General features: G+C 41.4%; 1 protein-coding gene, 1 long non-coding RNA gene and 1 other non-coding gene across 5 annotated transcripts; 2 read left to right on the top strand and 1 right to left on the bottom strand.

Annotated features, from left to right (window-relative positions):
• Positions 1-7,199: 7,199 nt before the first annotated feature.
• On the top strand, positions 7,200-166,620 carry RNF144B (ring finger protein 144B). Of its 2 annotated transcripts, none has more exons than XM_059880352.1 (8): positions 7,200-7,305; positions 91,010-91,213; positions 117,886-117,990; positions 132,087-132,147; positions 155,155-155,359; positions 157,659-157,803; positions 161,839-161,928; positions 163,084-166,620. In XM_059880352.1, exons 2-8 carry the CDS (start codon positions 91,046-91,048, stop codon positions 163,222-163,224), a joined length of 915 nt encoding a protein of 304 aa, XP_059736335.1. In that variant the 5' UTR covers positions 7,200-7,305; positions 91,010-91,045; the 3' UTR covers positions 163,225-166,620.
• On the bottom strand, positions 45,659-66,181 carry LOC112443866 (uncharacterized). 2 transcript variants are annotated; one of them, XR_009492576.1, is made up of 4 exons: positions 64,485-66,181; positions 62,311-62,447; positions 52,001-52,132; positions 45,659-46,850 (listed from the first exon to the last, which is right to left on the bottom strand). It is a non-coding gene; the product is annotated as an uncharacterized lncRNA (long non-coding RNA). The 2 variants fall into 2 exon arrangements; XR_003032282.2 differs by lacking the exon at positions 45,659-46,850 and adding an exon at positions 51,124-51,365.
• Positions 67,257-67,328, top strand: TRNAA-UGC (transfer RNA alanine (anticodon UGC)). Its single transcript has one exon. It is a non-coding gene; the product is annotated as a tRNA-Ala (tRNA).
• Positions 166,621-243,793: the final 77,173 nt, after the last annotated feature.

The following is a 243,793-nucleotide window of genomic DNA, read 5'->3' as shown; positions in this document are numbered from 1 at the left end:
AATAAAGTTCGACTTTCAAGCATGGCCTAGAAGATTCTGCATGATCTGCTAACCTTTCTAGCTGTCTATCCATTCTTCCTCCTAAAGACTCCCACTCCTGCCCCTAGGAAACAATCTTCCAGCCAAAATCAATGAGCTTCTTTAAATTCTCTGAATTACTAAATTTTTCTTATTTTGGTTTTCTCTCCACGCTTACCACCATCCCCCTTAACCCCACAAACTCTTTCTCCTCTGCCTCCCCTGGGCTCTCTGAGTGCCATCTCTGAGTGCCTCTCTGAGTGCCATCCTCCATCAGAGGATGGTCTATTTGTTTATTTCTTTATTTGACTGCACCGAATCTTAGTTGTGGCAAGCAAACTCTTTGTTGCGGCATGTGGGAATCTAGTTCCCTGACCGGAGTCCACCCCACCCAGCCCCCGAGTTGGGAGCAGGGAGTCTTAGCCCCTGGGGCACCAGGGAAGTCCCAGAGCATCTACTTTCAAACATGTCTGCTAGGCTATCCCTCTATGCAGCTTGCTGAGATAAAGGATGTTGTCTTTTTTGTTACCTCTTCTATAAACCTCCTCTCCCCCTCTTCCTCTGTTACCTAAGGGGATCCTTTCATTTGCAGCAACCTGTTTAAAGAGTTTATTTTCTGACACTGGCCTCCTGTACCATAGATAACTGACAATGCTAGTAAGTATCCTTTTTTTTTCTTCAGCCCTTAGATTAGAAAGTTATCTGATAAATTTAGAAAAGACAGGATTCGCTTAGAGTCTATTTAGTAGGTATTTGCATTTTCCAGAGCTCTGCTATGAACTGGTTGCTTCTCAAATTATTGGGTTGGCCCAAAAGTTCATTTGGGTTTTTCTACAAATGTTGCAGAAAATCTTCCTGCAAATGATCTTCCTGACTCAGGGATCGAACCTGGGTTTCCTGCATTGCAGGCAGATTCTTTACCATCTGAGCCACCAGGGTCCTTATAAATGAATCCTACTACCCTTAAATTATGGGCCTCCCTAGTGGCTGACCGGTAAAGAACTCTACATTGCAGGAAACGCAGGTTCTATCCCTGGGTCAGGAAGATCCCCTGGAGAAGGATATGATAACCCACTCCAGTATTCATGCCTGGAAAATCCCATAGACAGAGGAGCCTGTAGGGTTACAGACCATGGGGGCACAAGAATCAGACATAACTTAGGGACTAAACCACCCAGATAACCACGATGGTGTGATCACTCACCTAGAGCCAGACATCCTGGAATGTGAAGTCAAGTGAGCCTTAGAAAGCATCACTATGAACAAAGCTAGTGGAGGTGATGGAATTCCAGTTGAGCTACTTCAAATCCTGAAAGATGATGTTGTGAAAGTGCTCCACTCAATATGCCAGCAAATTTGGAAAACTCAGCAGTGGCCACAGGACTGGAAAAGGTCAGTTTTCATTCCAATCCCAAAGAAAGGCAATGCCAAAGAATGCCCAAACTACCACACAATTGCACTCATCTCACATGCGAGTGAAGTAATGCTCAAAATTCTCCAAGCCAGGCTTCAGCAATACGTGAACGGTGAACTTCCAGATGTTCAAGCTGGTTTTAGAAAAGGCAGAGGAACCAGAGATCAAATTGCCAATATCCGCTGGATCATGGAAAAAGCAAGAGAGTTCCAGAAAAAATCTATTTCTGCTTTATTGACTATGCCAAAGCCTTTGACTGTGTGGATCACAATCAACTGTGGAAAATTCTGAAAGAGATGAGCATACCAGACCACCTGACCTGCCTGTTGAGAAACCTATATGCAGGTCAGGAAGCAACAGTTAGAACTGGACATGGAACAACAGACTGGTTCCAAATAGGAAAAAGAGTACGCAAAGGCTGTATATTGACACCCTGCTTATTTAACTTCTATGCAGAGTACATCATGAGAAATGCTGGGCTGGAGGAAGCACAAGCTGGAATCAAGATTGCCGGGAGAAATATCAATAACCTCAGATATGCAGATGACACCACCCTTATGCCAGAAAGTGAAGAAGAACTAACCTCTTGATGAAAGTGAAAGGAGAGTGAAAAAGTTGGCTTAAAGCTCAACATTCAGAAAACGAAAATTATGGCATCTGGTCCCATCACTTCATGGCAGATAGATGGGGAAACAGTGAAAACAGTGGCTAACTTTATTTTGGGGGGCTCCAAAATCACTGCAGATGGTGATTGCAGCCATGAAATTAAAAGATGCTTACTCCATGGAAGGAAAGTTATGACCAACCTAGATAGCATATTCAAAAGCAGAGACATTACTATGCCAAGAAAGGTCTGTCTAGTCAAGGCTATGGTTTTTCCAGTAGTCATGTATGGATGTGAGAGTTGGACTATAAAGAAAGCTGAGCGCCGAAGAATTGATGCTTTGAACTGTAGTGTTGGAGAAGACTCTTGCAAGTTCATTGGACTGCAAGGAAATCCAACCAGTCCATCCTAAAGGAGATTAGTCCTGGATGTTCACTGGAAGGACTGATGTTGAGGCTGAAACTCCAATATTTTGGCCACCTCATGCAAAGAGCTGACTCATTGGAAAAGACCCTGATGCTGGGAAAGACTGAGGGCAGGAGGAGAAGGGGACGACAGAGGATGAGATGGTTGGATGGCATCATCGACTCAATGGACATGGGTTTGGGTGGACTCCAGGAGTTGGTGATGGACAGGGAAGCCTGGCATGCTGCAGTTCATGGGGTCACAAAGAGTCGGACATGACTGAGTGACTGAATTGACTGAAACCACCAATCACCATCACTATTAAATTACAATCTAACTATGAATAATGCTACACTCTAACCTACTCCATATACATATATTGACACGTAAATGAACAAATAAATGCCATTTAACAACTCACCACTGAGAGGATGAGATAGCTGGTTGGCATCACGGATGCACTTGACATGAACTTGGGCAAACTTGGGGAGATGATGAGAGACAGAGAGGCCTGGCTGCTGCAGTCCATGGGTTCACAGAAAGTCCGACTCAAATGGGCCACTAAACAACAACTCACCTTCTATATTCCCTGTAGGGATATGTCACTCGGAGAGCTTTCCTGTTAGTGATACAGCGATATTTCACAACCCCTTTCCATCACTCTCATCTTTCATAGTATTGCTCAGTATGCTCTGCTTTTTGCTAGTTCATTTGCCAACTAGATTTCTCTTTGAATACATACAGCTGCTCCTCCCCAGAACTTCAGGACTGCATCACTCATGAGAACGGAGACCCCAGGCACACTCAGTACCCAAAGCCAAGTGAAATTAATTGCCCTTGCCCTGACTTGGGGTCCTGATAGGTGGTTCAGTTCAGTTCAGTTCAGTTCAGTCACTCAGTTGTGTCTGACTCTTTGTGACCCCATGAATTGCAGCACGCCAGGCCTCCCTGTCCATCACCAACTCCCAGAGTTCACTCAAACTCACGTCCATCAAGTCAGTGATGCCATCCAGCCATCTCATCCTCTGGCGTCCCCTTCTCCTCCTGCCCCCAATCCCTCCCAGCATCAGAGTCTTTTCCAATGAGTCAACTCTTCGCATGAGGTGGCCAAAGTACTGGGTTTCAGTTTTAGCATCATTCCTTCCAAAGAACACCCAGGACTGATCTCCACTAAAATGGAGTGGTTGGATCTCCTTGCAGTCCAAGGGACTCTCAAGAGTCTTCTCCTACACCACGGTTCAAAGGCATCAATTCTTCAGCACACAGCTTTCTTCACAGTCCAACTCTCACATCCATACATGACTACTAGAAAAACCATAGCCTTGACTAGACAGACCTTTGTTGGCAAAGTAATGTCTCTGCTTTTGAATATGCTATCTAGGTTGGTCATAACTTTCCTTCCAAGGAGTAAGCATCTTTTAATTTCATGGCTGCAATCACCATCTGCAGTGATTTTGGAGCCCCCCAAAATAAAGTTAGCCACTGTTTTCACGCTTTCCCCATCTATCTGCCATGAAGTGATGGGACCAGATGCCATGATCTTTGTTTTCTGAATGTTGAGCTTTAAGCCAACTTTTTCACTCTCTTCTTTCACTTTCATCAAGAGGCCTTTTAGTTCCTCTTCACTTTCTGGCATAAGGGTGGTGTCATCTGCATATCTGAGGTTATTGATATTTCTCCCGGCAATCTTGATTCCAGCTTGTGCTTCTTCCAGTCCAGCGTTTCTCATGATGTACTCTGCATATCAGTTTAATAAGCAGGGTGACAATATACAGCCTTGACGTACTCCTTTTCCTATTTGGAACCAGTCTGTTGTTCCATGTCCAGTTCTAACTGTTGCTCCCTGACCTGCATACAAGTTTCTCAACAGGCAGGTCAGGTGGTCTGGTATGCTCATCTCTTTCAGAATTTTCCACAGTTTATTGTGATCCACACAGTCAAAGGCTTTGGCATAGTCAATAAAGCAGAAATAGATGTTTTTCTGGAACTCTCTTGCTTTTTCGATGATCCAGTGGATATTGGCAATTTGATCTCTGGTTCCTCTGCCTTTTCTAAAACCAGCTTGAACATCTGGAAGTTCACGGTTCACGTATTGCTGAAGTCTGGCTTGGAGAATTTTGAGCATTACTAGCGTGTGAGATGAGTGCAATTGTGTGGTAGTTTGGGCATTCTTTGGCATTGCCTTTCTTTGGGATTGGAATGAAAACTGACCTTTTCCAGTCCTGTGGCCACTGCTGAGTTTTCCAAATTTGCTGGCATATTGAGTGGAGCACTTTCACAACATCATCTTTCAGGATTTGAAGTAGCTCAACTGGAATTCCATCACCTCCACTAGCTTTGTTCGTAGTGATACTTTCTAAGGCCCACTTGACTTCACATTCCAGGATGTCTGGCTCTAGGTCAGTGACCACACCATCATGGTTATCTTGGTCATGAAGATCTTTTTTGTACAGTTCTTCTGTGTATTCTTGCCACCTCTTCTTAATATCTTCTGCTTCTGTTAGGTCCATACCATTTCTGTCCTTTATCGAGCCAATCTTTGCATGAAATGTTCCCTTGGTGTCTCTAATTTTCTTGAAGAGATCTCTAGTCTTTCCCATTTTGTTGTTTTCCTCTATTTCTTTTCATTGATCGCTGAGGAAGGCTTTCTTATCTCTTCTTGCTATTCTTTGGAACACTGCATTCAGATGTTTTTATCTTTCCTTTTCTCGTTTGCTTTTCGCTTCTCTTCTTTTCACAGCTATTTGTAAGGCCTCCTCAGACAGCCATTTTGCTTTTTTGCATTTCTTTTCCAGGGGGATGGTCTTGATCCGTGTGTCCTGTACAATGTCACAAACCTCCGTCCATAGTTCATCAAGCACTCTATCTATCAGATTTAGTCCCTTAAATCTATTTCTCACTTCCACTGTATAATCATAAGGGATTTGATTTAGGTCATACCTGAATGATCTAGTGGTTTTCCCTACTTTCTTCAATTTAAGTCTGAATTTGGCAATAAGGAGTTAATGACCTGAGCCACAGTCAGCTCCCGGTCTTGTTTTTTCTGGCTGTATAGGGCTTCTCCATCTTTGGGTGCAAAGAATATAATCAATCTGATTTCGGTGTTGACCATCTGGTGATGTCCATGTGTAGAGTCTTCTCTTGTGTTGTTGGAAGAGGGTGTTTGCTATGACCAGTGTGTTCTCTTGGCAAAACTCTATTAGCCTTTGCCCTGCTTCATTCCATATTCCAAGGCCAAATTTGCCTGTTACTCCAGGTGTTTCTTGACTTCCTACTTTTTCATTCCAGTCCCCTATAATGAAAAGGACATCTCTTTTGGGTGTTCTAAAAGGTCTTGTAGGTCTTCATAGAACCGTTCGACTTCAGCTTCTTCAGCGTTACTGGTTGGGGCACAGACTTGGATTACTGTGATACTGAATGGTTTGCCTTGGAAATGAACGGAGATCATTCTGTTGTTTTTGAGACTGCATCCAAGTACTGCATTTTGGACTCTTTTGTTGACCATTTTGGCTACTCCATTTCTTCTAAGGGATTCCTGCCCGCAGTAGTAGATATAACGCTCATCTGAGTTAAATTCACCCACTCCAGTCCATTTTAGTTCACTGATTCCTAGAATGTAGATGTTCACTCTTGCCATTTCCTGTTTGACCACTTTCAATTTGCCTTGATTCATGGATCTGACACTCCAGGTTCCTATGCAATATTGCTCTTTACAGCATTGGACCTTGCTTCTATCACCAGTCACATCCACAGCTGGGTATTGTTTTTGCTTTGGCTCCATCCCTTCATTCTTTCTGGAGTTATTTCTCCACTGATCTCCAGTAGCGTATTGGGCACCTACGGACCTGGGGAGTTTCTCTTTCAGTATCCTATCATTTTGCCTTTTCATACTGTTCATGGGGTTCTCAAGGCAAGAATACTGAAGTGGTTTGCCATTCCCTTCTCCAGTGGACCACATTCTGTCAGACCTCTCCACCAAGACCACCGGTCTTGGGTGGCCCCACAGGGCATGGCTTAGTTTCATTGAGTTAGACAAGGCTGTGGTCCTAGTGTGATTAGATTGTCTAGTTTTCTGTGAGTATGGTTTCAGTGTGTCTGCCCTCTGATGCCCTCTCGCAACACCTACCGCCTTACTTGGGTTTCTCTTACCTTGGACAATAGGTGGTAGGTATTGACAATACTAGGAAAAGACCTCTGTCCAGATTTGCACAGCTGAACGTATCCTTCTCGGGGCCAATCGAAAGTCCTGGCAACCTAAGTGTAACTAGTGGGGACGTCTACATTTTTAAAACAATGAAATGGAAAGAGCTATTGTGGAAAAATTTGACTGGCAGGAGATTCTCAGAGCACAATCAACATCAACTGTCGAGAGATGCCGTGATTAGAACAAATGACGACGGAGGCAGGGGATGAATGGAAGTGATTCCTGCTTTGAACCTCAGAGGGTAGCTCAAAGATTTTAAAAGGTTTTTTTTTTTTTTTTTCTGAAATCGCCCAGCCTCAGAATTTCAAGGATCGCGTTCGCTGCCTGCTTCCTAAAGAGAGCTCGTTTCTCGGGGAGGTGTGTGCGTGCACGCGCGGGGGAGGCAAGGCTCGGGAGAGGGGCCCCAGCTCTCCGGATTAAACAGCAGGGGGAGAAGGGGAGCGCGCCGAGGCGGGCGGGAGGGGTTGGGGAGGCAGCTTCGGGGGCAAGGGCCGGGGGAGGGGCCTCGAGCCGCGCGCAGGGGCTGGTAGCCTGGACATCGGAGCGCCTCCGGTACCTGGAGCTACTGCCTGGGGAAGCTGACAGCGGACCTCCGCGGGCCTGCGCCCGCGTCCTGCCCCTCCTAGTCTCCCCGCCCGTGGCGCCGACCTCACGCGCACGGTAAGGAGGGGCGCGGGGTGCTGCCCTCGCCCCGGGCCAGGTGCCTCCTCGGCCTCCCCAGGCTGTCACCCGCTACTGCCTCCCTCGCCCCCTCCCCGGCCCCGTAGGCGCTGGGCTGAGCCTCGGGCGGTCGGCCCGCTGGGACTCGGACCCTCGCGGACCCCCGCCTCCTCTCCGCCCTCACCCCTCTCTTTTCCGCCCTTTCTCCCCAGGCAGCTCAGAAACACCGCGCCCCCGGCCCCGGGAGAGAGGGGCGGCGGGGGAGGGGGGTGTCGTCCACCCTGCCCAGGTGTGCGTCGCAAGCAGCGGCGCACCGATTTTCCCCGGAGTCTAGTCATTGCCAGGCTGAGATCACAACTCTTCTCCTTCCAACACATACCCTCCCCCACTTTTGTTACTGTCCTAACTTTGGGAGGATATAACCCCTGGTCAAGGTAGCTGTCTTATCTTTTGTATCTGCACCAGACAGGGATAGAGATGCCTTGGTTTTATTTTTGTTTTTCCTGAAAATGAAACACTGTGATAAGTTTACAGGGTGTTCTTGGTGATTGCGGCGCTAGAACTTCATCATAGTTTAAAGTAATAGCTCCTACTTGGATGCTGAGAGCCTGATTAAGAAATGGCAAGGTGTGTGCGTGTGCGAGCAGTCTTCCGTGTATTGAAAAAAAAGAACTCCAGGTGATTGCGATGCGCGGTCTCTCGTAATTACCTGAAAATATCTATCAGGTCCTTATGAGAAGGAGAGTGGGCACCCAGCTGTTGGTAGACATCAGCTGAAAATCGTAGAGTGAACAGGGAGTTTAAACGGAGTGAAAGCTGGTTCCCTTCAAACTGATGAGTTTGGTGCGTGTCATTGGTTTTAAGACGGCAATTTTGGGAAGAGAGCGTAAACAGTTCTTCTGAAATCCAGATATAGGTTGGAGGGAAATACTGCACTTCTAAGAGCCCTTGTTAAAGAGTTAGCTTTTACACATCAACTTTTAAAATGTAAGAACTGCTTCACAAGTACTCTGGCTGTTAAAGAGGACTGAGGCCTATTCTCCTGGCAATCAGAAACGCTTCCTTCATTGTGCTTGCCCTGGCTGACTTTTAGTTACCACTGGCATTTTTCCTTGTTGGTTGTTTTAAGGCTAAAGACCCAAATGAACTGTTATCTCTAGGAACTAAAAGAGGAATTATCATATAAATTGCTTTAGGTCTTGTTTACATTCCTCAGTATTTGAACCAAGCTCTTCTACCCTGACTTGGTTAAGAGTGTAAATTGTATTTGAGTTTGCATAAGTACTGTTTATCCATCTCAAACTGTGTCATTGATGTTCACCTGCTGCTTTTCATGTATATGTATACCTGAACCATTCCAAGTACCTAACAAGTACCTCTGAGTGTAACTGCTAGGGAAAATAAAGATTTGCATTTGTCTTTTGGAAATTTGAGGTGAAGGACTAATTTTTTTCAAACACCACGAAGTAGGTATAATGGTAAATCATACAACATTTTATGAAATAAGATGCTTGTTATGAAACAGGAATAGTATCTGATACTTGCTTTCAAGGATATTAAGGACAAGTAGGCGACTGTCTGTAAAGCATTTTGAACTTTCAGTCACTGTCTAGGTATTGAGCCAATGGGATTGCTTTCCTGGCAAACTTTTTCTCCTTTCTAAAATTAACTTTCCCCTAGGAAAAATAGTGCAGATACACACAATTTAGCCAACCGAGTCCAGAAAATACTGTGTTTGAGTTTTAACAGTGACTTTAATTCCTTCCTGCATATCTCGTGTTTGCAGCTTATGACACAAAATATGCAGAAATATTCATTACCCACTGACATTCTCAAAGCATTGGCTTCATGAGGGGAGTTGTGGACAGAGTACAACATTGTGTTATAAAATCTGTTGGCTTGGGGAAAGCTATTATTATTTTCCTAAGGTTTTTGTGTATTTGTGTGTACACTGGGTCTGGGACTTACATAATTATGTATATATATGTAACACATGTTTTTAATAGGAATGAAAACCCACAATATTTTTCTTTGTGGCAGAGCACTGTAAGCATTAGGTTTTGATTACTTTTTCATGCCAATTTTAATATGACAGAACTAAAAACTTCAAGGAAATAATTCCAGAAAGAGCTATTTGGAACTGAAGGCTTTTTAATGAAAGATGTTTGAAGCCCTTAGTCTATGCGCTTAGCATCCGCTGAGCAATTCTTTGTGAGCAAGTAAGGGTGGTAGATCCAATTCTGGCAACCTCAGACACCGGATGATTAGACCCTGTCACTCTTCTCCAGGCCTTTAATTTAGTCTGTAACTTGATGCTTCACTGACCCCACACTCTCCCTGCCACGCTAGCTCATAGAGGCATTGTTGGCACTCTGGGTTGAATTTTTTCCCCTCCCATCAATTACAACGTTTGCATTGGTTGCAGAATGCAGTTACATTTTTAGCTCAGTATTCTAAGAAATACCTTTAGCCACAGAGAGAGTAGGCTTAGGGCAGCCTTGCTCACAAATTGCCTTATTTAATCATGCTATGTTAATTTAATTTCTATGATTCACCTACATAGAAATAATTGAGTCATACAGCATTAAAATTGGAAGACACTTTCGAAGCCATCTAGATTCTAATAATGTCTTCCTACAAATGAATATTGATGCCGTTGTAGCCATAATCCAAACTTGGAGGATAGACTTTACGTTTCATATTCTTTTCATAGGCATTCAATTTTATATTCTTTCCAGTTCTTGTAGTACTGAGGACTTTGCTCATTTGAAATGAATTTCTTTACAAGTTCAATGATACAGGAATAGCAGTAAAATAAGTTGCAAATCTCTGATTTTCAACGAAACTCAAAATGTGACCTTAAGGGCAATGTAGGTTGTTTACAAAGCCAATGAATTATTGTAAACTAGCATCCTGTGTTTTGCATTGCTTTGGATGTGGTCTATTTCAACTGACTGACAGAAGAAAAGGAGTATCCTAAGCAAGATGAGGGTAAAGAAAGAAAAGTAAAGTGGTGAGGTATGTGAAGAACATAAATTACTAAGTCAGCAAATCATTCAGAAATGATTGGCCTTCAGACCCCTCCTCAAGATTTTATTCTGAAATAGTAGAGACAATCACTGGAGTTTCCAGTCCTCAAAATCCTACTTAAGTAAGACTTGGTTTTTGGAAGTTCTACTTCTTGATGTTTCTGCCTTTCAGGATCTTCTGTCTTAAAAGATCTATCTTCCCAAGTTCCTATGGTTGAAGATTTCCAAAAGAATTTATCCTGATACATAGGCACTGAAAGGACTGGATCCAATGTTAAGAAACCGTATAGATTCTAGGGGAGTACTCTTGCTAGTGTTACAACTCTCTACCATTTATTTATTGAGGTATTTTATATACATTAAAAAGTATCTTTATAGCCCTAATGGATAGACGTTATCATCCGTTTTATATAGATCTGTGACTCAGAAGTTAAGCCTCTTGGGCATACTCACATACCCCTTCCAACACCCCACACTGCTTCTCTATGAGTACAAGCTGTTGATTGAATCTGTAGATGATAGCATGCTAATTTGGGGATATCTGGCAAATTTCCTAATTCTGCAAAGACCTTATAAAGGCTTCTCTTGTCCTTATATTTCAGGGTAAGTGTGTTCAATGTGTGGAACTAAACATTCTTACATAGATTTAATGACTAAAGACCATTACTACATTGAAAATATGTGTTCCAAAGTAGCATTAATCCTTAACAATCAGGATGCTTTTAAAAATATACTTTATAATTTCATGACATTTGGTGATTTACATCTATAGTGTGACTATTTGCTACATTCTCCATTGCTCCCTATAAGTGATTCTCTGTTACATTGAATCATTCATTTCCTTCAAAGTTTTTATAAATTCTGTCTCCTTGTGTTGTCCTGCCAGAGCAATTATAAATTAAAATGTGTATTCCTTTATTAAACTGTCTTTTAAGTCTCCTTTATACTATAGTTGTTGTTGTTCAGTCGCCAAGTCATGTCCATCTCTGTGACCCCATGAGCATGCCAGGCTTTTCTGTCCTTCTCTGTCTCCCAGAGTTTGCTCAAACTCACGTCCATTGAGTTGGTGATGCCTTATTTAGCAGTAAGTTTTAACGTTCAGTTCAGTTCAGTCGCTCAGTCGTGTCCGACTCTTTGCGACCCTATGAACTGCAGCATGCCAGGCCTCCCTGTCTATCACCAACTCCCGGAGTCCATCCAAACCCATGTCCATTGTGTCAGTGATGCCATCCAACCATCTCATCCTCCGTCGTCCCCTTCTCCTGCCCTCAATCTTTCCCAGCATCAGGGTCTTTTCAAATCAGTCAGCTCTCCCCATCAGGTGGCCAAAGTATTGGAGTTTCAGCTTCAACATCAGTCCCTCCAATGAACACCCAGGACTGATTTCCTTTAGGATGAACTGGTTGGATTACCTTGTAGTCCAAGGGACTCTCAAGTTTTAACGTTGGTCTCACAAGTTTGTTTTAGTCAACTTCTTTTGACTTTGTTGTTTATTCTGTCTGATCAACAGTAAACCGTACGTAAAGAGGGGACGAGTTATCTCAAAGTTTAATCTTTAAGGGTAAAAGCTGCTAGTCCAGGAGAGACTCTTTGTACCTGTGGAATTCATCCTTTTCTTCAGTGTCCCCAGAGGCAGACATTATTCTCTGCATTTAGCTGGTTCTTAAAAACATCTTTGTACACAGAGCTTTGTAAACAGAGGCTCCACTGATACGCCTGGTACGTATTCAGTTCAGTTCAGTTGCTCTGTCGTGTCCAACTCTTTGTAACCCCATGGACTGCAGCATGCCAGGCTTCCCTGTCCTTCACCAACTCATTGAGCTTGCTCTGACTCATGTCCATCAGTCAGTGATGCCATCCAACCATCTTGTCCTGTCATCCCCTTCTTTTCCTGCTTTCAATCTTTCCCAACATCAGGGTCTTTTCCAATGAATCAGTTCTTCACATCAGGTGGCCAAAGTATTAGAGTTTCAGCTTCAGCATCAGTCTTTCCAATGAATATTCAGGACTGATTTCCTTTAAGGGGCTTTGATTGACTGATTGGATCTCCTTGCAGTCCAAGGGACTCTCAAGAGTCTTCTCCAACACCACAGTTCAAAAGCATCAATTCTTTGGCGCTCAGCTTTCTCTATGGTCCAACTCTCACATCCATACGTGACTACTGGAAAAACCATAGTTTTGACTAGACGGATCTTTGTCAGTATGGTAATGTCTCTACTTTTTAATCTCCTGTCTAGCTTTGTCATAGTTTTTCTTCCAGGGAGCAAGTGTCTTTTAATTTCATGGCCACAGTCACCATCTGCAGTGATTTTGGAGCCCAAGAAAATAAAGTCTCTCACTGTTTCCATTGTTACCCCATCTATTGGCCTTGAAGTGATGGGACCAGATGCCATGATCTTAGTTTTTTGAATGTTGAGTTTTAAGCCAGCTTTTCCTAGTATATACAACTGTCTTGTTGATACAGCTCAGGTTCTAGATCTGCAAATTGGGACTGTTGCTGCCAGAAACTCATGTAGCCCTGGTTCTCATTTCTGCCCCCTCTTGGAAAGTGCAGAAGTACCTCAGGAAATTTTGCTTTAAATCTTTCAGCGAGGTCCTGTAACTTCATGCTTCTTTCCCATAGTATTTAGTGAGTCCAGACTTTTTCCCTTTTTAAAATAGTACTCTCCATTAGCATACTTGAGCAACTTATCACTATTGAAATGTTTCTTGGGAAACCATGTGAGCAGAAAAAGGTGAGTATTTGGAATAGCGTATGTGAATTTGTATATAAATATATTTCAGTTTATAAGTAGGCTTATAAAAGAGGTAATCCTTAGTTTCCTTAGTGTTGTCCAAGACCAAGATGTAAAATTAGTCAACAGTCTGATGTGTTCCTGAAACCTGTCTATTTTCAGTTGTATACCTTATTTTATCCTTTGGAATCAGAGGACGATGGCCTTTGGATTCGGAAGGTTGTGGCTTATTAGTATTCCTTAATACGAATCATGCAGCTTTTGCAAATTAGTTTTCTTAGCCTCATCTCCCTCATCTGGAAAAGGTGATAGTCACACCCAAGAGTGGTACGGATCACACAAGGTGATTATAGGGGAGTTGTCAGAACACATGTCATGGTAGAAGGTGTGGGTGAGGTAAACCAAGAGAGTGGAGCAAAGAGAACCTTCAGCAGCGAAACTCAGAGAACATAGGAAGCCAGTCAACAAGAGGAGCCTGAGGAAAGGTGGACAGAACAGAGGACAAAGATCAGGAGAGCGTGAAATCAGAGAATCAAAGGGAACGGTGAAATTCAAGATGGACTCTCATTAGCATCACGAAGACAAAGAAGGTACCATTGGGTTTGGCAGTTGGGTCAGCGTGACCTCAGCCGTGGGCAGCTTCCGTTGAGAGATACAGACAAAAGGAAGTGGAATGATGAATGAGCATCGGGAAGACAGGAAAGTACAAACAGCCAATAGAAAAATGTTTCTCCCTTAGGTGGAAGGAGAGAGAGAGAGGTCAGTCGTCAAGCAGATACTCAAGATTTGGGTACTGGGTTTGGACTTGAGGGAGTAGCAAAAATCCTACCCCAGAATTTTAGGGACTGAATGTTTGCCAATTTTAAATCTTTTTCTAGTAAGGACATTAAAAACACTACCATCTCATCTTATTTCAGAAAAGAAAATATCAACATTAGGGAGTTAAGTAAATTTAGCTTTATGAACAAGTCAGCTTCTTAAATAGTAGTTTTTCTTCTCTTGTTCAAGATTTATCAGTACTTTCAAGTTTCCATCTCTTCTTTAGAGATCTGGCCTCACTAATTGCCTTTTCTCTCAAATATTTTCAATCTCTTCTTCTCGACTGATTCTTTTTCGTTAACATATACACATATTCCACTCTCTTATCTTAAAAAAAAAAAGGTCCCTATTAACTCTTATGAAAATTAAACAGTGTCAGGAAAGAAGGGATGCTTTATATGTGGCAGTAATAAAACTTGATTACTGATTGGACTTGGCAGATGAGAGAAAGGGAAGAATCTAAGATAGCTCCCCGATGACTATGCCACTTGGTATCATGGATGAGGAGCCAGGCTGGGAGAATAGAAGATCCTGGGTTCAGTCCGGCTACATAGATTGCGAACTCTGACTGTATCTTTGATTCTTTCTCCAGTGTGCTTCTAACTAGGTCCCCACCTCACTTGTCTCAGTCATTGTCATTTCATCCTTTATGGTTGGTGCTTAAACCTCGGTTTCTAGAATTATTTAATTCTTGAAAGTTCAAACCCTGCTTGTAGGTGTTGGTGAGCCAACAGCATACATGTTTTCTACTTGCGGAAAAAAAATAGAAACGGAGCACTTGAGAGAAATATGAGTACACGTGGAACCTGTTGATAGTTCTCAGTTTTAGCTGTGTGTGGCTCAAGACAAGAGAGGCCTCATTCCAAAGTTAGATGTAAGACCACAGTGCCCATGTGGGAAAGGAAGTACAGGAGAACCAGTTCAAATTGTTCATGATTAGCTTGTTGGTCACTTCCAGGTGATAAAACATGATTCGAGAGGCCAAGGAAATAATTATTAGAAGGTTTTTAGAGAGTTGGTGGTGTAGTTGAGTCCCCCATCCTGGCCACCAACAGAACGGTGTGAGGTACCTACCCCTCAGCTCACATCTAGTGAAAGGGTTTTCTACAGATCATTTGGAGTGTTTAATGTGTATCCCTTCAGAAGGAGAGGTGTAGAGATTCAGGCCTGAGAAATCTGAAGGATGAGGGACTGGCTAGCTAGCTCCTCTGATGATGGAGTGAAAGAGATGTCACTTCATCACTCCTTAGTTTGATCAGGCACAGAGCGCATGGGTTGTTACCTAAAGAACAGAGGTAGGTCATCACTCTAGAGCGTGAGCTAGCTGGGGTCCTCAGGTCATGTGGAAGAGGGCCCTTGGACCCCAGCTGGGTAAACTGAGGAGGGGGTTGTAAGTAACCATCTGCAAAAACGGATCCGTAGGTGAGAGATCCCTGGTGATGAGGAGATTCAAGGTTTTCAGTCGCTCTAACTTCTATTATTTTCATCAGCATCCCACTCCTGGCTCAACAGAAAAAGTAAGCTTTTTAAGTGTCCATCAGGAGATGAATGGATAAAGAAATTGTGAAATATATAATGGAATATTCCCCAGCCATAAAAAAGAATGAAATAATGCCATTTGCACCAACATAGATGGACCTAGAGATGACTATTACCGAGTGAAGTAAGTCAGGCAGAGAGAAAGCCAAATATCATGTGATATCACTTATACATGGAATATAAAAAATAGTATAAATGAACTTATTTACAAAACAGAAACAGACTCTAGACATAGAAAAACTTATGGTTATCAAAGGAAAAGTGAGGTGGGAGATAAATGAGCAGTATAAGGATGAACAGATACATACTACTAAATAAAGAGATAACAAGGATTTACTGTATAACATAGGGAACTATATTCAATATCATGTAATAGCCTACAATGGAAAACAATTGAAAAAAATATATATATATATATTTGAATCACTTTGCTATACACCTGGACCTAAAGCAATATTGAAAATCAGCTGTACTTCAATTGAAAAAAAAGTAAGCTTTAAACACCCACTACGCTCACAGATCACCAGCATCAGATCTAATGATTTAATTAGTCTGTATTAGTCAAGGAAGAATTTTCTGTCTCATTTTCCCCCTACCTCATCCCACTTTTGTATCAGAAAGTGGGGCAACCTCAATTAGCAATCTGGCCAGAGAGAGAAAGAGTCTTTGTCTTCCTTTCCCAGTACACCTGGGAAGTGTTCAGTGGGTCATACCTAGTTGCAGGAGGGAGCCTTGTCACTTCACGTGAAGCTGGAAGAGTTTGAAGTGCTGTATTCCATTAGAAACATTACAGAACTGTGATTTTCTTGGATCTAGAGTGAATTGAAAAGACTTCATTATTTGAGTGATTAGAAGTCATGACAACTGGCTTCAAATTTCATCCAAGGACAAAAGAAAAACCCCACATAATAAAATTAAAGAGGCAGTGGAGGAAACAGTCATTTTCTGATTCTATCCCACGAGTCTTGCTGGTTCATTTTAGGAGTCACACATACAAAACTATTTATAGTTTTTCAATGATACATAATTGGCAAAACGATAGGAGGGAAAGCAGATACGGTTATCATAGGAATCAAATTTATCCAGGGAAATGTCACAATAACTGTTTTCATTTCTTAAAATGATGCTACGAGAATTTGAATTAATCAATTAAGGTACACATTTGGTAATTTTAAGATGAGGTTTGCAATCTGTTCCACAGCTGGGGAAATGATCTGAGATAGGGCTTTTGTGTAATAAGCAACATGAGACATTTCCCACCTTCTGTTTCTAGAGAATCATAGAAGCAATAAACAGCTAAGATGAATTGTTCACCATTTGTATTCTGCCACTGATCAATTTTTTAAAAGTGTATGTGTTCCTATAAAACGATAAAGAGGATATTCATAAGCCAATAAACTCTAAAATAAACAAGAATGCTAATGGATGCCTCTTTTCAGCTTTTGGGAATTTTAAACTGTTAGCTTCCATATAATCTTTGCAGCATTTGCAGTGTTATTCAAAGACTTTTATGGTCAAGGAGTGACAAGGGGACAATCTAAACAATATTTTTATTAATGCGTTCCTAGAGTTGAGAAGTGAAAGTGAAGTCACTCAGTCATGTCCGACTCTTTGCGAGTTGAAAAGACAACTTGAAAAATACATTTGAGTCACACAGAGTATTTACATTGACAGCAAGTGTGGTTTATACCCTAGAAATGGTATCCAGCGGTAGTATATTAGATGGACTAATATATTAGGAAGAGAGGTGATTACTTCGTATGGGGGCGTGAGTCAGTCTTCAGTAGAGGAAGTCCTGTACACTTAAGACCCTGAGGACAATGCCGTGCTGTTCTAGTACAGTTCCCTTAGCGCAGTGGTTAAGAGCAAAAGTGCTAAAAGGGATGTGCCCTGGGGCGTATCGTGAAATATTGCTTTTTTCCTGTAGAAGGCAAAGTTCCAAGATGTCTCCGAAGATTCTCCTCCCTGGTGTTCAGTTCTGTTCAGTCGCTCAGTCGTGTCCAACTCTTTGCGACACCGTGAATCGCAGCACGCCAGGCTTCCCTGACCATCACCAACTCCCGGAGTTCACTCAGACTCAAGTCCATCGAGTCAGTGATGCCATCCAGCCATCTCATCCTCTGTCGTCCCCTTCTCCTCTTGCCCCCAATCCCTCCCAGATCAGAGTCTTTTCCAATGAGTCAACTCTTCGCATGAGGTGGCCAAAGTACTGGAGTTTCAGCTTTAGCATCATTCCTTCCAAAGAAATCCCAGGGCTGATCTCCTTCAGAATGGACGGGTTGGATCTCCTTGCAGTCCAAGGGACTCTCAAGAGTCTTCTCCAACACCACAGTTTAAAAGCATCGATTCTTCGGCGCTCAGCCTTCTTCACAGTCCAACTCTCACATCCATACATGACCACAGGAAAAACCATAGCCTTGACTAGATGGACCTTTGTTGGCAAAGTAATGTCTCTGCTTTTGAATATGCTATCTAGGTTGGTCATAACTTTTCTTCCAAGGAGTAAGCGTCTTTTAATTTAATGGCTGCAGTCACCATCTGCTGTGATTTTGGAGCCCCCAAAAATAAAGTCTGACACTGTTTCCACTGTTTCCCCATCTATTTCCCATGAACTGATGGGACCAGGTGCCATAATCTTCATTTTCTGAATGTTGAGCTTTAAGCCAACTTTTTCATTCTCCACTTTCACCTTCATCAGGAGGCTTTTTAGTTCCTCTTCACTTTCTGCCATGAGGGTGGTGTCATCTGCATATCTGAGGTTATTAATATATCTCCCAGCAATCTTGATTCCAGCTTGTGCTTCTTCCAGCCCAGCTAAGTGTGGCTCTGTTAAAATGGTCTACTTTTTTTCTTTTTCCATTCAAGATATTTTCAATTCTAGATCTCTGTGTGGTTCTTCTTGAAATTTTGTTTTGTACTACTGTCCTTTTGAGCATGCTAAGCCATTTTCAGTCATGCCTGACTCTTTGTGACCCCATGGACTGTAGCCTGTCCGGCTCCTCTGTCCATGGGATTCTCCAGGCAAGAATACTGAACTGGGTTGCCATGCCCTCCTCTAGGGGATCTTCCTGACCCAGGGAGAGGATGGAATTTTTCTTGTCCTTCTACCCTCCTGACTTTATATAAGCCTCACCTGGTAGGTAAATTCTACACTCAAAGGTAAATATCCTATTCTCATATTCCTACTAGGTCTTTGATTTCTAATCACTGTTGTGGGTTTTGAGTTTCTTTTTTGTTTCTGGGAGACTTCCTCTTCTTGCTTTCTGCCCAGCTATGCACTTAAAATAGTTCATTATATTTATCCAGAGCTTCTGTGTGTTAGCAGAGAAGGGGATGGGATAGGGTGACAGGGGTGTGAGAGAGTGGACTTTCCAAGTCGGCTCAGCATGCCTTATTGACTAGAAGTCTTTCACTTCATTTTGTGATCTATCCCCCTCCACATTCCATTTTACTTTTTATTGGAATTATATTGAATTATATAAAAATTAATGTGGAGAGAATTTATATATTTACAACATTGAGTCCTTCCACCTGTGAATCTGGTATATATCCCACCCTTCATTTGAAATTTCTCCTTAATGTCCTACTGAAACTGCAATTAAAAATCAGTACTGGGGACTCCCCTGGTGGGATCCAGACTCCAAGCACCCAATGCTGGGGGCCCGTGTTTGATCCCTGGTCAGCTAACTAGATCCCACATGTGGCAGCTAAGACCCAGTGCGGCCAAAACTAAAACTAAATACTAAAAAAACTTAAAAAAAAATCGGTACCGTATTCTTCTTGCGAAATTTAGCTCTAGGTTTTATGCTTTATTCTTAGGTATTATTCCTGGCTTGTTGAATAACCATGAGCAAATTATCTAATCATAATAGTGTTAATTTGGTGGAACTAATTACTATTATTTAACTCAATTGCTTAGTGAATATAAAGTGACAAACTTACTGGAATAATTCAGGTTAACATTTTCATTTATGAGTTTACTCTTACTATAGTTCAGAAGTCTAAAATACGCATTTATCAAAATGACTCAAATGCATAAAGTATGCAAAAGCATAGAGCTTTTTGAAACATGGGTAAAAATAGAAACTACTAACAGTAGTAAATAAATTGATATGTATATTTTTTTTTCTTGTTTAATATTATCTTTTTTTTTTTACTTGATGCATGTCAGAATCAGGATTTGAAATAACTTGAAAGAGGGGAATTGTGGAATCTGTGGCTAGACTGGGGAGCTCAGATTTAGGCAACAGTCGTTGAGTGAGCTCCGTTTTCATTGCTAGGATATGGCAGAAGTCAGCTCAGACACAACAGAAATGTTACGTTCCTAAAGGGGCCTTCAGTGGAAACTCTGAAACCACACCCTCTCTTGGCAGTGAAAAAAACTGTCTACCCTGGTTTCATGTACCCACAGTTTTGAAGGATTTTGCAAAATTTATCATTTCTTTTAATTAAAAAAATAGATGTCTGCCACCATACGTCAGGGGATACAGGAATCTAGTGGAACATCCCCAAGTCAACCAAGTGTAAATGGGCAAATCTTATAATATGTTAGGAATTTCTGGGCTGCAATATTCTCCATGCTTCAATATTCTCTTTAGTTATTCTGTTATGCTTAGATAGCACCCTATATTAAAATTTGCTCATTTTAGAAAAATTGTACCTTTGCTGTTCATTTTCATTATTTTTTCATGTTATTGGAAAAATAAAAATATAAAGCCTAATCCATGCTTTTTAAACTATGATTCCACCCAGAACTGTTCTGAGAACACATTAGGGAGGTTATGGGAAATAAAAAGCCTCATTATATGATTTACTAAAGTGAAATCCATATATGAAAACAAATGGGATATGCATTATTAACATTGGAATCCGTATATGGTGTTATGGTTACAAATCAATTTATTTGTCAAGTATGTATACCTTCTTCACATGCAGCTGGTTGGTTTTGTTTTTACCATCTCCCTTAAAATATGGAGATGAAAGAAAATGAGAGTGAAAACAAGTCAAATTTGTTGTATCTGAGAAGTCTAGTGAAAGGCTGATCAGAGTTGCTATATAACAACCTCCCTTGTGGCTCAGCTGGTAAAGAATCCGCCCACAATGCGGGAAACCTGGGTTCAATCCCTGGGTTGGAAAGATCCCCTGGAGAAGAAAATGGCCACCCACTCCAGTATTCTTGCCTGGAAAACCCATGGACAGAGGAGCCTGGAGGGCTACGAACCATAGGGTCACAGGAGTCAGACAGAACTTAGTGATTAAACCACCAGTACTTTATCTTTAAGTAAAAATGTCTGATTTGTTTTATAATGAAAGTGAAAGTGAGGTCGCTCAGTCATGTCCGACTCTTTGTGACCCCATAGACTGTAGCCTACCAGGCTCCTCCATCCATGGGATTTTCCAGGCAAGAATACTGGAGTGGGTTGCCATTTCCTTCTCCAGGAGATCTTCCCAACCCATGGATTGAACCTGGGTCTCCCACATTGTAGGCAGATGCTTTACCGTCTGAGCCACCAGGCAGATCTCTGTTTTATAATGAGAGAAGCCTTAATAGAGATAAGGAAAAGGCTTATCTTGATAAACAAGGAGGCAGAAGCAGAAGGGAATATGATCTGTTTGGAAGTAATATTTACCCAGCACCTATGCCCTGTGGGCTTCTCTGGTGGCTCAGATGATTAAAGAATCCGCCTGCAATGCAGGAGACCTGGGTTCAGTCCCTGAGTTGGGAGGATCCCCTGGAGAAGGGAGCAGCTACCCACTCCAGTATTCTGGCCTGGAGAATTCCATGGACAGAGGAGCTTGGCAGGCTATATAGTCCATGGAGTCGCAAAGAGTTGTACATGACTGATCTACTTTCACACACACACACACACACACACACACACACACACACACAGCTCTGTATGAGGCACTGTGCAGTGACAAAGTGAAGTCGCTCAGTCGTGTCCAACTCTTTGCGACCCTGTGGACTGTAGCCCTCCAGGCTCCTCTGTCCATGGGATTCTCCAGGCAAGAATACTGGAGTGGGTTGCCATTTCCTTCTCCAGGGGATCTTTCCAGCCCAGGGATCGAACCCAGGTCTCCCGCATTGCAGGCAGACGCTTTAACCTCTGAGCCACAAAACTGAGACTCAAAAAAGGCTTAAGAGCAGTAACTAGTGCACGTTTACTTACTTGGCTACTAACGAAGGAGTGAAAATTTGAACTTGGGCCAAAGCCCACGCCCTTTCTCTATCCAAGACTATGTGTGAATTGAAAATCTAACAGTGAAACCTTTTCAACAACTGAACCACGAGTGGAAGCCAGGTGCCTCCCTTCTTTCACTACAATCTCACTGTGTAATCAACAAATCATTATTGCCTGCAGAGCCTTATTGATTCAACTCTGTAGAACTCCTTTCTCATTGGCTCCATTGATTGATGTAGCACCTAGGGCTGGAAAGAACTTCAGGGATTTAGAATTTACAGACTTAAGATGTAGATCAGAATCCTTTTCTGCAAGGTTTTCAAAACAGACACGTCACCTTCTGATTAAGTAGGTCTGAGGTGTGGATGGATGTGTGCGTGTTTGGAACTGTTTCAGAGGTAATCTCATGCACTTCTCTGGTGAAGAATCATTTCTCTTGTCTAACCCCTTAATTGTGTGGATGAAAGAGTTTCCTTGGAAGGATGAAAAATGCTTCTAATTTAAGATTGCCTTGGTTAACATTGGCAGTTTGAAAGTTAAGCCTTAATGAGTCTGTTTCTCCAGTTTTGGGCTCACATTTCACTACCATCAACTTGCAATTTAGTTTCTGACTTAATGACTTGGGGCTTTAGGTAGATCTTTATTTTCAAAACAAATCTCTGTTTTTCTGTAATGTAGTTGAATGAACAATGCTCTGTACTGTTATTTTGGGTTCAGAAATTGGGAGAAGCTTTTTAATGATAATAATTCAAGTTAGTTGCAAACAGCTGCAGCAGAGGGGGAGCGGACAGAGCTGCCGGGTCCAGTGTGCTGGCAGCCACACTGAAGTTTGAACAGTGCAAATGGGACCAAGATTTAATTCTAGGCAGGAAAATAGTTTTTTAAACTTCTAAGTTGATTTTACATGTGTTGCGTATATATCTGAAGCGATGAACAACAGCGTGTATAGTTTATGACTTAACTTCACCTCCCAATATGATTGTCTTTAATGACTTTAAAGCATGAGTTCACAAATTCTGAGGTTTATGCAAATATAAGTTACCTTTTTTCAGATGAGTAAAGCAGGCTCCTGGAGACAACTGGAAAGCAAGAGGGTCTTTTTCTTCCCATGGAGGATTGTATTATCTGTGGAAGAGAATAGTGCACTGCTTTCGAATTGCGGTGCTGAAGAAGACTCTTGAGAGTCCCTTGGACTGCCAGGAGTTCAAACCAGTCAATCCTAAAAGAAATCAATCCTGAATATTCATTGGAAGGACTGATGCTGAAGCTCCGGTACTTTGGCCATCTGATGTGAAGAGCCAACTCATTGGAAAAGCCCCTGATGCTGGGAAAGATTGAGGGCAAAAGGAGAAGGGGGTGGCAGATAATGAGATGGTTAGATAGCATCACCAACTCAATGGACATGAATTTAAGCAAACCCTGGGAGATACTGGAGGACAGGGAGAGTTGAACACGACTTAGCTACTGAACAATAACAACAAATAGTGAACAGTTAATTTTAAGCTTAGTTGAGATCATCCACTGTAGTTGATGAAAAGCTAACTAAGCTTCTTTTTTTCATTCACTAGGCCCCAAACTTAACTTCTGTAACAACACTGATCGAGATATTTAATAACAAAGTATTTTGGGTTTAAGTGACTTGCTTTATAACCTACCTTTTATTAAAACAGATGCACTTTTTTTCATTTAAAAAATTTTATTGAAGTATAGTTGATTTACACTGTATTTAATTTCCGCTGTACAGCAAAGTGACTCAGTTATATATGCATTCTTTTTTCATATTCTTTCCATTATGATTTATCATAGGATATTGAATATAATTCCCTGTTATACAGTAGAACCTTGCTGTTTATCCACCCTATATGTAATAGTTTGCAAAAACAGATTCAGTTTTTAAAGGGAGTTCTATGTCTAAATTCACATTTTCCTTTCTCTAAGAGGAACCTCTACTGTTCTTTCCATAATATGTAAGGTAAATTTTTTTCCTGTTAAGAGTATTCTTAATGATCAGAAGTAAATATGAGTGTCCATATTTCTTCAGCTGCTTGAAGAGAATGACCTTGATTCAAGTGAAATGTCATGAACTGACCCCTGTAAGAAAAAGTATAATGCTACATAATACCTTGTAGAACTTAGAATTCTTTCAACACTGTAAGAAAAGGGACACATAGCAGCAGAGAGAAATACAGAACAAAAAGATTGTATACCTAAATGTAGCAGTAAGGTGTAGTCATGTACAGAATGAACAGAAAACTTTTGCTTTGGTTAGAGCAAATTTTCCTAGCTGTGGCATAGGATTCTTTGGAGCAAGCCCTTTGCAAGCTGCATGTTGTAATTCCTAGGGCAAACAGAATTTCCTCTTACGTGGCTACTTGGAAAAAGCAAAACAAAGCAAACAACAACAACAACAAAAGAACCCCCAAACCAATAGTCAAGTATTCACCATTTGTGTATGAAGTAACAGAGAAGGCAATGGCACCCCACTCCAGCACTCTTGCCTGGAGAATCCATGGACAGAGGAGCCTGGTGGGCTGCAGTCCATGGGGTCTCGAAGAGTCGGACACAACTGAGTGACTTCACTTTCACTTTTCACTTTCATGCATTGGAGAAGGAAATGGCAACCCACTGCAGTGTTCTTGCCTGGAGAATCCCAAGGATGGCGGAGCCTGGTGGGCTGCCGTCTATGGGGTCGCACAGAGTCGGACACGACTGAAGCGACTTAGCATTAACATATGAAGTAAAGGCTTCTATATTTGAATATTACATTTTCAAAAGAATATATCTTGATTTTAGCATGGCCAATGCAACTCGTGACCATTAGTTATCTAGTGATTGAATAAAGGTTTTTGCTGAAGGTGCTTGATTCTTGGTGGCATTCTTTTTAGCTAGTTTCTTCTTGTGATGAAAAAACCAACAACTAGGTACTTAATAAACGTGAGTATTCAATCAGAGAAGGTCAATATCCAGTTATTCATGTTTCAGAAGTAACGGTGTGTTGTGGTAATGCTGTTCTTCAAATATTTCTGGTTTTCTGCCTTCAGTATTGCATTTTCTGACTCCTGTGTGGTTGGATGGGATCATGTGACCAGTTTGATGATGTGTTAGTGGAATTGTGTGTCACTTTTGAGGGGTGATGCTTAACCCACAGTAAGAGACCCCTTGGAATCTAGCTACTCCATTGGCCTGAAAGAGAATGATGGACAGCGCCCCCTGCTGAGCCAGAATGGCCATTTAGCCTGAGTGAGAAAACCCTGTTTAGGTCACTAAGGAAGAAAATGCTTCCAATTTAGTCTGTGGGTTTAAAGGGAAATAATGTAGGCAACACATTTGACAATTTAGAGCAAAAAGAATAATAAGATTTTCTTTTCTTTTTTTTTTTGCTTTTTAAGGGTATCTTGCCTTTTTTTTTGGATGGGAGGAAGTGGACATGTTTCTGTATCATTATCTTTCTCTTATTTATTTCTGGCTGTACTGGGTCTTCGTGGCTGCATGAGCTTTTCTCTAGTTGGGCTGTGCGGGCTTCTCGGTGTGGTGATTTCTCTTGTTGCGGAGCACACGCTCCAGGGCGGGTGGGCTTGCAGTGGTTGTGGCTCCCCAGCTCTAGAGCGCAGGCCGAGTAGTTATGGTGCACAGGCTCAGTTGTTCTGCACAGGCTTAGTTGTTCTGCAGCATGTGGGATCTTTCCAGATCAGGGTTCCAACTCGGCTCTCCAGCCTTGGCAGGTGGGCTCTTTACCACTGAGCCACAGGGAAGCCCCCCTGTATCATTATTTTGATCTTCCCCTTTGGTTATTTTTTATCACCTATGGTAGCAAACTAGGTCCCCTGGTGGCTCAGACGGTAAAGTGTCTGTCTATCAATGTGGGAGACCTGGGTTCGATTCCTGGGTCAGGAAGATTCCCTGGAGAAGGAAATGGCAACCCGTTCCAGTATTCTTGCCCTAGAAAATCCTATGGACGGAGGAGCCTGGTGCAGGCTACTACTGTCCATGGGGTCGCAAGGAGTCAGACACTACTGAGCGATTTCACTTCAGGTTCACTTCAGCAAACTATATCTGGAGTGACTGCTGCAATCAATCTCAAAATTTTTTGAACTACTATTTTAAATCACTAGTAAGACCCAGTCAACTAAGAGTCGAGGGCTCTGGGTCCTACTTTTCATGTTGCCACTGCATGACTTCCATCCTATCTGGGTCTTACAACCATATCTATAAATAGGTGTTGAAACAAATTGTCTTGAATATCTTTCTAGCACTGTTGATCTGTAATTCCAGGAAATCAGAGTAACATGCCGCTAGCTATTTCGGGTTAGGGATCTTAGACACAACTTTAAAATATAAGAACCAAGTTTAAGTATATCTTGGTCTAACAGTTCAAGGAATAAATGATCCTTAAATCATCCTAGACTTTTTTCCAGAACATGATATACTATGCTTTCAGAGTTCTTTTGTAAGTGCTATCCATGATTTTAAAAGTATTTATTTGACCAGGTTTTTATGATGAGTAAATATATCTTGCATTTACTTAAGAACTTTTTTCTTTGGCATTCACAAAATTTCCCAAGGATGTGGTGGAGTTATGTCTGTTTTGTTCAACTTGTTTCCTTTTTACTCTTTGGCTCAGCTGGTAAACAATCTGCCTGCAGTGCGGGAGACTTGGGTTCGATCCCTGGGTTGGGAAGATCCCCTGGAGAAGGGAAAGGCTACCCACTCCAGTATTCTGGCCTGGAGAATTCCATGGACTGTATAGGCCATGGGATCACAAAGAGTTGGACACGACTGAGCGACTTTCCCTTCACTTTCTATTTTTAAAAAGAGATGTGGATGCCAAAATCTTTCACTTTTACTCAAGATTGTGTGCTTAGTTGTTCAGTCGTGTACAACTCTTTGTGACTCCATGAACTGTAGCCCACCAGGCTCCTTTGTCTATGGGGATTCTTCAGGCAAGAATACTAGAGTTTGTTGACATGCCCTCCTCCACGGGTCTTCCCAATCCAGGGAAGAATCCACCCACATTGCAGGTGGATTCTTTACTATCTGAGCTACCAGGGAAGGCCAAGATTCAGTTCAGTTCAGTTCAGTTGCTCAGTCGTGTCCAACTTTTTTGCAACCCCATGAATCGCAGCATGCCAGGCCTCCCTGTCCATCACCAACTCCAGGAGTTCACCCAGACTCACGTCCATCGAGTCAGTGATGCCATGCAGCCATCTCATCCTCTGTCGTCCCCTTCTCCTCCTGCCCCCAATCCCTCCCAGCATCAGAGTCTTTTCCAAGGAGTCAACTCTTCGCATGAGCTGGCCAAAGTACTGGAGTTTCAGCTTTAGCATCATTCCTTCTAAAGAAATCCCAGGGCTTATCTCCTTCAGAATGGACTGGTTGGATCTTCTTGCAGTCCAAGGGACTCTCAAGAGTCTTCTCCAACACCACAGTTCAAAAGCATCAATTCTTCAGCACTCAGCCTTCTTCACAGTCCAACTCTCACATCCATACATGACCACAGGAAAAACCATAGCCTTGACTAGACAGACCTTTGTTGGCAAAGTAATGTCTCTGCTTTTGAATATGCTATCTAGGTTGGTCATAACTTTTCTTCCAAGGAGTAAGCGTCTTTTAATTTCATGGCTGCAGTCACCATCTGCCGTGATTTTGGAGCCCCCAAAAATAAAGTCTGACACAGTTTCCACTGTTTCCCCATCTATTTCCCATGAAGTGATGGGACCGGATGCCATGATCTTTGTTTTCTGAATGTTGAGCTTTAAGCCAACTTTTTCACTCTCCACTTTCACTTTCATCAAGAGGCTTTTGAGTTCCACTTCACTTTCGGCCATAAGGGTGGTGTCATCTGCATATCTGAGGTTATTGGTATTTTTTCCGGCAATCTTGATTCCAGCTTGTGTTTCTTCCAGTCCAGTGTTTCTCATGATGTACTCTGCATATCAGTTAAATAAGCAGGGTGACAATATACAGCCTTGACGTACTCCTTTTCCTATTTGGAACCAGTCTGTTGTTTCATGTCCAGTTCTAACTGTTGCTTCCTGACCTGCATACAGATTTCTCAAGAGGCAGGTCAGGTGCTCTGGTATGCCTATCTCTTGAAGAATTGTCCACAGTTTATTGTGATCCACACAGTCAAAGGCTTTGGCGTAGTCAATAAAGCAGAAATAGATATTTTTCTGGAACTCTCTTGCTTTTTCCATGATTAGGCCAAGATTAGTCAACTTTAAATTTACTTTATTCCTCTTAGTCACTCAGTCGTGTCTGGCTCTTTGTGACCCCATGGACTGTAGCCCACCAGGCTCCTCTATCCATAGAATTCTCCAGGCAAGAATACTGGAGTGAGTAGCCATTCCCTTCTCCAGGAGATCTTCCTGGGATTGTACCTGGTCTCCCACTTTGCAGGCAGATTCTTTACTGACTGAGTCATGACCCTGGGAATTGGCAGGCTCCCTTTTGATGAAGGTATCAATACAACAGTAGCAACATTTAAAGTTCAGCTATCAGATCTTCAAAATACTTTGTTTGCCATCAGTTTGGCTGAAAGGATCAAGTGACAAAGCTTTTAGGATCAATTGTCATGTGCCTTAATGGTCGAGTCAATGTCACAGGTTTCTTGCTCTGGCTATTGACTGACTTTTCTCAGAGCCCAGAGTAAGCACACTACAGAACCATGAAGCCACAGACCCTGGCCGAAGGCACACCTAAGTTATATTAATATCATTGGCATCCTCGTTGGTAAGGGGACTAAGTGATCTATGAAATCGTAATTCAGTTGTGTGCTTTTATGTAAACAATCCAGTTTTCTTGCTTGGGAAACCCATGGACAGAGGAGCCTGGTGGGCTTCGGCACATAGGGGTACAAAGAGTCAGACACGACAGCAACTAAGCCACAGAGAACAGACGGTGTTCTGGATCGTTCAGTTTGTACTCTTCTTTCTTTTTTTTTAATATTGAGGTTTCATATAATTGGTATTACAGCATAATAGTTTTTATTAGGGAGCTATTAATGGTGGAGAAAGTTACTCATAATGATTGTCACTCTTGTTGTTTGTAAAATACACTTCTGAGAATCAAAAACTGCCTGAAAATATAAGCCTACTGAATTGCACAGATTCAAAGGCAAATAAAATGCTCTTTATGTAATAACACTAAATTTTTGGGAAAGCAGAGTGTGACATTTGGACAACTGTTACTTATTTTGTATTCCTAAAACATTATTTTCATTCTCTGCTTTCAACCGAATCTTAAATATAAAGACAGTTTGGGTGCATTTACCCAAAGAAAGAAAAATAACTAAACATGATACAGACATTACTCAGTCACAGGAATTCTTATTGAGCTTAAAGTCCCTTGTACAAAAGCACCATTCAGTGCTTTAAAGAGCTTGAAAAGAGTGATCTTAGTGGTACAGTCTTATCACCTCCAACTCTTCGTCTTACCTGGTCTTAAACATTGGCTGCGTACAATGGAGAGCAGTGTTAGAAAAAGGGATTCAGTGCCTACAGATTCACTTAACCCTGAGGAATGCTGAAGCCCCCAAGGCCGAGGTAATGCACTGGAAGCTTTCTGTGTATGTGTGAGCCACAGTCATGGGGTCTCTCCATAGGTGTGAGAGGTATGTGGAGTGAGGTATTTACTGACTCCTTTCTGCCCCCAGCACTTAACTGAGCTAAGCCAGAATCCACATGTCACAACTTGGGTGGCTTAATTGGTGAGGACTGCAAACGGGATGGAATGCAGTTGACACTGAGGCCATCCTGAATGTGTTCAGATTTGATGGTGTGAGAGAGATGTGCATTTTGGCATTTCGTGTGATTATTTTCAGTGGAACACTTGTTATTTTAGAAATTCTCTCTTAGCCTTCTACAAACAAGTAGTGTTGTTTGCTTGATTATAGCCGTTTCTCCAAGTTCAATGGGTGTTACTAAGCAAACCCTAATAAATATGACTCTGGACCTTCAGTTAATAGACCCATAAGATTTCTGGGCTTCCCAGCTAGTGCAGTGGTAAAGAATCTGCCTGCCAATGCAGGAGATGCAAGAGACGCAGGTTCGATCCCTGATTGGGAAGATTCCCTGGAGGAGGAAATGGCAATCCACTCCAGTCTTCTTGCCTGGAAAATTCCATTGGCAGAGGAGCCTGGCAGGCTACAGTCCATGGTGCTGCAAAGAGTCATACTCAACTGAGCGACTGAGCACGCACAAGATTTCTCTTATCTTAGCAACTGTTCACAGAGGGGATGAGCTGTATTGTTAGGGTACTTAGTATCTGAGGTAAGTATAGATTTTTTTGCATTCACACTTGAGAGCTTTTGCAACATACTTAAATAACTGTACCTACATGCCCTAAGGGATTATTGACAATAGTGGGTTTGATATTTGGGGGAAAAAAAAAGTTGGAACTCATCAAAGTAAAAGCAAATTGAAGAGCAGGCAAGCCATAATTCTTGCATAAATGTTCTGTTTACCGATCTCTGTTGGACTCTGAGAGCAAGAGTGAGCCATGTCTCCTGGGTGAGCATTGGGTCCACAGTTTGCATCAGCTGCTGTTGCTAAGTGTCAGCTATGCGGGGCCCCTGACCCCTTTCCACTTTCAGAACAAGAATAGAACTAATTGAAGCATGAGGATGCAGTACATTCCAAAATATATTTACTCCAGAGCAGTAATCTCTTCCACATTCAGCAAAGCAACCAAGGATTTTTTTTTTTTTTAATCACTTAGAAGCTTTCTGATATTGGGTTTGAAACTCTAAGCCTTAAATGTGCCCCCCCAAATATAATACAGATAATGCAGTTTGTATATAGCTCAGATCTTTTCATAATGAACTCATGAAACCATGCATGTGCTTTCACTCTGTTGGAATTGTGCTGTGTTCATTTTTACCCCAAACAACCAGCTTTAGAGAAGGTCTTCTGACAGTGGTTATTTGTGTTGATTGAATCTGCGTCCACATCCAGCTTTAGGTCAAATCATAAGCTTGGTAAAGTTTGCATATTTTTTTTCGTTTTCTTTAAGTTTTCTCTCCTGCTCAGAAGCCCTCACCCTCATTCCAGTAAAATCCCAGTATTGGACAAAGTCCCTCTCTAAGTACAGTTTAAAAAAAAAAATCTGATCTTCAGAAGGAATGTAAAACCAAAACACAAAGGTACAATTAATCAAAAATAATGACCAGAAATAGGAAACCTCTAACTTTAATGCCTCCGAACTAGCTTCATGTAAAACAATAGGGACATTTTCATAGTTCATGCTGTACAGGGAGCCAGAAGTCCTGGGTCCAAGCCTGGCTTAGTCCTGCTCTTAGCAATTCATCATTCTCAGCTTCAGTTTATATCTTGTACCTGGGGGCTGCAGTGATTCTGCAAGGTGGTCTGTGCAGAAGTGTTTGTAAAACGTGAAGCACTTTGCAAGTGTTCTTTTTTTAAAAAAAATTGCTTTAAAGTCCTGCAAGGAACTATCAAAGTAGGAAGTCAGAAGTCTTAATCTTTGGGACTTGGAAAAGTCTTCTAATCAGGCTGGGCCTGTTTCCTCACTACGAAACCCTAGAGGTTGAACCAGAATATCTGTAAAGTGCTTTTCAACCCCAGGGCATTTTAGAATTCCATGAAATAAGATGCTGCCAGCTAGTACCGGGATCACAGAGATGGCATGAGTTTGAACAAAACTCATGGAGTTGGAGGAATAAAGGAGATGACGCTTATGGGGGAATTGGCCTTCATCCTCCCTGAGGTGTGCAGAGGCTACAGATGGGGGCTGTATGGCAAGAGCCGTAGGAAGTGGGGGCATTAATTTGGGTGGGCTCACAGGTTTGGGGTGAAGATTACAGGGAGCAGACACTTAGGGAGCTGAGCGATTAGAATGATTAGACTTTTGCGGGTAGTGTTACCAGGTGGGTAGGGTCTAAGGCTGCAGGAATTTTGGTATCGGCAAGGGCCAGGGTGGAAGTGGCAGGATGCATCACTACACCCACTGTCTTCCTAACAACCTGTCTCCCCTGTACCATCCCCTGGGTAGTGGGAAAGATCAACTCGGAGGACCTCTCTTTCCTGCTTAAGATCCTTTAATGGCTTTCATTATGTTGAGATTAAAATGTGAATTCCTTAAGTGGCCTTTCAGATGCCTGAATGAATCCACCTCCAGTCCACTCTGCCTCTTTTTGAATTCCAGCCACGCTGGCTAGTTTGCAGTCATCAGGGTTTTCCTGCATCAGAGTATTATCATGTGCTGTCTCCCCACCATTCTTCTCGGGTTAGCTTTGATTTTTTGGGAGCTTAGCTAAAGTATTTCTTCAGACAGACTTCCTCTGACCACTCTACGCATATAGCAATCTCTGCCCCTGTCTGAGCCCTGTACTGGTTTCCTTACCCACCACAGCCTGTAGTTATTATACCCTTGCAAGATGTCCAACTAAAGAATTCTTTGTCGAATGAATGAATGAATGAGAAGCTCAGATTCTTTTCTTCCCTTTTCTCTCTTCTCTTCCTGTATCTTTATTTATTTTGTCTTTCCCTCATTTTTTTTCAAGGGCTTCCCAGGTAGCGCTAGTGGTAAAGAACCCACCTGCTAATGCAGGAGACCTAAGAGATGTGGGTTCAATCCCTGGGTTGGGAAGATCTCTTGGAGAAGGAAATGGCAACCCACTCCAGTATTCTTGCCTGGCAAATTCCATGGACAGAGGGGTCTGGCAGGCTGCAGTCCTGCCAGGGGTCGCAAAAAGTCAGACATGACTGAAGTGACTGAGCACAGCACAAAATCTACTTTTCAGTTTTAAATAGCAGTTGAGATCAATATTTTTCTTTTCACAATTTAAAAACCAAGTTCCTTTCCTCTTCAAAGGCCTTCAGTTAATTGGGTCTATGCATCCTTCCCAGGAGCCTTTGCCTCCCATTGACCTTGGTGCTGTTCTTTCCTGTTTCAAGGAGTCAGGCTGACCCTGCCTTTTTCAGGCGTAATCCGGTGGCATTTATCTTTGGTTGAAAAAAAAAGAAACTGTTATTCTTGTCTTTAGCTGCCAGCATTGCAGACTGGGCATTTCAGTGCCTTGGATGGTGTATTTGGAGAAGCTAACAGCTGCCTGTGCTATTTCCAATACTTTTAAAGCTCCACCCAGGATGTGACAAAGGGAATGTTTGTCATTTTTCAGAGTTGGGGTATAGTTGTAAAATTGGTGAGTGATAAGCAGAGGTGAAAACTAGGTGCGAAATTCTTCAACAGATTGTAGGCTTGCCATCTGATATCTGGAGAAAACTGCATTCCTTTGAGCAGCTCTCAGAACCTCATCTGCTAGAACTTGGGGGCAGCCATAGATGTGGAGGGCTTTGGAGACTCAAGGAGCATCAGTCTGTTTCCAAAACAGAGCAAATTCCCCTCTCTCCTGCCATGTACATGTGGCGAAACCAGTGCCACGTGTTCTGTGTAGCACTCCTGATCTCTTAATATCCAGTGTTCATGTATACATAGGGCTTCCCTGGTGGTTCAGTGATAAAGAATCCACCTCTAATCAAGAGATGGGGGTTCTCTTAATATCCAGTGTTCATGTATACATAGGGCTTCCCTGGTGGTTCAGTGATAAAGAATCCACCTGCAATCAAGAGATGGGGGTTCGATCCATGGCTCAGGAAGATCCTCTGGAGAAGGAAATGGCAACCCACTCCAGTATTCTTGCTGGGAAATTGCCTGGACAGAGGAGCGTGGTGAGCTACAGTCCACAGAGTCAGGAAGAGTCAGTTAGGACTTAGTGACTAAACAAGAACAGTGTGTATACAAAGTACTGTTGGAACATAACATGTTGGAGAACAGCACTGTTGCATAGTCTGTAAATTACCAGCCCGCTAACAAGCAAAAACACAAATGAAAACCTTCATTTTCCTCTTTAAAAAGGAGAATATTTGTATCGATTAGGGGGCCTTGGAATTCACAGTTGAGTCGTGTTTCTGTTCACCTCCAGCTCAATCCATGAATGATTCACTGACACTGTTTTGGGATCTGATTGGACTCAGAAATCCTCGTTATATTTTGGTAGGGCCAATTTCATGGATTTTCTCAAAATATTTTGCAACCCAAAGCCCAATCGAAGTATAAATCCTTGTTTCTGTTCTTTCTGTACAACATTAAATCATCTGATACTCTAAACATTTTTTGTTTGTTGTTTAAATTTAGAACTATTTTCCTTGGCTATAATTACTTAAGAAAACTATCACCGCTAGGTTTTGACTGTTTGTTTTGGGAGCGGGCAGGCCGTTAGCATTTTAGTATTTGCATAATTACTTGATGTAAGAATGTATATTACCCCTGGAAGTGTGTAGCAGGTACTGTGGGTGGCCTGCCCATATCCTTTATCATCTCATTGGCTTCAGAGTTCCAACCGTGAATTAACACCAACCCCTAGAAGGCTCTTAATCTGTGGTTGATGGGAGTTAGGGTGTAATTACTCCATCTCGTTTACCAAGGCTTGTTTGTCTCAAAGTTTCCTGGTGGATTTAAGTCCTAGTGATGGCTTAACAACACAGCCTTCATTAGTTATCCTTCCTTTCCTGCTATTCCCCCCTTAATAAACTGTTTGCAATCAAATCTTTGTCTCAAATCAAATCAAATCCTAGATTTGGAGGATAAGTAAGTGTTAGTCGCTCACTCATGCCCGACTCTTTGCGACCCCATGGACTGCAGCCCACCAGGCTCCTCTGTCCATGAGATTTTTCCAGGCAAGGATACTGGAGTGGATTGCCACTTCCTTCTCCAGGGGATCTTCCCAACCCAGGGATCGAACCTGGGTCTCCTGCAATGCAGGCAGATTCTATACAGACTGAGCTACAGTACCTAATCTAAAACCTCTTACCTTCAGGCAACATTTTCATCTGTTATCCCAGGGATATAAAAACACTCCTGGCTTAATCCATTTTAACAGGTACTTGATATATTTTCATTAGCATGTATTGTTAATCGTCTACTCAGTACTGTCTTTTTTATTTTTCTTTTTTTAAAAAAAGGGAAAGCTTTTCAGCATCTAAAACATGATTGAAACAAGGAAAATATAATACAATAAGAGCATCGGAAAACTAAGTACCTAGGTTAAGCACCATCATATGTTAAAGAGTTCACAGTCTCAATAGTGACTTTTTTTTTTTTAGTTCTTCCCTCCAATCTTAAGACCTTTTGAATTTTTAATTATTATTATTTTTTTGGCTGTGCCGTGCAGCATGTGGGATTCCAGTTCCCTGATCAAGGATGGAACTTTTGCCCTGTGCATTGAGTGTACAGTCTTAACCTCTGGACCCCCAGGGAAGTCCTAAATGGTGATACTTTAAGACAGAACAGAATATGCATCAAGTGTTAAATTTAGTGACTAAACTTATCAGTATACTTTTATTGTTGCTTTTCATAGCATTCTATCTTGTAGAATAGCCAGAGACTTATAAAGAATTTGTAATTTTTTGTAAAGGTAAGGTTAGAGGTCAAAAGCATGTAATTCACATCAGGGTAAGAGCTCTTCATTATGGGCTGCCCCTTAAGTGGTGTGAACTCTTCATGATGGTCTGCCCCTTAAGCTTCTAGGATGCCACTGAATGCAAAAATAAAAGATTTTGCAGAACTGGCAATGATACATGCAAAAGGCACCTGCTCCTTGAAAGACAGGAGGTAAGTGTAACTAGAGGCAGGCAGTCGCTTAGCTTCACAGCTATAGTTTAGCTTCCTAATTGTGCCGGCTGTCCTGAAAGTGTGTATAGCCTTGGCCACGTGGGTAATGGAGTCAGAGGTCATGATGGAACCAGATTCAAGATTACTAACTGCAGGGTTCAGTCTGTGTTGCGTTGATGTGTATCCTGAGATGTAAGGAGAGGGGCAGCAGAATGTGGTGATCAGGGAGTCCAGGCCAAGATGGGGGAAATCTTGGGTGCAGAGTCTCACTGCTACTTCCTGTCCCCAGTAAAACAAAGATAATTTTGACCCTTCACGGTGTTTGTAGAGATTAAATTGATAAAGTGATTCAAGCACAATGCCTGATAAGTAGTAAGATCTTGATAAATGTTGTTGTTTCGTTGCTAAGTCATGTCCAACTCTTTGTGATCCCCATGGACTGCAGCGTACCAGGCTTCTCTGTCCTTCACCACCTCCCAGAGTTTGCTCAAACTCATGTCCATTGAATTGGTGATGCTTTCTAACCATCTCATCTTCTGTTGCCTTCTTCTCCTCTTGCCCTCAATCTTTCCCATCCTCAGGGTCTTTTCCAATGAGTGCGCTCTTCGCATCAGGTGGCCAAAGTGTTGGAGCTTCAGCTTCAGTATCAGTCCTTCCAATGAGTATTCAGGGTTGACTGGTAGCTTCTACTAGGGTGGTTTATTGTCCAAACCAGCACACTTTCAAAAAGGAAAAAGGGTACTAAGATGAGATATATTATATATATATTTTACATAATTGTATATTGACTGAAAAACTGGTTTTATTTTAAGGATAGGCCCACAGAATAGTTCTATTTAAACATGTTAGAAGATGAAATTCTTTCCAAAAAATAAAAATTTGTGTACATTAATGCAAAAAACCCCACAAAGCTTATAATATCTTATTTGAACAGTATGTATCTTTTTGAAATATTTTTTTCATTTTCTTCAGATATATGCTCAGGAGTGGGATAGCTGGAACATATAGTAGTTCTATTTTTAGTTTTTTGAGTAACTTCTGTGCTGTTTTCCATAGTGGCTGCATCAATTTTACACTCCCATCAACTCCCACCAATGTGCAAGGGTTGCCCTTTCTCCACGTCTTTGGCAGCATTTGTTATTTGTGCTCTTTTGATGATGGCCGTTTTGAAGTGATACTCTGTAAAGTGATACTGCACTGCGGTTTTTATTTGCGCTTATCTGATGATTTGTGATGTTGAGCATCTTTTCACGTACTTATTAGCCATCTATGTCGTCTTTGGAAAAACGTCTGTTCAGGTCTTCTGCTCATTTTCACATCAAGGGTTTTTTTTTTTTTTGGATATTGAGTTGTATGAGCTTTTTATATATTTTGGATGTTAACGCCTTATGGGTCATTTGCAAATATTTTCTCCCATTTAGTAGACTGTATTTTCGTTTTGTTGATGATTTCCTTGGCTGTGCCAAAGCTTTTAAGTTTAATTAGGTGCCATTTGTTTCCCTTTTGCAAGTTTTGTTTTCAAAAATTGTAATTCTCCAAAAGCTTAAAAAGCTGAAGGTTTTTGGTGTTCCCTGAATTCTTGATTAAAACTTTAATCGATATTGAACAAAATGCTCCCCAAATTGAGAGGACTCATTTACAGAAAAGTTCAATATCACACGTAGGACACAGATTGACTTCTAAGTAGTTTCAGTTGATGACGGGAAGCAAAGAGAAAAGTCTGGTACTGCCGTGCTGAAGTGTTTCTTTTTTTTTAATTCAACATCAGCTTTATTACAAAAGTTTTGTAATTTAATTACTTGACATATTCAAATTTTGTAAATTTGACATGTTAGTTTCCATTTCAATTGGTAAAATAATGCAACTTCTTTGGATGAAATTATTACTTTTTTAAAAAAATTATTACTTTTATACATACAGTCTAGCTAATTCCAGTTATTTTTCTGCTCCATATCTTTATTTTATTTTAATTTTTTTTGATTTCCAAATCTTTTTTAAATTTTTATTTATTTATTATTATTATTATTTTTTTTACTTTATAATATTGTATTGGTTTTGCCATACATCAACATGCATCCGCCATGGGTATACACGTGTTCCCCATCCTGAACCCCATTCCCACTTCCCTCCCCATACCATCCCTCTGGGTCATCCCAGTGCACCAGCCCCAAGCTTCCTGTATCCTGCATCGAACCTGGACTGGTGATTCGTTTCTTATATGATATTATACAATATCTTAATTTTAAATTAGATATCTTAATTTAGTGAAATGTTTTTGCCATGGACACCATAGTCCACCAAAATTATATTATCAAAGTATAATATGTTTTGATTAAAAAACAAGTACTTTTAATGTTGAATTTTTTTATATTTTAATTTTTATTTATCTATTTATTTATAGACCTGAAAGCATGACCAGCTATATTTAGCCAATGAAGTTTAGTGTAAAATAAGAGTATATTTTTGCTGACATGTATTATTTACAAATCTCTAATGTTCTTCTAGGTTTTGTTTACAAACCTGAGTTGTTGAGTTTTTAAACTAAATTTACAGGAAGATTCTCAGTAATGTCAGATGTTTCATCTTAAACAGGCTAAGTTTCCAAAAGCTTTGATTCCATGAATTAGATTAAAAAAAAAATTAAATCCTTGTTGGAATTAACCCATCTTTCTAAATGAAGCCTTGATGATACCGAGATAAAATTAGCAAAATCGAACTGTTTATAAAATTCTTCTGCTTTCACTTATCAACACATTATGGCTTTTGCTTTCCTTTTTGTGCATGAATACAAAAATTTGAAATAAAAAATTGGCAAAGTCAATTCGAAAAGCAATCACTGGATCTAAAAGTTATGTAAGCACCTTCTACAGCTGCATGTGATAAGTCAAACTACAAGTACAGGGTTCTCAAAACAGCTACTAATTTTTGATGTCTGTTATAATGCTTCTTCAGCAGGTTTGTGTTTTGGGGTTTTCACTCTATTATTGTTATCGCTTTCTCCTTCATGGCTCTGGGATGTGGCAAATGATGACATTTTGTGCAATTTCACACTCATTGTTCACTTACTTGAGAGTTGAACATTCAGCACTTTTACTGTTTTACTAAATATAAACTTCTATTTTTTGAGCTCATGGCTGTTAAAGGGCTTTTTCACAAAATAAAAAGGCAATGCCAAACAGAAACATAAGTAATAGTTGTAGAGATATATCATACAAGAAACGAGTACAGGGAACTCTATCTAATCTCCTGGGATAAACCATAATGGAAAAGAATATGAAAAGAGAATGTATCAGTGTGTATAACTGAGTCACTTTGTGTAGCAGCAATTAACACAACATTGCAAACCGCTATACTTCAATAAAACAACTTAAAAAAAAAAGACCAATTCCATGTTGGTTACATGCTCTAACGCAGCTTGTTCAGTCTCTTTTCCGCTGCAAATATTTCACATACCCCTTCCCCATAATTTCCCACCTTCCCATTGACCCCACCAGCTGTGCTTTGGCAGTTTTGTGGGTCCCAGCATGGGCCTGGCACACCTAACTTGTACACCCACAGGGCACAGCATGGCAGTTATCAGAGTTCTCCCACCACCACCAGAGGCTGGAGGGTCTAGCTGACCGTGGCAGCTCCTGTTTGAGTACATTTTCTTTTGTGAGCAAATAAATACCCTGGTGCCCTGAAAGGGAGATGTTAGTTCCATAGTGTTTGGCAAGGGTTCGGGAGGTTTGGGTCATCTCTGAGCACCTTGGAGATTTAAGCAGCTCTGTTCGCTGCTTGTCTTAGCTCGAGTTGCTACTAAGTAGCATAAATTGGGTGGCTTAAACAACAGAAATGTATTTCTCACAATTGTGGAGGCTGGGAAGTCCATCAAGCTGCCAGCAGAGAGTGTCTGGTGGGTGCCTGCTTCTTGGTTTGCTGATGGTCATCTTGTTAGTTCCTCAATGTTTGCAATGAGAGACACACAGAGACAGATAGACTGGCGCTTTTCTCATGAAGGCACGGTTTCCATTATGAGGGCCCCACCCCTGTGACCCCATCTAAACCTAATTACCTCCCACTGGGAACTGGGGCTTCAGCCTGTGGACGTTTGGAGGTACGCACCGTTCAGTTCACGGCGTGCCTGGCGTGCCTTGTGCTCTGCTCCTGGACAGGCCCATGGAAGGAGCAAAGAAACACAAAGTGGAGGGCTACTAAATCAATTACGTCTGATTTTAATGCGATTATTAATATAATTCTATTACTAGTAGTAATTCATTAAAGTGAAATTGACCAGGCAAATGTTAAGCCTAATAAGATGGCAGGGTAGTAAGACTAAAGCAAGACTGTCCAGGGCAAAAAGTCCTAGCCATTTATCACTAGGAAGGATGGAGCCTTATCTTAAAAGAAGTTTTTACATAGGAACACTAGAGGGCGCCCTAGACTGTAATTAAGAATCATGCTTATCTACACAAGGAAATACTGTACCAGCTTGATAATACAAAGTTTAATAGTGAATGTTTATAAAAATGTGGGTAAATCCGTATCAGTTGATTTTCAGTGTTCTAAGGGCATGATCAAATTCAACACAAATGTTTTGGAGTGTGTGTGTGTATGTCCATGCTGGAGGATATAATAATCCTATTTTATTTCATTATTTTTTTTATTGAAGTATAATTATTTTATAAGGATAATCCTATTTTTATTTTACTTCAGAATGTCTTTTTTTTTTTTTTTCTAAATCTTCAGGAGTGCCTGCCTTAAGGTGAGATAAAGATTGGGGTGTAATCTGTCCTCAGTACCTGGGGTTTTGTTTTTTCTTGGTGGAGGGATAAGGTGAGGGAGGGCTGTAGAGCCCATTAAAACAACTATAGCGTTGTCCTTCTTTAGCGATAAACCTAATGATATTGTTATTTATTTATTTTTGGCTGCGCCCCGCGGCATGTGGGATCTTAGTTCCCCGGCTAGGGAATCAAACCAGTGCCCTGCAGTGGAAGTCCTAACCACCAGACCTCCAGGAAAGTCCTCGATAATATTGTTTTAAATACATGTGGCACCACTGTTCTTATATGTGTTAAGACTTCCCTGATGACTCAGATGGTAAAGCATCTGCCCGCAATGCAGGAGACCTGGGTTTGATCCCTGGGTCAGGAAGATCCTCTGGAGAAGGAAATGGCAATCCACTCCAGTACTCTTGCCTGGAAAATTCCATGAATGGAGGAGCCTGGTGGGCTACTGTCCATGGGGTCACAAAGAGTCAGACATGACTGAGCAACTTCACTTTTATGGGTGGATTATTAGGCAAGGACTCCAGTCTTCAGGGCAGCGGTATCAACAGTGGGGAAAACATCGATTCTTCATCTAGTCTGGAGGCCCTGCTCTGTCTCTGGCTCTGTGACTGTGGAAGATCTTATCTTTCTGAGCCTCTCTCTCAGTAAAGGGGTGGCTTGAACTAAATGACTCAGTTGTCTTTTTCAAGTCTAAAATTCTCTCACTCTGACTTTCACGCCCAACATTGGCTAGTCTTAAATTTACGTTCACAAATCCGTGCCCTGTTTAGAAATTAGTTTCAGCTCACATCATAAAATTCCATGACACTGGGAAAACTTGATTCAGGAGAAAGTGGAGAGGTGGTGGTTCCCTGTTTTGGGGCCCTGATCAAGTTCTTTACAATGGCTTATTTTACCCTAGAAACAGATAGGTCTTTGTCACCTGCTAGAAAATACTCACATAAGCACTGCTCCCCAACCTCAGACTTCCCTGGAAGCAATAATGATGGTCAGATGTTTATATTCATTGAGTTTGCTGCTAGGATTCAGTCTAGATAAACAGTAAGAGGCCAAAAAACTCACTGGAGATTTTCATTTAAGTCCAATTAGTTTATTTCTGAGGTTATGAAAACACCTGGGATGAGTGTTTGCCAGACAGATACAAGCCCTCTCTGCCTTCAGATATTTGAGACAAGACAATTTAGGGATCTGGCGTTTGACTAAATATTGTTGCTGCACAGTTTTGATCTCCAAGAATTCTCTGACATTCCTAACTGAGTTCTGCTTCTAAAATAAACACGTTGAATGGGGTACCCTTGACATGGAAAAATGAAATGTTTGCAACATTCATCTCTGTTGGAAGGAGAATGATTTGGTTGGTGGAGTTATATGACTCCTGTCCTATAGAGACATAAAAAGTGACGCTTCGCACATTTCTCATTGGTAACATTTTCAGTAATCGTGTGTGTGTGTGTGTGCATGTCTGTGTGTGTGTGTGTTTGCGTGCCTTGTGTCAGCAGTGTCTCTGTGAGATCATGCTTCATGTTGACAGTCACATACATGCAGTAACTCCTGCCTGCTAACTCTTTTCAGATCTTGGAAGTTTTTGACACTTTGTAGTTCTCCATCTGTGATGGTGAAATCAAAATGAAGGTGATCCCAAGGGCAACTTTGATCTCTTGGCAGTTTCTTCGTGACTCCTAACGTCTGAGCTGCGCCTTGGGAGCAGCAGGCAGAGTAGGAGAGGGGGGGCCCTGAGGCTGAACTGGAGAGGAGGGGACCCTGAGGCTGAACTGGAGAGGGGGGGCCCTGAGGCTGAACTGGAGAGGAGGGAAGGCAGGGGTTGGGATGCGTCTCACGCCAGGGCACCTGGACACGTGGGCCAGGGCATCACACTGGAAGGTTGTGGAGGGCAGGAAGACGCTGCCCATCCATTCTTCAGACCTGTACTGACTGCCTGGTTTGGGCCAGGTGCTATGATTGGTGACACGAATGTACAAGTGTTTCCTTCAAGCTTTTCCCCTCCAAACTTTAAACTTTTTATTTTGTATTGGAAGAGAGCCGATTCACATTGTTGAGGCAGTTTCAGGCACACAGTGAAGGGACTTAGCCATATATATACACGTATCCCTTCTCCCCCAAACTCCCTGCCTATCCAGGCTGGCATATAGCATTGAGTAGAGTTCCATGTGCTATACAGTAGATCCTTGTTGGTTATCCATTTTGAATACAGCAGTGTGTATTCGACCTTCCCAAATTCCCTAATTATTTCTTCCTTGCAGCACCCATACGTTTGTTTTGTAAATCTATGAGTATCTTTCTGTTTTTTAAGTAAGTTCTTTTGTATCATTTCTTTTTAGATTCCACATATAAAGGATGTCATACAATATTTCTGCTTTTCTGACTTACTTCACTCAGTATCACACTCTTTAGGTCCACCTGCAGGGCTCCAAATGACATTATTTCATTCTTTTTAATGGCTGAATAATACTCCATTGTATATATGTACCATATCTTCTTTATCCAATCCTCTGTTCCTTTGAGCTTTTTAAGGACCAGTTGCTGAAACAAACATAGAAATAAACCACGATAAAATCATCGTGACAGTTGACAGTCTCACCAATGCTGAGAGAGCCATGGGAGCCCCAGGGGTTCAGGTTATGAGGAGATGACCTTACTAATATGCTGATGTCTTGCAAGGGAAGACGTGGGTTCCAGGTGGACAGCAGGCTTTCCGAGGTGTGGATGGAGGGAACATGGACCCTGGTCCTGTATGCCCTGTGGTCCAGGGGCAGATATACCTTGGGGAAGACAGAAGTGCCTTCAAGAGATGGAGCTCTTAGTTCTTTCAACACATCCTAAAGTCTTTGATGGACACATTGGCTTGAGTTCAAGATAGTGTTTGCTAAACCCATTTTTGCTGTTCCTTAGAGAACCTTTGTGTGCTTAAGGAGTACAAACATTTCCTCAGTCATTTATCCAAAAATTTATTTTACTGCTTGTCCTTAAAAATAACACTGGGGGGGAGAGACGAATCCAATGGATATCAATATTTCCACTGTCCTTTTTAACAAGATCATTTTTGAGCTTATCAGTCAAGTCTCTCTTAGTTGCAGGTGACTGAGATTCCATTCAAATTAGCAGATGCAAAAAAGGGAATTTGTGGGCTCACATAATTGGGAAGTCTTAGGGGGTAGGAATAAGTGGATCAGAGATTTGAACATGGCCATGAACTCTCTCCATGTCCTCAGCTGTACCCACTTCTGCTTAGTTTTGGATCCTCAGTTCAGTTCAGTCGCTCAGTCGTGTCTGACTCTCTGTGACCCCATGGACTGCAGCACGCCAGGCCTCCCTGTCCATCACCAACTCCCGGAGCTTGCTCAAACTCATGTCCATCGAGTTGGTGATGCCATCCAATCATCTCATCCTCTGTCATCCCCTTCTCCTCCTGCCTTCAGTCTTTCCCAGCATCAGGGTCTTTTCCAATGAGTCAGTTAAAAATTATATCTTGCTTGAGAATTGTAGTGAGGTGCAGAACTTTGTTTGGATTAGCATGTGCCAGATGGCTGGCTGGTGTTTTGGCCACTATAGAACAAGTGATGAAAAACGGTCGAGAAAATTAGAAAATGTAAATTCATCCTCTCGTACCCCATTCCTCTACTTTTGTGGGGCAAAAGTGTCGAACACTGGGAATAAAAAATGTCCCAGGTCAGCAATGAGCAAGGAATTGATGATGATGAACTGACTCAGATAAAATGAGAACAGCAACTTACCTTTATGCTTGGCTATTTCCTTGCCATTTCCAGCGGCCTGGGAGGGGTGTGATTTATCACTGTTCTCCCCATCTGTCCCTCAATTCCTTGTCTCCAAAACACAGGGACTAAGAGAATAACTTGATTTCACAGTGAAAGAGTTGGGGGTGAGTGTTGAGGTAGGGAGACACGTGTTACTTATTCGCACTTGAATGTAAATTCATGTCACCCTCTGGTTCTCCAGCACCCTCAACAGAATTAAGCAAATAGGACTTACGGAGTTGGAGTCAAGGGTGGGGTAAGTTCTGGAGTACAGGTACGGCAGCCTTATTCAGACACCCACAAGGCCCCAGGCATGTGCGGCGAAGGGAGGAGAGAAGAGGGAGCTGGGGTTATGAGGAGGTGGTGGGATGAGCCAGCCCTGCTCTCGGTGGTCTTCACCAGCACCAGTCAGGACACCTCCTTGCTCACTGTCATTTAAAGCATCTCAGGTGGCTAGCCCACCTGGAGTCTTGCAATGGTGTGGGGAGAACTGCATTAAAAAAAATAATAATTTGTACTTATTTCTGGCTGTGTTGAGTCTTCGTTGCTGCATGAACTTTTATCTAGTTGCAGTGAGTAGGGGACACTCTTGTGTTGCATGGGCTTCTCATTGCGGTGGCTTCTCTTGTTGCAGAGCACAGGCTCTAGAACGTTCGGGCTTCAGAAGTTGTGGCGAGTGTGCTCAGGAGTTGTGGCTCCCGGGCTCTAGAGCCACAGGATCAATAGTTGTGGCACACGGGCTCAATTGCTCTGCGGCCTGTGGGAGCTTCCCGGACCAGGGATCGAACCCATGTCTCCTGCGTTGGCAGGCAGGTTCTTAACCACGGAACCACCAGGGAAGCCCTAGGAGAGCTGGATTTTGCAGCCTCCTTCCTTCCTTCTTTGCAGATTCTCTGGGGATAGAGACGTGGAAGAAGTTTCCAAGGCTGCCTCTGGGTCAAGCCGTGCAAAACAGAAGCTCTTTGTGGACATGGTTTCTGTTCTGCTCAGCCGTCCTCACACGTTCACTTCGAGCTCTGAGCTTCTCTGGCCGTGATTCTGAAGAACCTTCCACGTAGGTTTCCATACTCACAGCCCCTGTCAAAGCAGGGGGGGAGCTCTTTCCACCTCACTGCTCTGCTCTCTTGGCTTTTTCACACTGGACTGGTGGTGAAAAGGCAGTCAGCCTTGGCTGTAGTTTGCGTGGGGTGGGGACAGGAAGGAGGTTTCTGGGTCTGTGTTGCTGACCTAATTCCACATTATGTTTTCATTGAATGAGTTGATTATTTTTATATCACTTACTGGTAAGTGAATGACCTGCACTCCTTTCAATTTTTCCATGTCCCAACTTCCAGTTCCTGACCACATTTTATACACACTTGAAAATCCCCTTCTTAGGCTCTTTTCTTGTAAGCCCGTAGGCACGATGTTGCCTGCTTATTGTTGGAACAGCACCTTTGCTGCCAGTATTATAAAACCCTCGTCTTACACGTAATTTGTACGAGGAATAAGTTAATATTTATTGTCAAGGCTTTAAAGCAGCTGTGTTCATTATGCTGCATTTTAATATTTAATGGACCAATGGAATCTTTTCACTTTAATCACCTTCCTTGAAGTGATTAATATGCATCACTTAATCCGGCTTTCTTTCACGGACTCTGAAAACTGGTTCCTTGTTAAACAAGTTAGTTATTTCTTCCCTAAAGTTATATTCACTGTGTACTTTTTGTGTTTGACATAGCTTTTTATGTTTTAAGTTCAATGAAAAACATGAAAAAAAAAGTCATTTTAAGAGTATATGTTCTCTTTGTATTTTGAAACTGGGATGCTTCTGTTAATTTGATGTTAGGCTGAGCATCAGAGAGACTTTCCAAGTTCAAGTTCAAACTCACAAGCATCTTGGCTTTCTTTTTTTAAAACTTGCTCACTTATACCCCATTTCTGCTGGTATGACATAATAAAAAGGCTCATTTTTTGAGTGTAAATTTGATTTTTGTATCCCTTCCCTGCTTTTCAGTAAACTTTGAGATTCTTTTCAGTCCTAAACTTTAAGTGAGAATAATAATTCCATGAAGTGTGGCTTTTAAAAATGTTTAATAGACAAGACATTATTGTTTAAAAGTTAATTGTAAAAATTAAAAACATTAAAAAATGATTATTATGGCAGCATTAATTTCCTCCTGTTACATGTATTGTTAGTGTGATTGATTTACCTGTGTGAGACCTAGGTTAAAAATAAATAAGTGCATTTAGTAAAACTTTGAAAACAATTCCCCATCACCCACAGAAACAATCCATTTGTTTTACAAGAAGTGATAAAATGTATATTTTGTAAGAAATAGAATTTTAAGTTTAATTTAATATCAGGTATTTTTTTTGTGTACTAAATATGCAATATAGTATTTGTGTTTCCTGTTGCACAAAGTAAAAAAAAGTAGTGGAGAAAGCAGAAAAAAAGCTTCTGGGTCTCTGCCCTTTGTTCTAAATGTATATTCCTTTATTGTAGATGTATTAACTGAGTAGATTACTCTAATTACATAGTTCATGTTTGTGGCAGCCTCGACTAATTCAGTTTAAAATCAGATTAAAACAAAACTTTCTTCTTCTTGTGTGTCCAAACCCATAATTTAGACTGTTCTGAACTTTTAAAAGAATGCTTAGCCAGTTTTTTCCTCCAACCACAATTTGAGATAATTTCCTTAAAAAGCAAGAAAATTGTGCCACATTCAAAGATCCTAGATTTAGCTGTTTAGGGATTGTTTCTGTTGATGGGGAGAGATTAAGTAGACCACCAAAGCGCCATAAGTAATAGCAAGCCCAGGACTGGGAAGCCGGGGGTGAGTCTTGATTAACTCAGAGGAAGTACTGGCAAAGTCAAATTCTCCATCTTTGACCTTAGCAATTCAGTGGGTCTTTGTTTTTTATGGACTTTGTCCCCTCCCCCATTTCTTTCTCATTTTTAATTCATACAAGCATTTAACAGTTTTGATAGTATTTGGATGCCCTCTGAGCTTAGAAAGACATTTTCTTTGGGTTCAGTCCATTGAGTCCATTTAGGTCTGTTGTGTTTTCGTACTGTGTTCATCAGAAAAACCTTAAGTGGAAGGAAGCACACAGAGATGTTAAATTATCTCAAGTTCCTTCTTGAGTCATGTCAGCTGCAGGGGTTTCTCTTCCTTTTGCTACTTAGAGAATTGGGACTTTGGAAGTAGGGATCCCCCTGGCCACAAAACCTCCACTGTTCCTCCAGTCCTGCAAAATATCTTCTCACTTCCCCATGTAACTTCGCCACTTGCTTTGTGATTTGGTCAATGCTGAAAGGAGGGCTTTGCCTTACGCAGTTGTTTCCTGGGTTAAAGGTACTCATGGATAAGGTAATTTGACAAAACATTCACTGGTACTGATGTTATATATCGGAGGGACTCTCCCTGCCTCCTGCCTGATAAAGCACTGTCTGTCTTTTCAGTTCAGCTCTGTAACCATGTTGTATTTTAGCCTACACATGATGTGTTTTCTTGAATTTGAGTAACATTTTTAAAATTAACATTTATTTTAAAAGTTGTTTTAAAATTAAAGAAGGAAAAAAAAGAATCAATATCACATCAATGATTTAGTAGTTTCCCCAAACTCTAACTTCTTTAGACATTTCATTTTTGTTAAAATTTCTTATTCAATTATGGTAATATTATTCATCATGTATATAGATAATTCACATCCATTGATCATATATATAGAGAGACCGATGTGTAGATCTGTTTTTCCCCTTTTATTCTAAAAAATATATTAAAGTAATGAAGGGGGTATTTGATTCATTACTTTTCCTCCTTTTTTGAATGAAAATTTCTTTTTTCTATTCTTTATTTTTTATTGACATAGTTATATGTATGTATTGAGTTCAATAAAATAAAAGTCCCTGCCAAAGCCCCTTTTCTGGCCACTGTTTTCTAATTATGACTAAAAAGATAACTTGATTGTATAGAGAAGGGTGATGTTAGATTTATTTCAGGTCATATTTGTTAGGCATGACATTATTTCTTGGATAATTACCACATTATTATTATTTTTTAACCTTTTCTGATAACTTTCCTTGTATTTCACGTTTAGTAAAACAAACAAACGTATCTTGCTCACTTTTATATCATGACGTGTCCCTGAAAAACCTATATATAATCAGAATCTTTGGAAAACAGATAATTAAAAGATATTCTTTGGAACATAAAAGTTGTCCACTTTCTTTTCAGAATGCTTAAATCCCATTTATCTTTTTATTCTATTAAAAGAAAACGTAGAAAGCACCCCTAAAGAAATATTCTGTGTCCTGAGCAGAGATGATAGATGCTCTTACAACTCACTCTACTCCTTGCTCTGATTAAGGGGGGCATAGCTTCTTTCAGCCCTGTAATGATTTTGTTCCATCCTCACAGATCCTCCTTGGACCTTAAAACTCTTATTTCTTACAACTCTGAAGTTGCAGGTCAACTTCTTTACCAGCTAGAACCAAAACAGCAAAAGGCTCCTTGCCAAAGACAGTTCCTGAACTCCTCAGGCCAAAGATGAAGACATTTCTGGTTTTCCTGCTGTAGCCTTAGGACACAGTAGATGGAAATCATGCCTGGGAAGAGGCACGTAGTATGTGCTTGATTATATTGGCTGCATGGATGGACTCTGCAGCCTCAGTACTAATCCTGAATGTTCCTGAATGTTCTTTAACTCATCCTGTGGAACAGCATCGTCAAGTTCTTGAGTTTCTTCCTGTCCACAGGCTTCTGTATATTCACTTGTGAATTTTCCCAAATGTGTTTTCCAAAAGAGCTCTATTAACAGAGTAGCTGGGACAGAACTTCTTTGTAACTTAATCTGTTAGTTCAAAATACGAAAAATGTAGACCGTGGGGTCGGGGTGGCTCGCTGCCTGGATAGCACTGTCATGCTATCAGAGGTCAGTGAGCCCCCCGCCCCATCTTTTTATTTTTTCTGCTTTGTTGGGCACAGATGAATGCTCCCTATTCTTTGGTCTCTCCCTGCAGAGTCAACTTTATTTTGTTTTGTAAAAAAATTATTTCTGGCTGTGCTGGGTCTTCGCTGCTGCACTCAGGCTTTCTCTCGTTGCGGCGAGAGGGGTACTCTGCAGTGGTGGTGCGTGGGCTTCTCACTGTGGTGGTCTCTCTTGTTGCGGAGCACAGGCACTGGGGTGTGCAGGCTTCATAGCTGTGGCCCGTGGGCTCAGTAGTTTTAGATCCTGGGCTCTGGAGAGCCTGGAACTTAGTTGCCTCGTGGTACGTGGGATCTTCTCGGACCAGGAGTTTAACCTGTGTCCCCTGCATCGGCAGGCAGATTGTTAACCACTGGACCACCAGGGAAGCCCTCTGCGTTCTTTTAGATGACAGTAACTGTTAATCTGGGATGCTCATCTGAGTGAATATGTTAGCTAAAGAGTGTGTCATTCTCTCGGATAAGCAAGACATTTCTTGAAGATGTTTAAGGAGACCAAACACTGGTCCAAATTTAAGGCTAGCAGGGGGAGAAGTCACATGGAGAAGGAATTCTGGCCTCAGCATTAGACAGACCAGGGTATAAATCTTGGTTCCTTGACCTCTTAGCTTGGTGCATGTGTGCTAACTTGCTTCAGTTGTGTCCGACTCTTTGTGACCTTACGGACCATAGCCCGCCAGGCTCCTTTGTCCATTGGATTCTCTAGGCAAGAATACTGGAACGGGTTGCCATCCCCTACTTCAGGGGATCTTCCCAACCCAGGGATTGAACCTGAGCCATAATCTTATATCTCCTGCATTGACAGGCAGGTTCTTTACCACTCGCACCATCTACTACTACTACTACTAAGTCGCTTCAGTCGTGTCCGACTCTGTGTGACCCCATAGACGACAGCCCACCAGGTTCGCCCATCCCTGGGATTCTCCAGGCAAGAGTACTGGAGTGGGTTGCCATTTCCTTCTCCAATGCATGAAAGTAAAAAGTGAAAGGAAGTCGTTCAGTTGTGTCTGACTCTTAGCGACCCCATGGACTGCAGCCCACCAGGCTCCTCCGTCCATGGGATTTTCCAGGCAAGGGTACTGGAGTGGGGTGCCATTGCCTTCTCCAAGCACCATCTGGGAAGCCTTCTATGAGGCTCAAACTCAGGACCTTCAGATTATAAGAAGCACTGCCCACTGTGCTAAGAAGGTTTAGTGATCTGGAGCAAATGACTGACCTCTCTGAATCTTAGTTTTCTCATCTCCAAAATGAGGATGATATTTCCAATTGGCAGGGTTGTTGTTTGAATTAGGTAGGATAACAGATGGTAGAATACTTAGCACCTATTAAGCTGTATTAATTAGCAGGTGTAACTGTGATATTTAGGGCCATCTTAAGGCTTCTCTGACGCCTTCTCCTATGTCTGAGCTTCTGCCTGGGTAGCTGATATAAAGCTCTGGTTTCCCTTGGCATTACTAGGTAAACTCTTTTTAATAGTAAATGGTACCCAAACACTTGAAAACTATGAGTCTGGATGTTAGCTTATTATTTGCTTCGTGTAGGTTGTTTTATTATTCTTAAATCATCTCCCTTTGAATTTATTGGCGTCTCTTCCAGCATACATGATGCTGATGACTGAATAATTTGAAGGTTATAAGAATGATGCTGTCGGGTGGAGGCAAAAACATCTCTCCAAAAAAAGGTCAACGTTTGCCTATTAAAGTTGAGGGTGGTTTTACGTATAGTTGCAATAAAGTTAAGAAAATATTTCTCAGGTAAATATCTTATATTTATTTATACGGGGTCTTAGGACTACCTCAAGAGAGGCGCACAGTAGCGACCTGAATCTGCTACAATGATCAGCCTCAGGATTTTCAATGTGAAAGGGAGAAAAAGGCTGTAACTCTCTCTTATATGAAAAACCCCTATTGAACTAATAAGGAGCTTTAGAAGGCTCTGATAAAAGATCCTGAGAAGGTGATCAAGCTGTTTATTTAACCCATTCATCCAGTGTGTTGAAATCCTTTGGGCTAGGGAGGAAAATTTTTTTTTTTTCCCCTAAAAAAAGTAATTTCCACATTACATGAAACACTTACACCCTGGTGTCTATTTTTAACGCATGACTATGAGAACTGGGAAAGCCATTTAATTTGCCAATGTGTCAGTTTCTTTCTCTATAAAATGAGAGTTGGACTGGCTGCTCAGACCTCTTCTGTTCTCACAGGCTCTGATTTGTAATGCAAATTATAAGGATTGAAGGACTGTTGAACATCTGTCAGACATTCCCAACCCTTTCATTGAAAGTTGACTGGCCTCCAGAATATTGTATACTTTCAATATTCCAAGGAAAGAAGTCATTGTAACTTTTATAAAAGACAAAAAGAGGCAGCAAGAGAATTTTGACTTTGCAGTGTTTTTTTTCCCGTCTCTTATCAACCAGCTAGTCACTGCTGCTTCTTTGATGTTAAATAGATGCTTGTTTCCATTGAATTTTCTGGGTGACTTGTCAGGTTGGTTGTGCTTTACTCTGATGGAACATGTGATGTTAAAAACTTTTCTCCCCCTCTCTGGAAATTCTTAAACTGGCAGCCATACCACAGTTTTTTCTGTAGATTTTGTTACAGATTTGCTTCATAAAGCTTAAAAATGCAAAGTTTAAGAAACATGGTATTAATTTAAGTGATATTTTAAGTTCATACTTTCTATTAAATTTGATTTTCTATTCTGTTCTTTAAATTTCACTTAATTTTCACTAGCTATTTTGGTGAGAACTTTGAGAGAAACATCTGTTACGTTGCTCCTTCTTAGAGTTTACATTTTGTTAGAATATACTCTGCATTTACTGAGTGCTTTGCTTGTAAACTCATTTGATCTTCTTCAACCAATGTAAGTCTTATGAGACGTTTATAAAGTTAACCAACCAATTATAATTATCAACTTTTTTTGTGTGTGTAAATTAGGAAATTTAGGGAGATTAAATATCTTGCTGGCCATGCTGGCATGGAAATCTGTAGTCTGAACTCAATCTCCATGGCTTTTCCACTTCACCAGCTCAGTTGAAATGAGCAAGCTTGATGTAACACACGTTTGAAAGGTTTTCAGAAGACCCCTGAAGAATGAATTTGCAAAGGCAGTCTTTTACTTGCTGTGACACTTTGGACTAAAGAATTTTCTCTCTCTTAAAATATGCTATGTTGGTCACTCCTCATCCTTTCCTGAAGCTGGCCCTGTAAAATAGATGCGTTTTTCAATTTAAGAGTTTCAGAGTGTTCACCTTAGGAGGATTCCATAGGCCAGAGTCCATTCGTTCATTCAATAATTCAACGAGGGTCTGCTCTTCCAGGGCCTGAGGAAGCAGCAGTGATTTGCAGAGTCAGAAATTCCATGACACTGTCATTCTAGGAGCCTGCAGTGGGGAGACAGACAGTAAAACAAATAAGTAAAAACATCGTGTGTCATTGCGTGGGGGTATGTGCTATGGAGAAAAAAAAGGAATTGTCGTTGTTAGAAGAGGATGATTGAGAAGATGATGTTTAAGTGTGGACGGGAAGGAGGCAGGCGAGGGTGGAGCCTCTGGATAAATGGGAGACGAAGCCTCCTGGTGGGGAAGCAGCAAGTGCAGAAGCCCTAAGGTGAACACGCTCCTGCATGGTCAACGAAACCTTGCAAGTGGAGAAAAAGAACCAATACAATGATTATTTTAGGAACTTCACCATGTAGTAAACAGGTACATGAATGGCCCTTTGTGTGATTATAAGATTTTATCAGGCTTTTAGTGTTAAATAAGGAAAATGACATGCTTCCCAGGTGGCTCAATGGTTAAGAATCCACCTGCCAATGCAGGAGATGTGGGTTCCATCCATTGGTCGGGAAGATCCCTTGGAGAAGGAAATGGCAGCCCACTCCAGTATTCTTTCCTGGAAAACTCCATGGAGAGAAGAGCCTGGTGGGCTGCAGTCCGTGCGGTCTTGAAGAGTTGGACACGGCTTAGCAACTAAACAACAATGAAAATGACAGCCACCCCTCACCTCTTTACATAAAGGGTGGCATCATTGCTGAGTTTCTCGATTCTTATAGCAATTTCAGCTTTCACAAAACCTTTTGGGAGTATATTATTTTTCTGAATAGGATGTATGTATATTCCTAAAGCATAAAGTCCCAGAGATACATAAGGGTGTGTAAGCTAAAATGATCCCTTCTGTATCACAGATACCCAGTTCTTCTCCTGGGAGGCGGGACCCTCACGTTTTTCTGGGCCTAGAGACAATCTAGGCCCATAGTTGCAAGCATAGCCGAGGTTGGGGGCACCAGCTCTGGAGCCAGACTGCATCGATTTTAGCCCTGGTATTGGTCCTCACTGGCCAGTGTGACTTGGGCCCGTAGCTAAGTGTCCAGCTGCCTCCACTCCCTCATCTGTAGAGTGGAGAGAATAGTCATAGGGTTGTTGTGAGAATTAAATGAGATTCTGTGTTTACATAACAAATATAGAAAATATTATGTACCTATAAAGAATTAAGCACAGTTTCTAGCAAAGAGTAAATACTCAATAAATGTTAGCTATCATCAGATAATCTTATAGCAATCCTGTCCTATTATGCAGATGAGGAAAATATGAATCTTAGAAAGGTCAAGAAGTTTCCTGGGAAGCCTGGCCAGTAGGTGAAGGCACAGTGATACTCAGTCAGAATTCTAATACTATGGTCCAGGGTTTCCCAGATGAGAGTCATTGAGATGGCTCTCTTACGGGTCTTCTTTTCCACCAAATAATGTGTTAAATGCCAGACAAACGTCAGTGTAGAAAGACTTGTAGGTGTTGGCTGAGAGCCTAATCAAATCCATTTCTTTAATTTTTAAAAATAGTTTGCACCGAGGATATTTCACAAATGCATAATGTTTTGTTTTTTTATGTTGAGCGACTTCTTCCAACCAGTGTTTCCTGAGTGTGTATTATGTTCTGTGCAGTGTATTAGGCCCAGTGAGTGAAAAAACTAGACGAAGGCTCTGCCTTGTAATGGTTACAACTGAATGGGCAACAGACAGGGGGCTCTGTAAAATACAGGCTCATTTGCTCTCAAGGGGATTTGTCCAGTTTGGGGAAAGGTTGATTTCCTTAAGCCAACAGGTGTTTCCAAAACTTTTTTTTTTTTTTGAGAATTCATCAGGTTTGCTGTTTATGGATGTACGTCAAATACTTCTTACTTGTTTTTTATTTGTCATGCCTAGGACGTAATAAATATTCAGTAAGGCTGCTTGCTTTGAAGGTTCAGTGAGCTGCAGGAGGTATTGTATTGTTTGCCAATGGAGAAATCATTAACAATGTAGCACATAAAGGAAATGATGACTTTATAATGTACAAAGGAAAGACAAGAGGTATGGATTTGAACAGAATGTGTTAAAGGTGGGACATGGGAGTGCTGGCTGCCTTGAAACAATGGTCAATTCTAAACGCTGTCAGCTATTATTTCTTGGATGGAAGAAGTGAAAGAAGCTTCAAGCATGAATTCTAGTTTGCCTGATTTATATGGTCCACTCAGTCCTACATGCCCAGGAGGAATAAAACACATAGAGGAAGGTTTGAAAATAATAAACTCTTAAATCAGCCTTTTTTTTTTTTTCCTTTTGCCCTCCTCCCTTCTCCCCTTTGTGGGGTAATGTTTGTTTTGCAAATTTGCTAATAAATTGTGGTAGGAGCTCAATAAAGAAAGGAATGAAATATAGAATGATTTGAAATATTTGCTTAATATTTATTGCTTTCAGTGAAAAATGATTGCATCTGTTTCCTCTTGATGACTGGCCCTTCTTTTAGACTTTATTGTACTTTGCTTCCTTATATATTTGCCTCACTCCTCAGATTCTGTCCCTCTCTTGCAACTGACTTACCTGCTCTTGGTCTTGGATGGGACCACAACTCTCAAGGAAATCTTAGCATTTCCGCCCTTGCTTCAGGTCAGGATGAGGTTCACCTGCAAACTGCCTACCTTTCAGTTCCAGCTAATGCCTCTGGGTGCAGAGTGGGCCACAGCCCATGTGAAAAGACCATAGTCTAGGATCAGAGCTGTTACTTTTTTAAAAATTAATGAATTAACAAATGTTTGGCTGTTCTGGTCTTTGTTGCTGTGCGTGGGCTTCCTTTAGTTGTGGTGAGAGAGGGTTAGAGAGTTGTTACATTTTTTTGAGTCTATTTGTTTTTAAGGATAATTACAATATTGTGTTGGTTTCTGCCACACATCAACATGGCTGAGCCATAGGTATCCGAATGTCCCCCCCTTCTTGAGCCTCCCTCCCCCCGCCCACCCCATCCCAACCCCTCTAGGTTGTCACAGAGCCTGGCTTGGGTTCCCTGATTCATGACAGCTGTTACTCTTGAGTGATTATCCTGAAATAAGAAATTTTTCTTTCCTTTAGCCAGCTAGCCTAGACCTTCCCTTTCCAAACTGTCCAGAACTCATCTGTGTATCTAGTCCCTGCTTTCTTTTCAACCTTTAGTGGTTAGCTGTTCAGTGGACAGCCCCAGTTCTGCTAGGGCCTCCTTGTGTGCGCCTGCTGCTGCTACTGCTGCTAAGTCGCTTCAGTCGTGTCCGACTCTGTGCGACCCCATAGACGGCAGCCCACCAGGCTCCCCCGTCCCTGGGATTCTCCAGGCAATAACACTGGAGTGGGTTGCCATTTCCTTCTCCAATGCATGAAAGTGAAAAGTGAAAGTGAAGTCGCTCAGTCATGTCCGACTCCTAGCGACCCCATGGACTGCAGCCCACCAGGCTCCTCCATCCATGGGATTTTCCAGGCAAGAGTACTGGAGTGGGTTGCCATTGCCTTCTCCATTGTGTGCGCCAGGACCTAGCAAATAGCACTGACCTCCGGAACCCTGGGGCCCCACAGATTTCCATGTGGCTCTTCTTAAACAGGTGTGTTCCTTGGGATTGGCAGGGTGGGGTGTCCCTAAACAGAGGTAGGAAAAAGGTGGCTTTTAGCAGTCACTCATCACTGTTTCCATAAAGACACAGGCAGTCTCTCGGCCTCTTGCTGAAAGTTGAGATGCCTTGGCATTGGGTTTGCAGCTCCTTTCTCCCTCCCACTACTCAGGGAGAAACAGGAAGCAGGACAAAAGGAATTCCTCTTGTGTTGCCCTGCAGGAAGTGGAGACATCAGTTTATCTTTCAAGGTAGCTTGTGTCATGTCATCCCTCCAAGGGGATGTGTGCGTGGGCACTCAGTCGTGTCTGACTCTGTGTGAGCCCACAGGCTGTAGCCTGCCAGGCTCCTTGTCCATGGGATTTCCCAGCCAAGAACACTGGAGCAGGTTACCATTTCCTTCTCCAGGGGATCTCCCCAAACCAGGGGTTGAACCCGTAAACTGTTGCGTCTCCTGCATTGGCGGGGGGGTTCTACATGGTGGACCTCTGCCATTTATCCTGACTTGTTAAGATTCATTATGAGAAGCATTGCGTCTGCATGAAACTCCTGTCCCTTCCCGAGATCTCAGGAAGCCCCGTCCTCTCTCAGAGTCAGAGATCTCCACGGCTCCACCTTGTTGAAGAATCTGTCCACAGCCAACCCCAGTGCCTCTCCATGCAGCCTCCTCTTGCCCCAACACGCTAAACCCACAACTGGCTAATTCTTCAGTATCCCGCCTGCCAAGTCTACTTGGAAGGTTTCTTTGACTGCTTTGTTTTATTATTATTATTATTTTTGCATAATGCTCTACAACTGTTAACCCTTCCCATCACTGATTAAGGCAGGAGAGTGTGTCCGTGACAATAGGGACTCTATCTGACTCTTGGATTAGATGAAATAATATACATAAACTTCTAGCCCAGTACTTGGGACACATAAACATTAGCTTCGTTGAGCCTTTCTGTGTTCTCTTTCTGGCAGCAAGCGGTTACGCAGGCAGGCTCTTCAGCTTTTGTTTGGTGAGCCCTGTTACAGGCTGATGTTGGTCCGTCCCCCCAGGTTTGGGTTCAGAGTCGTCCTCTACCTGTGACTGTGGGTAACAGGCAATTTGTTCAGCCTCTCTGCCTCAGTTTCCTTATTGGTAGAGGTAGCACTAAGAAGGTTCCTATTGGTAACGTAGTTGTGAAGATTAAACTAGTGAATATACTAACTAATTACTAATATACTAAGGTTAATATACTAAGGTGCAGATAAGACCTTGCGCACAGTGCTCAGTGAGTGGGAGAGATGATTTGTTCTATCAGAAACAGAAGTGAGTCTTCAGCAGTCACGGTCACACAAAGCAGTGATTCTCGTTGCTAGGTAGCATAAAGTAAGGTGCGTTCCCTCTCTCTCTTTGGGAAAACACAGGCTAGATTGGAGTTGATTGTATGGAATGGGGTTCCAAAACTGAAGTCAAAAGTCCTATTGGACCAGCCTTGCTGGGAAGGGGAGTTTGTGATTCACCTAAGCAAGATAGGCACATTTCTCAAATCCCATTGTAAGAATCCCCTGGGGCACCTGTGTGACTGGTAGATTCTAGGGCTGTGCCCCAGACAGACCTAGTGAATCAGAATCTTCAGGGAGGGCCTTGGAATCTGATGTCTAACAACCCAGACAAATAGTACCACCTGGAAACACCAAACATTCAATTCCCTGGGAGCCTTGAAAGAACACTGATGCCTGGGTCTCATGCACTGGGCATTCCGATTTGATTGCTTTGGGGTCTTGGTGGACTGTGTGCAGGCATTGAGAACTTTCTTTTTTTTTTTAAAGCTGATTACAGAAATCAAATGTGTGCCAGAGTTGAAAACCACTAAAATAGAGAGTGAAAATTCAGACTTAAGTCAGTATTTCTCGGAATCAACTGGGGAGGGGGGAGTGGTATTTAAAATATAGATTTCTAAGCTCCAGCCTGCTGTATCTGACTTTCTGGTAGCAGGGGATGGGCTGGGCTGAGGGTGGATTAGAGAGAGTGAGACCCTAGGAACAGACGTTCCAGATGATTCTTCTGCATGCTGGATTTTGAGAACTACCCACCACGTGGTGTTTTCCCTTAGTAGGCATGAGTGGAAACAGCTGAATGACTGAAATGGAATCATTATTTCCTCTTCTGCTAAACCAGTCTGTTAGAAAAATATACTTCTTCATGTCCTGTTCGTAAATTCATTATTTGCTCTCTCTTGATTGGTACTGAGTTTCCAGAGAGTTGTCTCCTTTTTAATATGCTTTGATTTGACCTGGCAGAACTTTGTGGAGTTATTCTTGGGTTTTTGCAGGTCCACATGTACAGAAATGGGCAGACGATAAGACTGGGGGAAAGTGCTGTAGGATGCATTCAATCCAGCTGAGCAGGTTGTGGTTCAGCGTGGGTTTCTGTGTCCCCAGGGCTGTTAAACCCAAGGTCTGAGAAAGCTGGAGCTGACAAGGAGAAAGTAGAAGCTCACAAGATGAGAAGTTTTGCGGAGCTGTTCTGAAGACTACTGCTCTCAGATGGCGACCTTGCCCTCAGGGCTGGAGTCTTGTGTGCTTTTTGCTCAGCTCTACATTCCCTCCGCTGACGTGTGTCACATTCAACGGGGGCTCCATAAATAGTTTAGAAATGAGAATCTTTTCTACTGTGGCAACAGTGTAAGAGCAGTGTTTCATCTTCTCCATTAAGACATAGGGAGGGACTTCCCTGGCGGTCAGGTGGTTAAGAGTCCACCTTCTAATGCAGGGGATGTGAGTTCGATCCCTGATTGGGGGACTAAGATCCCACACGCCTCAGAGCAACTTAAGAGCCCGCACACTGCAATGAAGAGTGCAGCCAAAAAAAAAAGAAAAAACTAAGGGAAACAACAATTTCTTTAGAGAGCCCATCTAGGAAATTTATATGCACTAGGTCAGTGCAGAGATTTACCAGGTCCCCTTGGAGTGAATGAGTCCTCAGTCTGCAAAACCAGGTCATAAACTAACTGAAGGTGTTTTATTTGCACATGAAGAATCTGTTCCTCCCACTGGAGGTGGGAGGAGATTAAGTGTGGAAGCATAGGTAGGAAGAATCTCTGCACGTTGGCAATCCCATATGAGCCTCATCCAGAGGAAAGGATACCACAACCGCTGAGAGCTCATAGTAGTGGGTTTCTGTCTCTGCTCTGGAGATGGCTACATCAGGAAACCAAAGCCTGCTGGCATTAACAGTTAAGTGGTCAACCTCCCTCATGATCTACTTGATATTCAGCTCATCAATAAACTTGACACTTTGGTTTCTCTTGTAGCTTGCTCAGACCCTTGCTGTTCAAAGTGTGGTCCATGGACCAGCTGCATGGGCATCACCTGGGAGCTTGTTAGAAATGCAGACTCTCATGCCCCACCCTGCCCAGCCCTGTGCGTTGGGTTTGCCTGACAGTGTGGCATTCTCTTTCTCTGTATCATTCTCACGGATATTTAGTTAGTATGAGTCATTATCCATGGATTTGATTAACCTCAAGATACCAGCGAGTAGTTTGCTGAGCCCGTCAGGCTGAGGGCTGACCCTGGGCAGAGATGAATTCACCAAGGGAATGTCACTGAATGGGTGGCCAGTTGGCTTTCTTCAGGTGACTCCCTTTGTGTTATGGGCTGCCTTTGAATTTCAGCACTGACACCTGTTACCCGTTGCCTTAGATAACTGTATGGTGTGTATACTACAATGAGCTTGCCTCCTTTCCCGCTCATAAGCATATTTCTCCCATCCACTTGGACTGCAGCAGTTTCTGAGATTCTTTGCAGGAGTGAAGAAGGGAGCCTTACCTGTAGGGCACATTTGTCAGTAGATTATCATCATCATTTTAAAATGAATCAAAGTTCATACTTTATTCTGACTTCCTTAGTTTCTATCCTATGCCCTCTTTGTCTGCTCCAAGGTCTCATGGACGATCAGATCAGATCAGTTGCTCAGTCGTGTCCGACTCTTTGCGACCCCATGAATCGCAGCACGCCAGGCCTCCCTGTCCATCACCAACTCCCGGAGTTCACTCAAACTCACATCCATCAAGTCAGTGATGCCATCCAGCCATCTCATCCTTTGTCGTCCCCTTCTCCTCCTGCCCCCAATCCCTCCCAGCATCAGAGTCTTTTCCAATGAGTCAACTCTTCGCATGAGCTGGCCAAAGTACTGGAGTTTCAGCTTTAGCATCATTCCTTCCAAAGAAATCCCAGGACGGATCTCCTTCAGAATGGACTGGTTGGATCTCCTTGCAGTCCAAGGAACTCTCAAGAGTCTTCTCCAACACCACAGTTCAAAAGCATCAATTCTTTGGCACTCAGCCTTCTTCACAGTCCAACTCTCACATCCATACATGACCACAGGAAAAACCATAGCCTTGACTAGATGGACCTTTGTTGGCAAGTAATGTCTCTGCTTTTCAATATGCTATCTAGGTTGGTCATAACTTTCCTTCCAAGGAGTAAGTGTCTTTTAATTTCATGGCTGCAGTCACCATCTGTAGTGATTTTGGAGCCCAGAAAAATAAAGTCTGATACTGTTTCCACTGTTTCCCCATCTATTTCCCATGAAGTGATGGGACCGGATGCCATGATCTTCGTTTTCTGAATGTTGAGCTTTAAGCCAACTTTTTCACTCTCCACTTTCACTTTCATCAAGAGGCCTTTTAGTTCCTCTTCACTTTCTGGCATAAGGGTGGTGTCATCTGCATATCTGAGGTTATTGATATTTCTCCCGGCAATCTTGATTCCAGTTTGTGTTTCTTCCAGTCCAGCATTTCTCATGATGTACTCTGCATATAAGTTAAATAAACAGGGTGACAATATACAGCCTTGACAAACTCCTTTTCCTATTTGAAACCAGTCTGTTGTTCCATGTCCAGTTCTAACTGTTGCTTCCTGACCTGCATACAAATTTCTCAAGAGGCAGATCAGGTGGTCTGGTATTCCCATCTCTTTCAGAATTTTCCACAGTTTATTGTGATCCACTCAGTCAAAGGCTTTGGCATAGTCAATAAAGCAGAAATAGATGTTTTTCTGGAACTCTCTTGCTTTTTCCATGATCCAGCGGATGTTGGCAATTTGATCTCTGGTTCCTCTGCCTTTTCTAAAACCAGCTTGAACATTAGGAAGTTCACGGTTCACATATTGCTGAAGCCTGGCTTGGAGAATTTTGAGCATTACTTAATAGCGTGTGAGATGAGCACAATTGTGCGGTAGTTTGAGCATTCTTTGGCATTGCCTTTCTCTGGGATTGGAATGAAAACTGACCTTTTCCAGTCCTGTGGCCACTGCTGAGTTTTCCAAATTTGCTGGCATATTGAGTGGAGCACTTTCACAGCATCATTTTTCAGGATTTGGAATACCTCAACTGGAATTCCATCACCTCCACTAGCTTTGTTCGTAGTGATGCTTTCTAAGGCTCACTTGACTTCACATTCCAGAATGTCTGGCTCTAGGTCAGTGATCCCACATACAATTTAGTCGTCATCTCTTCTCAGGCTCCTCTTGGCTATGTTTCTGAGACTTTCCTTGTTTTTGAGGAGTATTGCCAGACATAGGCTAAACATATCTGGTCATACACACTTAATCCTTCAACTGGGATTTAGGATTTCTCTGATGCTCTTCTTAGCGATTAGGCTGGGGTTATCCGTCTAGTCAAGGCTATGGTTTTTCCAGTGGTCATGTATGGATGTGAGAGTTAGACTGTGAAGAAAGCTGAGCGCCAAAGAATTGATGCTTTTGAACTGTGGTGTTGGAGAAGACTCTTGAGAGTTCCTTGGATTGCAAGGAGATCCAACCAGTCCATGCTGAAGGAGATCTGTCCTGGGATTTCTTTGGAAGGAATGATGCTAAAGCTGAAACTCCAGTACTTTGGCTACCTCATGCGAAGAGTTGACTCATTGGAAAAGACTGATGCTGGGAGGGATTGGGGCCAGGAGGAGAAGGGGACGACAGAGGATGAGATAGCTGGATGGCATCACTGACTCGATGGACGTGAGTCTGAGTGAATTCCAGGAGTTGGTGATGGACAGGGAGGCCTGGCGTGCTGCGATTCACGGGGTCGCAAAGAGTCGGACACAACTGAGCTACTGAACTGAACTGAACTGAACTGATGGGTTTTCAGGAGGATGACCACAGAAATAAAGTGTCCTTGTGTCAAGGGTATATACTGTCAATACGACTTGCCACCACTGTTGATGTTGGCTTTGATCACCTGACTGAGTTGGTGTTTGTCAGGATTATTCACTTCATTTTGGCCAGTGCACCGTAAGGCATGTTGAATCGAAGTTCTCTCACCAGGGATTGGACCTGTGCCCCCTGCACTGGAAGCTTAGAGTCAACCTCTGGATCACCAGGGAAGTCCCAACAGTGATTTCTTGACATCCTACATGTCTAACGTCCTACTAATCCTCCAGTCCTGCCAATTCTGTGTCTTACATAATGTAAGAAATGCTTACTTTTCTCCAGGCCCCTTGCTATCACCAGCATCATTTCTCACCTGGACTACTGAAACATATTCTTACCGAGAGGCACCTGCATTAAATTTTGCTTCTGTTCAGTCTATTTCTATGCCGCAGCCAGGGTGATACCAAAAAAAAATAAATAAATAAATAAATTTCTGCTAATGTCAAGTTGCTTTAAAAAGCTTCCCATGGTCTTTTAGTTAAACTTTTAAACTTACAGATTTCTTCTCCATTGTCTGGTCTACCTCTTCAACCTAATCTCAGAGCAATCTTCTTCACCTTCTTTATAATCCAGCCGTATTGAATTCTGTAAGTCCTTCAAATACACCATGCTTTCCCTTCACCATGAAGGAACCTGTGGTAGATGATAGATTAAAAATAATTTTAAATTTAAACCATTTTTAGATTCTCTTCATATGCGCTCAGTAGCTTCAGCCTTGTCTGACTTTTTATGACCCCATGGAGCATAGCCTGTCAGGCTCCTCTGTCCATGGGATTTTTCAGGCAAGAATACTGGAGTGGGTTGCCGTGTCCTCCTGCAGGGGAATCTTTCCTACCCAGGGATCGAACTCACATCTCCTGCATTGAAGGTGGATTCTTTACCTGCTGAGCAATCAGGGAAGCTCTACTTTTTGGGCTTCCTAGATGATGCGGTGGTAAAGAATCCACCTGCCAATGCAGGAGATGCAAGAGATGTGGGTTCAATCCCTGGGTTAGGAAGATCTCCTGGAGAAGGAAATGGCAACCCACTCCAGTATTTTTGCCTGGAAATTCCCATGGACAGAGGAGCCTGGTGGACTACAGTCCATGAGGTCACAAAGAGTTGGATATGACCGAGCAACTGAGCACACAGACCGTACTCGGCGTATACTAGAGAAGCTCAGTAAAGAAACTTGAGTTGACAGGAATTCCTGGTGGTCCAGTGTTTAGGACAGGACAGAGGTCTAGGGTTTGCTCCCTGGTTGGGGAACTAAGATCCGCAAGCTGCTTGGTGGGCCAAAAAAAGAAAAGAAACTTGGGTTGGATTGAGTTGTTTTGTCAAGTAAAGAATTTAAGAAAAGTATCTTTCTGTGTCTGTAATTCTGGTTTTTTATATAACCCTCCTATCTCCATATCCATGGCCATACCACTACTGCCATCATGACTGCTGCTCCAGTGCATTCTCCTGGAAGTTATCATTTAGTCTGTGCTGTCCACAGGCTCTGTGTATGATTTTCTGATTTTCACAGAAACTGTGCATGACAGTTATCTGAGACCAAGCCTCAGAGAGGTTAGGAAACTTCCTCTAGATGAGATACCTAATATTCAGTGGAGCTAAGATTTGGATTCAGCATTGACAGATTCAAAAGTCTATGTTTTTTTTTTATGGTATGTTGATTTACTTTATGATAATGTGGTTTAACCTAGGTGTTTCTGATTTCAAATAACTGAAATAAATTTGGGCTAGCTTTAACAGGAAAGAATTATTATAAGGACAAGGCATGTCTTAAGAAACAAAGATAGGAATGCAGCCGGCTTCTGGAAGCAACTGGAACTGAGAACTGGAGAATCACCATTTTCTTTCCCTGGCTCTTTTCTTACCTCCTCTCTTGCACCCTGCTTTATTGCTTCCTCTCTAGTTTGTTCTGTTGTTTGTATACATGATGGAATATGGCTACCATACAGTTTCAGCCAAACAGAGAGATGTTTGTCCCTAAATCCAAATTCCACATTCCTGATAGAGAAAATATGGTTGGCTCTGCTTCAGACATCCATCCATCTGGGCCCAATCAGCTTTTAGCTAAAGGAGGCAGAATTACATCAACCACACCTGGCTGCCATGGGGTTTGGAGACACCATCCTTTGCTGGTAGGAATGTCTGACTCTGGTCTTTTTCTCACTCACATTGTTTGACTACAACTGATTCTGGGTACTCTAATTGTTACATGGGAAAGTCTAAAGGTTCCCCTTCAGCTTCGACCCATGATTATAGCTCTTTGAAGAGAAATTAGGACTAGAGTAGGCTTGGCCAGTATGTTGTCATATCAGTGATCATCATGTTTTGAGGTACATCATCATTGTCCCCTAATCTTGTTCTTTCCAGCTCAATTGGCTCTACACAGACAGACGCACATGCGCACAGACACACACACGCACACACACTCTTACATTGGAGTATGTTTACAGTTTCTGCTCAGAAGAAACGACATGCCTCCTTGGAACTCAACTTCTGCCTTAAGCTGCAATGGCAACAATTCCACTGACTCTTTGCCAGTGTAAAACGAGTAAAACTATCTTCCAACCTATTGTCTTTACTGTCTCTTTATGATAATGCTGAGTGTCCTTTCCCCTGTAGTCACTAATTATCAGGAAGTGAGTTCCACTTCTCTCACTGAGCACAGTGTAAATTCACCTGGGATTCTTAGGGCACCAGTGGTCACCGACTCTTTTCTCACTTGGAGCAGCTCCCGAGGAAAGAGGTCAAATCTCAGCACCCAGTTATGCATGTGTATACCTTCTATATATTCTTCTGTAGCTGTAAAGAACAACTCAGGGGGAAACATTGATTGTTACATTTTTTTGGTAGGTGGCCCAAACTTAATGAATATTAAGTGTTCCAAAAATTTCTTTGCAGATCAGTGGTTTAGAATTTGGAACTCACTTTACTATGGAAACAATAATACACTTGCTAGTTTCGCTCTCTAGCCAAAATATAAATGATCATTTGGTCTACAACACAGCTGAAATGGTTTCCTTGCCCTTCAAGTGAGAGTCTGGACTCTTCTGTGTCTAAAGCTCTGAAATCACTAGCTTCCTGAATACCAATTCCCCTGCATTTCTCTAGTTTGATTCTCTGTGGACCTCCCTTTTTTTTCTCAGTCTAAAGAAGAAGGGAGAAACCGAGGAGGGGTACAGGTGAATGATAGGTGTGGGCTCTAGGTATTGAAGGATGCCAGGGGTACTAGATGGCACAAAAGGAAGGGGAGGGTGGAAATGAGTGACTTTGATGTCCTTTGTGACTCTCATAAGAAAGATCGGAAAGTAGGGGGTGGGGTGGTGGAGGAGTAGAAGGAGAAGGATAACTGCACCATTTGATAAATAGGTGTTGTCATTAGTCAATGCCTGTGTGTAAAATATTTATTAGCTATTTCTTGCCATATGCAGTTGTTCTTTGCCTTCAATTAGCCTGCAGTAAATTAAGAATGAATTTTACAGTATCCCCCACTGGTTTAGCTGAATTCCTGAACCCTCCTCCAGCCAGGTAGTGAAAGGTATGCACTGGCCTCTAATGGCACGGCCATGTTAGGTCAGCACTGTGTCTTCATGGTGCTCCTGCATAGGTGGCTTTAACAGATGATTTCATTCTCTTTTTTGGCTTGGACCTAGACAGCTTTACATTCTCAGCAAAACAGATGGACAACAAGGGTGAAACAGGATCTCGTACTAAAATAGTCTTTTGAGTCATCCTCTTTTGACTGTTCACTCTTCCAGGAAACTTGCCCCTTCCTTCTTGCAGAAGGCTACTGCTGAGAAGTAATGCACTCCGTTTCTGAACTTTCTTTTCAGTGTAACGTTTTCTATTTTTTTTCTTGGTCGAGATGGAGCTTTTGCTAAGCTAGAAGTATTGTCTAATTTGTTTTGGCATAACACCTGGATTTTTGCCCGAGGTAAAGATTTAAAAATAGAATTAAACATTTTATGTCAACCTTCCATTTTTGTCCTCTTTCCAAAAAAGATTCCAATTTGAGAACAAGGGGAGCTTGATTTCACATACAAGTTTATTTTGGGAAGCAAGGGTTAGATCACTTGACGAGGTTATTAGGTTCTAGTTCTTGTTGTGACAGTAACTGCCTCTTGGACCCCAGGAGAGTCTGCTCATTTTTCAGTGCTCAGTTTTTTTCATCTGTAAAAGGGGAATGATACTATTTCACCTGAAAGGTGGTTGTGTGTATTCAATGAGAGGATATTTGTGAAGGCACTCAGATGAAGTCACATTGCTGTAGTAACCTAGGTTTTGATTAGTTCTTAGAGGTTAGAACTATCTTCCTCTATAATGAAATAGTTTATAATATATTGTAGCAAGGATTCATTTGTTTAAAGATTTATTTGTTCTTAAACTAGGATATTGTGCTCAATGCCTTTCATTCAGTCCTTGCAGAAAAGAGGAAGTAATGTACACGCCATTGTCATTTCATCTTTTGTTTGGTTTTCTGTTCATTCATTCATTCATTTATCCTGAGGTATAATTGACATATCACATTATATTGGTTCCAGGCATACAACATAATAATTAAATTTTTTTTTTTTATTGTTGACCATTTGATCTTTCTTGAATGCAGTGTGAAATCAAGGATAGCATGATTCAGGGCATGATGTGGCTCACATTGACTCTGCTTCTTTGGGGCATTTATTGCTACCATGTTTTCTTATAATAAGCAGGCATAAGCTGATGTCAGAGGAACATCTGGAGCCATCTAAATTGTTAAACTGAAACAGTCAGCATGAACAGGCAGGCGGCCACCCAAGTCTACCATGTTCTTTTGAGGATGATGGTATCTGATTTCTGTTTCCTCATTTCCATTTTGGTAGCTAGAGGTAAGTACTGCAGATGCTATATTGTCCAAGATCCTCTAGGAGTATGTATAAAAACTGCAGGTTAAAAAGTTTGGAAGTTTTTTTTTAGAACTTAAGTAACAATGTCATTACACGGGTCACTCTGAAAAGTTTTGCCTCTGTTGATCAAAGAGCGTACAGTTTTTTAGATTGATGATTCTCCAAACCGAGGGGTGTGTGTGTGCATTAGGTCATGGAAAGGAAACCGATTCTTGACCAGGGCCCCCTAATCCCAATAGAATGGTCTAGGAGCCTTGTACCCACGCTTGTACCATTTGTCTTGTTTCATTCTCATCCTGACAAGGAAAGGTGAGTGAGTCTCCCCTGCTTACCCCATTTCTCAGTTTGCTGTGTTAACGTCTCACACGATGGAATGGTTTCTTTATTCACTAATGCCTATCAGAGCAGTTATATACACCCTTTTATTGACATATAAACACTACTATGTCTAAAACAGGAAACTAATAAGAACTACTGTATAGCACAGGGAATGCTACTCAATGATCTGTGATCTGTGATGACCTGAATGAGAAGGAAATCTAAGAAAGAGTGGATATATGTTTATATACTAGGGGATGTAGCTCAGTGCTAGAGCGCATGCTTTGCATGCATGAGGTCCCAGGTTCAATCCTTGGCATCTCCACATGGTTCCGTTTTGGCTTCCCTGGTGCCTCAGAGAGTAAAAAATCTGCCTGCAGTGCAAGAGACCTGGGTTTGATCCCTGGGTTGGAAAGATCCCCTGGAGAAGGGAATGGCTACCCACTCCAGTATTCTTGCCTGGAGAAGCCCATGGACAGAGGAGACTGGTGGGCTACAGTTCATGGAGTCGCAAAGAGTTGGGTACAACTGAAATGACTTAGCACACACACATGTAACTGATTCACTTTGCTGTACAATTGAAACTCACACAGCATCGTAAAGCAACTGTACTCTAAATACTTTTATTTTTAGATAAAATTTGAAAGTTTTAACATATCACTAAAAAGCCTTTTTGAGTTTAAGAAAGCCCTGGACATTAACAACAATTAGGAGTAAAATTAGGGTTGACTTTCTGTGATTATCTTTTGCTTTTATAATAGCTTGAACAAGTTTTGTAAGTGAGTCATTTTCGGTTTATTAATCAAATGCCTCTGCTGGAGCAGTTTTCTGCCATCAACAAAGCTTATCTGTTGTCCATCTTTCTACACGTACTCACGCAATTTCTTTTCCCCAACCTCCTCCCTGTTGGATTCTCACACTTCTATCCACTCGGTTCCTCCTCTGCTACAGGGCGGGGCTCACACAGCTGCCTTCCTGGATCCGGCTGGCACTGCTCTCACCTGCATAGATGTCTGTCTTTTCTTACACCACCTGAAGGCTTATTTACCTTTGTAGTCCCAGCACTTAATAAATAACCTGGTCAATAATAGCAGCTTAATAAATATTTACTGAATAAAAGAATGAGTGTTATAATAGAGCAAGATCCTCGTACTAAGGGAGGAAGACCAGAGGAGGCCATCTATCAAGATGCCGGAGAAGGTAGATAGAGGGAGGGGGTCACAGAAAAGGGACACCTTGGGTGACATTTTGGTAAATGAGGAGTTCTTCATCAGGTGAAAGAGGCGGGGAAGAATTGCCTGGGCTTGGGAACTTCTGTGTGCCTGAAAATAGCTTAGCATGGCTGGAATTTAGATGCAAAGTGAAGTGGGCAGAAGATGAGTCTAAAAGGGTAGATAGGTTGCATGTTACTTTGAACTTTGTGCCAATTTCAATTGTTTAGGTTATTAACCAGAATTACCTCTGTGATCCGCTGGGTCAATCGGTTAATACCAGCTGGGATTAGATCTCATGAGGTCATTTGATTAGATGACTTATTATTTAATTAATTTTTGCACAACAATTCTCTGAAGGTAAATGGATGGGCATATCTGTCCGTGTTTAAGACATAAGTTTGCTGAAATCACAAACTGAAATCTTAGAAGTTTTAGGGGACTCTTCTCAACTTAGAGGTAAAAATATTGGAGTCTTTAAATGGACTATGTCATGAGAGAACTTTGTAGCTGAATTTATATTTTAATGAGTCTTTCCTGTATATCCATTACCAATCATTTAAAAATGCAGGTACATAAGATTATTTTCTGAAATAAGATTATTTTCTATAGTGATGACTTTTGTGAAGGTTCAAAGAGATAAAGTATACAAAATGCTTAGTACCAAGTACCTTGCCTGGTACATAGTAGATGCTCAATACTATAATCTATTCCTTCCTCAAACACACCAGGCCTGAGGGAGTTTTCACTTTACCTTTATGAACTTTCAGGAGAAACTTTTAATACAACAGCCTGCCTGCAAGTGTATCTTTGCTGAAATATCAGCTGGTTCTTTTGTAAAAGTTTGGAATTTCTTTGGTGTTTTTAAACAAGATTTCCTCTCTTAAATGTGCTCATTGTTTGTGTCTTAGATTGCCAAGATTTGATTTGAGTACAGAGTCTTCAAAGCGTTGGTGGGACTAAATATTTTAGCAGATGCTTGCATTTGAAATACTTCTAACCCCTTTCATGTCCAGGTTTCAGTGAATCATGCCGAGGCACTCTTGACGTGCAAGACAAATGTGTTTCTCTTGGATTTGAAGCACAGAGGGTTTGCCTGATGCTTATGAATGTTTACTAATGCAGAGGAGAAATTGAGATGCCAGGTTGGAAAAATAAAAACTTGAATGAGGTGCTTGCTGGGCACCATTCAGGAGTATTGTATGTCTTTGGGTTTTTTTTTTTTTTTTGATTAAATTCCAAGCTGGCACAATCCATCTGTCTGTTAAAAATAATTAGTTGCCTTGTTTTCTACTTAGAGATGTAACAGTTCCAGATTTGCAAGTGAGAATTCTTTTGCAACATGAGCCATTGTCTGGGGCTTAGATTTTAGGTGAGCAGTGCAGGTTACCCAGTCACATCACCAAGTAAGTCCTCTTTCAGGGAGCATTTCTTTGGAGACGTGCAATTTTCCAAACGCCAATGACTAGAAATAGAATTATTAAATTGGCCTAAAGCAAAGTAAAACTAGAAAAAATATCAAAAGTAGAGTTTTTTTAGATTACATTCCTTAATCATAAGCCAATTAAATTAGAAATTAATAATAAAAATATGATGCCCTCCCACCCCCAAACCGCTGGGAAACTAAGAAACTCTTCCAAATAAACCTTTGATAAAAGAATAAAGAGAAAGCAATAAAAAATTGCACTTATCCAAATTTTTAGGGCATAGCATATACCCAAAACTTTACTCAAAGGAGAACTTATTAAAGAACTGATAAAGTTTTAAAAGTTGGAATTAATGTAATGAAGAAAAAACAGAGAAAAAGGCTAAATAAGATTTTAAAAGCTGGAAAAAATATACACAGTTAGGAATGAGGAAACAGACACAACCACATAAAGCAGGGACTTTGGAGAAATTATAAGAATTATACATGAAGACTATGCACAAAACTATAGAAACAAATCAAAAATATTGAAGAAATGGACACTTTTATAAGTAAAACATGAAAGATCAATATTGACTCATGTAGAAATTTTAAACAGATAATTAGTATAGAATTTCCAGTTTGTGCTGGTGGTTGTTTTCCATTTGGCATTGGTTCTGGACTTTAAGGAAATATTATTTTTAAATACACTAAAATAAGATGAGAGGATGAGATGGTTCGATAGCATCACTGACTCAGATGAGAGGATGAGATGGTTCGATAGCATCACCGACTCAATGGACATGAATTTGAACAAACTCCAGGAGATAGAGGAGGACAGAGAAGTCTGATGTTTTTCAGTCCGTGGAGTTTCAAAGAGTTGGACATGACTTAGTGACTGAACAACAACAAAATAAAACGAGGTAGAAGTCTTCCTCCTTATAACTTGAGGATTTACTGTGGTCTCCTCGCATAGTATGTGAGAGGTATGTGTTGAAAAGAGTGTTTGCACTTTAACACATGTTTAAATGTGAAAGATGGTGCATGTAACCCTGTCTTCCCCACCAATTCTCTCCAAATCCAAGTTAACTTATGCCTCTCTCTGGAGAACAGTGTTCAGAGCTCTCACTGAGAAAATGAAATACGTTCCAGCATTGGTGGCTGAGGACAACGAACTCAGTCCAGTCTTCAGGGAGTGGGAGAACTTGGTGCTGCTCACCCTGTCAGCTCCTTAGTGGACTACTTGTGCCAAGACCCCCACTGTGGCCTATGAAAAGCATGAAGCTGCCAGGCTGACTGCTGGTGAGGCGGGTGGCAAGTGTAGCAAGCTTGACTGCTCCTGATACGGTAGTTTTGTCACTTGCAGGGTGCAAATCTATAGCTATTTATTTTATTGTTGACAACTTTAACATTTATTGTGGGACAATCCCCTTTGGCAGAAAATGAGCTAAAGGAATGCAAAGTGTAATGAAAACTTAAGTAGCAAATTTGTTTCTTTTATTTTTTTCAATTTATTATTACTTATAAACTTTAAATTTTATATTGGAGTATGCTGCTGCTGCTGCTAAGTCGCTTCAGTCGTGTCTGACTCTGTGCGACCCCATAGACGGCAGCCCACCAGGCTCCCCCGTCCCTGGGATTTTCCAGGCAAGAACACTGGAGTGGGTTGCCATTTCCTTCTCCAATGCATGAAAGTGAAAAGTGAAAGTGAAGTCGCTCAGTCGTGTCCGACCCTCAGCGACCCCATGGACTGCAGCCCACCAGGCTTCTCCATCCATGGGATTTTCTAGGCAAGAGTACTGGTGTAGGGTGCCATTGCCTTCTCCGATATTGGAGTATAGCCGATTAATAATGTTATGATAGTTTAAGTGCACAGCATAGCAACTCAGCCATACATATACATGTATCCACTCTGCCCCAAACTCCCCTCTCATCCAGGCTGCCATATAACTTAGAGCAGCGTTCCCTGTGCTATACAGTAGGTTCTTGTTGGTTTCCATTTAAAATATAGCAGTGTGTACATATCTGTCCCAAAGTCCCTAATGTCCTTTCCCCGTTCCTTTGCCCCAGTAACCGTAAGTTTGTTCTCTAAATCTGTGAGTCTGTTTCTCCTTTGTAAATAGGAGATTTATATCATATAAAATTCATTTGTATGACATTTTTAGATTCCACCACATATAAATGGTCATCATATGATATTTGTCTTTCTCGGTCTGACTGACTTTAGTGTGATCATCTCTAGATCCATCCATGCTGCTGCCAATGGCATGCTTTCATTCTTTTTTATGGTTGAGTACTATTCCACTGTATATGCATACCACATCCTCTTTATCCATTCATCTGTCCATGAACATTTAGGCTGCTTCTGTGTCCTCACTATTGTAAATAGTGTTGCAGTGAACACTGGGGTATATCTATCTTTTTGAATTGTGATTATCTCTGGATATATGCCTAGGAGTGGCATTGCTGGATGATTTGGTAGTTCTGTTTTTAGTTTTTAAGCTACTTCCATATTATTCTCCATAGTGGTTGTACCAGTTTACATTCCTACAAACACTGTAGGAGGGTTCCCTTTTCTCCACACCCTCTCTACCATTTACTATTTGTATACTTTTTGATGATGGTCTAGTCAGGTTTTTCTTATTGCAGCCCAGCTGATTTTGAGACGCTCTTGTATGTATGAAACAGAACCAAGATGACATGTCTCCAACTTTTTGAAAACTTTTGTTATCAAGGCAGACATAACTGGGTAATCATTTCTGGGTCATATTTTGACTTTCCATTTATCAATAGTTTGACCACCATGTCACCCTGAACGAATCTCTGGCATAGTTTTTTTTTTTTTTTTTTTTCATATTTTGTAATGTTCTTAGCCTTATTTCATATTGTGTCTTATTCTTAGTTCTTATATTCAGTACTGTCAATAAATGTTGAAAGATGAGCCCTGTTAGATCCAGCAGAAAAATGTGAATGAAATGGTAGGTCTTTGGAAATGACAAGTAACCAAATTCTCAGTGGCAGAATACCATGACCTTTGCATTAAATTTTTCTCATGGAGAGAGAATGACACCTCTTGCAGAAGTTGGTTTCCCAATACTTGTGTTCTTTCATCTGATTTATTAAAACTGAACAAATCATTAACAAAAATTTTTTAAAAGTTTTAATCTAGGCATATACCCTGAGGAAACCAAAATTGAAAAAGACATGTATCCATTGTTCATTGCAGAACTGTTTACAACAGCTAGAACATGGAAGCAACCTAGATGTCTATCACAGAGAATGAATAAAGAAGTAGTGATACATATCCACAATGGAATATTACTCAGCCATAAAAGGAACACCTTTGAGTCAGTTCTGATGAGGTGGATGAACCTAGAACCTATCATACAGAGTGAAGTGAGTCAGAGAAAGATAAATATAGTATTTTAATGCATATATACAGAATCTAGAAAAATGGTACTGAAGAATCTATTTACAGCAGCAGTGGAGAAACAGACATAGAGGATAGACTTATGGACATGGGGAGAGGGGAGCAGAGGGTGAGATGGATGGAGAGAGTAATGTGAAAACTTGTATTAACCGTACGTAAAATAGGTAGCCGACGGGAATTTGCTGCATGGTTCAGGAAACTCCAACGGGGCACTTTATCGATCTAGAGGGTGGGATGGGGTGGGAGATGGGAGGGAGGTTCAAAAGGGAGGGGATATATGAATACCTATAGCTGATTCATGTTGAGGTTTGACAGGAAACAACAAAATTCTGTAAAACAATTATCCTTCAATAAAAAAACAGAAAAAAGTTTTAATGCAGCATGTAATCAGGATGTCAAGACTAATGGCTGTTACTAACAGAGTAAAGCAGGTGAAAAGAGTAATTTCAGTAGCATCAGAATGAATCTAATTTTTCTTTAATTAATTTTCTAAAAAGAAAATCCATTTGTTGATTTCCTTATTATATAGGACTAGAGTGTATGTTTTATGTGTGTATATATATATATAGTGTTACATATTACATATTATATAATATGTTTTATATAAGCATCTTATATATATCTAGTAATCTAATATGTATATTTCTATATATATATGTATTCTTTTGGCTAAGTATGCTTTAGATTTATTTTGGTCTTGCTTTTACATGACTTTAGGTATGTTACAAGTTAATACAATGCCTACAGTTTGGATTACTTACCATTAATGTCGAGATTTTGTTTGCCTGGGGTCACAAAGAGTCAGACATGACCTAGCAACTGGAGAACAATAACAAAGGAAAGTCTGTAATTCAGATTAGGAAATTCTCTCTTGTGGCGAAGGTCAACATGACTGCAAACTCTGGTGAACAATTTATAGTATTATGTTTATCATTGTTCAGAAAGATAAAAAGTGTTTTTGTAGATTGCAGTGACTGGATTTTACTTCTCAGTCCGAGATCTCACATGTTACATCTACTTTTTGTAGTCTAAAAGAAGCAGTTCCTTCTTAGGTTTATATGAGGACTCTTCTTTTACCTACCTTATAAATACTGGTGTTTCTATGGGTTCTCTTATTTGAATTTTTTCTTTTTTTCTCTCCTTTCTCCTTGCTTCTAAGATTAATAACACTTAACAACACTGAGCGCGTTCCTGTTGTGTATCAGGGCAGGGCCATGCTGTACAGCTGAGCAGGTTGTGTAATGTCCAGGAAGTGACATTCACTGCCCCACCTTCAAGACTCATATAATGCCATCAGACACTGTGCTAGCTACTTTACAAACCTCTCACTGAGCCTCACCACAACCTGTGAGATGAGTATCATCATTCCTCTCTTATGCATGAATGAACTGAGTTTTGAATATGTTAAATAACTTGTTTGAGGGCTTCCCTGATAGCTCAGTGGGTAAAGAATCCACCTGTAATGCGGGAGACCCCGGTTCGATTCCTGGGTCGGGAAGATCTGCTGGAGAAGGGATAGGCTACGCATTCCAGTATTCTTGGGCTTCCCTTGTGTGGCTCAGCTGGTAAAGAATCTGCCTGCAATGTGAAAACCTGGGTTGGGAAGATCCCCTGGAGAAGAGAAAGGCTATTCACTCCAGCATTCTGGCCTGGAGAATTCCATGGACTGTATAGTCCATGGGGTTGCAAAGAGTCGGACATGACAGAGTTTTGAATATGTTTAAATAGTTTGTTTAAGGTTACGTAATAATGAGCGGGTGATAGTTTGGGTATGTGTGGAAAGTCCCTTTGTCGCTCTACAGCATGCTACCTTTTGTGGGTGATCTTAGCTCTTGTTAATCTCATTCGTGGTCACCACCTAAATGATGGTAATTCCTAAAAGACACTCCACTCTGGATCTCTGTTGATGGCTTACTGGACAAGTCTTCCATATGTCCTAGAGACACCTCAGATTCTACAGGTTTTAAATCATTTTCCTTAATGATGGCTTAAGGAAAGCCATCCTTTATGGCTGCTTTACTCTTACTCTCAGTTAGTGGTACTGGCAACCTGGGCTCTTCTTTCTCCCTCATCCCCTACATCCAATCAGGGATCAGGTCCCATTCAGTTCTGTTTCTGAGATCTCCCTCCATTTGTTCCTTTCTTTACCCTGCCATTTGCCGCTACATTAGTTCAAACCCTCACTCTAATTCTGCCCTCATCTGCTCTGTCTGAATTATGAAAAGCATCACCCGAAGTCTGACAACTGTAAGCGTTTATACTGGCTTGTGCCTCTGACTGGTTCATCTTTTCCCACCTTCTCCACTTGGCTACTTGAAGTGTCAGCTTTAATTCATGTTCTCAGGGAAATCTCCCTCGATTCTTTTCACCAGCCCCTTTCCTTTAGTTCATGTCTTCACTGTGCTTCCAAAGCACATCATGTTTAAGTCTCTCATATCATGTACACACACACCATAGTACCCTGATAATTGATTTGCTTGTCTGACTCCTTCCCTGGATTGAAAGCTCTTTGAGGACAGGGCCCATGTCCAACTTGTGTCTGTCCTCCTAGCATCTAGCAGCTTGTCTGGGAGGAGATCAATACATGCTTGAGAGGCTGGGGCACACTGTGGATTCATGAGGCGTTCTGAAAGAGTTTTGATTACTGTAACTTTGTCATATGGTTTGGAATCAGGAGATGTGATTTCCCCAGCTTTGTTCTTTCACAAAATTGCTTTGGCTATCTGGGATCTTTTGTAGTCCCATGCAAATTTTGGGATTGTTTGTCCTATTTCTATGAAAAAATGCCATTGAAATTTTGATAGGATTGCATTGAATTTGTAGACTGCTTTGGGTAGGATGGACATCCTAACAATATTAATTCTTCTAGTCCATGAGCATGGAATGTCTTTCTACTTATTTTTGTCTTCTTCAATTTCTTTTATCAGTGTCTTGTGGTTTCAGTATATAGATCTTTCACCTCCTTGGTTACATTTGTTCTTAGATATTTTATTCCAGATCTGAAAGAGTTGTTCACATAATACTATAGTGTTCTACATGTTCATTTAGTCCTATTAAAAGTTGAATGCAGATTTTATAAACTTGAAAATAATCAATGCTGATATTATTTAATTACACAATGTATTTTTTCTTTCCATCTGCCACTTGCAGCAGCAGATAGCATGATTATTGCTTAACCCATATTTTCATTCATGTTAGCAGCAGCTTCATCCCTTATTCTGTTGACAAGAGATTATAGCTTAATTGCCTGGTAACTGAAAAAGTAGACTCTGTATTGAACTTTGGTTTAAGGCACCAAAGTTTTGTACTGGCATTGATGAATAAAGTAACCTCTTAAAAGGTGCTTTGTTTATCTTTCCTGATTCCTGTCCATCAGTAATGTTCACTACACCAAGAAAATACCTTGAGATTGATTATCTCAGAACCTATGATAGGCAGATCTGAGTTTTGATTACTATAACTTTGTAATATAGTTTGAAATCAGGAGATGTGATTTCCTCCAGCTTAGCTCTTTCACAAAATTGCTTTGGCTATCTGGGGTCTGCTAAAGCATTTACACTGGTAAATGCAAAATTTGAAGTTAGACACCTGTGGGGCAGTTTTCATTAACAAATACCTTTTTCATCTAATACAGATTTAGGTCTCATTCCAGCTTTGCCCATACCTGGTTGAAGTTGACCCCTTAAATCTCCCTGGACATTAGTTTCCTCATCTTTAAAGCTAAATGCCTGGGCTAAACTAGCTAGAAGGACTTTTCAAGCTCAAATATCCTTCAGTTCTATTTTTTGGGACTCTGTTGTATGTTCTCTTACTGTAATCTTATCTCCCTTGTCCTCCTTCCCTTCCTCCCCCACTAGAAGATTGGTCCTCCTCCCAACTGAGCGACTGAGCACACACACACACACCCCTACAAGTACTTGAAAATCATTTCCAAAAATACTGGTCATAACCTGTCATTTAGAACTCTGATAATGGTTTAAGTGGAAGTCCATGAAAAGAGATGTTTATCAACCTTGAAAACCTGTTTTTATTAAAAAAAAATCTGCTTTTGTGAAACTAGCTTTTTCAAATGAATTATCCTTTAAATCAAGAGTTTTCTATTACATACCGTACTGTACTGGGTTGAATAGTATCCTCTAAAATTCTTTTCATTACCTAAGAATGTGACTTTGTTTAAAAATAGGGTCGTCATTTGTAATCAAATGAAGATGAGGTCATACTGGATTATGACAGGCCCTAGATCCCATGACTAGTGTCTTTATAAGAAAAAATATAAGAGAGATGTGGACAAAGAGACATGCAAGGGAAAAAGCCATGTGATGATGGAGGCATCAGTGAACCGATGCAGCCACAAGCTTAAGACCAAAGACCGCTAGCAACTGTCAGAGGCTAGGAGAAAGACACAGAGGTTTTTCCTCACAGCCACCAGAAGCAACCAACCCTGCTGACACCCTGATTTTGGACTTCTGGGCTCAAGAACTGTAGGAGAATGATTTTCCGTCGTTTTCAGTCACTCAAACAAAAACAAAACTAGTCCTCCTGTCTGTCCTGCCATCATACACAGAGATACACTGTGTTCTTCCGCACTTGGCTTTGACCTCAAGGTTTTCTTCAACATGGAGAGCCCAGAGGCAGTTTGCTTGTGTCCTTTGGCACCGTGCTGACTGCTGATCCTTCACTGGCAGGCTCAGTATTCCTTCCACAAAGGGCTGCGAGTCCCTTCCTTTTAGGAAGCACATTCCTGACTGTGGTTGCAAAAGTCGAGTGAGGGTGCCGAGTGAGCACAGAAAGGTTCCCCTGTCTGGGCAGGGACATTTCTAAACTGCGACGTTCGACAAAGTTGGGACTGTGACGGTGACCCGTGGGGGTGTGGGGAGTGAGTCGGTAGGTAACCTGTTAAAGACGTCGCACAAACTAAGTGTCTGAGGTTTTGGAGTGAAGAAGACCTCATAAGACCTCCCCCTGCCTCCCCCCCGCCCGCAACACACACCACCCCCGCAGCTTCTGGATTACTCTGTTACACTGTCTTTAGCTGGAGTACTACCTGTTAGGTTACTAAGCAGTCCCTATGTAATTTGTTGGCAAAGCACTTCCGGCAAAATCAGTTTTTTTCCTAAAAGTGTGCCTGTGTTACAGGAGGTCCATGAAGACTGTCCTGATTTGATTTGCCTACGTTCTAATTTTATCATTAGATGCTAAAGGACAAATCAGGTACACAATGTTTTTAGATGAGACGTGCGTGGGGACTGGCTCTACAGAAGCAAGTGTTCTGGCAGGGTGGGAAGGCAGGTCTGGGTCGTTAGAAACAAGAGACTGAAAGGGCTGGGAGGGAAGGGAAAGACAGGTGTCCCGGGAGGACGCGTGCAGAGGAGAAGCAGCAAGTTCTGAAAGCCAGTTAGGTGAAGAAGTGTCCTGGTCTGGGAGGAAGGAAGGATACCAGGGGCTGATGATGCTGATCGTCCTGCCCTGGCTGTCTGCAGCAGGCGTCCCAGGAGGACAAGAGAGAGGTCTTGCTAAGCGGAGCGAGCACAGGAGGGCCGGACTGCTGGGGCGCGCGGGCCGCCGGGTTCGGACAGGGTTAAGACCATCACCTGCAGCTGAAGTGCGACCCAGATGGGAAGTAGGAAGTGCGCGCCTGAGCTTCCTGTATAAATAAACGCACGGCTCTCGTCCCTGCTGCTGCTGCTGCTGCTGCTGCTGCTGGCGGTGCTGCGCCCCGCGCTCTGAGAGGTTCCCCGGGCAGCGCAGCTGCACCCCGAGGCAGGAGGCGGTTCGAGGGACTCCTCCTCCCTCTCCGGCCGGATCTGTCTGGAAGCCCGAGCCCTGTTGCAATCCTGCAGAGCGCAAAGCTGTCAGCCGCAGAGCAGGGCGGAAGACGGAGGGCATGGAACAGCCGTTCCTCCCCGGGGTGCGAGCGGCCCCGGCTGGCGGTGCGCGCGAGGGAGGCTGCTGAGAAGCCCGGCGTCGGCCGGGAGGAACGGAGCTCTCCGGCCAGGTAGGTTTAGGCAGCTTTTAAAGTGCTGCGGGCATTGCAAGACAGCGGTGGGTTGGACTAAGAAAAGAAAAAGGGACGGGAGACTCACTCTGATATCTGGGTTGTTTAGCTTTATTTTCTGCCTCTCGTACTGAAACCATGCAGAATCGGATTCATTCTGAATGCCTGAAACACCTGTGAACTTTACAATACTAGCTCTCCGTTTACAGGCAAAAAGGAACGAGCTTAATTTATTGTAAAACTAGTCTCTGCAGAATGTATTGTAAAATTCAAGATCAGAGCAGACCTCCCAGTATCTACAGCTGGAGACCAGAGTAGGCAGAATCTCAGATACTTACCTTCTGCTGTTTGGGAATGCATGCCAGTAGGTTGATATACCTACATATGGATAAGATGTTATCCGTGGGATCTTGGTCCTACATTCTGCTGATTATTTTGTTGTGTAATTGCTGATAAAACAGGGTGAAACTTTGATCTTCCACTGCTGTTCTCAAGTTGAAGTTAAAATGAAACTGATCCCTCTATCAGTGCAGAAAAGATATCTTTAGCTGACCCCTTCCAGGGTACCTTTTGTTTTTCTTACAAGGAGTTTCAGAGATTCTGTTGTCAGTCCACTCTTGAATGTACTTCTCAACATTTAGATTTCTCAGAAATGATTTCCCCTTTCTGGCAATATGTTCTCTCTTCATGCTTGCACAACAGTCTCACTTTTTTCTTACTTTCTGTTGCATGTATCATATCAAAATATTAGCTAAGGCTGGCGGTAAGGCTGGCAGTGTTCTTCTGATTTGGCATTTCTGGAGGTTTATTTGAATGTTGCCAGATGTGAATTAAAGAACAATGTATCTAACATTTCTGAAGCAGCCAATTGAGGGTGTCTAGGCCCGAAGCAAAATAAATGAACCTTGCCATGACTCAGTTTTTAGGGCGCGGATAAAGAGGCAAAAGGAACCCAAGCCAGTCTTCAGTGAGTTGCTGGCTAAAGTATCGGAGTACTGCAGCTTTCACTGAGATGAGCCTCTTGGCCCCCAGTCCCTTTTACATCTAAGCCCTCTGTTGGTCCCTCCTTCTCCTTCCTCTGTCCTCCCTTTTCAGCCCTAGTCCTTTTCATGGGTAGCAGTCCCTTAGGTATTTCTAAAGGTATCTTGAGGAGGAGAGAGAAGGAGAAGGAAAAATATCTATAACCATCCACAAGGCCACGTGGAGATCCACAAGGCCACGTGGAGAGAATTGTATTAGGAACTCCAAGGCCACATTTTCATAAAACTCCTGCCTTCCTTTTTGCATGCCTGTGACTGGATTTTATTCTTTGTGATGGGCATAAAGTTAGAAAAGTGGGAAAGAAAATAAATTGTTCCAAAAGGAGCCTCTAATTGGAACTGTCTTGATGAGTAAACAAATTCAAGGTATAGAAAATGTAAAAAGATGTCCTGTAGCAAAATTGAATTGCTTGGCTTTTTAAAATTATAAACAAATAGACAAAAAAAGTCCCTCAACCAACCCCCTCCCCACCCCCCAAACCAATCACCCCAGATAACTTGCTTCTACAGTACTGTGCTGGACATGAGGTTTGAGTGTGGTCAAACACTGTCCATTTACCCAGAGTTTTACAAATATTTACAGTCATCTATGCCAAATATCTTTGTGCTGAGCCCCAAAGAACATTCTCAGCATTCAAAAGCCCCATTCTCATGAATGGTTTCAGTTCATTGGCAATTTAAAGGCATCCAGGCTTCCAAACTAGGTCAGCTTAAGAGATGTCTTTTTTTAAACATAATAATTAGTTTTTGGGTCTCCCAGATTATGATCCAGGTTTTCAGAGTCAAACCCTGCAGCAGAGAGGAAAGTATGCTCTATCAGGAAGAAAAGAAGCTTATTTTAGCTGTATAGTAAGACCACCGAGGTTTCTGGAAGCTGTCTTTTGTCTTCCATAATACAAATACTTTTAATCTGATAAATTTATATTTATATTTAAATTTTCCCTTTTGAAAAGTTGTTTCAGAGTGGCTCAGATGGTAAAGAATCTACCTGCAATGCAGGAGACCCACGTTCGATCCCTGGGTCAGGAAGATCCCCTGGAGAAGGGAATGGCAACTCATTCCAGTATACTTGCCTGGAGAATCCCATGGACAGAGAAGCCTGGTGGGCTACAGTCTATGGGGTTGCAAAGAGTCAGACCCGACTGAGCCACTAACACACTTCCAGGAACATTGTTAAGGACACCAGACTCATTCCTCTGTACTGTCTGCACTAGTCTTGGCTTCTGCGTTTCTCCTGGATTGACTTATGATTCTACTTTCTTGTTGAGTGAAGTTCTTAGTGTTTGAAATCTCTAGTTTGAGGTAGAGGTCAGGAGTCATGCGGAACCCAGATGTTGCTGGAGGAACAAAGTCCATACGGTTTGGGGACTAAACCTATTTTGTGCAGCTGATTGCTTTGGAGATGGGAACTAGGCCAAGCTGAGCTTGGGGAGTAGGTATCGGTAGCCACTGCTCCTGAGTACTGAGACTCTTTTTCAGGGATGCCTGTCTTGACTTACTGAAGCACCTTTGATACAACAGATTATCAGTATTTTTTAGCTTTTGAATCGCTGGAAGTGACTACATAGGAGAATCAGGCCCTGAATATGTTCTCTCCTCCATGTACAGTAGAGAAGTTATCTTCTGTGGTATTGAGGAACTGGAGGCTGAGGCCAATAAAGATGCATATGACGTAGCCTCTGTCCTGAAGGAATTTGCGTAGGCTTGGGAGTGACTTTGGACCAGAATGGTAATTTTTAATTCATGTTGTTTTACCTGAGAGTGAAAAATACTTTGAAGTTTGTCATCTCAATGATGTCTTGTCTTTTTGATGTTTCCCTGATGTCACCTGAGTGTTAAGTAATTGGAAGAGGCATAGGCCCACCTAAGTTAATTTATTTAATTATTTCAAGTTTTAATTTGTTTTGTCACCTTTAGGTCTATGTGGGAGGTCTTGTACTAATGTTTTGTTTCTGTTATCATTGGGATTTATTATTTACTTGGTCTATGAGTACTTCTAAGCCTAATGCATTGTGCTAGAGTAGTTATTAAAACATGGGAAGCTGTAAAAGAGTGTGAAAGTGGTCAATACTTTTGCAGCATGGAGTGAGAAAGTTCTCATCTGTGACTGAATCCCTTCCTGAGATGGAAAGCACAACGATCTAAGTAAAATATACTTCTCTTATTCACAGCCGGGCATATTTCTGGTTGTATGGCTTGTGGTATCAAAGAACATGCTTTGAAAGCTGTGTCTCATTGGTTTCTCATTCCTCTGCAGTCACGAGTTTGAGTCTCAGACCTTCAGTCAACTGGTTCTTTGTTTTTCTTGGGAAGGTAGAACAAGACCATCTCCTTTCTTTTTTTCCTGGACTTGTGGCTGAAGCTGTAAACCCTGAGTATGATTATATGAACCTCTCTGATGACAACCTTCTCAACTAGTTTACTGGTAATAAGTGGGGACTATGTTTAATCACCTTTACATCCACATTCCGTGCGTGGAATTTGATTCTTTGTGGGTTGACCTTATTTCCTGCATTTTGTATTTTCCTGCATTTTATTCCTTGAGAAATTGATTTGGCAGAGACATACAAAAATACATACCCCTGCACCTCACATAGTGTGAGATGGAGGAGTTATTTCCCCTAACTAGTTTTAAATTTGTATCTATAAAATGTCTCTATAAAACTTTTAATTTTCACAGGAGAGGGTAATATTTATACAACCTTTTATGCATTTGAAGAAAACATTTTGGTTTAGATATTCATTCTTTAGTAACTGTAGTTTCCTGGTAATGTCATGACCCAGGAAATCAGCCCGTCTCTTGCTCCATGGGGCTTCTGAAATAACACTTCTCCTTGATCTGTTAATTACATCACTGTCTGACCTGTCTGTAAGTGGCATTCCTTCCTGCTTCTGAGCTTTGTTGTTATACCAAGCAGGGGGAAGAAAATTATTCAGCAGGGCTGGGTGAATAATTGTGGGAGGCCAGGGAACCACTGATTAAAAAAGAGGTGGGCAGGGCACAGTGGTGGGGTCGAGGAGGGACCTATGATGATGAATGTAAAATTACAATGTCAAGAATATCATTGAGCTCTTATTCTCATTTTCATTTCTACCTTCTTTGAAAGTTTTGTTAGGAAATCTGGAAATGGATTTCCACCTCTTGGGCCTTACCTTATAGTGGTGATGAGAACAGAGAAAGAAGGCAAGAAAAAAATAAATTTGCTTTTCAGAAGGGTAGGCATTTTGCAAATGTTAAAACTTGACCTCCCAGAAGTCCCGTACTCCAGAAGGTTTAGAGTAAGCTTATCACAGTATCATGTACTTTGTTGGTCATGACCTCATATTTCTTTCCATAAAGTTCTCCTATATATCATGCCTGTAGCAAAATGTAAAAATTAGATCTGATTACTGTCACCTTAAAAAAATGGTAACCGAGGTGATGGAAGTGTTAACCAGCCTTACTGTGGTAATCATTTTGCAAAACATATCTATAGCAAATCGTTGGGTTTTATACCTTAAAGTTACACATTTTTTTTCTTAATGATATCTCAATACAGTTAGGAAAATAGATCTTATTAAAATAATGTACTTCATGTGTTACATAATTTCAGATAGCAAAGAGACTACATAGAAAACAGTTTTTGATAATATTTACCGTTTCCTTCCTAAGGATGTATCTGTCCTTTTCAGCCACAAAAAAAAAAAATTAATAGAGATATATTTGTATATTAGTTCCATTTTTAGAGAAAAACCAGGTCTCCCAGTTAGAGTTATCATCTTATTACCATCCTGGAACCTGTTGAGATGAAGATGTTAAAACTGAAGAATTTTAAACCGAATATTTTTTCATTTCTTGATTTCCCCTGAAGGATGCTATGAAACGGTAGGGGAAAAAAGCAGAAGTCCCTTTCCTATCACAGTGATAAACTGTTTTGCAGCAATGCCACCATCTCACAAAGCCTGAGTAGGTTACGTGTGGTCTCTAAGAATTAAGCATTTCTTGGGTTTGTTTACACAGTCAGTCCTTCATACTGGTGGGTCCTGCACTGTGGTTGGTGGAACCTGCAGATGTGGAGACACGGGCGTGGAGGGCCAGTGGTACCAGGCCTTTTCATATAAGGAAATTTGGTATCCCCTGGCAGATGCCAAAATTCTTGGATTCCAGGGATCCTGGAACCAATCCCCATAGCTACCTAGGGATCTCATACCACAGAATAGTTTCTAATCTGTGCTGTTGTTTTCAACTAATGATTAAAGTATCTTATGTGTGATGTGTGTGGTGCTCAGTGATGAAGCTGTGTCCAGCTCTTTGTTATCCCATGCACTGAAGGCCGCCAGGCTCCTCTGTCCATGGGATTTTCCTGGCAAGAATACTAGAATGGGTTGCCATTTCCTTCTCCAGGGGATCTTCCTGACTCAGGGATTGAATCCATGTCTCCTGCCTTGGCAGGCGGATTCTTTACCACTGAGCCACCTGGGAAGCCCTGTTAAAGTATCTGATATGTGATGTATCTACTTAATGGTCTTGAGCATTATCCTTTTGAAAAACAGATATAAAATATACTTGAGGAATTGCATTTTTGTGATTACTAGTGAGGCTGACTGTCTTCCCATTTATTCTTGCCCTCTCAAGGCATGTATTAGAACTATTTTTCTGATATTACTGGTTGTACACTGATTCATCTAGTCCCTGAATGGCCAGAGAGTGGGTCAAAGATGCGAGAAAGGAGGAGAGTCACAAGACTTGTCAGTATGGAGATCCACATAAATCCTTGCCCCACTTACTGCCAGTATTGATAGCCCTTGCTACTCTACCAGCCTGCTGGTCTACCTTCCATTCCAGACTGTATTTAGGGTAGAACTTCAGCAATTGGCCAGTGGCTGACGATAGTCAGCACTTTATTAGATTCAGTTAGTACCATTTGAGTCACTAACAGCTTTTGTTGAGAACATGAACCAGCAGTGAAATTAATCATTGCATTGGATAGAAATGCCAAGGTCAACACAATACTAATTTTCAGATTGTGTTGAGCTGGTTGCCTGACATGTCAGTCTTGGTTGATATCGGGAGGGCTTTCCTAACAAGGTAGAAATGGGACCATTGGATTATTGTTTCTTCCTGCTGTGCTAGAGTATTGGCTTCCTCAGAATCTCTCTCCATTATACAGGCAACACTTCAGCCCTACCTTCCCCAGCACCTCCCCTTTCTGAAAATGCTTCCTTTTGTTAGCTCCCTCTCACTGTCAAGCATTCATATCTTTTATGAAAGCTTTTTCAGGGACGACTCAGTATCTTTGGCACATAAACATTTTGACAGCTCTCATGTGTCTCGTCTTCTGTTTAGTCTTAGACTTCTTACCATGGCCTGGAATTAAGACCCTTCACTATAGATCAACTGGATTTTTACATAAGCTAACATTTCTATTACATCAGTAATATCCAGCCCTTTGGTTGTGTTAGCTTTCTTTTTCTCTTTGTCCCTTTAATCTTGTGCTTTACCAGTTTATCCGAGTCTTACAGTCTTTGCAGATGGTGGAAGAATTCCTAAATAGCCAGATGAGTCTCCTAGTAAAACAGTATCCTCTCCAATCACATTATCTTTTTGTGTAGAGGAATAACAGCTATGATTTTGGGTAGTGAAACAGACATAAACTACATTAGTTAAAAATACTTCGAAAGTTGGCTGTCTCACCCACTGCATTTTTTGGAGCAGATTGCTTTTTCAGGCGGCCAGCAGAATATGAAAATTCCTTATACATCCTGAGCTTTCCAGCACAGTTTCTGAAGTATTCCTTTCTTTGGCAATTCTAATGAAAACACAGGAGGGAAAAAGTGACTTTCCTGTTCTTTCCTATCAAAAGGTAGTTACTTCTCATATAATGAACACTTTGTAGTGCAGGAGACACTCAGAGAGTAGCTAGAACTGCTGATCCCCTTTTCCTGGCTTTTTAGTGCAAAATCAGATGTTTTAGAGCCCCGGTGGCTCAGATGGTAAAGACTCTCCCCTCAATGCAGGACCCAGGTTCGATCCCTGGGTCAGGAAGATCCCTTGGAGGAGGAAATGACAACCTGCTCCAGTATTCTTGCCTGGAGAGAGCCTGGGCAATTCACAGTCCATGGGTTCACCAAGAGTCGGCCATGACCGAGCGACTAACACTTTCCTTCCTTGCACTAATCTGTTGCGCTGTGTGGTTACTTACAGTTAAGCAGGTAGACATCTACAGTCTGGGTGAAGCCTGCCCTCCCGGTGCACCCGCAGCCTTGCCGCCAACTTCAGAACATTCGAACGTGAAGTCAGCTTGTCAGGTTTTTCTTTTTTCCGTCATGACTCTTACGTTCTCTACCAAAATTCTTTTCTCACTGGGTTCTTAGCATCCAAGAAGAAGCTTAGTCACACTTGTATGTAATAACTGTAAAAGTAATTATAATTGTTACTGTTTTAAATCAAGCTGGAGGATGGAATGTTCAAGTCACTTGCTTGGGTAAAATGTGAAGTATGAGGCAAAACAAGTCGAGCAAGACAGTGAGAATGAGTCATGGGCGCTCTGGAAGGAAGACTCCTGGAAACCTGGAGGGGAGCGTGTGTGTTGTCAGTGTGCCTATGAGGATGCTCCCTGAGAGGGTCCGTCAGCCTCTGGCCGTCCCCTCTGTGCCTCATGCCGTTCCTTGTTCGGTTGCTAAGGCACGTCTGATTCTTCGCGACCCCATGGACTGTAGCACGCCAGGCTTCTGGGAGTGAGTTCTGCCGCTGGTGGTTTTAGGTTATGGAGACCAGTGAATCTTTTTTTGTTGTTACCTTTTTATTTTGTCTTGGGGTATAGCCAATTAACAACCAATGTGTGATAGTTTCAGATGAACAGCAAAGTGACTCAGCCGTACATAGACATGTATCCTTTCTCCCCCCAAATCCCCTCCCATCCAGGCTGCCACATAACATGGAGCAGAGTTCCCTGTGCTATACAGGAGGTCCTTGTTGGTTATCCATTTTAAATGCAGCAGTGTGTTCATGTCCGTCCCAAACTCCCTGATTATCCCTTCCTCCATCCTTCCCCCTGGCAACCATAAGTTTGTTCTCTATGTGGAGACCAGTGAATCTTATTAAGACGTAGGTGAAGAAACAATAGAACATCTTGGAGTTATTCACAGACATCTCAAGTGTAGGGGAGATTCATTTAGAGGACTTTGGGATTCTCCTGATTATTGCTTAAGAGCTCAATTTCTAATGAGTCAATGGTGAAAAGATTTCTTGCTGGATATTCGTTTTCTATGGAGTGCAACTATGAGTCATTCATTTCTCAAACATTCATTACCAGTTTTGCCCAGAGTGAAAACCAAGAGGCAGGCTTTTGAACCATGCCTGGTGAAGCCTTCAGCTTCAGCGATGGTGCCTGGAAGACTGCTGAGGAAAAGGTCAAGGGCGCCTGGCTGGGATCTTCCTGGTACTGCTTCCATGGGCACGAGTCTATAATTTCTCTTTTATCCAGTGGCGGAGTACTTAAGATTTTGTTTTTATAAAATTCCATTGCTTTAAAACTATTTGAAAACCATCACTTTGGGGAACTGGGGTTATTGTACACAGAAAAATAAATCACTTCTTCTTTGATGAATTGCTTTGAATTGTTCACATCTCAAAGAGATGAAATATGTGCCTTCTTTCCTGTCTCAGTCACAAATTCTGCCTTGGTTGGAATGCTTGGAATTTTTTGTTTTTTATAACAAAATAAGTCTCTGCTTTGTAAGAAGTTTTTATGTTATACAAAACTTCATATATATATATACACACACATATAATCATATACTTTAAATTTATATATATTAAATTTTAAGGCGCTTTATTGAGGTAAGATTGACAGACCAAAAACTACATAGTTAATGTACATAGTGGAGAACTAAATAACTAAATATACACCTATGGAACTGCATGATGCCTATGGTTAACAATTGAATTGCATATTGAAAAATTTGCCAAGGATAGATATTATGTTAACTCCTCTTAATCACAGACATGGAGCAGACACACAAACACAACAATAATAAATAAAGGGTACAGGAGGAAACTTTTGGAGATGTTAGATTTTTTCTATTTTTACAACTTTGATTCCATAGCCCATAGACATGTTACTCACAAACTATGGAGTAAAACCTTATGTATATGGCAAGAGACAAGATTAAATTTCAGATGGCTTTGATTTCACACACCTTCCCACCCTGCCTTAAAAGAAGACTGTTTTGAAGACATAACCTTCTAAGAGGTATCCCATTATGTCTTCGTTTTTCGAGTACATTGGCCTGTTCAATGTCTCCTTCTAAAAAATAGTATAGTGTGAGACTGTGAGAAATGAATGACTTTCTTGAAGAACGCCTAGCTCTCTTGTTAGGTTTGGAGCAACAGGATTTATCTATTCTCAACAGCTTCCTCTGAATGGGCTGTTGGTGTAGTTGACATTTGTGGTGTGGGATGTTTCTGGCCTGTGTCACTTCCCATCTTCCGTACTCAGGAAGCATTTGCTGGCTGCATTTCTTCTTGCTGTGTGACTTGGGATTTCTCTTTTTGAGGGGAAAAATAATTCAGAATATGTTGTATGAGCAGTGTTGGAAAAAGATGGATGAGAATACGTTGTTGGTAAGATGATGTGTGTTATCAACGAGGAAGTCTTGAGAAGAAAGCAGATAGTAGCTGTGTAAGCATAAACTGGGGACAGGAAAGAAGTAAATCATTCACCTTTACCTGTAACTGACCCTAAAGAGGTTTTTTTGGGTTTTTTTAACTCAAAAATCCTGAATTTGATGTGCAGGTTGTTTTGAATTTAATTTGCTCTTGAATAATAGGTCACCAATAGTTGATTGAATAAGAGCATGGTGTCTTGAACCATATTGGTCTTTTCCCAAGAAATACCTATCATATTGGAAGCCAATCATTGATTAGCTTCTTTTTTAATTTCTTTTTAATCAGATCTTTTACTGCTTCTCAAGGAACGGGTGATAAACCTTAAACACTTCAGGTCACTAGAGTTAGAAACTGCTGACTCTGATATGACACTAAGAAAGTTAATGCAATTAGATCTCATAGATTTTCTATCTAATCCAGTCTGTTTTTCATTCTCTTATTTTAGCACTTTCGTACTAATATAATGAAACTTAAGCCACTGTGAGGCTGTGTAACAAGTGCTGAATATGTAAAATAATTTTTTTTTGCCTGAAAATTGGGAGGAAGAGAGTGTGGATCTTCTGGAAGGAGAGGATATAATTATTTTTGTGGCCAAATTTATCAGAATTGCCCATACTCGTTTAAGGAGGAGGGTTTGGCAACCCACCCAATCTTCCTGCCTGGAGAATCCCCGTGGACAGAGGAGCCTGGCGAGCTACAGTCCATTGGGTCGCAAACAGTCAGATGTGACTGATTGACTAAGCACAGATACTCTTTTAAAATAGTAAGAACTTAAAGATTTTGCTTTTATTTAATCAGAAGATATTATGAATAAAAATAAAGATATTATGAATATCTTTATATGATATTTTAATGATTTTATCTTTATATGATATTTTAATGATTTTCTCTTTATATGATTTTTATATGAATAAAAATAAAGATATTGTGAATAAAAATCTAATGGAAGGGCTTCCATTATAATTTTTGTTTTTTGGTGTAGAAATATCCTTTCCTATAGTCATGCTACTTGTACAGACAGATTTTATTCTTGTACAATTTCAGTGATCTTATGATAGCTATAGTCATGGAATTCAGGTCTCCTTCCATCTTTTTTCCCCTCTCTCTCTCCCCTTCTTATAGCCCTCTCTCCTTGCTCCATCTCTGCACATAATATCCGTCTGTGAGGCAGTTCTGGTGTAATGGGAGAGCACTGGACTTGGCCTCAAAAGATAGAAGTTTGAGTTTTGCTGTGTTGTGAATAAACTCTGAGAACTTTGGCAGATTGTGCAGCTTCTCAGGACCTCAGTTCATCTGTAAAGTGAAGGAAATGATCATTGCGGTTGTAAAAGATTAAGTAAAGCGATGCATGTGAAGGAACACAACACTGATACCATGTTGAAAAAAATTTTTATTGGGATAGAATATGCAAAACAAAATTTACCATTTCAACTGTTTAACGTATAATTCAGTGACATTATAATCACAACATTCAAAAGGTTGTGCAACCATCATACTTTCTATTCCCAGAACTTTTTCATCATTCCAGAAACTCTGCGCTCATTAAGTCATGACTCTCCATTTGCCCTTCCTCCAGCTCTTGGTAATCACCTTTCTACTTTCTGTCTCTCTGAAGTTGGCTGTTCTAGGTACCTCATATAAATGGAATCATATTTGCCCTTTTGTGTCTGACCTATTTCCCTTAGCATAATGTATATAAAGTTCATCCCCGCTATAGCATGTGTCAGATTATCATTCCTTCTTCAGGCTAAATAGTATCCCATTGTATGCTTATAACACATTTTGTTCATTCATTGATTGATTCATTGATGGACATTTGGATTGTTTCTTTCTACCTTTTGACTATTGTGAATAATGCTACTATGAATATGGGTGTGCAAGCATCTGTTTGAGTCCCTGCTTTCAATTCTTTTGGGTGTTCACCCAGAAGTGAAATTGCTGGATCGTATGGCAATTACGTGTTTAACTTTCTGAGTGATGTTCTAAGTGTTTTTTGAGTCTGTTCAATTGATCATAGCAATGCCATTCCAAAATGGTGTGTCTGTTCATAGTATTTTAATTTCCATAGGTCACTTGAGTGAGTCAGGACAGTGAGGTCACCTTACATTTCGGAACTCCAGGGATAGCTTGCCAAGGTGGCTAGCTCTCTAGCCCATGGTTCTCAGAAATGCACTCGCTGTAGCCTTAGATCACTGAGGGGGAGGATTTGCTGCCCTGATGTTGATTAAACAATAGCTATATCAATGGATGTTTTCTGCCTTGGGCCTTTCCGTAGGGATTGAGGAGACTGAAGGAGGCTGAGGACAAGCTGATGGGCTCAGTGGGTAGGCTCCACTGTCTGACCATGACGGCCGCTGAAAATCCCACACCTGGAGACCTGGCCCTGGCGCCCCTTGTTACTTGCAAACTCTGCCTGTGTGAGCAGTCTCTGGACAAGATGACCACGCTCCAGGAATGCCGATGCATCTTTTGCACAGCTGTAAGTTTTCCTTGATGCTTTCATCATGAACAAATATGAAGGGAAAAATTGTAAAAGTGTAGGAGATATTTCTGTGGCTCAGGAGAAGCCAAACTACCCTATGATCCTGCTTGGGAGAGTGATTCCATGTTTGGATAAGATTCCAAATACTGTTTTGAATGCTAAATCTGATAGTTGCTGGGGTTTAGGCAAAGTGTAACATGTGTATGAAATTTAATTATTGGTTGCATAAGCTGTGCCTTTCTATTCTTAACGCTTTAGCTAAGGAACAAAATAGAGACATTTTTAACTTGCCTTAGTTAACTACCATCTGTAAGAAGCTCATCAGGTGTTTTGAATGATGGAGAAATCAGGTAGCAATTTGCTGAATTTTCTTTCATCTCCGTGCTCATCTCCTACAAAGCGCATGGTATGCAACTGTTTTACTTTGTCAAATCTCCTTTTTAATTTTTTTTTCTATTTTCATAATATTCTGAATGCTGCTTATTCCTCATAATAGATATCACCCTATAGATCTTCAGGGGTGGGCTTGTCTCTTTTAGTTTGACACTTTGGTATCCGTGCCGGTGACCTTGATGGCATGTACGCCTGAAGGTTGATTGGTTAAAGAATGTGCTAAGTTGCTTCAGTTGTGTGTCTGACTCTTTGCGACCCTATGAACACAGTGGTTAAAGAATAAAGATAGGAAACAGACTGATGGGTTCCATGGGATTACTAGAAGTATGAACCAGGTGATCTTGTTCAGATTTTCATTTATTCAAGCATTTTTTGAGCTCTTACTGTGTGCTAGTGAGAGCTCCCCACAGAAAAGACGTGCACGGGAAAGGAACTGCCAGGAGTTTGGTGGAATCTGGGTGGCTCGACGCCGCGTACCGCAGGAGAGCCTCACCTGCTTTAGGAGTGGGAGCGGGCTTCCTGACGGCCATGCTGTCTGCCCTGAGGCTGTAAACAAGAGACTGTAAGCTGATGCCCTTGGGCCGCACCTGGCCTCAACACATTTCTGTTTGTGTCTCCCACTGGGAAATTTCAAATAACGATAAATTTTTCATAAAAAAATGAAAACTTAGTAAGATAAAGCTTCTCTGGGCCTGTATTCATAGACCCAGAACTGAATGATCTTTCCTCTCTTTATGGCACTCACCTCCCTCCTGTGTGTTTGGATCAGCTACCCTTTTCCCCCCCCTTGGAAAACATGATATCACATTTTATTATTGCTACAGCTGAATCAGCTACCCTTTTAAACTAAGGATGGATTAAGAGTCAACTAGGAAGAGTGCTGGGCAACTCAGCATGGTGGAGCGAGGGCCTGATGCCTAAATTACAATAATCACCGTTTAGCTTTGCTTTGGGAAGGGACCTTGTATGGTCCAATGGCTAATTTATTATACAGTAAATGTAATAATCACCAGACAAATGTGGGTTTAATAGCCCTGACTTGTGAGGGAAATCGACCAGTTTAGTTACAGTAGTCACTGCTCAAATCAAGGGGAGTGAGAAGAAAGGAATTATTTAGGAAGTTCTAGAATCATTTATAAAAAGGCATTTTACTAAGCATACTTTAAAAAATAGTTAAGGTGAAATAAATTTTACTCCATCTCTTTTTTTTCTTAATTTATTCAACTAACGTGACACATTTTCCAGCTAGTTTATATCAGTTTTCTTAAATTCTTTTGGACTGAAGATTAGAGTAGAGAGAAAGCTTGGAATAATTCTTAGGTAAAAAAAGGAAAGTGAGTAAAATCCTTTCCTTTTGTTTTGAACTGTAGCATCCAAAGATGGCAAAGAATAGTATCATTTATCCCTTCGTTCAACAGATATCTAGGTATCTAGTAAGCAGCATCTTTGTTCTGGGAATTGTTCTAGGCAGTAGGATGTAGCAGAAAACAAAACCCAGCTGAGTTCTTTGCACTTAGGATCTTATCTTCTATCAAAAGAGTTACATGATAAATAGTAACTTTATAGAGTGGTGGGAAATAGGGGCTTAGAAAAAAAGAGCGGGAGGTTAGGGGTGTGGGGCCAGGCTGTTCAGTGATAATTGGGTAGACGGAGGAGGTGGTGGGAAATAGGGGCTTAGAAAAAAAAGAGCAGGAGGTTAGGGGTGTGGGGCCAGGGTGTTCAGTGATAATTGGGTAGACGGGAGGAGGCTTCAGTAAGTGTGTATGTGTGTGTATTCTTTACTCAACATTGATGCACAAATTTGAAAAAAATTTCCCTCACAAGTCAAGGGTATTAAACCCACAGTTGTCTGGTGATTGGGCTTCCCTTGTGGCTCAGCTGGTAAAGAATCTGCCTGCAATGTGGGAGACCTGAGTTCCATCCCTGGGTTGGGGAGATCCCCTGGCAAAGGGAAAGGCTACCCACTCCAGTATTCTGGCCTGGAGAATTCCATGGACTGTATAGTCCATGGGGTTGCAAAGAGTCAGACACAACTGAGCGAATTTCACTTGTAAAACTTGTTGTTTGGTGATTATTACATTTATTGTATAATAAATATTAACCATTAATATTAAATATTAATCAGACCATACAAGGCCTCCCAAAGCAAAAATGTGATTATTGTAATTTAGGCATCAGGCTCTCCTTCTACCATGCCGAGATGCCCAACTTAGTTTAAGTAGATGCTCAACTCTTCCTGGAGAAGGCAATGGCAACCCACTCCAGTACTCTTGCCTGGAAAATCCCCTGGACAGAGGAGCCAGGTAGGCTGCAGTCCATGGGGTCACTGCGAGTCAACTGAGCGGCTTCGCTTTCACTTTTCACTTTCATGTATTGGAGAAGGAAATGGCACCCCACTCCAATGTTCTTGCCTGGAGCATCCCAGGGACGGGGGAGCCTGGTGGGCTGCCGTCTATGGGGTTGCATAGAGTCAGACACGACTGAAGTGGCTTAGCAGCAGCAGCAGCAACTCTTCTAGTTGACTCTTAATCCATCCTTAGTTTAAACGGGTGTTTGTCCTGGTTCTTCCTCATCTTGTCAGCGTGAGTTGCTTTACAGGAAGTGAGGAAATGGCCTTGTCATCACAGGGCAGCTTCAGTTTCCTTTGGTCTTGCTTTGTTTCAGAGTGTTGTGCTTCAAAACTATTTTCTTTGACTTTCTCACATTGGTTTCAGACCCTTGCTAATCCTTGAAACAAATGAGTCAGAAGCAATGTTTGGTTAAAGCCAGAATGGAAATTTTTGTCTGAAGGTTACTGATGTTTAAAAGCAGGGTATGAGATTCACTTTTTCAGAGATCTCATAGAGCAGAAGTCAAATGTGTGCATCAGTGTTGGGCAAAGAGTACACACACACAAGCAAAGGCCGTATTTCATATTCACGAGGAACTGATGCCTCTGTATTATTGTTTCTGTAGATCTAAGTTCCCAGTTAAAGACCGCACAAATAGTTTTTATTTCTCCTTTAGCAGTTTGGGAGTAGGGGTTAATACAATTAGATTATTCTGTCATCTCGATCCATATGTCCCCATTGTTGGGGAGTATGCAAAAGTAGAAGGTCAGATGGCTTGGTATTTTTGTATTGTTCTGACTTGGGAACTCTATATAGCTATAATTATGAACCTTCCCTGGCTTCCCAATGTGATTGATCAAAATAGTAAGCTCTATTGGGCTTCTCTGGTGGATCAGGGGTAAAGAATCCACCTATAATGTAGGAGATGCGACTTTGATCCCTGGGTCAAGAAGATCCCGTGGAGAAGGAAATGGCAACCCACTCTGGTAGTCTTGCCTGGGAGATCCCACGGACAGAGGAGCCTGCTGGGTTGCAGTTCATGGGGTCGCAAAAGAGTCAGGCGTGACTGAGTGACCACAGCCATCACCGTGTGTCTGATGACATTAGTGTCTATAAATTTGCAGTTCATACCTGAAGTACTTCACCTGAAATACCATTGTAACTGTTTTGTTGGAGCTCTTATCTCTTTCTTCATTTTAAAAACTGGTTAAAACATGTGTCTAAGGGTTACTGATGTGAAAAACCAGTTAAAAATACTAGCTTAAAATGTGTCTGATCCTGCCGGATTTTGATTTGCATTCAAATTAAAGATATTAAATGTGTTTTGTGTTTTCAAGGCTGAAAAGAAACCTGTGACATCTTAAAATAAGCCATATACTCCTAATTCCCAATTTTAGTGTGATCGGATGCCGTTTTCCCAGTTATTGGCTGGGAAAGCCCTCTTGTGCATACCATGTATTTAAAATGGTCTTGCTAAGAGAGTTCCCTCTTCCCCCTCTCTAGAGAGGAATGTCTACATGTAATGGTTCTCCTGCTAGATATAGTGCTGTATTTTCATCATTTCAGTGAACTTTTCTCCATTCTATCCTTGTCTTGTTTCCCCTAAGAAACAGTATGATCCGTGTGCTTGGGGAGAGCAGAGTGGACAGAGATGAGGTGTCTGACTTGCCCATTGGCTGTTAGCCAGCTCAGATCTGGCCTGTAAGTAGCTGCTCCCCAACCTACGTGTGTTCTGTGAACCTCCAGCTCTGTGAAAGGGATGATCCTTGCATAAAGTGTTTCAGAGTCAAGTTAGCTTGGAATCAGATATATTTTACATTCCTCTCTTGGAGGCTTGCAATGCATGTTTGCATTTTAGAGACTCTATGAAACCTTGTGGTTAGAAAGAAAGCAAAGGGACATAGTTGAACTTCTCCTGATGAAGTATTTCTGTTCTGTTAATGCTACCCCCCCTTTTTTTTTTTTTAAGTGGAATACTATTAATTTCCCTACAACCAGTGCATGGAAGAATATTGCTTTAACTTATTCCATGGAGGTAGTTCTTGATTTAATGACATCCAGAGAAAGGAATGTGATAGATGTTGCTTCAAATAATCCTTTGATATATCTAGTTTCTTGTTAAAAGGAAGCTTTACCATGTTCTGTTTGGGAAGATAGTTTCTGTTAGACTTTTTGCTCAGATTTAGCATAGAGAAGAAAATATTGTATAAAGGAAGGAAAGCTAAATAATCAGGACAAAAATGGGTGGGGCTCTCACTGGCCTGATTGAGGTCATGAATCATTAGGTGTATCATGGAGCCAAAGAGGTTGATGCTGTGGGGTTACAGAGAGAGGTGTTGCAAGATTACTTGTTCTTTTTTTTCCCTTAAAATTTTGTTTTTAATTTACTTATTTTTAATTGAAGGATAATTGCTTTACAGTATTGTGTTGGTTTCTACCAAGCATCAACAAGGATTGCTTGTTTTTGAACTTAAAGGACAAAATCTCAGGGATGTTAGTCTACTAACTGATCATATGGAACAAGTCTCTCTCTCTCTCTCTCTCCCCCTCCCCCGTGGATTTTAATAATGCAACTTTCCTAGCTTTTGCAACACACTCTTTCAGATAATACCACACAGTTATAATTCAAGTGAAAGGAAAAAAATTTCATAAAAATCGGTTATCAAAGGAGGGAAAATTTGTGGGTTGCTCCCTTGTGAGCAATATTTGCCTCTCTGATTTATTTTGCAAGCTATTTCTGTCAGCCATGAATTAAAGAATAATGAAAACACAGTTGTTACTTGTTTTTATAACCTAGATAATTTCACCTGAAAAGAGTTGGTATGTTGGCATGGCCTATTTACCATTCAGATTAAAGACAGGATGTGCCGAGCAAAAAGAAAATAAAGTCCAGCCATATTCTTGCCTTTTTTCCATTACATTTTGTTGGCCCTAAGTAGTTAGAGCTCCTTTTACTATTCATTTCTCAGAGCCAAATGGATTTTCCAGTGTTTAAAAAAGTGAGAGGAAATATAAAGCTTTTTAGACCAAGCCCTTCTTTTCCTTGGGGCCTGCTGGGTGACCTTTAAGCAAAGCCCACATATGGCCTGGGAGACACCGACAGTTTGGAAAATTTGCTGTGTGTGTGCATGCATGTGTGTGTATGTTTCTGAGTACATACATACACACACATGTGCACCCACATCGACTGTGTACTGTGTGTAGGGCTTCCCAGTGGGGCTAGTGGTAAAGAACCTGCCTGCCAGTGCAGGAGATGCAAGAGACATGGGTTCAATCCCTGGGTCGGGAAGATCCCCTGGAGGAGGGCGTGGCAATCCACTCCAGTATTCTTGCCTGGAGAATCCCTATGGACAGAGGAGTCTGGTGGGTTATACTCCATAGGGTTGCAAAGAGTCAGACATGACTGAAGCTACTTAGCACCTTCAAATGAAGCAAAAAACGAATAATGGTTCTTTCCTGGATTCAAACCGATACCTGCATAAAGAGAAGGGAAGGTCATTTTTCTATTCCCACCTCCATTCCTCCCTTCCAGTGTCACATGCATGGTGATTAAAGCGCAGATACAGAGCCAGGAAGACCCAGGCTCGTTTGTTCAGGCTTTGCTGTTTACTGGTATATGACTTTAGGCAAATTTTTGGCTTCTATAAAACTTAGTTTTTCACCTATAGCATGGAAGGAGGGATAGTGGATGGTAGTACCTATCTTAGAGTGTTATAGGCAGCATCCAAGGAGAATCCCTGGGGACTTCCCTGGTGGTCCAGTGGTTAAGACTTCACCTTCCGATGCAGGAAATGTGGGTTCAATCCCTGGCTGGGGAGCTAAGATCCAACATGCCTCGTGGCCAAAAAAAACCAAAACATAAAACAAAAGCAATATTGTAACAAATTCGATAAAGACTTTTAAAGAGCAATTAGCACAGTCCCAAGCCCCTGGTAAATTAACATTATTATTCCTCTGTTTCCTAAATTCTGTCAGGATGCTGAGCTGTTCTGTTTTTCACAAATGTTTTAGAGGAAGGAATCCTGTAAAGACTTGACTTGCTTCCTCATTAGCCTTTTATCAAGAGGTGGGTATATAGGTGATTCCAACTCACTGCTATTCTGCAACACCCACAAACTAGAGGCTAGGATTGAGAAAGAGAAGTTTCTCTTTTGGGTTTGTCCAAAGAGTGGCTCCTGGCTGGATGTTTCAACTGAAGACCTCCAAGTAGGACTTAGACAAGAAACAAAGACCCAGTACAACTTGGAAAGTGAAAACAGGAATGCATTTCTGGTGGATGCAGATGATTGACATGGAAGAGTGTCTCAAACTATGAATACTGTTAAGAGCTGCTAACTCCCAATAAGAATATCATAATTGCGTTACTTATTGTCTTGATATATTTACTATCATTTTAAGCATCTTTTATTGTGAATCTGTGAAACTGCTGGAAATAACGAGGCGTCGTACTCCAGCAGTGTTTTAGAACAATTTTCCTTCCCCTCTTCTGGCTTTCCCAGGTGGTGCTAGTGGTAAAGAACCCACCTGCCAAGGCAGGAGAAGGTAAGTGATGTGAGTTTGATCCCTGGGTTGGGAAGATCCCTTGGAGGAGGGCATGGCAACCCACTCCAGTATTCCTGCCTGGAGAATCCCATGGACAGGCAGGAGATTTAAGAGACACCCCATGGCAGGAGATACAAGAGACACAGTTTCAATCCCTGGGTCAGGAAGATCCTCTGGAGGAGGGTATGGCAACTCACTCCAGTATTCTTGCCTGGAGAATCCCATGGACAGAGGAGCCTGGCAGGCTACAGTCCATAGGGTTGCACAGAGTCAGACACGACTGAAGTGACTTAGTATGACTCTTCTGGTCATACGACCTGCCAGCCTTTCCTGATGCTTTAAAAATCTCCAGCTCTCTGGATTCCCTTGTCTTCTTCTAGAATTAAGTAGGCAGAAGTAAATTCTGCCAGGTCAGCACCCTCTCTTGCTCTGGCTCTGTTGGTTTCTGGTATTAAAATATATGGACTTGGCAACTTGGTTTTATGTTCTCCCTTAATTTTATTAGCTTGGATGATTGACAGTGAGTTGGTGAATTTGTCTTTGTTTGTTTGCAAATGACTTCAATATACTTGCTGCTTATGTTTGTTTAGAGTTTTAATGATAGAACTATGATGACTTTTGTGTCTGTCGGGTAAGCTGCTGGTTTAAAAGCACAAATTTTGGTACTCTGCTTTTCTACTGACAACTGAGCAACTGCAGGTCAGATAGCATCTGAGAATTAAGAGCAAAGTGTAGCAGCCTGAGAAATGGATTAGAGATGACGCAAGGGGGAGGTGGCTTTCTGGACCTATGATCTCATCCATTGCCTAATGGTTACCACATCCTTATTCAAGGAGACTGGTAAAATGTGGTCGGAGGAAAGAGCAGCAAATAGAACCTTATTCGTAAGTCCCTAATGATGGTGTCTTGGCATCACAGTCCTGGAATTGGAAGTCACCTTAGACCCAGTCCCCTACCCTTCTGATGAAAGAAGTTCTTTTCCTGAATGCCAGAAAATGGCTTGACATTTAGGAGACTAGATGTCAAATCTGGTTGTCTGGGCTTCATTTATTCAACACAGGTTTATTGTGCCATGCATCATTCTGATGGTGAAGATTCCGTAGTGAATAATCAGATTAGGGTCTGGTTTTTCAGAGAGGTCACATGTCAGAGAAAGACACAGACAAAAACAAGTTAGTCAGAAGTCAGATGATGATATGGGCTCCCAAGACAGAGCAGGGGGAGGAGGATAGGAAAGTGAAAGGGGAGGGCGTTTCTATCTTATCTTAGGTGGTCAGGAAAGTCTCACTGATAATGTGTTACAGTCAGTGTTCTGTATTCTGCAGATGCAAAATGCAGAACACTGACTATAACAGTGGGTATAATATACCCACTGTACACTATAAGGTATGTACACTATACCCACAGTGGGTACAGTGGGTCAACGGTACTATGCTGTATTATATAAGGGACTCAAGCGTCTACGAATTTTGTCATCTGCCGGGGGTCCTGAAACTAACCCACCCCATGGCGGCAGAGGGATGACTGTACGTAAGCAAAGACCTGGAGAACGTGGAAACTACTGAGTCTACCAATTCAGATGCTAATCTCATCTGGAAACACCCTCACAGACACACCTAGAAACAATGTTTAACCAAAACCCGGGTATCCTGTGGCTGAGTCAAGTTACACATAAAATTAACTGTCACAGTTACCCTGCCAGCTGCACAGAAGATGAAGTGGGTTGCCATTTCCTTCTTCAGGGGATTTTCCTGAACCAGGGGTGGAACCCATTTGCCTCTCCTGCATTGGCAGGCGGATTCTTTACCACCGCACCACCTAGGAAGCCCACAGGGCCAGGGTGAAAGCATGTGAACTGGTTAGACGGCTTCCCTGGTGGTTCAGAAGGTAGAGAATCTGCCTACAACGCAGGAGACCTGGGCTCAATCCCTGGGTCAGGAAGATCCCCTGGAGGAGGAAATGGCAACCCACTACAGTATTTTTGCCTGGAGAATCCCATGGACAGAGGGGCCTGGCGGGCTACAGTCCACAGGGTCGCTAAGTTGGACACGACTGAGCGACTAACACTTTCATGATAATCCAGGTCAGAAATGATAGTGGATTGGACCAGCAGGTGCTAGCCGTTTACGTCTTCGGGTAGTCTGAGTCTGCATTTTCTTTTATATACTTTAGGGAAAACAATAAATCTATAACCTTTAAGGTTGGAGAGAAGAGTGCAGTAGATAATCTGGATAAAGCACATAGTACAGTACCTGGAATACAGCAGGCGTGTGAAGTTCTACTGCCTTTGGTATAATCATGTAGATTTTGCTTGAAAACATCAGGATTGAGACAAACAATAACACTGGCTATTCAGTGATTCGAAATTCTAATTCTAAACTATATTTTTCTTCTGCATTGAGTTGAAGCCTGTTTCTATATAAATTATTGGAGAAGGAAATGGCAACCCACTCCAGTATTCTTGCCTGGGGAATCCCATGGACAGAGGAGCCTGGTTTGGCCTACAGTCCATGGGGTTGCAAAGAGTTGGACATGATTGAGCATGCACGACTGGCTCTTTACAAATTCTATTAGTATGAGTTCTGTTCTTTAGAATAAAATTGGTTGAAATCTCATTTTTTTCCTACTCACTGGCCCTATGTTATTTGAATGAAGGTTATCTTTCTGTTAGAGGACAAGAACAAGGTTACTCATTAAAAACTCACCCACAGTGCTCTGCCCAATGTGGGAATATTAATCAATTTGTTCCCCCCTCCTCTGCTTCGGTTGACACAATTCTTTTGGAGCAAGCTTTATTTGCACAACATTCTTGACTTTGATCATTGGTTGAACAAGTACTTCAGGCTTTTCTGCTTTCTCTTAGAAAAAACCATGTGGTGTCAGGGTAGAGTAGGTGTCAGGTAGAACGAGATTTAATTTCTTTTTCACAGAGAAGGTTATGAAAAGATGGCATATTTTCATTTGCCCCACCTGGACTTGAAGTTCACCGAGGGCTGAAATGCAGGAAAGCAACCCAGTATCATTAGTCATCATTGTTATTGTCATAATAGCAGCAGTAGCAAGCGTTTATCCAACTTAGGGCGAGGCGTCATTCCAAGTACTTTCACTTTTCCTCTTTATAATTAATGACCCAAATCGGTCATGAAAAATATCCCCATTTTAAAGCACGTGAAGTATATAACACCATAGTTGCCTGTTTGTGAGTGTAACTGTTTTGGGGGGGGGAGGGATTTGTGTGTTCATGTTTTGAGCCCCACTCAGCCATGCCAAGCAAATCATTCACCTAACTGCCCATCTCTAAAAGTACTAGGATGAGGAGGGGCATCTGTGCCAGCTCCAGGTGGTATTCCAGTTAACTTCAAGTACTTCCTCAACATTTGCAGTAATTGCAGGATGACATGTGGAAGATTTTTGTTCCTTGTTTATTTCTATAGAAATAGGAAGCCAACAGGCAAATGAAGGCCCCCAGCAGAAGCGTGAGAAGAAGAAGTTGTTTGGCTGACTTCTCTCTTCTCTTCACTTGTCAATTCAGAATGGCTTTCAGTCTTAGACTGAGACCTCAGCCCAATGCAGAGATTGTGGTGATCAGCTTTCTATATGCTGATGGGGGTAGAGAATTTAATTACTAGAAATACGGTGACATTGTCTTCTCTCCTATTCCATATTCGTTTTCTCCTTTTTAAATTAAAGACTCATTTCCAATCTTAAATGTTAACATGTACTGGCTTTAAAACAGAAAATCTTTCGAAGTATTGATGATATGAACGATCCACCTGTGCCCTCTTCTAGACTCCTTCTCTGTGCTAATATATAGAAATACATAAGTGTTAGTCATCAGTCTTGTCCAACGCTTTGCGACCCCATGAACTGTAGCCCTCCACGCTTCTCTGTCTATGGGATTCTCCAAGCAAGAATACTGGAGTGGATTGCCATTCCCTTCTCCAGAGGATCTTCCCAACCCAGGGATAGAATCTGGGTCTCCTGCATTGCTGGCAGACTCTTTACTGTTTGAGCTACAGGGAAGTCCTTATAGAAATACATGGATGGATATATATTCATAGACATCACTTAATAGAGAAATGGTATCTGTAACTTTTTAAAAAATAAATTTAACCTAGTGTTTTGTGGACATGTTTCAATGTAAGAATATAAACATCTCCCTTCATTTTTAAGTATTGCATTATGTTCTATGGTGTGCTATATCAAAATTTTATCTAACTAGGCCCCTACTAACGATGGGCCAGTTTTTGCTCTTAATAAATGAACTTTTTTGTACTTGCATAAATATGAAAATATAGCTAAGATGAATTTCTAGAAGTAGAATTGCCGAATCAAAAGGAATGTGCATTTTAAAGCTTCATGTGTTGCCACATTGCCTTTCCAGAGTGTTATGCCCATTTACAGTCCCACCAATGGTGTAGAAAAAACCCTTTCTTTGATATTCTGGGTATTTTTTTGGAAATTTTCATCTTCTCTAATCTGATGTGAAAAAAACATGTTTCATTGTTTAATCTTGGCTTCCCTTTTTAAAGGAGGAAGTTAATTACAGCCAAACAAACTCATTTCATAAATCTATCTCTCAAAAAATATACGACTTGTCCAATTCCAGGACAGTTTCAGCTGATTTTACACGTTGGTGTTCATGGTACTATCAGGTTAGAAAAATGGGCCTTGTCTGGAAAAGTATACACATAGGAGGCATGAATGAATGAAAATGTAACACAGTAGTGGTCCTAAGGTGATGAAAGATGTGATATCTCACATACACACGCACACAAACTCTATGTTCAGTGACAAGACGTTACTAAGTAGGAAAAGGAACAAAACAGTTCAGACAAGTGACAGCTGAAACTGTTGTGACCTCTAAAACACCATTTTCTGAAAATTTAGGTTAATAAGAGATTGGTTAGAATGTGGATTTCAGATATGCATCAGGCCTCTTGGAATCAGGCTAGTCAGTGCCCTGTTTTGTGGAAATAGATAGCTCTATGTTAACTGAAAGCCTCGATGGTTTTGAGTCATTTCCCATCCCCAGTAAGGAGATCCTTTTGGTTCACCTCTTCTGGAAAGCACATGTGTTGTTGGCCACATAAATGTAGGATTTTAACTCAATCTTTTTGGCCCTCTATTTCCCTTTAAAAAAGAAATGAAGGAAGGACAAGCAGGAACATGTGGATACCTACTAGGTAATGTGTGTGTGTGTGTGTGTGCTCGGTCATATCTGACTCTTTGTGACCCCATGGACTCGCCAGACTCCTCTGTCCTGGAATTTTCCCGGCAAGAGTACTAAAGTGGGTTGCCATGCCCTCCTCCAGGGGATCTTCCCCACCCAGGAAGACACATCTACATCTCTTGCGTCTCCTGCATGGTCAGGCGGATTCTTTACCACTACGCCACCTGGAAAGCCCAGGTAATATGTATATTGCAAGAGAACTATTTCCCCCCATTTCCTCTTACCCTGCAGTTTACAGATCAAGAAACCAGTGCAGAATTAAGCTGCTTGCCCCAGATCCATGCTCTTCGTTCCTGATTCATAGGGTATCTTGGATGAGACAAGAAACAATCTGTGAAAATATATAACATACTGCTAGCACATTGTATGTACTCTCTAAATTTTATTTGTTAGCATGAATGATGGATGAGGCCCGTATTAGGTTTTTATGATCCTAAAAGTTTGTAAAACTGGACAATATCTTTATAATGCAAAATGTTTTAAAAAAAACAAACAGCTTTTTTACATAAACCTTTTTTACATAAAAGGTTTTTTTTTTAATTTTTTTAAAACTTTTTTTACATAAAAGGTTATTTTAAAGAAGATGTAAGTAGCAAATGACTTAAAAAAATCCAAGGGGTTCCAGAGACCAGAGAGGACATGCATAATCTGAATACACTGGTGGCCATAGCCCCAGGTTGAAGGGATTGAGGGATGCTATAAACTTTCAGCTCTGTAACCTCAGGCAAGTTATTTGAGGAAACTACGGGCTTAGAGTTTAAGAGCTCTGGTTTACAAACACCTGGAAGCTTCAAGTGCACTTAGTATATATTCAGATGCTGAAACTGAGTTCAAGCCCAGACTACTTAGTTCAAAAATGGGTGTTCTTTCACCTTCCTCCTGCATCTTGCTTGTGGAGTTACTAGTGTTCCCTAGAGGATGTTGCAACCCACTCTAGTTCTCTTGCCTGAAAAATCCCATGGGCGGAGGAGCCTGGTAGGCTGCAGTCCATGGGGTCACTAAGAGTCAGACATGACTGAGCGACTTCACTTTCACTTTTCACTTTCCTGCATTGCAGAAGGAAGTGGCAACCCACTCCAGTGTTCTTGCCTGGAAAATCCCAGGAATGGGGGAGCCTGGTGGGCTGCCGTCTACGGGGTCGCACGGAGTCGGACATGACTGGAGCGACTTAGCAGCAGCAGCAGCAACAGAGGATTTAGTCTTCTAGTTGTTTCCAAGTGATTCCTGGGTGCTGAGGGTTATTAATGAATGAGGGACTAAAGCAAAGACATCTTTCCTGCAACTGGGAAAAAATTTTATAGCTGTAATATTTGCTTTCCTGGGTACTGTGTGAAATACAGATCATTTTTAATATGGAATGGTGTCTAGTCTTTAAAAAATTTTATGGTTTATGGGATTGATAATCTTCAGAGGAAACAATAGGAGTATTTTTAGTTTGTTAAAGGTTCTAGTATTTTCTCATGCTTTCATTCTAATAACATGGAAATCATGGTGAGATTGGGGGGAATGCAAGCAAGGACAGTGTCTCCATCAGGCTTTGGTTTAAATCTCAATTCCTATATTTACCAGTCATGGGAACATGGGAGGGTAAGTTACCGAACTGCTTTGTGTGAAGTGGGAATAATACCGTCTCAGAATTGCTGTGAAGATTAAATAAGATAATTTTTAGACGCACACCACAGCTATCACAGGAACTTGACAAATACTCTCACTCCCATCATCATCTCCTCCTTTCTCCTGCCTCTCGTGTAATGAATATTTCAGTTCTAGGCCACTGGTCCTCAGACTAGCAGCAGCAGCAGCAGCAGCAGCTGTGAACCTGTTAGAATGATAAATTCTTGAGCCCCCACCTTAGACTTAACTGAATCAGAAACTCTGAGGGTGGGGCCCAGCGAGCTGTTTCATTTCCTTCTCCAGCAGGTTCTGATGCCCTGGTCCAGGGTATTTTGCAGAGCACTCTGGGTGAAGCACATGTGAGTCGCTCCCTATCTCATGCTATGAAATAATATGCTCCCTCTGGCTCTTTTGTGACCACTGACAGACATTTCTGAAATAACTAGTTATGTGGCTTTGATTTGTGATCTTTGCTTTGATAGTCTGATTTGCTAGAATATGGTGCTAACTAAGATCATTTGGAAAGAGGCAGTTTAAGGATAGTAACTAGGTTAGAATTTAACAAGAGAGTCAAAGCAGTCTTAGCTATGTAGGCCTATGGATTTACTAAGAGAAAGAAAAGGAAGACTGGTTCAAATTATAGCAATTAAAAAAAAAAGCACATGAAACCCTACTGGTTCTAGATACTTGCTGTTTAGGAAATATTCAAAGAGATTCACATTTTTGCAGAATAAAGTCTTGGAAAATTATGAGGTGAGAAGAGTTGCAATTTTGTTACCATCTAATTTATATGTAGCTGGGCATTCTGATTTTGCTATGGATAATTGGCTAAGATCATTTCAAGTTAATTTTGAATAAAACAAGATTGCTTATCTTCAGTCTAGCCACTGTGGGTCTTTGTCCAACTTTTACAGAGTTCAAGTTTCGTAAATCTGATAAATTCTCCCTCTAGCCAAGGAGGAAGTTTGCCTAAGGCAACTAAGTAGGTCTATTACTAAACCGAGGATTGTTGTTCAGTCAGTCGGTCGTGACCGACTCTTTGTGACCCTGTGAACTGCAGCACGCCAGGCTTCTGTGTCCTTCACCATCTCTCAGAGCTTGCTCAAACTCATGTCCATTGAGTCGATGATGCCATCCAATCATCTCATCCTCTGGCGTCCCCTTCTCCTTCTGCCTTCAATCTTTCCCAGAATCTGGGTCTTTTCCAATGACTCAGCTCTTTGTATCAGGTAGCCAAAGTATTGGAGCTTCAGCTTCAGCATCAGCCTTTCCAATGAATATTCAGGACTGATTTCCTTTAGGACAGACTGATTTGATCACCTTGCTGCCCAAGGAACTCTCAAGAGTCTTCTCCAGAATCATAGTTCAAAAGTGAGGATACTTAGTTCCTAACCATCACTCCGTGTAGAGAAAGAGTATCCTCTCGAGGAAGTTAACAGCATCACTGCTGTTCAACTTCTGGGTCATTGATGTGAGTTATTCATGCTGCCTTTGTAGATTATATCCTGTAGGAAAAAAACATAGTTGACAATAAATTAGCTTCATTTTCTCATTTATCCAGTGTAAATATTCTTTTTAAAAATTTCAAAATTTAGATAATTGTTCATTGATGTTATACCATTAATCTTAATTAATAAGACTTAATTTTGCTGTAGACTATTCAAACACTGATTTAAATACTAATACAGATATTTGAGTCTTATATAAAATATAACACACATAATTCCTGCTTTAAGGAACATTAAAATCTGAGATTTAGTGAATGGCAATTTTCTTTTTAGTTTAAAAAATTGTACATGTTTGTTATGAAATTTTTCAAACATGCAACAAAGATGAAAGAATTTTAACAGTGAGTATCTATATTCCCACCACCTCTCAGATTCTAACATTAGCTTTTTACTCTCCTTGCTCTGTCACATGTCTGGATGTCCATTGATCCTTTTATGCTTTGTATGGTGTAGTGTTAATATACTGAATTCTCTAGTAGAATGTAAGCACTGCATTCTCCAGTTGTTTACTTGGGTTGGTTGAATGGTTGTGTTTATGCAGATAATTTGCACAGCCTTACATCGTGGCTAAAGGAGCTTCTCGACCCTTTAATAATTGGGGATTTTTTTCCTTTCTGTGTTCCTGAGACCGCGTGTGCATTCTGAGAGAGTCAGAGCTGCTTGAGAGTTCAAACTGGGACTCTACAGGGGCACAGGCCGAGGAGGAAGAAAGTGATAAATGAGTTCAGTGGAGTCTACCCATGTTTCATCTGGGATGTGCTTATATTCTCACTGCCTGTCCTGGCCCTGTTGTCTGGGGCCTTTCGGCCAGCTGAGGGCTGGCAGTTCTGAGGGCTAATGGTTCTTTGGAGGAAATGGAAGGATGCAAACTCGGCAAGCTTTCTTGTTTTTTTTTTTTCCTCCTGGAACCGTTGGTTGCTTTTCTGAGTGAACTGTGTCATAAGGTAGCTGGCACAAATAGATCTCCTTGGAACGAGTATCAGAACTGGGGCCTCCCTCTGTTCAATAAGGCAGCGCACGTGAGACGAAAGGGAAGACTTCAGAAAGGTCAACTGAAGAGCTACTGAATCACTCCTGTTGAAGCAGGTCTTTACGCTCCTGGTGCCTGCTCCCTGCTCTGACTGAAACGTTCTTCCAGTTTAGCAGATTTACGTGGCTTCGCCGTGAGGACTAGACAGGACTGCGGCATTTCCAATGGATTTCTCTTCAGAGCTATTACTGTCACTAATTTCTTAATTTAGATGTTTCATGATCACTTGAGATAAAGATAGAAGCGTTTGATCACTCTTGCCTGGTGGGAACTGGAGGTACTTTTGACTGGGGCCCAGATTTAATCTCCCATATTGAATGACTGTTCTCAGACATACAGGGTGGATCTTAGTACCCTTTTCCAGAAAAAGGAACAGCACTATTTTAGGGTAAAATATTTCAAGATACTTTAAATTTTCATAGGTATTTAAAATTTGCATATGCAATTTCCCCTTTAAACTTCCTTTATTGTTTCTTCTGGGACTAGCTGATGCATGCTTGGGTGCTAAGTTGCTTCAGTCTTGTCCAACTCTTTGTGACCCTGTGGTCTGAATAGCCTGCCAGGCTCCTCTGTCCATAGGATTCTCCAGGCAGGAGTCCTGGAATGGGCTGCTATGCTCTTCTTCAGGGGATCTTCCCAACCCGGGGATCGAGCCTGCGTCTTTTATGTCCCTTGCACTGGCAGTCAGGTTCTTTACCACTGGCACCACCTGGGAAGCCCCTTTCTTTATAAAGATGTTGATTAGAAAGGAGCCTTCCTTCTTGTAGAGATCATGCCTCTGAATTTTCCAAATGGTGTAAAAGCAATAACGAGAGGTATGTTTTCCTTCATTAGACTCGAGGGCATAGATGGTATTGAACATAGCGGTTCTGACTTGGTTGCACACTGGAATCATTCTGAGAGTTTAAAATAACTGATGCAACACATGTATACCTGTGGCGGATTCATTTTGATATTTGGCAAAACTAATACAAGTATGTAAAGTTTAAAAATAAAATAAAATTAGAAAAAAAAATAACTGATGCTAGTTCAGCAAGGTTTCAGAATGGAAAATACAAAAATCCACTGTATTTCTATACACTGGCAAAGAATAATATGATAATGGCATGAAGACAACATTTCTACTTAAAATGAAAAGGAATAACATTAATCCTTGGAAATAAATTTAACAAAAGAAGTACAAAGCTTATACTCTGAAACTACAAAATGTTGTTGAAAGAAATTAAAAAAGACTAAATAGATACCCCATGTTCATAGATTAGAAGATTTACTATTGTTAAAAATGGCAGTATCCCCAAATGGATCTACAGAGTCAACACAGTTCCTATCGAAGTTTCAACTCTCTTCTTGGCAGAAATTGATGCAGTGATCTTAAAATGCATATGGAAATTTGATGGACCTAAAATGGTCAAAATAATTTTGAAAAAGATGCATAAAGTTGGGAGAACTCACTTCCTGCTTTCAAACTTACTGTAGTGTTATAGTAATCAAAACTGTGTGATACCATCAAAAGGACAGACAGACAGATCAATAGAATAGAACTGAAAGTCCAGAAGTAAATTCATGTATTGTCAGTTGCTTTTAATCAAGGGTGCCAAGGCAATTCAAAGGGGACAGAATAGTTTTTCAACAAATGGTAGACAACTGGATATCCATTTGCAAAAGAGTGAAGATGGACTGCTTCTTCACAGTTGAAAACAGTAACTCAAAATGGATTATAGACCTAATTTAAGAGCTAAAACCAAAAAACTTAGAAGAAAATATAGAAAATAGAAAAATTTAATGACTTTGACTTAGGCAAAGGATGAACAAAAGAAAAAAAAAGTAGACTATCAAAATTAAATACCTTTATACTTCAGTGGACACCATCCACTTTTCACAGCAAGTGAAAAGATAACCTTCAGAATGCAAGAAAGCATTTGCAAGTCATATCTGATAAGGGGTATATGTAGAATAAAGAACTCTTAAAACTCAATAAAAACACAAAAATGGGCACAGGATCTGAATAGACAGTTCTCCAGAGAAGATGTCCAAATTACCAATAAGCACATGAAGAAGTCCTCAAAATCATTTGCCATCCGGGAAATGCAAATCAAAACCACAGTGAGATACCTCTTTACACAGGTTAGAATAGCTAGGATAAAAAAGACAAAAACAAATTCTGGTGAGGATTTGAAGAAAATTGGACCCTCCTACTGCTGGTAGGAATGTAAAATGATGCAACTTCTTTGGAAAATAATCTAGCAGTTCTTCAAAAGACAAGCATAGAGTTATTCAATAGCATATCCCACATCTACTCCTAAGTGTATACTTAAAAGAAATGAAAACGTGTATCTGCTATTGAAAGAAGCCAGTCACAAAGGACCACATATTGTGTGATTCCACTTGTGTGAAATATCCAGAACAGGCAGATCCACAGAGAGAGCAGATAGACTGGTAGTTGCCTAAAGCCGGGATGGGAAGTTTTGGGGGGAGAATGGAGAGTGACTACTAATTGGCTTGGGGTTTCTTTTGGGATTATGAAATGTTCTAAAATCGATATGTTAGTTGTACAACTCTGTGATTATAGTAAAAGTCCAACTGACTAAAAGCCATTAAATGGGCAAATTATATGGCATGTGAGTTATAGCTCAATAAAAACATATGCACATATAAAACTTATATATACATATGTATATGTATAATACATGAACTTGGGCAAACTCCAAAAGATGGTGAGGGACAGAGAGGCCTGGCCTGCTGCAGTCCATGGGGTTGCAAAGAGTCAGACACGACTGGGCAACAAAAAACACCAACAATATATGTATAATACACACACGAACATATTTTTGTTGAGGTTGCTTTAGTCGCTAAGTCGTATCTGACTCTTTGTGACCCAGTGGACTGTAGCCTGCCAGACTCCTCTGTCCATGGGATTCTCTAGGCAAGAATACTGGAGAGGGTTGCCATTTCCTTCTCCAGGGGATCTTCCCGACCCAAGGTTTGAGCCCACATCTCTTGCATTGAAAGGCGGGTTTTTCACCACTGAACCACCAGGGAAGCCCATGTACATATTTATATACATGTATATGCATATAAGGAATGACAGGAATGAACATGGCAGTATAAAGCCAGCAAGAGGAGTAAGGGAAAGCTATTTTCTTTACTGTTTCATTATTATTATTTTTGTAATTAAAATGTTTTTAGACATGTTTAACTGCTGAAGGAGAACTCAGGGAACAATTCAAGATGCAAGAAAGAAAACAGATGATGGAGAGGGTAAATTTCCTGAAAGGCAGCAGGGAATGGAAACTAGAAAATAGTAGAGTTGGCCCTGGAAGGTGGAAGTGGCTCATATGTGTCAAAGGAGAAAACCCAAAGATTGCAGGTGGATGGGCTTACATTTCAGTGATGGGAGCTGACTTCTGCTGCAAAGCGGCTAGATTCTGGCTTCCAGCTCCTACAGAGGTCTAACTGTCTACCATGTCCCAGATGCTTTTGATGGGTATTTCCAGAGGATATGAAGACATAAGATACGATCCAGACCTTGACGCAGACGTTGCCTTGGGAGACGCAAGTTCACAGTCTCCTGCAATGCAGGGTGATGCAGCTTTTCATGTACAACATGCTTCAGTTGTTAGCATCTGGTATTACCTAAGGTGTTGATGGGATTACTGGCCAGTAGGGAGGAAAATCCAAGTCTTTCAGAGAATTGAGGGAGAGGAGGCAGTCGTATAGTCTATAAAATTCTCTTTGTAGGGCCTGTTGTTCTGATATGTCCTCAAGGGAAAATGCCATGCCCCCAGCCCTACTGTTTGCTACCTTCTGATGAATTTATGTGGATTCCTTTGAAGGGGAAAATAATTTGAACCCCCATACTGAGATATTTTAAAATTTAAATAAAATAAAAAATTTTATTTTAGTCTCCCTTACACTGATACAAACATATCAGTTTAAGCACATTTAGACTTGTATCTCTTAAGAACATCAGAGTAAATGCATAAGCTGAATATTAATTAAAATTGTTTTTGTTCAGTCACTAAGTCATATCTGACTTATTGTGACCCCATGGACTGCAAGACATCAGGTTTCCCTGTCTTTTCCTATCTTCACTTTATAGACCAGTGAAATTTAAGTTAACATTAACTTAACATTAATGTGAAGGATGGTGTTTAGTTTCCACTAAATCACTTAACATTTAGGCTCTGAGTTTGGTGTGTTCCAGTTAACAAGTAGCAATTCAGTAATCTTGCCACCTTTCTGTGCTGGAATCTTGATTTGTACAGCTTACACTTGGCCCAGACACCTCCTCCATAGTTTTATTTTATCTGCCTCTGACAGCGAAAGTATGCCTACTTGGAAAAACAGAACCGCAGTGCAAACACAAGTGTGAGCATTGAGATTGAGGAAAAATGGGTGTTCTCTTTTATTCATATCATTAAATAAACATAAAACGGGGGTGGGGGGGACTCTTGGCATGGAGAACTAAGCTCCCAGGAATGCACCTTTGCACCCGGTTTGAAACGTACTGTGTTAGCTAGGCACCAAGGTCTGTGAGAGCGGACAAACTGGGCGTTGTATCAAGTTGGGGTCCAAGACAAGGCTTTCTCGTATCAGAGATGCTTAAGGATGAGAAATGTAAAACTCAGGTCTCTTTTTAACATTAGTTACGGCTTATTGTTTGACTGGGTTTTCTTATCAGTCCTCTGATGTTGTGGTTGGCAAAGAGGTATGAAGGGGATCCCTGTCACTAGGAATATAATATCTGCGAAAAGCCAAGGTTTCTGAAAGGGTTTTTATAAGAAAAAAATTTTAGAATCACGCTATACCAGGAAACGACTTACTGCTTAGCTATGACTTGTTGATTTATTTGAATGTTTTTGGACCATTATATGTGTCCAAGCCAGGATGTCCTGGGTGTGTTAAGAGACTTGTGAATTCGGAAAGATACCATCTTGAGTTTACTAACAATTTAAGTCAATAGCATCTAACAAATAAAGCTTTATTCTCAGATCCTGTGCAGACATCGTAGTCTGAACCGAAGTAAGCAGAATCCTGGCTTCAGTAAGAGCTGTTATTTAGAACACATTTGAGACATTGTGATGTAATTGTGTCCTGAGGCTGAGAAGCGTTAGTCTCCATTTTATTAAATATCCATTTTAGTGTACAGCCTTGTACCAGCAAAGATAAAAAGCAAAACAGATACTTACTCAAGGCCAGTCTAGATTTTGGCCTTTAAGACTTTCCCCTTATCACCTCCTTTCCCAGCCATCGCTGAGCAAGGGATGGGAAACCCTAGGTCAATACGTCACCAGCTCAGCTTCAAGCCATGTGGGCTGCCAGCTCTCCTTTGCCTTCAGAACCCCAGCCCCTGCATCTAGAGGTGTCCAGGGTCCTGGTGGTCAATTTAAACTTTCAATTAATGGCTCGTCTTACCCCTTTTCTCGCAACCAAACCTATTATCCTCTTACCTCCCCTGCCCATCCTCTTGGAGTCGCATCTCTCTTTTTTAAAAAAAATCAATTTATCTATTTATTTTTGACTTTGCTGGGTCTTCGTTGATAGCCTTCACTAGTTACGGCTAGCAGGGGCTGCTCTCCAGTTGCAGAGCTCAGGCTTCTCACTGCGGTGGCTTCTCTTTTTGCACAGCATGGGCTCTAGAACACAGGCTGGGTAGTTGTGACCCACAAGCTTCGTTGCCCTGCAGCACGTGAGATCTTCCCAGACCAGAGATCGAACCTGTGTCCCCAGCTTTGGCAGGCAAATTCTTAACTGCTGGACCACCAGGGAAGTCTGGGGGTTGCATGCCTTCTGAGACTTTGATTTCTGCGTGCCTGCCTAGAGTTTAGAGACATCTATTCCATTCTCTTCTTTACATTTGCTGCCTCTCTCAGTTTTCATGTATTTTTTTCTCATGGAGGACTCTCCACTTCCCTGAGAGTAGGTTAGGCAGGTGGTACTGTCCCATTTTATAATTGTGAGTGCTGCAGTGAGAGAGGTTAATGACTTGCCCAAAATGCAGAGGAGACTTTAGAGCTGGTACTTCAGTCTTAAAAATTCAAATTCAATTCCATCAACCAAATTCATGGTCGTGCTTTTTTTCTTAGAAGAAAAATCTTTAAGGTACAACCTAGTGACACAGAACAATTGTACAGTGTATGTGTGTATGTATATATTATACATACACACACACACGTGCATATTGTAATTCTGGTGGTGGATACATAGCTTTGTCTGAATGTTGTAGCTCTTGTGCCATGTCTGCCTGATAGATGAGAATACCTCATGAAGAATGCCCTTTGATAAATTGGAAAATAGCATCCTTGAAAGGGACCTAGAAGAAACCCCTTTATGGAAAGACTACATAATTCGTAGACTTTCAGGGTTGAAACAGACAGGTCGTCTGGCTCAACAGATATTTGATGGTTAAATCCTTGATTAAATCTCATCTGAGTCCTTGAGTGCTGTGGAATGATTTTGAGGAACAATCCTTATTGTTACACATGCTCTTAACGGCCTGAAAATGCTTCTATGTTCTATCAAACTAAGTGAAACATTGATGCTTTCAAAGGAGAAATCGTTTCTTTCTTGTGTCATCAAGATTTTTGAAAAGTTCAATTTTTGAAACATTTTCCCTTAGAATATATTAGCTCTTATGAAAATTGCCTATTTAGACTTCTGTTTAATGCCAATGTTTAATGGCATGTGATTTTTTTAAATGTGACTAAATAATAATATTTTCTTTTTTCCGTGTTTCTGTTTTTATGTACAAACTCGATTCCATTTCTCCCAGAATTGTTAACCATTTTACGTAGGTATGGTTTGTGTAACATGCACAGGGGTTCATGTGATTGCTTTTGGTTCTTTTGTGCTTTAGCCAGAGGTAGTAAAGAAGAGAGGGAGGGTTTGAGATTAAATTTTAGTGAAAGCTAATGTAAGACATATCATGAACCTAAGGTCCTTGAAAATTCAGTAGAGCTGGTTGTTTCCCTCTCTGCCTTCAGTAGAAACGCCCTTAGTGATGGAGTGTTGGGTGCCTGTGCTGTAGCATCACTTTGCAATTTGCACTTATAAAGTTCTATCTTGAACCACTATTTCTCATAATTTTTTTTAAAGGGATCATATACTTACAGCCTGTAGTCAGTGTACACAGTTCTAACTTCTCTCCTCGAAGCATGGGTCAGAGAATATCATGGCCAGGAGAGACTTCATGGGAAGCTTCAAAATTCATTGGTTTGTATATTGTGGTTGCAGCCTTCCTACCTTAGCAAATAGAGCATCCATTATAAAGTCTTGGGATAGCTTAGATTTCAGTTTTACAAATTTACAATAAAAGTTGAAATGAGTTTTTTTTTTTGCTTTTAAAGATACACATAGTCTCTTCAGTTCCTATTTTCAGTCTTGTCTATAGATGCAAATAGTTCAACAGAGAGAATTGAATAGAGGTGTGTGTTCTGTTGTAAATGTCTGCTCTGTTTATGGAACTTCTCGACCACAAGTGGTTTAACTGTTTCCTGAAGGGAGCAGAGAAATAATAATCTCACAAGACTAAAAGATTAACATTTCTCCACAAAGTTACTGGAAGTCTGAGACTAGGTGACTGAGTGAGTGAAAGTTGCTCAGTCATGTCCGGCTCTTTGCGACTCCATGGACTACATAGTCCATGGAATTCTCCAGGCCCGAATACTGGAGTGAGTAGCCGTTCCCTTCTCCAGGGAATCTTCCCAACCCAGGGATCGAACCCAGGTCTCCCACATTGCAAGTGGATTCTTTACCAGCTGAGCCACCAGGGAAGCCCAAGAGTACTGGAGTGGGTAGCCTATCTCATCTCCATTGGATCTTCCCAACCCAGAAATCGAACTGGGATCTCCTTCATTGCAGGTGGATTCTTTACAGCCGAGACCAAGACCACGTGAAATGCAGTAAAAATATGACTAAATATTCTGCAGTTTGCATATTTCCAAAGGGCTTCCATGTACAAAATTCTGGGTTTGTGTGTATGAGTGTTTTAAACCCTGGGAAGTAGCCATAATAGGTATTATTATCCCCATTTTAAAAATGAAGGGAGTGTCAGAATTTGAGGAGTAGCATAAAAACATATACATTACCATATGTAAAATATGTAACACATAACAGATGTGAAATAGCAGTGGGAAGTTGCTGTATGTCGCAGAGGGCTCGAAGGGGTGCTCTGTGACAACCTCGAGGGGTGAGATGAGATGGGGGGTGGGAGGGGAGGTTCATGATAGAAGTGACATGTACATACCTATGTCTGATTTTTGCTGATGTATGGCAGAAACACTATTGTAAAGCAATTATCTTCCAATTAAACATTTTTTTGTACATGAAGGGAGGCCAGTCTGGGTCATGGTTTAGGTAATGTTCCCATTGTCAGCTGATAGCGTGGCACGGAGGCTAGAGCCCAGGAATTAGGATTTGACGCTCATTGTACCATTCACTTTGTTTTTCTCAGATGTCTTCCCCTTAAGCCTAGAGACCATACATTTTCACTTTCTAGTTCAATTTCAAGTGGCGGCTGGGATCTAGTGGCAGCTGGAAGGTCGAGAGGCCCTCAGAAGCAGAGCTGGGTGGACAAGGCTTTGCATCATTTACTCACGTGTCCCTTAGTGTGACATTATTTTTCTTGAGCCACTTGTATACTCCCTCTTGAGTTTTGCCTGTGCATTGAAATTCTTCCTCATGTTTTCTTGCTACTGCTTTCTTGATCTATTCTTCCTCATACTGGAGCCCATATTTGGCTCAGTAACCCCAAGACCAAGTGAATGTTCACTCTTCTCTTGAGCAAAAAAATGAAAATTAAAATATTATATTGATTATGGTCGATTGTAGGGGAAGAGTGACTTAAGAGACTCTGCTCTCAGATATTGTCTATTTTCCAATTCATACTAAATCATCTTTTATTCCCCAGTTCATACTAAATCATATGCATTTCCCCATTGTCTTTAAACATCATTTGAAAGTACTTTTCTTGATTCCTCAGCATTCAGTTGCTTGAATTTAGCATAATTTACTGATGAGTTTTTCTATTTTGGATAATGAGGCTATTTTCTAGTTTCCTCTGTGATAAAAATGATTGACTCCTTGAAGAAGGGAATTTTTAAATATTTAGAGAGTAAAAAATTTGGTTTAAATTGTTTGCCTTAGTCATTAATTCATTAGTACATTGTAGCAGTAATTTCAACAGATAAATATTAATACATGATTATTTTTCTGAAATAGTAAAGTTGTGATAGTTTTAGATTCAGATGGGGAAAACGCATAAACATGGTCAATGAAAGGAAAAGACTTCACAATTATGTCATTAGGATTTATTTACTAGTTACGCTTTTACTAGTGACACGTTTGTCCTTCATGTTGTATTACTTCTCTCTGAGTTTCTTATTTCCTATGTAATTTTTTTTTTTCTCAGATTCTACTCAAACCCCCTCCATTTTAGCATCTGCCAAGGCCCACAGTTCTTGGAGGGTCTCATTTGAGGGTCTCAATTTGAGGGTCTCAAATTGTCTTTAACATTTCCTTTTCCAGGTGTATTTGCTTCTGAGAGTATTTGTAGATAAGCCAGTGCCTTAATCTTATTTTAATTCTATTTGGTGAGCTTGACATGAATTCTACTTCTGGGCAAATTTTGAGAGAGAGGACCACTGGGTAAAAGTGGAGATAGGAAATTATGTGAGTTTTTTTTCTTTTTGAAGTACAGAGAAGGCCTTTGCCATTAGTGCAAGAGAGTGTTTCTCCTTTTCCCAGTCTATGGTGAATAAAATGTGTGAGCATACAGGAATTTGACTTGTTACCTTGGATAAACTCAATATTCTTAGGATGAAGTCATACATAATTAATTACCTGTCTCTGTGTTCTTTCCAGAGTGATGGCACTTAGTACTCACACTCATGATAACTTTGGTTTCCTGAGTGCAGGAGCCCCAGGACTGCCAATTAAGGAAGAAGAGGCAGTGGCAGTTATATAACCTTGGGGCTTCTGTAATGTGGTGGGTAATTGTCTTTTTTCTTCTTAACTTCTAGTGTCTGAAACAGTACATGCAGCTGGCAATCCGAGAAGGATGTGGGTCTCCCATCACTTGCCCAGACATGGTGTGCCTAAACCATGGGACCTTGCAGGAAGCTGAGGTATGGATGGGTGCTCTGATCTTCCCCTTTTCCCTGTTGACATGATTTCCTGGGATCTTGGCTCTTTATGTACGTCTCTACCAGGGAGTCTAGAAACAAAATACAGGGGTTAACTTTTTAAAGGAGTACTTTATTGTTACATACCTTGGATTCTTTATGGAGGCTATTAAAGCTGTTATTTACTTTGGTTCTATTTATAAATGCCCCCTGAGTGTTGAAGAAGTTCTAGAATAGGCCAAGGGGCTAGGTGAGCTTTGGAGGCTGAATAGTCAGTGGCCTGGGGATTTTTTAATACTTCAAAGATAAACAGATGACTGATTAGCCGTAGTTAAAGATAACGTAAATTATTATGATTCTGCAGAGGTAGCCTGGGTTGGAGCTTTGGAGGCTGAATAGTCAGTGGCCTGGGGATTTTTTAATACTTCAAAGATAAACAGATGACTGATTAGCCGTAGTTAAAGATAATGTAAATTATTATGATTCTGCAGAGGTAGCCTGGGTTGGACCATTTCTAAAGAGCAGAGAAAGGCCTTTCTTTCAGTGTTTATCAGGCATAGAAATGTATTTTTTGAGTGAGTTCTTCTCACTGTGACATGTCTCTTTGTTTTTTCAATCCCCATTTAATAGCTTGCCCTTAAATCAGCTTTTAACTTTCAGGTTCTGCTCATTTCAAATCTTGTATGCCTTCATGTAGTTGCTTTCTTAGCCAGTATACTATCTAATACTTTCAATAGATTTATAAAACTGAAGCTCAGAGTGTCTAAATAACTTGCTTATTTAGTTATGCAAGGGTTTCTTTTGCATATCTAAAAGGCAAAAGACTTAGAATTCCAATCCAGTCCTTTCTGACAGATTGCATGGCTTTAAAAGTAGAACTTGGTGGATGAACAGAGTGCAGAGTAAAGGTCTTGATAATTGAAAGTCCAGTAGAGTGCATATGTGTGTGTAGGTATATATGTGTAGGTATATATGTACATGTCTGTATGCCTGTGTCTGTACGAAGGTGTGTGTATCCATGTATATACACATGTGCTTTATATATATACAGATGTTCTTTTACACATTTATATCTTTTGTAAGTAAAGCAGTCAGAAAGATGGTATAGACCATTTTTAACCAGTCTGCATCTGGGTGCCCTGTGTTTAGCTTATGAAATACCAAGTAAGTGATACAAGTGAGTGTGAAGTCATTTGAGGGGAAGAATAAAAGGAATGCATATTGGTTTAGAAGTTGTTCATTTTAGGAAAGTCATGAAATAAATGGAATTTTTAAAACAAAGAGGTAGTATTGATTGGGTGAATCCTGTGGTGAGAAATATTAACTTTTGTGTGAAAAATGGGTAGAAGAAAATTAAAAAGGGGAAAGATTCAGTTATCTACCATGAATACTATTGATCTGTGCAACTTGGAAATGGTTTTTAAAAATGAGACCCAGGTTTGCAGGAGCATCTTTCTAGACATGACCCTTCCAGGGAACATGCTTCCTTTTTGACTTGCTTCTGTGAGGTCTGATCAGTCAACAGATGTTTATTGAGTGTACAAAGTGCCAGGCTCTTTCCCGGTCAAGATAGAGAGGTGAATAAGATAGTCCCAGTACTGTTCTCCTGGAGCTTCTGACTTCGAAGAGAGACATTCAACAGATAATGAGCCAGATAATTAATTAAAAGAGCAAAAAGTGTGAGATGGAGCAGGCAGCAGGAGTTATGTCTGCCACGGGATCTTATTTAATGCTTGTGTGTGAAAGCTATTAAAACATAAATGAAGTGACCTTTCTAAACAAGCCTTTGAAATTAATTACAATCTCTTTTCTAGATAAGCCTACATGTGGCTATTTGCCACTAATTAAAATTAAAATTAGAAATTCATTCCTGTGATTGCACTGATCACAATTTAAGTACTCAGTCGCCACATGTGGCTAGTGGCTACCAGGTTGGACAGCACAGAATGGACCATTTCCCTCTTTGCAGAAAGCTCATGACATAGCGGCATTCTAGACTTTATTTATTTATTTTTCTCTAGACTTTAAATGAATGGTAACCATTAGCCATTGGGCCTTTGGATATCAAATGTTAGGGCTAATGTGTATAGACAAGTGACAGGCCATGGTTTGTCCTAAAAATCTCCAGAACAGAGTCTCACTTTTCTGATTTTCTTAGTACAGACATGCTCTGGTCATCTTCCCCCGTAGTTCTTTTCTCCTTCTTAATCTTGACTTTTCCCGCTGTTCATATTCTCATTCACACTTCCCTAGTTCTGATTCCATTTACCCAGCTCTACTTTAAAAACAGTTTTAGGCTGCATTAAAAGCAAATAAACCCATAATGGTTCTTAAAAATGACAAAAGGATATCTGAAAAACAGAACAAAAACATACTCCAACCTAAACTATGGTATTTCTCATATTCTCCAAAGTCTGTTTCCCATTAGATGAGTAAGAGACACTCTGGGGCATTGAAGGACCATTTCTGTACTCATAGGTCATGCTAAGAGCCTGCCTGAAGATGGGCATGAATTGCAGTAGTCAACTGTTCTTAACCAACTTGCCACTATTTTTTTCCCCCAGAATAAAAAACAAATGCAGTGGTGGTGATTGTGTCTCATTTTTGAGTTGAGAAATGATGCGATTATAACGGAGTTATTGGTGGCTTCATCAGTTTATATGGGGTGACTCTTTTCAAAGCAAATACCTCACACACATGAACTTGGGCTACACCGTCTCCCTTTCTGACTTGCTTGACATCATACTTTGCTCATATACAGTTGTTATTATAATACATAGTTCTTAATCTATATATTATTGAGTCTATCACAGTGGTACATCCAGATTGTGCTTCTCTGGATTCTGTCTCTGTTACTACTTTTCCTATCATTAAAAAACACACACACACACACTTATTTTTATAGGTAACACATAAATATACTTTGCTTGCTAAGAATAATTCTGGTTAAGGCTGAGGTTCCCTTTGTGATGCTCTGTTTGTATTACAATACATGATCCTTCACTGTTCATTTTCTTATAAAATGCATGGAAGTATAAAATTTTTCCTCCTTAAAGGACACCAGGAATTTAAGTTCTTTCCTCTGAACGCTTTCCTATGTAGGTCTAGCTCACAGAGTTGACTCTGCTTCATATTTGTGTCTCCTGCAAGCTTTAATGCTTCCAAATTGGCTCAGCTGTGGCTCTTTGCCTTCACTTCAATTTATCAGGAGTAGCTTCATCAGCAAAGGATTCAATGCCCAATCCAAAACCTGTTTGCTTATGTAAGACACAGTGGAAAAGGCAGCTCCCCTTCAATGTCATGGAAGCTGGTGGGAGTAGTGACTGGAGAACTTGTGTCCTAGAGGGGCACCCACTGGGAGCCAGGGAAAAGGAAAACTTTCCTCTCTTGTGTCATCTGGTCCTTCCAGCTGTTGCTCAGCAGTGTTTGATCCAGGAATCTTGTCCAACATGGAATTATGAAAGGCAGGACACAGATGGTTGGTTCTGATAGCATTACTTTAGGCACAGCCTTTGCTTGAAGTTAGTAGCCCTGTTAAAAAGGTGGTGACTCACTGAAGCAGTTTCCTTACTGTGTTAGGGCAGTAACATAACCATCACTTACAGGGGAACATGAACCATGTGTCTGGACCATGTCAGATGTGAGCAGCAAGCACATAAATGCCTACCATCACAGGACCTGAGAAGTGGGACTTTCTCCTGTGGCCAGCTGGTGGTGGATGGCTGGGACCAGCTTCTCACCTACCCATCCTCCTTCCAAGTCCGAGGCCACTGGAACAACCCGCCTTTGCTGCTGGTGCTACAGCGTGCACCAGAGGGCAAATGGATGCGACTGTTCTTCTCAAGAACAGGGGCTCCAGAATTGCTATAGGAAGGGATTTAGGGTGGGATGCTGGAAAGACTGGGATGGGGGGTGTAGGGGGTGCCAAGAAATTTAAAGCTGCATTTGCAAAATAAACACAGTTTTTACTCGTGAAAGTGAAAGTGGTAGTCGCTCAGTCATGTCTGACTCTTTGTGACCCCATGAACTATAGTCCGTCAGGCTCCTCTGTCCATGGAATTCTCCAGGCAAGAATAGTGTAGTGGGTTGCCATTCCCTTTTCCACAGTATCTTCTTGACCCAGGGCTTGAACTTGGGTCTCCTGCTTTATAGGTGGATTCTTTACCAGCTGAGCCACCAGGGAAGCCCAAGAATACTGGAGTGGGTAGCCTATCCCTTCTCCAGCGGATCTTCCTGACCCAGGAATCTAACCGGGTTCTCCTGCATTGCAGTCGGATTCTTTACCAGCTAAGCTAGGCTGCTGGAATTATAAGAGATCCCGTAGTTCCCCCAATCACCCTTTAGCACTGTCTCCACTTGCCCTCTAAGTAATTAATTAATTAGTTAGACTGCGCCAGATCTTGGTGTGGCATCTAGAATCTTTTAATTGTAGCATGTGGGCTCTATTTCCCTGACTCAGGATCGAGCCCAGCCCCCCTTCACTGGGAGCACAGAGTCTTAGCTGCTAGACCACCAGGGAAGTCTCACCATCTTTTTATTTAACTCTATTTTTCCTCCTGTTATCAAGAGTATGACGCTGGGGCAAATGGCCATATTGCTGCTCCTGCGGTTTTAGGATCTGAATGGGAAGGGACTGAATGTGTCTGTAACAGTCTTTGGCTGTAATATGTGTCGGCTGAAAAAGAGTAAAACTTTGGGGCAGCACGGGATAAAGAAATCTGCCATGCTGGAGTCAGTAGACACTTTTGAGATTCCAAGCTGACTTTTGTTTTAGAACATATTTAAGGCTTTGTGTTAAAACTGCATGTGAGTGGAGAGTGAGGTTTCTAAGCTTCTTCTTTAACTGAAGGCAAATAAAAGAAGACTCAGCAGTGGTGGAGGGAATGTATCACATGGATGGTTGTGCACGTGGGAACATCCCTTTTACCCATCAGTGGGCTGAGGGCAGGAGGCAGGGCATGACATGGGAAGATGTCCTGAGGCCTTGTTGTTGTTTAGTCTCTAACTTGTGTCCGACTCCTTGCAACACCATGGGCTGTGGCCCACCAGGCTCCCCTGTCCATGGAATTTCCCAGGCAAGGATACTGACCTAGGCATTGGACCTGTGTCTCCTGCACTGGCAGATGGATTCTTTACCACTGAGCCACCAGGGAAGCCCAAGGTATCTGTAGAACAGGTGAAAAAAGAAGACCAAAAGCAGCCCTTTTCTGAGAGATTCCTGGTCCTGGAATGCCAGGTCTCCTCCACCTTTCAGTTCCCCAGTGAGCCCTGCCTTCTGGCTCTAAGACAATGATGCCCTCTTGTTTTCTCAGCTATGATTTGATAGCTGGTTTGAGCTTGGTTTCCCTGGTGGCTCAGTGTAAAGAACCCACCTGCCAATGCAGGAGATGCAGATTTGATCCCCGAGTCGGAAGATCCCCTGGAGAAAGAAATGGCCACCCACTCCGGTATTCTTGCCTGGAAAATCCCATGGACAGAGGAGCCTGGTGCGACACAGTCGATGGGGTCGCAAAGGAATTGAACATGACTTAGTGACGAAACAGCAACAGCAATGAGCTTAGTTTACTACAGTCAGATGAATGGGCAAATGTACCGGTTCTTATTTTCTGGGTTGTGATAGGAAACATTCTCAGTTTCTGTGTTAGTGTGATAGGGCATTTATCACAAGGCCAGTACTATTTCTCTTGTATTTTTTTGCAAGTCACGTGTATGTGTGTGTTAGTTGCTCAGTCGTGTCCAACTCTTGGCAACCCCATGGATTGTAGCTCACAAGGCTCCCCTGTCCCTGGAATTCTCCAGGCAAGAATACTGGAGTGGTTTGCCATTCCTTTCTCCAGGGAAGCTTCCCAACCCTGGGATCGAACCTAGGTCTCCCACATTGTGGGCAGATTCTTTACCCTGTGAGCATAGCTCTTCAAAAATTGCCAAAACCTTAACATGCTGTCATGATCAATTCCATGGTCAGTTCCGTCTCTAGATATACTGATCTTTTGTATTCTGTGTTCAGCCTGTTCCTTTAATTTTTAAAAGCAACATATAAAACTCCTAGAGGAGAACATTGGCAAAACACTCTCTGACATACATCACAGCAGGATCCTCTATGACCCACCTCCCAGAATATTGGAAATAAAAGCAAAAATAAACAAATGGGACCTAATTAACCTTAAAAGCTTCTGCACATCGAAGGAAACTATCAGCAAGGTGAAAAGACAGCCTTCAGAATGGGAGAAAATAATTGCAAATGAAGCAACTGACAAACAACTAATCTCAAAAATATACAAGCAACTCCTACAGCTCAACTCCAGAAAAATAAATGATCCAATCAAAAATGGGCCAAAGATCTAAATAGACATTTCTCCAAAAAAGACATACAGATAGCTAACAAACACATGAAAAGATGCTCAACGTCACTCATTATCAGAGAAATGCAAATCAAAACCTCTATGAGGTACCATTTCACACCAGTCAGAATGGCTGTGATCCAAAAGTCTACAAATAATAAATGCTGGAGAGGATGTGGAGAAAAGGGAACCCTCTTACACTGTTGGTGGGAATGCAACCTAATACAGCCACTATGGAGAACAGTGTGGAGATTCCTTAAAAAACTGGAACTAGAACTGCCTTATGATCCAGCAATCCCACTGCTGGGCATACACACTGAGGAAACCAGAAGGGAAAGAGACACGTGTACCCCAATGTTCATCGCAGCACTGTTTATAATAGCCAGGACATGGAAGCAACCTAGATGTCCATCAGCAGATGAATGGATAAGAAAGCAGTGGTACATATACACAATGGAGTATTACTCAGCCATTAAAAAGAATTCATTTGAATCAGTTCTAATGAGGTGGATGAAACTGGAGCCTATTATACAGAGTGAAGTAAGCCAGAAGGAAAAACACCAATATAGTATACTAATGCATATATATGGAATTTAGAAAGATGGTAACAGTAACCCTGTGTACGAGACAGCAAAAGAGACACTGATGTATAGAACAGTCTTATGGACTCTGTTGGAGAGGGAGAGGGTGGGAAGATTTGGGAGAATGGCATTGAAACATGTATACTATCATGTATGAAACAAGATGCCAGTCCAGGTTCGATGCACGATCCTGGATGCTTGGGGCTAGTGCACTGGGACGACCCAGAGGGATGGTATGGGGAGGGAGGAGGGAGGGGGAACACATGTATACCTGTGATGGATTCATTTTGATATTTGGCAAAACTAATACAATTATGTAAAGTTTAAAAATAAAATAAAATTAAAAAATAAAAATAAAAAAATAAAAGCAACAGTACCAGAAGTGTGCTTTAAAGGGTCAAATCTAAGTAAGGTCTGGCCTTTTTTTTTCCCCCCTTCTGTCTTGCCTTTCCAGACCTTGATGGTAGTACATATGTGAAAGCCAGTCCCCAGCTTTTGTGTTTGAACCATTTCACTTTTCCAACTAAAAGACAGTATATATTGTATGTATCATTATAATGAGAACACATTGCACTCTTAGCAGAAACACTTCTCTGGCTAGCAATCCTGTCTGCCCTCTCTTTTTCTTTAGTCTTTGTAAGGTTCGTGTCAATGTAGGTGGTGATGCTTGCTCAAATATTATGGGATGGGCATAGTTCATAATGGTACACAAGGATATGTCTTTTATTTCTTCCATTTGTGGATGTTAGATCTATCCAGTTAACTTGTATGTATAATAGTTATAGCACCCCACATATACATATATTCTGAATTCCCTGCTTATGCTCTGCTGTAGGTGGAGGGGATTGGAAAAGTGAAGACTTTCAGCAGAGTAGGAACTGAGGATTTAATAAGTATCCCCAGGCTTATTTTTAACAACAACAACAAAGACAGTGATTCAGGGCTACAGGTAATCAGTAGGTTTTTGCTGTTAATATTCTGGTATTATTGTTTTTGTTCTATTAAAATGAAACTGAATTTGCCTTTTCTTTGAATTAAAATTTTTTTTCTTTTTGGAAGGAATTTCTATAGTGATGAGGAGAAAACGTGGTCTTTCATTCTTGGATAGGAGGAGAGATAAATTTTTGTTTAACAGGTGAAAGTGAGTGAGTGAAGTCGCTCAGTCGTGTCCAACTCTTTGCGACCCCATGGACAGTAGCCAATCAGGCTCCTCCATCCATGGGATTTTCCAGGCAAGAATACTGGAGTGGCTTGTCATTTATTAGTACAAATTCCAAAGGAGAAATAATTAAAAATCACTTTCAGTCAAGTGCAGAATTTTTTTAGTAGTTGGTTTGAGGGGAATGTTCTCTCAGTATTTGAGAGGATACTTAGAAATTTTTGTTTCTGTTGCATGAATATGAGTCCAGTTAGTAGATTAGAACTCATTGAATAAAATAAGTACCATTAGTTCATACTGATCTAAATAAATAAATGAACAAACAAATACATGAGGGATAAGGGACAACCTTTCCTTATAATAGAATTATAATTTATAAATACAGAATGAATGATAAAAATAAAAAATCATTATTAAATACCACAATAATAATTATAGGCAAGAATTATTTATTTTAAAGTCTTACAGAATTTGTTACAATATTGCTTCTGTTTTATGTTCTGGGTTTTTGGCTGTGAGGCGTGTGGAATCTTAGCTTCCTGACCAGGGATTGAAGCTGCACCCGCCACATTGGAAGCCAAGTCTAAACCCCTGGACCACAAGGGAAGTCCCTAGGCAAGAATTATTGATAAATACAAAAATTAGTAGGAAAACCTATAATGAGAAATGGGATATTTGTAGACTCAAAGTATCTCCCTACAAAATACTTGGTGGTTACAAAAAATACAGAAATCCGACAAATCACCTTGCTGTGCTATGCTCAGTCATGTTCAATTCTCTGTGACACTATGGACTGTAGCCCTCCAGGCTCCTTTGTCCATGGAATTCTTCAGGCAAGAATGCTGGAGTGGGTTACCATTTCCTACTCCAGGGTATCCTGACCCAGGGATCGAACCTGGGTCTCCTGCATTACAGGCAGTTTCTTTGCAGTCTAAGCCACCTTGCTGCTGCTGCTGCTAAGTCGCTTCAGTTGTGTCCGACTCTGCGAGAGCCCATAGACAGCAGCCCACCAGGCTCCCCCATCCCGGGGATTCTCCAGGCAAGAATACTGGAGTGGGTTGCCATTTCCTTCTCCAATGCATGAAAGTGAAAAGTGAAAGTGAAGTCTCTCAGTCTTGTCCGACTTATCGACCCCACGGACTGCAGCCTACCAGGCTCCTCCATCCATGGGATTTTCCAGGCAAGAGTACTGGAGTGGGGTGCCATTGCCTTCTCCACTGAGCCACCTTAACCAAATTAAAAAGTTAATATTGACAGTAATGAGACAGGTTGTCCTCATGTATCTCCTGATGGCCCGACATCACTTCTGTGATATTCTTGCTAAAAATGCACAACCTCAGCGTAATCATGAGAAAGAATCAGACAAATCCATGCTGGAGAATATTGTACAAAATAAGTGGCCTGAACCCTTCAAACATGTCAAGGTCATGAAAGCCAAAAACATATGGAGAAACCACCATAGATTGGAGAAGGTTAAGGAGGCATGGCAACTAAATGATAGGTGGTATCCTGAATTGGATCTTGGACTGAGAAAAAAGAGATTACTGGGACAATTTGTAAAGTTTGAATATGGCCCTCAGATTATTTTATATCAATGTAAATTTCATTATTTTAATAATTAACTGTGGTTATGTAACTAAGGTGTTCCTGTTAGGAGAAATTGAGGGGAATGACATTTAGGAACCCTATACAAGTTTTTGCAACTTTTTGTAAGTCTAAAGTTATTTTGAAATAAAAAGGTTAAAAAGGAATGTCCTGATATGTCTTTGAATGATTTGGAATTGCTTTGTTCACAGGAAGAGGATAATTGAATACATAACATACCTCATTATAATCTGTTCCATTATTCTCTAGGATTTCTGTTTTGCAATCAATTTTAGTGTCCTTGTGATTTATTTCTTTTTTTAAGCAGTAGTTCCTTAACCTTTAGCCTGATTGAACCTTCAGTAATCATCCTAAACATTTATTTCAATTTTATAATTGTAAAAGACCTTGAGCAGTAGTGACTTTGCTTCAGATTGCAATGGAACCAGAAATTTAATACTCTGAATCATCTTTTTTTTAAACTAAAGTTTATACATACAAAGTTAAGTAAGTCAGAAAGAGAAAAGCAAATACTGTATATTAATGCATGTATGTGGAGTCTAGAAAAATGAGATAGGTGGTCTTATTTGCAAGGCAGAAATAGAGACAGATGTAGAGAACAAACGTATGGGTACCATGGGGGAAGAGGAGGTGAGATGAATTGGGAGAGTGACATATATACTCTGTTGATATTATGCATAAAATAGATAACTAATGAGAACCTGCTGGGTAGCACAGTGAACTCTGCTCAGTGCTCTGTGTTGCTCTAAATGAGATGGAGATCCAAAAAGGCGGGGGGGGGGTGGTGGTGGTATATGTAAATGTACAGCTGACTCACTTTGCTGTACAGCAGAAACTAACACAACATTGTAAAGCAAGTATACTCTGATAAAAATTAATTTAAAAAGAAAACCAGAAAATGTCAAAGTATATAAAAACATTTCAGAAAATTAGCTCTAATCTGTGAAATCTAACAGACGATAAGATCAAGGAATAGATCTTTTTTTTAACTTATGTGTACATTACTACCTCCTGAGTAATTTAAGTTCCTTGAAGGCAGCTTCTGTATCTCCTTCTTTTGTATCCCAAGCTTCCAGCCAACACTTTACCCATAATAGACTCTAAATGAGTATATAGAGAAGATGTAAGTCCAGGAGGGAGGCTCTGGAGAAGAGAGTGGTGTGTTTTGTGTTAACTTGATTCCAAAAGGATCAAACAGAGTGAGAAATGATGGAACTAACTCTTTGTGATCACAGATTTCAACAGAAAAATTGATTTACTGTGTTAAGGCCTAATTCCATACAAAATTTTGATCTAGAAAACAATAAAATAGGAGCTACAAAGTAGAGGAAGGGACAAAAAAAGCTAGAGACCTCTGACTTCCCTGTTGGCAGTAATGTGTGCTCAGATGAAATTTATCTTTCTAATATAAAATTAAACTTTCATCGCTACCATTGTTGACTTTTTTTACTGAATTAATTTCTGTCGTTTTTCTCATTAGAATTTCATCTCTGTCTGAAACATTATCTCATCTCTTGTTTGCTTTGTCTTCCATCAACTCTGTTGGACTTAGCTGTTGTATAAATTGCTTGTTATTGATCAGAATTTTTAGGGGTTGACTTCAGGGGTTTGAAGGTCTTCATCAGTTCAGAATCTGTTTTAGGCAGTAGTGGGGCTTCCCTGGTGGTTCGGTTGGTAAAGAATTGCCTGCAGTGTGGGATACCTGAGTTTGATTCCTGGACTGGGAAGATCCCCTGGAGAAGGGAAGCCTACCCACTCCAGTATTCTGGCCTGGAGGATTCCAAGAACTGTATAATCCATGGGGTCGCAAAGAGTCAGACACGATTGAGCAACTTTCACTTTCACAGGCGGAGTACAAGACTGTCATATAGAATCAAAGACCTTAAGTGGGTTTTGGTGGGGGGTTGTTAAAAATAGGTTTCTAAAATAACACTGAGGTCTCTTGGGTCCAGATGACATCATTCCCCAAGTACCCTTGGCCCTCAAATTAATGTACAATTAGATTATTTGTCCTCCACCTGCAGTGAATCAGTGACTAAGTCAAGAATTTTACTGATTTCTTAATGTCTCTCTTCACAAGCCTGTACATTCTGTTTCCAACTCTGCATTTTATTTGAGACCCCTTTGTCTTTCAGGAAAGAGGTCCAGATAGTATTATAACAGATGAGACAATACTGACTTTCAGTATGATAAAAGCCTAACTGAATTTAAAAAAAAATTAGGGTAAAACCAATATCACATAAAATTAACCATAATCAAGCTGCTGCTGCTGCTAAGTTGCTTCAGTCGTGTCCGACTCTGTGCAACCCCGTAGACGGCAGCCCAACAGGCTCCCCCGTCCCTGGGATTCTCCAGCCAAGAACACTGGAGTGGGTTGCCATTTCCTTCTCCAGTGCATGAAAGTCAGAAGTGAAAGTGAAGTCGCTCAGTTGTGTCCGACTCTTAGCGACCCCATGGACTGCAGCCCACCAGGCTCCTCCATCCATGGGATTTTCCAGGCAAGAGTACTGGAGTGGGGTGCCATTGCCTTCTACATAATCAAGCTAATGAGCTTTTATTTAAGGTGCCAGATTGAAAATGCAACGTTTTCCCCCTCCCCATTGGAAAAAATGTTATAATTAAGTTTATGTTTTACCCGATTTTAGTTGGTACATAGAAGGCTGACGGAGAAGGCAATGGCACCCCACTCCAGTACTCTTGCCTGGAAAATCCCATGGATGGAGGAGCCTGGTAGGCTGCAGTCCATGGGGTCGCTAGGAGTTGGACAAGACTGAGCGACTTCACTTTCACTTTTCACTTTCATGCATTGGAGAAGGAAATGGCAACCCACTCCAGTGTTCTTGCCTGGAGAATCCCAGGGACAGGGGAGCCTGGTGGGCTGCCATCTTATGGGGTCGCACAGAGTCAGACACGACTGAAGTGACTTAGTAGTAGAAGGCTGAACTTGCCTATTTTGTTGTTCTTCATACATTTTAGCTAACTTAGCTTGATTCATTTACAGAATAAACAAATCGATTTTTTTTGTAAGGAGGAGAATTAGATTTTCATTATCTTTTAAAATGTATCATGGTTGTTAAATACCATGTTAGATACCTTATTTTTATTTTATTTTTTTATTTTATTTTATTTTTAAACTTTACGTAATTGTATTAGTTTTGCCAAACATCAAAATGAATCCATCACAGGTATACATGTGCTCCCCCTCCTGAATATACCTTATTTTTAAACTCAGGTTTTCTCAAAGCAGACTGCCATTAGTTGCAAGAGCTTTTATCTAGATAGATTTTATAGCAAAAGTATGTCATGTTTTACAGTTGCAATTTCCAAGGCTAAGGCTATGTGCTTTATCAACTTGATGAATGTCTGAAAACCTAAAGTCCTTTGATTTTTCTCAGTTGTAAGTCTTTTAAGCAATGTCAATATATTTATATGTTGACGTCAGTGGAATTATTATTTTTAGAATGCCAGTTTAAGAGCAGTTTGCTTTTCCTGCATCTGCCTTTGAAATGCAATTTAAAATGATTAATCTGAAATGTCATTTAGTTAGATATGAATCACTGTTATTTATTAGTGCCATCTGAAATGGAAATAGGCGCTTAGCCACAAGAAATATCTTTAGGCACGTCTTCTCTGCCAGGGCATGGATGACAATGAATGATCACCAGAGGCCCGTGAAGTGATGTTCGTCAAAAGAAATGGTGTTTCTATTGCTTAGAAAGTACTATTCCCTAGCTGATGAATGAAGTTATGTTATTCCTGAGGCAGTATCTGCCTGATCTTAAAGTTTTAAAGCTAGAATTATAATCTTTTTTTCTTTTTTCATAGAAACCCCAGCTACTTCCTGCATTTGAATCATCAGGCTTTATTTAAAGAATGGTGCTCAGTAGGTTAAGATGAAAATCTTTTAAAAATGTATTAAGTGAAGAGAGAAAAGGAGCATTGTTTCTATATGTGCACAGATAATTTGCAAAGTCCAAACGTTTGGTTGTCTAGTCTTGTTTGTTGTTGTTTAGCCCCTAAGTTGTGTCTGACTCTTTTGCCACCCCATGGACTGTAGCCCACCAGGCTCCTTGGTCCCTGGGGATTTCTCAGGCAAGACTACTGGAGTGGGTTGCCAATTCCCACTAGTCTCGATTCTGATAAAAGAATGGAAGATGATCACTGAGTTCTGTCACTGATGCCTTGAGCAGGGAATCCTAACCATGGCTGAGGATTGGGGATGATTTGGGAACTGCTGCTTCTGTTTAACTGCATGAACAGTATAAGGAAAATGAAATTTGCAGATAGCTGGTATAGAGAAGATACAGTAAACCAGATAAGAAAAAGGGATTGTAAAAAGACGGTAACTTGGGGCTCCCTGATGAAAGTAAGCAAAGAAGTGACATCTCATCTTTTGAATATCTCTGGTTTCAGATTGCCTGTTTGGTACCTGTGGATCAGTTTCAGCTTTATCAGCGGTTAAAATTTGAACGAGGTATGTACATGCTCTTCTTTTCATCCTGATGGTGGATGTGGTTTTACGTGTGTCCTCTTTACACTAACCTGTGTGTAAGATTAAGGCAGCTGTGAGCTGTCAGCAAAGCCACAGGGTACTCAGAAAAAGGCAAACTGTAATTGCAACATAAAATTTTAACTTTCTCAACCACAGCCAGAAAAAAATGCAGACTAGCAGGAAATGGAACTTTGCTTATGTTGCTTGTTGTATAGTTTTAATTGGGCTTATGTGAGAGAAATTCTGCAAAAGTTAAATACTTTCGCAATAATAGTATGACAAATAGAAGTGAAGTGAAAGTCACTCAGTCGTGTCCGACTCTTTGCAACCCCATGGTTGATACAGTCCCTGGAATTCCCCAGGCCAGAATACTGGAGTGAGTAGCCTTTCCCTTCTCCAGGGGATCTTCCCAACCCAGGGATCAAACCCAGGTCTCCTGCATTGCAGGCGGATTCTTTACCAACTGAGCCACAAGGGAAGCCCATGACAAATAGAAAGTGACCCTCAAAATGAGTTTTACCACCACTTTCCCTAATCCACCCAAACATTTTCACTGCTCATTGTGATATCCACTGCCCTTCTGATTATACTTGTAATCATAGCCAGTGACTGAGTATATCATTCTAATGCTATTTGCAATTGCGTGCTAAGTCAGTTCAGTCGGGTCCGACTCTTTTGCGGCCCTATGGACTAGAGCCGCCAGGCTCCTCTGTCTATGGGGATTCTCCAGGCAAGGATACTGGAGTGGGTTGCCTTGCCCTCCTCCAGGGGATCTTCTTAACCCAGGGATTGAACCCATGTTTCTTATTGTCCCCTGCACTGGCAGGCAGGTTCTTTACCACTAGTACTGCCTGAGGAGCCCTGCTATTTACAATGTATTGGACTAATTTTCTTTCTGATCTTAGACTTGGGGTAATTTATATAGCTTTTCTATTTGTATTACCTTTTTATCTGTAGGAATCATTTTTTTTTGCGGGGTGGGGGGTGGGGGTGGTGGTGGTGTGTTTTTCCATATCTGAGAAGTAGGAGAAGATTGTTTTCCCTGGGACTCACAGACCTGTGTAATCTCATCAATTATGTAAAATAAACTCTAACATGAACATCCAGTTTTCCTGATTGCTAGCTTTTGAATTTGGATTAATAAAGTCCAGAGGTAAGACAGTAAGGAAAGAAGTGAACTATTTTTTTTTAATGTGCCAGTAAATTTGGTGAACACAATTTATCTCATTTAATTTTTGCAATTACCCTGATGGAAAATTGTTACATGAAAACAGAAAGAGCATAAAGGGGGTAAGGATAGGAACATTTGCAGGAGAATCACAGGATGGCATTCACTGCCTTTGACCAATGTTTGGTTCAATCTCATAGGCTTATTTTTCTCAGCAAGCCAAAAGCAGATTCATCTTTCATGGGTACGTCATTTAACGAAATGTGTAAGACTGGTATATTAAGGTGGAATTTAATTATTAAACAATTCTTGGGCTGCATTGCTTTGCGTTGCACTTTTGCCCTCTTTTGTATGCTCATGTTCAGTCGTGTCTGACTCTTTGTGACCCTGTGGACTCTATAGCCCACCAGGCTCCTCTGTCCATGGGATTTCCCAGGCAAGAATACTGGAGGGGGTTGCCCCACTTTCTCCTCCAGGGGATCTTCCTAACCCAGGGATCGAACCTGCGTCTTCTGCATTGACAGGTTGATTCTTTACCATTGAGCCAGTAAAGAACATAATTTATGAAGCAACAGAGTGGGGAGTGTTTTCAGTTCAAGTGAGACTATTCCATCATAAAAATTTACATGCTAAAGCAAAATGCTGTCCTTATTCCCAGAGGCAATAACAAGGGATGTTTTATAGGATATTTGCTAATCTAATTGTTATAAAATTCTGAAAGAGATGGGAATACCAGACCACCTGACCTGCCTCTTGAGAAACCTATATGCAGGTCAGGAAGCAACAGTTAGAATTGGACATGGAATGACAGACTGGTTCCAAATCAGGAAAGGAGTACGTCAAGGCTGTATATTGTCACCCTGATTATTTAACCTATATGCAGAGTACATCATGAGAAACGCTGGGCTGGAAGAAGCACAAGCTGGAATCAAGATTGCCGGGATAAATATCAATAACCTCAGATATGCAGATGACACCACCCTTAGGGCAGAAAGTGAAGAGGAACTAAAAAGCCTCTTGATGCAAGTGAAAGAGGAGAGTGAAAAAGTTGTCTTAAAGCTCAACATTCAGAAAACGAAGATCATGGCATCTGGTCCCATTACTTCATGGAAAATAGATGGGGAAACAGTGGAAACAGCGTCAGACTATTTTTTTGGGCTCCAAAATCACTGCAGATGGTGATTGCAGCCATGAAATTAAAAGATGCTTACTCCTTGAAAGGAAAGTTATGACCAACCTAGATAGCATATTGAAAAGCAGAGACATTACTTTGCCAACAAAGGTCCATCTAGTCAAGGCTATGGTTTTTCCTGTGGTCATGTATGGATGTGAGAGTTGGACTATAAAGAAAGCTTAGCGCCGAAGAATTGACGCTTTTGAACTGTGGTGTTGGAGAAGACTCTTGAGAGTCCCTTGGACTGCAAGGAGATCCAACCAGTCCATTCTAAAGGAGATCAGTCCTGGGTGTTCATTGGAAGGACTGATGCTAAAGCTGAAACTCCATTACTTTGGCCACCTCATGCAAAGAGTTGACTCATTGGAAAAGACCCTGATGCTGGGAGGGATTAGGGGCAGGAGGAGAAGGGGACGACAGAGGATGAGATGGGTGGATGGCATCACCGACTAGATGGACGTGAGTCTCAGTGAACTCCGGGAGTTGGTGATGGACAGGGAGGCCTGGTGAGCTGCGATTCATGGGGTCGCAAAGAGTCGGTCACGACTTAGCGACTGAACTGAATTGATATAAAAACTTTGCAGTCTCAAAACAACTTATAGGAAGATGCAAATAGGATATTGTGGAACATGCTGTCAGAACCAGCAGAATCAGATGAACTTTAGGTTTAATGGATAAAGACATAGAATGATACACTGTCTATACTGTCCTGTGTGGATTCCGAGCTAACCAGAGGAATTGATGATGGGATAGTTTATATATCAGCCCTCCCTAATCCATCCACATGGGCTGGTTAGATTGAGCATTGCAGCATCACATGCTGATTAATGGTGTCAAACATCTGCTCTGACATTCTCTCACTTTATCCCAATATCCTCCACTACATAAATACATTACTGCTGGAATAAAGGCATTCACCTCGTGGATGGATGTGGCTGGTAGCCAGTGCCATGATTGGAGGGCTCTTACCTAGAGAAAGTCTAAGGAGGTAGGTTGCATTTTCAGACTTCTTAAATGGTGAGACCCGTCAGTCTCACCAGTCCCATTCAGTGATCAGGGCTCAGCCTGTCTGTAGGATTCCCTTGTTCCCGATGTACCTCTCCTCCTCCATGACCGTCACCTCTCCCCCTACCCACTTCCCCATCAGTCAGTAGCAGGCCTTATTCCTCATTGTTTACAAACATTGTTTTAGATAAAATGTCTTTTTTTGTGATTTATTAGACAAATTCTAATAGTACCAGGCATTAAAGCTTTCTGTAAGTCGGTTCTTACGGATGAATATAAATTTTTAGTGCATTCTAAAAATAGTGTGAATGCTGGCTCCACCCCTTACTAGACTGTGTAACCTTGATTTCTGTACCTCAGTTTTTTCATCTATAAAATGGGGATAATAATGGTCCCCATACCATGGGTTTGAGATGAGGATTAAATGAATTAAGAAAATTGGAGGGATTGAGACTTGCCTGGGACCATACAGGTGTGTCTCAGCTTCCTCATCTATAAAATTTTTTGAATTGGGTAATTAAAAAAACTTTTTTATTTTATTTTTTGGCTGTGTGGCATGTGGGCTCTTAGATCCTGGACCAGGGATCAAACCCATGTCCCCTGCTTTGGAAGCATGGAGCCTAAACCACTGGACTACTAGAGAAGTCCCTATACTTTTTATTGGAGTTAAAAACATCATTAAATTTACCATTTCACCCATTTTAGGTGTGTAATTCAATGGCATTAAGAATATTTACAATGTTGTACAGCCATCACCACCATCCACTTGCAAAACTTTGATCATCCCAGGCAGAAGAAACCCTGTAATATCTAAACAGTAACTTCCTTCCCCACTTCTCCCAGCCCCTGATAACCTCTAATCTACTTTCCGTTCTGTGAATTTGCCCAGTCTAGATACTTTGTGTAAGTGGGATCACACAATATTTTCCTTTTGTGTCTGGCTTATCTCCATCCACGTTGTAGCATGTATCAGAACTTCATGTCTTTTTATGGTTGAATAATGTCCCATTGTGTATACCTACCACTTTTTGTGTATCTCTTCATCTGTTGATGGACACTTGGGTTGTTTCTACTTTTTGGCTGTTGTGAATCATGCTGCGTGAACATTGGAGCACAAATACCTGTTCAAGCCCCTGCTTTCCATTCTTATGGGTATATGGCTAGCAGTGGAATTGCCAGGTCATAGGGCAAGTTAGGAACTGCCAAACTGTAAAACTCTGTAGTTTAATTAGACATTTATTAACATTAAATTAACTGGTGGAAAGTAAAACTCATTGGCTGGACTCTTGAGACAGAATTGGAGAGATTGTTTTTACTCTGAAAAAAATGTAGAATCAGATTAGAGACATCTCTATCTTAGTAAGAAAAATTATCATCTGTTTTGTCCAATTTTTATTGACTGCCAATGCAAAGAACTGACTCATTGGAAAAGACCCTGATGCTGGGGAAGATTGAAGGCAGGAGAAGGGGACAACAGAGGATGAGATGGTTGGATGGCATCACTGACTCGATGGACATGAGTTTGAACAAATTCTGGGAGTTGGTGATGGACAGGGAGGCCTGTTGTGCTGCATTCCTTGGGGTCTCAAAAAGTCGGACATGACTGAACAACTGAACTAACTGACCAAGTTCTTTTTTTAGTTTTAACTTGTCATCCAGTATTTTAATTTTCTTTTACCTTACGTTACATATATGATTAGCTTCTCTTTTGTGTCTTTGTTGTCACGTGCGTCTTTGTGGGGGAAATCTTTTGAATAGGAATGGTCCCTAGTCGTCACTTTTTCCACAAAGCAGAGAAACGTCACTTGGCATTGATGGATTATTCTGTGGATCCGCTTTCCATCCATCTGTGATTTTTCCATTGGCTACTTCTGTGTTTCTGGGTTTTCTTTTCTGTGTCTGTCTTCCAATATTAACAAAGAAAAGGGAATACTAAGTTTGGCATGTGTTAGTGATTATTGCTTTACTTTCTACTGGTTCTCAAAGCATATGTCTGATTAAACTAGAATTTTGTTTGTCTCTTGTTTCCATAACTTACTTTTTCAAGTTAGTTTTTTTTTTGAAAGCTGGGTTAAGATTATCCATCTCTAGTCCTTAAGCATTTTTTTCCCCCTAATTTTTGTGACCCTTTTTACTTACTGTAATTGCTAGTTGCTTCAATTTCTTGGTAGGTGAATGTGTCTATTCTTGATATTTGCGTTATCATAGACTGGTTACAGGGGGTTTCCCTGTTGACTCAACGGTAAAGAATCTGCCTGCCAATACAGGAGACATGGGTTCCATCCCTGGGTCAGGTAGATCCCCTGGAGAAGTAAATGGCAACCTACTCCAGCATTCTTGTCTGGGAAATCCCATGGACGGAGGAGCCTGGCAGGATACACAGTCCATGGGGTGCCAAAGAGTCAGACATGAATTAACTTAGCCACTGAACAACAACAAAGAGTGGTTACAAACTCTTACAAATGGTTTAAGTGCCATTGTTCTCCGTCTTTTTTTTTTTTTTGAAAAAATATGGTACCTACAGTTTGGTTTTTTTTTTGAGACTATTTTAAATTTTGTTTTAAAACTTTACAAATTTGTATTAGTTTTGCCAAATATCGAAATGAATCCACCACAGGTATACATGTGTTCCCCATCCTGAACCCTCCTCCCTCCTCCCTCCCCATACCATCCCTCTGGGTCGTCCCAGTGCACCAGCCCCAAGCATCCAGTATTGTGCATCGAACCTGGACTGGCAACTCGTTTCATACATGATATTATACATGTTTCAATGCCATTCTCCCAAAACTTCCCACCCTCTCCCTCTCCAACAGAGTCCATAAGACTGTTCTATACATCAGTGTCTCTTTTGCTGTCTCATACATAGGGTAATTGTTACCATCTTTCTAAATTCCATATATATGCGTTAGTATACTGTATTGCTGTTTTTCTTTCTGGCTTACTTCACTCTGTATAATAGGCTCCAGTTTCATCCACCTCATTAGAACTGATTCAAATGTATTCTTTTTAGTGGCTGAGTAATACTCCATTGTGTATATGTACCAAAGCTTTCTTATCCATTCATCTGCTGATGGACATCTAGGTTGCTTCCATGTCCTGGCTATTATAAACAGTGCTGCGATGAACATTGGGGTACACGTGTCTCTTTCCCCTCTGGTTTCCTCAGTGTATATGCCCAGCAGTGGGATTGCTGGATCATAAGGCAGTTCTAGTTCCAGTTTTTTAAGGAATCTCCACACTGTTCTCCATAGTGGCTGTATTAGGTTGCATTCCCACCAACAGTGTAAGAGGGTTCCCTTTTCTCCACACCCTCTCCAGCATTTATTGCTTGTAGACTTTTGGATCACAGCCATTCTGACTGGTGTGAAATGGTACCTCATAGAGGTTTTGATTTGCATTTCTCTGATAATGAGTGATGTTGAGCATCTTTTCATGTGTTTGTTAGCCATCTGTATGTCTTCTTTGGAGAAATGTCTATTTAGTTCTTTGGCCCATTTTTTGGTTGGGTCATTTATTTTTCTGGAGTTGAGCTGTAGGAGTTGCTTGTATATTTTTGAGATTAGTTGTTTGTCAGTTGCTTCATTTGCTATTATTTTCTCCCATTCTGAAGGCTGTCTTTTCACCTTGCTAATAGTTTCCTTTGTTGTGCAGAAGCTTTTAAGTTTAATTAGGTCCCATTTGTTTATTTTTGCTTTTATTTCCAATATTCTGGGAGGTGGGTCATAGAGGATCCTGCTGTGATGTATGTCAGAGAGTGTTTTGCCTATGTTCTCCTCTAGGAGTTTTATAGTTTCTGATCTTATGTTTAGATCTTTAATCCATTTTGAGTTTATTTTTGTGTATGGTGTTAGAAAGTGTTCTAGTTTCATTCTTTTACAAGTGGTTGACCAGTTTTCCCAGCACCACTTGTTAAAGAGATTGTCTTTAATCCATTGTATATTCTTGCCTCCTTTGTCAAAGATAAGGTGTCCATATGTGCGTGGATTTATCTCTGGGCTTTCTATTTTGTTCCATTGATCTATATTTCTGTCTTTGTGCCAGTACCATACTGTCTTGATAACTATGGCTTTGTAGTAGAGCCTGAAGTCAGGTAGGTTGATTCCTCCAGTTCCATTCTTCTTTCTCAAGATAGCTTTGGCTATTTGAGGTTTTTTGTATTTCCATACAAATTGTGAAATTATTTGTTCTAGCTCTGTGAAGAATACAGTTGGTAGGTTGATAGGGATTGCATTGAATCTATAAATTGCTTTGGGTAGTATACTCATTTTCACTATATTGATTCTTCCAATCCATGAACATGGTATATTTCTCCATCTATTAGTGTCCTCTTTGATTTCTTTCACCAGTGTTTTATAGTTTTCTATATATAGGTCTTTAGTTTCTTTAGGTAGATCTATTCCTAAGTACTTTATTCTTTTCGTTGCAATGGTGAATGGAATTGTTTCCTTAACTTCTCTTTCTGTTTTCTCATTATTAGTGTATAGGAATGCAAGGGAGTTCTGTGTGTTGATTTTATATCCTGCAACTTTACTATAGTCATTGATTAGTTCTAGTAATTTTCTGGTGGAGTCTTTAGGGTTTTCTATGTAGAGAATCATGTCATCTGCAAATAGTAAGAGTTTTACTTCTTCTTTTCCAATTTGGATTCCTTTTATTTCTTTTTCTGCTCTGATTGCTGTGGCCAAAACTTCCAAAACTATGTTGAATAGTAATGGTGAAAGTGGGCACCCTTGTATTGTTCCTGACTTTAGAGGAAATGCTTTCAATTTTTCACCATTGAGGATAATGTTTGCTGTGGGTTTGTCATATATAGCTTTTATTATGTTGAGGTATGTTGCTTCTATTCCTGCTTTCTGGAGAGTTTTTATCATAAATGGATGTTGAATTTTGTCAAAGGCTTTCTCTGCATCTATTGAGATAATCATATGGTTTTTATTTTTCAATTTGTTAATGTGGTATATTACATTGATTGATTTGCGGATATTGAAGAATCCTTGCATCCCTGGGATAAAGCCCACTTGGTCATGGTGTATGATCTTTTTAATGTGTTGTTGGATTCTGATTGCTAGAATTTTGTTAAGGATTTTTGCATCTATGTTCATCAATGATATTGGCCTGTGGTTTTCTTTTTTTGTGGGATCTTTGTCAGGTTTTGGTATTAGGGTGATGGTGGCCTCATAGAATGAGTTTGGAAGTTTAGCTTCCTCTGCAATTTTCTGGAAGAGTTTGAGCAGGATAGGTGTTAGTTCTTCTCTAAATTTTTGGTAGAATTCAGCTGTGAAGCTGTCTGGACCTGGGCTTTTGTTTGCTGGAAGATTTTTGATTACAGTTTCAATTTCCATGCTTGTGATGGGTCTGTTAAGATTTTCTATTTCTTCCTGGTCCAGTTTTGGAAAGTTGTACTTTTCTAAGAATTTGTCCATTTCTTCCACGTTGTCCATTTTATTGGCATATAATTGTTGATAGTAGTCTCTTATGATCCTTTGTATTTCTGTGTTGTCTGTTGTGATCTCTCCATTTTCATTTCTAATTTTATTGATTTGATTTTTCTCCCTTTGTTTCTTGATGAGTCTGGCTAATGGTTTGTCAATTTATTTATCCTTTCAAAGAACCAGCTTTTGGCTTTGTTGATTTTTGCTATGGTCTCTTTTGTTTCTTTTGCATTTATTTCTGCTCTAATTTTTAAGATTTCTTTCCTTCTACTAACCCTGGGGTTCTTCATTTCTTCCTTTTCTAGTTGCTTTAGGTGTAGAGTTAGGTTATTTATTTCACTTTTTTCTTGTTTCTTGAGGTATGCCTGTATTGCTATGAACTTTCCCCTTAGGACTGCTTTTACAGTGTCCCACAGGTTTTGGGTTGTTGTGTTTTCATTTTCATTCGTTTCTATGCAAATTTGATTTCTTTTATGATTTCTTCTGTGATTTGTTGGTTATTCAGCAGCGTGTTGTTCAGCCTCCATATGTTGGAATTTTTAATAGTTTTTCTCCTGTAATTGAGATCTAATCTTACTGCATTGTGGTCAGAAAAGATGCTTGGAATGATTTCTATTTTTTTGAATTTACCAAGGCTAGATTTATGGCCCAGGATGTGATCTATCCTGGAGAAGGTTCCATGTGCGCCTGAGAAAAAGGTGAAATTCATTGTTTTGGGATGAAATGTCCTATAGATATCAATTAGGTCTAACTGGTCTATTGTATCATTTAAAGTTTGTGTTTCCTTGTTAATTTTCTGTTTAGTTGGTCTATCCATAGGTGTGAGTGGGGTATTAAAGTCTCCCACTATTATTGTGTTATTGTTAATTTCTCCTTTCATACTTGTTAGCATTTGTCTTACATATTGTGGTGCTCCCGTGTTGGGTGCATATATATTTATAATTGTTATATCTTCTTCTTGGATTGATCCTTTGATCATTATGTAGTGACCATCTTTGTCTCTTTTCACAGCCTTTGTTTTAAAGTCTATTTTATCTGATACGAGTATTGCTACTCCTGCTTTCTTTTGGTCCCTATTTGCATGGAAAATCTTTTTCCAGCCCTTCACTTTCAGTCTGTATGTGTCCCCTGTTTTGAGGTTGGTCTCTTGTAGACAACATATGTAGGGGTCTTGTTTTTGTATCCATTCAGCCCGTCTTTGTCTTTTGGTTGGGGCATTCAACCCATTTACGTTTAAGGTAATTACTGCTAAGTATGATCCCGTTGCCATTTACTTTATTGTTTTGGGTTTGAATTTATACACCATTTTTGTGTTTCCTGTCTAGAGAATATATCCTTTAGTATTTGTTGGAGAGCTGGTTTGGTGGTGCAGAATTCTCTCAGCTTTTGCTTGTCTGAAAAGCTTTTGATTTCTCCTTCATACTTGAATGAGATCCTTGCTGGGTACAATAATCTGGGCTGTAGGTTATTTTCTTTCATCACTTTAAGTATGTCTTGCCATTCCCTCCTGGCTTGAAGAGTTTCTATTGAAAGATCAGCTGTTATCCTTATGGGAATTGCCTTGTGTGTTATTTGTTGTTTTTCCCTTGCTTTTAATATTTGTTCTTTGTGTTTGATCTTTGTTAATTTGATTAATATGTGTCTTGGGGTGTTTCTCCTTGGGTTTATCCTGTTTGGGAGTCTCTGGGTTTCTTGGACTTGGGTGATTAATTCCTTCCCCATTTTAGGGAAGTTTTCAACAATTATCTCCTCAAGTATTTTCTCATGGTCTTTCTTTTTGTCTTCTTCTTCTGGGACCCCTATGACTCGAATGTTGTAGCATTTAATATTGTCCTGGAGGTCTCTGAGATTGTCCTCATTTCTTTTAATTCGTTTTTCTTTTATCCTCTCTGATTCATTTATTTCTACCATTCTATCTTCTAATTCACCAATCCTATCTTCTCCCTCTGTTATTCTACTATTTATTGCCTCCAGAGTGTTTTTAATTTCACTTATTGCATTATTCATTATATATTGACTCTCTTTTATTTCTTCTAGGTCCTTGTTAAACCTTTCTTGCATCTTCTCAATACTTGTCTCCAGGCTATTTATCTGTGATTCCATTTTGATTTCAAGATTTTGGATCAATTTCACTATCATTATTTGGAATTCTTTATCAGGTAGATTCCCTATCTCTTCCTCTTTTGTTTGGTTTGGTGGTCATTTATCCTGTTCCTTTATCTGCTGGGTGTTCCTCTGTCTCTTCATCTTGTTTAAATTGCTGATTTTGGTGTGTCCTTTCTGTATTCTGGCAGTTTGTGGAGTTCTCTATTGTGGCGTTTCCTCGCTGTGTGTGGGTTTGTACAGGTGGCTTGTCAAGGTTTCCTGGTTAGGGAAGCTTGTGTCGGTGTTCTGGTGGGTGGAGCTGTATTTCTTCTCTCTGGAGTGCAATGAAGTGTCCAGTAATGAGTTATGAGATGTCTGTGGTTTTGGGGTGACTTTGGGCAGCCTGTATCTTGAAGCTCAGGGCTGTGTTCCTTTGTTGCTTGAGAATTTGCTTTGTATGTCTTGCCCTGGAACTTGTTGGCCCTTGTGTGGTGCTTGGTTTCAGTGTAGGTATGGAGGCATTTGATGAGCTCCTGTCAATTAATGTTCCTTGGTGTCAGGAGTTCCCTGGAGTCAGGGTTTGGACTTAAGCCTCCTACTTCCAGTTATTGGTCCTATTTTTACAGTAGTTTCAAAACTTCTTCTATACAGCACCATTGATAAAACATCTACGTTAAAGATGAAAAGTTTCATCTACGTTAAAGATGAAAAGTTTCTCTCTGGGTGAGGATCACCCAGAGAGCTTCACAGTGTTACATGGAGAAGAGAAGAGGGAGGAGGGAGTTAGAGGTGACCCGAATGAGATGAGGTGGAATCAATAGAGGAGAGAGTGGGCTAGCCAGTAATCACTTCCTTATGTGCACTCCACAACTGGACCACTCAGAGATGTTCACGGAGTTATATAGAGAAGAGAAGAAGGAGGAAGGAGACAGAGGTGGCCAGAAGGATAAAAGGGGGGAATGAAAAGGAGGGAGACAGATCCAGCCAGTAATCCGTTCCCTAAGTGTTCTCCACCGTCTGGAACACACAGAAATTCACAGAGTTGGGTAGAGTATAGAGGGGTTAGGGAGGAGACACAGGCGACCTGGTGGAGAAAAAGGAGAGTCCAAAGGGAGAGAGAGCAGTCAAGCCAGTAATCTCACTCCCTAGTGAAAAATGGGTACTGAAGATTGGGTTCTTAAAGGTACAAAATTGGTAACAAATACATAAAAGCAAAAATTAAAAATCTAGAGTAGAGTTTGGAATTTCAAAAATATGATGTTAAAGAAAAGAAGAAGGAAAAGAGAGAAAACGAACAAACAAAAACAAACAAACAAGGTTGCAAAAATTATAAAGAAAATATAGGTACAAAATTGATAACTAATACCAAAAAGCAAAAGTTAAAAATCTAGAGTAGAGTTTGGAATTTCAGAAATACAATGTTAAAAAAAAGAAGAAGAAAAAGAGAGAAAAACAAACAAACAAACAAAAACAAAGTCGCAAAAATTATAAAGAAAATACAGGTACAAAATTGATATCAAATAACAAAAAGCTAAATTTAAAAATCTAGAGTATAGTTTGGAATTTCAAGAATACAATGTTAAAGAAAAGAAGAAGAAACAAAAAAAAAAAAACAAGGTCAAAAAATTATAAAAGATATATATATGAAGTTTGCTGAAGAAAAAAAAAATAGGGTCTTTTTTTTTTTTTGCAAAGTAATAGGTTATAAAAGTGAAAATTAAAGGAATAATAGAGGACTTAAAATTTTTTTTTAAAAGATTAAAAAAAAAAAAGAATGATCGTAAAAATAGTAAAAATATATCTAGGACTTTCTCTGGTTTTGTTGTGAGTATTGTGGGTTCAGTTCATTTTTGGCTAGTTCCTTGGTCCAACTTATATTTCTCAAGATCTATAGGCCCCTTCCTATGTAGTCGGTAGTAACCACAGGGTTTAACCTATTGCCTGTAGCTTCCAAGGCAGTTCCCTCTGTTATAGCTTCTTCTGTTTGCTGGTCTCTTCAGTGTCTGGTTTCCTCCCTGACACAAAGGGGACGGTGGAGGACACTTTTTTTTTTTTTTTTTTTAAGGCTCACTTGTTCAGTCTCGCTGTGGGGAGGGAGGGAGGGATGCTGCAAACAAATAACACTGGTGTGCGCTTGCAGTGCCTCAGCCACACTGGGTCTGCCCCCGCTCAGGGCGCGTGTAGCCTCCCTGCCCACACTGCTCCGGCTCTAGGTTGCTCCACTGGGAACCATCTGTGGCCGGCCCTGGGCTGCTTGCACCTCCCGGGTCCAAGCTGCTCAGGTTCAGGCACTCGGGTAGTCCTCAGAGGCGCAGACTCGGTTGGGCCAGCATTTTGTGCCCTTCCCAGGTCCGAGCAGCTCAGGTGATGAGGTGTTTGGCGAGCGCGATTGCTGCGACTTATCGCCTCCCCGCCGCTCGGTTATCTAGGTGTACAACCGGCGCACCTTCTCAGGCAGATGTTGACTGTCCAGACCCCCAAGAAGTTTTAGTTAGCAAAGAAGCCTGCTTACAGTTTTATAGATAATGTCTCTCTGGGGCTGCGATTGCCCCCTTCCGGTTCTGGCTGCCTGTCACCGGAGAGGGAAGGTCTGCAGCCGGCTATCTCTGTTCAGTCCTTTGTTCTGTGCGCAGGCCTGGCGGTGTCTTAGGTTAGGGCTGGCTTTTCGCGTGGTAGATATCCCACATTCTGGTTTGCTAGCCCAAATTATTTCGCTCAGATAGCGCTCAGGGTATTCAGGCCAGGTCCTTACTCTAAGCAATGCAGCCCGCGCCACACCTCCCTGCCCAGCCCCTGCTTGCTAATGGTGTGTGTAGGCGTCTGCGCTGCTTCTCTGATGGGGGAGTTACCATAGGGCTCGCAATCTGTGGGTTTTAATTGTTTGTTTATTTTTTCTCCCTGTTATGTTGCCCTCTGTGCTTCCAAAGCTCGGCACAGATTCGGCAGTGAGAAGGTTTCATGGTGTTTGGAAACTTCTCTCTTTTTAAGACTCCCTTCCCAGGACGGAACTCCGTCCCTCCCTCTTTTGTCTCTTTTTTTTGCCTTTTATATTTTTTCCTACCTCCTTTCAAAGACTTGGGTTGCTTTTCTGGGTGCCTGATGTCCTCTGCTGGCATTCAGAAGTTGTTTTGTGGAATTTACTCGGTGTTTAAATGCTCTTTTGATGAATTTGTGGGGGAGAAAGTGTTCTCCCCGTCCTACTTCTCTGCCATCTTGGCCCCTCCCCTTCTGTTCTCTGTCTTAAGAAAGTGAATACAGTAGGAATTTATTTTCCTGTTATCTGTTAATCCTCCTGCATTCACTCGTGTATTCAGTGTGTTCTTATTTATGTACTGAGCATCTGTGTGTGCCAGGTACAACTCCAGATGTGGTTTCAAGCTATGGTTCCATCTTTCTTTGAAAGTTCTTTTGTTATCAGCTTTTCCCACAAGCCTCCTTTCATTTTTGAGCCCTAACCTTTATAAGATGGCTCTTCGAATTTCATCTCACTCTTGTGTTTGTCCTTGGTAAAATGTTTCTATGCCATCTTTTCTAATTATTAAAGTCTCTTCTCACCAGAGCGCCCTGCGTCACTATTTGGTTTCTTTTAGCGTTTTTGGTTGAAGACTGGGTGATACTGAATGACTTAATCATCAGTTCAGTTTTATGTTTTTAACACATCCTATCTCTCATTAGTCACCTTCCTTTTCATAGTTTCTGATCACAAGCACATCCTTATCATCTCTCTCTTTGTGTGTTTTCTTTCTAAGTCTGATTTTCTGGTGTTTCATGGTAAATGTATGACTAAGTCTTGGATTTCCTTCCCAAGCTATCTTATGCTTTTACATGGTAACCCTTTCTCCTCAGCTTACCCTCCTGTTCTTTTTTGTTGATCAGTTTTAAACCTAAAACAGTCTCTAGATGTTTTCAGCTCTCCTCTGAAGAGCTAAAGTGTCTGTAAGAAAAGATATTTATGAGTAGGTTGGGTGAAATTTCTAAAGGGACCTGAATAAGAGGCACAGTGTTCATTGGTATTTGCCTCGTCCTATCTGTCCATCAATTTCCACACCTATAAGATGAGGATAGTAATGGAATGATTGTCCCAGGGCTGCTGCAGAGAATGTATGAGTTAACACTGTGTATGTCACAGGGTGCTTTCGATATATTATCACTGCCTTTATTGTTATTCTTCATTACTGTTACTGCCACCTCCAAATCTTGGCCCCAGTTTTTTCTGAACTAAACTAAGAAAGCATCTTCCGGAATCCAGATCATACCTTGGATTGGGTACACAATTATATCACTTGGTTTTCATCTTAATTCAAATCTTTTCCCGTGTGTTTCCATCCTTATTTGTCCTAGTTTCTATAGCATTGTATAGAAGCTTGACAATCAAGGCAAATTCCTTACCCCACCTATCATAGCAGTTTCCTTCACACAGTATATTCTTACTGAAAGCATGAATTCACCTCCAAGGAGATCATGACTTGCTGAGATGGAGCATTTGAAGTTGTTGCTTCAAAGATAAAAGTGATGGAAGGATTAAAATCTGTTTAATAGCATGAGTTTGTTTTTACATAAATAATTATATTCTTGGAGTAAAAAAGGCCCGATCCTATCGTATACTCACTAACCATGTGTTATGCAAACTTCTAATTTCTGATGGTCTCAGTTTAACAGCTTTAGACTCAGTTAAGTCACTCAGTCGTGTCCGACTCTTTGCGACCCCATGAATCGCAGCTCACCAGGCCTCCCTGTCCATCACCAACTCCAGGAGTTCACCCAGACTCACGTCCATCGAGTCAGTGATGCCATCCAGCCATCTCATCCTCTGTCATCCCCTTCTCCTCCTGCCCCCAATCCCTCCCAGCATCAGAGTCTTTTCCAATGAGCCAACTCTTCACATGAGGTGGCCAAAGTACTGGAGTTTCAGCTTTAGCATCATTCCTTCCAAAGAAATCCCAGGGCTGATCTTCAGAATGGACTGGTTGGATCTCCTTGCAGTCCAAGGGACTCTCAAGAGTCTTCTCCAACACCACAGTTCAAAAGCATCAATTCTTCGGCGCTCAGCCTTCTTCACAGTCCAACTCTCACATCCATACATGACCACAGGAAAAACCATAGCCTTAACTAGATGGACCTTTGTTGGCAAAGTAATGTCTCTGCTTTTGAATATGCTATCTAGGTTGGTCATAACTTCCCTTCCAAGGAGTAAGCGTCTTTTAATTTCATGGCTGCAGTCACCATCTGTAGTGATTTTGGAGCCCAAAAAATAAAGTCTGACACTGTTTCCACTGTTTCCCCATCTATTTCCCATGAAGTGATGGGACCGGATGCCATGATCTTCGTTTTCTGAATGTTGAGCTTTAAGCCAACTTTTTCACTCTCCACTTTCACTTTCATCAAGAGGCTTTTGAGTTCCTCTTCACTTTCTGCCATAAGGGTGGTATCATCTGCATATCTGAGGTTATTGAGATTTCTCCCAGCAATCTTGATTCCAGCTTGTGTTTCTTCCAGTCCAGCGTTTCTCATGATGTACTCTGCATAGAAGTTAAATAAACAGGGTGACAATATACAGCCTTGACATACTCCTTTTCCTATTTGCAACCAGTCTGTTGTTCCATATCCAGTTCTAACTGTTGCTTCCTGACCTGCATACAAATTTCTCAAGAGGCAGATCAGGTGGTCTGGTATTCCCATCTCTTTCAGAATTTTCCACAGTTTATTGTGATCCACTCAGTCAAAGGCTTTGGCATAGTCAATAAAGCAGAAATAGATGTTTTTCTGGAACTCTCTTGCTTTTTCGATGATCCAGCAGATGTTGGCAATTTGATCTCTGGTTCCTCTGCCTTTTCTAAAACCAGCTTGAACATCAGGAAGTTCATGGTTCACATATTGCTAAAGCCTGGCTTGGAGAATTTTGAGCATTACTTAATAGCATGTGAGATGAGTGCAATTGTGCAATAGTTTGGGCATTCTTTGGCATTGCCTTTCTTTGGGATTGGAATGAAAACTGACCTTTTCCAGTCCTGTGGCCACTGCTGAGTTTTCCAAATTTGCTGGCATATTGAGTGGAGCACTTTCACAGCATCATCTTTCAGGATTTGAAATAGCTCAACTGGAATTCCATCACCTCCACTAACTTTGTTCGTAGTGATGCTTTCCAAGGCCCACTTGACTTCACATTCCAGGATGTCTGGCTCTAGGTCAGTGATCACACCATCGTGATTATCTGGGTCGTGAAGATCTTTTTTGTACAGTTCTTCTGTGTATTCTTGCCACCTCTTCTTAATATCTTCTGCTTCTGTTAGGTCCATATAATTTCTGTCCTTTATCGAGCCCATCTTTGCATGAAATGTTCCCTTGATATCTCTGATTTTTTTGACGAGATCTCTAGTCTTTCCCATTCTGTTGTTTTCCTCTATTTCTTTGCATTGATCTCTGAAGAAGGCTTTCTTATCTCTTCTTGCTATTCTTTGGAACTCTGCATTCAGATGTTTATATCTTTTCCTTTTCTCCTTTGCTTTTCGCTTCTCTTCTTTTCACAGCTCTTTGTAAGGCCTCCCCAGACAGCCATTTTGCTTTTTTGCATTTCTTTTCCAGGGGGATGGTCTTGATCCCTGTCTCCTGTACAATGTCACGAACCTCATTCCATGGTTCATCAGGCACTGTATCTATCAGATCTAGTCCCTTAAATCTATTTCTCACTTCCACTGTATAATCATAAGGGATTTGATTTAGGTCATACTTGAATGGTCTAGTGGTTTCCCCTGCTTTCTTCAATTTAAGTCTGAATTTGGCAATAAGGAGTTCATGATCTGAGCCACAGTCCAGCTCCTGGTCTTGTTTTTGCTGACTGTATAGAGCTTCTCCATCTTTGGCTGCAAAGAATATAATCAATCTGATTTCAGTGTTGACCATCTGGTGATGTCCATGTGTAGAGTCTTCTCTTGTGTTGTTGGAAGAGGGTGTTTGTTATGACCAGTGAAAAGTTGTTTCCAAGTTTGAAATTCTTTTGTTCTCATCAGCTATCTTGAAAACAACTCTTCTGCTGTTGGCCACCTCTGTTTGGGTATATTTACTGTGGCAGATGTTAATTCCAATCAGTTTAATTTAATTGCATTTTAACTATCTGCAGAAGACCTTTGTTCTTTGTGATAGCAGAAAGCAAATTAATTTTGGCATAATTAAAAATGCAGTGGGTCATAAAAATTAAAACAGTTTGATTTATCTCAGCTGATAATTAAATTAGCTTGAGTGCATAGTGTTTCCCACAATAATAAAATTTCATACCATCTCTTTTTCGGCACAGCCTCACGGTAGAAGACGGCAGAAAAACCACTCATGTCATCTGAGAAAATATATAACCAAATGAAAAGCAAGCTTCACATATCTAGTTCTAGGTGGGAAATCCAAGGGTCCAAAATTTAGTTTTTGAAAACTAAAAACAGTTCCTGGGGTCAGACGTGGTCTTTCGGTTTCATGGCAGTTTTATTTTCTTGGAATGCTTTTATGTCCTAATAATTGTCAGAGTACAGAAGTACAAAATAGTTTTAAATAGCATCTCCTGCCTTGTGTAATTTACATGAACAAGCAGAATCTGAAGATCAAATAGTCCTGAGGCTTTACTTCAGTAATCAATTCTAATTTTCATAAGTAAATTCCAGTTCGTCTATGACTTCATCTGTCTCTGCTGTGAGTCTGCTACTATCAATCACTTTTAAATCATGTTCGTATTAACGTGTTGCAGGCAGTATTCTCTTTTTCTAGATTTCTGAGCTTTGGCTCATCTCAAAGCTACAGAAAACTTTCATTACTGTTGATACAGAAGAAATTAGTTGAATATGCATAAGTTCCTTTTTTTTTTTTTCTATCTTTGGAATAGAAATTGGAAGGAGGAAGAAACTGAACCTTAAATGTTTTGGATAATGTGCATTTTGTTTATCTGCATAATAACTGTGTTTCCTGAGCCAAAAGCCAGGAGGTAGAACTGCATTCATAGTAGTAGTAATAAAAAGTGTTTTAGAAAGTCCTGCATTAGCCCTGGGGGCTCTCCTTCCCTTCGGACTCCCCTCAGATAATTGGTGTGGAGGAGAAAGGAGAAGATGGTGTTTGCTCACGTGGCAGTGCTTTGGCCACCACCTGCTGTCCATTAATCTGTTCCTTTTTGGCTTGGGTTCTGGGAAGTCCTGTTAGCTGCCAGGGCTGCCAATGTCTGATGCTTCTTCAGCGTTTTTCTCTTTTCTACCAGCCTGGCTTCTCGGGCCTATTTGAACCACAAGGTATATGAAGCAAAATGAAGCTCGTATTGGAATTATAATAATTTAGAAAAAAAGCAAAACAGCCCTTTTAGTTTCTACTGACTTTTCTCTATCGGAGCTGCTCTTCTGGGAGCCCGGCTGAAGGACCATCTGAAGGACAGGTGCCGTGTTGCAGTCAGGTACCCTTTCAGTGTAACCTGGCCAGACTGGCACATGCAGATCCCCGTCCCATTGTGGGATGCTGCTCTTCTCCAAGAGACTCAGAGGTGCCCTAGACAAATGTCTCTCTCTGGAGAGTTGTGTCTTTCCTCTGGAAATAGCTCAATGCAGGGCTGAACAATATAGAGCCTTAACACTGGCAGTTGTGTACTGCCATAGTGATCGCTGTTTCCTGTGGCTCCGACTCTCCCCTTCCTTCTTTCTTTAGAGACGTTTTTCCTTTTTTTTGATGTGGACATTTTTAAAGTCTTTTTTATTGAATTTGTTACAATACTGTTTCTTTTTTATGTTTGGGGTTTTTTTTGGCCACAAGGCATGTAGGATCTTAGCTCCCCCATTAGGGATCGAACCCACACCCCCTGCATTGGAAGGCGAAGTCTTAACCACTGGACCACCATGGAAGTACCTTCTCTTGCTTTTTTGTGTTGGACTGTGTGTTGTAGCTGCACTGTATACTGAGGCCCTTTTGTTAATAGGAGTTCGTTAAATCTTTAATTGCTCCTCTATTTATTGTTTCTGTTTCTGTCATGCCACCCAGATACCTGACATAGTAAGTTGGTAGAAACAAGTCAGAACATCTGCCAAATAATTTTAATTGATTAGAGTTTTGAAGACAAGTTGCCCAGTTGAACATTTTAAGGTGATCAATCGGTTCAGTTGCTCATTCGTGTCTGACTCTTTGTGACCCCATGACCTGCAGCACACCAGGCCTCCCTGTCCATCACCAACTCCCAGAGTTCACTCAAACTCACGTCCATCGAGTTGGTGATGCCATCCAACCATCTCATCCTCTGTTGTCCCCTTCTCCTCCTGCCCTCAATCTTTCCTAGCATCAGAGTCTTTTCAAATGAGTCAGCTCTTCACATGAGGTGGCCAAAGTATTGGAGTTTCAGCTTCAACATCAGTCCTTCCAATGAACACCCAGGACTGATCTCCTTTAGGATGGACTGGCTGGATCTCCTTGGAGTCCAAGGGACTCTCAAGAGTCTTCTCCAACACCACCGTTCAAAAGCATCAATTCTTCGGTGCTCAGCTTTCTTTATAGTCCAACTCTCACATCCATTCATGACCACTGGAAAAACCATAGCCTTGACTAAATGGACCTTTGTTGACAAAGTAGTGTCTCTGCTTTTTAATATTCTGTCTAGGTTGGTCATAACTTTCCTTCCAAGGAGAAAGCGTCTTTTAATTTCATGGCTGCAATCACCATCTGCAGTGATTTTGGAGCCCAGAAAAATAAAGTCGCCACTGTTTCCACTGTTTCCCCATCTATTTGCCATGAAGTGATGGGACCAGATGCCATGATCTTAGTTTTCTGAATGTTGAGCTTTAAGCCAATTTTTTCACTCTCCTCTTTCACTTTCATCAAGAGGCTCTTTAGTTCTTCACTTTCTGCCATAAGGGTGGTGTCATCTGCATATCTGAAGTTGTTGATATTTCTCCCGGCAATCTTGATTCCAGCTTGTGCTTCCTCCAGCCCAGCGTTTCTCATGATGTACTCTGCATATAAGTTAAATAAGCAGGGTGACAATATACAGCCTTGACATACTCTTTTTCCTCTTTGGAACCAATTTGTTGTTCCATGTCAAGTTCTAACTAGGGATGCTCTAAACTTTATGAAAGTGAAAGTATTAGTCACTCAGTTGTGTTCGACTCTTGGTGATCCCATGGACTGTAGCCCACCACGCTCCTCTGTCCATGGAATTCTCCAGGCAAGAATACTGGAGTGGGTAGCCATTTCTCCTCCAGGGGATCTTTGCAACCCAGGGATCTAACCTGGGTCTCCTGCATCGCAGGCAGTCTTTACTGTCTGAGTCACCAGGGAAGCCTCGTAAACTTTTAATATGTCTTAATTTTCCTTTCCTTTCCCTCCTTTGTTATCAAACTTTTGAAAGACCTGTGATTTAGAATGGTAAGTAGATATTTAATGTGGGAATCCTTAGTGCTAAGTTACATATCAGACTTCATTTCTTTGGGCTTTGTGTTTGTGAAGCAGTGAAGAGTTTGGAGAAAAAAAATACAAATGATGTGGAAATCAAAGTTCAAGATCTTGGAGCCATATATGTATCAGTATCCCCTTGACTTTCTGATCAGCCTGTCCCCAAATTTTAGGGATCTTAGAGGGGTTCATCCCTCTTAGAGTCTGAAGATGTGTTAATCTTAGGGTTCTTCTTTTTTCTGATTTCACCTGACTCATCATTCTCTAACTCCTGCCCTCCAGAATTATTGGATAAGAAGATATGTTTAAGGATGTTCTTTTTGAATGAAAACCTGTAATAAGCATAGGTCCAATTGTTGCATTTTCTGGAGGAAATATTATTGGAGACAGTGTTTCCTAGAGGATTTCAGTCTTTTTCCCTCCATACTGAATTTGTAAGACTATTACCTTAAACATTAAGCTCCTACTTAATACCTTCATTTCATTTTTGCACCACTCTTTGGATTTGTTTGTGTTCCACATGGAAATTCCAAGAATCACAAGCCTTAAGTGATTTGAAACTAGAATCCCACCAGTTCAAAATTTGCAAAATGCATTAGTTCAGAGAAAAACGGGCTCCTCTGCTTCTTACATCATTTTCCACATGATATTTTCCACCAAAAGTTTATGTTATGTGACAAGAATATGGACTGTTATTGACTGGAAAATGGAAGGTGGAACAAGATTTGTAAACACTCACACAGGAAGACAGTTGTCCACCCACAAACCTTACTTTCTTTTCAGCATGCCACATGAGTCTAGCCAGTGTAGTGTGTGATGGTCATTTTATGGCCTGTGAAGTCCCTACCCTCTGTTTCTAGAATGTGTGGATCTTTTACAACCTGTACAACCTCAGTAGCACATTCCTAGGGTAGCAGAATATCCACATTGACAGCTCATCTGCCTTCTTGGCTGAGCCACACTAGATACTGTTTCATCACTACACTGTTTGTTTCTTCTTTAATTTCTCTCTGAACAACAGAAGAAGCCTCACTATCTCTCAGTGCCTGAAAGGACAAAATCTTTTATGAACTTTTTTTCTTTTGCTTTCGTTGGTTCCTCATGTCCTTATTTTTCTCCAAGACAGTACCCAAAATAATTGAAGAAGAGACTTGAGATATTTGCCTGTTTAGAGTGCTGAACTGTTAGAAATATTCCAAAAAAGTTGTGTATTTTGATTACTGAGAAGGCTCCTTCTCTTGCTCAAAAGGGCAATGGTGACCTATTCCATGAGCACCTACTTTGAGAAGTAGGGCAGGGCTGGCTGACCTAGCTCCACTGTGCAGGTCTGGATCCACTCTAAACTTTAAATATGGTGCTTAGTCACTCAGTCGTGTCTGACTCTTCGAGACCCCATGGACTGAGGCCTACCAGACTCCTCTGTCCATGGGATTTTTTTCAGGCAAGAATACTAGAGTAGATTGCCATTTCCTCCTCCAAACTTTAAATGTAATATGTCCTAATTTTCCCTTTCTTTCCCTCCTTTATCATCACACTTTTAAATGACCTGTGATGTAGAATGGTACTGGATCCACTGTGAAGACCTCTGATAGAAATCATTGCCCTTGTTGGTACTGAGCATCTATGAATGTTGACCCATAAAAAAGAATAAACAGAAGGCAGAAAGGAAAGCTCAGGCTTGGATGGAAGACAGATAGACCGTTGTGTTTTCTTTCTTTCCTCTTTAGAAGTCCACCTGGACCCCTGCAGAACGTGGTGTCCCGTGGCAGACTGTCAGACGGTGTGCCCCGTCGCAACAAGTGACCCAGGACAGCCCGTGCTGGTGGAGTGCCCTTCCTGCCACCTGAAGTTCTGCTCGTGCTGCAAGGATGCTTGGCATGCAGAAGTCTCCTGCAGGGACAGTCAGCCCGGCATCCTGCCAACAGAGCATGGGTAAGGAAGGAAACTTGATCTTTGGGATCATTCACCCGTGTTCTTAGAAATCTGTTGCTTGGAGAAAGAGCCATATTGTGATGAAATGTCTAGGTGAGTTCTTTACCTGCAAGGCTTTCCTGAGAAGTATCTCAGAATGGGTATGTTATTAACTAAGAATCACCAAATCAGCAGGTCTAAATGGATTTTAGTTAATTACCCGTGAATAACTTTCCAGGTACGCTAGAGGTAGTCTTAGGAGAAGGCAATGGCACCCCACTCCAGTACTCTTGCCTGGAAAATCCCAGGAGCGGAGGAGCCTGGTAGGTCACAGTCCATGGGGTCACTAAGAGTCGGACACAACTGAGAGACTTCACTTTCACCTTTCACTTTCATGCATTGGAGAAGGAAATGGCAACCCACTCCAGTGTTCTTGACTGGAGAATCCCAGGGACGGGGCAGCCTGGTGGGCTGCCGTCTATGGGGTCGCACAGAGTTGGACACGACTGAATCGACTTAGCAGCAGCAGCAGAGGTAGTCTCTCTGAGTTTTGATTTCTCTTTAGGTAGGAGGCTGTGGTCCTCTGGTTCTCTGTATGTAGGAAGTCATAGCTTTTGTCCACAGCCATTTGCTTAGGTACCATGACTGCCTACAATTGACACACATCATTCTTGCTTGTGAAGAGGTGCGGAAATGATTTTCTTAGCTGACTCAATTGCCGGTGCGTGGGGTGTGCCAGTCATATTAAAAGAAACAGCAATAGAAACAACAGCCCTTCAGGGTAGTATGCTGCTAAAATTCATGTTTACTAGAGGAAAAGAACTTATCTTTTGATATTTTATGCTCTGAAAAAAAAACAATAATGAGGTTGAGAATTTGCTATGATGAGAAGCAATTCACTCTGTACCATGCAGGACAGAGGGTATTTATGGCAGCGGCAGGGCCCAGAGTGAGCGAACTTTGTGTTTGATCCCTTGATTTGCTTGAGGCTACGGCTGTTTTGCATCAGCAAGAACAGAAATAACAGTGTTGGCTAGTTGGCTTAATCACTCTGCATCCTTGAAGTATGGAGGGCCATTCTCCAGGAACAGAAATGCTACTTGGTGTGATGCTGTGCTTAAGTTGCCGACCAAATACATCAAGAGGAGAAAAAGAGCTAGCACATGTGGCAGGCATGTGCCCACTTAACCAGTACCAGGCACATTTTCACTGCCACCCAGCAAGGTCTCCAGGAATCACAGGACAATGTGAAGATCCCAGAGGAGAGACAGAGTTCTGACATTGCCACTGGTATCTTTGTGACTTTATGCAAGTCACTCAGCCTCTATGAGTCTGAAAGTGAAAAAGTGAAAGCCACTCAGTCGTGTCCGACTCTTTGAGACCCCATGGACTATACAGTCCATGGAATTCTCCAGGCCAGAATACTGGAGTGGGTAGCTGTTCCCTTCTCCAGGGGATCTTCTCAACCCAGGGATTGAAGTCTAGTGCTCTATTAAAAAAAAAAAAAGAAATGGGAGGAATGAAAATGGCGGCTGTCCCACTGCGTTATAGGGTTATTATGAGCATGGAATCCAATCATAAGTTTGACCACACTTTGTGAACCTGATGTCTTCATGTGCTGAGTCGTGGTTTTGATGAATAGTAGCTAAAATGCAATCCAGGCCTGGCTCACACAGGTCGCCCTCCACCTCAGTTCCACTTATTTTCTCTGCCCCTTGAGCCTGTAAGCTTTGCTGGCCTGTTCATCTGTCTGAAGCAGGTCTTTTCAATGATATTGGGCATTTATTTGAAAGTATTGACGATTGACTCCCTCCCATCCCCATCCGTTTGTTTATTTGCACAGATCGTTGTATAGATGATCTCTGCCCCTGTTGGATCCTGAGCTGGTTTTTCCACCGCGTGGCAGACTTCTTGTACTTTTTAGTCAGACAGCGTGTGCTCAGAGAATGAAAGACTAATTTGGCAAAACAATGGATTAATCAGCTATGGAAAATACAATTATGTAATTCACTCAAAGCTAACGATAAATAAATTAAGCTTCTTTGTTTTGCGTTATCTGAACAAGGAGTAATCTGCACTGCGCCTGTTTTTACCCCCACCCTGTTCCTGGGACATGAAGTTAAGTACAGCCAGCAACGAGTTCCCTCCCTACCTATCAGGAGCCCTGAGAATTCAGTGGATGACCACAGAGTTCAGCTGTTTAATTATATTCAGCCCACTTTACCCGTAGCTCTGGTTGGTGTTCATCTTGTCCTAGATTTTTAAAATCACTCAGCATTCTTGATCCTTACACTATAATTTCTCCTTCATTTCTTTCTAGAACCCTCTTTGGGACGGAGACAGACGCCCCTATTAAGCAGTGCCCAGTGTGCCGGGTTTATATCGAGCGCAACGAAGGCTGTGCTCAGATGATGTGTAAAAACTGCAAACACACGTTTTGCTGGTACTGCCTTCAGAACCTGGACGTAAGTGCAGCCCAGAAGAGTCTCCCCGTGTATCCTCCTCCATCCTGTGTCTATGTGACAGCCCATATCTGATGGACTTTCCTTTTAAAACATTGAACCTGTTTTGTTTTGTTTTTCCTGCCAAAGAAAGTTATTTTTCCTTAATGAAACATCCTGAGCCTGCTTCTTCACATACCTCTCTCTGATTACTTTAAGTGTGTCGTCCTACCTTTAAAGGCAAGCTTTTGTTTTAGGGACATTTCCAGCTTTGGGGGCATTGTCTCATTCTGTTGTTTAAAGAACTATGAGCATGGTCGTTTGATTTTGCTCTTGTAATGAGTTACCACAGACTTGTGGCCTAAAGCAACACAGATGTGTTATCATTAGTTCTGTCCATCGGTCGTCTGACATGGGTCTCCCTGGATTAAAGTCAAGTTGTCTTGGGACTGTGTTCTTTCTGGTGACTCTTGGAGAGGATCTATTTCTTTGCCTATTTTAGCTTCTAGAGGCTGCCTACATTCCTTGGCTATGGCCCCTTTTTCCATCTTTAGAGGCGACAGCATCACATCTTTCTGAGCCTTCTTCCATAGTCTTAGCTTCCAGAGCCATTCCCTCTGACTGAGGGAGAAAACGTCTGAGAAAACGTCTCTGCCTTTAAGGACCCATGTAATTAGATCGTGCCCTTCTGGATAATAAGGGCTAATCCCCCCACCCCACCCCAGCCCGTCTCAAGGTCTTTAATCACACTTGCAAAATCCCTTCGGCCATGTAAGGTAACACATTCACATGTTTTGGGGAATAGATCATTGGCATCTTTAGGGGAGATCCTCTGAGTAGGAAATGGTAACCCACTCCAATGTTCTTGCCTGGAAAATTCCATGGACAGAAGAACCTGGCGGGCTACAGCGCATGGGGTTGCAAAGAACATGACTGAGCACAGCACAGCACATCTTTAGGGGATCAGTTATTCTGCCTGTCACAATTAGATTGCTTTTTTCTTCTTTAATTTAAGGAGAAAAGCCATTTAAATGAGTGGCGTCTCTTAATTACTATTTCGTTCATGAGCGTGACAGCAAGATTGTTACTGCTCTCCCAGGGTTCCCTTCCCACATAAGGGATCTGGTCTAATTGTTCTTTCCCCCCGCTATTTGTGAGGTATGTCTTTTCAAGTTCGGGTGTAGTTCCATTCAGTCCAGTGCTGAGGCTAATGGTAACCTCATTTAAAAGGTAATATGAAGAATTGGTGAGAATTCTATTGTTTTCAATTCTAGTGTTTTACAGTTTGCAGCGACATATTCCCTTTAGATATTCCCTATTTTTGCAGTTTGTTTATAGTTATTCCCTGTTTTGGCAATTCGGACCTTTAAAATATGTTTGTATCAGTGTAAGCCCTCAGTCACGGTTGGATGGGTGGCTATTCTTTTTGCAATTTTTTGTTTTAATTGCTTGAAAGTGAAAGTTTCTCAGTTGTGTCCGACTGTTTGTGCCCCATGGACTATACAGTCCATGGAATTCTCCAGGCCAGAATATTGGAGTGGGTAGCCTTTCCCCTCTCCAGGGGATCTTTCCAACCCAGGGATCGAACCCAGGTCTCCTGCATTGCAGGCGGATTCTTTACCAGCTGAGCCACAAGGGAAGCCCTTTAATTGCTTTGTTTGCTTCAGTTTGTATCGGTCTTTAGCATTATACACACTCAGTGAATGCAGTTAACATGGCTGCGTGCTGGCCACATGCCTGGTTTTTAACTAAAAATTAGATAAGTTATTTAGGCTGACATCTATGAGTAAGAATCTTAATCAGCTTGATGTCAGGGTTTCAGGAAGGCATATGCATTGGGGAGAAGAAATTTGACCTTTTAGACTCTAGAATCTCCATGACTCAGGTTGACAGACAGGTGTTCATTCTGTTAAAATATGTGATTTGTTATAACCCCTTGAATTACAATTAAGTTTGAATTATAATAATGTTTGATATTTGAGATGTCTCCTAATTCCAAATGAATGATACTCTGGATGAGGGTATGACTCATGATTATGTACCCCTCATGCTTTACAAATGAAACAAATCCAGTTTTTTCCCCTTCAGGTTTAACCAGCTTGTTAATAGGATTCACATCCACAGAGGTTGAGCCCATGAGGTTCTCTTTAGGAGGCAAGAGCCTAGGGGAATAAATATGTGTGCCAGATCGCTGCATCCTTCGGCTGAAATGTGTTCTGGGTGTGGTGTTGCAAAGAACACAGTGTTGTCGCTTGAACTGTTCTGGTTTTCGAGGTGAAATGGTACAGACATGAGATTGCTAGGTGCGCGGCATCTTCTGGTCATTGTGTTTTGAGGCCTCATTTTCCTGGATTTTGGCCAGGGACCGTTGGCTTGTGGGTCACGATGTGTTTCTGTAGCCAAGTGTTCCGTGTCAGATGATGGTGTTGGTCTTTATTTATAGGGAAGTTTTAGTGTCGGTCTAGAGGAAGGGGGATTGTCCACAAGCCAAGCCTGAGACCAACACCAAAAAGAGTGATTTTGAGTTTTGCTCTGGGGAGTTGGGTTTGTTCCCGCCTTGATTCTCATCTCCACTGTTTCAGAGGATGAGATAGTCTTCATCCTCTGCTTTGGGATCCTCAGAGACTTGTCCCCTTGGGTTCTATCTTCTCTCTCCTATGACTTCAGCTTCCATTCCCTGCTCTCTAACCTACCCATGGATTCAGTTATGTCCCATTTAACAACAAGTAACACTTTTCTCAAGGCTGCAGCTTTGCCTTGCTGCCATTCTGTTTCTCTCCTTCCTTTAGAAGCCAAGCCTCTAGCTGTTGACACTCCAGTCATTGCAGTGACTCAGATAGCCAGACCCTGACTGTGTTCTCTCAAGGCTTTGAGTGATTCCTTCTGAGTAAAATCCAATGGATACTTTAGTCCTCCCCTTTCCTAGATTCTCTGCTGCCTTTGACATCTTGATCACCTCCATTCCAGTGAGACCATCTCCTCTGATTTCCTTTCTGGCTGCTGCTCAATTTCCTTTCCAGGTTCTTCTTTGGTCTACTCTTTTGTTTTCTCCCAAATTTGTGTAGAATAGTCACTTTATTAGTCAAAGTTATCCAGAGAGACAGACCCAATAGAATAGATAGGTGGGTAGATAGATTGATTCTTGGGGATTTAGCATAAGGTATTTTTTCACATGGTATTGGAGGCTGAGAAGTCCCATGAGCAGCTGTCTGTGAGCTGGTTGGCCCAGGAAAACCAGCAGTGTCCTTCAAAGCTCAGGGAGCCAGAGAACAATGTTGTATATTCCAGTTCAAGTCTGAATGCCTGAGAAACAGAAGTGCCAAGGGCAAGAGAAGATTCCAGCTGAAGTGGTCAGGGAGACAGGTATTCCCCTTGGCCTGCTCTTAAATATGTGTGTTCTATACCCTCTCCCTGGGTGTAATCTCATCTACTTCTCTGGATTCTTTGGCCCAAGGACACTGTTTCCCAAGTCTTCTTCCCAGAATCCAGATATGTATAATCAGCTGCCTTTTGAACAGCACTGCTTGTACGTCTCAAGTTCAACACGTCCAAACTGTGGCCATCATCTTCCCAACAGAATCCTTCTCTATGTTGTCCCTTCCCTCAACAAAGTCCCTGCCTCCTACCCAGTGCTTCTCCCTCATCTGGGGCTTCTTCTCCCTGGTTCCCCATCCCGTTAGTTACCTACATAATTCTGCATGACTGTATTTACCTCTTGTCTGTCTCAGCCACTGGCGTGTTATCTCAGCTGGTTTACAACAGAGCCTTTTAGCTATCTCCTTCAAGGTTCTTTCATTCCATACTGCACTTCTACTAGAGTTACCTTTCAAAGATAATCAGTCAGGTCGTTAATCTTCTTTAGAATCAATAAAGAGTCTCAGGGACTATAATCTGTTTTCACACAATGATTTATAAAACTACTATCATCTAAGAATTGTCACTCGGGAGTTCTTAGAGCCCATCGTTAATTTTATCCACTGAGGTGATCTGATGGGGTTAGTACCCGTCTCTTGATTCAAAAACTGTGTGTTTACCAAAACCTCTCTCTTTGTTTTTCAGAATGACATTTTCCTCAGACACTATGACAGAGGGCCGTGTAGGAATAAGCTTGGCCACTCAAGAGCCTCAGTGATGTGGAACCGAACACAGGTACCCCGACCTTAGGAGGAGCATAAGAGAAGCCAGGCTTTAAATGGGTTGAAAAGCCCACCTACTCAGTTTCCCCGCCTCTATTCCCTTCTTACTCATCCCAGCCTGAGAGGTTCTGGGGAACTTCTGGGCGTGAAGTTAATCCAGGAGCCCAGTCTCCTAGAGAAGTGGAGAGTCAGGGTGACAGAGCAGACAAGAATCAGACTGGCCAAAGAGTTCGTTCAGGTTTTTCTGTAATACCTTATGGAAAACACTCCAGCAGAATAAAGGCAAAGCTGAATGCTCGTTCCTCCTGAAAAAAACTGGTAGAGTGAATTCCCTAGAGCCCTTTGGGGCATGTTTGCTATGGAAGGCAGAAGTCTTAAAATCCCATGAGCTGTGTTGGGGCGTGGAAGCCTCTGTACATACCGTTGTGTGCTTACGTGGCAGGCTCAAAGGGAGTCCTGAGATTTATTTTTAAGAGTTTTTCATGTTCCTTTTGAGGAAGTTGGTGTTCATAGCCTAGTAGCCATTATTAATATCCCTCTGAGGATGTTACCGTTTCCTCTGAGACTGCTGAGAAACAAGTAGAGAGGCAGCCAACACAGACAGTTCATGATCCCACTGAGCTTGCGCCAGAGCCTGAGTGAGCATTTGGTTTGTCCTTGGTGTCTCCCTGCTTTATCTCCAGTTTAGACCATTGCCGGGCACTGGATGGAAGCTCTCATATTTGTAACTGCGTCATGTGCCTGAGACGGTGTCTTAGTTCGAGCCGCTGTAACAAATGACCATAGAATGGAAGACTCAGACCACATATTTATTTCTCATGGTTCTGAAGACTGAAAGTCTGAGACTCAGGTGCCAGTGTTGTTGAGTTCTGATGAGGACACCCTTTGTGGCTTATAGATGGCATTCTTCTCACTGTGTCCTCACATGGCAGAGAGTAGAGAAGAAACCAGCTCTCTTGTGTGGCTTCTTATATCCCATCATGAGGACTCCACCCTCATGGCCTAATTACTTACCAAGGTTCCCATTTCCACACATCGTCCTCCACTTAGGGATTAGAGTTTCAATCTATGAAATTTTAGCAGGGGGCAAGAGCAGTCCACAGCTGATGGTGGTGTATATACATAGGAAGACTGACGTGCTGAATAGGCTTTTCTTCTACATTTCCAGGTGGTTGGGATTCTCGTGGGGTTGGGCATCATCGCCTTGGTGACTTCACCCTTGCTGCTTCTGGCTTCCCCGTGCATCATCTGCTGTGTCTGCAAGTCCTGCCGGGGCAAGAAGAAAAAGCATGACCCATCCACAACCTAAAGAGCTCAGTTCGTGTCCGTGTGCCGCAGGTGTCTGGGTTATACAAGACTGCAGTGCTAAAACCCCACTTAATGAACTCACCTTCTCCTCCCTGCCAAACTTTGGAAGTGCCTCTGTGTCCAGACTTTGAACTTGCCTGCCCACCTTTGGCATCCATAAAGGCCAAGCGCTTTTGTGTGTGTTCCTGTGTAAAGAGAGCCCAGGTTCAACAGTCCAGACTGTGTCTGTGGAGTGTGTTGAGAAGCTCTGGGTTGATGAAGAGAAACTAACACATCATCGTGTCATCATTCAAAGGCTTCCCCAGTGGACTGTTCAACTTCCCACCAAATCCATGAAGCCTGAATGAACACTTGGTATAATAAATGCACTGCCAACCATCACGACACACACTCTCACTGAGAAGCCAGAGTCTGTCCTGGGTTGATTTGACCATCACAAGAAGCATAAGGAAAACCTCCTGTAGGAGGGGAAGAATAAGACTGTTTAAGGGGAAATTCTTGTAAGAATTGTTATTCTCATGGGAATTATAAGAGGGCTGCTTATCTTGGGAGTTGATATGGTGGTTCTGCCGGTTACTGGGCGCGCTGATTTCGCCAGTAAGTTGGCAGAAACACAATAGGTTTCTCCTGTGTGATCTCAGCTTCAAGCCAGAGAGACTGCTATGCCAAGGGAGTTGGCCCTTCCCAGAAAAAGGGCTGCATGCAGCAGGTGAAACCGTCTGGTCTAATTTAGCATCTGTCCCTTGGGTGATCAACTTTGCCTCCAGCCAGTAGTGGTGGTCTGCAGGATTGTTTAATATGAAGTTTGGGTAAAGTGGCAGGGATTCAGAATTGTCATCGTAGGTATCAGGGACCTTTCTTGAGCTCTCTGTTCATGTGCCCAACAGATTTAGAATTGGACCTACAAGTACCCACCAAGAGTGAATATTAAAGTCATAGATATATCCAGAATCTATGTAACTTGCCGCTTAACTAAAGTTTGAATCCATTGGGCATGAATGGATATCTCCAATAGTACACACAAAATACGTGTTTACTTGAAACCCATTCTGTCTTCTGGGGCTAATATGGTTTATTATAAATCAACCTAATTTTTTTTGCATATTATATATGTCAGTTTTGGTTACAAGTGCATTAAGTTACCCAAAGGTTTCGACTCATAACTCTTAAAGCAGTACTCAGTATGATGCCCTGTCAGTTTGTAAAACACAGATCGATAATCAAATTATTTATGTATTTTCGAACACAGTTCAGAGCAGGCCTCTTCCCAGCAAAGTTTTGCTCTTTCAGCATCTGTTCGGGTGATCTTGAGTACCTTTTGTATGTACAGGGCAGTGATGTAACAACAAAAAATACCTGAGAAACAAAATGTCCATGCTTTCTGCATCTTTAACACTTTGTGTTTGTATCACCTCATGGTGGCTTATTTTTCCTGTTGTACCATCCAGTCAGATTTTGAATAAACGAGTTTTGAAAAGACAGTACCTTTTACTATAATTGCCATTAGCAAAGTAGCCTGGTACTTCATGAGAACGGTATTAAATATTAGTGGATGGCTCTTTCTGAAGCTCGGAGTACCACATCAGGACCTAGGATATTTTCTGAGGTCACTGGACAACTAGACTATTGTATTGCTGCTATCCCTGACCTGTTATTACAGAATGATGCTTTGCCTATGTAATGGATTATATTCTAAGTGGGGATGTGTATATTAAGGAACTTTAATTCACAAGTACATATTGATATCCAATGTATGTAAAATACATCTGTTGGTTGTGTACATTTTTATTTACAGTTTGTATAGAACATAGATGAGAACTCTGGGAAAAATTTTGAATGGCAGCCCACCCCAAACTATTTTTAATCATTCATTAGAGATTTCTCAATAGTGTCTTTATTTTCCTTTGAAACTATAAATACGTCAGAAAAAAAAATCAGTATCTTCTTCTATCACTGTTTTGTACTAGTATAAATATAAATGGACATAGATTTGAATACTTTTCTTTGTCTTACACTGCCTCATTATAGAACAGGGCATTTACAGCTGCTCAGGGGATCACAGGGACTCAACTGAAATTAAAATTTTGTATCAAGAATGTCCGTCATGGCAATGTACTCCCCCACATTAATATACTCTCCAAGCTTGGATCCACGAAGAATCTTTAAACAGGGGCTGATTTCACGTAACCTAAAGTGCTACATTATCAGAAGCAGAGCTCTGGAATTTGAAGAAAAGGAGGAAGAAAGCATTAATGCTCTTTCCTTGGCAAATTGGAGGAATATGTCTTCTCACAGAAATACTATGAAAGAATTAGCTTACTTTTTTGTGGGGAGTGGGGAGTGTTTGTCCAATAGATTTGAAATAACTGGATTTAAGTTTTTAAATGTTGAAAAGTGCCTGAAAATTGGTTGATTTCTTAAATCGCTCAACAGTTTGGGTTGTGTGAGACTGTTGGAATCAACAGGAACGGGTTGGTTGGTTAACCCAAATATATCTCTGGTGCATCAGAGGGCAAGCTGCAAGCCAGTCTAGAGATTGTGTTTATAGTGGGGAAAGCTGACAACTTTGATAACAGACTGATGCTTTCGTTTTGTATAACTGGCCAGAGAAAGGGTTGAACCTTGTCTCCTTCCTGTTTGTCAGCTCTGTTCTTTGCTAGTGATCTCTGTCTGTCCTAGGAAGAAATATGGGTCTATTTAATGATATTTGGATGTCGTGGCAAAAATCTTGTGTTTGGGGTATTGTAGTCCACTTGAAACAGAAATTCAAAAAATCCTTCACCGCATTGTCATCTGGAAGGAATAACTCAGCATCCAGGTGAGGTGGGGAGGTGAAGAAGAAAACCATATGGAAGCAAATTTTGGAAACTTAGGCATCCTGTGTTCATGCCGTGAATGTTTATTCCTGACTTGAAACCTCTAGTTTGAAAGAGGCCTTTGAAAAAACAAACAACTCACAGTATAAATTTTCTTGTAGCTGGCATCACAAAAATCCTTACCTATTCAGGTTTGAAAATCTATGTTGGTTTGAATGTTAATCACTGTTTCTTAGAACCCCAAAATGTCTCTTAAAAACTATGTAGAATCTAAATGTGTATTACTTTAGCCTTCCCTACAAAGTGCTTCTAAAAAACTGTCTGTTCATGAATGGATACCTTCATGTATATAGAATATGTGTATATGTGTGGTTTGAAAGAGTTTCAGAATGCCTTAGATGAATGACATTTTATAAAACTGTTACAGTGGCTATCTATAGGCTATTACATCTCTGTTGATTCATGATCCAGAAAGTTTTGTTCTGTATTTAAGAAATTGCTGTTGTGTTATATTTTTCCAAGTATTTGAAAGGAAAACACCTGGCCTCTCTGGCCCCAATAAATGTGGAGCAGGAAATCAAGTGTGTTATTTTTTGTTATGGTGTGTAGTTCTAGACACATTCAGTTTTATCGTGAAGGCGCCAACCGGGTCACTATTAAATCTCAAGTTTGGAATTCAAAAAAAGTAACTTCTGTAATATCGTATGTGGAAGTAACTCTTTTTTATTTTATTGGAGGAAAATTGCTTTACAATATTGTGTTGGCCTCTGCCATAGTGAAAGTGAAAGTCACTCAGTCATGTCCGACTCTTTGTGACCCCATGGACTGTGTCCATGGAATTCTCCAGGCCAGAATACTGGAGTGGGTAGCCTTTCCCTTCTCTAGGGGATCTTCCCAACCCAGGGATTGAACCTAGGTCTCCCACATTGCGGGTGGATTCTTTACCAGCTGAGCCACAAGGGAAGCCCGAGAATAATGGAGTGGGTAGCCTATCCCTTCTTCAGGGGATCTTCCCGACCCAGGAATCAACCCGGGGTCTCCTGCATTGGAGGCAGATTCTTTACTGACTGAGCTATGAGGGAGGCCTCTGCTGTACATCAGCATAAATCAGTATACATATGTCCCCTCCCTCCTTCCTGAACCCCCCTCCCATCTCCTACCCCATCCCACTCCTCTAGGTTGTCACACAGCTCTGGATGGAGCTTCCTGTGTCACACAGCAAATTCCCACTAGCTAGCTGTTTTAAATATAGTAATGTATATGTTTCCATACTTCTCTCAGTTCATTCCACTCTCTCCTTCCCTCACTGTGTTCACGAGTCTGTTTTCTATGTCTGCGATTCCTGCTGCAGACTTTCTTGTTGTGTATGTGATATTCCACACTGCCAATACACAGGCACTGATTACTATCCAGAAAAAAAAAAACAAAAATTTAGATCTTTGATGATCCTGATAAAAAATGCTGCCAGGCAGCAGAGCTATTAGTTCTGTTAAATTTGTGCTGGGCTCTGTGCACTTTTTCTAACCTTCTAAAAGTCTGTTAGAATGTGTTTCCTTGTTATAATTTTTTAAAGAAAGGGTTTAAGCAGAGCTATTAGTTCTGTTAAATTTGTGCTGGGCTCTGTGCACTTTTTCTAACCTTCTAAAAGTCTGTTAGAATGTGTTTCCTTGTTATAATTTTTTAAAGAAAGGGTTTAAGCAGAGCTATTAGTTCTGTTAAATTTGTGCTGGGCTCTGTGCACTTTTTCTAACCTTCTAAAAGTCTGTTAGAATGTGTTTCCTTGTTATAATTTTTTAAAGAAAGGGTTTACACGTGGAGGGTTAACTTCAGGTCATTTCCATTTGATTAGTATTCAAGGCAGGACTAGCCTGAAGTTGAGTGCCAGAAGTTGGTTAACAACTAGAACTTGTGTCTCTGCAAAACTGGAAGCTCACATTCCTATACTGGTGTTGATGCCTTTTTTAAATTTAATTTTATTTTATTTTTAAAATTTACAATACTTTTTATTGAATGTTATTTGCTTCTTATACAATATCTAAGTTGGTAAAGGATCCATCTGCCAATGCAGGAGATGGCAAGAGACATGGGTTCAATTCCTGTCTTGGGAAGATCCCCTGAGTCGGAAAGAGGAGTCTGGTGGGCTATAGTCCATAGGGTCACAAAGAATCGGACATGACTGAGTGACTGAGCACATACACACACACACACACACACATACACAATACCTGAGTACAGAGGTTTATAATTGATTTATAATTCAAATTTCATTTTCTAAACATTCAGCTTGGAGGAAATCAATAAGATCACTTAAAAACACTTTTGGGTTATGATTTCTTAATTTGCTTAATCGTCTCCTAAAATGTGAACATTATTTCGTTTTCAAAGTGTGCTTATTATTTGCTGAACTTGAATTTGCATTCCCAAAGAATTATTGGATGAACCCTTTTTTTTACAGCAGTGATTTTAATTAATCCCCTAACCAGCAAATTCATTGCAATGTAAATTATGAATCGAGTGAATTAGGAGGAGAATTATAATTAGGTTTTCCTGTAATTCAATTATTTTCATTTGTTAGATAATCTAGTTTTTTAGACCCTAAAGATAGCATCCAGTTCTACATTATGAGAAAAAAAATAATTTCTTTGAATAATTTAATAGCAATTAAGTACAGTTTACTTATATATTTTTTTATATGCTTTCTAAAGAATTTTTGAGAACAGTGTTACGAAATAAATGGAGCAGATATTGGATCTACTTCTTAGAGAAAGCAATGGTTTTGTGTACATGTCCTGCCAGGGGTCATACTATTGATAAGTGGCAGTTAGAAAAAGAATGCCATGGAGCTCCCTGGTGGTCTAGTGGTTAGGATCCTGGGCTTTCAATGCTGTAGTCTGGGTTCGATCCCTGGTTGGGGAACTGAGATCCTGTAAGTAGTATGACCAAAAAAAAAAAAAAAAGAATGGCAGACTCCTTGGAAGTATGTTAATGTTCCTTCATCAGTTGGTAATTCTGAGCTTGCATTTACTCTGAAGTCTGTGAGTCCCAAGAGAATGTCCTCCTCTTCCAATTATCTGTATCAGTGGAATTTACTATTAAAGAGAATTTATTAGAGTTTGTGTTTTGGTGTGTCTGACAGCATACCTAGGGCAAAGGGCCACCCCTGAGATCAACCTGTCACTGCTTGGGGTTCAGTGAGAGGAGAAGAGCAGGAGACAGGAGGCGAATGGTGATTCCTTAGAGAAAGAGTGCAATGGCATGTATCTGACTTGCTAATACGGGAACCAGAACTATATAGCTGGGTCCATGTGCGTATTCCAAAAGTGGAAGTGTTTACCTCTTCCCCACAAATACGAGGTACATTGTCATCAGTTCCTTTTAATGTTTACAGTCAAGACTCAAAAGTGATTAAGGCAGATCCAGATCTTTCCCTCTTAACATTATTAACTTGTACTCTAAAGTGGATTTGTAGCCTAGCGTTAAATAAATCAATCGATGGGAAGTTTCAAAAGCAAGAAAAGGAGGGCTAAAGAAATTGATGAATTTCAGAGCTATATAAAGAAGTGCTTTGAATTTCACTTTCTGCATAAAGTTTGTCTCTCAGTTTTGTCAATTTTCCTTTTTTATGTGTATTTAAACTAGGATTCAGGCTTTTGATGAGAAGCATATTAAGTCTGTGGAGAAGGCAATGGCAACCCACTCCAGCACTCTTGCCTGGAGAATCGTAGGGACGGCAGAGCCTGGTGGGCTGCCGTCTGTGGTCGCACAGAGTCAGACACGACTGAAGCAACTTAGCAGCAGCAGCAGCAGATTAAGTCTGATGTTAGCCATTTTATCTTGTGGTTCCCTAGTGACCTGGCATGATGTAAGGGGATATATTTTCTTTTGAGGGGAGTGGATGGGTGGTTGACATTTACACTATTGAACGTATTTAAATAAAATGAACATGAAGATTTTCTCGAGGTGAGTTTTGAGACTTTTGATTATTCATCGGCCCTGGCTGAATTTTTTTGAAGTCAAGCCAGTTTGTTTAAATAAAAGCAAACAGGTCCAGAAATCCACACACTGCCCCACGTGGTGTGTTCCAAATTCCAGCCTGGTCCTAGGACTTATGCACCACAAGGGCACTTGAACAAGGTTGGGAGAGTGTTGATCGATCTGTGTCACCCCGGGCATAGAACCCGAAGGCAACATCATCTGACCTCCCTGCCCTCTGCCAGTCCTGGCAGTGTGGGGCTGGGAGGGGGAGCGGGCAGACACCTGCCTTGTCATAAGTGGCTTCAGTTCCAGTCTGGCTTTGCTCTTCACCGGTGGTGTGATGTGGGGCCAACCGCTTATCACATGGTGTCATTTCATCCGTCTTAGCTCAGGCTTCATTTCATCCGTCTTAGCTCAGGCTTCGGAGGATAGGTTGAGATCACGAATGTCAAAGTGCATCTAAGTGTTCTTTGTTAGGAAGGGAAGGGTAGGGAGCCGGTGTACAGGGTGTTCTGTGGCTCTGAGTTTGAGTGACGAGTTTGCTGCCAGACACTTTCCAAATAAGAAAAGAACTGGGATGCTGCTGCTAAGTCGCTTCAGTCACATCGACTCTGCGGCCCCATAGACCGTAGCCTGCCAGGCTCCTCTGTCCATGGGATTCTCCAAGCAAGCACACCGAAGTGGGTTGCCTTGCCCTCCTCCAGGGGACCGTCCTGCATCGAAACTGCATCTCTTATGTCTCCTGCATTGGCAGGCAAGGTTCTTTACTACTAGTACCACCATGTTCCAAAAGAGAAAAGAAAACTGGGAGGGGGTTCCCCAAAATACATTTCAAGCTCGTGAATGTGTGTTAGGGAGGAATGACTTCCTCAGGAAATAAGTTATCTTTTTAGATTCAAAAAAATTCCTTCACATTGCTTATTCACGAATAGTTCACAAGCATTTGGCTGATTTTGTGCTCAATTAGAATGGGGGATTTAGAGAGAAAAATGCAGAGTGCACATCTGTACAATGAATCTTTTTCTCGGGTGTAGTTTATGGTAAAAAACTTGCATTTACAACATGCCTCATGGTGGGCAAAGTACTTTCAAACACATTTCCCTTGACTCTTCATGCTATTCTAGGAAGTAAATATTACTATGCCCCTCCTCCGATTTAGAGATGGGAGCAGAGACTCAGGGGCTAGGCAACATGGCATAAGCTCATGAAGTGTGTTGGTCGCAAAACTAGAATTTGAATCCACACCTTGCATGAGCCAGCCCAGGGCCTCTTAGCATTATTTTAATTTTTAAAGTCGTGACTTAAAGCCACACATCCATTAATCTCAGTTTCTGTACATCAGAAATCTGGCATGATGTAGTTGGATCTCTGCTCCGGCTCTCGCTGGGCTTCAAGAACAAGGTGTTGGCCCGGGAGTGTTTTCATCTGGGGCTCAGGGTTCTCTTCCAAGCTCACTGGTTGTTGGCAGAATCCAGTTCCTTCTCACAGCTTCCATGTGGTGCCCTCTGTCTTCAAGCCGTGTCGAGTCCTTCCCATAATTCAGATCTCTTTGACATCTTCTTCAGCTGCATCTTTCTGACTTCCATACTTTTAATTAAGTGGTCAATAGGAACGCAAATTTGTCAGTTTCAGTAGGAAATTTAACTTTTTGCTGTTGTTTCCCTGTCCCGTGAAACTAAGCAGTTTGCGGATATGATAGCATCAGCTGGAAGAAACCACAAACTCAGGGAAAAGTTAAGAGCAATATCTATCTTCCTGAAGGGGAACTGTTGCTCTGAAGTTTCAGTTAAGCCTGGCCATGGTCAAGGCGTTAATTGTAACCTCGCTTCTGGCTGGTGTCCTGGGAACGTCTGCTTGGTTTTTACAGGAAGCAGATTTTTTCACATGGGCTTAGAAGAAAACCTGATCTCATCTTTCTAAACAAATCTTCAGAAGGTTCATTACTGGACTGGATCTTGTGTTGGATTCAGGAAGGACAACTCCTTTCAATAGTTGGCTTGAAGTACAGGAGGGTGATTCCACCCAAGTCAGACGTATAAAGACTGGATTTCAGTTAACCAGTTGCTGAAGTCAGGGTCACCACCTCTTCCCTTTTCCCACACCAATACAGGGATACAGATACTGACCAGATGCTTTAGATGTTTTAAAGTAGAAAAAAAATTTCAGATGTGATTTTCTGATATGCTATTCAAATGCCATCTGCAGATAAATGGAAGAGATTAAAGAGTTTTAAGTTATAAATGAGGGGTCACAAGAGGATGATGTAGGATCAAGTTTTGGGTCAGTACAATAGAGTCACTCAAAAAATGTCTCCTCTGGGAATCAACCTACCTGACTTCAGGTTCTACTACAAAGCCACAGTCATCAGGACAGTATGGTACTGGCACAAAGACAGAAATATAGATCAATGGAACAAAATAGAAAGCCCAGAGATAAATCCACACACATATGGACACCTTATCTTTGACAAAGGAGGCAAGAATATACAATGGATTAAAGACAATCTCTTTAACAAGTGGTGCTGGGAAATCTGGTCAACCACTTGTAAAAGAATGAAACTAGAACACTTTCTAACACCATACACAAAAATAAACTCAAAATGGATTAAAGATCTAAATGTAAGACCAGAAACTATAAAACTCCTAGAGGAGAACATAGGTAAAACACTCTCCAACATACATCACAGCAGGATCCTCTATGACCCACCTCCCAGAATATTGGAAATAAAAGCAAAAATAAACAAATGGGACCTAATTAAACTTAAAAGCTTCTGCACAACAAAGGAAACTATTAGCAAGGTGAAAAGACAGCCTTCAGAATGGGAGAAAATAATAGCAAATGAAACAACTGACAAACAACTAATCTCAAAAATATACAAGCAACTCCTACAGCTCAACTCCAGAAAAATAAATGACCCAATCAAAAAATGGGCCAAAGAACTAAATAGACATTTCTCCAAAGAAGACATACAGATGGCTAACAAATACATGAAAAGATGCTCAACATCACTCATTATCAGAGAAATGCAAATCAAAACCTCTATGAGGTACCATTTCATGCCAGTCAGAATGGCTGCGATCCAAAAGTCTACAAGCAATAAATGCTGGAGAGGGTGTGGAGAAAAGGGAACCCTCTTACATTTGCATTTGGTGGGAATGCAAACTAGTACAGCCACTATGGAGAACAGTGTGGAGATTCCTTAAAAAACTGGAAATAGAACTGCCTTATGATCCAGCAATCCCACTGCTGGGCATACACACTGAGGAAACCAGAAGGGAAAGAGACACGTGTACCCCAATGTTCATCGCAGCACTGTTTATAATAGCCAGGACATGGAAGCAACCTAGATGTCCATCAGCAGATGAATGGATAAGAAAGCTTTGGTACATATACACAATGGAGTATTACTCAGCCATTAAAAAGAATACATTTGAATCAGTTCTAATGAGGTGGATGAAACTGGAGCCTATTATACAGAGTGAAGTAAGCCAGAAAGAAAAATACCAATACAGTATACTAACACATATATATGGAATTTAGAAAGATGGTAACAATAACCCTGTGTACGAGACAGCAAAAGAGACACTGATGTATAGAACAGTCTTATGGACTCTGTGGGAGAGGGAGAGGGTGGGAAGATTTGGGAGAATGGCACTGAAACATGTATACTATCATGTATGAAACGAGTCACCAGTCCAGGTTCGATGCACGATACTGGATGCTCGGGGCTGGTGCACTGGGATGACCCAGAGGGATGGTATGGGGAGGGAGGAGGGAGGAGGGTTCAGGATGGGGAACACATGTATACCTGTGGCGGATTCATTTCGATATTTGGCAAAACCAATACAATATTGTAAAGTTTCAAAAATAAAATTTAAAAAAAAATGTCTCCTCTGTAAAGAAAAAAATTCTCTGGGAATAAAACAAGAATGGTCATTTTTCCAACTGGAAATGGAAGACTAGAGGGAGGTATGAGAACTCTACCAGCCCTTCCAGCTTCAGACAATTTACAATTTTTCTTGGCCTCAGTTTCCTCATCTAGAAAACTGGAAGCCATTGCTTTCTAGGTCCAATTCAAATCTAATCTTCTGTGTTAAGATGGAAAAGGTCACCAGCACTCACTGTGAGTCTCACACACATGAACTGTTGTTGTTCAGTCGCTAAGTCGTGCCGGACTCTCTGTGACCCCATGGACTTTAGCACCTCAGGCTTCCTTGTCCTTCACTGTCTTCCGGAGTTTGCTCAAACTCATGTCCATTGAATCAGTGATGCCCTCCAACCATCTCATCCTCTGTCACCCTCTTCTCCTTCAGTCTTTCCCAGCATCAGAGTCTTTTCCAATGAGTCAACTCCTTGCATCAGGTGGCCGAAGTATTGGAGGTTCAGCTTTAGCGTAAGTCCTTCCAATGAATATTCAGGACTGATTTCCCTTAGGATTGACTGGTTTGATCATGCTGTCACAGGGACTCTCAAGAGTCTTCTCCAGCACCACAATTTGAAAGCATCAATTCTTCAGTGCTCAGGTTTCTTTAGGTCCAAAAGGGAAATTCTCCTTATTAGACAAGGAACTGGTAATTGCTGGAAGAACTTTCCAGGCACAAAATTATAGATGATTCCAGAAGCATGTGAAATACATTACAAGTTTATTTAAAATAAGCAGATTCAAAGAACAATGGTTGAGCTTCATAGGTTTGTTTACAGTTCTTGATGGCAACAAAAGTTGTTTGCAGAATTTTCAGGCATGTGTTTCCTCTAGTACTTATATTAAAACCATCAGAACCTTAATATTCTGATTTTAAGCCCACAATAGGCTATTTATTCTGAGTGTGTCAGTCAGTCTGAGAATTCTTTGCACCATGCAGTTGCTTGGTATTGATTAATTTTTCTCTATGTTTCCTGTACACATGGCACATTCTGTAAACTGAATTAAATTTAAGGTACATATGTATACATGTTAATAGATGGTATAGAGAATAGTAGACTGTCTATCTACCTATCTATGTATCCATTGTGTGTGTGTGTGTGTGTGTGTGTGAGTGAATGAGTAGTAGATAGACAAGTGGATGAATGGGCACACCCACTTAGGAACAAAGAAATTTTTATTCAGACTTAAATAATAAATTTTGTTTTCAAAAGTAGAACACAAAACCACTTCTGGTTTTCAAAAATAGTAAATTAAAAAGCAAAAGTTAGGGAGTTTCCTGGCCGTCCGGTGGTTAGGATTTAGTGCTTTCACAGTTGTGCTTCCAGGTTCAGTCCCTGGCTGGGGAATTAAGATCCTGCAAGCTGCACGGTGTGGTCAAAAAATAATAATATTAAAAAAAATAAACAGCAAAAGTTAAATCAGTGTTCAAAAAGTGCTTTAACATTTTAGTTTTTAAATAAAATGTGTTTATTTTTCCAAGTTTTACTTGAAACCACAGTAAGGTGTTCTTATAGACGATTACTCCCATTTGTCACAAAATGTTTCCATTTAGGGCTTTTAATATTTGAGATTTAATTTTGAGAATGGTCACACTATAACTCATTTCTAATACTTAAATCTGATGTCAAAATATATTATAACCAAGCAACTAAAATAAAGATTTGAAAAAATCTTCAGGCTTAGTTTCTATTATCCCATTTTAATGAAAACAAAAATGTGTGTTGATTGCATCTTAAAAATGATAGGGGAAAAAAGAGAAATGACTGTATTGTTTCCTTATTACTCGTTCATAATCTACAGGGTATTTCTCAAATATCTCCATGTAAACATCCTCAACTGATATAAGAACATGAACTCACCCCTGGAAGGAAAAGAATGACCAGGAATCATTGTCCAAAGTGAACCACTGAGGACTAGAAACTTTTTGACATCTCCTGTGTCACTTTTTATTTTTATCATTCATATCAAAATCTACTCCATATTATTTGATTTCATTTTGAAGATGACATCATAAATTATCTAAGTGAAAGTCTCTTCTTAAAAAAAAAACCTTTATCTTGTTTCCTCCAGGACCTCTCAGGATACCCTTAGGGTACATCTAAGCCAGTTTGAGAAGGATGGCACATTGAAGAAAGCAAGTCTATTAGGTTACCATTCTCCTTACAAAACATGTGTCCTGTGTACAAACCAATGTGACCATCAGTTTCTTAAAGTGACTTAGATTAGGAGAAAGAACATGTATCAAAAGATGAACTACCATATCTGCTCATGCCTGATAGATGCCAGCTCAGAGGTGGAGATATGTGTGAGGAGTGTGTAGGGGAGGACAGGCATTGTTGAAACTTTTTGGTTAGGGCTTTATAACCACAGTCCTGGATCCAGGCTGTGAAAGGTTGTCAGGACTGTGATTGCAAAGGAGGAGACAAGGGCATTCACAGAGAGGGGACATGATGAGAGCAAGGCGGCTTGGAGAGTGATAACAAGCCTGATTAAATGGAAATAATGCACTTGTAGAGAGCCAGAATATGACGAGGAGAAAAGGACTTTGGGTGCCAGGCTCAGGAGTTGGTGGGTTCTTATTACAGCAGGGAGCTGAGTAACAGTTCTGAGCTTGAGGGATTGATATGTGCAAAGGTACACTTTAGCAGGTTCATCTGACAGCACTGTGTGGTATTACAAGGGAGAAAGCTAGAAATAGCATCACCAGTTAGGAGGATGGGCTTGCATGGTGGCTGTGCTGGTAAAGAATCTGCCTGCAATGCTCAGTCCCTGGGTTGGGAAGATGCCCTGGAGAAGGGAATGGCAATCCACTCCAGTATTCTTGCCTGGAGAATTCCATGGACAGGAATGGAATTCTCTCCAGAGGAGCCTGGTGGACTACAGTCCATGGGGTCGAAAAGAGTCAAACATGACTGATTTACTAAAGACCTGGTCCAGAGTAGTGTCTGCAGAGAAGGGAATAAAAAAAACAAAGAAAAAACAAATGAAGAAGATGTTATATATATAATTCAATGGCATTTTGTTATATATGAAAGAAAGTGAAAGTGAAGTCGCTCAGTCACGTCCGATTCTTTGCGACCCCGTGGACTGTAGCCCATCAGGCTCCTCTGTCCATGGGATTCTCCAGGCAAGAATACTGGAGTGGGTTGCCATTTCCTTCTCCTGGAGATCTTCCCGACCCAGGGACTGAACCTGGGTTACCCGCATTGTAGCCAGATGCTTTACCGTCTGAGCCACCGTCTGAGCCACACACATATATATATATATATGTGTGTTATATATGCATATATAATTCAGTAGCGTTTTGGTGGTTCTATCACCTACAGAATAAATGCTTTTAAAAAGTATTAAACTATTATTTTCTTACTTGAACAAGATTACTGTATTGAATCTTAAAGCCTCCGTACAAAATGGTATCAGTTTTACCTAGAGTCAGTTTAGAAAAGCTTATGTTAACGTGAGGCTTAATCATAGGACTTACCCTTAAGTCCTTTTTGGAACAAAGCAGAGAATAAATAAAATTACTCACAGCGCATGATCAAAGAACCAGGCTGAATGCAGAACAATTGTGTGGGAGACATATTTCTACTTCGTTTTGTAACTTTAGGTAATTCATGAGAAAGTAGAGGGCACAGGAGCATTTCTTACATTAATGAATTCGTTAGTGTTTAAGAAACGCTTTCAACCCGGTTGCCTTTTCCATTTTTTAGGGAAAGCTCCAAGTGCTGAAGTACACAACCAGCTTGACAAAGACCGGAAATGGGACTGAGTTCTGAAAGTCCTTTGAGGAAGTTAATTGACCATTCTGTTTTCATTTACTTGGAAAGGAATTCCCTGTGAAAGTGCGGTGAGGTGTGTCTTTCCCCTTTCTTAGCTGCCACTCAGTCTGCTAATAAGATAAACTGATGTAATCTTGTGTTATACACTTTAGTATTTATTGTATGCAAAGAACTAAAGCTTGTAGCAATACCACTTACCTCGGTGATTCTATTTTACGAAGGATGACTAACCCATTCTTTTCAGAATAGTTTTTTGCCCTTTGCCCAGGGAAATAATTTGCTGTCTGTACATTTGACAGGGTAGCTGTTGAAGCCCTGATAATTACAGCTGAACACAGACACTAGGAAGAAGAGAGGAGGAACACAGCATTCTGGCCAGCATGGCTTTTGTTAATCAATACCCAGTATTATGGAGAAGGTAATGGCACCCTACTCCAGTACTCTTGCCTGGAAAATCCCATGGATGGAAGAGCCTGGTAGGCTGCAGTTCATGGGGTCGCTAAGAGTCAGACACAACTGAGAGACTTCACTTTCACTTTTCACTTTCAAGTATTGGAGAAGGAAATGGCAACCCACTCCAGTGTTCTTGCCTGGAGAATCCCAGGGACAGGGGAGCCTGGTGGGCTGCCATCTATGGGGTTGCATAGAGTCGGACACGACTGAAGCAACTTAGCAGCAACTTAGCAGTAGCACCCAGTATTATAGAGGAAATAAAAAGGGATAGCTGCATATAATGATCAGAGACTAACTAAGTCTTCCCTATAACAAATAGCTTGGTAAAGAATCTGCCTGCAATGCAGGAGACCTGGCTTCAATACCTGGGTTGGGAAGATCCCCTTGAGGAGGAAATGGCCACCCATGCCAGTATTCTTGCCTGGGAAACTCCATGGACAGAGGAGCCTGGCCAGCTAAATAAAGTCCATGGTTCACAAAGAGTCAGAGATGACTGAACATGCAATCTTAGCTTGGGGAGCTAGAGGTCCTTGTAGGAATAGGCAATTTGCTATGATTGTCGTAAATTAGAAGTAATGACAGACTTATAGTGGTAAACTATCATTTAGTAATGGTTTTATTTTTCTGTTTAATAGATTTAATAGGTTAATATTTAATCTAGAAAGTATATAGCTCAAGAGGGTCCTGCGAAGTCCTCACGAAGTCTGTCAGTACTGAAATTGTAGGTAAAATTGTGTCGGGTATATATTTTTTTCTGGAAAGAGGTTTACATAATTTTTAGGAGGCTGTGACACTAAAAAGATTAACAGTGTTAAATGGGAACATTTAATAATATCGTTTACATTCTGGTGGATAGGTATTTCTGCATAATGCTGGAATTCTTTAGTTGCTAAGTTGTGACTGACTCTTTGCGATCCCATGGACAGAAGCCTGACAGGTTTCTCTGTCCATGGAATTTTCCAGGCAAGAATACTGAAGTGGGTTGCCATTTCCTTCTCGAGGGGATCTTTCTGACCCAGGAGTCAAACCTGCATCTCCTGCATTGACAGGCAGATTCTTTACCACTGAGTCACCAGGGAAGCCTGATGCTGGAATTCTTTTGCTGATTTTTAGTAAAAGGAGAAATTTTGTTTTCTCCTACAAATGATGGGTTTAAGAGTATTTTTAGGTGTAGTTGACATTTCTGAGCTTGACACTGAGGCATACTTCTTACTGAAAAGCCTAAGTCACTCATTATATGGAAGCCCAGAAGAGAATATTAATTAATTTCCAGCATACATGGTGGCGGACTGAACATAATAAGCTGGTCTCTCCTTCTGACCACCCAAGTGGCTGGCTCTTCTGAATGCTTTTTCTTGTACCTCCGTGTTTTGGGTCCAAATAAGCTAAACCAGGGTCTTCTGGAGGTTTTTCTCTAAATAAGTTAATGTGCATTTACCTGTCCCGAAACAAAACCCACAGACCTGCCTATCTAATTTTGGCAATCAAAGCCCCATGGCCAGTAACAAGTTTGTCTCTACTTTGATCTGTGATGTTGACACTGTGTTTTGGCTGCTCGAAAGCAGACTGCCAATTAGGTCCCAGTGTGTGAGACAGCCTTGGAGTGGGTGCTCGTGGCCAAGTTTCCATTAGTGGTTACTACTGATTGATGCCTCAGCATTCCTTTCATTTAGAAATAGAAACCTACTCTCATTTTTAATTTGGGGGTTGGGAGAGGAGGTAATAGTGGGGTTGTTGGGGTGAGGGGAATTCCCAGAACACAATTAAATCTTCTATCACTTGGCTTTTAACTTTGGTTTTGCTTTTAGCACAGGAAAGACTCACTATAATAGGAGACTGTGATCCTGTTGTTTAGATTAGGGTATGCTTTTTATTTTCTCAGGTATAGACAATTGAAAGGAAGAGGAAAGAAAGCCACCTTCATTGGAAAACAGCTCTGTGCCTACAACCGTTTATTTTCATGTGTGACCACACAAGTATTCTCTAACAACTCTAGAAAATAGGAGTTAGTCTCTGCATACTCCTGAGGCCATCACTGTTCAGAGAAGAAGAATTCATTTTTCTATACTGCGTACATTGTAAATGCCAAAACAAGTTCACACAAGTATCTGTTGGAGTCAGTAGTCTGTGCCATTTCCATTCCAGTGTATGACAATGTGAGCTGATTAAGGGGTTAATCCCTCTAGCATCTGAAAAGAACTTAGGAAAAGCCTCTAATGCATAATGAAAATGGAGATATTTAGGCTAGAAGCTTACCTATGGGTCATCATAGACCAATATAGAAAGAATGAAACTAGGAACCTAGTTTCTAGATTTCAGCTTTGGTATTCATTCTTAAGGAGTTTCCCAGGTGGCCGTAGTGGTAAAGAACCTGCCTATCGATGCAGGAGACATAAGAGATGTGGGTTCAATCCCTGGGTTGTGAAGATCCCTGGGAGGAGGGCATGGCAACCCACTCCAGTATTCTTGCCTGGAGAATCCCGTGGACTGAGGAGCCTGGCGGGCTATGGTCCATGGGGTTGCAAAAGAGTTGGACATGACTGAGCCACTTAGCATGCAGGCATTCATACTTAGAAATGGACTGGGAGTTACTTTTCTTTTCTAGTCCTGGGCTTTAGTTTCTTGAAATCGGATTATTGTTCTGAGAAGTAAACTACATCCAGGTGAAAGGATGGAGGAGGAAAAGTCATATTGTCTGCGCTTGGTTTTTCATTGACACCAGCTGGGATGGGTTTTGGCCCATCTCTCAAGGAGGCTCCGAATGATGATTCACAGGGTCTGTATCTCATTTGCGGTACCAGTTAATTCTGGAAACTCCAAATGCATTCAACTGAATGTATGTTTAAAACCTTTTATTTTCCTTTTTCCTCCATTTTTTGGGGGAGAAGTGTAATTTCATATTTAGGACTGTGTTATGCAGAAGTTGGTGTAGAATACTTCACTATGGCTCTTCAGAAAAGAGAGGTTTATTGTAACCAGAACTTTTAGCTGTGGTGAATAGCCTTAAGCAGAGATTGGCACACTTTTTCTGTCAAGTGCCAGATAGTAAATATTTAGGCTTTGCAGGCTATATGGTCTCCATGGCAACTTTTCAAGTCTGCTGTTGTATTGTGAAAGTAACCATAGACATTATGTAAATACATGCGTACAGCTGCGTTCCAATAAAACTTTATTTACAAAAACAGCAGGAGGGGCCGGATTTGACCTGTGAATTGTAGTTTGCCAAACCCTAGCCTAAAGGACATCCCAGGTTTTTCTATGTATATAATACCTACTTCCAAGCAAACAGTAAGTACTCAATAACATTTTTTTTGATGACTAAATGTATATATGAAGGAACAGAAGAACTCTTTCACTGCGGTCTGAATTCATGTGTTGAAATTCATATATTGGAAACAGTGCCCACTGTGATGGTATTTGGAAGGTGATTAGGTCACGAGGGTGGCGTCCTCATGAATGGGATTGTTGTTGTTCAGTTGCTCAGTTGTCTCTGATTCTTTGTGGCCCCATGGATTGCAGCACTCCAGGCTGCCCTGTCCTTCATTATCTCCTGGAGTTTGTGCAAACTCATGTCCATTGAGTCGATGATACCATCTAACCATCTCATCCTCTGTCGCCCCCTTCTCCTTTTGCCTTCAATCTTTCTCAGCAACAGGGTCTTTTCTAATGAGTCAGCTCTTTGCATCAGATGGCCAAAGTACTGGAGCTTCAGCTTCAGCATCAGTCTTTCCAGTGAATATTCAGGATTGATTTCCTTTACGATTGACTGGTTTGATCTCCTTGCTGTCCAAAGGACTCACAAGAATTTTCTCCAACACCACAGTTCAAAAGCATCAATTCTTCAACACAGCCTTCTTTATGGTCCAACTCTCACACCCATACATGACTATTGGAAAAAGCATAGCTTTGACCATATAGACCTGTGTCAGCAAAGTGATGTTTCTGCTTTTTAATATGCTGTCTAGGTTTGTCATAGCTTACCTTACAAGGAGCAAGTGTCTTTTAATTTCATGGCTGCGGTCACCATCTGCAGTGATTTTGGAGCTCAAGAAAATATTAATGCCCTTATAAAAGGGACCTCAGAGAGTTAGCTTGACCTTCCACCATGTGAGGACACAGCTAGAAGCCTGCAGTCTGCAACCTAGAAGGCAGCTTTCATAAGAATTGTATTATGTTGGCACCCTGATATAGGACCTCCAGCCTCAGGAAAGATGAGAAATAAATTTCTGTTGTTTATAAGTCACCCAATATATGGTATTTTATTATAGCAGCCAGAACAGACTAAAACATCTTCTGAGGCTTTATTACTATCAATTGTGCTTTTAATTAAGGAAGGAGTTGGTAGGAATGGACTCAATTTATAGATAGAAGAATAAGGCAAGGAAAATTAGGGGGTCCTAGGCACACCACCCCCCCCCCACACACACACACATTTTAAGCTATTGGGATTAAAGTTTATTTTGGCAGAGAGTGTTAAACCAGGGATAGAACCCAGGCCCATGACAGTGGAAGCACTGAGTCTTAACCACTAGGCCGTCAGGGAATTCCATGCAATTTTTAAATTTAGAATTCAAGCTTCTTGACTCTATTCAATGCTGCATTTACTGAACTCCCTTGGTTTCGTATTATTTTATCATTTATTCTAAGGAAAGCTGCTTATTTCAAAGAGAATACTATTCATTTCTACTGTATCAGATGAGATTCTCTGCATTGTAAGAGATGGAAGACCCAATTCAAACAGCCTTAAACAATACTGATTTGTTTTATTTGTGGGGAGTTTATAGGCTGATGAACTTCCAAAGTCCTGATATGAAGCAGGCTCCAAACAGGCTTGACTCAGTCACTCAAGCTACCAAGGACCCAGTTTCTCTTTGCCTCTGTTCTACCCGCCACCTGATTATGTTCACTCTTAGATTCTACCCTGTGGGGTATCCCTTAAGGTTTTCTTGTTTGGGGACAGTGGAGTGGGCAAAACGGACTTTTCACACTTCTGCTAATCTTGACCAGTTAAGGAAACAACAGAGATAAGAATGAACTGACATGTGTTCTAGTCTGGTCATGGGGAGCAGAATAGAATTAGAAGAGTTAATGGAATATTAGGTGATCTTGAGAACTGGGAACAAACCAGAGAGTAGATGCATTCCAGAGAAAAGAGCATCTCTGGAGATCTACAAGAGCCTGTCAGGAATGCTGAGCCCAAAGCCATCTAGAATCACTAGAGTCTAGGGAGGTGTTGGTATATAAGGTTGGATGAACAGGTAGGGAAGAATGAAATCCTGAAGCCACCTGAGTCAGCTTTTATCTCTGTGATGGACGGGTATTGCTGAAGAATTTTGAGCAAGGGAGTGATGGAATTGGACTTAAACATTAGAAAAATTATTCTGACACCTTTGTGGAAGGAGGTTCACGGAGAGGCAGGAAGGAAAACAACGAACCTAATACTATCAGCTGCATATTTGTACATAAGCTCAGTCGCTCAGTCGTGTCCAACTCTTTTCGACCCTATGGACTGTAGTCTGCCAGGCTCCTCTCTCCAAGGGATTTTCCAGGCAAGAACACTGGAATGGATTGCCATATAGCTTACCAACAACAGGATGGAGAAGAGAGGAAGAGGAAAAGAGCCATTTAGATAGAGAAAATACTAAATATAAGGAAAAGTGAAGCAATCAGAATGACTTCTGGGCTTCTATTTCAATAGTTGGGCTCATGGTGGGGCCAAAAACTTTGACAGATGTGAATAAACACATCCCTGTGCCTTTGTTTTTGAGGACAAATATGTAGGGGTCTGGACTGTTTTGTGTATTTTTTCAGATATATTGGTTAAGAAGAGCCCTAACAGAGGTGACAACCCCCAGACAGTTGCGCAAGTCTGGGTGGGCTCTCTGTGAAGACCTGTAACTAGTTTAAAGCCTCGGTTTCCACCTCCTTCTAGAAGTGCAGAGCGCTGGCTAAACTGAATTCAGCTGAGCCACTTTTGCTGGGCTACTCAGCCTCTACAAATATGCATGGTGGAATCTTTGTGGAGGGAAACTGGCCTGTCCATCTAATCTCCTCGGGCTGCTCTTGCTAACGGAACAAATTCTAACCGTCAAAGCCACCTGGCTCTGAAAAGGGGGGAAAAAAGCCTTTCTTTGGCTTTTGTAAAGAGCCGGGCAAGAGGATTCACTATATGCAAATGCCTTAGGCATCCTGGTGGGGAGGGCTGGGAGGGGGGTGGTCCTAAGCCCTGTGTCCATCTGTGACTCAGCCTGGCCCCACAAAGCACTCTCCAAACCTGCAAGGGAAAAAAGCGAGCTGAAAGGAGCCTTGTCATTGTTCTGGCCGTGGGAACATATGTCAGAAACAACGTTCCAGCCCCTGCAAAAAGGTTCCCAGCGTCACTTTCCCGGCAACATCATGTGTTATGTTGGTGACAGTAGCAGCTGCAGGGCCAGCCTGTGAGTGACCAGAGGCAGGGTTGGAAGCATGGAGAAATTTGTGCAGGCAGTCACCATTCTGTAGGATACCCTCCCTTTCCTCAGGGTCTCTTAGCTCAGCCTGCCTTCAAAGACCTGAATGTTAGGAATGTGGGTGGGAGGCAAATTGAATACGTAATTTAATCAAGACTGGAGCTTAGGTTAGACAATGCTTAGAGATTATGGTAAAAAAGGATTCTAAATTGAAATGCAGTGTCATTCTCATTAGTGATCCTGGAGGCCTTTGAAAACTCCAGTAGGAGTGAGCTGCTTTTCAGGTAAAACCAGTTTCTCAATCACAGTTGAAGAGGCAGTGTGAGCGGAGCTGGGGCAGACAGAGAGCCAGGAATACAGCTATGAATGCTATGGAAGGAAGCCTCTTTGCTTGCTCTCTGGCTTCCTTTCCTCTCTGGCCCTTCTGTTTCTTTCCTGTTTCAAATACTCTCTCCTGATATTATTGAGAAGAAGGAAGTCACAGGGACTTGGTTTTAGGCCACAGTGAACAACTGAAATGGTAACAGAACTGTCGTCAAGCCAGTTCAACAGCCTGCGTTTGTTAGGGGAAGCACACTGACTGAAACCGCCCACCCTGGCCAGGCACCACAGTAAACATTTGCATGAGTTGTTTTATGACGGGAGGTCATTGTAAGGAACACGGAACTAATAAGCCACGCAACTGGAAGAAGTTTGGGCAAGGTCAAAAAGAGACACCACGAGTCTGACCACCTCCCAGAATCCTCCTCACTGGCATCCATCTTGGCTGAACAGGGCATGCAGCACCAGGAAGGACTCTGAGTCAGAATGACTGGCTAAAGACAACCCGGAAACTAAGCCCATCACCGTAAAACCAGAGACTTCGAGCCAAGAGCAGTTCTCCTGGGTTGCCTTACCCTACTGCTCTTTGGCCGGGAGACCTTTCCTGAGCCCTTTCCCAGTAAAATCTCTTCCTTTGTTAGCACATGTCTCCTTGGACTACTCATTTCCGAGTGTTAGACAAGAGCCCAGTTTCGGGCTCTGGAAGGGGCCCCCCTTCCTGCAACACACTGAATGTACGTGATGAGTCCGGGCTTGGGTGACTTGAGTGGAGCTCATGGGAGGGGTGATAACACGTGACGCACAGTCCACGAGGGAGCGCAGGCACCTTCTCAGGCAGTTGTAACACACACCCCAGTGTAGAAAGGGATCTGCGGAAGGCATAAACCAGAGAGCAGGCAGCGCACAGACAAGTCTAGAAGTATTCTGACAAGAGACCTTGGGAGATTTCAGGAAAGAACTGACATGGGGAGAGAAGGGCAAGGGAAAGACAGTGACTGGGCGCTTGCGTGCTTAGTTGCTCGGTCGTGTCTGACTCTCCGTGACCCTGTGCGCTGTTGACAACAAGGCTCCTCTGTCCATGGAATTTTTTTAGGCAAGACTACTACCGGAGTGGGTTGCCATTTCCTCCTCCAGGGGATCTTCCTGACCCTGGGATCAACCCCGTGTCTCCTGTATTAGAAGGCGGGTTCTTCACCCACTGAGCCATCAGGGAAGCCTATGACTGTGAGAAGAGACAGTGTTGTTTGCTGAGGAGGAACTGGAAGTTTCTGAAAGGACATATAGCTGGAAAATAGGAAAACTCTTCTCAGGATGGGTGACACCATAGGAGGCTGCCTGTGAAGAACTTGCTTCCCTCAGGGTGTTGGACTTTGGGACAGTTAATCTCTCACAGAGAAAGTGAACACCTGACTGAGAGTCTGGAACAGGTTAAACATCGGTGGATTCTCACTGGGAGAGTTTCCAAAAGAATGGATGAGAACAAAGGCCTCTGACCTTTCAGAGTTAAATGCCTAAGCCAGAAAAGGAGATGAGTAGTTTTTCCTGCGGGGAAGGCAATGGCACCCCACTCCAGTACTCTTGCCTTGCCTGGAAAATCCCATGGATGGCGGAGCCTGGTAGGCTGCAGTCCATGGGGTCGCTAAGAGTCAGACACGACTGAGCGACTTCACTTTCACTTTTCACTTTCATGCATTGGAGAAGGAAATGACAACCCATTTCAGTATTCTTGCCTGGAGAATCCCAGGGATGGGGGAGCTTGGTGGGCTGCCGTCTATGGGGTTGCACAGAGTCGGACATGACTGAAGCGACTTAGCAGCAGCAGTAGCAGCAGTTTTTCCTGAGTTAATATTTATTGAGAGTCCTTCCTAGGCGTTGTGGAAACCACCTGATTAGGAGGAATGTGAAATCAAATGGAGGAGATACGGAAGTTGTTTTTCTTGCTTAGAATACAAAACTCATATTTTTCAGAGCCCCTGAAGGCACTGAAGCTATTCATCTAACAAAGCATTTCTCTTACGCCTCTACTCCATGCAAGCCAAGACAAATAGCAGTCCTCCTGGAGGTCTTGTTTCATATATTCTTTGAGACACATGTTTCCAAACACTTGAGTGAATTGGACGTTCTTATACATTCGCCTGTCTTTGAGTCAGTGACTGCTTCTGAAGATGACTTGGTTGGAGTGTTAGGTGGGATTTTTCAGGGTCGACAGAGGCCCTCCTGGAAAAGTGGGAAAATGCAGAGGTGATCCCTAATGCCCTACAGGAGAGGTGGCGTGGGGTGGGAGGTGTGGACAGGGCAGGTAGGAAGTCACATGTATTGAATATCTTTGTAGGTACTTGGGGAGGTAACTTGCAGGCAATATATTCATTACTTTTCGAGTCTCTTGAGTGAAATAGCAGGTGTCCCTATAGAATGGTGAGTAACTTCCCTGGTGGCTCAGATGGCAAAGAATATGTCTACAATGCAGGAGTTCTGGGTTCCATCCATGGGTTGGAAAGTTCCCCTGGAGAAGGGAATGGCAATCCACCCCAGTATTCTTGCCTGGAGAATTCCACGGACACAGGAGCCTGGCAGGCTCCCTGGCACAGTCCATGGGATCACAGAGTCAGACATGACTGAGTGACTAACAATCACTATCAATCACTATTGAGTGATGAAGAAAAACTCTGAGAAGTTAAGTAACTGCCTAAGGCCTATGTATTGGGCAGTGAAGCAGCCATGATTCATGGGCCAGAATCTAGGACTTACACCAACCTGCCTAGGCTGCTCCCAGGGCAAGTACTGCTCAATCAGAAAACAAACAGTACTATTCTTTTATTAAACTAATACCAGGAAAAAACAGTGTGCAAACTATTACTCCACCAGCAAACTTCCTACAGCTAGGACCAAACTTTCAAACTATTTTTTGTCTAACACTACACTAAGAAATATGCTTGACAAGAAGACCCAGTACAGCTTCATATACATAAAATGGCAGAAGTTTTATGAAGCAGTTCTTACTTTCTGACTGTGAGATGCTCTGTTTTCTATTGAAGTAATCTTTTCTATTCGTTTAATTTTTTTAAATGCTAAACTTTGGACTTAGGAATTTTGACAACCTCTTTCCTGTTTTACATATCCCCCTCTAGCTAAAAATATGATGTTATCATTTTATGATTTACTCTTGCCCTGAAGGTTGTCTGGTTCTATTGTTGGTAACAGAAATAGGTAAAACTATTTACCTGTCTCCAAAAGGCTTCTACTCCTGTAGGGTTACGCCCCAGGCTTCTGCTTCTCCAGCCTTCCTAGGAATGGAGGGCTCTCAATCTCAGCCTTCAATCAAGGGGGAGTTTTGCATATGAGGAAGCTGATCATGTTTGCTTTTAAAAATAATTTTCCATGTCCAGGTCACACATAGAGATTCTCTTTTATGTCTCCTACCTCTGAGTATATAGAACTTTTAAAGCATCACACTTTTACTTTCTTTCTTTATTTTATAAACATTTATTTATTTGGCTGTGTTGGGTTTTAGTTGTGGCACGTGGGATCTTTGAGATTGCAGCATGCAGGATCTTTTTAAAAGTTGTGGCATGTAAACTCGTAGCTGTGGCATGTGGAATCTATTCCCTGGCCAGGGATCGAACCTGGGCCTCCTGCACTGGGAGCACAGTCTTAGCCACTGGACCACCAGGGAAGTCCCAACACACTTTTAATCTTGGAAATTTTGCCTGAGAGGATTGGAGAGAGAGAGATGGTACTTAGTGAGGTGGATTTTATGATTCCATTCACCCTGACAGGAGAGGCTCTGATCTCAGAATCATGTTTGCCAGTTTTAGGGGAAGAAACCTGTACAAATAAATCTTTCTGAAGGCACTTTGCATGCTATGAAGTGCCAGACAAATATGAGCAATTGTTGCTATTAGGTGTGATGCTGAGTAAGGGCAAAGCACTTTATCCTGTCTGTAAAAGATGACAGGCCTTTTCTTGACACAGGCCAAGCCTGTAACAAATTATTGCTCTTCATCTGGCCGCAAAAACTGTTGCTCTTACACAGATGTAAAGACAGACTTTTGGACTGTGTCAGAGAATAGCATTGAAACATGTATATTACCATATGAAAAACAGATAACCAGTACAAGAAACAGGGCACCCAAAGCCAGTGCTCTGGGACAACCCAGAGGGATAGGGGTGTGGAGGGAGGTGAGAGGAGGGTTCAGGATGGGGGGACACATATGCACCCGTGACTGATTCATGTTGATGTATGGCAAAAACCATCACAATATTGTAATTATCCTCCAATTAAAATAAATAAATTAAAAAATATTGCTCTTTATTTGACCAATAAATCCAATACGTACTGATTCTTTATTATATATTAAGTATTGTGCAGGGCTTTGTGGGGGCTGAAAGCAAATGAGATGTAGTCTCTGCACTTTAGGTGCTTATAACTGATCTTCAGGGAGAAAAGAAATCTAAGATACAAAACAAAAAATGTTTAAAATCATCAGGGTGTATAACACAGTGCTGAACAGCATGCTGTAGAAAAGCCAAATGGTCAGATTCAGTTAGAGAACCCAGACCTGCCTCCTGGTCTGTGAAGGAACCTCTGTGTTGGAGATTAAACATAGGAATGTGGAGACAACAGAGGTCTGTTTATCTGGAAAGCTCTGCTCAGTAACCTGCAACCCTTGGGATTCATTTGACCTGGTTTGTGGTGTCAATTCAACGTGGGCTTCAAGAATCCCATAAGCTATGTCATACACTAAAAAGCCCAGGCATTGGTATTTTAAAAATATCCTCAGTTGATTCCTAATATTCAGGTAGGTTTGAGAGTAATAGATTAGATGGTTCTTTTTAGATAGGTAGTATTGAAATATTTGCTCATTTCTACTCTGATTTTAATTATACAGATAAAAAGTGATCTTCAGGGGTTATTATCAGCAACAATAATTCTTAAAATGGGTTTATAAAAGCATTGAACACTTAAAAAAATGGAACATTTGTATCCCAAACTGCACCATATTTAATTGCACAGTTACTAAGCGATAGCTGTTTGGTGCAGGGTGACATGGATGTCATTCAACCTGGATTCTAGTTATGACTCAAAGCAGCACACAGTACTTGAAATTTAATTTCCTTATCTGTGAAATAGGGCTCCTAATAACATCTGCCCAATCTATCTCAGTAGAGAAGGCAATGGCAACCCACTCCAGTATTCTTGCCTGGAAAATTCCATGGACAGAGGAGCCTGGCAGACTACAGTCCATGGGGTCGAAAAGAGTTGGACACGACTGAGCGACTAAACCACCACCAATATACCTCAGGGGCTTCCCTGGTGGCTCAGTGGGTAAAGACGAAATGCATGAGGTACAAGAGATACTGGTTCTGAGCCCTGGGTTGGGAAGATCCCCTGGAGGAGGGCATGGCAACCCACTCCAGTATTCTTGCCTGGAGAATCCCATGGACAGAGGGCCCTGGTGGGCTATAGTCCATGGGGTCGCAAAGAGACCGACATGACTAAACACACAGGCAGGCAGTCTACCCCACAAATTAGGAATGAAGCAAGACAGTAATAGATGCAAAAGTTTTTGATAAAGGTAGAAGGTTTTACAGAAGTATAGGGCATTGTTATTTTCTTTTCCTTTGTAGTCATGTTTAGTAACACACTTGAAGGAATGCGTGTCAATTTCCAATCAGTGGCAGGTGGAACCCGCAGAGAGGGAAACTGAGGAGGTGGAAACTGGTGAGGCAGGAACCTGTTTGTAAGGGACTTGTGCATTCACGGAGTTTGGTATCTGTGTGTCCTGGCACCAAGCTCCAGGAGGATTGCAAGGGCGGACTCTATGTGAGTCTCTGTGCATGGATACACAGAAGTATACATAAATACATGTATACCTGTACACACAGGTATGTAAATATGTGTATACGCGTATACACAGGGATGTATGCAAATGTACATATACATATACATTTCAAAGGCATCTATCTGGGCCTTTGGAAGCAAAGCTATGCCAGGGCAGCAGTATGACTCATGGAAAAAGATCACTAAAGCACAGTTGTCCCTGGGCAGCAGTGACCACAGCCTCTACTTTGCACTGACAGGGCTCTGGTCTGTTCTTAAAAAAAAAAAAATTATTTATTTGGCTGTGCTGGGTCTTAGCTGCTACATAAGGAAACTTTAGTGGCAGCTTGTGGTGATCAAGCTTAGATCTCCTGTATTGGGAGTGTGGCCTTTTAGCCACTGGACCACCAGGGAAGTCCCTGGATGTGTTCTTAACGGAATAAGCTTCAGGTCTTGGTTTTTTTTTTTTTTTTTTTCTTTTTTTGCATTTGGATAACTTGTTTGGAAGTTATCTTTAGGTGTGTGATATAGTAGGGGAGGGGAATTTGGGGAGTGAGTTGCCCTAGAGACGAGAGGAAGGGAGAGGGCATTTCCCAGCTCTCAGATGAAGGCATTTTCCGTGGATATGGTAGAGAGTTTTAAGAGGGGTCACTGACAGGACTGCACCCTCAGAAATGGCTGGCCCTTCTTAATAACTCTCTCCAATCCCTACTCCCGTTTAAAACCTCCTTCTCCGCGTGGAAACACTCAGGACTGGAAGGTGTTCAGGCGCTTCATTCCCATTTTAGGGCAGAGGATCCCTCCCCAGGCCTTGGACTCTCCCCAGTGGGGACGGAGTGCCAGCTCTTACAAAGGCTTCGCTGTGTGGTGTCCCGACGGGCTGGCCCAGGACCTGGCATGGCAGCGCTGTTGTGGGCCAAAGAGGAAGCCCAAGTAGGAATGGCCTAATGGGAGGAAAGGGTGTTGGTGGGCGTATGGTTAAATCATAGTAGGGGGTGTCAGTGAAAACCCAAAGAGTATGTGGCAGTGGAAGGAGGATGTCTTTTACGACAGCGTGGGGTGCCCTTACGTGAGCTGCCCTCAGCGAGGGCTAAGAACTCTAGAACCAAGAACTTGGTTTCACTGCCCCAATCTGTTGCTTTCTAGAAGTCTTCTTTCTTCCTCCATCTCATGGTCTTTCAAGGTATCTAAGGTCCAAGGTTGAGTCTGGGTATGGAAATGGTACTCTGGGTCCTGTTGGGCTCAGGGTGGGATTTGTCCTGAAGTGTGTTAAGGGGATTGGGAGCAGAGATAGTACTTCTGTCTTTGGTCTCCTTCCCCCACCCCCCAGTGATACTGAGGCCACCAGCACTGGCTGTAGATACGATTTGCCTTTGGTTCCCACAGGAAGAATGAGGGCCTGGAGGTGTAGGTGTGGGGCCTTGGGGCATTTCCATGGCAGTGTCATTCTGGTCTTCAGATTCTTCTTCCATAGTTTGCAGAACAATTCTTGGGTAGCTGGGAGCCAGGGGTCAGCATTTGCTTCTGAATCCTGCTGCCAGTTAGTCCTGTTGTTAGGGGAAGCACACTGACTGGAATCGCCCACCCTGGCCAGGCACCATAGTACTCATTTGCATGAGCTGTTTTATGACAAGAGATTCTGGTAAGGAAAGTGAAAGTGAAAGTGAAGTCCCTCAGTCATGTCTGACTCTTTTCGACCCCGTGGAGTGTAGCCCACCAGACTCCTCCGTCCATGGGATTCTCCAGGCAAGAATACTGGAGTGGGTTGCCATTTCAGGAAGAGGGAACTAATAAGCCTCCACCAACCAGAAGAGTTCAGGAAAGGTCAAAAGGAGACACCACAGGTCCGACCACCTCCCAGAATCCTTCTCTCTGGCATCCATCTTGGCTGAACAAGGTGAGCACCACCAGGAAGGACTCTGAGTCAGAACGATTGGCTAAAGACAACCCGGAAACTAATCCCATCACTGTAAAACCCCGAGACTGCAAGCCATGTGACAGAGCTGTTCCCCTGGGTTCCCTTCCCCTACTGCTCTCCACCTGGGTGCCCTTTCCCAATAAAATCTCTTGCTTTGTCAGCAGATGTGTCTCCTTAGACAATTCATTTCCGAGTGTTAGACAAGAGCCCAGTTTCGGGCCCTGGAAGGGGTCCCCTTTCCTGCAATACTGTGACCTCAGGTAATTCACTGTATCTCATTTTTCTCCCTTTATCTGTCAGATGGGAACACTTTTTAATTGTAAATTAGTATAAAGAGTTGTAGTTCTAGTACTTACATGGTGATTAGCTTGATTTCTGTTGAGCATGTATATTTAGGGAGGGAGGAAGATGTCAACATTGAGTTTAGTGTCAGAAAGAAAGCTGCTCTAAAGTTAAAAGTGTGATTGCTAGGGGGTATAAAGGAAAGGAAAGCAGAGAGTGTAATCGGTTGCATAGACCAGAGAGAAAAAGTTAGAGGGTGGAGGGCAGAAGGAGAAAAAGCTGGCTGGGTCTTCTGTTAAAAGCTGTGAGATATGACTTTTCTGATATGAAGAGATGGTAATAAATTCTCTCCACAATGCCTCACATTCAACTGGTTAGAGATTTATTCCTTTGGATGAAACGCTGTCTTTATAAAATATAGATGTGTCTGGAATGAGTAACATGTTAAGCTATTTATTCCTTTTTTTCTGTTCATTTTCCAACCTGACAGGGACAACCTGTGTAAAAGTGATGGTATAGGATTATCTGTGAAGGAGAAGTTAAATCAGGGTGTGGAGGAGGAGGAAGACTTTAGAGACTTCACATGCTTCACCGTTTTGTTTTAGGACTGAGGTTCACTTGCAGTTTGCTGAGACGATAGGGAATGAGCGTGCGGAGGCTTCTGCCTGGGACTGCAATTGAGTTCAGGGGTGATGCTTTTACCAGAGAGTGAGGAGAACAAATCTCTGGTGTCTAGAAACTGAATAACACTTCTGTTCCCTCACTGTGTGCTGTGAGTGTGCTGGCCAAGCTCAATGGAAACACTGCATTCCCGGGCAGAGCTCCTCATGCCTTCTGCCGAGAAACTGCTTCTCCCGCCACAGCCTACGTTGCCTCAGGACCAGCTCTGATCTTAGGGGGAAATGCGTGCAAGTTGCAATTAACAGATAACCCGGCACAGTCCACAGAAGCCTGTCGAATCCATTACGGCGGCTGGTTCTCACACATTCCTCTCCGGGAGCTAGATGAGATTCTGGACCTAATTAGTATTTGAAGAAGTGAGAACTCGGGAGTTGCTGGGGAAATCGTGAAGTTGCCTTGAAGTCACATGGCTGACCCCTCGCAGCTAAATCAGTGTGTTGAGGTGCTTCGTTGGTTAGAATATCAGTGAATTTTTGTTTCTTTAGCTGCTCTCTGAGGAAAATGATAACTAAGAGGGCAGATTTGAGGCACTGTGTGTGAAACGCCCAGATGCTTTGATGAGAAAGGAGACTTCATGAGCCAAGGATGCTTGTACGGTTTTCTGGTGCCATCTAGTGTCTCCCTGGAGGAATGGCAGGGGCGTGACTCGGTCATGAAAGGACCCTGGTGGCAGCAAAGTGAGTCTTTGAGGTGCCAGAGTTGAGTTTCTCTTAAACTGGGCTCTGTGGGTCATTGTGTTTATTTCCAGAGGTTTGAGAGAATTGTTTTATTTAAAACCCGCCTTCTTCCAGAGGTGCTTCTTTGGTATTGGAAGGAAAGATCTGATGAACAAATTCATGGCATGTTATAGTATTCATTTTACCCAGGGATCGTTTCATATCCAAAGGGCTACAGAGAAAGAACAATAATTTATCCCAAGAAAGAGACCCTTTTAATAGATGCTGTATCCCTTGAGGGTAAGGACCAAGTTGGTTATGTCTATACCACCAACCTAGCAAACACTGGCCACATAGTAGGTACTAGTGAGTATATGATTTCACCACAGTAGCGTCTGGATGAGCAAGATGTGCACCCTGCTTGCTAAAGGTACTCTCAGGTAATTAGTGAATTATGGGATTCTTCGCTTATTTGTACAGAGGCAAGTAGCCTGAGTGGGCTTGCCTGGTGGATCAGACCATAAAGAATCTGCCTGCAATACAGGAGACTTGGCTTCGATCCCTCAGTTGGGAAGATTCCCCTGGAGAAGGAAATGGCTACCCTCTACAGTATTCTTGCCTGGAGAATCCCATGCACAGAGGAGCCTGGCGGGCTACAGTCCATGGGGTCGCAGAGTCAGACACGACTGAACAACTAACACACACTCACCAATATCCTAAGTGTGGGGGGCCTATAACTTTGAGGCAAATATCAACTTGGTTCTTTTCTAGAAACAGTGTTGAATTTTTATTTTAAAGGATAGTTAAGGTATATGAAAAGAAAAGAGCATTTAAGGCATAAAACAGAGAGAATGTAAGAAATTCATTTTTAAGCCCTATCCCTAAAACTGGAATTAGCGTTAGAGTCAGGGGCCCTAGTTGAGGGATAGAGCAGGCTTGGGCCTTAATTTTAGAATGGTTTCCACTGAGGCAGAGCTTTCTGAGACACAACTCTTGCCTCTTAAGAGTGAGCTTCAGAAAAGATACTTGGAAAAAATACGTCTGACCCTTGAACACTGGTTTGAACCATGCAGGTCCACTTTTATGTGGAGTTTTTTAATTGCAAATACTACAGTACTACCAGAGAAGGCAATGGCACCCCACTCCAGTACTCTTGCCTTGAAAATCCCATGGACGGAGGAGCCTGGTAGGCTGCAGTCCATGGGGTCGCTAGGAGTTGGACAAGACTGAGCAACTTCACTTTCACTTTTCACTTTCATGCATTGGAGAAGGAAATGGCAACCCACTCCAGTGTTCTTGCCTGGAGAATCCCAGGGACGGGGGAGCCTGGTGGGCTGCCATCTATGGGGTCGCACAGAGTCGGACACGACTGAAGCGACTTAGCAGCAGCAGCGGCAGCAACAGTACTACAGGATCCCAGGTTGGTTGCATCTGCAGATGCAGAACCATGGTTCCAGAGGAACTGAATGTGCAGAGGGTTGGTTATACTAAGTTACACTCGAGTTTTCTGCTGTGCACAGGGTTGGTGCCTCTGACTTTCTTGCATGTTCTGAGTCAACTGTAGTTTGCTCTTTAGACTTTTTTATTTTTTCTCTTTAGACATTTTGATTCTTGCTCTTGGTGACCCTATGTGTAAGGCATCACTAAACATCTGCAGCCCTAGAGTTCACCTGGCTATTTACGGTTGAGCCGTGGTGGGGTGTGCAGCTGTGTCTGCTGACGTTCAATCTAACATCCACAGGGGAAGGTACCGGCTTTGAGCCTTTCTGTCAGGACGTGGGAGTCAGTCGAAGGAGGCAGAGTGGTCTAAAGTGAGAGTGATGATACTTACCTTTCATTTCTACTTTCTTTTTACGTTTGCTTGATGTGCATGAAAATGTATGTGAGTCAGAATGTGCTTTTACATGTGGCTGTTTAAAGGAAATTGGTTAGTTCTTTTGAAAAACAAAGAATCATTTTACAAAGAAAATAATCACACAGTTCAACTTGATAATTTATGAGTTGGCCAAAATACGTTCCTTAAGGGTCTCTCTTGTTAAATACATGTTCCGTGTTTAAAGTATTACGGAGATTCATTTAGTCCTTGAACAAAAAAATGGATTAGCTTGTAGATATTTGAGTCAAAAATGCATGTCCCTTTATTAAAAAAGTATAATCATGAATAAACTTTCAGATCAACCATCCAAAAGCTATTAAAGCCATGCTGCTGTTGCTAAGTCACTTCAGGCGTGTCCGACTCTGTGCGACTCCATAGATGGCAGCCCACCAGGCTCCCCCGTCCCTGGGATTCTCCAGGCAAGAACACTGGAGTGGGTTGCCATTTCCTTCTCCAATGCATGAAAGTGAAAAGTGAAAGTGAAGTTGCTTAGTCATGTCCGACTCTTAGCGACCCCATGGACTGCAGCCTACCAGGCTCCTCTGTCCATGGGACTTTCAAGGCAAGAGTACTGGAGTGGGGTGCCATTGCCTTCTCCGATTAAAGCCATGAGGTAAGTTAAATAATAAAATTTGTAACTGAAGCAAGTAAAGTGAATATAGCTAGAATAGTCAACATTATAAAGGAGATGATTCATTAGAAGTATATTTTTAGTTACTGTTAAGATGTTTGAGCAAGTGTAGTGTTAGAGCAACATGAAGAAGTAAAGTACTTTTGTATTGGGATGTTGGTGGCGCTGATTCGTGTACCTAAGTCTATACATGGGTAGTTTTCTTGTGTTTGTATAGATCTGTACTAGATTTTACTTCTCAAAGTTGGCCATTTTTTTCCACTCAGAATTAAAACAGAGTAAAAAGAACAAAGATTTTTCTGGACTTAGTGGGAAAGATCTAGAAAATAAAGGTGCTTGAAGAACAGAGTTGAAAACACTGTATGGGTGTGAGAAAGAGATGTCTTGAAGTTAGCAAGTGGCCTGTAAGTAGAGGAATTAAGAGATCAGCTCATGAGAGTTTGTACAACTTCCCTGATTCTCAGAGAAAGTAAATCTATGTCTGTTAGTTTCCATGTTGACTGACAGTTATGTATGCTAACAGGAAAATAGTATTTTTCATGTTTAATGACTTTTGAAGATCATTTGCAAAGTTGTTCTTTTCACATAGCAACATGATCCAGTGGTTTGGGGAAGGAATTTCAATTCAGGAATTTTCTTTAAAATTGAAATCTAACCCCGCTCCCTAGTCCCCTTTAGCATTGCTGTTTTGATGCCTAGAGCAGTAAAGAGCCTAGCCTGGAATCCCATGGCAACCAAGTCTTTCACAAGTATCCAGCTGTCTTTCTGTCTCCCTGTGTGTCAGACAGGCAGGCAGCTGTGAGTCATCACATTTACATAGAGGTCATTTAGGAGATAATCTTTATGCAAATAAAAAATGAGTTTGAGTGGTTTTTGATTTTATTTTTTCACTTCGGTGTGGTAGAGAAAACTCCATCAAGTAAAGCACTGGGTCCTTAAAGTGTGGCCTAGGACCAGCGCCGTCTACATGATGCACTTGGGAACTTGTTGGAACTGCAGTTCTCAGGCTTCACCCCAGACCTACTGAATCAGTCCTCTGCGTGTAGGACTCTGTTTTAATAAGTTCCTCAGGTGACTGTGACCCACGCTGAAGTTTATGAACTTCCAAGTAAGTTCTGTGTGGGTGAGGTGGGGAAACCTAAGGACGTAGGTAAGGGAGAGAAACCAGTTCAGGCCAACTCCTTCCAAAATACTGTTATTATTATATGGCTGGAGGAAGTTTGAAAGGAACATGAAAGGCGATCTCCCTCAAGGTTAGGAAGTAAACCAAACACAGATCGAGGGAGAGTGGAAAGGGGTGGGAGAGTACCACTGATTTTCTCTTGGGTTTGAAGCTGAAAGGTTGATCAGGTCTACAGTCCCTTATCCAAAATTCTAATTCTCAAAACTCTGAAAAGTAAGTACTTTACTGTAAGTTTGGCGCCAAAATTCGCTGGCAGCAAAACCCGTCTGGAAGTTATTTATGAAGTTATTTATGATCGTTACGTTTATCCCACTTAGATTGAATATTTGTGTTTTGCTTTGATAATATTTGATAAAATATTAGTATATTTGGTTATGAGATAAGTCCCCAGATCCTATTGGAGGTCTTAGTAATTCACCATATTTGCTTTCTAAGCTCCAAAAAAATTCTCCATTCTAAAGCATATCTGCCTCAAAGATTTAGAAGAGGGATTGTGGCTCTGTATCGACCAGAACCTCTGGTCATTTCTCACAGCCAGTCAACTGAGCCGACTCCTTTTTCTCTCTTCCTCCTGTTTCCTACAATGACTCAGCTTTCTGAAGGAGAGGGACCCTCCAAGCCAAGGACTTGACAGCCTTTCACACTTAAATGTGTTTGTCTGAAAATGGTGATTCTGTGCTTCTTGTCTGATGGGGACTAAATGTGATACCTTACACGAAGCTTTCAGGAGAGTCTTGTGCCGAGTATGTATTTAATAATACTGCCTTTCATTGGTTGTGATATTTCCAACAGTGCTAGAAGAAATACGATCTGTCAGGAGGTTTCTAGAAAGGATTTATGCTTTGGACTGGGGATTGGACAAGGTGATGGCTCAGCCTCTTATGAATTCTAAGTCTGTGGCTTTGGGTAATTATCTGAGTGGAGGCTAATCTTTTTTTTTAGCCGGAGCAAAGGTCACTCTTTGTTTTGGTCTGAGGAGGGTATATTTCCTTAGGAACATACATAGGTAGTTTTGCAACATGGCACTGCATGGTTAGGTATGAATTCTGGAGCTAGATGACTTAGCTTCAGATTTTGGCCCTACCACACATTGGCTGTGATATTGGATAGTTATGTAACCATCCTCTGCCTTAAATTCTTCATCTGTAAAATGCTGTATGACACAGGGAGCTCAACCCAGTGCTCTGTGACAACCTAGAGGGCTGGAATGGGGTGGGGAGTAGGGGGCAGGAGGGAGGTCCAAGAGGCAGGAGACTTACGTGTACTCATGGCTGATCCACATTGTTGTACAGCAGAAACCAACACAATGTTAAAGCAATTACTCTCTATTTAAAAATAAATAAAAAGGGGATAATATAAAAGGGGATAGGTCTGTGCTCAGTTTTTCTTAGATACTTGGTTGGGCAAGCATGTGGACTTGTCATGTTGCAATTGTCACGTGACTGCCCATCTATTTATTTAATCTCTTGGACAGTGAAGCAGGATGGTGCCAACGGGGTTGTGAATGAATGCACTGAGAGCTGGACGGTAGAGCCAGATCACGTGGTAACTCAAGTTAGCTTTTGCAGAATTGATGCTTTTGGACTGTGGTGTTGGAGAAGACTCTTGAGAGTCCCTTGGACTGCAAGGAGATCCAACCAATCCATCCTAAAGGAAATCAGTCCTGAGTGTTCATTGGAAGGACTGATGTTGAAGCTGAAGCTCTAATACTTTGGCCACATGATGCAAAGACCTGACTCATTTGAAAAGACTCTGATGCTGGGAAAGATTGAAGGCAGGAGGAGAAGGGGACGACAGAGGATGAGATGGTTGGATGGCATCACCAACTCAATGCACATGAGTTTAAGTAAACTCCAGGAGTTGGTGATGCACGGGGAGGCCTGGCGTGTTGTGGTCCATGGGGTTGCAAAGAGTTGGACACGACTAAGTGACTGAACTGAACTGAAGGCAATTATTCAAAACAGTGCTAGGTCTCCATGCCACCTGGCAGGATCTCTCCCTGGACAGAACACCGTTGTCACCAGCCTGAGTGCCTCTCCTATCAGAAACTGGGGAGACCTGCGAATTCTCCCTTCTCTAGCATCACCTCATCTTGATGTTCACTGTTAACATTGGCTGAAAATGTATTCTTTGAGCTTTGCAGTAAACCGAGATCTTGAAGTCTCAGGATGCTCAATTCTGCCAGGCCTCTGATGCATTCATTTATAAGGCCACCTTAGTTTTAGGCCATTCTGGAATAAAATTTCTTGTTTCTCTGACCACCCTTTGCTCAGGCTTCTGAAAGGAAGGTGAATAGCTGACTTGGGAGTGTAAGTCTAGCGTCATGTACAGCCCAATGAGTAGAGTTATTATGCCTCCAAGATGAGAATCTGACTTCACTCTTTTCCTGCCTGTCTTATAATTCTGCAGGAAGGGCAAAAGGGGTTGGCACTGACTGACTTTCCCCACGAGGTAAGCACACTGAACAGAACCTGCTTCAGTAAATTCACCATTGGGCCTAGCTTCTTTGCCAGTACCTGACAGGGTGTAAGAGGGCAAGCTTGCATTTCAAAGAGCAGATGCAAGAAGGGAGTCCAGATTTGGCCTTAGAGATGTGCTCCTATTTTGTGTTTTAAAAGATTAATTATCAGCCATTAATGAAGCTGATACACTGTCATTTGGTCTGGTGAACTTTGTGAACATTCTGGTGGATAAGATTTGTGAGGAGTGGGAGTGAGGTAGGGTGATCCCAGCCATCCTGAGTGGTTCAGAATCTGAAACTCTGTATATCAGGGTCGAGGGGATGCAGAGGTGGGAAGCACACGTTTCCCTTCCTGTAAGGTGTCTCTTTTTCCTGTGGTATGTCTGTGGTCTGTGGCAAGTCCTGGAGCCAGAACTCTCTTCTGAGGCAAAGTGATGTAGAGTCTTTGAGTGTGTGCTGTGTCTGCGGGCAACTCTGGGCTAATGAAAGCATTAAAAAAAAAAAAAAGGGCAGCAATGTCTCCACAGGGTGATATTATTCCAAGAGCTTAACAAAGATTTCCAGTACACCCCAGAGCTGTGGAGCAGCCGCGCACTGTCTGCTTGCTTCTAGAACCTGCCTGTTGCTTCTGTCAAGGTCACACTGTCCTTGCCACCCCTCAGTGCCCATCAAAACGGTGCACAGATAATAAAGACCGCAGCCGCTTGACTAATGTCCCCTGTACCCTGGATTTTTTTTTGTTTGCCTAAACTGCAAGAGGCTGCTTTGATTTTCTCTGGTGCATGAAATAACACCCACTCCCTGCTTATTAGAAGCAGGCAAAGATTTGTGGTAGATGATATCAAAGCTGAATTGAGAGCATTATTACAAAAAATTAATTATTCTCTAAGCTCTCCTTCATTCCCTTTTCTCTAGACTAGCGTGGTTTCTTCTGAAATCTTTCTGTAGAGCCATGTCATTGTTCATGCACAACTTCCCTCTTTGTATTCAGCTCTGATCAGACATTTGATACTTAACAAGGTTTAGAGTACATATAAGATCTTTTTAATTAGTCTTTTCCTTAAATATTAAAAATATTTATAATGAAAGGATTATATGATCACTGTAGAAACCTCAGAATATAACTAAAATATGAGAAAGAAAAGCATCCAGAACCCCAACATCCATAGATCCCTATGAAAGGGAGCAAAAATTAAGATCTAAGTAACAGGAGAGATAAACCATTATTCATAAGAAAATTGGTTTCTCTCTTTTGGGTTTATTTTCTTACTTTAGTATTTTCCCTAGAAAGCTGTTCTAAATCTTAGATCATAAATTCACATGTGTTTCTATTAGGTCTCCCGAATATAGTTTTTACACTTAGCATTTTAATCTATCCAAAATATACATTTTGTACATTGGGAGGTAGTGATTTATTTTCCTGCTAAAATAGTTAACTTGCTATTTTAGCACCACTTATAAAATAATACTTTCTTTTACCCCGTGATTAGTGATGCCACCTTTATCATATACCAAGTCCTTTTTTAGATAGGTATGCATTAGATTTCATTTCTAGAGTATTTGGTTTCACTATCAATTCTTCCACGTGTACCATATTCCATTATTGTAGTGTCAACACATGTCTTATTATCTGGTAGTGCAAGCTCACTTCATTACTTGTGTAAGAACTTGTGTTAGTAGCTGCTGAAGCTCTGGCTGACTCATGGGATTGTATGATTTTGTGATGTCATCTGAAGATATTAATGTTAAAGAGTTTACTTTTTTCAAAATGAACTTTGCTTTTTACTATAATGTATCACAAGTGTGTTATAAAAATTTGGATGATTCAGGCAAACACAAAGGAAAAAAAATCACCCCAATCCTATTACCAGACAGAGTCCTTTAAATATTCGAACCACAGCTCTCTGGCTGGTAAAACAGTCACATTTAGGTGAGTCACTCCTGTTCATTTTTAAATTTCACGTTCTGTTCAAGCTCTCTTCCTTTATCATTCTACCCCCGTGCTTCTTGCAGAAATCTAGACTCTTCCTTGTCATTTGCCTTCTTCCTGGCACTCATGCTGAGAATCCTCTACTTAAGGGCTTTTTCTTGGTAGCACAAGCTCTTCCCTTGGCTTGGGCCTGGGTGAACCATGCCCTTTCTTTTTTCTTTTTTTTTTTTAAGTGGAGGAGGAAGTAGCTTTTTAAAAACAACTAAGTATTGAATTTTCTCAAAAGGTGATCTCCAGCTTCCTTGCAGCCTTCCTGTTACGTGGACCAGGAGGAGGAGCAGCGTTGAATGTTGAGGTGGGGATGTCAGTGCTGCTTGTGCTAAACTGGTCCCTTTCAGGAGGTACCTCGTGGAAGTGGCTGGCTACAAGGCCACGTGAGCACTTAGGATGTTCTCTACGTAGAGACTCGTTCTCAGCTATGACTCAGCTAGTCATCAGTTCTGTCACTTCCAGCACCTAGCCTTGAAAATTTGAACTAATGAAGAAAATTAGTAAAAATACAGGAAAAACTAGGGACAGGTGAGTACACAAAATGTGTGCTATTAGTTCTTTGAAATTCCTGGGGATAACTCAATTCACATAATTGGCTGTGTGTTTTCTGGCTATAGTAGGAAAAAACCATCACTCATAACAATTTTACTCGTATATCTTTAAGGAAAAAAAAGTCATTGCTGAGAAGTAAAACTTTTCCTGGTACTGAGATAAACTGCTCCCTTGGCTCTGATAGAGAGAACCCTATTTTCTGCAGCGAACAATATCCTCAAAGTTAATGTGTAACTTTTTTCTTTCCATAATGTGAGTCAACGGGGTAAATGTAAAATGAGGTATGATGAAAGCAGTTCTTTGGTGGGAAGGAAGCAGACAACTGTGTCCAGATTAAGTAAACTGCATTTTGACAAAATACATTGATGTGAGCGTAGATTTTTTTTTTTTAATGTTTTATTATGGTATAATTGACAAAAAGGAATTATATATATTTAAGGTGAACAACTTGATGTTTTGATATATGTATACATTGTCAAGTGATCCCCACAATGAAACTAATTAATACATCCATCACATCACATAGTTATCATGTTCTTCATCTTTTTTCTCTTTCTCTTTTTTTGGGGGGAGGGGTATTTGTGGTAAGAATACATAAAATCTACTTACTGTCTTAGCAAATTTCAACTATATAATCTGGTATTGTTAACTTCAGCAAATTTCAACTACACATGATATTGTTAACTTTAGTCATCATGCTGTGCGTTGGGTCTCTGATATTACTCGTCTTACATAACTGAAACTTTGCACACTTTGACCAACATCTCCCCATTTCCACCCACCCCAACCCTGCTCTCAACTTCTGGCAACTATCATTCTACTCCATGCTTCTACAAGTTTGACTGTTTCAGGTTTTGCATATAAGTGGGATCAACCATCTGAGCATACATCTTATATCTATAGGAAAATAGAGACTGCCTGACAGTCCTTTATCAATTAAATCTCTCAAGTAGGTTTTGATAAAATTCAGTGTCAGTGAATGCAACATTATCCTTTCAGTAACTGCTGAAGCACAGGTAAGTCATGTTGCTGGGCAAGTGCAGACCAATGCACTTAAGAGCTAAGCAGGGAGTACGTGTAAGTTTGGCAGTTTGTGTAAGTTGAGGAGCCCAGTAGGATACATGCCACATGGAAAGCTCCCCTGTTTCCATTTGTAATTGGGTGGAGACCAGGCATGATCAAGACTCTTCTTGAATAATAGCTTTAGTTTTGCTCTAACACACAGACAAATGGGCAAAGGTGGCCTTTAATTTCCACTCCGAGGAAAATGGCCTCATCTGGAGGTCAGGAGCCAATCCCCACAAGCACTGTCTGCAGATGAAAAACTGTGTATTTGTATGTGTATGTGCTGTTAGTTTTCATTCATTCAGTAATATTTATGGAGTACCATCTATGCTTTTGGCAACATTCTCTTAAAGTGTGTCAAATATTTTTAAATAAATGGACATCCAGAGCAGAACTCTTACTCATGGGAGATGTACAAAACTGTATTTTGATGTTTAGCAAGTTCTCACGCTTTAAAAATTCGGGAAACATTGCCAAAGGCAATTTCAGCCCGCTGGTCCTTAGATGTTATAAAGCATTTGCTTTGACAATTAAAAAAATCTTAGTAAAATTCCCATGATAATAGAGCATGTACTGAAACTTCTCAGTCAAGTCGGTTGCCTTCGTGAGACCTGAAAGGTTGGTGACGGGCACCACTTCTGTCCCGGCTTCCTTAGGGCTCTACTGAATGTTTTCTTTGGTGGACATTGCTGTTCATGTTTTACTCTGTTAACCAAGGGCGCTTAAATTTGAAAATGAGTAGGAAAACCTCCTGGGATTTGTCCTACAAACTGCCAAGTAGCTTTTTCTTTCTGCTCTCTGCCCTTGACCTCTTGGTTTCTCTTTCTCTCTTTTCCTGGAAGGAAAAGAAAGAATTCTTTGGTTGTAGGTGTGCCAATAAATGTCCTTAACTTGGCTTGCCCTCAGCAATGAACCTAGGGAATTTTGCTGCATTATTCTGGGTTGAGTTAATGGGTGCCATCAATTTTTCTTTTTCTTTTTTAATGATATTTTGTACTCTTAAAGCATTTTTTGGTCTCTGTATGCAGGGAGAAAGCACCTCTAGAAGTGCTGTGTTGGCCTGAAGATGCCCTTCCTCCTTCCCACCCTCTCCCTTCTCTCCTCCTCTGCTCTCTTCTCCCTTTTACTGCTCTCCTCACCCCTGCACGCTCCTTCTTTCCTTCTTCAGCCCGTCCCCCTTCTCTTTTTCTCCTCTTCTGATTCCCTATTACTTTCACAAAAGCTACAGCCATGGTCTAGTTGTTATTATTTTGGTAGATTCTCTGTGCTTCCCACGGGCTGCAGGATTACTTCTGAATTGCAACATGACATAAGTCCTGCTATTTTTAACATCCTAAATGGTTCTACAATCCGTCCACCTTTCTCAAGTCCACAGTCATCTATTTAGCTCAAGCCGCCCTTGTCTCTAGCCTACAGAAGATTACCTTTCATAAAAGAATGTTTGAGAATAAGATAGTGTGTTTGCCTTACTGCCAAAAATGACTCCTAAGCTGAAGAATGGCAAACACCCCAGGACAATAAATTAATGGCCTTTCACAACATTCCTCTGCATCCTACCATTTCTTGGGTAAGATATAGGTGTGCAAAGCCTTCTTAACCCTTGGGTGATGTTTCTCTTGTAAAGAAAAGCTGAAAACAATAATTTTGGATTTTTAGTAAGATTCAAAATGTTCATACAAAAGAGGCAGTCTTCCACTCAAAGAAATATGAGAAATAATGAAACGTCTGCATTTTCATTTTGTTTTTCAGTTCAGTTCATTTCAATTCAGTCGCTCAGTCGTGTCTGACTCTTTGCGATCCCATGGACTGCAGCACACCAGGCCTCCCTGTCCATCCCCAACTCCCAGAGTTTACTCAAACTCATGTTCATCGAGTTGGTGATGCCATCCAACCATCTCATCCTCTGTCATCCCCTTATCCTCCCACCTTCAATCTTTCCCAGCATCAGGGTCTTTTCAAATGAATCAGCTCTTCGCATCAGGTGGCCAAAGTATTGGAGTTTCAGCTTCAGCCCTTCCAACGAATATTCAGGACTGATTTCCTTTAGGATGGACTGGTTGGATCTCCTTGCAGTCCAAGGGACTCTCAAGAGTCTTCTCCAACACCACAGTTCAAAAGCATCAATTCTTTGGTGCTCAGCTTTCTTTATAGTCCGACTCTCACATCCATGCATGACTACTGGGAAAACTGTAGCTTTGACTAGACAGACCTTTGTTGGCAATGTAATGTCTCTGCTTTTTAATATGCTGTCTAGGTTGGTCATAGCTTTTCTTCCAAGGAGCAAGTGTCTTTTAATTTCCATAAAGAAAGCTGAGTGGTGAAGAATTGATGCTTTTGAACTGTGGTGTTGGAGAAGACTCTTGAGAGTCCCTTGGACTACAAGGAGAGCCAACCAGTCCATCCTAAAGGAAATCAGTCCTGAATATACATTGGAAGGACTGATGTTGAAGCTGGAGCTCCAGTACTTTGGCCACCTGATGAGAACTGACTCATTTGAAAAGACCCTGATGCTGGAAAAGATTGAAAGTGAGAGAAGGGGACAACAGAGGATGAGATGGTTGGATGGCATCACTGACTCAATGGATGTGAGTTTGAGTAAGCTCTGGGTGTTGGTGATGGACAGGGAGGCCTGGCGTGCTGCAGTCCATGGGGTCACAAAGAGTCACACATGATTGAGCAACTGAATTGAACTGATCATGCATAATGCTACATTATATATTTTTATTTTTGTTTTATTTAATGAACTCTATACAATACTATGACCAACCTAGATAGCATATTCAAAAGCAGAGACATTACTTTGCCAACAAAAGTTCGTCTAGTCAAGGCTATGGTTTTTCCTGTGGTCATGTATGGATGTGAGAATTGGACTGTGAAGAAGGCTGAGCGCTGAAGAATTGATGCTTTTGAACTGTGGTGTTGGAGAAGACGCTTGAGAGTCCCTTGGACTGCAAGGAGATCCAACCAGTCCATTCTAAAGGAGATCAGCCCCGGGTGTTCTTTGGAAGGAATGATACTAAAGCTGAAACTCCAGTACTTTGGCCAGCTCATGCGAAGAGTTGACTCATTGGAAAAGACTCTGATGCTGGGAGGGATTGGGGGCAGGAGGAGAAGGGGACGACAGAGGATGAGATGGCTGGATGGCATCACCGACTTGATGGACATGAGTTTGAGTGAACTCCGGGAGTTGGTGATGGACAGGGAGGCCTGGCGTGCTGCGATTCATGGGGTTGCAAAGAGTCAGACACGACTGAGCGACTGAACTGAACTGATACAATACTATGTTTAATCTGTTTAAATTATTTACAAACATTAACTTATTTAATAAATAATATAGAAAGTGAAAGTCCTTCTTATTATAGTACCATTCTGCAGATGATCATGATCAGCCATTTGAGAGATTTTTTGATACCTTTTCTTTTTCTTGAATGTATAACCATGTTTTATGTTATTGTTGCCATAATTGCTATCCTTATTTGTATTACAGTGAAATAACATTCTTTTGCAATTCCCTTTTTTACTTAGCTGTATCTCTTGAGCATCTTTTTATGTGAGCACATTATTTATATATCATTGTGTTCAATGGTTGTATAATTTTCCTTTGTGTAAATAAACCATGATTTATTTAGTCATATTGGTATTGAAGGAAATTTGTGCTGTTGACACCTTTTTACTTATAAACTTTGCATTGTATGGGAGTGCCTTTGAAGGCTAAACTCCTAAGAGTGGAAATGCTGGCTCAACATATTTTCAAATTATTCTCCACTAGGGAGACCTGGGTTCGATCCCTGCATTGGGAAGATCTCCTGGAGAAGGGAAAGGCTACCCACTCCAGTATTCTGGCCTAGAGAATTCCGTGGACTTCTCCATGGGGTTGCAAAGACTGGGACACGACTGAGCAACTTTCACTTTCACCTTTTCACACATCTCCTCTAGCAGTGTATTAGTGTACCTGTATCCTCACACCCATGTTTATACGGATATTATAAATTAAAAAAAACCCCAAACAGATAGGCAAAAATAATAAAAGAAAAATTGCATGTGACTAAGGTATTAAAGATGAAGAAAGTAAAGGAAGAATTAAAGGATAATAATGACAACTGATAGAGAAAAAAAATCCACATAGAAGCCTGAGTGATTGAAGGAATAGAGAATTTTAAGTGTCTGTGTTTAGAGGACTTGAAGTTCAGCTGCTCTTTGCAACTGTACACGTGAAGGTCTGCATTTTTCCTATGTTACCTTTTACAGCGTGAGGTCTACCCCAGAGAACGTAAGCTGCTGTGCCCAGCACAATACTGGTATATAGTTGGTGTCAATGAATATATATTTCTCTTTTTATTTGCTGGGAGTCCCCCTGGTAAAGGGAGAGAATGGATGATAGACCTACTACAAACCATCTGCTTTTCAGCATCATAGAGTTTCAAAAATGAAAGATTAATCGTGGTAATTTATGTGGTGATTCCTATAGGAAAGTGCCTTGTGTGCAATTTATCAATGTATTGACTCTCAGTAGCAAAGTCTTGCTTGTGTGCCTGAGTAATGTATATATAGACAGATAATTATGACTTGCCACAATAACTGCTGTAATAGGACATGAACATTTTGGTTGATCTGTAACTGATAAAACTATCCAAATCTCAGTCCACTCTTCCATGCTCCTAGTAAAAATAACATTTAAAAATATCAATAGGGATGTTGAAATGGGTAAGGATTCATGTTCTATAGTATACTGGGTATCCTACATATACACAGTCAATTTTTTTATCTCCCACATTTATCTGTCAGGGTTTTAGTTTCCTCCCTTTTTAACTGATTCCAAGCCAGAGAGCCTCGATAACGTAAGTCGTTTGAAAATGCTCCATTTGGTAGATGTACTGGTTAGCGATGAACAGCTGTCTCCTAAGGTGTTTAGAACGATGAGGATCCTTATCATGCCTGTCTTTCGCTTTAGACTGTTCACGTCACTGCTTTGATCAATCAATCCGTGGTCCATGTGGAAGGTAGCTGTTGTCTGTCCTACCTTGTGAGGGAGCTTAGCTAATCAGCCCTTATTAATTAGTCACTAATCTGTGTTGTGTAGCAACAACTGTTTTCACTAAGTGGTGGCAGCATTAATTGATGGAGGACAATGAGCCCCTCCCTAATTACAAAGAAACCCTGCTCCTTACCTGTGATCCCTAATAGATGAAGGGCCACCAAGGGACGCCTGGGACGGGCAGAGGATGGCAGAGTCTAATTTGTTTTCTAACCTGCTTCTAAGGAGTTGTTTAATTAATACGAGATCAGCATGTTTAAAGGCTTGAACAGGTGCAAACACACACTTGTAACCAGCTGTGTAATTGACCGCGGAGGAACAAGCCAGAGCTAAGGATACAAAACTCACTAATCACCTGCTCACCTCCTACCTGTGGCTGTTAAGATGTCTCTTCTTTTTAGTGCGGGACTCTCTGAATCTGTCTGGAAGGCCATATTGTATTGGGAGGAGTTTAAATTACAAGTCTTCGATCAAAAACTTGTAAACTGGTTCATCTCTGTTCATTACTCACCATCAACATTGCTGTTTTTTCCTCTTGTTTGCTTTTGGAGTCTTCCTAAAAATCTGAGGTTCCTATGGATTTTGGGTATGATTCTGGGTAAATAGGTCTCCAGGTTCAAACCTCAGAGTCAAAGAATTCTAGAGTTCTAGCAGTCTGGAGGAGCAGCTAGCTAGTCCAGGGATTAGCTAACTGCAGAACAGAGCCAGTCCAGCCTGTGACTTGTTTTTGTAAATAAAGCTTTATTGGAACACAGGCACACTCACCTGTGCACGTATCATTCATGCTGCTTTAGTGCTACAACAGCGGACTTCAGGAGCTGTTTCAGAGGCCATACGCTTCCCGTGTGGCTCAGTGGTAAATAATCTGCCTGCCAAGCAGAAGACTCAGGTTTTTTGATACCTGGGTTGGGGAAGATCCCCTGGAGAAAGAAAGGGCAACCCACTCCAGTATGCTTGCCTGGAAAACCCCATGGACAGAGGAGCCTGGTGGCTTACAGTCCGTGGAGTTGCACGGAGTTGGACACGACTTAGCAACTAAACATCTGCAGCTGCAGAGGTCATATAATTCACAAAGCTGAAATTGTTTACTACTTGGTCCTTTATAGAAAAGGTTTGCTGACTTTTGAGATCAAGGTTTCAATCCATGCTATGTTTTCCAGCTTTTGCTGTAAAGTTCAAGTTGTTTTCAAAAAAGGTGTTAGATATCAGATGGGGTTGGGCAACACTCAGTTTCTTTTTGTTTTTTTAATTAATTTTTATTGGAGTAGAGTTGATTTTAAATCTCACTTCAAATCAAATCAGAACCAAAATAACAAACACGTACTGGGTAATTGCCATGTGTAGTATTCTGATTGTGTACATCCTTCAAGTCATGGCTGACCATACCACCTCAGGGAACTCCTCTTCCTGCACTCTGCAAACAATTGAAACTCAAGAGTCTCACAACACAGTTTAGGACTTAAATATGTATTGCCCTTTATTGATCACCACTGTTTCTAGTGAAGTAGAAGTGTTGTCTCAACTGAATTATAAGCCCCTTGAGCATAGGAACCAGTTTTTAAAAAATTATGTATTCTTCACAGTGCTTCTCCTTTCTGTTACCCAGAAAGGAGAATGTGGCACTTAAAAAACTTACAGGATTGAATATTAAGTATAGAGGAAACCTAAGAATGCTTTTAGGCAGATGGATAAGACACTAGTAGAGATGAACAGATTGAAGGACTGTGTGAGAAGGTATAATGTAATGAAAAGAATATTTATGACACATTGTTCCAGAGGCTGGTGAAATTGACTCAGAAGCCCAGGAACAGGGGGCAGGCTTATTAAGGAGCAAAGAGAGGTTGCAGATGAAGAGCAAACAGGCAGGGATAAGCAAGTCCCTCATCATTTATTTCCCTGGGAAAATCCAAAAGAAGCAATAAGGAAGGAAGGGGACTAAATGGGAAGAAATGGAGAGAACGAGTCTTTTGTAATCTCACTCACTCCACTCTCTCTCGCTTTTTCTTCACCTCTCAACACTCCAGAGAGTTAAAACTCAAGTGCAAGCTGTTCCCTCTTCTTTGCAATTAACACCTACCTCTCTTTGTCCACCTCTTCTTACTACTTTTCTTGGCAATCCAGAGCTCTAAGTACGTAGGTCTTTCTTAGTGAGGCATCTTTCTTTTTAGATTTAGACATATTCTTGGAATTACGGGGAAAAAGAAATGGTAACACAGGGGAATATGGGGAAGAGGAAGAAACCCACAGTTAATAATCACTTTTTGGGGGCCATCTGCTCGGATCTTTACCTAAGATGTTTCATTTAATCACAGTCATCCTCCTTAAAGATTTTAAATGTCTGTGTAAAGTCTCAAAGGCATTAACTAGCAGAGCTATTGCGCAAACTCTGGTCTCCAGAAGCCTGAACTCAGGCTGGGTTTTTACATCACATTGCCATTCAACAGAGCGTCCTGTCTCCTAATTATGAAAGATTTGTTTTCTTATGTGTTCTGGTATTTAATACATAGGTATTTTCATCCCTTGATGATGTCTTGCCAAGATCTAGTATGTTTTAAATATGGTTAGTTACACAAGTGGTTAGTTACATAAGCTGTAGCTTATGGTGAAAACCACTGAAAAGTACTCATGAGCAAAACGAAGAAAATAAAAGATCATCCACCATCCGATGTGCCATGATTTTTAAAATCACAAAGATGTAAAACAGGCTTCCCAGGTGGTTCAATGGTAAAGACTCTGCCTGCCAAGCAGGAGACATGGGTATGACCCCTGGGTCGGGAAGATCCCCTGGAGAAGGAATGGCAACCCACTCTAGTGTTCTTGCCTGGAGAATCCCATGGACAGAGGAGCCTGGTGGGATACAGTCCACGGGGTCACAAAGAGTCAGACACGACTGAGCGACTGAACAACAGCAACAAAAGATTTAAAACAATCCGTCTTTCTTTGCTAAATATTTTGAATAAGAATATGAGCTTAAATCCCCACTCAGAGATGTACGTGGACATGGACTAATGAATCAATGGCCTAGAATTTAATCCCTTGACCCAAGTATTAGTTTTAGGCCTTCTTGTTGTGAGGTCTGTGTTTTGTTTTCTTTTCTTCCCTAATGAGCGATTGAACCAAAGGATCAGGTTTAATTATAACTCGAGTCCCTTTCTGTGTGTACATCACTGCAGACCTAATTGTAGGCTGGCATCCCTGTGGCGGCCTGAGTGGTCATTAGCTTGCTGATAACGGACCGCTCTTGTCAACAGGGCCTCATTAACCATTGTTTTTTCAGCAAAATAGTCGTAACGGTTTGAACTTGTGATTGAGGACGCACTGGGCTCATGGTGCTAAGGGAAACTTGTTAGATAGCTAGAACCAAGGACTTTCGGCTCCAATAAGCGATGCTCTCCAGGGAAGACCTGCCTCTGGCCTGCAATGCCAGGCATGTGATGTAACGGGAGGAACCCTGACCAGAGAGTGATCGGGCCAGTGTTTTAGTTTAAGCTCTGCAGCAGATTTTGGGCTTTCTATCATTTTGCTTTCTCTTCTTCAGCTTTTGCATCTGAAAATGAGAAGGTTCTACTCAATGATTAGTGAGATAACTTTTGCAAATAAAAATAATTTTGCATGATGCTTATACAGTTTTTTTCTTTTTTGTGTGTGTATCCATGATTTTATCTTCTTAGGTTACACACTAGAGGGCAGTGGTACATTAATATTATAAACTATGGAGGCGCTTAGTACTGTACTCAGCTGAAATTCATAGATGTTTAAGTCAGTAAAGGAATTCATATACTTATATACTCATATAAAATATAGGAAGTCGTTTTGTAGTTTCTCCAGTTGATGCTCATCTTGTCCTTTTTAACTGTTTGCAGTGTTGGGAATCTTGCTACTTCACAAGTCAGCTTTTTCTCTTGTTCTATTAGAGTTATTTCTTTAATCAGAGAAAAATCCACCTACCTACAGCTTCAACCAACTGGTCCCATGGCAAGACAGGAAACTCTGTTGCTTATTTCTTGGCACTCCAGATATTTCCTAGACTCATACTACTGAATCGGAGAAGGCAATGGCACTCCACTCCAGTACTCTTGTCTGGAAAATCCCATGGACAGAGGAGCCTGGTAGGCTGCAGTCCATGGGGTCGCTAAGAGTCAGACTCGGCTGGGTGACTTCACTTTCACTTTTCAGTTTCATGCATTGGAGAAGGAAATGGCAATGCACTCCAGTGTTCTTGCCTGGAGAATCCCAGGGATGGGGGAGCCTGGTGGGCTGCCGTCTATGGGGTTGCACAGAGTCAGACATGACTAAAGTGACTTAGCAGCAGCAACAGCAGCATACTACTGAATAGTGCAATTACCATTTGTTGATAATTGAATACTCTAAATTTATGATCTAGTGTGTGTTAGATGGGCTTCCCAGGTGGCTGAGTGATAAAGATTCTGCCTGCCAAGCAGGAGACGTGGGTTTGATCCCTGGGTGGGGAAGATACCCTGGAGAAGGAAATGGCAACTCACTCCAGTATTCTTGCCTGGGAAATCCCATGGACAGGGGAGCCTGGCGGGCTACAATCTATGGGGCCACAAAAGAGTTGGACACAACTTAGTGACTAAAAGGCAGCAGTGTGTCAGGCACTGTGCCAGGCATCTTATTTGCATAATTTTATCGTGAAAATAAACTGCGAGGGAGATTTCATCTTTATTTATTTTTATTTTATAGAAGCTCAGACCAAAATCATACAACCAATAATAAGTGAAAATGGGACTTGAACCTGGGTCTATTTAATTAAAATTCTTACCCCTGGCTACAGCATATCATCTCCTTTTATAGATGTGACAATCAAGACCCAGAAAGACTAAGCAACTTGTCCCAGGTCACACTGCAGGATAGAAAAAGAGTAAGAACTAGATTCTAGATCTTTGAGGTACACATTTAGTTTTTCTTTACCTTACAGTATAGTACATTCAAGACCACTGCCATTACTTCCCAGGTCCTCTCCTCTATATATGAATTGTTCCCTTTTCTCATCGTTGTTATTCTCATGGTTTCCTTGCTATACTCTCATGTCCTCTGAGCATACTCTTAATTAGCTGCATCCTTTCTAAATTATAAAACTCAGAATTGAAAACAGTACTCCGTCTAAATAGCACAGAAAGCACTGGGACTATACTTCCTGTCATTTGGACTTAATTTTCCAATTCACATCTCCTAAGGTTACATTAGCATTTTAGTATACTGTTGGCTTATTTCAAGCATAAGGTCAACAATGCCCTTTGTTCCTTTTCATTTTAATTTTTATGAAATGTAAGAACAAGACAAAATGATCCTGTCACATTCTTATTGATAGGAAAAAATCCTCCAAATCTGATGAGGAGTCCTTCTGAGTCAATAATAAGCTATGGAAAAATCTTTTCTTAAGATAATCAAAAGGTGTGAATGTGAAGATATTCCAGTTTCTGGGATCGTGACTGGATTCATGTTGTATGTCCATGTCCATGGTTTTTTTTGCTTCCTTTTGCTTTTCTCTCTCTCTCCTCTTTTTTGGTAGAAATGCATACTGACCCCATGCGGTGCACTTTTCTGTTTTTTTTCTCTTTTGCCATAGTACCACCTTGACATCTTTGTAAGAAATGCTGCCTGAGATGTGCTGTTGATCAGGGAGCCCTGCCTTTTTCTAGCTAAGAGATGGGTGTGTGAAGCCATGCTGCCTGTTCTAGGACTAGGAATCTTGATTTGAGTGGTAGAGGATAGAAACCATGGAGGTTTGATCCCTCCTGATGACAGTAGCGTCCCCTGCTCAGTTGGCCTATTAGATCCTGCTGTCCTTACTCTTCAAAATTTGCTTTGAAATTTTCTGTGAGCCACTTCATGTATCTTTCCAATAGTACGTATGTGTACATGTACATATATACATATGTATTGGGCTTCCCTAGTGGCTCAGACAGTAAAGAATCTGCCTGCAATGCAGGAACCTGGGTTCAATCCCTGGGTTGAGAAGATCCCCTGGAGGAGGGCATGGCAACCCACTCCAGTATTCCTGCCTGGAGAATCCCATCGACAGAGGAGCCTGGTGGGCTATAGTTCATGGGGGCACAAAGAATCAAACACGACTGAGCGACCGAGGACGCCCACACCTGGTCTTCAGCCTTTCCCTTCTCCAAAGGATCTTCCCAACCCAGGGATCGAGCCTAGGTCTCCCACATTGCAGGCAGATTCTTTACTAATTGAGGCACCAGGGAAGACCCCTAGTATTCAAGACCTAATAATCTGAATGCAACTTTCTCTTTCATTTCCTGATACTTCTCTTTGTCAGGCTGTAACACTCTTCTTGTCTTCCCCTCATCTCTATTTATTAATGATCAACCCATTCTCATGGGCTCTGAGGAAATGATATCCACTTCATGAAGCTCTTTGCCTGATATTCCCAGTTGTAGTTGGGAGCTTGCCTTCTTTTATTCTTTTACAGCATTCACAGGTTTATGTCTTGAAGCATTAGCACAGTTATCGTGTCTCATCTATTGAATTTGACAAGCTCCAAAGCAAGAAATGACGGAGAAGGCAATGCAACCCACTCCAGCGTTCTTGCCTGGAGAACCCAAGGGACGGGGGAGCCTGGTGGGCTGCCGTCTATGGGGTCGCTAGAGTCAGACACGACTGAGCGACTTCACTTTCACTTTTCACTTTCATGCATTGGAGAAGGAAATGGCAACCCACTCCAGCGTTCTTGCCTGGAGAATCCCAGGGACGGGGGAGCCTGGTGGGAGGCTGTCTATGGGGTCGCACAGAGTCAGACACGACTGAAGTGACTTAGCAGCAACAAAGCAAGGAATGAGCCCCTCAATCTCTATCACATGCTTTCCACGTGGAAGTTCTTTGACACTCATCAGTATATACTTACATAGAGATTTTGGGAGGTGAGGACGTAGAAGATAAATGTTATTATGAAACACTTGTAGAATTTCCCTGAGATCACATTTCTGTGTGGCAAAAATCATAACATTTCCTACTTTCATTAATACAAATGAAATATTTCACAAAATATATAATAAGCAATTAAGAAAGACCCCAAGTTAACTTATCATGCCACAGGATTTCGACTGAACAGTGATTTTTGTCTCATCTTGATTATTGCCAAGGTTTATTAATTAAGTATTATGGCTACTTTATATACCAAATTATATAGATAACAATCTGTTATAGAAGTACTCCCTACATTTGCCAATTTGTAAATAATAAAATGTCTGGTTTGATGTAGATAGATGGATATAGTAAGACAGCATGAACATGAAACACTTTCTCATGTATTTATAGGCATTATCTGTATAAATAATCTCATCAAATAAATTTAGAAAATTCTAGATTAAATTTTATTGAACTTCAGGATTCCTCAGAGTCTATTGTGTAGTAGTGTATTTTAGGAATCTTTAAAAGGGAGCATAAAATATTCAGCATTTTTTCCAAATTCTTTTTATGCTTCAATTATTTTATTTTAATTTGCAGAGCAGCTCACATTAGTAACTTCCCTTGCATTATTATTTGGGAACCCACTCACAAAACCCCTGTTCAAATATTTGGAAAAGTGGCAGTTGCCATTCCAATGGCCTGAATTAAATGTGAAACTGATCAACACTAAACATTAGATATCTTATGCTGCTGCTGCTGCTGCTAAGTCGCTTCAGTCGTGTCTGACTCTGTGCGACCCCATAGACGGCAGCCCACCAGGCTCCCCTGTCCCTGGGATTCTCCAGGCAAGAACACTGGAGTGGGTTGCCATTTCCTCCTCCAATGCATGAAAGTGAAAAGTGAAAGTGAAGTCGCTCAGTCGTGTCCGACTCTTAGCGACCCCATGGACTGCAGCCCACCAGGCTCCTCCATCCATGGGATTTTCCAGACAAGAGTACTGGAGTGGGGTGCCATTGCCTTCTCCATAGATATCTTATACTTTCACCCAATAATGAAAGCAACACTCATGGTGACAACTTCAAGTTTGCGTATAGTAGATTTGTAATTTCTGATTCCTCCAAGTTACTGAGTAAGAGTTTTCTTTAGGATGGAGCAGGGAAGTTGATGGACAAAAGACCCAACTGATCACTTGGCTGTGGTTAGCACTTGGTGTCCAAGGATTCAGGTCAACCCTCATTGCCTGAGCAGGACCTAGACCCTTGATGGCGCTCCAGTGGGACATTTCCTTTTACAGATCTTTCTGGAATATAATGTGTTCAGATGTGTGGTAGCAATTTAAATCCCACTATTTAGATTACTGGTAATTGCAAGAGGTCATATCAAGGAGATGGAAAACCAAATATTTCTCTGCCATGCAGGTTAGTTTATGAGGCCAAGAGTATGCTGTGCCTGACATTGAATTCCTTTGGGGAATGGGGATGGTGGGAATGTGGCTGTGTGAATTGGCATTAAAAGACATACATGTCCCTAACTAGCCCTTTTTAATTTATTTTTTACTGGTTTTCTGGATGATTATCAATTCTACACCTCATCTCATTCCATCTATTTTCTGACTGTCAATGAGAAGAGAAATGCTTTTACATACTTGTTGAAACTTGGATTAAAAGGGCAGCAGCGGAGTCAAAACTCTTTGATGTCTTTACTTTCAGTCAGTCTCCTTGGCAGCATATTCTGTATTTCATTAAAGTCTTTCCTCTTTTCATTCCATCAGGACCCATGTAGATGTTGACTTGCTTCCAGTTTGGATCTGGGGAATTTGTTTTTTTACTGTTGTCTTAAAATAAAATGCAGTGTGGTCAGATAGTTTTGAAGGATTTGTTGTCTGAATATCCAAGGAATGAAAATATCTTTCTAAGAATGTTGATTCTTACTTTTGCTTTTTATTAGCTATATACCCTTATTATCTTCTTCCCTGGTGGCTCAGAGGTTAAAGCGTCTGCCTGGAATGTGGGAGACCGGGGTTTGATCCCTGGGTTGGGAAGATCCCCTGGAGAAGGAAATGACAACCCACTCCAGTACTCTTGCCTGGAGAATACCATGGAGGGAGGAGCCTGGTAGGCTACAGTCCACAGGGTCACAGAGTCAGACACAACTGAGCGACTTCACTCACCCTTATTATCAGTCTTGTACTTTGCTCGACTCAGAGTTTTCTTTCATTTTTTTTTGTTATTTATTTATTTTTTTGACCGTGCTGCCCGGGATGTTGGATCTTAATTACCCGACCAGGTATCGAACCACAGCCCCTTGCAGTGGAAGCATGAAGTCTTAGCCACTGGGCCAGGAGGGGAGTCCCAGAGGTTTCTTTCTGAATCTTACAATCAATGTCCAGATGATTACAGGGATGCATCCATTTCCCTTAATCACTGGGGTAACAGGCATTTACTAAATTCTTCAGATCATTTCTTCTGATTTAGGTATGAGGTCCTCTTTCATATATGTTCTGTTTTTATCTATTGTTGAATCATACTGTCTTTGTCATCGTTTAGTTGCTAAGTTGTGTCTGATTTTCTTGCGACCTCATGGACTGTAACTTGCCAGGCTCCTCTGTCCATGGGATTTTCCAGGCAAGAATACTGGAGTGGGTTGCCATTCCCTTCTCCATGGGATCTTCCTAACTCAGGGATCAAATTCGTGTCTTCTGCTTGGCAGGTGGATTCTTTCACACTGAGCCACCAGGGAAGCCCACATACTATATTACTGGTGGGTTTTTGAAGCTACAGGGACTAAATGTCTAGAGTGGGCACTTTGTTCCAGTTTGATGGAAGAAGACCAAACATTCCTGAACTCTACTTGTAAATCAATGACCCACCCTCAGTCTGGGTTTTAAAATTGCCCAGGCAGAAATGATAAGAATCCGTCAGATGCTCATTTTCATATAAGATTTTTATAAGGTTCAAATGACTTATTTAATATCAATATATCTGAGGATCTCATGGACTTTCCTCTCAATGTTCTTCGTGTCATTTGGCCAGCCTAAATTTCTTGGTCCCTTCCTTGGGGTGCCCAACTTTGCAACCTAACAGCTAACTCTGGAGCAGACCTGCCTTCCCCTCTATTCCTGGCAGTGATAAAATCATCATTCTTAACTGCTGTAGTAAAGGAGGGTCGAGGAAGCCCTGGAGAAAAACTCCTACCTGGGGACACCAGAGGCTCCTTTCTTGCTTCAGTGTTACTCTCCAACATTCCTGTGTAAGAGTAAGAAATGGGTTAACTCTACTCTACTTCTGTCTGTACCTCCCTTTAGAACCAAAAAGAAAGATGAAAGTACTCCAGAGAAGCTACATTCCCTTGTACCTGCAGGTGTTGGTTTTTTGATCCTGATGAGTTTTGCATCTTTCCCCTGAAAGCCTTCCTCTTGCTTGGTTTTCCTCCAGATTATCACCAGGGTTCTCCCGAAAGAGAAGGTGATGTGACACAGAGCCCTTCCCGAGAAAGGTGTATTCCTCAGAGAGGAAAGCACAGGAGAGCGGTCGTGGAGAATGTCTGGGGGCAGTTCACGGTCCAGGGAAGGTGCTTTAAGCCTCAAATCAGCTGAGGAGTGAGGTGCTCTCTAGAAACTTGGGTCTGGACCACCCATCTTAGATGTTCCCCTCTGCTGATGTCTCGGGCTACAAGAAGGAAACCCTCTTCTTGTGGCCGAAAACCATGGTAAAGAAAACCAGCCTCATGGGGTGGGCGGGGGGAGAAATGGGAGGAATGTCCCTGGCCAGGAGGCCGGAGGTGCCCCAGGAAGCCGCTTCCTCTGAATAGTTAAATGGCTGCCTCTCAACTTGCACAATGTCACATTGAATTTGAAACAGGGAACTTTTTATATATTTTCCCCTGATTGTGCTGGCACCTGGCAGATGCCTATTTACCACAGGCATCAATACACATAGTAATCAAAGGAAATCAGAGGCACAGATTAGCAACAGCTGCAAGCCATTAGTGACAGACACGGGAAAGCACAATTCTGCACCCAACTTTGAAATAACCAATATGAGTATTTCAGAGCATGAGGGTTACCGCAGGGCACTCGCTAACATGAGAGCAGCCAAACAATAGCTGGGCTTGTCTCTCTCGAGAGCCCTCTTCCCCACGGCAGCACCATACTCTCTATTAGAAACCAATCAATCACACAATATCGGTCCTTTGAGCATCAGCCCTTTCAGAGCCTGCGTGTCCATCTTCTGATCAAAGGTTGCTTCAGCCGAGAAATCACCCTCTGGCTTGTGGGAAAACTTGTTATCTTCTATCATAATTTTAGTGGTGGGAGCTTGCGTGTCTTCCTGAGGAATTAATTATATCATTGACCTAGTTGGAAAGGGCCATACAGAGGAAAACAGACATTCCCCTTCCCCATTTAATTTCATTTTTTCCACATTTCTGTTTGAAAATCAGCTCTGATTGATAGCCATTCTCTTGGTAGTTACACATTTTCACTGGCAGCGCTAACCTTAGCCTACTCCAGAAAATACTATTCAGTTTTTAGCTTTTCCTAATAAATTCATTCAGTGCCTCGGTGGAATGCAAGTTGGTCATTTAAAAATTTCTAACTGTTGCCTGATATGTCCCCAAACAAATTTAGACAGCATGGGTTTCTATTTTAGGCCATCTCTGGAAATGCAGATTTACTGTACAAATGGGTAATGGCCTAGAGATAAACAGACGCAGTGAGTTGCTGTCTGATTAGCAGGACTGGGCAAAATTTAGTATCATATATATATTGCAATAATTGGACCATAGGACCATAGGATGTAGATTCAATTGGTCTTATCACTACTTGTGATCTCTTTTCTCTTTACTTGATATTAAGGTTGGATTATTATTACTTTTTTTTTCTGTTTTAGAAAATTCTCTTTCCCCCACTCTCCCTTCCCAAAAATATCTTCTGAAGGTTTTCCTAAAAATTCTTTTAATAATAAGTAACTTGTTCTGGAGATTAGGATAAGAAAGGGAGAACAATTCTGCCTTTCATTTACTTCAGAGCCAACCATTAAGCATCAGCTCTTTAACAGCAAGCAATATGCTGATATTTCAGAAGAAAACTTGCAGGGAACACAGATTCCATAAGGCCCATGGAACATCATAGGCATTCAGATGAATGTTACCATCTTACGTGTCGTTTTTTAAACTTCTGGAGGAGAGAAATTATTTTACACTTGATTAAGTATCATAGGAGGTGTGACTTCTTGGGGTCATTTTGTAGAGAAGCAAAGACTTCCCTGGTGTCTCAGTTGTTAAAGAGTCCGCCCACAATGCGGGAGACCTGGGTTCGATCCCTGGGTTGGGACGATCCCCTGGAGAAGGAAATGGCCACCCACTCCAGTATTCTTGCCTGGAGAATTCCATGGACAGAGGAACCTGGTGGGCTACAGTCCATGGGATCACAAAGACTTGGACATGACTAAGTGACTAACTTTCCCTTTCCTTTTCAAAGACATGGTATTAATCCATAATTTTATTATTTACTAATTAATTCAGCACTGATTAATTCAGTGCTTTATGAATTCAGATTAATTCAGTAATTAATTCAGTAATTCAGTAATTTATGCCTACTACATCTCAGGATATCTCAGACATTGCAGATACAGCAGCAAAGTTAGCAAATGACCTGTCACAGTGTACTTGATTGATGATAAGGATATAGGCAGCTTACGCTTGAGGTGGCAGCTTGACTACAATTTTTCACTGTATACAGCTTCTTCTTCCTTCCTCTCATCCTCCATTTTTCCCTCTCTTTCCTCCCCTCTCCTTCCCCTGCCCACATTCCCTTTCCTTCACTTTCCTATACCCATGCTTTAAGATTTAGGCATTAGAGGGACTAAGCATTGCTTGTTACACAGAATTATTTAATAAAATAAAATACACATTTTGAAAATTAATCTGTACAAGTCAGGGTGAAGCAGCTATAACAAAGGAAGCCCCAAATTTCAGTGGCTTAACCCAATAGAAGTTAATTTCCTGCCCATGTAACAATCTAAAGAGGGTGTTCCTAGTTGGTGAGAGGCTTTCCTTCATGTAGCAACTCAGAAACTTAGGTTCCTTCCATCCTGTGACCCTGCCAAGCCTTTGAGTCTTTTGCATGAAGCTGATATAAAGGGAAACAGAGAGTTAAGAAGGCACAGCCAGTTCTTAACCAATTTGGCCTGAAAATAGCAAATGTCGCTTCTGATCCCTTATGATGGGGAGAGCTGACTAGATGGCCCCACCTAGATGCAAGGGGGCTTGTGAGATTATTAGTCCTGGGCTGCATGGATACTCTGATGTGACCAGTTTTATTCCAAAAAAGTGGGAGAATAGGTATGCGTAGACACAGTTATATGTCAGGCACCATGCTAATTTCTGAAAATGAACAATGGATAAGTCATTGTCTTTTAGGGTGGTGAGGGCCACATAGATCCTCAACTAACCAAACATGATATCCAAGTACTAAATAAAGTCATTCGTGAGCACAGATGCAGGGGAAAATACCACGTTGTAGAATGGATCCAGTAAGCAGAGCCTTAAAGGGCTTCAGCTAGCAGACAAGAGGAAGGAGCCGAGAAGATGCCCTCTGTGTCCAGTCGTGAGCTGCTCGATGTGTCAGTGTTCAAGAATGTGGGGGTAACTAGGCCAGATCAGAGAGGGCCTTGTGGGCTGTGCCTTCTACACAAGTAACTAGAGTGTGAATGTGAATATAATCTGAGGCTTCAGACATAGGTCCTTCGATCCCGCTCCTTTCTGAAGCCCATGTTTCTTGGATATGTCATTACGTATGTGAAAGGAAACTGATTTTTAAATCTTGAGGTGTCATAGGGGACTTTTTAAGATGACAGGTGTTTAGTTTCTTATAAAGGAAACCATATCCTTGGCAGCCTTGTTCCTTACTGGGTAGGAATGTGTCACCTTACAAAGGAGGTGCATTAAAAATGTATGAATTCCCCCATCTGATTTCAAGGTTGATATTTCGTCGCACATTTAAGGCCCCTTCCCTTTCTCTTAATACTAGTAGTAGCGAGTGTGCTTTCTTTTAATGCCGGAGCGAGCTTGGAGTTCCAGGTACCAAAAGAGGCTGCGGTTGTCTCAGCTATACTAGGGGGAGAGCACTTTGTTCTGTGCTGACTAAACTTGGCCGAGGGGACATGCCGAAGAGTAGGGTCACCATGGGAACAGTATGGGAGGCCAGCTGCAGGACACCCACATTGCTCTTGCCCAAAGTTTTCATAACTAGAATCAAGATTTTGATGTCCCTGTGTTCCTTATCATATAACACTTATGTAAGTTTATCTATCATATAGCACTGTTAATTTCATAATGAATATGGCTTTCCTTTTCTGGTAAATAGCCTAAAGCTAGTTAGCAACTATGACCACCCTTTTCTATGCCCACTTATATTTGAAGAGAGACTGGCATAGTGAAACATTGGGTTGGCTGATAAGTTTGTTCAGGTTTTCCCCTAACATCTAATGGAAAAACCCAAATGACTTTTTTGGCCAACCCAATATATTTATAAGTTTTGTTTTTAATCTAATGAGTACTTATTGATATCTATTAAAGGTCAGGTCTCTGTCTGGGCCTTGGAGTAGAGAGAAGAGGGAGCCAGAAATATGGGTGAACTTGGTTTCTGTCTACATCTGGTAGAGAAGATGCAGCTGTATATAAATCTCTCTGATACCGCACAAATATGAACAGTTCCATAAGGAAGAAGTGGACAGTAGGGAGAAAGACTGCTACTGGAGGAAGTCAGGGAAGGCTGAATAGCGCTTGAAGCTCAGAGAAGTTACCAGAGATTTGTCCAGGGTTACATAGCCAATTGATGCCTGAAATAGAAGGCGTTCAGATCTCTTGAGGCAGGGCTCCTGGCTCTCTGCGGGATGCCAGGTCTCAGAGACGACCTGAGGCCAAAGGCAGAGGACATGAGCTCTTGGCTTTGCATGTACGACAGCGCCTGTCTCCAGTGGAGAGTCGGCCAGTTGTGAACACGTTAGTGTTCTATCAGGCAAAAAAGTGGCCCCAAAACCCAACTATCACCAACAACCTGAAGCTTTGACTCCTGGTTTTATTTTTCTCTCCTGTAAGAGTAAGTCCGATTACCCTCATTGCTTTGAGTGTCAGGAAAAAAAAAAAAAAAGAGTTCCATGGGTTAGAAGGACTGCTTATAAAACATAAAGATAAATGATGACTATCAGAAAAAAGTTTTTGAGAGGATGAAGAGACAGAATTTACTATAGCTTGAAATGGCTAAGTGTTGTCCAATTGCCATTTTTTTTCTTTTTACCGTAAAATACATAATAGAGAACGCTAGAAGATTTCCTTTTTAGAACTTGGTAAAAATTATAGCAGATGAACATTAGGCAAAATCAAAGGGGAATTTTGCTCACATATGAAAGTTTATAAGAAATCTAGTTGAGTCTGGTTCCAGTATTTGCTGAAGTTTGTGGTTGTATCAACAAAGATGGGTTAAAGTAAGCATATTTTAGATCCTAAAGAGAGCAGTCTCATAGTCTGGAATAGAGAGTAGCTTTAAAATGTTTTAAAATGGGTTTCCTTTTCTTTCCTTCCAGCTGTGCCTAGTGCTGGGGAAGATAAACTGGCATGTTCTTTGTTACATAGCAACATACCCACTCAGGGGAGTGGGGCACATTAGAGTTTCAGAATCTTAAGTCCTTTCAAACAGTTGATACTGGAGTTGGGGAAAATAAATTGGGAGAAGCCAAGTAACCATTCAGTATGGCCCTCTAACACCTGAATCATTTTAGCAACTTTCTTCAAAATAGAGCCGATGGTCTCATTGATAACACTGACCCAATGACATAGATGAGCAGTTCAAACACCCTTCCTGGCATTTGCCTCTCATCTTTTGACCCGTCTTGACCACTGCTATTTCTCTCATTTTCCAGTGGCTATACTTTGAATCATATGGAGAAGGACTTTATTATCCAGGTGAATGTCTTAGCTTTACTTCTGTACCTCGTTGATTTTACTTACTCTCTATTCTGATCAGAATTGTCTTTAAGTATTTAATTCGTCTCCTGAGCACTTGGGACCAAAGACCATTTTGTAACCCAGTATTCCTTTGCTGTCCCTCTATTTTCTCTTTGAAGTAAATTCAAGGAGAAATGCATTCCTTGATGATGTAAAGACTGCTGGGAATTTTGATCTTCTCTTTATAAAATGCTCTGAAAATTTTATGCTTAATAACTACTGTAAAGTTTTTATAATCCAAATCTAATATTGATTTTTTTCTGAAAATGTTTTATATCTTTCTTCACTTCTGTGGTTTAGATTAGGGGCATTTTGTAAAAACATTAATTTTCCAAATCCACTTCATCCTCTCCTGGTCCTAAAAGAACAAAACTTATATTTTGAAGACAAAGGATTGGTAAATAGCCTTAATATTAGGAAGACATTGACATTAACAAAAATGTTAACATAACATATGGAGAAGGCAATGGCACCCCACTCCAGTACTCATGCCTGGAAAATCCCATGGACGGTGGAGCCTGGTAGGCTGCAGTCCATGGGGTCGCTAAGAGTCAGACTCGACCAAGCAACTTCCCTTTCACTTTTCACTTTCGTACATTGGATAAAGAAATGGCAATCCACTCCAGTGTTCTTGCCTGGAGAATCCCAGGGACAGGGGAGCCTGGTGGGCTTCCATCTATGGGGTCGCACAGAGTCGGACACGACTGAAGTGACTTAGCAGCAGCAGCAGCAACATAACATAGTGTTTAAGGCTTCTTCCCAGTGCTCCACTATCTCCCCTCTGTGGGACAAGGACCTTGATAGGTGTACCTCAGTCCACAGTGTTCACAGGAAGCCTGGTATGGGACAGATATTTAGAAACAGTTATTACATATTGCTAAAATATGTTTTCTTGGGGTGCCACTTCACCCTGGTCAGAAGGACCATCATTAAAAAGTCCACAAATAACAAATGCTAGAGAGGGTGTGGAATAAAGGGACTGCCCCTGCCTCCCCCCCACCCCCTACCCCCACCTCCCCCCAGGCACTGTTGAGGGGAATGTAAATTTGTGTCCATTTCAACATCCCAGCTCAGGAAGTGTGGGGGGTGGGCGGAGGGAGGTGGGGACTTACAATCAGATTCATTAACCCATTGTTTTTCAACAATGTGTGGTGTCTATGCTTAAAGTTATCAAATTTTCTAATTTGAAATGACTCACTGAAAACTTCCTTGCAAATCATCTATTTTGTAACTCATAGTGTTTCCCGTTTATATTAATGTATATAAGTAATCACTGAAATATTATCCTACTATGCTTGTAAAAGGAAGAATATTTAGGGCATATTCTTCTCACATATAGATTACATTAGTACAAGAGGGAGCATCATAACTCATTACTTTGTTCTTAGAGAGAAGTTAGTGCTTGTTACATACAATGTACCGTTATTAGGAAGAGGCTGGAGAGAGAAGATGAGGAGGTGCATCACTGTCTTCAAAAATATCTTGAGGCTTATTCTGTGCTGGTTTGGTTCCTTCATTCTCTACAAATGCCAGATAATTCAGGGTGTACAGCTTTATGCAGAAAAATTAGTCAGATGAAGACTTTGATTTTAGACCTGTAATACCAAGATGACGTAAAAACACAGCTTTGTATTCTAATGTTGGAAATAACTGTTGCTTATGTAATATTGATTTTACTTCACTCCTCATTTTTCGAATTAAAAAACAATTCCCAAATATATTATGCAGGACATTATGAGATTAAAAAAAAATACTCTGTGAAAAAGAAAAAAAAAGCTCTTTGAAGTCAAGAGAGTCTGGGTTAAATGTGGTTAACCAGGTTTCTTTAGTAAGATACTAAAGCCTACATTACTGGGGGCTTCTCAGAGCTACTGTTAGAACAAGCTTGTGTGCGTGCTCACTCTCTCAGAGCATCTAGTTGTGGAACACCCAGCAGCGTCTCCTGTTCTGCAGATCAGAAAATGTCCTGCTGTATCATTGGAAGGACTGATGCTGAAGCTGAAACTCCAATAGTTTGGCCACTTCATGCAAAGAGTTGACTCATTGGAAAAGACCCTGATGCTGGGAGGGATTGGGGGCAGGAGGAGAAGGGGACCACAGAGGATGAGATGGCCGGATGGCATCACTGACTCGCTGGACGTGAGTCTGAGTGAACTCTGGGAGATGGTGACGGACAGGGAGGCCTGGCGTGCTGCGATTCATGGGGTCGCAAAGAGTCAGACACGACTGAGCGACTGAACTAGACTGATTTTGTGCAAATTCCAGGGAAGGTGAAAGAAGTGAAAGTTGCCATTCCATTCTGCTAAGGGAGATGGAAAGTGAAGTGAGACTGGTTAGGTTCCCCTCCTTACACTCCGGTAGAACCCTCCCATGAGAAACTAGGTCTCTGGCAGCCAGCCCTCAGGTAAAGAAACAGAGTTCCCTGAGCCCATGTGGTGCGCAGTGGACAAACCCAGTGAATCTCCTTCCTGCACCTCGGGCCTTTGGGGTGAGGGTTCTGCAGGAAGGATGTTCTTCACAGGCAAGCATTGGGCCAAGGGTCTTAGATGTGTGGAGCCTGTGGTGGGCTAGCTTCCTCCTCAACAAGAGCTGCGTCTGTCCTGAACCTCTCAGTGTGACCTTACTCTGCCAGATTATGCTTCCTCTTGTGAGATATATAAAGGTTTTACATATTCACTGATGGGTAGGAGTAGAATATCATTCAAGACTAAGATTTCTTTTCACCCAAGGCTGTCAGGTTTGTGTTAGGATAAGTCCATAGGATGTAAAACATTACTACTTTAGAGATTATAATGCCCTGCTGAATAAGGACTAATTTGGGGGAAAAAAGCCCCTATTGGTACTGGGGACCCTTTACATCCCTATGTGATTAGATATATGTCTTGTTTCTGACTCCTTCTGAGACTTGAAAGAGGATTAGATCACCCACCCCCAACTGGTCATTTCTCTCTGTAGATGGGAGAATCAGAGCTAATTGATACTTTTTTATGTTTAATTACACTTAATTTCTTCTGACTGGCTGCCCTGAAACTAAGAAGAGGAAAACAGTGTTCTACACGCAAATCTTCTACCATAAACATTTCTTAACCTCATTTACTTCAGAATTGGTTCAAATACAGACTCCCTAAGATAAAAGCTATTCAGAATGGTTTCTTATCTGTATCTGATCTTGTTTTTGAGTCCTTCCTTCTTGGAACCATCTCTGTGATTTCTGTCATGGGAATTTGCTCAGTCCTTTCTTCTCTAACATTGATCTCTTCTGTATTCACTATAATAATTTTCCAGTCCTTTTGTTAGTTTGCTTAAATGAATTCAAAAACCTTAGGTCCCCTTCTCCTTTGAACCACCAGGCAGAGGGCTCTGGTCACAGTGTTCTTCTCAATGGATTTGATGGCATCACCCCGCCTTCAAAACTCTAGTAACTTTCTGCTTACTTCTGGGTAAAATTCCTGGCTTGGTCCCAACTCACTGTTCCCTATTTTCTGCTATTCCTTGTACCTGTCCAGCTGTTTTATGTGCTCTCTCCTCAGTGTCCTGTGTTTTCCCCATTTGGAACATCCAACTGCACCTCCTTGTCCTTCTGAATTCTGCCCATCTCTCAAGAAGCAGAGCCCTTCTCTCCTGCTCTGAAAGGCCTTCCTGATGGCTTCAGCCAGATGACATCTTTCCCTCCTTTAACTTCCCATGAATTTACTGTCAATTGCACTGATCTGGCAATTAAGGGAGTCAGCCAAGGGCATTGGAAGGATAGAAATCTCTTGTGTATCTAATCCTATCTTGGTATATGTTCCAAAGACAATCCAAAATAATGCAGAAGGGGTTCCAGCCTCCCCCGTACTCACCAGAACTCTTAGACTCTTGTTTTGACCTATACCCCTTCTTTCCTGGTGAGCTCCTCTTTGGGACTTTCCTCTTTGCCAGTGGACCTTGGGTAAGAGCCTTTCTGGTCCTTGCTGACAGATGTCCTAATTCTGAATTTCAGGCACTTTGAGTTTTCCTTCTTCAGAAGACCTGTAGTGTCTGCAAATTGTCTCACCGCTCATCAGCTCTCATCCAGAGCTCAGCAGTCAAAGGGAGACATCTTCAATGTCTGCGTGTGGTACCTGTGTCCTTTATATCCTTTTCTCTGAGCACAGGGGTGCCTATCACCCTTACAGGTTGAAGTTCAAGGCAGAAGCAATTTCAGTTTCTTTTTAGGTTATTCTAAAAGCAATTGTTTTCTAAAAGCAATTATTATCATTATTTTTTGCTCCAGGGGACTTGCTACTTCCACCCCTGAACTTAATAACAGAGGCTCACGTGGTTTCAGGTATCTCTTCAGCGCAATCCTTTTCATACATCGTGACTTACTTCATTATATTGTAAGCTTCATGAAAGCTGCTTCTTGTGTTTCAGTTGATTGTTGTTTAGTCGCTAAGTCCTGTCTGACTCTTTGCGACCCCATGGACTATAGCCCAGTAGGCTCCTCTGTCCATGATATTTCCCAGGCAAGAATATGGGCGTGAATTGCCGTTTCCTTTTTCAGGGTATCTTCCTGACCCAGAGGTTGAACCCACATCTCCTGCATTGGCAGGCAGATTCTTTACCACTGAGCACCAGAGAAGCCCATGTTTCAGACTGAGTGAGTTGGTTGCTCAGTCGTGTCTCAGTGTTTGAGACCCATGGACTATATGCGGCCCGCCAGGCTCCACTGTCCATGGAATTCTCCAGGCAAGAATATTGGAGTGGGTAGCCATTCCCTTCTTCAAGGGATCTTCCTGACCCAGGGATTGAATTGGATCTCCTGCATTATAGGCAGATTCTTAACCATCAAAGCCACCAGGGAAGCCCCTTTGCTCATCTATAAAATTGAGGGCTAGATTAATTATTTTAAAGATCTCCTTTTAGTTGTGTGATTTCTGTGGAAGATACAATAAATATTAGAAATAGGCTAGCAAATGCTTTTCTTCCCTTAAATGTTGTATCCATTCTGTTTGGCATCTACCTTTTATTTATACATAGCACTTTCCACTTTGCTCACATGCATTACATTATTTGATCCTCATATCTACGTTGTAAAGTGTCAGAGTAAATATTAGCTGCCTCTTACATGTGAGAAGGCATGTTGGGACCTGTTGAAGTTAAATGGTAAGTCTCTAAGTTCCTGGAGGAGGCCCTGGGTCTGGTGCCCTTGGCCCACTAACCCCTTAATCAAGATGCTACATGATTTTCTTTTCATTCCCTGCCCTGCAACTACTAACTCTTCTTTCATGAAACATCTTTATTTTCTCTTATTCTCAACCATCTGCACTTAAGGGTAGAGGGCTAGAGAAGCCATCGCAGATTCAAATGCCTGAAAAGACCAGGCAGGATAAGTTGGTGACACAGGGTCAGAATCCTATAATTGGGAAGGGCTGGGGGTGAGGGGCAAGGGGGGCGGGGACTGTGGCAAATTGAAGAACACATGTCATTTCTTATCCCTATTCAGCCTTAGCACTTTATTGCTTTTCAGGAATGCTGGCCCAGGGCTGCGAAATTTTCAGCTTTTCAAGGAATGCTAGAAACATACATTTTAAAAGCAAATATGCATTTTAAGATGCTCAAAATAAGTGAAAAAATACTCCGCTATGAAGCCAAAACACACAGCTATAGGTGGTCTTGTTCCCATATATCCTCAGGTTAGGGACTTCTGGTTTGGAGGTATGAGCCATGTTTGCCTAACTCTGTCAACTCTCTCCCCTTGTTCACCTGCCCGCCCCCAGTCCTATGAAGTGATTTGGTAAGTTTTGCTACTTTTATTGAAAGTTTGGTATAAGTAACATCAATAAGAATAGCAGCCAATTGTTGGAGGTCTGCTGTGTTCCGGGGAGTATGTGTAGGTGCTTAACACACAGCATCACTAGTTCTCTTAGCCATTTCATGAGATATCTATCCTTAAGCTTATTTTATAGGCTAGGGAGCTGGGGCCCCGAGTTGACCTACTTTGCTAAGACCACATGGTCAGGAAGTAGTGGAACCAGGATTAAACCCAGGATTCTGGCCTCAAAGTATGTTCTTGCTCTTTATTTCTTATCCCATATTACCAGCGTCCTCAGAGAAAAGAGAGAAAAGGTGGAATGAAAATATGGGATACTTCCCCTCTTATGAAAGAAGTCAAAAGTGGTCTCTTTGTATGGAGTACTTAGACACACATAATCCTCTTTTTTTTTTTTTCCTAGTGGAAGAGTTATGCTTTCTTTGTGAGCATGGGGAGGAAGGGGAGAGAAAAGGAGATTGCTCACAGTAGGATGAGATCCTTCTTTCTTTTAAAAACTCGAAACCAGAAGCAGGCTCCTGACCTACTAGCGTTTGGCTTTTGTTTTCAGATTGTTGTCTGCTTTGATCATAATGTCCCGTGAGATGGCCACGAGCTTGCTACTGCTATCTTCTACTTCTGTTTCAAAACAGCAAAGTTCTGGGGGGAAAAAAAGCTCTTTTGTTTAGGGTCTGAAGTCAAGTCCAAATATAACAAGATCCCAATAACTTCCCCCACCCCCTAGGGTTTAAAACCAAATTCCCTCTGCCCAGATGGCTTCTACAGAAAGACAGAGCATTCCCCCACTGCTTCCTCTTTTTGTGTGCTGCCCACTGATTACAGCTAATGACTCCCAGCTGTACTGCTTCCGAAGACTAGGGGAAGATGAATCTTTGAGAAATAATTTAATAACAAGACTCCACCAGGGATAGGTGGGGCTGATGTCAATCCTGTTGGAGTGCAGCCTCATTCAGAGTCTAGCTGGATGGTGTGATTCGAAGAGAGGAGAGTTGCATTTTGAAGCCCCCTCGGTGTTCCCCATACAAATCTGATTGACTCTTTCCTAACATTGGTTGAAAAAAAATTTCATCTCCAAATACTAAAAAAAAAAAAAAAAAAAAAAAAAAAAAAAGGAGCTATGTATAATATTTATTTCTTGAACTCCAATTCAGAGAATTTGAGGAAATGTCATTTAAGGCTATGACTATCCAAATGAGATAAACTTTAGAATCAGTCTCCTTGGAGGATTTTCTAGTATGTTTGTTGTTGTTCAGTTACTAAGTCGTGTCCTACTGTTTGTGACCCCATGGGCTGCAGCACACCAGGCTTCCCTGTCCTTCACTATCTCCTGGGGTTTGCTCAAACTCATGTCCATTGAGTTGGAGATGCCAACAGGTTTATATCATAGAAATAATTTGATGTCTATAAAATTTTAAAACTTGGCACCTTGGAGTTTCCCTTGTGTTTCTGATATAGCAGATTCTTTGAAAGATTGACTTTAAATGGTATGACCCCTCGGGGAGAAAAACAATAATCAAAGCTTGAAAGAAAGTGCAAGTAGCTCAGTCGTGTCTGACTCTTTGCGACCCCATGGACTATATGGTCCATGAAATTCTCCAGGCCAGAATACTGGAGTGTGTAGCCTTTCTCTTCTCCAGGGGATCAAATCCAGGTCTCCCACGTTGCAGGTGGATTCTTTACCAGCTGAGCCACAAGGGAAGCCCAAGAATACTGGAGTGGATAGCCTATCCCTTCCAGGATAGCAGATCTTCCTGACCCAGGAATCTAACCAGGGTCTCCTGCATTGCAGGCGGATTCTTTACCAAGTGAGCCATCAGGGAAGCCCAATCAAAAGTTACCAGTTCTGAAAACTACTGATAACGGACTTGCACAGATTGGTTAGCCTTGTCTTCTTTTCCCCACCCTCTTCCTCTTCTTCTTCCGTTTCCTCCTTCACTTTGTCTTTCTTATTTTTCTTCCTTTTTTTAATAACAAAAATAAAAGTCTGAATTGCTGGGTTGGTGAATGGGGGTGGAGGGAGGAGGAATTTAAAAATCTTACTTACCTAAAATTTGATGGTTTTCTCAAGCCCTTTACGAGAAATATTTGATAGTATTTGGAATCCCTTGTCCCTCATGGAGTCTTCCCCCAGAACTGCAGACAAGATTTTTTTTTCCATATGCCCACATCCAACATCTTCTGCAAACTAAGCCAGGGCTGAGGTTGGATATACTAAACCACTCATTGGTTTACTTCATGTTCTTTCAGAACTGGCTGGAGAAATCACATTCTTGAGAAGCTGATTACTGTGATGTCTCGTTCTATAAAGATTTGCTTATGGATCATTGTATCTTCCTAGGAGATAATGTGGCTCACTGGAAAGAGCACAAGCTCTTGAGTGAGAGATAAATGTGAACTTTCACGTGCTCCTTGCTTAACCTTTCTGAGCTTTGCTTTACTCATCTGTAAGATGGAACTCGCAGGGTTGCTGTGAAGAGTAGTATCATGTCTGGATAGTGCTAAGATGCTCTGTAGACCTCTTGTTAAATACTTTATGGTCTTTATTAATATATTCACTAGTCACGATATGTTGGGTTGGCTGAAAAGTTTGTTCCGATTTTTATGTACCATCTTACAGAAACACCCAAATGAACTTTAATGGTTAACCCAGTATTATATACTTATATATTTATACATAAATATATATATGTGTATGAAATCAAGCAAGGAAAGCTTTCATAGTGCTGTCAACTGGCTCAAAGGAAAAAGAGATGGCATAATGTGGATTTCTGTTAAAAGGTGCTTACAATTTTAATCTTATTTTCATCTTGTTTTAATTTTCAGAGTAATCATGAGAGGTAGATACCATTGAACTCATTTAAATACAGGAAATTAAGTCCAGAAAGCATTAAGTCCCTTCCAAGAATAGTGTTTTTGGAGAATTTTCCATCATGGTTACTTTATACAAATTTGAAAGCTTGATATTCAGGCATTTCTGTTTTGGCTTTGAAGCAGTGGATCTTCTGAAAGGTTGTCTTCAAGTCCTTGTTCCATTCAGGATTCCTTTCTATTCGAGAATACACTCAAACACGCGTAGTATATCCCAGGGCAACAGAGTCAATGGAATAGACTTGCTGTGCTTTATGGATACTACTGAGCATTAAGCCCTGACAGTGCTGAGAAGATTTTCAGCTTGATTCAAGGGCTGGCTCTCTTGGGAATAAGTTCAATAAGAGTAAAAGATAACTTACCATGAGAAACTTACTGAAGATTCTGACTTCAATGGAATCTCTTTTTTTCTAAATATATATAAAATCCAGAGAAAAAATATTGCACAGTATTACGAATGAGTACTATTTTTACCAGTTTACTCAAGGGGCAGATAAGGAGCTTAGTACTGAAGTAGCTTCCTCTCTCCCTGCCCCCTCCTCCCTTATTTCTGTCTTTCTTGACCTTTCCTCTCCCCTTCGCTGCCCCCTTATTCTCCTCTCTTCCTTTTCACCGTCCCTCCCTCCCCTCTTTTTTCTTGTTTGGCTTCGGCTGCATGCTTCACACACGTATATCACCTCTTTTTTCTATAATCAAGCCCCACTTCCTGATTATAGAGAGAGGCGTGTAATGTAGATTAGGACAGTCACATTCTCTCAACCAGGAATTTGAATATAGACTGTCAATGCCGGAAACAAAGAACAACTACAGCTGGGTCATGAGATGGCTGGACCTTAGTGGGCCGTCCACGGAGGGGCTCCTGCTGCTCACCCACGGGTTGCTAGTGGTTATTGCCCTTCCTAAGGCCTGATTGTCTACCACTCGTTCATAATTTGCTGAGTTATCTCAGTATCTTTCCAGTACATTGTTTTGCTTAAATTAATCAAGTTAACATTGCTTAAAACAAGTCCTACATAGTAGGTATTATACTTCCCATTTTACAGATGAGAAGCTGAAGCTTTATGAGGATAAATAATTTGCTCAAGATTATACTGTTATGAGGAGACAAAGCTGGTGTTCACATTCAGTTCTTCCTGTCCGAAAGGCTGATATTATATATACTATGCTTTAATGGCTTAAAATGGAAAAAAAAAACCCAACAGCTGGAAAAAATATTTACAGTGTTTGAGACACTTCACAAACCTTAACAGCTTTAAGATAAAAAGAGTTTTTAAGAATCAATGAAGAAAAATTTAACATACTAATAGAAAAACTTGGAAAGAACATGAATACCTGCTTCTCAAAGAATTAATAATGTATCATTCATGTAGAAAATGTTTAACCTTATCAATAATGCAGAGGATGCCAATTAAAACAATGGCATACCTGTTTAAATCTTATTGATTAAAAATTATAAAACTAAGTTTTGGCAAAATTTTGGTGAAAACCTTTCTCTTGTTATTGATCAAAGTGAAAATCTATGCAAACTTGGGAGAGAAAAATTTGTTCAAATGCATTTAGAATCCCAACTTTATTCAGAACCTTTTCATTTAGACATTTATTCTATGGAAGTAATCAAGGATATACTGAAAGATTTAGGAACTAGAACATTTATCATAATGCAAAAGCAAGAAGCAAACTAAATGTTTAGGATATGGTACTAAGTTTTAAAAAAACAGGAGGTTCAAATATGCCTTTGCTCAAGAATTTAGTGAGTATGTACAATTCCCCCAGGAATGCCACAGTAGCAGTCCAGCAAAGCAAGAGATTATGGAAAATGACATCTCATCCATAATGTTAGGAATTATTCAAAACTCAGGGAAATATTACCACTCCTCTTCACAGGAATAAAGGTTGGGAAACTGACGTCCAGAGAGGTCAGAGGAGACAGATTTCTGGCCCTTTGGACTCTCATCTCCCAGGACTATGTGGCTCAGTGGTCTTCTTTATAGATCCTTGTGCCCGGTGTTCACTTCCAAAACCTTCAGTTCCTCTAAGAACTGAAATGCTGCTGCTGCTGCTGCTGCTAAGTTGCTTCAGTAGTTTCTGACTCTGTGCAACCCCATAGACGGAAGCCCACCAGGCTCCTCTGTCCCTGGGATTCTCCAGGCAAGAACACTGGAGTGGGTTGCCATTTCCTTCTCCAGTGCATGAAAGTGAAAAGTGAAAGTGAAGTCATTCAGTCATGTCCGACTCTCAAGAACTGAAGTGGTCTTGGGTAAAACCCTTCCACTCTCTGGATACTGGTTTTCTTCATCTGTGAACCATAGTGCCAGGCACACTCTACTTAATAAATATTCATTGAATGGAAAAAAGGCGACTTCTTTCTCTCTCTTGTGACTCCCATTATGTGCACTGGGATGCTCGAAGGTGTCCCACAGGTCTTTGAGGAGCTTAATTTCCCTTTGCCTCCTCCAGCGGCTGCTAGGCTGCTGGTTTCCACTGTGATTGCAGGTTGCCGGCTTTCAAAGTTACCATGGAGGTGGGGAGGGGGTGATGGGAAAAAAAAATGCTGCAGAGTTCACTATTCTTATGAAGAGACATCTGTTTTGTTTTTTTTTTTGAATAAGCACTCCCTGGATTGCTGAAAGCCTTTGGTTAATTTCTAGAGTTCTGAAATTTTTGATTCTATTTTGCCAGTAATCTTGTTGTATTCACAGAGAGAGAATTTTCAATGGTCAACTCTTTTCATGACATCACCCCTTGATCCATAACCCTTTTACCTGAAAATCTAAATCAAATAATAACAGATAAGATGAAGTCCTGGAAATTTTAAAATACTTTTTTCATACTATGCCAAAAAAATTAATGTTAGCTTTGCTACACAGGGGAAAAAACATTTTCCAACATAAAAAATAAATAACAATAACACATTGTATAGTTGGAATCTCAGCCTATCATGAAAAATAAAGCCAGTAGTGACAGGCCACTTGTTGATACACTGAGAAAGATCCCAAGGAAATTCAATTAATGAACTTTATCATTTAAAAAGATCTTCCCGGTGTCTCAGTGGTAAAGAATCTGCCTGTAGTGCAGGAGATGGGGGTTTGATTCCTGGGTCACGAAGATCCCCTGGAGAAGGAAATGGCAGCCCACTCCAGTATTCTTCCCTGGAGAATCCCATGGACAGATGAGCCTGGTGGGCTACAGTCCATGGGGTCACAAAAGAGTCAGACATGATTTAGTGATTAAACAGCAGCAACAATCATTTAAAGAGTTGGTAGAGGATGATCATTCAAGAAAAGAGAATGAAGTGTACTGAGTAGAAACTCAAGTTAGAAGAGTGTTAAGTCAGATAGCAAAGAAGCTGTTTTGGTCAGAAGGAGTGAAGAACAGTGTTGCGTGTTTTCAGATGTCAAGCAAAAATTGACTCCATTGAATTTGATAGCATGGAAGTCATTGATCACCTTATACAATTCTTTGGATGGAATTAAATGGCTCAAATGAAACAGAAACCTGACTGGAGTACATAAGGAATTTTAGGATATGAAGATAGAGGAACTTTGACACTTGGGAAGTTTTCCATGAAGGGAGGAGAGAATAATAGTGTTTAGTGAGAATGAGGAAAAAGTATATGGGAAAGTTTGAAAACCTGGGTCTACTTGAACTTGCTTGAATCTAATAGAAAGGGACCAATAGAAAAGAAAAGATTCACCCTACAAGAGATAGTCACTTAATAACGCAAGGTTCTTGACCAGATCAGAAAGAATAGAATCTGGAATGCAGAGGGAAGAATTGGCCTTGATTAGAGGAAGGAAATGGCAACCCACTCCAGTGTTCTTGCCTGGAGAATGCCAGGGATAGGGGAGCCTGGTGGGCTGCTGTCTATGGGGTCACACAGAGTCAGACACGACTGAAGCGACTTAGCAGCAGCAGCAGCAGAGGAATGAAAGATGGGTATGCATGTGGTTGGTGTCTTTGGGCAGCAGAGAGAGTTCCTGTCTGATGGTTTCTGTTTTCTCCAAGATTTCTCTCTAGATTATCACAATGTTTAGATCTAATGCTTAAAGAACTTATCCTCTAGTTTGCATTCAGGTTTACCTATGTAAACAATTTGAAAACTAATTAAGAGGCTTCCCTGGTGGCTCAGATGGTGAAGTGTCTACCTGCAGTGCGGGAGACCCGGGTTCGATCCCTGGGTCCTATCCCTGGGTCGGGAACTTCCCCTGGAGAAGGAAAGGGCAACCCACTCCAGTATCCTTGCCTGGAAGATTCCGTGGACAGAGGAGCCTGGAAGGCTACAGTCCATGGCATTGCAAAGAGTCGGACATGGCTGAGCGACTTCACTTTCGCTTTCATATTATATGAGCCATTGGAATAATTTGCAGAGAAAGAAGAGGTCAGTATGCAGTAGGTAGTTACTCAAAAGAGTAGCTAGAGAAAGACTAGTGGAATCCAAATGCACTGATATCTGGAGATAAAGGGTTAATATATTCTTATGGAGTAACTCACTGGACTAGCTGGAAATTAATGGAATTAAGATATACGGCATTGTAGGGAGGTTTCTGGTCAAGGCTGTATATGTCCCTCCAATCATTTAGTTTCCTGCATGGTGCAGTTTTCTCCTATGAGCTAAAGGCTTGCAACCCAAAATTTCTTTCAATTCGTGATGGCTCTATGCAGAAGCCAAGGTTAGACATGCAAGGCCTTTGCTCCTAACAGGGTCTCTACGAGGGTTGATTGAAGAGGAACATGATTCCGATGATGTCATCCTAACCACCTGAGTCTTCGGATGTATTATGTTTGTAATTTGGGAAGGGGCTAGAAGCTAACACTTTAAAAGCTTGGAACTTATCTAATTTTAATAGCTTTTCTGTGACATGAAGAATCTGACTTTCTCTTTTGCAAACCATTTTCTAAGAATTAGACCTGATACTTCTGCTCCCTCTGGTAGACCAGTTAGCCTGCCACTCTCTCTCTTTTTTTAACCTAAATTTGATTTTTGAGAGATTTAATCTCATTCCCTATCACAACATTATTTTTCATAACAGCAGGAAGAAATCTGATAAACTATTCTAGTTTCTTACATTTGTGAATTTAATTCCCACCTCGTCAAAATGGGCTTCTGTCAGGGGATGAAACCAGATGCACCGAGTTGTTCAAGTCTTAAATGTCTCTCTAGCTTGTTGAAGCAATCGCATTAAAAATCTTGATAAATATGGTTGCTGACTTTCTTGCTCCCTCTGTGTTCCTGCTGCAGTTACACTATTTACACTTGAGCTTTTGCCGCATCTGGTTAGAACTCAATGACTGCCCTCCACAGACCCCTCTTTTAAGTTACTGTCTCCCTCAAGGTGTCTCTTCCATGCACTGAACTTACATTAATTTCTCCCTTTCACAAAAAAGAGGCAGAGTGGTATAGCAAGAAGGGTATGGACATTGGTCCCAGAGATGCCCAGGTTTGAATCCTAGCTCTGGCATTTGCTAGTTGAATGATACTGGATATTGTAACTTTTCTGACACTCAGTCTCATTACGCTTACCTTGAGAAGTTGTTCAGTTCAGTTCAGCTCAGCTGTGCAGTCTAGCACAGTCTTTTGCATATAGGAATGCTTATTCTGCCTATTCTTATACCGGTATTTATGAATTGGCTATAATAAAAAAACAGCAACTTTTTTTTTTAGGTTACAAACCTGACTATATTTTTTAATTTAGTTATTTTTAATTGAAGAATAGTTGCTTTACTGTATTATGTTGGTTTCTGCCAAACATCAACATGAATCAGCCATAGGGATACCAATGTCCACTTGCTCCTGAACCTCCCTCTCACCTCCCTCCCTGTCCTACCCCTTTAGGTTGTTGCTGCTGCTGCTGCTAAGTCGCTTCAGTCATGTCCGACTCTGTGAGACCCCATAGACGGCAGCCCACCAGGCTCCCCCGTCCCTGGGATTCTCCAGGCAAGAACACTGGAGTGGGTTGCCATTTCCTTCTCCAATGCATGAAAGTGAAAAGTGACAGTGAAGTCGTTCAGTCGTGTCCGACTCTTAGCGACCCCGTGGATGCAGCCCACCAGGCTCCTCTGTCCATGGGATTTTCCAGGCAAGAGTACTAGGTTGTTACAGAGCCCCTAGAAAACTAGCAAATTTTTATTCAAAGAGGGCTTATTCAAAACCTGGTTCTTTGTTCCACTACCCTCTCTTCAGGCTGTTATTTAACTCCCATTATTATTTTTTAGTTATCAATGTTTCTCAAGCTATTTTTATTATTATTTTGTCCACACAGCACATGGGGCTTGTGCTTTTGTCTTTGATGTGCCTTGGTGTGCTTTGTAATGTGTAGCACACACAGCCTGAGATTGATCTTGTTGGCTCATCATTCTGTGTAGGGTATTGCTAACATGGTCTGCTTATTCTAAGCATCAAAGTCTTAACTGCAGAGCTCTCTTAGTTAAGAAATTCAATACTATCAGAAGTGAGGCTCTTCAACTCTATGAAGACAATAGAAAATATCTTTTGAGCTCCAAGGAAACATGAGAGAGGCTTAGTATGAGTTTTTTCACTTCTCCTCTCAGAAATTATATAGAACAGGTTGAATGAAAAAAATTCACAAACTCCATTTTATGACGTTTGTGGAGTAAACTTCAGTAGAACCTGGAGACCCAGAGATCTCTTAAAGTCTGAATAATGTATACATACTTCCAGGAACAACTGAGACCAATAGAAGCAGGCAAGAAGCTGCATGGTAAATGGTGATGGACAATGAGAAGGACGGTGAACAGGGCATGAGCTGCGCTGAATTTCAGAAACGACAGTAAGTGTTTACTTTCAGATGCGGCGGGCCCATCCTGAATGCCAACTGCAGTGAGCAAGGATGAATTCAGGGTGACGAGCGGGTCCAAGTTTTCCTGGACCTTTCCTAGCTTTAGCCTTGAATGTGCCATCTCTTAGGAACCTCTTCAATCCTGGGGCAAACCAAGATGTGTTCACCCTAATTCACCCTAGATGAGATGTGACAGGGTGTGGAACTGTGGGGAGATGGGAAGGGTCTGAGCCCACACAGGTGGCAGACTGCAGAAAGTAAAAGTCAGAATGTGCCAACAAATGTGGAGTCCTACCTTAGAAAGTAAGAGGTATGTCCTGTGTGGCAGAGGCAGTGAAAAAGCCGGATGATCACATCAATAGAAACCATTCTAAACCTTAAAGACAAAGGGAGTGGGGTTAAATAATAACTGGCATTATTTTTAAAAGAAATAGTCTGTTGCAACAGACAGAAACAGAGAGAGCCCATGAGCTGTAAAGCTTGGCAGACTGGAACTCCTTAGTCCTTCCTTTCTATCCCTGGTAAGCTTTGCAAAAAGCCAGTCCAGGAAAATTAAACTCATTCAAATATGAGTAACAGCAAAAGGAGTTGGAAAAGCAGCTATTCAGAGATACTATCAAACTGTGGAAAAGAATAGGAAAATTTTCTTATAGACAATGAAATGCATCAGAGAAGTATTGCTAAGAAGCAGATAAAAATTCTAACTTAACATTACTTGATTATTTAACAAGTAATAGTGATGATTAATGAAGGTGTACAAGGCAGAAATACAAGAACTCAGGACTGGACAACAGGAAATGATGAAATAAGTAAAGGAAGAGGTGAAATGGCATTTGGCAGAAATCATGGAAGAAATGAAGGAAACAGGAAAAAGTTTTCTCAGAAAACTAAATTAGGACACAAGAGGAGCAGGCACCATTGAAAGCACAGAAGGAGACAAAGTATGTAGATATGGGAAGAGTCAATGAAACAAACAAGAAATCCAGAGATAAATAGAATCAGAGACAAAACTATAGGAATAAAACACCAGCAAACTTACGCATATGGAGTCTCCCAAAAGGAAAACCAAAATAACAGAACAATATTTAAAAATACAGTTCAAGGAAACTTTTCTAAAAACAAAATAAGGCATGAATTGATATGTTTAAAGGGCTTCTGTATACCAGGGAAAATTGATCTAGTGATTAGAAGAAAGAAAGAATATTTTGGGCAAGCAGATAAAAGTATCAAGTCATTTATGGCAGAATGAAATTGGGTGGGCATCAGACTTTTTCTAAAGATATAAATTAATCCCAGAAGAGAGTGGAACAATTCTGTATACTCAAGAAAAGAAAGAATGGGCCAGAGACTTGTAGGACTGTAGCCATTTTAAGATGGTTAAATAATCAGGCAGCATAGAACTGTAGGACTCTACTAGCCAAGCTCTCTCTGAGAGTTTTAATGAAATTTGAATTGTTTGCTTATCGATAGGGCCAAAATAGTATTTCCGAGTCTTCCTTACCAGTTCCCCAGGGACTTAAAAAGAATTTTCCAGAGATATTCTCTCAGTGCAACTACAATTCAACCAATATGCACTTGATAATGTTTTCTCTACAAAATTTGAGAAGTTTACATTTGCTTTATTGTTAATTTACTGTGAACATGTCATTACCACAAATATCACACTGTTCACCATTTTGTGTGAAAGAGAAAACCTCTGAGGATTAACCAAGGTCACAAATAATTGAGGGTTACCAAATCATTACTTACATAAGTAAAAGGGAGGCTGAGTTCACAAAAAGTAAGGAAACCAGGAAAGAACTGAAGAACGTTTGGACAGCCTATACATTGCATAATTTATTTCTTTCAGAGGGGACAGTTTTAGCATAATTCGGAGTGTTCATAACAATCCCTGTGCCTTGCTATGGACTGATGTTGAGGCTAAAGATAAAAGAATAGTCTAATTTAACATGAGAGAGCTATTCCACCTTGACATGTGATTTTATTAAGAAATGCCCCAGATCTAATATATACAGCTTTAATCACATAATACTTGGGGGGAATAAGATTGTGATGTAGTTGAAAGAGTACAAACTTTGGAACCGAGGAGCTGGGTCCCCACCTCACTGCAGTATATACTAACCATGCGACCAGAATATAACAATACCATCTTTCTAGGATTGTTATTAAATATGAGGAATAGTGTGATAAACTATTTAGCAGAGTGCTGGGTCCTTCGCAAGTACATGATGAATGGTAGCTATTCTTACTGTTTCATGGCAAGACATTTTATTAAGGTTAAACATCTCAGAGAAACAAAACATCCACAAATCTCAAACAGCCATCTGTTTTGAGCAACATTCCTGCTATGAAACTCTAGCTCACTGAAATGATTTGGATTCCCTCTAAAACTCACCATAATGAGATTTGGCCTGCACCAGAGAAAAGCCATTAATGACCTAATTGTCAGATCTAATGGCCTGTTTTCAGTCATGTTCTTATTTATTTCCTCTGTGGCATGAGATGCTATTGACTATTCTTATCTTCACTCATTCATTTGGGATTCCTCAACAACGCTTTCTGTTGGTTCATCTCTTGTTTCAAGTTCCTTTCTTGGATTAGAGTTTTGAAGGGGACTTTTCTCTGCTTCCTGATCTCATCTTCTGTGAAGATGTCCCTGAAGTTCACCAGGCAGACTCAACACAGCTCAGCCAGCCATTATTCAATAACTCGTGGGCACGCACCCATCTTCCAGGTGTTGGGGTCCCAGGGACAAAGAGATTGCAGTGATAGAAACTCTCAGTGCTCCTTGTATTGAATTCTTCCCCTTTCTGAACACATAGGAGGTGATGTCTTTCAGCTCTGTGCAGGAGTTAGAACCAGGTGAATAGTTCTAATCCTGAGATGTGAATGCAGTTCATGGGGTAAGGCATTTAAGAGCCAGTACAGGTGCCGCTAGCAGTAAAGAACCTGCCTGCCAGTGCAGGAGACCAAAGAGATGCAGGTTTGATCCCTGGGTTGGGAAGATCCCCTGGAGGAGGGCATGACAACCCACTCCAGTATTCTTGCCTGGAGAATCCCATGGACAGGGGAACCTGGAAGGCTGCAGTCCATAGGGTTGTTCAGAGTCGGACGTGACTGAAGCAACTTAGCACAGCACACGTATTCCCAAGCACTGCTCAGACCAAGGGCAGCCAGAGAACTACCTATATCTTAAAATTCTCTTGAATATACACTCTTGAATTAACTCCTTTATTTGTCCTATTAATTTTATTTATTTCCATGTTTTTTTTCTATGTCCCTAACACCTCACAAATTTCTCTTCAGATAGAGCTGTAAGATTTCTCCCCTGCAAGATAGAACTAATTGGAAAACACG

This window comes from Bos taurus, chromosome 23, assembly GCF_002263795.3.
Source record: "Bos taurus isolate L1 Dominette 01449 registration number 42190680 breed Hereford chromosome 23, ARS-UCD2.0, whole genome shotgun sequence".
Lineage (NCBI taxonomy): Eukaryota > Metazoa > Chordata > Mammalia > Artiodactyla > Bovidae > Bos > Bos taurus.
The sequence above is the reverse complement of the archived record's forward strand: the minus strand, read 5'-3'. Positions and strand labels throughout refer to the sequence as shown.

Bases quoted from the DNA above. Each gene is read 5' to 3' on its own strand.
- RNF144B (XM_059880352.1), top strand. From the start codon at position 91,046: ATGGGCTCAGTGGGTAGGCTCCACTGTCTGACCATGACGGCCGCTGAA. The intron at 117,991-132,086 runs GTATGGATGGGT...CTCTGGTTTCAG, and splicing joins GGACCTTGCAGGAAGCTGAG to ATTGCCTGTTTGGTACCTGT. The intron at 155,360-157,658 runs GTAAGGAAGGAA...ATTTCTTTCTAG, and splicing joins ATCCTGCCAACAGAGCATGG to AACCCTCTTTGGGACGGAGA.